This window comes from Dromiciops gliroides, chromosome 1 (genome assembly GCF_019393635.1).
Source record: "Dromiciops gliroides isolate mDroGli1 chromosome 1, mDroGli1.pri, whole genome shotgun sequence".
Lineage (NCBI taxonomy): Eukaryota > Metazoa > Chordata > Mammalia > Microbiotheria > Microbiotheriidae > Dromiciops > Dromiciops gliroides.
This window is the reverse complement of record NC_057861.1, coordinates 560,952,048-561,195,840: the sequence shown is the minus strand read 5'-3', so window position 1 is coordinate 561,195,840 and position 243,793 is coordinate 560,952,048. Positions and strand designations below refer to the sequence as shown.

Below are 243,793 nucleotides of genomic sequence, written 5' to 3'. Positions count from 1 at the left end.
CAAATTCTTATTCTCCTTAATAAATGCTTAAAAGTCTAACTCTTGCTAAAGCTTATAATTTATTGGCGACCACTCATTAGATATTTTAGACAGTTTAGCTAGAATTTTAGCCCTTAACAGGAGGAAGAGAATTTGGAACAAGAAGCTTTAAAAAAACTGATGTCAAAATTTCTTTTTTACATGTAATTTTGGAAAATAAAAATTCTAAATAGATAGATGGGGATTTAAGGAGTTGCATAAAGCAGTCTGCACCCAGCAGTGCACCACTCAGTTAACGTATTAGAGATGAATGCTATGCAAAAAAATTATTAAATAAAATTTTATATAGCCATTAAACTAATAGTGACTCAGTAAAACTGGGAATTGGGGATTATTATTGGAGGCAAAAAAACCTGGTTTTGGACTATCCAAATTCTGAGTTCATGTTCTTTTAGTTATAAACAAATAGAACTTAATTATATGACAACTTATTGCAAGGATTTGCACATATTAAATCAAACTGCACCCACTCAAACATAACTACATTTAGTAAAAGCCAAAAGGCAGAGTTTGAACATTTGTTAATACATGTTGCCTTCTTTTTAAATTTTTTTGGTAAGGCAATTGGGGTTAAGTGATTTGCCCAGGGTCACACAGCTAGTGTCAAGTGTCTGAGGCCAGATTTGAACTCAGGTCCTCCTGAATCCAGGGCCGGTGCTCTATACACCGCACCATCTAGCTGCCCCTGTCTAGCACCAACTTTAAAAACTGGGTGGTTATATGTGTTTCAAACTATACTCCAAGGGTAAATAACTTTTCACAAAAGTAGGTATTTGTGAAATGATAACTTAGAAAGCTGCATATTAAAACTAAAATGCAGGGGGCAGCTAGGTGGCACAGTGGATAAAGCATAGGCCCTGAATTCAGGCAGACCTGAGTTCAAATCTGACCTCAGACACTTGACACTTGCTAGCTGTGTGACCTTGGGCAAGTCACTTAACCCCTACTGCCCTGCCCCCCAAAAACAAAAACTAAAAACTAAAATGCATTAAATAAGAGACTTTTCCAATACCTTGCCTAACTTGATAGGCAGTATTGCTGAAATTTACTCCATTTCTGATGCATTACAGAAACTTGGAAAGCTGTGTCATTTTTATCTAGCAGCATTAACGTTTAGTTTTCATTTCTTACCCAAGAACATAAGAAATAAAGCATTTTCAGTAATCTGTTACTAAATTGACTTATAGTGGGTTAACCTGTTCTCCTAGAATCAAAAGTTTTTTTATTTTAATCTTTGTTTCCTTGGTTACAACTGGAGGTTTTCATTGTCTGCATTTTTAATAAAGGAGTCCTATGGAAAGAGAATTGAGTGAGCTTGTTGTCTCTACACATTATGAAATCATAATTCCACCTAGACAATCTGATTTTGAGTCTAACTGCCAGATGACTACACTGAAATTTAAAAAATACATATGTATGTGTTTAAATACACACACACACACACACACACCTGAAAATGGGGCGGTACTGCTGTTTTTAATTCCCAGATGATTCTGGCAATTAGCTGAATGTTACAGTAGAACTTTTGTTAAAAATGAACTCAAAATACAATCTATTTCCTTTTAAGAAACAACAGCAAGCTAATGACTAATAAAAGGTTAGTACAGTCAAACTGGGTATCTACTTAGGCTAGCACAAACTATAGGCTCAATCAGCTTTCCAATAACCAAGTATTAATATGCCTAGAACAAATGACTGTCACACAAAAATAATTTCTAAGACATTTTATTCAAAATCCTCCTGCCTGGAAAAACAAGATATGCAACATGGAATCTGCACATGCTCTAATAACTTATTTCACTGTACATTATTAATTCTATACATACAACCCAGCATTTGAACAATCCAGCATTTAAATTAAGTATCAAGGCTTTGAGTGAGCTATGAGACACAGTAGTGTCCATTAATTATTCAAAGCTCTGAGCTATAGTGCATTATGTATTTAAATCAGTGTTCTGCCTAAAAATCAAGATTTTGACAGCTATTATTTGTGATGATAAAAACTTTCTAACTTTTAAAACAAGTTGTATCATTGTGGGTAAAATTTTCTTGGCAAGTCTACTCAAACATTATCCTTTTGTTTCTGTTCTAAATATTCTTTTTACTGTTTCTAGTACAATTTAAAATGGAAACATTTTCTTGGGCACTGGCACAATGTTCATGCCAACAATATTCTGAACATAGAAACATGTTAATCAGTTATTGTAAATTTAGCAGTAGGGCCCAAAATATGAAGGAAATCAAATAATATCCAAATTCTGTCAAAGTAGTACCTATTCTTCATGATGAAGATGTTCTGAATATGTAGAATGTGGAAAGAATAACCAAATAAGTATAATGTGCTTAACTGTGGCCTAACATCATCCTTTCCAGGATATGCAACTTAGAAACATATACTTTATTTCCTTTTCAATTACATCTTTCCATTTTTAAAAATTAAGTGGCAAAATGGTCTCAAAAGGAAAAACAAATTATGAAGCAAGGGAATCTCTCATAATCTAAGAAAAATTTCAATAAAGGGCTTTCTTAGAATAAAAATTAAAGTATCACAATATGATTGTGCATGGTAACACCTTTGGGCTCTGGGGTAAGGATAAAGGCAAAGAAAATGTTAGCACCACAAAGTTAATTTTTCAAAGACTCCAATATAAAACATAAACTGGCAAAATCCCAAGTCCTCTAAAGCACTCATATTATCCATTTAAAGTTGTTAATCAGAATGCTTTTTACAAAAAAACAAACTCATGCACCCTAAGAAAAAAAGGAATAGAAAAAATACATCTTGCTTTCTCCCATTTGATCCAGAAAAGACAATACTACAAAACTCTTATGAATTTGAACTCAAAGGTGTAAACAGGTAGAAAGAAAAGCTCTCAATGATCAAAAAGGTTTAAACCAATGCATTTTGATATAATTTTTTACAATTTCAGAGCTACAATGATTGAAAAACAAGATCAGTATAAGCATATGTGAAGGGAAAATTAAATTACTTTAGGAACATTTTATATTCTCCCTCCAATTTTTATTTTCAAGGAGGTAAAGACAAATGTTTTAGTCTGACTTAACAAAGAAAAATGCTTTATTAAAAAGTTCATAAGAGCAATTTAAATGTAAATTTCAAATACCCATATTTTGTTCATAGTTCAATTAGCCTGGATGATAAAATAAGAAATATAGGGTAGCCCACTACAATCAGGGAGTCTGATTATTATTTTGTTTTTCAATGAAGTTTAATAATTGCTTGATTAGTATTTTATTTCTATTTGAAGTTTAATTTATGTTCACTTTTTCTTTTAGTTCTATAAATGATTCTAGTAAACTGCTCTGATTTTTAAATGGTTGATTTACAGAATACAAAATATTATAGCAACCTAAAACCCCTGGAAAAATAATTTGGAAAACAACTGTATTAACACAAAACCTTCTGAGATGAATTTAAATCAAATATTTGCAAGGTTCTTGAAGATAGCAGCTATAGTCAAATTTACATATCACCCTAACATTAAAGAATATTGTAATTGTAAACAAAAGGCTATTCCAAAAAAGTGCATATCAAAAAGGGATCCATTTGTTATGATGTACCTGATAAAGTAATTATAAAGTACTTTATCTCATAAAGACTGCAATATAATAACTTTTAGTTCAAAGTGCACAGCAGAGCTTTAGATGCATGACCAAAAAAATGATATTTTTCATAACACTCATTTTCTCTGAACAGCACTCAAGGTAGTATGATGAAATATACTTAAAAGGTTACACTTTTAAAATGTCATTAGCACATCCCGTTCTTGCACACTAGTGTAGAAAGGTCTTCCAAAGATAAATGAATGTAGGCCTGGTTTGATTTTCTCAGCTAAAGCCATTATTATGTTAAGATCGCCCTCTGCTGTTAAATCGAGATCTATCTTCAAGTTTCGGAGAGATTTAAATGGCTTTTTTCCCTTCTGCCTGAAAATTACAAGGAAAAACTCTTGTTACATTATATAAAATGCTCACCTGAAAAAGTCTAAAATTATCTTCATTCTACCAGAAATTTTACTTACGTATCATCCTCTATGTATTTTATTAGCGTTAAGGCTTTTCTATGAAGGACAAGTAGAAACTGTGCAAGAAAAGTACTTCTCAGAGACAAACCAGGTTTCAAATGAAACACCTATAAGAAAAACAATGGTATTTTATGAGTAAACAAAGTTACTCTAAAAACTATCACTTTCATATTTATGTTTCTCCCAGAATTCTTTCCATAAATCCATTTCTACCATCCAATGTGGCCCCATTTTGCTTCTGCAGTGACTATGATGAAGTAGCAAAGAGAGGGTGATATCCAATAATATTTTATTATTTACAATAAAATTCATAAACCATTAACCATTTATAAACATTAACTTTACTACTGGTACTCTAAGCATGAGATCTTTGTCCAAGGAACAACAAATTTACATACAGAAACAAAAATACATCAATATTGACATTTTTCATGCTAAAACAGAAAGGCAAAATGTAGTTTGCAGATAAATGGATGATGGCTCATACACTCTCCTTGGAGAGGCAAACAGAAATTGGGGGAGCTGGTTTCATAGTGTACTCAAAGGCAACAAGAAACACCACTTTATGGGACATTTGATCAACTTTTCTTACAATGCTTATGATAAGCATAAACAAAATACCATGAAGACAACAGCAGCGTATGTGCTGACATCTGTTGCAGAGGATGAAGAGATTAATAAATTTTTTCTAAGAACTAGTTGGTCTTCAAAATAACCAACTTTTATACTTTGTGACTCTGATGTGAAGGTGTGTATAAAAGATTACAGAAAATGTTGGAAAATACCACTTAGATTAGAGAAACAAAGAAGCCAAAAAGGCTTACAGACTATTTAGGAAACTGAAGTCTAACTACCACCTATGCTTTCATCTAGAGAGTGATATAATGTATAAGATGTATCAAAACCTAGAATAACATTGGATTCTGAGGACCTGGATACAGAGGACCTGGGTTAAATTCTGTCTTAATACTTACTATCTGTGTGACCTTGAACAAGTCACTTAACCTCACTGGAATTTCCTCTTCTGTAAAATAATGTATATATGCATTATCTGGCCTCTGATGTCCCTTCCTCCCTTCTAGCTCTACATGTATGATTCTTTTTCTTTTTTTTTTTTTGGCAGGGCAATGAGGGTTAAGTGACTTGCCCAGGGTCACACAGCTAGTAAGTGTTGTGTCTGAGGCCCGATTTGAACTCAGGTCCTCCTGAATCCAGGGCCGGTGCTCTATCCACTGCGCCACTTAGCTGCCCCGACATATGATTCTAAAAACAGGAAACTATGTTCTATTATTGAAACTATTATCTTAGTCAGGAAATAGTGGTTATTGATGTGGGAGTTACCAGAATCAGTTTTCTGTGAGTAATCACACTTGTTTGGGCAAAGATCAAAATCAATATGAGATTAGAATAAGAAAAATAAAATGATATTGGGTACAACTGCAACAACCTTAACCTGACCTATTCAAACAAACTACTGATGAAAAATGTGAAAAGACAAAGAGATTGTCTTTGATTTCACCATTTATTGCATAAGTGTAATTGACTGTAAAGCAGTCACCAAAAGGAAAAAGTCAAAGGAGCCTAGAAATCCCCATTACTCCAGGTCTTGTCACTTTTAGGTAGGGCCTGCCACTGGTGATGAAATAAACTTACTTTAATTATAGGGATGAGCTTTACAGAAAACCTACTAATACTTTAGTTGTGGTAAGGAAAATTATAACGATCATTTTCTACTATAATAAAAACCCATTATTTATTGACTAAAGTAAATAGCAAAATCACTTCAATATTTTGATGGTAGTATAATCTCATTAATGTGTATTTCTTCAAAGCAGAGAAAGCAATTCAAGGAGGCAGGTAGGTGGCGCAGTGGATAAAGCACCAGCCCCGTATTCAGGAGAACCTGAGTTCAAATCCGGCCTCAGACACTTGACACTTAATAGCTGTATGAACCTGGGCAAGTCACTTAACCCTCACTGCCCCACCAAAAAAAAAAAAAAAGAAAGAAAGCAATTTAACCTAGTGTGACGTTATCTGTATATGAGTTTACGTAATGTCTTGACATTATAAGGTTACCAATGGATCAGGAAAGTTGTTCATTGCTTATTCTTTGTTCTTGCTACATAACTGTCCCTTCTTTTTTCTTGGCATAAATCTGTCACCAGAAGATGATATACTTTATCCTGCTTCTCCTACACAATTCCTCATTTGGAATATGTTAGTCTATGCTCATAGTGTCTCTACACTGACCTTTGGAAGAAACATCTTCAATTTTCATTCCCTGAGACTTGTATTACATGACTTGTAAAAGGATGAAAGAGAGAAGCTTGAAGGTCATTAAAAACATTATACATTTCCTTAAGGTAATTCAGCATGTTCTTCTCTTATTCAACTCTGTGGGTAGCTCACTGCCTATCGGGACACACACACACACACACACACACACACGTATACATGCATGCACTATGCACTGGCCATCCAGGTAGTCTCCAAGCCTTTAAAAAAAACACTATTCCTGCAGGATATAAAATAAACCCACATAAATCATCAGCATTTCTATATATGACTAACAAAATCCAGCAGCAAAAGATAGAAAGAGAAATTCTATTTGAAATAAATGTAGACAATATAAAATACCTGCCAAGGTAAACCCAGGAACCATATGAACACAATTACAAAACACTTTAAAAAATAAAATCATATCTAAACAAATGGAAAAATATAAATTGCTCATGGGTAGGCCATGCTAATATAATAAAAATCACAATTCTACCCAAATTAATTTACTTATTCAATACCATACTAATCAAACTACCAAAAAATTATTTCCTGGATCTAGAAAAAACAGTAACAAAATTCATATGGAGGAACAAAAGGTCAAGAATATCAAGGGAATTAATGAAAAAAAATACAAAGGAAGGTGGCCTAGATGTACCATATCTAAAACTATATTATAAAGCAGCAATCATCAAAACTATCTGGTGCCCGTTAAGAAAGAGGAGGAATCAATGGAATAGGTTAGGCACACAAAACACAGCAATCTCCTGTTTGATAAACCCCAAAACTCTAACTTCCAGGATAAGAACTCACTATTTGACAAAAACTGCTGGGAAAACTGGAAAATATTATGACAGAAATTAGGCATAGACCAACATCTTACACCATACACTGAAGTAAATTCAAAATGGGTACATGATCTAGACATAAAGGGTGATACCACACAGGTAAATTAGAAAAGTAAGGAATAGTTTACTTGTCAGAACTGTGGAGAGGGAAAGAATTTATGACTAAAGATGAGACAGAGAACATTATGAAAAGCAGAGTGGATCATTTTAACTACATTAAACTAAAAAGGTTTTGCAGAAACAAAACCAATGCAAACAAGATTAGAAGGAAAGCTGAAAGATGGGAAACAATTTTTACAAACAATATTTCTGATAAAGGCCTTCTATCTAAAATATATAGAGAAATGAATCAAATATACAAGAATATAAGTCATTCCCCAATTTAGAAATGGTCAAAGGATATGAACAAGCAGTTTTCAGATGATATCTATAGCTACATATGAAAAAATGTTCTCAATCACTACTGATTAGAGAAATGCAAATTAAAACTACTCTAAGGCACCACCTCACACCTATCCAATTGGCTAATATGACAAAAAAGGAAAATGATAAATGTTGGAGATGTGGGAAAATTGGAACACTAATGCAGAACTGATCCAACCATTCTGGAGAGCAATTTAGAACCATGACGAAAAGGCTATAAAACTGGGAAGAGAAGGGAGGACGAGAAAAAAAATTTGGAACTCAAAAAATACCTTTACATGTAACTGAGAAAAATTAAAAATAGAAATTTTTTTTAATTTAAAAAACCTATCCCTACTGATAAAAAATGTTTGTACATGCACTCTAATATATGTATTTTCTTGTTCATAAATTATATACATGTAGTAGGCTTCCGCCAGTCACAGACGACCATGGATCAGTGCCTTGAAGAGCCACAGGCCAGTGTGGCTGTGCAGTCCGATCCCTTGTTGTATCTATCCCATGAGGAGTAGATGGAGTGTCCTCTCCAGGGTGCTGGCCTGGGCAGATCAATATGGAAAACAAGCTGTTGCCCATGCAGCAGATTTTCCCTCTCTGCAACATTGGTGGATCCAAAGGAGAGGCAGAGCCAGTACAGTTTGGCACCAGTGCTGCCGCAGGAGTTGCCAGAGGGATGTGATGTCCAACATCCAACTGCCTAAGGGACTCTGACTCCTGATTTTTCCTCAGGGTTAACTCCCGAAGCCTTTCCCATATATGGGTATAGCCGCAAGGCAGCGGAGGTTTAAAATCAGGGTTCCTTCCCTTAGGCGAGTTGCCTTCCAAGGCTGACCAGCCCCACCTGCCCAAAGCAACTGGTTTTAAGGCGCCAGTGACTCGCCTTCGCTCCTTCTCCTGCTAGTGGAAACAGTTCCACCACGAGAAGGCCAGGAGTTGGGCTTCAGTTGTCAGAGGCTATTTGAGACGCACGCCACTGGAGCATTTTATAGAGAGCAGGAGCTTATCCCCACTCCCACCCCGGCATGACAACCTTTGTATGTACTATTGTACAAAGCCCTATACATCATAAACTTTCCCCAAAATAGAAATAAAGATATAATGAAATACTCTGAAAATAACATTTAACACTACAAAAGAACCTTGTTGCTCACTAAAATATCATTATTGCTAAAAATCACTTAGCTGTTTTTATGCTGAATAATATTTTAATGTGATCAATTGAAAATTTGGGTTCAACACTGTGATAATGAGTATAAAGTCTGTATCTTTTTTTTTTTTTGTGCGGCAATGGCGGTTAAATGACTTGCCCAGGGTCACACAGCTAGTAAGTGTCAAGTGTCTGAGGCTGGATTTGAACTCAGGTACTACTGAATCCAGGGCCGGTGCTTTATCTACTGCTCCACCTAGCTGCCCCTCTTTTTTTTTTTTAATTTATTTTATTTTATTTTTTAAGTCTGTATCATTTTGATACTTGGTTTAAAATCTGTCATAGTTGAAAAAAGAAACATCACTGAGATACATAGTTCTCAACAAAAAAATCCATCATTGTTGGCTAAGCTCACTAAATCCTGATACTCGTTTTCCAATCATGTCCACCAGTCACTCAAAGGTTTTTGTTTAAATTCACTGAGTAAATTTCCATCTTCCTTTTTTAATCAGTTGTTCTTGCAAAGTAATTGGAAGCTGTGAACTTTTGCATTTTTAACCAATGGATTAAAATCATATTGAAAGTCTATTTGGATGACTTTAAAGTGTACCAATAGATATGAGGTTTTACTAATGACATGTTAATTAAGAGAACATTAGTAACTCTGAACAAAGTAGTTTCAGTTGAACGAATGAATGAGAAAAAGAAGGTTGAGAATTAGGGAGACAGGAAGGATACTGATACCCTCCTTGAAAATATTATGTTCTAAAAGTTTGGAAGAAAAAGATAAGGCAATGGGATCTGCAAAGCAGACTGTTTTGCTTGCTCATCCTATGTTAGTCATTCTCTCACTAATAAATAAAAGCGGGGCATCTTACTCATTGGCCACTATGCCAAATACAAAGCCCATCTAATGAAGGGTGTCTGTGGTAGCCAAAAGGAGACTGAGGGTGGGGGAGGGAAGGGGAGCAATCATTGGCTGGGGTGATTGTTAGGACAAGCTGCCTACCCAACTGCAACACACCTGGGGCAGTGTTAGCTATAACTTAGGGGTTGTTGCACAACACAGCTACTTACTGGGGCCAGCACTGAGAGGGGAAGAATTACGGCAAGTGGTGAACCATAATTAGTGAAAGGGAAATGGTGTAACTCTTTTAGGGACAAGCCCACATTTGGCTATCACAAAGAGAATGGATCATGCATCCACAGGACATATTTTGGAGACTGCTCGTCTAAGAGAGGCATCTGGGACTTGGACCCACTTGGTTTTTCTTGTCTTTTTTTTTCCTTTTTAGTGAGGCAATTGGGGTTAAGTGACTTGCCCAGGGTCACACAGCTAATAAGTGTTAAGTGTCTGAGGCCGGATTTGAACTCAGGTAACTCCTGATTCCAGGGCCGGTGCTCTATCCACTGCGCCACCTAGCTGCCCCTTTTCTTATTCTTTTCATTCAAATTATTGTTTGTTTACTATAAAAAAATGTTTGATTTGATTAAGAAAAAGAGTACCCTAAGTGATCTTTTCCAAAAAGGCTTTAATATATGTCAAAATTATACAAGATCCCTCGAATGATGTAATAGCAGAAACAAGGCATAAGGCAGACATTCTTGCCAAATACGCCCTCTTAATGCCAAGGATATGGAAATGCCAAGTATAGAGTCCAAAAGGAAGAAGAAGGAGCTCCTGTAGATAACTAGATCCTCCAGATAGCTCTGATTTACTTTTGATATTGGGCAGACACTGGGTGAAGCCATCATGCATTTGGACTACCATACCCCCTACTGCCTAGGAGATTTTTTTGAGTTGGATGTCCCTAAGTATTCACTTGGGAAAAGCAGAATACAAGAAGAATCAAATGGATTGGGACAAGTCATCAACTCCTATTATTCATCTGCTCCCATGTAATATATAGACATAGCTGGTATTTTAAATAAAATACCAAATAATGTTCATAGCACAGAAGAATAATTAGCAAATTAATGCAGTGAAATTCTGTTTATAATTCTGAGATGATTATTTCTTGCTTTTTTCCCCTCTAAAGCCTTTACAATTTATGAGTAAGTCAAAAGGTATTTCAATGCCATAAATTTCTAAAGCTATCAAAAGGCAATAAATAGACTGATTTAGAATAACTGTAAAAAGTTTTAAAACAATCTATTTTTTTATTAATGACAACTAAACTACATTTGAACATCTCAATTCCCATTGTGCTATAGGAGGAATGTGAAATGGTGCTTAAAATAATGAAATCAGGAAGAATGGCTGGACCAGACCAAGTATACACAAAGGAAATGGACTGGAGGGGATGTAATCTTGAAAGCATTAACAGTTTTAAAAGGCCTTGCAGTGGGGACAGCTAGGTGGCACAGTGGATAGAGAACCGGCCCTGGAGTCAGGAGGACCTGAGTTCAAATCCAGGCTCAGACACTTGACACTTACTAGCTGTGTGACCCTGGGCAAGTCACTTAACCTTCATTGCCCTGCAAAAAAAAAAAAAAAAGAAAGAAAGAAAAATAAAATAAAAGGCCTTGCAGTGAAAGGAAATTATTAAAGAAATAGGAGGTTGGGATGTGGTGAAGACTATTACTATTCAATAAACTTAATCAAATGAACTTGAATAAATACCAACTGATATGCCTTTCTCATTTTGTGAGTATGGTCTCTCTCTCTCTCTCTCTCTCTCTCTCTCTCTCTCTCTCTCTCTCTCTCTCTCTATATATATATATATATATATATATATATATATATATATATATATATATGCAGGGCAATGAAGGTTAAGTGACTTGCCCAGGGTCACACAGCTTGTAAGTGTCAAGTGTCTAAAGTCACATTTAGGTGCTCCTGAATTCAGGGCCGTTGCTTTATCCATTGTGCCAAATCGCTGCCCCCAGTCGACACATATATTGATGGAATCTTTCAAAATATAAAAAAGGAACAGGCAGCTTTTAAAAACTATTTTCTACAACAGAATTTATCTTTTCAAACAACTGAGTGAAATTAGAAATGACGAGACTTCACTATGTTTGCTTGCTGATTCCCCAAAATTGATTTGACGCAGCACAATATCTTTTAAAACTCTTCACCAACAAAGTTTCAAATGCATATATTACAATCAGACAAGATTCTTTTACCTTTCTTTGATCCACAGCACTTAGAACAATGCCTGGCCCATAGTAGGTGCTGAGCATTTGCCAAGTCTTAATGATTCCCCATTCACATCTTCTCTGTCTTTCTCTTCAACTTAATTCAAACCCTCATGGCTCCCTGCCTGGATTACTGTAATAGCCTTGATGGGCCCACTTGCCTCAAGTCTTTCCCTTCTCCAATCCATTCTCCAGAGAGCTGTGAAAGTGAATTTCCTAAAGCACAGATCTAACCAAGTCACTAGGCTGCTTGATAAACTCCAATTGTTCCCTATTCCCTCTAAGGATAGAATTCAAAAGCATTTAAAACCTTTACAACCTTGACTCAAACCTTCCCCCCCACTCTTTATGCATTAAATGGTCCAGTTGAACTGGTTTTGATATTCTTCAAACAGAATACTTTTCTCCCATTTCACACCTTCTCAGGCTCCATTATCTTATTTTTATTTTGTATATATTGTGTGTACATGTTATTTCTCCCCCCAAATATGTAAGATCCTTGACAGCAGGGATAATTTCATTGGTTGTCTTTATATCACCATGACTTATCACAATGCCTGTTTAACTAGTCAAAAATGTCTCTTTTTGGGGGTGGAGAGAAAGGGACCTACTTAAATGGGAAAGTGCTACGTCCACTTAATTATTTCAGTTGACTCAAGAGTCAGTAATTTTTAGCATTATAATCTATGGTTAGTGTGACTAATTAAAATATACAGCAGTGGATGTGGGAACACCAGTTTTTTTCATAATTATTCTATAGGTTTTCCATTAGTACTGAAGAAAATAAGTTTGATGCTATTAAGGAAAAACATTAAAAATATGATTTCGTTTTGTAATGGATGACATAATTGGGATAATGGAGGCCTATATTAGATAAGAAAATATTTTATTCCTGTTGATTCTTAATTCAACTATTACCTGATCCAGGAAGGCTTTTACTAGTGTATCTCTGTGTAGGACATCTTGAAAAACATTCCTGGGAAGACAGAGTAAAGACAGAATATAAGTCAGACTGTTAAAAAATGGCAACAAAGAAAATTAGTTTATGGATGGTAGGAAGAGAAAAGAAATCTGGTTTTAAGGAACTGAACTTGAATTATAATCTATAATTTGAGGGGCTTATTTCCTATAGAAACTTTTAGGTCAGTTCACTTTCTTCTTTGTATTATAGTCAAATCACTATGTGGATTACTATAACTTATCTCTGAAAACAGAGACCATGCCTCAAGTGTAAGCAGTTAATTAGAGTAATGATTGGTTCTAAAAAGCAGTAAATAAATTTGCTCTTCTAAACTAATAACTCTATAATCAGGTTTGGGAGGGAAATAATGTCAAATAAAGGGTATAAAGGAAGACTAACATGGTACTACAGGAGAGGCATCTGGGATTTCTTTTACATTAACTTCAATTATCCTTGTATTTATTAGGGTATGTTTGGGGATTATGATCAACTGATATATATTATGAAAATTAGAGAGTAGAATATCCCCCACCTTGGCTCAAAAAATCAGGAAAATATTGTACTCTTTCTCAAAGTATTTATCAGAATCCAAAGTCAGATTCAGGTCAGAAAGGAAGTCAGCATTTAATAAAGAATAAGAAACTATGGAGCAGCTAAGTGGCATAGTGGATAAAGCACCAGCCTTGGATTCAGGAGGACCTGAATTCGAATCTGGCTCGGACACTTTACACTTACTAGCTGTGTGATCCTGGGCAAGTCACTTAACCCTCATTGCCCTGCCCCCCCCCCCAGAATAAGAAAAAAAAGCATAACAAAGTAGGAGTATGGATTAAAAGCCAGGGTGGTACAGAGAAATATATCCTCAGCAGAAGTAATGGGAAAGAATGTCAGATTCACCATAGTCTAAAAAATAAGGGGAGAGATGAGAGGTTTGCAGAGATGCTGGCAGAAGAAAAGTGACCCAGTAGCAAAATCAGCACTTCTCATGCTTGGCTGTATAGATCAGTGGTTCACTTAGACACCAGTATTTCCAATTCTAAGACACTAGGTAGCATTGGATGAGAATTATGTAGGATTTCTTAAGGCAACCTGATAAACTGAATGAATCAGTGATGCTACTTTTTAAAAAAAATTAATGAATGAATTTCTTTTGTAGGGCGATGAGGGTTAAGTGACTTGCCCAGGGTCACACAGCTAGTAAGTGTCAAGTGTCTGAGGCTGGATTTGAACTCAGGCGCTCCTGAATCTGGGGCCGGTGCTTTATCCACTGCACCACCTAGCGGCCCCCAGTGATGTTACTTTAGAGAAAATGCAAGAAACACTGGAGCTGAAACAAGATAGGCTCTATTTGTCTGCTGGTCTCAATGGAAGTTGTATATAAGATAAGAGGTCAATGGGATGGTGACTTAAGTTCTCCACTTTCTATGTCTACCATAAACATCAGTACTCTATTTTTCCAGGTCAATTATAATGACATGGAACAACACTATTGTAGCCATACACTTCTTGGCATGAGCAAATGGAAAAAACATTTTTTGTGGATAAGCTTTCAGGTAATCTGAACTTGAACCTTCTTTCTTTCTATCTTTGCTGGTCTAGACAATTTAATTTGGTGAACAGCTGTATTCATAAAGAAAATGATAACATCTGACTGATTAAAAAATGAAAGCTATGCTATAATTCTCTTATTTTCAGTGTATTTTCTTCATGATGTTATGATCATTACCATTTATTTTCATAGTCACCATTTTTCTATTTGGGAGAAAGATATTCAATTTATAATCATGGATTTTCATTTCACTGAATTTAAAAGCCATATCCTGTAACTGAAATACGTAAAATGGTATGTAAAAAATAATTCACTCACATACTGCAATGTATTTTGCAGTAGGCCCAGGGTATATTGCATGCTTTCTTCAGGATAAAAATAGCCAGAATTTATTCCTTTTGTTTAGCTAATTAAATTAATATTAATACTACTGTCATTTTAAAGGCTAATTTGAACCATTCGAGGAAAAAAAGACAATGATGACAGGAAAAACTGCACAAGAGAAAAAGGTCCATTTAACTTAGAAAATGTTCCTTCAAACATTATCATTAATCATGTTCCTTATCTTTTGTACATTGTATTTAAATTGTATGCATTTAGATGTTATTGTCAGTATTCTAGCACAAAAGTTAATAATTAAGTTTGTGGAAATAGAGCAATATCAAGTATAATTTGGAAGCCATTACATACAAATCAGGAGTGAAGCTTTCATCTGTATAGATAATTGTATCTTGAGCCACATCTTCTTCTGAAGTAGCTCTCCAAAACGCAGTCAGCTCTGATCTCATGTAACGACGCTGGTTATAGATATGTTCATGACAGGGTGGCATCTGTTTCACTGTATTAACATCCACATCTATGTGTGTAGTGGGATATGGGGCATACATGACTTGTCGGAAGGGCAACACAAAACTTCCAGTTGAATCCTGTCAAAGTAAAAGAGAAATTAAACATACTATGAAAACTTTACATAAATCTTCCATACTTTCAGGTTTTTTCAGGATGGGGATTTTTTCCTGTTCTACAAAATATTTCTAAATAAACATTATGAAATTTTCTAGAAATATCTAGCAAGGCTAGGTACAATGAAAGACCACTTCTGAGAGTTATGCAAGTAAAATCCAACTAAAAGGACTACTAAGGAGCTATTTTGATCCAAAGCTTTTTGTAGTACTAAAATTTTCTTCTACCAAATGTTGGTTGAAAAAAATGGCTGGGATTTGGAAATTTTTTTTTTTATATAAAGAATTTTGTTGTGATAAAGAGTTCTTGGAGGATGTTTTAAGTAGTCCAACAGCAGGTGCTATTTCTGCATGCCTTTAATAGCTATCAAAAATAACTCAACGGGTTATTTACATTCCTTTATTTTCAACATGTTTAAATTTACTAATAGATATTGATTCATTGGCTGGTACCATGTTTCCAAACTTTCAAAGAGCTACCAAGAGAGCCTATTATACTTCTATTTAGTTATGACTCCCATTTTTGAAAAATCCTTTTTTTCAGATTAACTCCAACCAAGTTCTTTCCATACCAATTTCATCCATCACACCTGAAATCCTTAATATGGACAGTTAACTTATTAATAGATGAAACATTTTTTTCCTTACATGAGGAAAACTGGCATATACAGAGCAAGAGCACTACACTGTACCTCAGGAGGTCTGAGTGAACCACTTAACTGTCTAGGTGACTGTGTGGCCACCTTTCTAAGGGTCAGGTTTTGATCTGTAAACATCTATTCATTCACTCAGTAATTACTGAATTCATATAATAAACTAAGCACTGTGGGGGATAAAGATATTTACTAATGGAGCAGAGGATTTAGAGCAGGAAGAAACCTTATAAATCATTTGGACCTTTCCCCTCATTTGACAGATGAAGAAATTGAAGCCCCAAGAGTTTTAAGAGATTTCACCAAGATCATACAACTAATAAGTAGCAGAAAAGGGATACCCAGCTTCTCTATCTCTAAATTTAGTAGTCTTTTCATTATACCATGCTGTTTCTTACGCCCTATGGTCTGGCCAGAGGGTTAGCGTGTTTATGCAACTAACCATAATATAAGAAGGAAAAAATGCAAAGTGAGGTACAAAATAGGGTGGGGGTGGGTTGTTGGATGGGATAGGGACCAGGAAAGAAATAGCAATTGATCCAACCTTGAAGAATGAGCAGGAATTGAGCAGGCAGAGATACATATGAAAGAGAATGGACTAAATGATTTTTTCCAGTTCTACAAGTCCTAGGATTTTATCATCAGGAAATGCTACTAAAGACCATTAATTTCCTCAAATGATTACTTTCTGAACATGAATGTACTCTTTTATTTTGATAAATTTGCACAAACCAAGTTGGCAGTTTTAATGCCCCCCAAGGAGTAGTCACATTGAAGTTATCATTGTGGTACCCAGGGTGATGCTATCATGTCTCTATCATGTGAGATAAGCACAATGTTCTATATGCATTCTTTTTTTAATCTCCCCACCCCGACCCTTTTCCACTTTGCCTTGTTTGCATGCTCAAAAGAAGGCAACCCTAGGAGAGAATAATGGTCTCAGAACAATATGCAAGTTTTTATTTTATGTATACATATTTGATTATTTTAGTATAATTAAGTATCTGAATAATTACTTCCAAGTTTAGGTATTTGGCATTTAGGCATTTTAGGTTCACTGTAGCCTTGAAATGCAGAAAAAAGAGAAAAGTGGAATAATCTTTAAAATACAAATAGAAATAAAAATGCATATAGGAAACATTTTTTTTTCTCCCTCAGTTAATATCCAAGGTGGTGTAAACTTAAAAATACTACTAACTTTGCTCAGGAAAAAAATTCCAATTTGAGTGTAAATTAGTAGAAATTTTCTCTCAGAGAGACAAAAATAAATTTGCTTTTGTAGTGGTTTTTGCAAGTTAGGTGTAGCAGAATTATACATGGAGCACTGGCAATGGAGCATACTGTGGTGTCCCACTGACTATACAATCAACATACCCTAGGACACATGCTTTAGGCTAAGAATAGTGATTTTGTGGAGACTAAATTCCCTGGAATACATTCCACAATGAAAAAAGAAAAAGTATATGTATTATATATATAAAATTTCTGGAAAAACTAGATGTAAAAGTCAAATGACACATTAAACACTAACACAGAAAAGAGTAAATATTTTAAATGAGTTTCCAAAATGATATAACATTTCATTTTGTAGAAAAGAACACAAGTTGTACCTTGAGAAGGCCTTGTACAAATAATCCAGATTCATACTTAAATGAAGACTCATTCCTACAAAGTCTGGAGCACTTTCGTTCTGAAGGAGTCAAAAAAAGGCACAATGTCCTCACTATCTGTAAAACAAATGAGAATTTCAGTAGGAAAAAAATATATAGTAAAAAGATCACTAAAGAAGGAAATCTTCACTAGAAACTTATTAAACTTAATAGTTACTGATACATAAATCCAAAAAGAGTAATAAATGTTTCTAATACTTATGTACACTTTCAAGTTGCCTCACCCACCATGGCAAATTTTTTTGGACAAAAATGAAAAATTCTAATTATTATAATTATAAAGTATACAAATTTATAATCATTACATTAGTGCATGTATAAAATTTGAAAATTAACACTTCTTTTTCTTGAAAAGAGTACTGCTATCAAAAAAGTCTAGAGACCACTAGTATTAGAAACTGAAGAAAATCTCATCACATTAAATGAACATAATGTGAAAGGGTCTCTTTGTTTTTGCAGGCAATGGGGGTTAAGTGACTTGCCCAAGGTCACACAGAGTGTTTGAGGCCGGATTTGAACTCAGGTACTCCTAAATCCAGGGCCAGTGCTTTAACCACTGTGCCATCTAACTGCCCCTGAAAGGGTCTTTTTGAAAATAGAAGCACTGCATTTTTTTTCCTGGGGAATATGATATTATTCTCATTAGCGTGAATAGCATGGATGCTGAAATTACACTAAAACTGCATTATTCAAATATGGATTATTCACTCTGCATATTACTTGCAGAGATTTTTTATCTTGGTTTCTTTTGGCTAGCAGTATATACTTTCATTCATTCATTCATTCATTCATTCATTCATTCATTCATTTATTTATTTTTGTTTTGGTGAGGCAATTGGGGTTAAGTGACTTGCCCAGGGTCACATAGCCAGTAAGTGTTAAGTGTCTGAGGTTGGATTTGAACTCAGGTGCTCCTGACTCCAGGGCTAGTGCTCTATCCACTACACCACCTAGCTGCCCCAGCAGTATATACTTTTAGATCATTTCTACCATCAATCCATATATGAACCAGAAAATCCAAAATAATTTCAATATTAATTTTTTAAAAACAAGTAGGAAAATATGTGCTACTAAAAAGCAAAATGATACTTTTTTTTTTGGTGGGGCAATGAGAGTTAAGTGACTTGCCCAGGGTCACACAGCTAGTAAGTGTCAAGTATCTAAGGCCAGATTTGAACTCAGGTCCTCCTGACTCCAGGGCCGGTGCTCTATCTACTGTACCACCTAGCTGCCCCAAAATGATACATTTCTAAACAAAATGTAAATACCTGAATTACTTGTGTAATTTTCTTCTTCATTATTACAAATAAGCAACTCCGAAAATGACTAAACTTAACAGGTCTGATCTTTTTGGTCACCTCATTAGAATAGGAGGGAATGAGAGCAATCATAATAGCAATGATGCTATTTACACCCCAATTCTCCTCTGAGAATGTACAAGGTAGATTAATTTGGGGCTTAAAGAAGTAGAAAAAAAGGATGAGGGGCAGCTAGGTGGCACAGTGGATAGAGCACCAGCCCTGGAGTCAGGAGTACCTGAGTTCAAATCCGGCCTCAGACACTTAACACTTACTAGCTGTGTGACCCTGGGCAAGTCACTTAACCCCAATTGCCTCACTAAAAAACAAACAAACAAACAAACAAAAAGGATGAAATGGAAATGGAAGAGAGTAGGGAGGGAATAAAAAAAGAATAAAGTAGGAGGTAGAAGGGAAAAAGGAAAATAATTAGAGGGGACAGCTAGGTGGTACAGTGGATAAAGCACCAGCTTTGGATTCAGGAGGATCTGAGTTCAAGTCCGGCCTCAGACACTTGACACTTACTAGCTGTGTGATCCTGGGCAAGTCACTTAACCCTCATTGCCCCACAAAAAACAAACAAACAAAAAAGGAAAATAATTAGAATGGGAAAATAGGAGTTCAATAGGAGTGGGAAGGAAATGTAAATGGATGAAGTAGAAGAAAAGTACTGAATGGTAAAATCTCTTTGTCTGACTATAAAAAAACTTTCCCTCCCTTTATGTAATTTATGCAATCAACTAAAAATGGATTTTTTGGAAATCAAAGCTATGGTCATATGATAAAATGCTCTAATTCATCATTGATCAGAGAAACGTAAATTAAAATAACTGAAGTTACCTCACACCTATCAGAGTGGCAAATATAACAAAAAAGGAAAATATTGGATGTTGGAAAGCTGGGACACTAATCCACTGTTGGTGGAGTTGTGCAAAGATCCAACCATTCTACAGAGCAATTTGGAACTATGCCCAAAGGGCTATAGAACTGTGCATACCCTTTGATCCAGCAATACCACTGTTAGGTTTATATCCCAAAGACATCCCCCAAAACAGAAAAAGACATATGTGTACAAAAATATTTATAGTAGCTCTTTTTGTGGTGGCTAAGAATTGGAAATCAAAGGAATGTCCATCAATTGGGGAATTGCTAAACAAACCGTGGTATATGATAGTTATGGAATATTATTGTACTATAAGAAATGCTAAGCAGGATGATATCAGAAAGGCCTGAAAAGACTTATATAACTGATGTATAGTGAAGTGAGCAGAACCAAAAGAACATTGTGCACAGTGACAGCAATATTGTTTGATGAAGAACTGTGAATGACTTAACTATTCTCAACAATACAATGATCCAAGACAATCCCAAAGGACTATTGATGAAACATACTATCCATAAAGAACTGATATTGATGGAACACTGACTAAAGCATACTATTTTTCTTTTCTTTTTTCTTTCTTTCTTTTTTTTTTTTGGCGGGGCAAAGGGGGTTAAGTGACTTTCCCAGGGTCACACAGCTAGTAAGTGTCAAGTGTTTGAGGCCGGATTTGAACTCAGGTACTCCTGAATCCAGGGCCAATGCTTTATCCACTGTGCCACCTAGCTGCCCTGAAGCACACTATTTTTCACTTTCATTTTTTTCTTTTATTGAAGTTTTCTTTTTTCTTTTTTTTGGCAGGGCAATTGGGGTTAAGTGACTTGCCCAGGGTCACACAAGTGTCAAGTGTTTGAGGCCGGATTTGAACTCTGGTCCTCCTGACTCCAGAGCCAGTGTTCTATCCACTGTAACATCTAGCTGCCCTATTTGCAAGTTTTCTTATACAAAATGACTAATATAGTAATGTTTTACATAATTGCACATGTATAACCTCTATGATTGCTTACCACCTCAGGGAAGGTAAAAGGGAGGGAGGGAAGGAGGGACAGAATTTGGAACTCAAAACTTTAAATAAAAATGTTTATTATTATTTTAAAAAATGGTTTATGAAATGTCCAGTTGCAAATGATAAATGACTTTTCACTTTTTGTCATAGTACATGACAGCCATTTGGTCAGACTGTTGTTTCCAAATGCCTTTACAGCATAATTCCTACCTTTAAATTACAGCATACGATATACTGACAATACTAATACAAGCCACTGAATATAAAGTGACTTACCTTATTCACTTTATCTGCACTGCTACCTACTACTACAGAACAGCCGCAGGTCTGTAGGTGGGAGCTGATGGCACTGTAAGTTAAATGAATTAAATTTACTAACTAAATAAGACAATTTTACACATTGAAAATCAAATAAAAGCAAACCATACAAATGATTTCATAGTAACATCTTTAAATCATGATAAAACCCAAAGCTATAGTGTAAAATCCAGTAATTACTGCTGTGATTATCTCATGTCTACTTTTGCCATTATGGACTTGGTTTTGAAATTCATGTGGAAGGTGATTAAGTGGAAGATTGTTAATTTATGTATGATTATACAACAAAGAAGGGGGCCATAGAAGGTATGGACATAACTATCAAATTGAGGGTCAGGCCTTATAAATCTTAATGCTTCTGTACCTCAGTTTCTTCTACCAAACTGTGGATAACCAAAACAACTTTTCAAAAGACCTAATAAGGATCAAACAAAGATATACAAAAAACAGATGCCTTTTGCTACTTCCAGAGAAAAAAGGGTGATTTTTCCATCTTATTTTTTTCATCACCATTTTATTTTAAAAACTATTTTAATTGGCTTTTATGAAGCAGAAACAAAATTCTTACTTGAGAAGGAAACCTTCATGGCAACTATCCCCAATGTCATCATCATTTAGTACTGTATCACTTATCTAAAGTGCAAAGAAAAAAAATTAGCCAGGTTAGAAAACAGGTTAGTATGGAAATAATTTTTTGTCCCTATGATTTTAATCCAGCACTTAGCAGAAAGCATAGTACATAAGTGCTTTAAAATAATGTTTGTTCATTAAGTTTGTGACATGAAAGTTTGAAAGAGCATACTGTCGTTATTACTTTGAATCAAAGAAAGCCACAAAATAATCACTTCTACATTTAATAGTAAATTAGAAGCATGCTTGTGAAAGCTGGTTGTGCAAGTTAAATGAGGTTCCATAAACATAGTTGACTGAGTTCTTATCATCCAAGATAGCCCCTAAAACTCAGTTAGGGGCAGCTAGGTGGCACAGTGGATAAAGCACCAGCCCTGGATACAGGAGGACCTGAGTTCAAATCTGGTTTCAGACGTTTGACACTTACTAGCTGTGTGACCCTGGGTAAGTCACTTAACCCTCATTGCCCCACCAAAAAACAAAACAAAACAAAACAAAACAAAACAAAAAAACTCAAGAGTTAGATCAACAAGAGTAACAATGGGTGTTCCTGCATTGTTCTGTTTGGTTTCTTAGTGGTGCCACAATCTAACCAACCAAAGATTCTGGATTACTATTCTCTGAGAACAAAAAACTTCCAAAGAAAAAGACTCAGGTAAAAATTATTTGCACACGTTCAAACTGAAAAGCACTTAATACACACTCTGAACAACAACCAAAATAACCAACACACTCACCATATCATGATGACTAAAGGCTATGATAAATGTTCACAAGTAGAATCTAACATAATGTCTGAGTTATATACTGCCATTATAAAAAGTACTATATTTTTAGAACTTCTATGTTCCCAGAAAGAGTATGAGTGACAAAGTTAATATAGCTTATACGATTCAAAAATGTTCATTTACAATGACCAAATTGCCTAAAATATTTCTATTTAATTGCTAGAGACTTTTTCCCCTTCCAAAGATACTTCTTTGTGTTAACATCCTATCACTATATTTATTAATTAAAGGATTGCTAAATGTGAAACAATATCACTGCTTTGATTTCATAATACAAATATGAACTTACATCTATTTCCTCAGGAACACTGTGTGATTTCATAGATGAAAGGAGTTCCATTACAGGAATAACCTCTCCAGTGAGCATTGGAATAATGCTCTGACCCTACACAATAAAGTAAAATGAGGTCAAAAAAGATCATGCAAAACAGGGAGATCTTAGTAATGAAACTACTAACAATGAAAACAAGGGATAAATGAGATTTTCTTGGATGGTGAGATGGCAGGAATGCAAGCACCAACACTTTCATTTGGTAGAAATGCTTCATAACATTAAAAAGAGCCAAATAGTAAAACAAGTTTCCCACTCAAAGTTTTTAAGGGTATATGTACTAATCAATGATTTTGATTTTTCCAGAAAGTCTTTTCCAGTCAGTGAATTTGTCACATACTGCCAACTATGGCTTACACTGCCAGGTGTCATTATATGAGCACCCTGGTTTAAAATGAATATTTCTGGGGCAGCTAGATGGCGCAGTGTATAAAAGCACTGGCCGCGGATTCAGGAGGACCTGAGTTCAAATCCGACCTTAGTCACCTGACACTTACTAGCTGTGTGACCCTGGGAAAATCACTTAACCCTCATTGCCCCGCAAAAACAAAAAATAAAATAAAATGAATATTTCTAATTTATTACTTGAGATATAAAAATTAATTAAAAGGACATGTAGTGCTTTTCACATGTTATAGCTAGGGAAACTAAGAGACAGCATAATCTGGAAATCTTTTTATCAAGTAATTTCAAATAGTGAAGCATGGACTTATACCAGGATCCTTATGACTATTAATATTTTTTTTTTACAAATAAAAGGAAGCTTATACATAATCATATGAATTTTAAGAATGAAAAACTATCCTCTGATTTTAAGATGACATTTCTCATTAGTACAGGTCAAAGGAAGTTTTTTCAAATATGCTTACTCTTGAACCAAAGGAAAACATTTGTACTTTAGTGTCTCTCAGACATTTAATGTAAATAGTCTCAGATGTGACGATTTGCATTCTGTGATTGAACAAATTATCCAAAACTTACCCTACAGAAAAGGAAGAAGGAAGGGGGAAAAATGTTCATCTGTGGTCGATATTATTCCTACACTGATTGTCCCACCACCTTTGTTCTGTGTCTCACATTCTATTTTATGGGTAAAATGTTTGGATAGATTCCTTTAGCTTTGTTGAGGAATTTCTTATTTTTTCTCCATAAAGGTTCTTTTAAGATTCCTGGCAGCTCACTAATTCAATTTACTATTAATTAGGTTAACCGAAAGAACCACCAGACTTTCTCTCTCTCTCTCTCTCTCTCTCTCTCTCTCTCTCTCATATACACACACACACAAACTCTTTAATCTTTATTATGAGTAGCATTTTATGGTAGTCTTCTTACCTGATCTTCCATTCTTTCTGTTCCTTCTAAAACAATCTTCTGGACATTCTCTTGTCTCTCCTGAGCATAAAAAAAGTACTTAATTTATAGCAGTGCTGGTATTTAGTTATATATTCATATAAACAAAGGTCAGCTGATAAATTTTTTTAGGTGAAATTTCACTTCATAAATTCCCAGAGACTGATATGGATGATTTTCCTTTTCTGGGCATATGGAACTATGCTAGCAACTACTATGGTCCCACAGACAAAGAACAAAACAAAAGCATACTTCACTTTCTAGTAAAAAACAAAACAACAACAAAACAAACCAAAAAAACTTTATTCGTAAAATAGCGACATGTCTTCCTAAATGAACAAGATAAAGTTAGATCTAACTGAATAGTAAAACCCAACTTTTACTAAGAAAAAAAATGTTCTCCTTTGTCACCTAGTAAAAGTCTTTCCAAGATTTAATAAAAGTGTAAGAGACTTCACAAAGTAAAAATACAAACTAATATCACCTCCTTTCCCCCACTGTGCTCCCAATTCTCTAGTTGTAGCGAGGGAGATGGAATACTCCTTGTTCTCTGCTGACATTTATTTCCAGACTCTCCTCCTCTACCATCATAATTCAGCAACCTCTGCTCCCCTTTAGGGTCCACACTATTCAAATTCATCGTCTAACAGAAGGAGAAGGGATTAAGAAGAGGTTGCAAAAATATAAAAAAGAACTATATAAGAAAGATCTTAACATCACAGATAACCATTTGGAGTGGTTACTGATCTACAGCCAGACATCTTGGAGAATAAAGTCAAGTGAGTCTTAGGAAACATTACTAACAGTAAGCTAGTGGAGGTGATGGAACTCCTGCTGAGCTATTTAAAATCCTTAAAGATGATGCTGTTGAAGTGCTGCATTCAAAATGCCAGCGAATTTGGAAAACCCAATAATTCCCACTGGATTGGAAAACATCATAAGTTTGCATCCCAATCCTAAAGAAGGGCAAAAACAAGAAATGTTCAAATTACCAAACAATTGCATTCACTTCACATGCCAGCAAATTTATGCTTAAGATTCTGCAAGCTAGGGGGCAGCTAGGTGGCGCAGTGGATAGAGCACCGGCCCTGGAGTCAGGAGTACCTGAGTTCAAATACAGCCTCAGACACTTAACACTTACTAGCTGTGTGACCCTGGGCAAGTCACTTACCCCCAATTGCCTCACTTAAAAAAAAAAAAAAAGATTCTGCAAGCTGAGAATCACCAGAAGAGAAGGCTGATTTTCAAAGAGGCAGAGGAACTAGAGACCAAATTTCCAACATTCATTGGATTATGGAGAAAGCAAGGGGGGAGTTCCAGAAAAACATCTACTTTTGCTTCACTGACTACACTAAAGCCTTTGACTGTTTGGGTCACAACAAAATGTGGCAAGTCCTCAATGAGATAAGAGTACCAGATCATCTTATTTGTCTCCTAAAGAACCTGTATGCAGGTCAAGAAGCAACAGTTAGGGGGGCAGCTAGATGACGCAGTGAATAGAGCACCGGCCCTGGAGTCAGGAGTACCTGAGTTCAAATCCAGCCTCAGACACTTAACACTTACTAGTTGTGTGACCCTGGGCAAGTCACTTAACCCCAATTGCCTCACAGAAAGAAAGAAAGAAAGAAAGAAAGAAAGAAAGAAAGAAAGAAAGAAAGAAAGAAAGAAAGAAAGAAAGAGTTAGAACCAAACATGGAATAACTGACTGGGTTAAGATTGGAAAAAGAATATGATAATACTGTGTATATTGTTACCTTATTTATATAACTTATATACAGAATACATCAAGTGAAATGCCAGGCTGGATGATAGAAAAATGATACATGTTGGAAAGGATGTGGTAAAATTGGGACACTAATACACAGCTGGTAGAACTGTGAACTGATCTAACCATTCTGGAGAGCAGTTTGGAACTATGCCCAAAGGGCAATCAAACTGCGTATACCCTTTGATCCATCAATATCACTACTAGGTCTGTATCCCAAAGAGATCAGAAAAAAGTGGAAAGAAAACCTACACGTACAAAAATATTTATAGCATCTCTTTCTGTGGTGGCAAAGAATTGGAAATTGCAGGAATGCCCATCAACTGGGGAATGGCTGAATATGTTGTGGTATATAAACGTCATGGAATACTATTATAGTATAAGAAATGATGAGCAAGGTAGAACAAATTTCAGCAAAATCTGGAAAGGCTTATGTGATCTGATGCAAAGTGAAGCGAACAGAAACAGGAAAACATTGTATACAGTATTAGCAACATTATGCCATGATCAACTATGAACTTAGCTCTTCTCAGCAATATAATGATCTAAGACAACTCCAAAAGACTCATGATGGAAAATGCTATCCACATCCAGAGAAAGAAATGATGGACTCTGAATGTAGATCAAAGCATATTATTTTCACTTTATTTTTTTCATGATTCTTTTCTTTTGGCCTGTTTATTTACAACTTGACCAATATCAAACTGCTTACTGTTTTGGGGGGGAATGATGAGGGAGGGAGAAAATTTGGAACTCAATTTAAAAAAAAATGAAATGTTTAACTTAGAAAGTATCTTTATTCACATGTGTAATTAGTGTTTGCCTTCTGAAAGGGTGGCAGAGGGGCAGGAAGATGAGAATTGGAATGCAAAATTTTAAAAAATGAAGGTTAAAATCATTTTTACATGTGATTGGAGAATATTTAATGAAATAAATAAAAACTATGTTTTAAAAATGTCTTTACATGTAACTGTAAAAAGTAAAAGAAAAAAGTAATATTAACTATCTCAAATATGCAGATGATGCCACTCTGATGGCAAAAAGCGAAGAGGAATTAAGAAACCTCTTGATGAGGGTGAAAGAGGAGAGGGTAAAAGCTGGTTTGAAGCTTAACTTTATTTTTGTTTATTATTATTTTTTTTAGTGAGGCAATTGGGGTTAAGTGACTTGCCCAGGGTGCACACAACTAGTAAGTGTTAAGCGTCTGAGGCCAGATTTGAACTCAGGTCCTCCTGAATCTAGGGCCAGTGCTCTATCCACTGTGCCACCTAGCTGCCCCCTGAAGCTTAATTAAAAAAAAAACTAAAATCATGGCAAATGGTCCCATAACTTCCTGCCAAACAGGGAGAAGAAATGGAAGTAGTGTTAGATTTTATATTCTTGGGCTCAAAGATCACTACAGATGGTGACTGCAGCCATGAATTTAAAAGATGCTTGCTCCTTGAAAGGAAAGCTATGGCAAATCTGGACAACATACTAAAAAAGCAGAAACCTCACTTTGCTGACAAAAGTCTGTATAGTCAAAGCTATAATTTTTTCAAGAGCAGTGTATGGCTGCGAGACTTGGACTGTAAGGAAAGTCAAATGCTGCAGAATTGATGCTTTTCAAATTGTCATGCTGGAGAAGACTTGAAAGTGCCTTGGACAGCAAGGAGATCAAATCAGTAAATACTTTTTTTTTTAAGTAATAAACATTTTTACTTATAGTTTTGGGTTCCAATTTTTATCCCTTGTTCCCTCTCTCCCCTCCCCCTTCCCTGAGGCGGTGTGCAATTGTTATGTTATACATGTATGATTATGTAAAACATTACCATATTAGTCATTTTGTATAATAAAACTTGAATAAAAGAAAAAAATTAAAGAAAGTCAAAAATAGCATCCTTCAGTCTGTTCCATTAATCTCAGTTCTTTCTTTGGAGGTGGATAGTATGTTTCATCAATAGTCCTTTGGGATTGTCTTGGATCATTGTATTGTTGAGAATAGTTAAGTTGTTCACAGTTCTTCATCAAGCAATATTGCTGTCACCGTGCATGATGTTCTCTTGGTTCTGCTCACTTCACTATACATCAGTTCATATAAGTCTTTTCAGGCCTTTCTGACATCATCCTGCTTATCATTTCTTATAACACAATAATATTCCATCATCATCATATACCACAGTTTGTTTAGCCAATCCTCAATTGATGGGCATTCCTTTGATTTCTAATTCTTAGCCACCACAAAAAGAGCTGCTATAAATATTTTTGTACAAACAGGTCTTTTTCTCCTTTTGTTCCCCACCATTCCCCACCATCCCCACCCCATTCTATGTGTTGTACGGTAAAAAATTATTTGTGGTAAAAATTATTGGAGTGTTAGCTGACTCATTTGGGAAGGGCCACACCTGGCCCACCCTGAAGTTATGTATGCTACTGAGGTCAGAAGGAGAACTCCCCATAGGCAGTTTTTGAAGGACCTCCCCTTTTGGGGGAGGAAGATTGAATGCTCATTGAGGGGAAGTGAAGAGTGAAGAGTTGCTTCTAGAAAGCTGCTCTCCCTCTCTCTTAGTTCTTCCTGGTGATGCGAGAAAGCTAGCAGACTTTCCAGGTTTTGATGAGTGAACACAATAAAACCTGCATTCCTTTGAATTAGCTTAATTGGAAACGATCTGGGGATTGCATAGACTTAGTTTAGAGTTAAGAGAATTTATCTGTATTTCTTTTCCCCTACTTCCTTATCTTTGATTTTTATTCATTTCAACTTTGTTGTTTAATTAATTCCCAAGTAATAAAATCTGACCTTTTTGTGGAAAAGAAGCTATAAGGCTCCTTTCTTATTGGCCTGGGAGAAATATCTAAAAGGGCAGTTCAGAGGGGAGGAAATTTTGAACCTAAAGGTTCCTCATTATTTCCGGGACCCCAATATTTCGGCGAGCCACCCAATTAACTTTCCATATATTAAATTTCAGCCCCTACAGTCGTCTTCCCCCATTAGATTATGAGCTCCCTGAGAAAGAGGCACTGTGGCATGCCTTTCTCTGTATTCCTATTGCTTAGCAGTGCCTGGCATATTTAATGTTTTGAATTGTTTCAGTTGTGTCCAACTCTTTGTGATCCTATTTGGGGGTTTTCTTGGCAAAGATACCAGAGTGGTTTGCCATTTCCTTCTCCAACTCTTTTTTTATATGAGGAACTGAGGTAAACAGAGTTAAGTGACTTGCCTTGGATCATACAGCTAGTAAGTGTCTGAGGCCACATTTGAACTCATGAAGGTAAGTCTTCCTGATCCCAAGCTAAGTGCTCTATCCACTGTGCCACCTAGCTGGCACATAGAAATTTAATAAATATTTGTTGACACCCTCTTTCTTCCTATTTCTTTTTCAGGCCTCTTCCTACTCCAATCCCAGTTTAGCTGCCAGAATGATTTTCCTAAACTGAAAGTGTAACCATGTCATGGCCCCCCCCCCATATCCTGTCCCCCCCAATAAACTCTAATGATTTATTACCTCCAGAATTAAAAATAAAATCTTTCCATCAAAAGCCTTTCACATTCTCCAGTGATATTTGCCTCCTTACTGGTCCTCACATATATGACACTCCATCACCCAGTTTTCACTGGCTTTTCCTGATAACCTGAATGCTCTCCTTCGTCATCTTCACCTCTTGGCTTTTCTAGCTTTCTTCAAGTCACAGCTAAAGTGTCATCTTCTGCAAGAAGCCTTTCCCATTGCTACTTAACCTTAGTGACTTCCCTCTGAGAATACCCCCAATTTATCCTGAATATACTTTGTTTGTAAATAGGGCTTTTTTCCCCAAGTTATTTCCCCTATTAGACTGTGAGTTCCTTGAGAGCAAGGACTCTCTTCTAGGTGACCCAGTGAACAGAGTGCTGGGCCTAGAATCAGGAAGATCCTGGCCAAGTCGTTTAACTTCTTTCAGCCTCAGTTTCTTTATCTGTAAAATGGCGACAATAACATTTACCAATCAGTTTTTTGTGAAGTTTAAATGAAATATTTTTGAAGCATTCAGCACATCTCCTGGCACATAAGAGGCACTTAATATATGCTAATTTATTTCCTTCCTTCCTTCCTTCCTTCCTTCCTTCCTTCCTTCCTTCCTTCCTTCCTTCCTTCCTTCCTTCCTTCCTTCCTTCCTTCCTTCCTTCCTTCCTTCCTCCCTTCCTTTCCTTTCCCTCCCTCCCTTTTTTCTTTCCTTCCTTCCAATCCCTAGGCTTAGCTCAATGCTTGGCATATAATTGGTACTTGAGAAATGCTAGCTGATTGACTTTGTTGACTTACACTAAGGCTAGTGGGCTGTCAGTCACCAAAAAACTATAAGTAATATAGGATTAAGTGACTTGCCCAGGGTCACACAGCTAGTAAGTGTCAAATATCTGAGGCCACATTATATTAACAAATATTTGCCAAGTGTTTACTATCTGGAAGTCATCTAAGAGATTCTGTAGGTGAAACAAATAAACATAAAGCATGGTCCATGACCTCAAGTAGTTTTTAATTTGGGTGGGAAGATTAAAATATATACACATAAAAAAGATAGTTTACACCACCAGAAAATAAATGCTAATTGCTTAATGTAAGGGACTGTGAGAAAAATAATTATTTGTTGTTGTTTTTTTGGTGGGGCAATGAGGGTTAAGTGACTTGCTCAGGGTCACACAGCTAGTTAAGTGTCAAGTGTCTGAAGATGGATTTGAACTCAGGTCCTCCTGAATTCAGGACCGGTGCTTTATCCACTGTGCCACCTAGCTGCCCAGAGAAAAATAAATATTAATGGATTTCTTAGGGGTAACCCAGAGATCAGTTCCTCAGCGCGCTCCTCGTGCCACCCCCCCCCCCCAAGTTCAGATCTTGCCAGGGACAAACCCAAGGGAACAAAGGAAATGGAGATAGACTGTTTTGTTTAGCTAAGTGAAGGACCACACCTATATAACGGACTTTGCTTTGGGCAACTTGGGTGAGGGTCTTCTCCCTGACATCATCAGTAGAGTTCATTTTAATTTAGACCACCCTCAAGTTATGTCAATCAATGGAATTAAATGATGCTAACCAATTAGCTTTAATCAATGTATAATGACCTGCCTTTATCAAAAGAGGAGAAAACCTTTGGCAGGTGCCAGGGATGCTCTCTTGGGTCTCTTGGCTGGTGCTTAGCTCTCTCGGTAGGCGCTCTTGGACAGTGTAAGTCCAAAAACCTGAGACAATGACAAGTTAAGGAGCCATGTGGTCAATCCTTTACTGGTATGTTTAATATTAATTAGTAATAAATGCTTACTGCCCAAACTGGTACAATAGCAATTAATTTACAAAACACAGTTTTAGCCTAATAATTTTTAAAAAACCTAACATTTAATTTTGGGGGCACACCAAAATTACTCCCTGAATATGAAAACTGATGCTTCTCTAGGTGTAAAAGAAGTTCAGAGAAGAGAGAGAATAAGGAGATAGGATTTGACTTAGATCTTAAAAGACCAGAAAGAAGCTGTTAGGATGTAGATACTTATAAATCCTTCAAGCCTTAATTCCTATGATCCAAATGAGAGAAAAGAATTTTGGAAGCTTTTCAGGGCCCTAAAAATAGTGAGTTTAGTTTCAAGTCCCACAACTTTGTTGCCTCAACCTCCCAGCAGAGGGCTGCCTGGCACACAAGGTTCTGAAGAGCCAAGGCCCTGGGACTTAGGCCTGAGGAGGGCCTGGAACGAGGCCTGTACTTTGTGGGAGCTGAGCTAAGCTGGGAGTTCACCTTGAGGTGACTGAGGTGATTTCCACGTGACCCCAGTGTTCAAACCCTGACTTAAGTTTTTTTCTTTTCTTTTTTGCAGGGCAATAAGGATTAAGTGACTTGCCCAGGGTCACACAGCTAGTAAGTGTCAAATATCTGAGGCCACATTTGAACTCAGGTCCTCCTGAATCCAGGGCCAGTGCTTCATCCACTGTGCCACCTAGCTGCCCCCCTTAATTTCTGTTTCTTGACAAGTTATGTATGTTTATGTATGTTAACACAGCACTGTTCTAGTGAGGAATGAACATTCTTACCCAGAATAAGATTAAGGCCTAGTGTTGCAATCTGATTGGTCGTTACTTACCATATGTGGGAGGTTGGTAAAATATGCTGTGATTCGTTGTTTTTGTAATACTGTAATGTGATTGGTTAAGGGGGACCTCACTTCAGTGCACTCTCTGACACATTCAGAAGAGTGTTCATCTTTAAAGATGAATAAAGAAGCCTTAGCCTGCCTGCTTGAGCTGCCCAACACTATTCTAACACTAAGATATTACTCATAGGGGCAGCTAGGTGGCGTAGTGGATAGAGCAGCAGCCCTGAAGTCAGGAGGACCTGAGTTCAAATCCAGCCTCAGACACTTAACACTAGCTGTGTGACCCTAGGCAAGTCACTTGACCCTAATTGCCTCACTAAAAAAATAAAATAAAAAAAAAAAAACAAAAATAAAGTTAAGCTTCAAACCGGCTTTTACCCTCTCCTCTTTCACCCTCATCAATTACCTCACCAAAAAAAAAAAAAAAAGATATTACTCAGTACAGTTATTTGCTGTAAAAGCAAAAAAATAGGTATTCTTTAGTACTAATTTAGAACCAAGTTGACTGGAAGCAAAATGTTTAAGTCAGAATTGCTAAAACTAAGCCTACTGAATGACTGAATAAGGAATACACCTGAATGCTTCCAAAACTAGGAGAAAATTTTTTCCTTTACAAATCTGAATCAAAACACCTTCAAGAAATTAAAGATTGAGAATATACTTTTGTTCGTTTTTACTTTGACATATAAGGGAAAAAAAGTTATTTCTTCCTTACTGGCTAAAAATTACCATCAAGTTATAAGTGACATACTACTTTAAACATGTTCCAAGTTGAACTACTAGAAAAATTTAGAGTTTAAAATCATCTCAGATATAATCACTTATTTTATAGATGATGAAATTGAGGACCAGGTTATATTGCTATTTAATAAGTTTTCTATTTTAGACCAGTAGTCTTTCCCAACATTGCACAATCCATCTGTTACAATGATTTCTAAATATTTTTGCTTGTCTGCCCTAAATAACATTCTCCTGTTGCCACATTCCAAAGTAATTCCCCGAATACTGCTTTACTCCTGTTGCCACATTCCAAAGTAACTCCCTGAATACTGCTTTACTCCTTTTCAAACTACTGAGTTGCATTTCCCCCCACATATCCTATCAACAAAAAAAAGTCCTATTTTACAAAATAAGTGATAAAAATATAGCTTTCATTACCTAAGATGGGGTTCTTACCATCTTTTTTTTTTTTTTGCCATGGATCCTACTCAGAATGTTTTCAAATGATCAAAATATATAGGATTGGAAAGGAAGTCAATTATGTTGAAAGTTATCAAAAAAAAATTTTACTTTAATAAACATTTTTATTTAAAGTTTTGAGTTCCAAATTCTATCCCTCCTTCCCTCCCCTCCCCCTCTCTGAGCCAGTAAGCAGACATAGGTTATACGTGTGCAATTATGTAAAACATTTACATGTTAGTCTCATTTTATATAAGAAAAGGTGAATAAAAGAAAAAAAATTTTAAAAAAGAAAAAGTTCATGGACTCCAAGTTAATAATAATTATAATAAATGGATTTAGAATTAGTGAGGAAAATAGACCAGGTTTCTGGTTTATTCCGATAAATGTCTTTCCTGTGTTACTGGTCACTTAATGTATCAGTGTCCTTGGCAAATCCCAAAGTTACAGAAAGAAGTTCCTCACTGGGAATTCTTTCCAAACAGTAAGTCAGGACTATGTTACTAATAAGAACAAATATACTTAAGAAAGATTTGACTAAATGACTACTAAAAGATGTGAACATATAGCTTTTTTTAAAGTGCAAGAATGTATAACTTTCCCATAGTACATCTCTTGGGATCACATAATTACAGAAAATGAGTTAGATGAACAATGGGTCAGAAGTAGTGTAGAAAAGCCTCTCAGGCAAAGCTTTGGTTCTAGGCACAATTTTAAGAAGATAGAATTTTCAAACAAGCTGCTTTTGAGGTTTTAAAAAGGTAAAGTTTACTCAAGAATATCCTTTCATTTGTGTACCCCCTTCTGGCTCAAAATTTAATTTAAGAAAACAATACTATAGTACTTCATCATGAGGCACTGCAAGCTACAACTAAAAAGCAACATACCAGGAAAAAGTACAAACACAGAATTTTTTTAAAAAGATTTTATTACTACTACAAAATTATAAAATGAGAAACACTACTACTACTAAACCAAATAATGAAGAGTAAAATGTGTAGAGAAAGAGCCTTTAACTAACTTTATAAGACAATGATACAGGTATGCAGAGCAGTGCTTAGAATAAAGCTACATTTGAATATGTTGAATCTGATGAATAAATTCATGAGAACAAATGTGTGCTATTTACCCTCTACCCATCATCCAAGTGGGAGAATAAACCTACCAACTACCAGCCAATTACACTTACAGGACAGATAAGCCAACTGAAATAGTAAAACTGAAAAAACAAACCACATTGGTGGAGCAGCAGGCAGCATGTGCCAGGTGAGCCAATCCACTGGTATCACTACCTGTCTTCTAAGATGTAATGGAAACAACAAAGACCTTGAACATTCAACAGCAAAGTTCTTAAGCATCGTCAAATGGTTCAATATCAAAAATGTGTATGGTTTTATCTATGGAAACAATACATTAAAGAAAATGCATTAACGCTTGCTTTGATACTGCACTGTAAGGAACATGGGATCTTTCCATCTGACTTTCAGATAAAACTTCCTGTATGTCACCTCCCACTGAAATGAGTTCCTTGGCAGCAGAGACTAGACTGTCTTGCTCTTCTACAATATCCACAGGACTTTGCATCATACTATATACAAAGTGTTTAATAAATGCTTTTTCATTATCATTCATTCCTTAAAGATTTCTAGAATCTCTCAAAAGCAGAATATCTTCCCTAAAGGAGTATGAAGAAGTCTAAGGATGTTTCTCCAGATTCTAATATAGCTCAAACCACAAAGTTTTCCATATATTAAAAATAAAATATCAGCTAATTTCTGTCCACCATTTAAATTTAAGTGAATTTAACAAGCATATGTGTGTGTGTGTATATATATATACATATATTCTTTTGTTAAAAAGAGACATCATAGGGGCAGCTAGGTGGCGCAGTGGATAAAGCATCGGCCCAGGATTCAGGAGGACCTGAATTCAAACCCGGACCTTCGGACACTTGACACTTAGTAGCTGTGTGACCCTGGGCAAGTCACTTAACCCTCACTGCCTTGCCACCCCCCCCCCAAAGAGAGACATAATAAAATATGGTAATCAAAAAAAGGGAAGCTATTTTAAAACTCCTACAGATTATAAAGTTCAGTTTTTACAACTGTTCAGAACACCTGGAAGCAGGATTAATTGATGCTTTGATGTGAATAGGTTTCCACCTCAGAGAGAAAGAAATGAGTTTCAAATTGCCCAATCTTTCAAAAATGTCATCAAAAAATGAAACCCAAATACAATAGAAAAACTGAACTTTTGTGCAGCTAGCTCGGTGAGGAAGTACTTTAAAAAAGCAAAAATATGCCACTTAGGGGGTAATATTTTTCTAAATTATGGAACCGGTTTAATATTGTACCCTAAACTCCAAATTCAGATGCAATTTCTTTTCCCCAACAAATCACCGCTTAAAATTGTCTTCTGAAGTGCGGAGAATATATCTTTATACTTAGATATTAAATAGTGTTCATCTGGGCACTGTATTTTCATAATGATGAAGAATTATGATAAACATAAATACTATTACAATGACAAAAAAATATTTAAACCAAGCAGGTATAGGGAAGGTACAGCATGAGGACATTTTGAAGAAACATCTCTGTGTAAAGCAAAGTAAGATGGAATACTAAAATGTTAGATGTAATAGTAGAGTATGACATGAATGATGTAACATAAAATGTCAAAACTAGAATTTGGTAGTTTAGAATTACAAAAGGACCAATTAACTATAATAGTTTTAGAATTAGATATTTTATGTTTCTTTTTATCTTGTTTAAGAATTTTTGTTTCCAAAATCCTTCCCTTGAAGAAAAGCATATTTGGTTCTATTTTCATCACAGAAAACTATTTTGTTATCATTATCTATGAAACATTGACATAATTTCTTTTAAGCAATCCTGCAGAGGGATAGCATTCCTTGAAGACAGGACCTCTGCACCCAAGCAGTAGCTATTGAACTCTGGGTAATTTGCTTAATCTCTCAGTGATTTAGGCAACTAAGACTGTAAAAATACAAAACAAGTGCTGATTTGCATTGGTAGAGGGAATTACATAGTTGAAATTATTGGTCAAGATAAAAAAGAATACAATAATAAAGCAAATAAAATGCTGGACTCAAGAACCTACTCACCTTATGCATCCATATCCTTCCTTTCCGGATGATGTGTGTTAATCTATCAACACACACTCTATGAAGAGGAAGATAGAAACTGAGTTCAGTTTGTGGAAGTATTATTGACAGTCCATATGTACTCCTATCCCCATTCCAGTTTCCATCAAAGATTAATGAAACAATAATTACTCCTTTTTCAGACAACACAAAAAACTTCACATCTATTGCTCCACTCTCTGCATTTCGAAGGATTTCTCCATTTAGAGTATGGTTTGCAAGAAAAGTTATTTCTCCATCACTGAGAAGCAGTTGTTGTGTCTTGGGAGCCCAAATGTGCCTTACTCTAGGGCCAAGAATGTTGTCCCAGTATGCAAAAGTAGCTGCTAATAAGGGTGAATCACCATTTAGAGCAATCTCAGTCTTGGCAACGGCTGGAGATGGTGGTGGACAGAGAGTAGCCATGATTGCATCCTAATCGTCACATTATCATAATGTTCAGGTGACAACCTAAAAAATGAAATTGGACAATAAGAGCTGGCTGTGTTAAGTTTGTCTCCTTTCAATATCTTCAAATTTAATAACCTCATAGTAACAGCTGATTTTGACTAAATTTTCACATTGTTTTTTCATCAATGCAAAGAGATTTAAGTGTGACTTCCATTTGGATACTAATTAATAGATTTAGGAAAATACATACCATAAAATAGATAATATTTGTTGATAAAAGCTAACAATAAATTCACATTCCCAGAGACAAAATCAAACATCCCAACACAATCAAAACCAGGCAATAATGGAAAAAGAGGTTGATAAATCACTAAGATTTACATACCTAGCCCCATAAAAGCTTACTCAGAACCTGTTCACTCCTATTTTACAGAAAGCTACTATGCATGGTTACATAGTTATCCCATCATCATTGAAGCAGAAAATTTAAAAGGTGGGGTGGGATGAGGCAGGTATGTTAAAGTAGCAAAAAAAATGACACGACAAAAATCAATCAACAGGACTATTAAAAAGCAATATAAAAGTATAAAAAAGCCAAAGATTACTGAAGGCTCAGATGATGGTCAGCATTTTTTAGCAATAAAGTATTTTTAAAATAAGGTATGGGGGCGGCTAGGTGGCGCAGTGGATAAAGCACCGGCCCTGGATTCAGGAGTACCTGCATTCAAATTGGGCCTCAGACACTTACTAGCTGTGTGACCCTGGGCAAGTCACTTAACCCCCATTGCCCTGCAAAAAATAAAAATAAAATAAAATAAAATAAGGTATGTAAATTCAAACACAATACTATTGTGCATGTAACAGTGTATAGTGTAAACATCACTTTTATATAGAGTGGGAAACCAAAAAATTCATGTGACTCATTTAGATATTTGCTTTATTGTTATGGTCTGGAACCAAACCCAAAATATCTCAGAGATATGCCCTTACTATAAGACCATCATTGATAACTACAGCAATTGCATGTAGTCAAAGCTATGAAATCTGTAGGAAGACTTAACTCTCTAAGTCACCTTGTGCTTTATCTTGTGCAGTTGACACTTCTATTCTCCTAACATGCAGAAAGTATTCCTTTTGCTCTTTAACTATATGGAAAATACCAGCTTAGTAAGTAGGTGGCCTGTCTACTACCTCTTATCCCTTGTCCACCTTTTCCAGTCTAAATATCACTTCTTATTTGTAAATAGCACATATCTATCATATCTTTCTGCTGCCTTTTTGGACCCCCAGAAATTTTTTGTTCTGACATTGTATTATTCCCACATAACAGCACTGGGAGAACAGTTTTATATAAGCACACATTTTAGGATCAATGAAAGCATTGTGTAATTTCTCAAATATGACCCAGTCTGATCTTCCCATTAAATACGGTCCATGGGACTATAACTTAATGCACAGGAGCTGATGGGATCACCAAGTCAAGTATTATTTAGAGAGAAGAAAATCCAGGATAGAACCCCAAGTGACACCTGAGTCACAGGTGTGATATGGAAAAGGATCTAACAGAGACAGAAAAGGCATAGTCTGAGAGGTAGAAGGAAAATCAGGGGAGAATGATGTCCCAAAAACCTAGAGAGAAAGCATCAAGGAGTAACTGTGCCCAAGGTTACATAGAGGTCAAGCAGAATGGGACCGAGAAAAAGCCACTGGCAGCTATGTGGTCCTGCACTGAGCATAAAATCAGGAAGACCTGAGTTCAAATCCAGCCTCAGACACTTATTAGCTGTGTGACCCATGGCAAGTCACTTAACCCTACTGGCTTCAGTTTCCTCATCTGTAAAATGAGTTGGAGAAGGAAATGGCAAACTGCTCCAGTATCTTTGCCAAGAAAATCCCAAATGGCATCATGAAGAATTGGGCACAATTAATAAAATGACTCAACAACAACAAAAATCTTTGAAGAGAGCAGTGCTGGTAGAATGATAAGGTCAGAAGCTAGACTGTTAAAAAAAAGTGAGAGGAAAGTGAAGGCACCTATTGTAGACAGCTTTTTTAAGGAGTTAATCCACAAAGGACAGAAGAGGTATAAGATGTCAGTTTAGTGGGGATGGAAAGATCAAGTGAGAGGGGTTTTTTGGAGGATGGAGAAGACAAGAGCATGTTTGTAAGAAATGAGCTGGAAGAAAATGAAAATAAGTGAAAGAGTGGGAATGACAGAAGTGGCAATCTGTCAGAGGAATGGGATTGCTTGAGCTGGTAGAGGGGTTAGCCTTAGTAAGGAGTAAAACCACTTTATCATGTGAGACAGGGGTGAAGGAAAGAAAGTTGCACAAAACATCTGAGTAATAGGAGATGAGAAAGAGGGGGAAAAGAGGGATTCATTCTGAATGGCCTCAATTTTTTATCTGTAAAATGTGAGGAAATGTGGGGGAAAGAAGGTGTGGGGAAAGAGGAACCACAGGAAGTTTGAGGAAGGATGAAAAGGTTTAGAAGAGCTGCTGTGGAGAATGGGATAGTGAGCGGGTAAAAGACGTATAGAAAAATTGCTTGGTGGCAATGAGAGCCAGTTGAAGTCACGTTAACAAGTTGTAGTGGACTCAAACAGAGAAGTTACATGATTTTCTCTAGCTTTGCTCAACAGCACGTGTAAGAAGGTTGGGTGTGGTGGGAGTAATACAAAACTCCTCCTTCTGAACCTTTAGTCTATTATCTCCAGCACATTTCACTGGTCCTGTGAAGTTGTAGCTAGTAAACTGATTAGAGTTCTTAAGTTTTACCAATTTCCCATTTTTCAAAGTATACAGTTTATTATATCTGACTGGAGCTGCTCTAAGTAGTGGCATTTATTCTGACCATTGCACATATTCAGTTGTTTCTGAAATAAATGCTGTAACTGTAATCAATCTTTTCTTGTCTATGAAGATTTAGTCATTTTCATTTTTGTGATGCTCAGTGCTTGCTACTGCCTGAATTGAACTGAGCTGAAAAGTTAGAAAAGCAAGGGTCAGGTGAGGAGCGAGGTGATGAAAGTATTACTGCAGGGGGAAGGGAAAAAGGGAGAAGTTCATGGAAATGGTATGGAAATTGAATTCTAAAGGACAAATAAAAATTCAAGGAGAGAAGAGAAAAGGAAGAGAGAGGAGAGAAAAGGAGGGGAGGGGAGGGAGAAGGAGAGAATGAGAATGGTTATGGAACAGTAAAAAGCAAGGAGCCAGAAGAGCATCATGTATTTTTGGAGCTTGGAGGATAATCCAATTTAGTTAGGATGATGTACAAAGAAATATGAGATAAGGTTGGAAAGATAAAGTGATGCCACATTTTAGAGGGCTTTGAATACCAAAGTCTGCATTTTGCTCTATAGGAAATCAACAACCATTTAAGATTTTTGAACAGAAGTGACATGTATGTATAAAAATTCTGACAGCAGTATGAAGGACAGATTGGAAGAGAGTATGTGCAAGCGGCTGTCATAAGGCTATTGCAAAAGTTTAGGTGAAGGGGCAGCGAGGTGGTGCAGTGGATAAAGTACCAGCCCTGGATTCAGGAGGACCTGAGTTCAAATCCGGCCTCAGACACTTGACACTTACTAGCTGTGTGACCCTGGGCAAGTCACTTAACCCCCATTGCCCCGCAAAAAAAAAAAAAAAGTTAAGGTGAATAGTAATAAGGCTCTACACTATGGTGATAACTTTGGGAAAACAGAAGACAATTGTGAGGGATGTTGTGGAAATGGAATCAATAGGACTTGGTAATTAATTGGATATAAAAGGTGAACAAGTAGGAAGTCAACAATGAAATCAGAGTTAAGAAAATGGAAGAAAGGGTGAATGAAAGAACCACAGAGTGACATCAAAAAGAGAAGCAGATTTAAGATGATAGTAAACTTAATTTGGCACATGTCGAATTTGAAACGCTAGGGGAACCATAATGTCATCATTATCATCATCACAAATACCACCTCATGTTTAACACGTTCAGGTCTGCAAAGTACATTTTGCAGATTATTTCATTTGATCTTCACATTATCTCTGAGAGGTACTTGCTATGACCTCCATCTTAAAAATAAGGAAACTGGGGGCAGCTAGGTGATGCAGTTGTTAGAGCACTGGCCCTGGATTCAGGAGGACCTGAGTTCAAATCTGGCCTCAGATACTTGACAACTTACTAGCTGTGTGACCCTGGGCAAGTCACTTAACCTCAATTGCCTCACCAAAAAACCCCAAAAAACAACCCCCCCAAAAAAATAATAAAATAAAATAAGGAAACTGAAGCTCAAAAGTGACTTGCCCAGAGTTAAAGGGCTAGTCAGTATTTGGGGCAGGACTGAAATCCAGGTCTCCCATGATGCTGCCTCTCAATCTAGTTAGACATGTCCAAAAAAGCATTTACAGATGAGATTGAGTTCAGAAGAGAGATCAAGACCCTAGACATACATGAGAGGGTCAGTCATCTGCACAGAGATGGTAGATGAAGTTAGTGGAGAAAAATGAAACTGCAAAATAAAGAACATACAGAGTGGCCCCAAAACAGACCCAAATCAAGAAGTGAGGAAGATTCCTAAGATTGTTTAACTTAGAAGGGACCTTAAAAATGACCTTGTATACCTACTAATTTTAAAGATAACTTGCCCAAGGTCACAAAGGAAATAAATGACACTTCAATTCAATAGAAATTTATTAAACACTACGTGCAAGGTACTGTTAAAGATGCTATAGATATAAAGGGGGAAACAACTTTCTCCCTCAAAAGATTAAAATCTCTTCTTTCCTTTCTGCTAGTTTAGTACTGTTTCCACTGAATTATACTACTTCTTAGAGACAGAACATCATTTAAGACAGGAGAATCAATTTAGAGCAGATGACTCAAATCTACCCATACCCATCTCATTTTTCTAGATGAGGAAACTGAGACCCTGTACATAAGATCATATGGGTAGTTAAGGTAGCAGAGCTGGGATCAGCCAGCATTCTTTCAAAATGTGGCATCTCTGAAACCAAATAAAGACATGTGAAGAGATCAAGAAGAGTGAAGATGGAAAAAAAAGCTAGTGGATTTGGCAATAAAGAGGTCACTAGTAACCTTTAAGAGAGCAATTTTAGTAGAATGGTGAGTGCAGAAGCCAGATTGTAATAGGTTGACGAAGTTGAGATATAAGGTATGTAGTAATGAAAGGGAGGAAAAGGGAGGGTTGTTTCATGTCTCATTTAGATACACATAAAGTCACTTCCACCAACTTATATCCAATCTACCTCTACAATGATCAGTTGCAAGAATTAATTTACAAACACATACTGTTGTAGACCACAGTTGACTCAGGCTAGTCTGGTGGTTCAGCTTCCAGATTGGAATGAAATCATTTAGTTAAAAAAAACAAAGTTTACTTAGCCATACATAGCATGCACAGAAAGGATATTTAGCAAAGACGTATACCACAGTTGAGTGCAGTTTCCTGGAGTGTTTATGTCAATGGAGGAGGTACTAACTCCTCCAAGGGCTAGCTTTTGTACTTAGGCCACCCTAGCCCAATTAGGTCTGAGGGTGGTTTCACTGTATTTTAAGGAAAATTTAATCTGGCCTATGCAGGTAGGTTTTAGTCTAAATACCCAGCAGGGAGTTTAGTAGATACTTGTATCATAGATGGCTTCTTCTTTGGTGATGAAAATCCACATTTGGAAATATGTCTGAAAAGACCAATGTAAGACCAGATACCTTTTTTCAACATAATGTACTACTTATGCAGTGTATACATTTAAGATAATCAGATGATTTTTCAGAGGTCTCATGGGACAACTCGCATGCAAAGAGAAAGCAACAATGTTTTGTTAATGTTAGAACCTATTCCACTATAAGAATTTATCCAATATGACTAGCTTGCCCACTCTCAGGTGCAGAATAATATGTATATTAATACATAACAATTTCCTACAAGCACCTGAATTTTGTGGTTCAATTTTTTACAAGAACCAGAAGGGCATTTTGTTCTCTAACTTGGGAGAATTTTTGGTCTTCTCAGCTGCTACTCCTCACTCTATCTTGTTGGCTTCCTCTCCTTGGGAATAAGGCAGAGGAAGGTGTTCAAGATCAACCATGCTGCTACCATAACCAACAGAAGTTTCCTCATCTTTGCTCCCCACCCCCCACCCCCCAGCCTTTTCGTCCTTCTAGAAACAGTCTAGCCAAGGACTTTTCAGAAATCCTTCAAGATTATTGGGTTGATCCCCATCTTCCACTCCCAGGTCCCAATCTGGATTTTATCTTGAATGTTGGGAATCAATGTCCTATGTCTACTATTTTTTAAATTTTCTTTTTTGTTCATTGAAAACAGAAAAATCTAGATGGTTCCTAAATTGGGGAGGACTAGTCCCTAGGTTTTACATGTAAGTAACCTGAGGAGAAAGAGCTTAAGCATTTTGCCTAAAGTTCTTCAAGTAGTTGATGATATTGCTGGGTCTAGAATGGGGAGAATTTTTCATGCTGTTTCTCATCTGACACTTTAAACAAAAACAATTTTGGTTAGCACCTTTGAACTTTCTTCTGTTTTTGCTGTCCCTGGTTTTACTGTTTCTTAAACCTTTGCTTAAAAAGGGCTACCCTATTTATGATTCGTATAATAGCTTTATTTAGTCGCTGATTACTGCTAACTAAAATTCTGTAGTCACCTCACTGTTTAAAACTGTGCTTCAGTAAATACATACAGCATTTTTTGGACCCTGAGTGTCTACTGCCCTTAATGCTGACCAGCATATGGAGATTTATATAAATATCCTATTACAGGGGCAGCTAGATGGTGCAGTGGATAGAGAACTGGCCCTGGATTCAGGAGGACCTGAGTTCAAATTTGAACTCAGACACTTAACAATTACTAGCTGTGTGACCCTGGACAAGTCACTTAACCCCAGTTGCCTTACCAAAAAAAAAAATTAAATTAAAATAAAATAAAAATAAATATCCTATTACAGTAATATTGAACTTTTGTTCATCACTTTAATGTTGGAACACTATCTTACTACTTGACATTTAATATTAAATAAGAGTTCATGGATGACATCGATTAAATGGTTCACAAATTATCTGTATCTGTTATAAGTTCAAGACTTAATCATTTGGTTAATGTCACTAATGTAGTCTTTTAGCATGGAACAAAATGCCATTTTATGTTATACTTGGCCTGTCTTTTTAAAATGTGTTGCTCTTTTTCAGTTGGTTTTACTTGTCTAGAAAGTACATACATCACCAGACTGCTCAAGGGGCCAAATCTGGTTAACAATCTTCATGAAATTTTCTAGTTGTATAGGGTTTCACTGGTTTACATAACATCATTGTATTTCAAGCTTCGTGACCTTTGCTGGCAGTTGCTATACTTCTTAGGAAATTGTTTTGTCTTAAATTGGTTATTATGCACTTTTTTTTTTGGTGAGGCAATTGGGGTTAAGTGACTTGCGAAAGGTCACACAGCTAGTGTCAAGTGTCTGAGGCCAGATTTGAACTCAGGTCCTCCTGAATCCAGGGCCTGTGCTTTATCCACTGCCCAGCTAGCTGCCCCTATTATGCACTTTTTATGCATTTTTGTGAAGGGCATCCCAGCCTTTCAATTTGGGCTACTTATTCTCTGTCCTGCCACAGCATAAACACCCTCTACCCTTTTCCAATTCTTATAGTGGGAACAGTTATTGAATCACTAGTATTGTTTCTGGAAATGGCCCTAGCATAGTACCTTAGGATTTGCTTAATATCTCAGGGACTTTCCAGACCCAAACTTCCTTTTTTGTGCAGTCTCAATCCACATTAAATTATAAGCTCCCTCAGACCAGAAACTGTCTCAATTTTACTTGTATTGAAGCTTAATATCCAGGTTAGCAATAAAAGCTGCTTAAAATATAAGATTTTCTTTCACTTGTTTCATTTAAGAGCACTGATATGTGCATAAATCAAGTCGCTCCTAAATACCTGCTATGGAGTCAGGTTTGAGTAAAATTATCCTGAAAGTGCCTGCTTAGCATCACATAAGGTTATTAGCCATTTTGTTTATATTGTTTTTGTATAATTTAAGATTCTAAATGTGGATTTTAATCTGTTCCCCCAGTTTTGGGGGAAACTGACTAAAATCACTGATAAAACGAGTTTAGGTTTTTAAGGGTTTATTGAAAAATAGAAAGAAAAAGATTGAGAACAGAATTCCAACAGCCTGGCATTCCTATCTTTCCTCAAATTTCCTGTGAAGTCCTCTGCTGCCACCACCACCACCACCATCAAGTCAGGAACCCAAAAGCGAGAGCTCTCTGCGCAGGCCCTCTTTCCTCCTTCCTGTCTCCTCCCAGAAAATAGGAGGCTCCTCAAGTTGATTGGCTGGTAGCCTTGATAGACAGCACCCATGAGCAAACGTCACTTCCTGACACCAAGGAAAAGCCACATGGCCTTGCCCTCTGAGGCATTTTCCTCATGGGGGAGCTTTCCCACAGCAAGTCTCCAGTAGGTGGCATCATTCCGATCATTACACTTTCATGCTCCACAATCATAGCTCCCTAAACATAACACATCCCCAGTTGTTGAATCTTCTAACATCTTTTTATTTTTTTTTAAAGACCTATTATGTGTGCAGTTTTGAAAAATGGAAAATGACAATAGGATTCTACCAACTCTTGACAGGACTTAACTGGTATGTAAAAGTCTGATACTCATCATTTCTGAAAAGGTGACACTGCTTTTGGAGTTAGGAGAAGAGATTTGCTTTTTCAATAAACTATCCTAAGTTTTTTATGGCCTTGCTCAAAAAGGTTTGCCTTTTATGTTTAGTAAATTCACAATCAGTACAATCTTTTTAAATTATCGTAATCTCTGGCTTGATGCTCCCATGCACACTAATTATTTCCTTTGCTTTTTACACAAGAGGCCAAAGACAAACCAGATGTGGCCATCCCAATGAGCCCTTAAACACAGGGTTTCTTATCCTTTTTTACATCGTGGCCCCCTCTGGTAAAGCCTATATCTCCTCATAATAATGTGTGGTTTTTAAAAAAATTATGTGAAGTAGATAAAGAGAGATAGGTCTTCAAATCTGGTCTCAGACACATACTAACTAGACAGGACAATCTGTTTGCCTCAGTTTCCTCATCTGCAAAAGGGGGTTAATAATAGCCCTTATCTCTTATTTGTAAGGCACTTTGCAAACCTTAAAAGTGCTATATAAATGCTACCCATTATTTTTTTAAATCCATAGCTGAATGCTAAATTTCAATGAGCAATTATTTATAAGAAAAAAAGATGTGACTTTCTTCCCATCCAAGTTCCCAAACTCCCTTAAATCTATCCACAAGGAACCCAGGTCAAGAGAGACCACTTGGAGCAGTTTTTAAGCAAGCCTTGCTCTCCTTCCCTTACAAGAGCAAACTGAAGCATTCGGACAAGTGGGCTGCCCAAAGTTACAAAACATGCCCCAACCTCATCTTCCTACTATCCTTACCTTTAACAGAGGTCGTCAGGAGGTGGAGCCCTAAGGAGTTGGGGGCTTGAAATGTCTCTCACCTTCGGCCGTCGCTGCCCGTCCCACGCAACCCTTAGTTTTTGGCTGCGGGCCAGACCCCGGGGGTGAGGAAATGACAGCTGGCCCGGAGGGGATGCTAAGAGAGCAGATGCAGGGGACAGGGGTGGCACTAGCTCTCCGAGGCGTCCCCGCCACAGCCACGTTATCTCCCCGCCTCACGCCGCCAAGGGGGCGGCACAGAGCTGGCACGCCCCACTCCTGTCCCAGGGGCAGGGGAAAGCGCCGAGTCAAAAAGGTGCTCCCCGCGAAGTCCCCATCCCAGAATCCCCCGGGCCGGGGGCGGCAAAGGAACGAAACTGACCCCAGCAGCCAGGCCGAGCAAGGTTCCCCGCACCCCGCCTGAGGCGGGAGAGCGGCGGGTCCTCCGAGAACCGGCCACCCACTTTCTCACAGATAAAGCCCGAATGAGAAAAGAGACTGATGCCGGCAGGAAGCCAAGTCACAGGCGCCACAGTACGCCTCCCCATTAAGTCGCAGACCGCCCCCCACCACTTTCCTCACTCACCCGCAGCTGCCGCAGACACCTACAGCTAACGACCGCAATCGCAGCCCCGCCCCTTTCCCGCAGGCCCCGCCCCTGAAACAACCTTCCTCAACTCGTCCAGCCTCGTGCTGCGCTGATTGGCCAAGCACGGAGAAGTATCCGCCCACCGCCTGCTGCCGGCCCCCATTTTCCACTTCTCTAGGTGCCCCTGTCCAACAAGCTTTATTGACAAACGTTTGTTCTTCTCTAGTGAATACGTTACGAGGCCGGGAGGGTTTCCGGCCCAGCACAAGTCAACAATAAAGGCGGCGTTCGTCACTCACCTCCTAATCCCTTGCTGATTCTGCCGGCGGAGAGAAGAGAAAGGGCAGGAGGGGAAAGAGAGCCGAAATACGCCATCGTGTCTATGGGCGGAACCTGTGGTCTACTCGCTTCCTATTGGGGTGGAGTGGGGTGGGACGCCCGGTAACTCCAGAGTGGAGAGCGGGGGACTTCCGAGATCCAACAACGGAAGTGGAAGCTGACTAGGGAGGAGATTGGGAGTGTGGCGTATGGCGTGTGGCGTCACGCGTCGTCTTGCCTGTGCAAGGTGGCGTAAGCCGTGACGTGATTCCAACCCCCCTCTCCCCCAGCTTGTTTTTTCTTTCCTTGGGTCAAGACGAACTCGGGTAGAAAAAATTACGGGAAGTGACAGGAGGACTTTCCCCAGGTAGAGCCATGCTATTCTTGACAGCTGATGAATGCAAGGTGGTGTAAAAACAGCCGCTGAAGGGGGAGTTTTCTCGTGGAGGAGAGACGCTGTTATTTGAACTAGTTGAACTGGATCTCTGTGGTTGTTTACAACTCTGAGGTTGAGGAATTCCTCTCATTAAATGCACCTTTTGATCTTCTTACGAGCATGACTCCACATTTAACAGCCTTTTGTCCAGGCTACGATTCCAGTTGTATGACTGGACGAGTCACTTGGACTTTCTCGAGCCTCACTTTCCTCATATGTAAAATGGGGGTGACAATAGTACTCAAGGGTTGTGGTGAGCGAATGGAATTAAGGTCAAAGCACAGCTCAAAGACCACTTCTTCAGGGAAGCCTTTCTTGATTTCTCTGAGCTGCTACTGCCACCCCCAGCCTTTCCCTCAAACTTAATTTTATGTCCTGTATTTTAGCTTGTGTGTATCGACATCCACCACCCCCTAACAGGGTGTGAGTCCCTCGTAGACAGGGACTGCTTCATTTTTGTCTCTATCTTTAGCGTAGGGCCAAGCACTACTGTTTAATAAATGCTTGATGATGAATTGATTTTTAAAACATTTAAAATACATAAATGAGTTGTTTTTCAAAAGCATTGGGTCTTGGGACGCAGGTCTAAGGGAGACTTTTGAGAAGGGGAAACTGAGGCAAGGTGATTTGCTTAAGGTCACATGACACACCAAAATCCCATCTTCTACTGATAGCCCTTCCCAACTCCTCTTAACTATTATTATTATTATTAACCTCTTTCTGTTAATTATTTCTTATTTTTCCTTTGGTTTATTTGTACATTTCTTTTTCGTCTATCCCCGTTAGATTGTGAGCTCCTTGAGGTCAGGAAATGTCTTTTGTGTGCTTAGACAGTACATGGCATATAAGCACTTAATAAATGTTAATTTATTGATTGATAGTATCCTTATTAGAATTAGAACCCTGGTCTTGTAATGGTGTTCTTTGAGTTACACCTCTCATATTTAGGAATCCTAAAGATGGTCTTTCTTCACTCAAAAAAGTAACCCTCAGTGTTTGTATAGATATATAAATTTCTACTTCTCCCACTTCTCTGTTCTTTCCACTATGTTTGAGGAAAATCTGTAAAACTAATCTGTGGGGAGGGTGCTGACCTGCATTGTTAGAGGGATCAGTATAATAAAAACAAATAAAACCATAGTCCAATCTTCATCCCTGTTCCTCCATATTTCACAGCATTTCTATACTAATTCTAAACAAATTTTTCATATGTATATGTCTTCATTTTTCAGCCTTCAACACTTTTTTCTGACTTTTGTTATTAAAGGTTCTTCCCAGGACATGTGCTTCACTTATGTGTATTTCAGGAATCTTGGAAACCTTGTAAATGTATACTTTCCTGTAATCACTCTCTTTCACATAGGTTGTTACTTGAAAGTAGTTGTGTATGTTCATTAATCAAACAAATTAAGCTACACATTGATTCCTTTGGGGATATTTTGGCACAAAGTCAACTATGGAAATTGTTATTCATGAAGAAAATTAGTTACATATATAGGAAAATTAGCTCTGAGAACACATAATCACAAGTCATGAAAAATTCACATAGATCACAGAAACAACAGAATGATTAGACAGGGCTAAGGTTTCTGAGAGATTGTTGTTTTTTCTCAAAGAGGACCATGACATCAGGGTTGTTGAGATGAGAAGCAGGGAAATAGGATAGCCCAATAAAAATGCACTTCCCTAGCGTCCTATTAAATCTACCAATCCTAGGATATATTGAAGCAGCTGATTACATGAAGAGAAGAAAAAGGAGACTAATTTCTTATGTGCCATGACCCCATCTAAAAAAGTAGGCCAGCGTGTCTGGACTGTGAGGGGAAAAAATGTAAAAAAGAACAGAAAGGTAGAAAGGGCACTGGTTGTACAAAACTTTAAATGCCAAACAAGAGATTATTTTTGATCCTAGAGGTAATAGGAACCACTGGAATTACTGAATTAAGAGGGTTGAGTGAGTGGGTGGTGTAGCATAATCAGATTTAGACTTTAGAAAAATAACTTTGGCAACAGTATGGAGCTTAGATTATAGGGGGCACTGGGATCTACTAGAAGTTCAACAAGATAGTGGATTAAATCTTATCTTCAGTTCTCACTAACTCTCAAAAACTCCCTCAAATAGGAATTATGACCAAGATGTAAAACAATTTTAGCCATCTCCACAGGCCAAGATACCAAGAAACTTGGTAAGGTAAGAGACTTATGAATTAATAATAGAGAACGCTAGTCCTTCACATGCTTACTCAGGACCCCTGCTCCACTCCTCCACCCCTCAGCTACTATTCTCTGGACTCACAACCCAACCCACATTCATGTGTTCTAGGAGTAATTTAGGAATTTCCCTGCTGCTGCTACATCCTCTGCCAGCACACCCTCATCCTGCCCTTAGCTCACAATTCAATGACAAACCCAGAAGCCCTCAACTCTGTGTGTGTGTGTGTATCTGAACCAAACAAGGGAATTGTATTCAGCTAGATCTAATCTTGTGTCCCCAGAAGCCTTTGGTGGGGCAAGAACAGAGGCAAATGAGAAATGCATTCCCCATAGAAAGGAAGATGATACCAAGATATCCAAATTATTGCAAATGATAGTATCCTGTAAATTTGCAAGAGTACATGAAACCACAGCAGGATTTTCCAAAATGGTTCAAGAGAAATCAGAATCTTTAATTTAAAAGGAGCAAATGGCAGATTTTTAAACATGTATAAATAATAAAAAGAAAAAAAAAACACAGTGTCACATCTATCCAAAGATACAAAAGAAAAAAATAGTTGTTTGGAAATATAAAAGTACTGAAGTGAAGGACAGTAGCAGAAGAAAAGCAAAAAGCAGCAACAAAAAATCTCTATACAAGCAAAACACATTGACTTTAAAAACAAACAAAAAAACCCCACAAAGATGTATTGAAATAATTAAGGATCATAGGTCCCCCAGAAGAATATAAGTAAAGAAACTTGAATACAATAATGCAAGAAATAATACAAGGAAATAGCCAGAAACTTTGGAATACAGAAAACAAATCAACAATCAAAAGAATCGACATATTTCCTTCAGAAAAAATACCCCATGCTACAAACTGGTTAAATTGAACAATTCCAGTGATAAATAACAGATATTGCAAGCTAACAAGAAAAAGATAAAAGAAATTTTAATAATGCAACTATTCTTTATGCACTGGAAATCAAGAATGTAATAATAATCTAATTGTAAGAGCAAAGGAGCTCAAAAGCCAACACAAGGTGACATACTCAGTTAACCTAAACATGGAAATAGATATTCCATAAAAAGAGGCATTTGAAGCATTTCTAACCCCACCCCCCAACAAAAAAAGAACATGAGTAGATTATTTGACTTGTGAAAACCTACAACAACAGAACACAAGGTAAATAAATGTAATTACCAAGAAAAGAACAAATAATGAAATAAATTACCCCTAGCCCTCAAGAGTATTAAAAGGAAAAGAAAAACTAAGGAGAAATCTTTGGCCTAAAAAAAAATAACAGATTGGGAAGTTTCTTTCTAAAAGGACACAAGGGAATAAAAATGAAAGCAGAACTTAAAGAGATATAGGAGAAGTGACTATGTAGGAAGAGGCCTGAAACACCATGAACTAAACCTCATAACCCCCCTATCTCCACCAATGTGTATTGGCACAAAAGTTGGGGGTATTTTGTAGGACAAAACTACAGAGTTGGAGGCGACACAAAATAGGAGAGGAGATAGAGAATGTGATCTACCTTAATCAAGTCAATGGTAAACAGTGAAGGGAAAATAACTCCTGTAGTTTCTTAGCATGAAGAGCAGATAGTGGGTGAGAAAGAGATGATTTGAAACAGGAGAAAGAGTGAAATCTGATTCAGTGATGAAAGTGGTGCTACTGAAGAACACTCCTATGGTAGTGATAGATGTATTCTGTAATGGGAGATGGAGAATGGGCATAACCTGCAGTACTTTGGTCCTTAGAGAGATTGGTGCCTACTATACTATAAGGTAATCACATAGAAAATATTTAAATGAAGGAATTCAAATTGGTATTTTAGAAGCTTTAATTACATGAGGAATGCAAAAAGACTAAAGAAGGAATAAATAAATTTGAAGATCATTAATCAAAGAATAGAAAGCAATGAGAAAAAAGCTGAAATCCTTTTTAGGAAAAAAGTGCAGAACATAAATACTAATAAAAAAAACAATGCTAAAAAACAAAAGTATAGGGGAGGGAACTGATTAAATACTTGGCTAAGAAAGGGGAAAATGAAGGGAGAATTAGATAACTAAAAAAAGTAATCGACAAATAAAACTCCCAAACTAGGGAAAAGAGATAGGTTTAGAGTAAGGGGAAAGAGATCCTCTAGGAAGAGATTTGCTTTAATGTGGAAAAAACAAAAACAAAGGAGCAATGTATTAATAGAGGATTTTAAAAATTGATAAAAAATTTTTAATATTGAAGGGGGATTATACACAGAAACAGCAACATTGTGTGATGATCAACTGTGATAGACTTGGCTCTTCTCAGCAGTGCAATGATACAAAATAAATTCAAAGAATTCACGATAGAAAATATTCTCCACATCCAGAAAAAAAGAACTGTGGATTCTGAATGCAGATTAAACCATATTGTTTCTACTTCTTGACTTTTTTTCCCCACTTTTATGAGGTTGTTTCCTTGTGTTTTGCTTCTTCTTTCACAATGACTGTGAGAAATAGAACTCCAATAGCTTCAAGAACTCAGTGTTGGTGATGTGTTGTAGGGGCCATATTTTAATTGGGGAGTGTTAGGTGGCTCGCCGAAATATTGGGGCAAGGAATGAGATTAATAGCCTCTTTCAAAAACAGAACAGGGTTTATTAACAAGAACAAACTTAAAAACACAAGTAAGATTAGTAGAATTAAGGAAAAGGGACACTTGCAACCTGGTTGTTTGGGGAGGGGGTGGCTAGCTTACCCAAAGAATTGGAGGCTCATCACACATCTTGTAAAATAGAAAATAATTCATTAGGAGAGATATAGTGGGGAACAGATCACCATGGTGACTGTCCCAGAGAAGACCTGGTCTTTTGTATCTTTATAAGACAAAGAAAGGGAAGGGAGTTACAAAGCAAGGGGAAATGCAAAAAACTGGGGACAGATAACTAAGAGGGAATCTTTGATAATGGAGTATCAGTAAGATATGCAGCATCCATCCATATCCTGCATATCCTCTTGTAGACCTTAGTATTGCTTATCAGCATAATGGGGTCATGTCCTTTCACACCTCATACTTGAGATGGGAGAGACAGCTGTTTTCCCCTTGGTCTAGGGGGTTGGAATCTTTTGGATTACTTGGGGTCCCACTGCAAGGAGAGTATAGGGAAAATGGGTTAAAACAGCACAAATGTTTTAACAAAAACACCAGATAGTAAAACAAATTCCAGTTGAATGTTCTATTATGAAATAAAACTTGGTCAAGCATCTATCAATGAAAAATTATTAAACATACAAAGTCATAATAACATTTGAATGCTAGGGGTATGAAAACTTTAAATACCTGTGAAGCTTAAAAAAACAGTTAAAAATTAACAAAAGTTAGAACAAAGTTGTTTTTAACTGCCACACCATTATTAGTGTGTGTGATATTTCAATGGTATCCAATTTGTCTGATCTGTGTCGTTTGAAACGGGGGTCTCTATCTCTTTCCTAAGTTTTAGGGAATTTAGCTTGGGTTTCTAATATATTGTTACTTAGAAATTAGAGGCTACAGCACCAGTTTGGGGCGTTAAGCATTTATTAAAGAATATTAAATATTAGTAAAGAGAGAGCCATGCTCTGAAAGTTCAGAGGGGAGAGAGAGTAAAAGCATGCCTTCTCCCTTCAGAGTTCCCAGGCCAAGAGAATGTGAGAGAGCATAACCTCTCTGCAGTCTGGAGGAGAGGCGGCCCTTACACACTGCTTCAAGCTAATTGGCTAGCATCATTCAAATCTATTGGTTTACAGCACTTGAGGATGGTCCATGAGCAGTATGTGCTGAGGTCAGAGTCCAGAGGACAGACCCTTTGGAGGGAAAGGCTTTCAGGTAGGTGTAGTTTTAACCTCTATTGTTTGTATTCAGAGTCCAAAGTCCAACTACATTTCCTTTGAAATTCTCCTGACTCTGGGCTGGCCTTAAGAAAGGTCAGGCAAGGCTCTCTGGGTCCCCTAGAACCCCATTATTTTCTCACAGACCTTAGATTAAGAAACTGCTTAACAGAGCTATTGAGAAATACTATCAAACAGCACTACAGCTAAGTGGAACAATCTCTGGCATATTAAGGAAATCTCCAGTTTTCAGAATTTTAAAATTTGTTCTTGCTATTATTAACACCTAGACGCCAAATGATTTTTCCCAGGGTCACACATTCATTATACCTATTGAATATCCAAGAGGGGAAATTTGAACCCAGATGTGCCTGACTTTGAGATCACTTCATGGTGAATATACAGTAAAGCTACATTTCTAAACAGTTTCAAGTACTTGAGATTCTTTTTTTTTTTTTTTTTGCAGGGCAATGAAGGTTAAGTGACTTGCCCAAGGTCACACAGGTAGTCAAGTCTCTGAGGCTAGATTTGAACTCAGGTCTTCCTGAATCCAGGGCCAGTGCTTTATCCACTGCACCACCTAGCTGCCCCTTGAGATTCTTTTAACAGTTGAAGCTATAGCAATTCATAACCCAAAAGAATACTCTAACAAATATTCACATTACATATTGGTAAACTGAAGTAACTTGTTTTAAGATCATGCAATTAACAAATTTCCAGATCCAAAATTTTAAATACTTTTTCTTAATGCAAATGTCACAATAAACCCTGACTTAAAAAACCCAAACAAACATACATCTTATTAGAAGACATATTTCACTCAAAATAAGACTAGAATAAATTAAATTACAACTGGAACTATTCCCAAATGGTAAAATTTTCAATTTATCCAAGGTCCATCTACTAGCATTTCAATATGAAACCATTATTATCAATGAATTAATTTTTTATATAAATACTGGTGACTGAGAAGCCAGATATTTTCCCCAAATAGAACCTGATTAACCTTAATTTTGGGGTTTATAAAACCTGGGTTTAAAATATCAAATACTGGAGATCAATTCCCAATTAAAGTTTTAACAAATTTCTTAAAAACAAATAAAAAAGAAAAATCAATCTATAGTTCCCCTGTAAATGCCTCGTTATGTAAGTTACTTTTCTGACAATTCTGCTTTTAGTGGCAGAGAGGATTGCTAACTCACTGTAAGATAAGGCACTTAGCTTGAATAGCAAGGGGGACACACACACACACACACACACACACACACACACACACACACACATAGAACATTTTAACACAAATAGAATTATACAAGGACAGACACAAAAACAGTAAACAATAATGGTAAAGATTCTTAAGATAATTTAGCATGCACAAATTAAGTCCTCCTCTATATCCTCCAAGACCCATTAATCTGAGCCAGATCTGAATTATTTTTTTGTTTGTTTGTTTATTTTTTGGTTAGGCAATGAGGATTATGTGACTTACCCAGGATCACACAGCTAGTAAGTATCAAGTGTCTGAGGCCAGATTTGAACTCAGGTCCTCCTGAGGGCCAGTGCTTTATCCACTGTGCCACCTAGTTGCCCCTAATCTGAGCCAGATCAATTGGTCTCTTTTTTCCCCTTAAAAAAAAAAAAAACAACTTAGAGAACTGTTTCTGAGAGACAAAAATCCTATTTTTTTTGGGGGGGGGGCAAACTCATTTTCTGGAAGGGAGGAGAGTTCAGATTCATATTCTTGTTTAATTGATTCAAAATGCCATCAAAAGAAAAAAGAAGTCCCACTCAGCGCCTTCAAGTTTTGGGCTGGCAGAATCAAAAGTAAACTCAAAAAGGAGATGCCATTGTGGCCATCAATGTTGTGGGTCAGACTTAAATTCTGCTAATTTTCCAAGTACTTGCAATCATGTAGTACATGATTTGAAAACAGAGCCCGGCAGCTGTCCTTTTGGGACCTGTCAGAGTGGCCATCCATAAAAACAAACTGCAGCCACCCCCTTTTTGGGAGACCTGTCAGAATGGACCCAAGTTACCAAATCATCCAAGGACATAACCAGACCCCCTATCAAAGAGCTTTAGGAACTCAAGTGAAAAGGATGCGAGTTCTAAATTTGGGAGAACCTTGCCCAGGCCCAGCCTTCTAATTTGAGTCCAGACTGGAACACAAAGAATTCCTGTTGGCACCAAGCCTCCAGAGGTCAAAAACAGTGGCTGGCTGGACACAGAGTCTTCAGATCCTGGATGAGTCCCTATATGTAAACCTGAAAATTATTGAAACAATCAATATAACAGAATTAAGGTCTTTAATGGGTGCAGAGGAGCTATAACTCGTATGGCAAAGCAGATTACTAGGAATACCCAAAGATGGGGACTGAGGACAGGGTTTATATGGGGTAACAGAACAGAGGGAACTATGAGACCTCTTGTTGGGAAGAGTAAGTTTTTCAGTTTCATAAGGTAAGTTGTTTTACATAACAAGCAAAAGTGTAAAGAAAGCTTGGTAATTTCTGGAGGGGAGAGTTTGGGAGATCTACAAATAATAGAGGCTGGAATTGACAAAGTCTGGTCAGCCCCAGGCAATTCACTGGCCTGGGAATAGAGAATAGGCGAGGATCAGCCAGTTCTTAGTAAATTGGGTTTGTCATTGGGCTACCTGAAAAACATGTTTAGAAAAACCTGAATATCATATTTTAAGAAATCATAAATGAAAACTGCCCAGAACTATTGGAACCAGAGGACAGAATGAAAACAGAAAGAATCCCCTAGGGCTCTTTTGAAAGAAACTCCAAAATGAAAAGTCCAAACAATGCCATAGACAGAATCCTGAACTTCCAGTTGTGAGATTTAAAATTGGATATTAGATCATAAATCTCCCCTCTTTAACCTTTCCCTTAATTTATTTCCCAGACTAGTAAATGGAAGAAGCTTCTGGTTTTCTAGTTAGAGCTTTTATTGTATGGTAGTTACCAGGTGATGTTGATTAGAGGGATAGGAAAGTAGAAATACAAAACAAATCGTCTTAAGTCTAAGCTTAGTCTATATTCTGTATAAAACTCACCAAAACCCAAGGCCACCTTTGGGGAGAGAGAGAGACCGAGTCAAGTGTGTGCTGCTAACCGCGAGCCGGGCCGAGTCGAACTCCAGTCAGCATCTGTCTGTGCAGCGCAGCCAGGAGACCAGCAGAGCAGGAAAAAGAAGAAGCCACTTCCGTTCTCTCCTTGCCTTTTAAGCTCGTACCCCAGAAGTCAAGTGCTTAGCAGGCAGTCTGGCATGCGTAGCTCATGCCATTGGTCTCCTCCCCAAAAGGGTGGTCCTTCAAAAACTGGCTTCTTTCAGTTATCCTAACCGACTGTTAAAAAACTTTCATTTTTTTTTTTTTACCACACAGTCAAAGAAAAAATAATGCATGTAGCCAAAAAGACAAAGGTGAAGACCAAGAGTTAGAGTCAGTATCACATAATATGGAAAGGAAAGTTGTAAATACAATGTTCAGAAAGGCAAAAGATAGATTAAAAAAAAAAAGGCTTACAACCAAGTAGAAACTTTGAAATGTAAAAGTATTAGTTGAGAAATACAAAGAAATGTAAATACATTTAATCAGCTAATTCAAAGAGCTGGATTTTATTAACTCACCACCAGAGGTCCATAATTTCTATGGGAGTCAGCTGTTCAGCCTGTCTCCAATCTGCTCCAAAAGCTTTTCCCAGGCCAGAGAGAGCTACTTCCTGTTGGGGTCCCTTTTTCTACCTTTTTCTCCCTCCCCCGAAGGGGAGGTCCTTCAAGTTATGTGGCTGAGACTGGTTTCCTGTTGATGATGCAGTCCACAGCCTCTGACAGCACTCCTTGGCCAAGTTTAGACTAGGTTTAACAGGGTAGGTCAGATGTGGCTCAAAATCTAATCCTCTTTAGTGGGTACCTAGTAGTTTCTTATTCACACTCAATTCAAACACAACTAGATCAATCAAGTCTGACCCCTGGGTGTCTGCCAAATTCCATTATTTTACCACACTTGGTAGGCACTCAATAAATAGTTGATGGATGCATCCATACATGAATGAAAGTAGTAGGTGATTCCATTTTAGTGGTGACATGCCTTGTTTATTTGCTCCATTGTAGGAAGGAAGGTTATAGATATGGGTGGTATGGTGGTGGCTGTTCCCATTTTTGAAGGGAGAGATGGTTTGAGAGAACTTTCTAAAAAAATTTCCTCATCCTATTACCATACCACAGAAGCTCATGTATTTTTGTATGTACTCTATTTGAGCCAGTGAAATGAATGAGAAGTCTGGGAAATAGGAAGGATCTATTAATACCTAAGCAGGGATTAATTATCAGCTAGTTTAGAGTTTCAGAGTTACTTAGAGAGTGTAATGATTGGAATGACGCCACCTACTGGAGATTTACTATAGGAAAGCTCCACCATGAGGAGAATGCCTCTGAGGGCAAGGCCATGCAGCTTTTCCTTGGCATCAGAAAGTGACGTTTGCTCACGGGTACTGTCTATCAAGGCTACCAGCTAATCAACTTGAGGAGCCTCCCATTTTCTGGGAGGGGACAGGAAGGAGGAAGGAGGGCCTGCTCGGAAAGCTTTGTCTCTTTTTGGTTCCTGACTTCACCATGGTGGTGGTGGTGGCAGCAGAGGACTTCACAGGAAAATTAAGGAAAGATAGGATTGCCAGGCTGTAGGAATTCTGTTCTCGATCTTTCTTTTTCTATCTTTCAATAAACCCCTAAAAACCTAAACTTGTTTTATCAGTGATTTTAGTCAGTTTCCCCCAAAACTGGGGGAACAGATTAGAACCCACATTTAGAATTTTAAATTACACAAGAGAAAGCTGTACTAGGGCAGAGAGAGTTCCAAAGACAAATCTTGTGTCACCTTTGGCATTTGGGTCATTCATGTATTGTTTCAGAGAAGAACACAAACTATCACAGATCTATTCTTTGTAAAATCATAAAATTTTAGAGTTGGAAGAGGCTTTAGTGACCAACCCCCCCCCCCCATTCTTTCATGTGCTTATGAGGGAGCCAATGGAGCAAAGACAAAAGATTTAAAGTTATTTTATGTACATGACATGTGAAACTCAGTTGGAATTGATTGTTTCTTTCATTTTTAAAACTAATGTGAATTTTTTAAAAAATTGAGGCAACCTGGATAGCTTTCATTAGATATGGGACTAAAGGAAATCAAAATGGAAAAGGAACATATAATAAAGGTGGGAAATATTCATAGCATTAACATTGCTTGTCGTACTAAGATGTGGAAATTAAGATTCAGATGCAATTCTCTTTTTAGAGAAAAGGAAAAAATAGACATTTAATGACAGACATCTGTTAAATTCCCACTGACCTATCTATATACCGTCCTTGTACTATTAGGAGTGTCTTCCAAAGCAGTATTATTTAATCAACAACATAGCAAATCAGAAGAGCAACAATTTTCTTTTTTCCCTGGCATTATTGCTTAGTGGAAGTAGCAATTAATTACTTTAACTATATTCTGAATAATTGAGGTGTTTTATCTATGTAAAATTATAATTATAATAATAGTTAGATGAGAACACAGTGACCTTCCTGCTGGACTATTGGTGTGTAGTTCTCAATTACTGTCAAGAATCCTCTTTTGCCCTCCTTCTCAACTCCAAGATAAGTTTTCCTTTCTAAACTGTTTCAGAAGTCTAGGATGTGATGCTTCTGAGCCTGAACCGAGGACATGTTGATTAACTGCCATTTACTTTGATTATAGCAAATTAGATTTAACTGTGACTGGCATGTGAACGATCTGATGTCGGACATGGATGAGGGATATTACAACACAAGCCATCGTGCATTTAATTTCCTTTAAGTAATGAGATTTTATGTGGTGGTTCTGTCTTTGGGGACTTATTAATATGCAAGTTATGGTACATTACCTTTGGGTTTGAATATGAAGAAACCAAAACCATTTTTCTACTGTGACTGAATTTTGCTGGTTACTTCTAGTTACAACCTTAATTTCTGAGTATTTAGAATGAGACCTGTGAGTGAATATAGTGTAGGTATAAATAGTCTATTTCTAAGACTTAAAGTCTTGAGGAACTGTATAAAAGAAGCACTTACGGTTAGGCATTCTGAAAGTAGCTCAGTAACATGAAATTAGATTGGAACCCACATTTCCTTTCTCTATCTCCTCCCTCCCCACCTTAGACCAATGATTACTGTTCCCACTGTCTTCATTACTTCTTGCGTTGACTGCTCAAAAACCTTTAAAAGCTCCCCATTCTTACTGAACAAAGACTAATTTCCTTAATTTGGTTTTAAGGATTCTATAATTTGGCTTCAAAATGCTTTTCTACTTATTTCTTGCTACTCTCCCTATCATAGATAGTCTTTCCTTTAGCTAAACTAAATCACTCAACTTTTTCCAGATATACCCTATAGTTTCCTGCTTCTACCCATATGTTCATGGTATTTCTGAAATGCCTTCTTTTCTTATTTTATCTGTTAACATCCTTTGCATCATTTGAGACCCAATTCAGATGCCATTTCTTCCAAGAATCCCTTATTCCTCCCAGGTGGAAATTATTTCTCCCTTATAACATGAGTTACCATTTAAATAGAGCCTTAAGGTTTGCAAAACACTTTACATATCAAAACTGAGGTAGGTGATATTATTATCCCTTTATTTTTTACAAGTGAAAAAACTGAGACTGAGTGAGGTAAAGTGACTTTCTCATGGCCACAAAAATCAGTAAATGTCTGAGTTGAGACTCAAACTCAGCTCTTCCTGATGCAAAGTACCCCACTTAATCCACTCATAGCACTTTATATGTTTAATATGCCCTCTATTTACAGAAGTCCTTGCTGCAGAGATCTTTGGTTTGGGGGAACCAAAGAGGTTATAGAGGCAGTACTGCGTTTGGGCTCAAGGTGAGAAAGGGGCAATAATAGCAGTACCCCTTGGAGAAGGGTCAGGGGAGAAAATCCTAGAGCTGGCATTCTTTCTCTCTTGGAGCCACACAACTACACCTCCATACTGCATGTGGAGGACAACCTTTGCTACACTTATTTATTCTATTGCAATCATTAAGAAAAGATGTATGCAGCATCCAAGCATGTATATCTTCTGCTGTGTGGAGCAAACTCTATCATGCTAGCATCACATGACTTGCACTTACTACAGACGCAGCCTTTTCAGAAGTACACAAGAGTTTTGCCAGTGGGTGGACTTGATTGAAATCAAGTCTTATTCTGGGTAAATTCATCATCCATACACCACTTGACAGTGATTGGTGCCTGGTGGGCTGAGGGATATCTCATCTCTGCAGCAGGACACATGCCTATTCCTTGGGTAGGTATAGGATTATCCAAACCATTCTTAAGTACCGTATTCTTAAAAATATTTCAAACAGTATAATTCTAATTTAATTAATCTTGTGTGTATGCATATCTTAATCCTCTCTACCATATCATAAACTACTTAAAGGCCTAACTATTTCTATCTCTTCAGCATCTAGCTTAATTCATCACACTTAGTAGGCACTTAATAAATATTGATTGAATGAATGAAATGACTAGGGCAAGACTTCTCAAACCCTGATAGTTTCTATAATTGTGCTGTGAAATGTCCAAATAGGGAGTTAAATCCTAGAGTCTAGCACTAAGTCAGAGAGCAAGAAGAGTTCCCTAAAAATCCCTGGGAATGAAATTTGAACAGTCAATCTACCTATCATTCTCCATTACTCCATCTCCATTATTTATAACTAGTTTATAGTGTAAGATAGGATTTTAAATGATTTAATAGGTGTTATTGTTTAGAATCTTGTTAAATTTCCTGATAGGGAAAAGGTTTGGGGTGTGGGGAGAGAGCAAGAAGCAAAGACTCAATGAGAACTTAATCAGAGGAAGTGAAAAGTGAACAGAAGAGGTATTTGTGTGAAGCAGTGGATTAAAGAGGGTGAACTAACTGGGACAACCAGCCACATACTTGGAATATGTTGATACTCTGATAACTTTTGGAGTTGCTTTATAGCAACTTTAATTCAACTGAACTAAATTTAAGTGCAACAAATTAATGTAACCATATTGTTTCAGTTTGTATCCATGTTAATTTCATTTAAAAAAAATCTGGACCTGGAATTTCATTTGTGAATATCACATTTATGCACAAGCACACACCAAGGCCTCCTAGCATGAAAACTTACTTCATTGAGGTAGATCAGCTTCTTATCAGATCTCAATCTTAAAAAGTTGCTTGAGACACAGAAGATTGTACTATGTTGTCTCTAGGGCTTGAGGGTCACTAATTGCCCAAAGTGATGGAAGTGCTCAGATCACACACACACTTGAGAAAAGAATGACTTCCACCAACTGAGTTTTCTTCTCTTTGAAAGTCTATTTATAAATGACTCCAGAGTGTATTCTGTGATTGATCTTACCTTACCTTGTTTGGGGGCCTTTCAGCTATATTCAGTTAATATGGTTAGTTCATTGTTGTCCTTTGTTCTCAAAGAGGACCAAAATAGCATCACTATGTTGGAGTTCTTGTATAATGTGTCCAATTGGCTGATCAATATGAGCTCAGAAGGCTCTACCACAGGTCGGGTACAAATAGTATACATAAACATTTGGAGCAGAGATGTCTCTAAATTTGCTCATCTCACGTTTCTTTTGAGCTACTGTAATTTAGATTTGCTCATTAATCACAGCACCTTCTTTGATGTGAGTACGCAATTCTGGGTGGTGTCATACATTTCCATAGTTTTTCAGAGAGACCCTGAGAGTGTCTTTGTATTGCTTTTTCTGATTTCCATGTTAGTGCTTGTCTTACTTGTAATCTTTTCAAGTTAAATAATTTATTGTCAATGTGGTAGCTGACCTTGATCCCATTTTTCAACCTTATTGAAGGCATCTGACAACATTTATGAAAACATCATGCTAAACAGCATGGGAGCAAATCCACAGCCCTGTTTCTCTCCATTGGTGACTGGGAAAGCATGAGAGAGCATCATCCATTATCCAGAATCCATGCAAGAATGCTGCTGTAAAACTGGTGTATGATACTGATAAACTTTTCTGGGCAACTGTATTTTGCCATAATCTCCTACAAACCCTCATGAGTGACAGTATTAAAGGCCTTAGTCAGACCAATGAATATTGTATACAGACCTCTGTTCTTCTATTATTTCCTCCTAGAATTGTTGGGCAGCAAACACCGTATCAACCATCTCTTGGCCCTTTCTGAAGCCACACTGGTTCTTGGGTAGATTACCATCTTCCAGGTGAAGTATAAGCCTATTAAGGAGGACTTTGGCAAGAATCTTGATGGTGATTACTAAGAGAGAGACATCCCCTATGATTGTCACAGGACAATCTATTTTCTTTACCTTTATAGAGACCGACAATGGAAGCTTCCTTGAACACTTGGGTGATAACCTCCTCTTGTAACCTGAAAGATTTTAGTCTACTTTTATATGGGCAGTGGACCCCCTGCTTTGTAAATCTCAGCTGGAATAGAATTAGCACCAGGAGCTTTGCCTAATGACGTTCAAAACCTCTTCTTCAGTTGGAAATTTGGCTAGAAAAGGATTGACTTCAATCTGAGGTGTATGGTCAATGGCTTCAGCATTAACTGATTATGGTCTGTTGAGAACACTATATTACCCCCTTCCCTCAGTAGGCACCAGAAAAGCAGGCCGCAGGGAAGGATTTCCCCCTATTTTGGTGCCTTTTCTCCAGCTGGGAGTCAGCCTGCCCCACCATCTCCTTCGGAATCTCAGGCTCCCCACTGCCAATGAGGTTCCTGTGCCCTCCTATCACCTCCCATCTGTCCACACCCTGGTTCTGAGTTATACCTAAGACATGTTAAGGGCTAAAATTCTAGCTAGTCTGTCTAAAATATCCAATGAGTGGTCGCCAATAAATTATAAGCTTTAGCAAGAGTTAGACTTTTAAGCATTTATTAAGGAGAATAAGAATTTGGTAAAGAGAGAGAAAGGCTTAGATTCCTATCTATTAAAGGGAGAGCACATTTCTAGCTCCGCTCTCCACCAGAGTCCAAAGGAAAGAGCCTGAGACCGAGCTCCAGTCTCTTCCTTCCTCCTCCCACTAGCCCGCGTCACTTCCTGATGCCAAAGAAAAGACTCCTGGTCTTGCCCTCAAAGACCTTTGCTTCATGGGTGGAACTCTTCTACAGTAAGTCTCCAGCAGGTGGCGTTATTCCAATCGTTACAGACACATGGGAGAAAGGAGAGACTAGGGTGCCACTTGTTGTCTATTAAAGCACAGTGATGATGCTTGATGTCTCTAAAAGTACAGACCCATGCTAGAAACCTAGGGACAGCTTAGAAACATCACTTGCCACCCTGGAATCAGGTAAGAGAAACTAAAACAATTCTTGCCAGGTTGTGAACTATAAAGACTAGTTGCTGAACCAAAGTGGCTAGTCCCTTTTGCCCCTTCTGGTCCTCCCCATTGTGCCCATCTTGACTGTCATGATTCTATTTTAAAGATGTACCCAAGTCTTTTTTTGCGGGGGGGGGGGCAATGAGGATTAAGTGACTTGCCCAGGGTTACATACCTAGTAAGTGTCAAGTATCTGAGGCCGGATTTGAACTCATATCCTCCTGAATCCAGGGCTGGTGCTTTATCCACTGCGCCACCTAGCTGCCCCTTCCCAAGAGTCTTAAAAAAAACCCCATTATGGAAGTATTCAGCCCATCTGTCCAGGATCATGCCATTATCAGTAGTCAAGATGATGCCATCATCACTGAGTAGTTGAAATGTACCATGTCTTTGGCCCATAAACAGCCTTCAGGGCATCTTAAAAGCATTTTGGATTGTTACTATCAATGTAAAACTGAATTACATCTGCCTTGTTTATTGAACCAAGAATCCTGCATCTCTCTGAGCTTTGCTTGTACTTTAACTTTTGATGGAGTTAAATGCTGCCTTCTTAGAGAAGGATGAATTATCCTACTGGTCCTGTGGAATTCACATTTCTTTTCATTTAGCAGCTTCTGAATTTCTCCATTTTTGTCAAACCAATCTTGATGTTTGTGAGTGTTCTGGCCCAGATGAGTAAATGTGGTGCTGTACACCAGATCTGAAAGTTGGTCACTCCTTTGATGCTCCACTGTTGCCAACCATTTATTGGCTCAGCTTTCCCTCCAAGTTTCTTTTTCCAAGTTTCCAATACCTGGAGAAGACTCTAATCTGTTGTTGACATTGTTTTCTGATAGTTGTCTTGCCCTGGGACCACCACTTTTGTTGAATGCAAATGTTTATCTTGGAAAAGATAAATCTGTGGTCAGTCCAGCACTTTGCACCACATGTCACCTTCATTCTCACATCCTGTCTATCTCTTCTCTTTATGAAGAAAATCTATTAAATACCAATGTTTGCTGTAAAGGTGTATCCACAAAGTTTTATTGCATTGAGATAAATGGAAGACAGTATTGGTGATAAGAAGGTCATGAGGTGCTGTTTGCAACTGTATTCCCCCCCCCCCAAGGACTCCCCACCATGTCTGGTAGTTTGTACCTACTCTTTCTTTAAAGTAACCCAAAATTACAAGATTGTTAATTTTTTAGCACATTGATGATGATGGTCTCCAGGTCTTCATAAAATTTTTCTTTGACCTTTATCAGGGTTCTTCCTTGGTGGGAGAATATACAGTGATGATGGTGTGGTGCTTTCCAGCAACCGGCTATTGCATTGTCATAACGTTGTCATTCACTCCTTTTGGGAGGCATACAAACTGCTTGACTTAGTTTTTTTTTTTATATGTTATTTTTTCCTTTTTTTGGGGGGTGAGGCAATTGGGGTTAAGTGACTTGCCCGGGGTCACATAGCTAGTAAGTGTTAAGTGTCTGAGGCCGGATTTGAACTCAGGTCCTCCTGAATCCAGGGCCGGTGGTCTATCCACCGCGCCACCTAGCTGCCCCAGGTTGACTTAGTTTTGATTGTAAAACCTATATCAGCTTCACAGTCCTCCCCTTCATTGTAGCCACTCCACTCCAGAAAAACCTGTATCCGTCTCTGACTTTGATCAGCTGGCCTTGATTTACCCACCTTGCTTCACTCAGGGCTGCTATATGGATGTGACACTCACTGAGTTTCTCGCAAGAGCTTTCAGGTCTACTGGATTTAGTGTTATCCATAAGCATGTGCACATGAACCAGTGGTCAATGGAATCATCTTCCCCAAAGTTTTTGTACATTGTTTTGACCACAGGGTGGGATCCCCACCTGTTACAGTAAGAGGGTCAGGGTTTGGTGAAGCAGAAAATTTTTAGGGTAGCTTTTCTAGCCCCTTCCTCACAGCAGGAGGTGAGCAGAGTGGACCTTAAAAAAGCTGTTCAGACAACCCAAGGGCTGTCCAAACTTACTACTGTTTCAGTTCACTGAGAAGACAACTTTATGGCCTGGCCTGCCTGTGTGCAGGGTTCTGATTACAGTTCCTATTGTATTCACATCTGCTGCTTCATTACCTGCCTGTTGAGGTTGCCAAAGGACTCTGAAGTAGGTAGACATGACAAAATGGTATGATGACTTTTGACTTGTACATAAATCAAATTTAAGTGAAGCAGAGTTGTGTGAAGTGGTCAGCCTCACTCTCTTCCAGAACCTTTGAAGTCCAGTGGCAAGACAAAGTCAAGACTACTAGGGATGACTGGGGATACAGTGACTGACCTTGGTATCTTTGATGTCTGACCAAGCTCTAAGGGCTCCATAGCACCTGCTTTAGCCCCCTGCATGGCCATTGAAAGAAATTGTTCTCATCTGCCCATTCCATGAAGGGAAGTCTTCACATGCTTGGGGTAGACACCCTCCTACCTCAGCAAGGGGTTTTGGTTACCTTCAACCTGGTTTAGCCTGTCTGCCAAAACAATTTGCTGGGGTGTGGGTGCTGTGCAAGCCACAGTTTTATGGAGTTGCAGGTGAGAGTTAGGTAATCAGGTGGACACCAAGAGTGGAAAGCAGCCCTGAAAAGGGCCTGGCAGTCCTCACACCAGCGATGCTAGTCTTCCCTGAACACAATCTTTACCTTTATTGTACCATATTGATTTTATTGATATGGAAAACCTGGTGTTATGGAAGACAGAGGTGAAATCGAGCACTCAACTAGAAACCCAAATGTGTGGGTTTGAATTCTGTTACTGCTACTTAATGTCATAACAGACAAGTCACTGAACCTCTCAGCTTCAGTTGCCACATGTAAAAATGGGAATAAAAATACTTCTACCCTGAACCTCAGCATTGTGAGTAAGTATAAAGTTATATTTATAGGGGATCTCTGTTCTCTTTCCATTGGTGCTTTGTTTTTGTATTCAGAAGTTCTGGGCATTTTCTTGTATTATTTCTTGCATTCTACTGTTAAAGTTTTTTGACTTGTTATAGTCTTCTGAGATACCAATGATGTTAAAATTATCTCTTAGTGTCCTCTCTTTGGCATCAATATAATTTGCTTGTAGAGCTTGTGAAGCTTAAAAATCTAACTGTGATGTCTAAAAAATCTAATGTGTGGTCGCCTTAAATTAGAAACTCATAGCACCAATCTTTGGGCATTAAATATTTATTAAAGTATATTAGGGGTTATTAAAGAGAACACGGGGAGAAATAAAGAGATCTGTCTACTCTCTCTATTCTGCCTGTCCCTGCCTCCAACAGCCAGTTCCCGAACCAAAAAAAAGGCCAAGCCTCAGTCTCCTAGAGCAGAAGCCCTCTGTGGGCCTGGAAGAGGGGCGGTTCCGACACACAGCTCCAAGCTAATTGGCTGGTCCATTGATTGACATGACTTACAGGTGGTAGACATAACTTCCAGATGCCAATCTGACCTTTGAAATCTCAGAAAGGTCACCTCATGCTTTCTCCTCAGGGCGGAGCTGCCCTGGTTCTCACAATGTCTTTCTCAGCAGGGTGGTGGTGCTCTGATTCTCACAAGCTCATATGTGCTTTTAATATTACTGCCTATTACATTTCTTTTTCCATATTGTCATTCATTTTAGTATATTTGCATTCCCAATTTGTTATTTTTTTCTTTCACTTTTTTGGAGGAATTCACTATCGTGGATACAAATTTTAAAAAATTTACTAATTATTTCTGCTGGGCAGGCCATGGTCATACATTCTCTGCCAATTTGTTTTCACCTAAAATATTCCCTTATTTTATTCTCTAATTTGTCTCTTGAACCATCGTGAAATATCCTTCTGCAGTCAACTTAATATTTGATTATGAAAGATGTTTTGTCTTTATGTAGATCAGATTATCTGCTAAGCTGTTTTAAAGGAATAAAGGAATATCACAGTGATACAAGGATGGGTTACTATTTTTTACATTTATACTATATTTTTACTTTTTTATTTTAAAAAGTTATTTTGCCATTTAAAAATTATCATTGCCACCTCTTAATGATACCTCCATCCCATAGCACCCTCCCACATAACAAAGAAGTACAATAAATGTTTGGGACAATTGCCTCAGTTTACCCAAATAATTTGAGGAGACCACCAAGTCAAGCAGAGACAGATTTATTTCATTCTCATGACAATGGGTGACCCCATGCAAGAGATGAGGAGCATACTGATGAGCTCATGAGTTGGGTTTTTATGGAAGTTTTGAGGGGGGGTGTCCCCTCATGCACAGGGTGAGCTCACAATCTAACATCCAATCCTGTCTCACCCAGTATGCATGTTTAGCTCATGCTCATGGTATGGATGCATGCTCAGCTATGTCCGAAAGGTGGGGGAAAGGGTGAAACCACTCCACCCATGTAAGGAGGGGCAAGGGGGAAGAGGGGAGAGATGGTACCAGGAGCTAGGGCTTAGGAATTCAAGAAGGGAGAGGTAGTATCAGGGTGGGTCTGCACTAGCAGGAGACAACTCTTCTGCTTGGTCTTAGAACAAGGTGGGGGGCGGGTTAAGAGGTGTGTTGTAGCAATAGAATGGCTAACAATAACAAGGACTGGGGGCTGGGTACTTTCTAGACCCCATCCTCAGAGTTTGAACTGACTCAAGTCCACCATATCCCACTCAATAAAGAAGCAAAATAAATAAACAAAAAGGCTGTTTGTCAATGTGTATCTAATTCTGAATCTTTAGCCTGCTACCACTCTGGCAAGAGATGGGAGACATACTTTGCCATTCACTTCTCTAAAGTCACAATTGGTCACTGCATTGTTCAGAACACAGTAGTCTTTCAGTTTTATTTCCTTTACATTGTTTTGTTCATCATGCAACTTATTCCCCTGGTTTTGCTTACTTTGCTCAGTTCATTCAAGTCTTTCTACTTTTGAGGAATTCTCTTTACCTCTTCAGAGAGGCATACCCATCAGTGAGGATCTTTGGACTGTGCATAAAAGATAGGAGGGCAGACTAAAAGTAAAGATATTTTTTTTCCAGTTTAGAATAAAATAATAATTTAGTTAGGTGCTAGGGAAAGGAAACCAATAGAGAAGTCCTTGGACTTTTCCAGGGGAGAAGGCATGGCTCTCTGAGATACCTATCTCGAGATTTTTTTAAAAAGAATGTTAATGAATCTCCTATTTCTGATAGCAAACTCAGATTCCTAGATTACAAATTTGGTTTCTATTATCTTTCAGGCTTGCTTAGAGTACAAAGCATTTTGTGATAACTTAAGATAGAAAAGCAAAGAGTTTCACAGAAGGACGGATAGATAAAAAAGGGGTATAATAAGCTAAGGGAGAAAAAAGCTGAGTATTTGAAATGCAAGTAGCAGGATATATCATGAAAACAAAGAAAACATTCCCAGTTAAAGGGCAGGAGACAAAGGAGAGAGAACAAATACAATTGTGAAAGCAGACCTTTTAGGCAAAACTGCAGATATCTTGTCCAAAGATATCAAGTAATTATTACAATAGTGGATGAGACTCTACAAAGTGCTTGTATGAGGTTTGGTGTCTACATTGTTAGTACATCAAGACATAGTGAAATGATTCCTACTTCTCCTTGCACTATTCCCTACCACTAGGGTTGTCCTTTTCCCCTTGTCTTTTTCCCTTTCCCCCTGCCTGGTCTATACCCCGACCTTGGAGAGACAGCTGAATGGTAGGAACATGTGCCACCACCAGTGGTACCCAACCCTTTCTTTGCATTTACCCCCTTCCCAGGGCCAGGCTGCCCCAAACCCTTCCAGATTACTTGACTTTTCATATTGTTTGGATGAGATGAAGGTCAATTCTTCCAGTGATGTGGAGAACCACTGGGACTTACCATCTATCAAGTTTGTACCTCTTGTGGTCTTACAAGGCTTATTTTTTTGCCCTGCCTCTTTACATGATCTTCATCATCCTCTGGACCCATCAGGAAAAAAGATGCACAGGAAAGAGACAGATTGTCCCAGTCCGGCTTTTTAAAAAACAGTTTTAGGTACAGCCAGTCAAAGAAAGCTGCTCCCACCTGCTGGTAGTGGAATGTAGAGAAGGGGCGTGTCTCCATGTCAGGCAATCTGGGGATGCTTGATTGCTTGATGTCTTGAAGGCCCTATTATGTATTTATGCAAAAGGTTTTTAATTTTATGTAGTCAAAATTATCTTTTATGATTGTTGTGAAATATACCTGATCACTTTCTCTTCCGATTTAATTATGGTCCCTTTTGTGGTCATTTGGAACCTATTATGGATACAAATGCTGGTCTAAAACCTAATTTCTGTCAGACTGGCTTGAAAGGTCATGGAGAGTTAGACATGATAGTACATACCTATAATCCTATAATCTCTACTGCTGGGAAGACAGCAGCTGGCAGATCAAATGAGTTTGGAAGGTCTGAGCTGCAACAGGGCTTAAGTTGATTGGGTGTCCAAACTAAATCCACCAAATGGTGGGAGTGGAAAGACCACAGGGCTGCCTGTTGTTGTTCAGTTGTTTTGGTCATGTCTGACTCTTCATGACTCTTTCTTGTCAGAGATACTGGAGTGATCTGACATTTCCTTCTCCAGTTCATTTTACATATACTGAATGGAGACAGACAGAGTGAAGTGACCTGCCTAGGGACACACAACTAGTAAGTGTTTGGCTGGCTCTGAACTCAGGAGTCTTCCTGATTCCAGGCCCAGCACTCTATCTACAGTGCCACTTAGCTACCCACCAGACTGCCTTGGAAGGGGCAAACTGGGTCAGGTTGGAAACAAAGTAAATCAGAATTTTTGTGCCAATCATCATTGGGAAAAGGTCTTGTGAGCAACCACTGCACTTTTAGTCTGGGTGAGATAGAGTCAGTCCCTTTCCCACACCTCTTCTCTCCCCCCTACCCCCCAAAAAAGAGCATGGCAAATTAGGAAGGTATAGGACTGGGAAAGGTCAGTTTTCATAAGACTGAAGAGAGTAGGTTCTTAACCCTATAAGACACTGAGCATGATTTCAATTCTTGGAAAAAATTTTAAAATGAAGGGATAGTTAGGAAATGCTGAGAAAGGCAAGTCTAAAAGGAGCATAGTATGACCTCAAAAGGTAGATCATGAAAGACTAACCTCCTTTCATTTTTTTAAGACAGGGTACTTGACTAGTCAAGTAATAAGACTCTATGAAGTTCCACTCTAATTAGTTACTATGGTATGGCTGTAACCCTGGATTCTCAAAGATTAAACTATTCTGGAAGGTTTTAAAAAGGAGAAATTTTAAAAAGCAGTTCAGGAAACAACTAACCAACACACCAATCAAGTCTGCGGTGTCCTGGGATCAATGTTTAACAGCTGGCTCTCTGAAAAAAGATATTGACAGGACACACTTTTAAGTTTAATTTACATTATTTTAAAAATGTTGTATTTATTTTATTCTTTATTTATGAAATAAAACAAGCTTTTCCATGACATAGTAGAATAAAAAAAGAAACTGCAGATCTATTATGTAAAACTTGCTTTTACTTTTAAATATATTATATAGTTATCATGTAACTTTTTCCCCTTTTTTCTTTCTTACCCCCTCCCCCACCCTAGAGATGTCTACCATTAGACACAAATATGTTTGTGTACACACACACACACACACACACACACACATCATTCTATACATACTTCTATTTTTTAGTTCTTTCTCTGGTTGCTGCTAGCATTTTCCTTCATAGGTCCACTGTAGTTAATTTGGGTGTTTATAATAGTCAAAATGACTTTGTCACTCAAAGTTATTCTTAAAACACTTGCTGTTACTGGATATATAATTTTCCTGGTTCTGCTTATTTTACTCTTCTTTATTTCATGTAAATCTATCCATGTTTTTCTAAGATCATTGAGCTCATCATTTCTTATAGCACAGTATTCTATTATAATCATCTACCACAACTTGTCATTATTAATTTTGTCTCCATAACGTTCTTAGTAGACAGTCAACAGAACAAAAAATCGAGTCCTGATTTGTAGTGTTTGCAGGCAGAAAAGGCTTATACTGAAAATTTAACAATAATGTTGGGAGTTAGTACAAGCACTGGAGCCACCAGAACACTCCTGAATGTTCCACACCCATAGTTTCCCACCTCTACAAAGAAGGGAGGGAAATGTGTGTTCTTTATCTCTTCTTTTTGTTGTCACCATTTCTACTTCAGCAACCAAGCCCTCTTTGTTGGTGAAAATCAGATCCAGAATAGCAATTTCCCTTGTCATTTCCTCATCCATTTGAAGGATGAAATTGCCATTAAGGCAGCCCAAAAATTATTAACTATTCTGTTTTGGGCCAAGAGCCAATTCTAGCAGATGTTCAGATAATTGAAGTCCGCTTTCAATACTACATTATGCCTCCTTGCCAGGCTCATGATCTGTTTCCCAAACTCCTAATCTATATTCTCTTTTTGTTTAGGTCTTATGTTGTATGCTCTGATAGCAATATTGCTTTTGTTTCTGTCTCAGTTGCTCTTTACCCAAATGCTCTCCTCTGGTTTCTGGATTTCAGGGTACTACTTTGCACACATCCTTACTGACCTGACTCCCCACTCTCTTCTTCCTCTCCTCCCCACATATACTTTTACCTATCCTGTTATATTTAAATTATATATATATATATATACACATATATACATACATATACATATATAAAAATATATACCTACACACACACACACATATATATATATATATACATATATATATATATATATATATATATATATATATATACACACACACACACTTCTTGAACCATATTCTGGTCATGGGTCCCATCCTGCTAAGCCTTAGTGATATTTATGAAGGTGATTTTGTTTCCTAACATTAGGATCACTGGTTCACTTGCTTATTACCCAGGTTTTATACATTTCTGCTGCTGATTGCCTCTAGGATAAAATATAAACCCTCATCCTGTCATTTAAAGCTTTCTGGGGGCAGCTAGGTGGCACAGTGGATAGAGCACCGGCCCTGGAGTCAGGAGTACCTGGGTTCAAATCCAGCCTCAGACACTTAACACTTACTAGCTGTGTGACCCTGGGCAAGTCACTTAACCCCAATTGCCTCACTAAAAAAAAAAAAAAAAAAAAAAAAAAAAAAGCTTTCTGGTCTTATCAACATTATTCACCTCCATATTCTGTTCTAGGCATTTATTATTGTTGTTATTGTTGTTTTCGATTCTTTGTGACCCCATTAGGGGTTTTCTTTGCTCAGATACTGGAGTGATTTGCCATTTCCTTCTCCAGCTCATCTTACAGATGAGGAACTGAAGCAAACAGGGTCAAGTAACAGGCTCAAGGTTACACTTCCAGTAAGTGTTTGAGGTCAGATTTGAATCTTCCTGACTTCAGGCCTGGCACTCTATCCAATGAGCTACCTAGCTGTCCTGTTCTAGTCATACTGGCCTGCTAATATTTTCATGTATATAATCAAATTCCCACCTCCATGCATTTTCATAAGTAGTTCTCCATGTCTGGAATGCACTCTGCCCTTATTTTCAACCCTTAAAAACTCTCTTCCTTCAAAGCACAATTCATATGACCCCTTCTACATGAGGCCTTTCCTGATCTCCACCCCTAAGCCCTTTGTTAGTACTCTACCTCTTGAAATTACTTTGTATTTATTTACCTACATATTATATCTTACTGGTAGAATATAAACTCTGCAAGACATTTAATACTTTGTAATACTGGTGTTTTGGATGTTCATTGAATTAAGTTCAATTTCTGCAAATATTGCTTTATTGTTGGCTCTTTACATGAATTGCATACCCAATGAGTTACTGGTACCTTTGCTATTCTTCCATCTTAAATACTTTTTGTGATTTCAAGGTTAATTAGGGATTGTTTCCTCTTATTCTATTTTCATTAGATCCTTTAGACTATAAGCAAATACCTCTTGTTAGGTATGTTCCACCCTTCCTCAGAAGTTCACCATTCCTATATTTTGAGCTATGGTCTAGGAATCTGTAGCCTGTTCTCAGATAACATCTTTTAAAAAGTTATTGTTGAGAGGTCAGATAGGTGGCACAGTGGAAAAAGCACCAGCCCTAGATTCAGGAAGACCTGAGTTCAAATCTAGCCTCAAACACTTGACACTTATTAGCTGTGTGACTCTGGGCAAGTCACTTAACCTTCATTGCCCTGCAAGAAAAAGAAAACAAAACACATTATTATTGAATAAATAAATAGTACTCAGTGATCAGAGGTAGGTGAATAACATTTTTTTAAATAGACTTTGCATGCAAAGGACTCTATTGACACTTTAGGGGGTTAAGAAGGAAATAATAGTCAATAAACATTTATTAAGTACCTACTGCATGTCAGAGTCTGTTCTAAGTATTGAGTATTCAAAGAAAGGCAAAAGTTAGTTTCTGGCTTTTTAAAAAAACTATTTTATTTTTACTTCATGGAACAAAATAAGCATTGCCATAACATAATACAATAATAAAAAAAAGATGATTGCACGTGAAACTCCAATATTCTCTTGGTTCAGCAAATTTCTCTCCATTATTTCATGCAAGTCATTCCATGTTTTTCTAAAATCATCGAGCTCATCATTTCTCATAGCACATAGTATTCCATCACAATTATATACAACAACTTCTTCAGCCATTCCCCATTTGATGGGGATCCCTGAAATTTCCAGTTCTTTTCCACCACAAAGAGAGCTGCTACAAACATCCCATTAACATTCAGAGTTATAATAACTATTTGTGAATTTCCCTCCATCTTATCTTTCCTCAAAATTTTTTTCTCAGCCTCTCTTTTTACCCTATCCCTGTTACCTTATCGTCTTCCCGCCATTACATCCCCAATTCACCAGCCCTTTTAAGAGTCCCCCATCCCGTTCCCCCACCCCCTCCTTATCTCAAACCATACCCTCTTCTAAAAGTCCCCCTCATCCTCTCCCCCCACCCTCCCAAATACTAATCCATCCCTCTAAAAAGCCCCTTTTCTACCATGTCCCTCAGTTTTCTCATCTCTCTACATGTTCAGAAGATTTCTGCACCTTTCCAGTTGTAGACATTGTTTTCTTTTCAACCCAGATGAGAGTAAGTTTCTAACATTACCAGCCCTCCACCCCCACCTTGCTCTTCCTTTCATACCCCATATTTTTCCCTTGTCCTAACTAATTTTGTTTTTTAGAATCACTCCATCATTGACAATTAAACCCCAACCTTTCTTTCAAACTCTTAGTAATGATAGTTTTAAGAATACTGATAACATTTTCATATTTACAATAAGTAAACATTTTGATCTTAATGTGTGCCCTATAATTTGTCTTTAATGTTTTTCTTGTATTTCTTTTGTGTCTTTTGAGCTCACAGTCTATTGGGGTGGAGGGAGACAACCTAAAACAGTTTGCACATACAAGAAATATAAGGGATAAATTGGAGTTAAACAGCAGAGGGAAGTTAGTAGCATTAAGGGGGTGGGGTCAGGAAAGACTTCTTACAGAAGGTGGGATTTTTAACTGGGACCTGAAGGAAGCCAGGAAATTCTGGAGGTAGAGATGTGGAGGAGGAAAACAATTCCAAGCATGTCTAGAGATGGAGTATCTTAAGTGAGGAACCTCAAGAAGGCCAGGGTCATTGGAACAAGAAATATGGAGGAGGGAGTAAAGTGTAAGAACATTGGAAAGGTAGAAGGGAGCCAGGTTGTGAAAGGCTTTGAATGTCAAGCAGAATTTCATATTTGATTCAAGAGGTGATAGGGAACCATTGGAATTTATTGAAAAGGGAGATTGACATGTTTAGACACATTCTTTAGGAAGATTAATTTGGCAGCTTAATATAGGATGGGCTTGAGTGAGGAGAGACTTGAGGTAGGGAGAACAAGAAAAAGGTGGTTGTAATACTCTGGAGGAGACCTACATCAAGGTAGTAGTTGTATTAGAGGAGAGAAAAGGACATATATAGGAGATATTATGATGGAAAAATCAATAGGAATTGATAGCAGACATGGGGGATTAGAGGGTAGAGTTGAGGATGACACCTAGATTGTGAGCCCGGTTGAGTCCTTCCCCTGACAGTAATGGGTAAGTTAGAAGGACAGGAGGTTTTGGAAGGAAAGCTAATGAGTTCACTTTTGGACATGTTGAGTTTAAGATGTATATGGGATGTCCAGTAAGTAGTTGAAGATGCATGTCTGGAAGTTATGAGAGAGCTTCATGATTAATAAGTAGATTTGAGAAACATCAGTATGGAGATGATAATTGAACATATGGCAGTTATTGAGATCACCAAGTGAAATACTATAGAGGGAAGAGAGGAAAAGGCCCAGGACAGAGATCTAGGGGATATTCACCATTACCATGTGTGTCCCGGACACAGATCCTGCAAAGGAGACTGAGAAGGAGCAGACAGCAAGAAAAAACAAGACAGAGGAGTATCACAGAAACCTAGAGAGTAAAGAATATCAAGAAGAAAAAGGTGATTGATAGTGTCAAAGGCTGCAAAGAAATCAAGAAAGAAGACAAAAAAGTCATTAGATCTGGTAATTAGAGGATCATTGGCAATTTAGGAGACAGCAGTTTTAAGTGAATGATGAGTTAGGAATCTAGACAGCATGTCTGTTTTTCCTCCCTAGGAATGGTTCATGTAGCCCCTTTCTTTTGAATGTCCATCTTTTTTCCATTAATGGTTAGGTTCAGATTTGTAGAGGTCACCTTAGGTTGTATCTTGAACTCTTTTGAACTTCAGAAGACGTTCCATTCTTTCCTGTGATTATTATTGGGTGCAGAATAGTCTTGTGTTATTTTAATTTCCTTTATGCTATTTTTAAAGCTTTATCTCCTGGAGGCTTGCAGAATTTGTTGTTTGTCAATGGAATTATTAAGTTTATTTACTAGCTGTCTTAAAGTTTGCAGAATAGGTTTCCTGAAGACAATTTATGGATTCTTTTGATTGGCACCTTGTTTTTTTCTGTTCAGAAGTTCTGGGCAGTTTTCTTGTATTATTTCTTACATTAGGTGGTTTAGGTTTTTTTGACTTGTTATGTTCTTTTTGGGAACCCTAAAATCCATTGGTTGTTTCTTCTCATCCTGTTTTTAGGATCAATATATTTTACTTATATGGAGATCATGTTTTCTCTTAATGTTACTGCTTTTTAATTTTCTTATTCCAATCAATTATATTATCCTTTCTTTCTTTGGTGAGACTTGCCACCATGGATTCAAGGTTTTTGTTTGTTTGTTTGTTTTACAATTATTTCTGCTGTTCAGGCCACAAATTCTGCTTTTATAATTCTTATTTCTCTTTTAAACCATTCAAGAACGTCCAGGTATTGTTTCATGCTTTTTTTCCCATCTGCTTCATCAAGTGTTGATTCACTTTCCTTTGTCTTGCAGTATTTATTCATAGATGCCTAAAGTCTTTTACTGGATCTGGAAGCCATTTCCTTTCCGTTATTAATATCTTCCCTATTAGTTAATTCTTACACTTTTTCATTTTGTTTTCTTCTTCCTGAACTCTTCGGATGGTTCAGTCTTTTTTTCTTTATTGTCTCCTATTGGTCACTTTCTAAATCCTTTCCTTTTGATGGCAGTTCCCCTGGGGCTGTTTCTTAAAACCATCTCAGTGTCTTCCCATGCTGGGCAATTCATGGTTAACAAGACATAGTCTCTGTCCTAAGTGCTCCAGAGGAGGGCAAAATTGGCCCTAGATGAATGCTAAGCTCTTATTGTCAGCCTTAGTGGAGTGTCACACTGTTACACGTGCATGTGTCCTGGGAGAGTGTGGCTTAGTGAATCTTAGAAGCAGAAAAAGCTGGGTTCAAGGCCCACCTGTGACACATTTTGACTGTGTAATGCTGCACAAATCATTTAGCATCTAAGTACCTAAGGTAACTCTCTTAAGACACTGAGTTAGAAACGAGTTGGTGGTCTGCATTGGTAGAGGGAGATTCCTCACTAGGAATAACCTATACTAGTGAATATGCACTTATGATAGTGGCATGGCTCTTTCCAACAACTGGCTATTGCAATGTCATTAGGCTGTCATTTGCTCCTTTTGGGAGGCATACAAGCTGGTTGACTAGATTAGTTTTGATTGTGAAACCTATATCAACTTCACAGTGCTCCCCTTCACTGAAGCCACTCCACTCCAGAAAAACCTGTATCCAGCTCTGACTTTGAAAAGCTGGCCTTGATTTAACAGCCTTGCTTCACTCAGGGCTGCTATCTGGATGTGCGCCTGCTGAGTTTCTCACAAGAGCTTTCAGGTCTACTGGTTTAGTGTTATCCATAAGCATGTGCACATTCCATGGACCGATAGTCAGTGGAATCATCTTCCCCAAAGTTTTTGTACGTTGTTTTGACCACAGGGTGGGATCCCCACCTGTTACAGTAAGAGCATCAGGGTTTGGTGAAGCAGAAAATTTTTAGGGTAGCTTTTCTAGCCCCTTCCTCACAGCAGGAGGTGAGCAGAGTGGACCTTAAAAAAGCTGTTCAGACAACCCAAGGGCTGCCCAAACTTACTACTGAGAAGACAACTTTATGGCCTGGCCTGCCTGTGTGCAGGGTTCTGATTACAGTTCCTATTGTATTCACATCTGCTGCTTCATTACCTGCCTGTTGAGGTTGCCAAAGGACTCTGAAGTAGGTAGACATGACAAAATGGTATGATGACTTTTGACTTGTACATAAATCAAATTTAAGTGAAGCAGAGTTGTGTGAAGTGGTCAGCCTCACTCTCTTCCAGAACCTTTGAAGTCCAGTGGCAAGACAAAGTCAAGACTACTAGGGATGACTGGGGATACAGTGACTGACCTTGGTATCTTTGATGTCTGACCAAGCTCTAAGGCCTCTATAGTACCTGCTTTAGCCCCCTGCATGGCCATTGGAAGAAACTGTTCTCATCTGCCCATTCCATGAAGGGAAGTCTTCACATGCTTGGGGTAGACACCCTCCTACCTCAGCAAGGGGTTTTGGTTACCTTCAACCTGGTTTAGCCTGTCTGCCAAAACAGTTTGCTGGGGTGTGGGTGCTGTGCAAGCCACAGTTTTATGGAGTTGCAGGTGAGAGTTAGGTAATCAGGTGGACACCAAGAGTGGAAAGCAGCCCTGAAAAGGGCCTGGCAGTCCTCACACCAGCGATGCTAGTCTTCCCTGAACACCCACATACCCCCTGTCTTGCTATCATTTAAAAATATCCCTTTTAAAAAGCTACTTATTTTAAAGTGGTAAAATGAAAGTTGGTTGCTAGTCACAGCCTCCTAATATTGGTGAGAATACAGCCCTGGGGTTTAGATGACATAGAGAAGATCCTCCAGCACTTCAGAGTTACCTCCTGGGAACCTTGAGGACCTGATATAGCAGGCCTAGCTCTGGTAGAGGGGAAAAGAGCTACACACTATATTTCTAACTTTGGTGAAAGTGATCTGCAGATAGAGACATAAGACATATCTCTAGCTACAGATTTGTCATTTCATCAGTGAAGAGAATTCCTTTCCACAGATGCACTTCAACAATACTTTTACAAGTTAGAGCTTTAGAGCATTGCCTGGGGCACCGAGTGATTAAATGACTTCCCCGGGGTCATATAGCTAGTATGTGTCAAAGTGTGAATTTGAACCCAGATCTTCCTGGCTCTGAGGCTAGTGCTTCATCTATTACTCCATGGCTGACTCTTAAAGATTTTGCCAGGAAATTGGTTTTATAGATAAAAATGTCTAGAGACAACAAAATTATTTGCTAAGACTGACTTAATAATAATTGTTTATTCCTCAGGTGGCTCATCTGTCCAATTATGATCATAGAATCCATTAAACAGCTCACTAATTAGTGAGGCCAGTCTTAGTGAATAGTTTTCAAATTTGAGCTCTATTTTATTTTTTTAAATTTAAATTAAATTAAATTTTTTGGTGAGGCAATTGGGGTTAAGTGACTTGCCCAGGGTCACACAGCTAGTAAGTGTCAAGTGTCTGAGGCCAGATTTGAACTCAAGTCGTCCTGAATCCAGGGCCAGTGCTTTCTCCATTGCGCCCCCTTGAGCTCTTTTTTAAAAGCCAACTTCCAACAGGTAATGTCCCTATGCAGAATAGTGGTTGTTAAGGAGTTTTCAAAGATTGTTACTTTCATTCTCATATTTAGGTCCTGAAATGAGATTGCTGTAGAGTAATAAATCACTAACAAAACGGGCAAGGTTTTTCTTTTGGGTTTTTAGGCCATGTGCTGAGAGATATACTGTTGAAAAAACTTTAGGGAATTTAATTTTTAAATGGCATTTTAATGTCAATAAATTCTAAAAGCTAGTACCAACACTCCCAGTATATGATCATTATTGTTTAATACAATAGGTTAACAGTTGCTTCAGGGCTCTCAAAACTATTCATTTTAGAGAAAGAGAACAGTGGAAGATGCTGATTACTACTATTATTACTTCTTTTTTAGAGTTTACATTGAACTTTATAACTACAAAGTATTTTTTAGTAATTTTTATTCATTATTCCTTACAAGAAACTCATTACCTGTTTGGCCCTTCTGAAAGAGATAATATACTTAAATAACATTGGATAGAAATACTGTAATAATAGGATCAAATAAAATGCTTCCATCTCTTATTATCACCCCTATATATCTATCTGAGAAAATTACATTCTAGGCCAACATGGACAAAGGAAGTGAGACTGGATAACTATGATTTTATAGAATTGATTTTTATTCATGAATGCTTCTTAATTTCTAAAGTCTTAAATAGGAAATCTTCAAAGAAAAAAAAGAATACTTCTTAATGACTGAAAAATGTTGTTAATAATATATATTGGATCGTTTGAAAGCTATTCTGTCTATCCTACCTACTTAGTCTTTCCTTTTCTCCTTTACCCTGACCTTTAGTAATCTCAGCTTCCAAGTACAGTGTGGTACTTGATACTGACAAAGACCAAACTGACTAAAGATGGAGTTTAATTGGATGTTCTGAGCTGCTCTGCTATTATTCTCTCTGATCTTTCTGAAGGTAGATGCCTTCACATATGAAAATGAGTTCGTGTAGCATTATATTAATTTGAAAAGGATAAAACCTTTAGAAAAACAAATCCATGTTGAGAGAAAACTTTTTCTACCAGGAACAAATTCCTTCAAATGGCTTGATAAGGCATCAGAGTAGGCCTTGGCTATATAAAAAAAAAAAGGCATGTTGTTCAGAAAAAGGGGAGTGATAATTCCACAATTCTCTACTTGTTCAGATGTAATATGGATTATTGTATTCAGTTCTAGACACCGATTTTAAGAGTTATATGTTCCAAATAATTTGACAGGGTTATTTCATTAAAATGAATTTCTCTAACTTTTCTTATCCTATCCACTACCTCAATTAAATTAATCTATACAGATGGGCTAAAACCATGATTCTTTGCCTAGTCTGTCTTTCTCTTCTACTCTAGCACCACTGTGAATTATTTGAAAGACAGATAATATATGAGATGACACAAATAAAAATTTCACAGGATGAAAAGGTCAGAATGGATTGTAAGCTGTGCAGGTAGAGGGAGAACCTAATTCCTTACGCCAAACACTTTAAAGTCACCTTGCATAATTTCCTTCTTATTTGGCACATGTCCCATCTTCTCTTGCTTCTCCCACAGGAGCCAGAAGTAGCCCAACACCTTTTTTATATATGAATAAACGAAGGCTGAGAGGGTCATGAAAAATAGTCATTTCTATGATTTCAGTTACCAAAGAATTGTACATAATCTAACATATATGAGAGACTCTTTGTTGGAAGAGTCTTTAAAATGGCACTTTTCTGGGTCTACATAAAGATCAGGATGGGGAGAGGGACTGGGGAGAGGGGAGAGGGATTTCTTCTTCTTCTTCTTCTTCTTCTTCTTCTTCTTCTTCTTCTCCTTCTTCTTCTCCTTCTTCTTCTTCTGCAGGGCAAAGAGGGTTAAGTGACTTGCCCAGGGTTACATAGCTAGTAAGTGTCAAGTGTCTGAATCTGGATTTGAACTCAGGTTCTCCTAAATCCAGGGCTGGTGCTCTATCCACTGTGCCACCTAGCTGCACCCCTGTGATTTCATTGTTATAGGAAATTCCCTGGTGAGCAAAGTCTCTCCCAATGTAAAAGACCCTAGGGGCAGCTAGGTGGCACAGTGGATAGAGCACTGGCCCTGGAGTCAGGAGGACCTGAATTCAAATCTGGTCTCAGAAATTTAACACTTAACAGCTGTGTGACCCTGGGCATGTCACTTAACCACAATTGCCTCACCAAAAAAAAATACTTATTTAATCAAGTCACTCAAATTATATGAACAAATATATAACTATTGAATACTGAAAAGGCCTGACAAGATATCATTAGCCTGTGAGGTACATTTTTCTCTCTTATAACTCTGTACCGGCTAAGGGATTTCATTGCATTTATTTTCTTTTTCTCTCTGTTTTTTAAATTGATGCTTTGTATTTTTACATCATATTCGTTTCTGAACATTTCCCTTCCTGATCCTCCCCTGCCCACTGAGGTATCACTTGTAACAAAGATTAAAAAGGAAAGAAAAAAGACTTGGTTCAGCAAAATGACCAATGCTTCAGTCATACCCAATCATATAAACATTATTTTATACTCATAGTCCTAGAATTCCTTTTTTTTTTTAAGTGAGGCAATTGGGGTTAGGTGACTTGCCCAGGGTCACACAGCTAGTAAGTGTGAAGTGTCTGAAGTCAGATTTAAACTCAGGTACTCCTGACTCCAGGGCCAGTGCTCTATCCACTGTGCCACCTAGCTGCCCTTAGTCCTAGAATTATACAGTTAATAGAAGGAGGTATATCTTCTTGAAGGTTTGATCAATTAGTCAATAATTACTTATTAAGTACCTACTGTGTGCCAGGCATTATGCTAAATGCTGATGATACAAAGACAGGCATACCATAGTTCCTGGTCTCCAGGAACTCACAATCTAATGGGGAAGACACACAGAATGAAACTAAAAGGGAAGGGAAGAGAGGAGAGCAGAGAAGGGAAGGGAAGTACCCAGAAAGGATATGATGAAGAAGTCCTACAGCCAAGTGGGAAATGATGAGATGGCTAATTTTGGCCCCCTCCTTTAATTGGATCTGGTAGTTTCCTACCAGATGTCCACCTTCCACCCTCTCCAGTTAGAGGGAGGGAAGGGCCCCGGAGGTAGGAGGTACTGAGGAAGTGTGAGTTTCAGAGTTGATATGATCTTGCAGAAAGATCAATTTTTTGGAGACAGTGATGGAATCCAGGAGAGTAGTCAGGTGGGAAATGAAGGGCAGAGGCAGGGTTTTATAATAATAAGATAATAGAAGTTAAGCATTTATTTAGCATTTTAAGGTGTGCAAAACTTGTTATATATTATCCCATTTGATCCTCAAAACAACCCTACAATGAGAATATACTATTATTATCACCATTTTACAGTTGAGGAACTGAGGCTGAGAGAAGTGAAGTGACTCATTCAGGGTATCATAGCTAATAAGTGTTTGAGGCAGGATTTGAATTCTTTTCTTCCTGACTCCAAGTCCAGTGTTCTATCCAATAAGGCACCTAGCTGCCCTTCAGGCCTTGATTTCCTTCTTGGACTGACAAGCATTAAAGGTCAAATATGTTATGAAGTCTACTGTGATTTGAGAGGGGTGGTCCACAGTGCTACTGTATTTCCATAGGGGGTTCCACATGGAACTTTGGCTGAACTTGGGTGAGATCGATAACCAATTATTATTGGTTAGATGATGTTAGGTCTTAGGTGAGAGGACACAGGCAGTGGTTTAGCCCAATCTACCTACTATAGTCACCTTAAATTGAGACCCACTGCTTAAGGTAATCAAGGGACCAGGTTCATGCATGTCCTAATTCAGCAGCTCTAACACATGAACCTATTCAGAGTATTAGCCCTCAAAGTCGGTGGAGCTCACTGCAAGGGTCATGGAGCAGCAGCCACCTGATTGAGTCTAAGGCAAAAGTACAGGTGCCAGTCTTCTAGTCCCAAATATAAACATATATATATATATATACATATAAAATATATACATATAAAGTCTTTCAAATTTTTTTTTCTTCATAATGTCATTGATAAATTGTTCATCTAGTTCTGCTCACTTCACTCTGTATTAGTACATAGAAGTCTTCCCAATTTCTTCTGACTCTCTGTCCATTTAGATATAGCTCAATAATATTCCATTGCATTCATAGACCATGGTATGTTTAGTTATTCTCCAATTGATGGGCATCTCTTTAGTTTCCAGTTTTTGATACTACAGAAAGAGCTGCTATAAATATCATGTACAAATATGCCATTTTCTTCTTTCTTTGATCTCTTTGTGATAGATCTAACATTAGTACAGCAGGGTCAAAGGGTATGCATAGTTTAGTATCTTTGGGGTCATAATTCACAATTGCTTTCCAGAATGGCTAGGCCAACTCACAGTTCTACTAATAGTATGTTCACATGCGTATTTTCCATCAACACCTCCAACATGTGTCCTTTTCCCTTTTTGTCATCTTTGCCTATCTGGTGGGTGTGAAGTGGAACCTAAGGGTTGTTTTAGTTTGCACTTCTCTAATTATTATTGATTAGGAGCATTTTCCCAAAAGTTTGTTGATAGCTTAGATTTTTTTCCTTTGAATACTGTCTGTTCATATTCTTTGATCATTTGTTTATTAGAGAATGCAATTAATCTTTTGAGAACTATTTGTTTATCTGCCTAGTTCTTGTCTTTTGGAGTTCAAAACCATGGTTCTATCATTCACTTATCGAGGAGTTCCTCAGTATCTGGGACATCTGGGCTCTGGAACATCCATCTGTCCCTGGGACCTTATTAACCTGGAATATCTCTCTGCAAGGCCTGCCTCCGTCTCCCATTGGTGAATTCCTTTTAGTGCATTGATTTTGTGGTGGAGCATAACATAAGCTGGCCTTCATTTCCCTCCTGACTCTGTTTCTCACTTCTGAATTTCAAAACTATGCCCGCTTCATTCCATTCCCCCACTGCCCACCCTACTGTTTTTTAGCTCCCTTTTGTATATTGTCTTCCCCCATTAGAATGTAAGCTTCTTGGGGAAGCTAGATGGCACAGTGGATAAAGCACCGGCCCTGGATTCAGAAGTACCTGAGTTCAAATCCAGCCTCAGACACTTAACATTTACTAGCTGTGTGACCCTGGGCAAGTCACTTAACCCCAATTGCCTCACAAAAAAACCAAAAAAAAACCACCCCAGAATGTAAGCTTCTTGAGGAAAGGGAATGACTTTAAAATTTTTTTCCCAATTACATTTAAAGATACTTTTCAACATTCATTTTTGTAAGATTTGATTTCCAAATTTTCCTCCTCCCTCACTCCGCCCCCCTCCTGAAGCCAGCAAGCATATAGCAAGATATATTATACATTATAGTCATGTTAAGCATATTTCCAGATTAGTCATTTTGTGAGAGAATAATTAGAACAAAAGGGAAAAACCACAAGAAAGAAGAAACAAAAACAAACAAGGCAAAAGTGAAAATAGTATGCTTTGTTCTGCATTCAGGTTCCATAGCTCTTTTTCTGCATGTGGAGAGCATTTTCCATCATGAATCTTTTGTATTGTCTTGGATCATTGTATTGCTGAGAAGAGCTAAGTCTATCATAATTGATCATTAGACAGTGGTGCTGTTACTGTGTGCAATGTTCTCTTGGTTCTGCTCACTTTACTCAGCATCAGTTCATGTAATTCTTTCCAGATTTTTCTGAAATCTGCCTGCTCATCATTTCTTTTTTTGTTGTTTTTTTTTTTTTTTTTTGCAGGGCAATGGGGGTTAAGTGACTTGCCCAGGGTCACACAGCTAGTAAGTGTCTGAGGCTGGGTTTGAACTCGGGTCCTCCTGAATCCAAGGCTGGTGCCTTATCCACTGCGCCACCTAGCTGCCCCCCTGCTCATCATTTCTTATAGCACAATAGTATTCCATCACATTCATATACCAAAACTTATTCAGTTGGAATGGCTTTCTTTTTCCTTGTATTTGTATCCCTAGATCTTAGCAAAGTGCCACACATAGTGAGCACTTAATTTTTTTTTTTCCTTTGACTAATCCAGGGGGGATTGCCTTATGTTCTTTTATACTTGTATTAATTCTGTAACATAGTTTAGAATCAGAAAATTAACAGAAATATTTGATGCAAAGTTTTTTTTTTCTTCTTTTTCTCTTTTCTTTTTTTTTTTTTTTTTGTGGGACAATGAGGGTCACACAGCTGGTAAATGCCAAGTATCCAAGGCCAAATTTGAACTCAGGTCTTCCTGACTTCAGGTCTGGTGCGTTATCCACTGTGGCACTTTACTGCTCCTTTTTCTTCCCTTTCTTTTCCCCCTCCCCCTCCTCCTTCTTTCTTCTTCTGCTTCTTCCTTCTTCTTCCTTCTTCCCTCTTTCTCCTTCCCCTTTCCCACCTCCTCCTCCTCCTCCTTCTTCCTCCTTGCTTCATCTCTCTCTTTCCCTTCTTGTTCCCCTCCCCCTCCTCCTCCTCCTCCTCCACTTTCCCATCTCATTCTAACTGCATGGATTTTGTTTTTGAAAAGCTTTTTTACTTTCATGTAATTGAAATCATCTTTTCCCCAACTTTTATGATTGTATTTATCTTTTTTTTTTTTTTTTGGTTAAGAAGCCATTTCTGTGAATGATACCTCTGTCCATTTTTTCCAGGTACTTTATGATATAGTTGACTGATGTGATCTTTTATATATGAGTCAAATATCCTTTGGGAACTTAACATGTTATATAGTGTAAGTACTGGTTTAAGCTATTTTTTGCCAAATTTTTTTTTGTTTTTCTCAGCAATTCTGTAAACTAGAATGTTCTTCCCAAAGTAGTTTTATGTTAATCAAATATTAGATTATTGAATTTGATTGATTCTGATTCTCCCACTCATCTACTTTTCTGATTTTTAAAAAATCATTACAAAATAGTTTTGATGATTATTATGTTATGATATAATTTAAATTTTGGAAGTACTATTCCCCTTCATTGTTATTTCCCTCCCACTATTTCCTTTCTCCATTTGAATTTCAATCCTTTTTTGTTATTGTCTGTAAACTACCTTTTTGGTAATTTGATTGGGATAGCACTTAAATGGACAATTTAGGAGGCATCATTTTTATTTATTGTCACAGCCCAACCCTGGACAATATAGATTATCTCCAATTATTTATTTTATTTTTTATTTCTTTAAAGAGGTTTTTTTTTTGTAATTGCATATATTTGTTGCAAGCATATCCTGAAAATATTTTTTATTTTTAAAAATGAAATCTCCTTTTCAATTATTTTCTTCTAGATTTTGCTGTTGCCACATAAAAATGCTGATGATTTTCATGGATTTATTCATCATTGCTTCTACATTTTGCTATTTTATATTTTGCTTATATATTCTATTTTTGTTCATTTGTTTCAGTTGTGTCCAATTCTTCATGAACCCAATTGGGGTTTTCTGGGCAAAGATACTAGAGTGGTTTGCCATTTCCTTCTTCAGCTCATTTTACAGATGAGGAAACTGAGGCAAACAGGATTAAGTGATTTGCTTCAGGTCACATAGCTAGTAAGTGTCTGAGGCCAGATTTGAGTCTTCCTGACTTCAGGCCTGGCACCCTATCTGTTATGTCACCGGGCTGCCCTTTTCTTTATTCTATACTTTTGTTATTGACTCTGCGTTTTTTGCTGATTGGGGTTTTCTCTTTATTATTATTTTTTTTTGTGGGGCAATGAAGCTTAAGTGACTTGCCCAGGATCACACAGCTAGTAAGTGTTAAGTGTCTGAGGCCGGATTTGAACTCAGGTCCTCCTGAATCCAGGGCTGGTGCTTCTATCCTCTGCACCACCTAGCTGTCCCCTTGATTGGGGTTTTTTAAACAAAACATTATTTGGTCTGAAAATAAAGGTAGGTTTTTTTTCTCTCCCTTTTGTCAATATTTATAACTTTAGCTTCTTTCTCTTATCTTATTTTTACTGCTGACCTTTCTGAAGTTATAATAGTAGAGGAAATAATAATAAATAGTACAATAAGAGGAATCCCTGCCCTTTCTTTGTATTTGTTGGGAAAATTTTTATTGTTTCCTCATTTAAAATAATAGTAACTTTTGGTGCCATGCTGGATCTTTTTTTTTAATAGAATTTTATTTTTCAAAATATATGTAAAAACAAATCTTAACATCAATTTTTAAAAAAATTTGTTCCAACTTCTCTTCCTCCTCCATTTCCACCCCCCACCCACTAGAACTCAAGCATTTCAAAATAAGTTATACATGAGTAGTCATGGAAAACATTCCCACATTAGCTAGGTTGTGAGAGAAAACAGTCAAAAAACTCCCAAAACTTCAGACTGAGGAATTGTCAAAGAGAAAGAAAATAAAAAAAAAAATGTGTTTCCAGGGGCAGCTAGGTGGTGCAGTAGACAGAGCACTGGCCCTGGAACCAGGAGCACCCGAGCCCAAATCCGGCCCCAGACACCCAACACCCACCAGCCGCGTGACCCCGGGCAAGCCACCCAACCCCAATTGCCTCACCAAAAAGAAGAAGAAAAAGAAAAAAAATGAGTTTCCATCTATTTTCAGATACTATCACTTCTTTCTCTGTAGATGGGTTGCCATTTTCATAAGTCCTTCAGGGTTATATTGGACCATTGCCTTGCTGAAAATAACCACATGCTTCCTAGCAGATCATCTTACACTATTGCTGTTATTTTGTATACAGTGCATTTCACTCTGCTTCAGTTCATGTAGGTCTTTCCAGATTTTTCTAATAGTATCCTGTTCATCATAACCTAAAAAAAGTACCTTAAACTTGACAAAGAATTTTCTTCATATTAGCCCAGCAAAGTCATCATAACTATTTCCCTCCATCCTATTACCTTCCCATGATATTTACTCTATTTTCTATCTTCTTTTAAACTATTCCTCCTCAAAAGTGTTTTACTTCTGATTGTCCCCTCCCCTACTCTGCACTCCCTTTTTTTTTTTTACTCTTCCTTCCTTATCCTCTTCCCCTCATACTTTCCTTTAGGGTTAAATAGATTACTCCTCCCAACTGGGTGTGAATGTTATTCCTTCCATGAGCCAATTCTGATTTAAGGTTCTATGTTCCAAATTTTCTTCCTCCCTCTCTCCTCAACCCTCCCTATGAAATCAAGCAATTCAATATGTCATACTTGTGCTGTTATGCACTTGAGTATGTATGCTAGTCCTTCTTTGAGTCAATTCTGGTGATATTAAGGTTCACTCACTCCCCAATTCCTTCCCTCTCTTCACCTCCCCTCCATAAGCTTTTTTCTTGTTTCTTTCATGTGAACAACCTCTCCCCAGACCATCTCTCCCCTTCCCCCTCCCCCAGTCTATTTCTCCTACACCTCAACCCTATTTTAAGGATGTCATTATGGGTTAGTTAGGTGGCACAGTAGACAATGCACCAGCCCTGGACCCAGAAGGACCCAAGCCCAAATCCGGCCCCAGACATAAGACACCCCACAAAGAACAAAACATAACATCCCTTTGTATTCAGTTCAGACCTGTGTCCTCTGTTAAATCCTTACTGAGATAGTTCTTATGAGTTTGAAGTATTATCTTCCCATGTAGGAATATAAATAGTTTGATCTTTTAATATCCCTCATGAAGTCTTTTTCCTGTTTACCTTTTTATGCTTCTCCAGGGTCTTGTATTTGAAAGTCAAATTTTCTATCAGTTCAGGTCTTTTCATAACAAATGCCTGAAAGTCTTCTTTCTCCTTGAAGTTCCATGTTTGCCTCTGAAAGATGATGCTTAGTTTTGCTGGGTACGTGATTTTGGGCTGTAGTCCCAGTTCCTTTGCCCTCTGGAATATCATATTCCATGCCCTTTGGTCCTTTAATGTAGAAGCTGCTAGATCTTGCTTTATCCTTATTGGAGCTCCACAGTATTTAAATTCCTTTTTTCTAGCTGCTTGCAATATTTTCTCCTTGACCTGGGAGTTCTGGAATTTGGCTCTTATATTCCTGGAGGTTTTCCTTTTGGGATCTCTTTCAGGAGGTGATCGGTGGATTCTTTCAATTTCTATTTTAGCTTCTGCTTCTAGAATATCAGGGCAATTTTCCCTCACAATCTCTTGAGGATGGTGTCTAAGCTCTTGTTTTGGTCATGGTTTTCAGGTAGTCCAATGATTTTCAAATTATCTCTCCTAGACTTATTTTCTAGGTCAGCTGTTTTTCCAAGGAGATATTTCACATTGCCCTCTATTTTTTCATTCAGTTGGATTTGCTTTACTGTGTCTTGGTTTCTCATAAGGTCACTAGCTTCCATTTGTTCAATCCTAATTCTTAGGCAATTATTTGCAGCAGGCAGTTTTTTAATCTCCTTTTCCATTTGACTTTTCAAACTGTTGACTTTTTTCTCATGACTCTCCTGCATTGCTCTCATTTCCCTTTCCATTCCTTCCTCTCTTTCTCTACATCTTCGTTCTATCTCTCCTACTTTCTCTTCAAAGTCCCTTTTGAGAGCTTCCATGGCCTGAGACCAGTTCATATTTTTCTTGGAAGCTTTGGATGATGGAGCTTTGACCCTATTATTATCTTCTTCTTCTGAGGATGTATTGTGGTCTACCTTTCCCCCAAAGAAGTTTTCGATGGTCTTCTGCTTTCTTTGCCTACTCATCCTGGCTTACTGTTTCTTGGCTTTTTACTCCTTAAAGTGTAGTGCTGCTTCCAGGACACACTGTTCGTGCTACAGCATGGCCCAGGGGGTGATTGGGCTTCTTCTCAGCCTGCCTGACTTGTGAGTAATCACAGCTGCTTTCTCTTTGACCCGGAAACAGAAGTCTGATTGAACTCTGATTCTCTATGGTCGGAAACTTGGCGTGCTTTTACCCCTCCCCCACTGGGCCACCACCACTTGATTCAGCCCACTGGTTCAGACCCAGGGTGCTTTGCTCCAACTCCAGTAGATACTGCCTCCACTCCAACCCAGCCTACCGCCGAACCCCCTCACCAGTCCTAATCGGAGCCTCAGAAGCTGCTGGTGCTGAAGACTTTGATATGTGCTAGAAGCAGTGTCCCTGGCTGGGTCCAGACCATGCGCTGAGCTGTTCAGCCTGATCAGAATTGCCCTCTTTTGTGGAGAAACAGTCTCACTCTGTTCTTATGTGCATTAGGCTATTCTGGGTTTTGATTTTTACCGCATTATTTGTGCGTGAATGGACAGGTTTATCTGGAGCTTGTGGGAGTCACAGTCTCTCCTCTGCCATCTTGGCTCCGCCCCCCCATGCTGGATCTTTTTAATAACCACTTCCTTTTGAAATATTCACTATTACTTAAAGGATTCATTCTAGTATTTTTCTAGTAATAGAAGTCATGCTTACCGATCAAGTTGTTTGTTTACAGACTCCGTTTTCTTCCCATTTTTGGAAATTGTGACTTCAGCTCTTCACTAATTCATGGCGTATGAGTACTATTTTTTTAAACAATTCCTTTCTATAATTTCTATAATCCCTGACAGCAACTCTGCATCACTTCCACAAGTTTGTTTATTTGTTTTTTTTAACAATATTTAAAAGTATAATTCATCTGGGCTAAGTGACTTGGGTATAGTAAGGGCAGCTAAAGTATTCTCTTACTTTCTTGCTGCTTATCTGGGTATTAGCTCCCTTTTGGGTGATTTTTATTCTGTCATTTCTAGTGTAAAGGTCATTTTCCTTGGTAGGAAAAATTGAAGTGAAATAAGAATTGGTTGATTACCTCTTTTTTCTGACTCAAGAATAAACAACATTTCTCCCCCACTTCCAAGCTCATATTAATCAATAATAATTATCTTCCATTTAACTGTACTTCATGTATTCTGTTTAAATTTTTTTTCTTAGTTTTACTTTTTTTTTCAATTAACAAGTATTGTTATTAACAAATAGTTTCCTCTTCCCTCTTCCCTCCCCCCAGGGGGAAAAAACAAACAAAAATTACAAATTGTTACAAAAATGCATACCCAAGCAATTCCCACATTAGTCATATCAAAAATATGTCTCATTCTGCTTATTTATTACATCACCTCTTTGTAAGGAGGTGGTTAGCATTCTTCATCACCAGTTGCCAATGATCATGGTTAATCATTGCATTGATCAGAGTTCTTAAGTCTTTCAAAGTCATTCATGTTATAGTATTGTCACTATATAAATTATTCTCCCTAGTCTATTCACTTCACATCAGTGCATATAAATATTTTCAGGTTTCTCTGAAACTGTTCATTTCATTATTATGGCACCAGGTTATTCCATTATATTTGTATAAAATAATTTGTTCAACAATTCCATACTTGATGGGCATGCTCCAGTTCTGTTACCACAGAAAGAGCTACTATGCATATTTTTGTACATAGACCTACTAGGTGTATCGTTGATTCAGAGTATACACAGTTTTGTGACTTTTAAGACATTCCAAGTTGCTTTCCAGAATAGCTACATGAATTAATTGCTCTAACAACAGTACATTAATATGCCAAGTTTCTAATAGTCCCTCCAAAATTTATTATTATTATTATTATTATTATTATTATTTTATATGGAAAGCTTCATGAATTTGCGTGTCATCCTTGCGCAGGGGCCATGCTAATCTTCTCTGTATCGTTCCAATTTTAGTATATGTTCTGCCGAAGCGAGCACTATTATTAGTATTATTAATGATAATAATAATAGTAAGTTAACCTTGCCAATGAAATTGCATATATAGTGAAACAGTTGCTTTAATTTGACTTTCTTAAATTATTAGTAATTTGGTTAATAATTAGTGATTTGGACCATTTTTTCATATACCTATTGATAGCTTGGATTTCTCCCCTTGAGAACTACCTGTTTATATCCTTTAAAAATTTATCCTGGGGGCAGCTAGGTGGCGCAGTGGATAGAGCACCAGCCTTGGAGTCAGGAGTACCTGAGTTCAAATCTGGCCTCAGACACTTAACACTTACTAGCTGTGTGACCCTGGGCAAGTCACTTAACCCCAATTGCCTCACTTAAAAAAAAAAATTTATCCTGTATTTTGGTTTCATCTTTAGTGAGAATCATATGCATATGTTGAACATTAAGAATTTCAAGTTAAGTGAATGTTTATGAATGATCTAAAAATTGTGTGATTTTTACCATTCTCTTGCCCCCTTTCCTACTACTCTGCCATTGTCACTATGAAAATAACAAGGGGGATACATATGACCATTTTATGTTTTTATTTGCTTAATGAATTTTCATGACCAAATACTTCATTACCCTGGGACCACCCTGCTAATAATAATAAGTATTTTGGAGAGTATACACAATTTATTATTTGGACCATATTAGAAAATTTTCCAGCTTGATAGAATCTGCCAGTGATTATGTTCTGCTGGTAGAATCTTTGAAAGATCAAGGTCATTTCCACACCCAAATGAACTGGCATTTCACTCAAACCTATATATCTTTTTCATATGAATGGTTATTAAGTCAGATTTCCCCCATCCTGTACATGTGCAGTTATTCTTTTTAATGTACAGAAATGCAGGACTTCACATTTATCTCTATTAAATTTGAACCTTTTACTTTCAGCTTACCATTTTATATTACTGAGATCTTTTAGAATCTTGGTCTACTACATTTTAGTTATTTGTCACAGCTTTTGTATCATTTAGACTTTGATAAAACACGAATCATTTTGTTTTGCTGAACTATGTATATTTGTTATTGAATAAGGGAAGGCTTCTACTTTAGGTTATGGGAATAGTAGGTAAGTGGGTAGTTTTAGATTCAAGAGCATCAGTAAAACATTGTTTGAATGTTCAGAGGAAAACAAAGAAGTGAAAAATGGGATATAAACAATTAGAGCAGTTTTATTACTATCTTGTTAAATTTAATACGTAATCAGGCTATGAACTAAACCTTTGATTTTATTGGTATAAGGAATTCCTGGAGAGGAAACTAGGAAATTAGAGGAAAACAAACTCTACATAATAAGCTCACAGTTTCTCCTATAAGCCTTTTTCTTGTTCTTTACATGATTAAATGTCTCCATTTGTTAATGATCGTCACCACTAAATTGGTTCTGAAAATATTCTTCTTTCAAAGAATTACTTGCCCACATGATCCAATCAGAATTTAAGTAAAAGTTTTTATTATTTGGCACCCAGGTATGGCTGGGAGCGGTCTAATCTTCCAAGTCTGAAATTTCTCCCTGGGTATAGAGAGCTTATCTTTGTTTCTTAAAGATCTGTTTACTCTTTTGTTATTTAAATGTTTGCTTTGTCTCTAAAGCTGGAAAATGTGATAAAACGTTTGTTTAACTACCTGCTTTGCTAAATGATGTATGTTATTGTTCAGATGTAGCAGTGAGAAGGATTATTGGGAAGTCTGGGACAGGGAAAAGATAGATTTAATATTGTTATTTTGTTTGAGTGTGATCTCTGGTTGTGAATCTAGAGTAAAAAATGGGTTTTAGATTCATTTTTACAACTTTCCAGGCCATAGAGAATACTTTTTAATGAGATTTCTCTGGGCAAATGAGTCAGTAGCAGTGTCTTGGCAGGACTCTAGGCAAATATTTAACATTTTCATTGGCCTATTTGGAGGGGAAAGTCTTTGCCTAGACTGGAGGGCCTGAGAGGGAGTATCTAGAGAGAAAGCCCTACCTCAAGAAGAAGAGTAAACTGATTCACAAAAAACCAAACCAAATAAACAACAACAAAAACATAAGGAGCTAGGAGTAACGTTCAGCTCTGCCTACCTTCTCATTAACATCATAGTGTGGGGGGTGGCTAGATAGCACCGTGGATAAAGCACCGGCCCTGGATTCAGGAGTACCTGAGTTCAAATCCGGCCTCAGACACTTGACACTTACTAGCTGTGTGACCCTGGGCAAGTCACTTAACCCCCATTGCCCCACAAACAAACAAACAAAAAACCATCATAGTGTGGGAAAATAATTATTAATAATGGATTTCTTGGGAGGACCCATTTTTAGTTGGCTTTCTCTCCCCCTCACTTCAAAGGGTTCAATTCTTAAGAGGAAGTTTTAATCCCGTTCAGGGCAAACAATAGAAATGGAGAATAGACACTTTGGTCTAGCTGGACTTTGACTTTGCCACTCAAGGAGACTCTCCCATTAGGCCATGATGTCATCTATAGAGCTCATTTTAATATGGACCACCCTCAAGTCATGTCAACCAGTGGAATTGAATGATGCTAGCCAATTAGTTTTGATCAGTGTGTGGTGACCTGCCTCTATCAAAAGAGGATAAAAGCTGAGAACACTCGAGGCTCCTGGCTGTCGGCATCTTGGAACACACTCTTGGCTCGGGAAGACTGTGGCTTGGTAAAAGCTCTCCTCTTAGGACAGAGTAGGCTGGTAGAATGGTAGGCTGGTAGAAGCTTTTCTTGGGCTTGTGCTTTACTGCCATGTGGTCAATTATTTTCTAATATTTAATATTAATCAATAATAAATGATTACTGCCAAAGCAGGTGTGATAGGCATTATTATGTAGCCATTAATATATAAGTAGCAATATTTTAGAAAAACCCAGTCAAGCCCCCATATAATAATAATAAAAACCCCCATAATTGCAACCACAAATGCTGCTACATGTCGATGAAAAGAAATCTGGGCAATGCTCAGGTGTTTTTGGCAAAGAAAACCACAGTTATTTGTAAGAGACTGATATAATGGAAGATGAAGAGGCTGAATATCTGTATTTAAATCCTAACTGCAATGTTCTGGCTACATCACCTCAGGAAAGTCACTTGCTCCCTCATGTTCTCATTTTCCTTGTTTTTGATGATGATAGCTAGCATTTACATAGAACCTACTATGTGTGAAGTGCTTTTACAAATATCTCATTTGATCCTCACAACAACTCTGGGAGATACATGCTATTATTATCTCCATTTTACAGTTAAGGAAAAAAAGGCAAATAAAAGTTAAATAACCTGCCTAAGTTCACACAGCTAGTAAGTGTCTGAGGTCAGATTTGATCTCAAGTCTTCCTGACTCCAGTTTCTCTCCACTGTACTACCTCACTGCCTCGGGGATTCTGCTATAGGGGACAGAGATCAGGCCTTGGAGCTAGGAAGACAAATTCAAGTCCCATCTCTGACATTTACTGGCTATGTGACCTAAGCAGCTCATTTAACTTTTCTGTGCTCTAGGTCAATCTCTAAGACTCTTAAATTTGTTATGGGGTAGGACTATTAAAGTTTAACCTGGCCAGCTGACACAGGTCTTCTCCTTGAGACACATCTTGAAGCAAAAGAGATAAGTCCATTAGGCTACTGCCTGAGTCATGAGGGGGATGGAGATGGCTGGAGAGATCAGAGCCACCTCTTGCCCAACTTCCCCCAGCCACCACCAGTGGGGGACGGTCCTCCCTTGGGTGAAAACCTACAGTAAAGGAACTTTCCACAGTCAGATGATCACCCCATCGGAACACCATAGGTCTTCTATAAAAGTATTTGCCTGTCTCCTGCTGGAGAAGATAGGTATCTCAGAGAACCATGTCTCTGTGCCATTCCTTCTCCCATGAGAAGTCCAAGGCCTTCTCTCTTGGTTTCCTTTCTCTAGCACCTAAATAAAATATTGTTTTACTCTAATTTGATTTGTGTGTGAGAGGGTGCAATTCTTTGAAGAGGAGTTCCTAAGAAACCCCAACACCTCAAGCCCCAATCCCCCACCAATTTCCCCCATAACAAATTTCTGAGAATTTGTCAGCCTACATTGATGGAGGGAGTTTCGTCATCCAAGAGTTCCCTATACCAATGAAACCATAGGTCTTATCTTTATCCATAATAAATAAATGAATAAATTTATTTTAAAAATGCTTTAAATATCCCAGATAACAGTAATGGAGTGCTTTAAGTCTTATGAAGTATTTTATTTTAAGATGTGTATATACCCATGTTTTACACACACACATATATCTATTTATGTGTGTACCTATATGTAATATTTTTATTGTTAAATTAAAACCCCTGTAAACTGTCAAGATGTAAGAAACTCCAGGTCCAAAAAGGAGAATTAGGAATGAGCCAGAGTCTGATCATAATTTACAAAGATTATACATGCATTTATTACCTGAAAAGGAGCTTACAAGCCAGAACAGTGAGATAGGGTCTACATCTATTCAAAAAGGAAATGGGAAGAGTAAGGTATTTATACTTTTTAAATAAAGGAAGGCAGAGAATTTGGCAGGTCCTAGAAAGGAATGAGGTAGGGAGCCCCATTCTCAAGGGGAGAGGGAGATCCAGGAAATAGGGGGAGTGAGGAATTTCAGGTGTCAGAGCTATGGTCCTTTGATACACAGATCACAAGGCATTCCTGGTGATAAGCAGGCCTGTCAGCTCAAGGCTCCAGCACAAACAATAAGATAAGGGGTGTCTCTAAAAACCATAAAGCAGGATGTGTCTGAGACCCCATAACCAGGAGTTAGGGGAGTCTCAGAAGATAAGGATGTCTCTTGAAGGTCCATAAACCACCAAATGGTTCAGGGTCTGCTTCAAAGCTGGTAAGAGCTTAATTGGCTTTAGAATTACTGGTTTTCTGCATGTCCAGATGGGTTTATTCTCAGTTACTTAAAAAGATTGTTGGTATGTCATGTCACTCTATATCTTAGCTAATATACCCCGTCCTTATACAGCTCCTCTCAGTTGCCTAGATAATTGTGGGGCTAAAGGAATTCAAGATAGTTAAACATATCCATTTTCTTTTTTTTTTTTTAACATATCCATTTCCACACACTATATATATCTCAACAGGGGTTGTCTAAATGAACAGACTCATGGCTTGTGGGGAGGCATGAAAAAAATGATCTTAGGCCTTGACAGTAGCCTATATCACCCCCATCATACTCTCTGAGGGGGGAGGAGAAGACAGGTGTTAAGAACTCTTAAGAGGCTTGATACTCCTTTCTCCAGTCTCAGAGAGGGGTACCAGATTAGAATTCTATTTCTCTGTTCCCTTAAATATTGCTGGTCTAGGAATACAATTTTAGTTCAGAACAAGAGCCAATCAGAGGACTGCTCTGATCTTACACCCACTGGTTTGGCCCCTTTCCACCAAATTCTGGTTACACAAAAGGCCATCACAAGTACAAGTTGTAAAACATCTATGGATTAGAGTTTCCAAGAAAATACATAATAGTGAATGAGCTCTACATCTGAGAGTAAGATATCTCAGCTCAAATCAAGAGAGATGCCTTGATATCACTCAAGGAGAAATTCTCCAAAGTCTTTGGGAATATAAACTAGGAATCAGGAACACATTGAGGAAACTACTTCCTCTATATAGCTGTAGGTTCCAAAGGATTTCTCTCCATTCCTTTCTCTTTCCCTCCCCACCTCTCCCTCTTCTTTTCCCTCTCCTCTGACTCTGCTCTCTCTTCCTTCCTCCTCTCCCCCCCCCTTTCTCTCTCTTTCTTCCAGAAAGAGTTGTCTCAACAAGAGTCTGGAACCATGCTTGTATTCTAGCATCAACTTGCTTCTTCATGCTGGTTTGCAGCTTTAGTCAGCATTGTCTGAACTAATTAGTCAGCATCTTCTCATGTCTTCCCCCAGAAAAGAAGCAGTTCACAAAATTCCCCAGGCTTGGGTGAATTCCCAGCTGTATATGTTATCATGTTTAAACCTCACAACAATCTTATTAGGTAGATAGTATAGGGATTATTTTCTCCATTTTACAGATGAGGAAAACTAAGGCTCTGAGCAATTAAGGAAGCCTTTCCCAACCTGCTTAATTTCAGTGCCTTCCCTCTTTTAATTATTTCCTATTTATCCTGGATAGAGCTTGTTTGTACATACACACACACACACACACACACACACACACACACACACACACACTCACATTTTGCTTGTTGTTTCCCCTGTTAAATTGTGTGCTCCTTGAGGTTAGGGACTGTCTTTTGCCTCTTTTTGTATCCACAAGGCTTAGCACAGTGCCTGGCACATAGTAGGCATGAATACATTTTATTGACTGAAAAATGTTTATTGACTTACTGATAGGATTATGTAGCTGGTGTCAGGCAGACTTTGAATCAGATCTTTCTGACTCCAAGTCCAATGTTCTATCTCATGAAAGGAATGGATTAGATGAACTCCAAAGTCCTTTCCAGCTCTGTAATTTTGTAACTGTAAGATATTCTCACTAAAAGTCAGTAATGATGTTAATTTTTTGTAAAATGTTTTCACTGGAAAGTGGTATCATAAGAAATATGTACATAATTACCTTTGCATAGTTACTATGAACTCAAAACTATTTGAGTTCTGAAAAAAAAAAAACAAATTACTTTTTGTCATTATTATATTGTGATCATTTTGTATTAGTTCCCATCCTTTGTCTGACATTGTTGCTGATTATACAAGAAAGTCTGGAAACAATTAAATAATTCTCATTGTACTAATATATTATGCCATCTATTATTGACCTGTTCTTATGAACATATGGGAACATTTAGGTCATTATCTATGGTGTCTCATTTAGTCCCATAATCTGTAACATCTCGTTTTTATAATGAGCAGCTTTGTGACCCTGGAACAGTGATTTAGAGATGAAACAACAATGAAATTATATAGAAAAATGAACACCTCCCATAGCTATAAATGCCTAACTTTTCAGAATTCCTGAGGCCCTTATCTTTCAAGATGTGGTGCTTGTTTATATTTGTTATTACCTAATTTCCCCCTCAGTCTTTTTTGATTAGTTTTTGATGCAGATAACTTAACAATGAAAATTTTGCCTGGGAGAGGAATTTGAAATCAGGCTTCTAGCAAAACTAAATACTCAGCCCTCAATTAATTCAATTAATCAGGGAAAGGGTAGCAATGGTTAATTAAATCCAGAAACAACCCATAGACACTTTATTTTAGGCAATAAAATCAGTCTCCTTCACAGAGGTGGCAACAAGCTCTTTTCATTTCTTCTAGTCACTTTCTGATGTAAATGTCAACAGAAAGTAAAAGTTCCCCAAAAGGAAACAGAACTTAGCATATTAATGTGAAGAACACCTAATGGTCTCATTAACCCACTGATTGAAAAGTAAGACCACAATTAACTATTTTTGGTTAAGATGCAAAAAACTTAAAACTATTCACAAGTTGATCATTGAAGTTACTTCCCTTAAATTTATAATACTTGTTTTTTGTATCAATCTGTGTAACCAAGACTCTATTAAAGAATAAAATTTGTAAAAATAACCACATACAATATATAGAAAAGTATAAAGGAAGAATGTGTGAAAGTGTTTATATAGTTTAAGAAGATATATACTGTATAGTATCATCATTAGCATTTCTTTATAGCCACAAATACTGACACCTCTTCCTCAAAAAAACCCAAACCTGTTAATGTTTTGTCCTTTCTCAAATTATCTTATGTTACCTTATCTATGCACATATTGTATCATTTCACTTGAATGTAAGTTGACTCCTTGAAGGCCTGAGCTGCTTCATTTTTCTCTACATAGTGCCCTATGGAAAGAATTCTAGATTTGCAGTCAGAAGATCTGAATTCAAATATTAGTTCTGTAAGTCACTTAGTTCTTGAGTAAGTCATGATCCATCCCTTTTGCTCACATATAAAATAAGGGAGTTCTATTAGATGACCTCTAAGATCCCTTTTAACTATAGCTTGATGATCATGTGATCCTTTCCAGGTCATCTGTCATCCTAGGGAATGTGTCATCACTAATGGCCTTAGTTTTTTTGAATGGTTCTCTGAATACAGGCATGACCAATATAATCATTTGCATTTTTTTTTGTAGGGAAGGCAAGAGTGGGTGGGATGGAAATTGTGACTTTATTGGTGTGGGGAACTCCCCATGAGGAAACTCCTTCTATACTGATGTTTGTCTGTAACTATAATCTTAGATTCCTGTGGCACTGGGAGATTAAGTAACTTGTCCATTATCATTGAGCTAGTTTGTAGTAAAGTATTTTCTGCCTCAGTCTTCTAATTGACTCTATTTTCTGTAGTTTGCATGATTAACTGTACAATTACAAATGGGTAAGTTTTCATAGGTATCCTTTTACCTAAAGTATTTACTTTATGATCTATGTGTTAGATTATTGCTCTTGATTTAATCGAAAGAGCCCCTTATTTGCTGGGTGACTAATTCCTTCTCTATGCCTCAAATTTCCTCATCTGGAAAATGTGAAGTTTGAACTAGATGATTTTCCAGGATTAGTTTTATGATTTTTGAATCCCGGTCCATAAAATTCATTTAAAACCATAGTTCTCAAAGGATAGATCATGCATTTCATTCACTGGGTATCCAAAAAACTTTTCTCTATATCCCAAGACTTCCATGTTTCCCAATTCCCTATCCCTTACTCTAAGAATTTGTGGTCTGCTTTTTCAGTTGTGCATTAGGGAAGCTCACAATAACAGCTCTATTTTCTGATGCACAAAGTTATCTCCTCTACTGTGAGTTCTGAAAGAGTAAAGAAATAATAGGGTGAGGGGTTAGGGAGGGGAAGAAAAGGTAGATGAATCCCAAGGTGATGGATTTGGAAGCTTACTGTTTGGGTTCTTTATTGCCAATTTAAACATTTGGTATGAAGAATTAAACGAACAAACAAACAAGGCCACTTTGAAAACCACTATTTAAAAGGAATATATTGAAGACTTTAACTGCTATGCTTTAAAATTATTCAATTCCATTACATATCCATAATGAAGCTATTAAATATAAGGGGATAAACAAGAGGATTACAATCTTTTGAGTAAGATGATTTTCACACAAACACAAATAGAAGGAAACTACAGCATCATATGTGATAAAAATGATAAATTGAACATAATCAATTATCATAAAGGCAATAAATTCTATGAGTGCCAAAGAAGAAATTGTTCACTTTTTAAATTGACAGTACTGAATAAAAATATTAATGTCATACCCTATGTTTTTGGCACAATTCTGCCAGCAGAAATTTTTAGTAATTTGATATTATTCCGGAACAATAGTCACCACTCAGTTTCTTTCTCTGACCACTTCTCTCAAGAGCTGAATGGGCTTGTGATCAATACCTTAATCATTCAATGTAAAAAAAGGATTTTTTAGGTGGGTCATGGACCAATCACTTCTCAGGTTGGGAAGGCAATGATCCTAATTGGATAAATATTGGTTTCTAACCTTAATCTATATCCTGGGAACTTGGCTTTTTTTCTTTTGCTTTTACACATTTTCAAATAGGGAGAAATCTGGAAATGTATTTTATACCAGAAAAATATTTCTTAATACAGTCAATTAAACTAAAAAGGAGGGTTTTGACATGCTTCCACAGGACCTTTTGTTTTTATATCATATTAATTTAAAAATATGTCTCTGTGTATCCCACACAAAGTCTAAAAAATAAAAAGGAAAAAAAGCACTGTTCCATAAAACCAACCAATACATCAATCATATCTGACCTTATATGCAACATTATACATTCATATTCCCCCACATTTACAATGAGGGGATATGGTTAATTTTCTTAACTCTTCTTCCAGGCCAAGTTTTGTCATAATTAATACAACTTTTAGGGTCACTTTATTGTTCTTTTTACTTTATTTTACTGTAGTCATTGTGCATATTGCTTCATTTTGCATCAGTTCAGATGTCTTCCTATGCTTTTCTATATTGTGTACATTAACTTACAGCATAGTAATATTCCATTACATTTATGCCATCAGAATTTTTCTAACCATTCCACAATTTATAAGTATCTGTTTTGTTTCTAGATCTTTAAAAAAAAGGAGGGGGGGTTAACAATATCTTAACATATAGGGCACCTTTCTATCTTTAACCTTTTTTGGTATATATGTCTAGAAGTGGGATCTCTGGGCCAAATCTTATAGATGTTTTAGTCATTTTCTTGGCATAATTATGAATTACTTAAAAAATATATTTTATTTCCCCCTCAATTACAAGTTAAAACAATTTAAAAGAAACATTTGGCTTTTCTTTCTTTTTAAAAAAATTTTTTTAAAGTGAGGCTATTGGGGTTAAGTGACTTGCCCAGGGTCACACAGCTAGTAAGTATTAAGTGTCTGAGGCCGGATTTGAACTCAGGCACTTTTAACTCCAGGGCTGGTGCTCTATCCACTGCGCCACCTAGATGCCCCAAACATTTGGTTTTTTAAAAAAAGTTTTGCATTCCAAATTCTATTACTCCCTTCCCTCCTCTTTCTCTGAGATTGTAAACAAACAGATTTAGATTATACATGTACAATCATGTAAAATTTCCATATTGGTAACCAAATTACTTTTAAGAATGACTAGACCAATTTAAAACTCCACCATCAGTGTATTATTGTATCTGTCTTTCCATATACCCTCCAACATAGGCCATTTTTATATTTTTTTCTCCTCAATAAATTCCCCAAGGGTGAAGTTTTCCCTCAGTGTTGTTTTAATTTACATTTCTCATTTGCTAATGATGCTCCTACTTGGATCAGTTCATAAGGTTGCGAATGTTTTATAATTCTACTTTCGAGAAATATTTGTACATATCCTTTGACCACTAGATACAATAAGACCTGGCTCTTATTCTTGGATTTGTATTAATTTATTTTATATCTTGGAGGTAAAACCCTTATTAGGGTATCTGATGCACATATTTTTCCCATGACAGTTTCCCTTCTTTTAGCTGCATTGATTTTAAGCAAAAAAAATGTTGGTTTTTTTTTGTTTATTTCATGCAATTAAAATTATGTCATGTTTTTGTGATCTCCTTTGCTCCTTGTCTGGCTAAAAATTTCTCCCCAGAGTTGTGGATGACAGATTTCCCTTCTCCACTTCTTTTGGGGTAAAAAGCAATGCGGTACAGTGGCATTGTGGTACAGCAGCTTGAGGCTTAGCTGGCCTCAAAGGCCCCAAGACTTGGATTCAAGTCTAGCCTCTAGAACTTATTGTGTGACTCTGGACAAGTCACTCTTGGATTCAAGTCTAGCCTCTAGAACTTATTGTGTGACTCTGGACAAGTCACTTAATCTCCCAGTGCTGTATATAACTCCAAGAGGAGGTATTGTCCTGTATTGGTAAAAGGAATTTCATATACCACTGATATTATAGGTTCTGCTTTTATCCTTTATGATATGACCTTTTCTGTTTATTGATTATCCATTTGGAATTCATTAGGGTATATGGAATATGATGCTAGTGTAAACCTAGTTTTTGTCAAGCTGCTTTTCAGTTTTCCCCTCAGTTTTTGTCCAATATAAAGTATTTTCCCAAATAGTTTATGTTCTCAGATTTATCAAACACTAAAGTTATTGTTTCTGATTATTTCTGTTCCTTGCTTATATAGTCTGTTCGACAGATATAATTTTCTATTTTTCTGAACAGCATCAAATGGGTTCAATGATTACAATTTTGTAATATAATTTGAAGTTTGGAAGTGCTATCTTCCTTTTATTCTTTCCTATTTTCATTGTTTCCCTTGATAGTCTAAAACTTTTGTTTCCCAAATGAATTTTGGTGTTTTGTCCTACTATATAAAATGTGCATTTGGTAGTTTGATTTGTTAGAGCACTATAATCTGAAACTTAATTTAGATGGTTTTGTCGTTTTCATTGTTTTAGTGTGGAGCAACTAATATACTTCAATCAACAAAGAAAATTTCTACAATTATGTCATTCTTTATTTCTTTAAAGTGTGTTTTGTAATTGTATTTGTAATGGGAACTGGCACATGTGCAGTGCCTCGGAAAAATATTGGAGCATGTGTAGACATTTTGTAACTGCTTCTGGTCTGCTGGCTACTTATGTAGGAGAAGCCTTTTTTGTTTTGTTTCATAGCCAGAACTGGGGTGTATTCAAAAAACTTTAATTGGGTTTTTCCATTCTTATTCATCTTCAGCTATCCTTTTTTGATCTTCATTCCTTCACTAAAGGTATCTGATAAAAGACAATGCTATAAGAAGAGAGAAGTTATGAAATGATGTTTTGTAGGACATAGTTTGTGATGTCTAATAGGTAGCTGGAGATTTTGAAGAATGGAGGTCAGCAGAGAGTTTAGGGCTAGACAGAATCATAAACATAGAGATGATAATTGGATTCACAGGAGCTGATGAAATAATATAGAAAGAGAAGAGAAAAAGGCCCATGACAGACTCCTGTAGGACACCCAGGATTAACAGGTTTGACCTTGATGAAGATCTAGCAAAGGAGACAAAGAAGGACTGATTAGATAGATAGGAGGAAAACCAGGATAGAATAATATCCTGAAAAATTAGAGAGAAGAGAGTATTAAGGAGAAGAGTGTAATTGACAGTGTCAAAGGTTGCAAAGAAGTCAAGAAAGGTGAGGATTGAGAAAAGGCCATTTGATTGCTCAATTAAGAGATTGCTGAAGCTGGGGGAAGTCACACAACTCTGCTCACTGAGTACATTGTAAATTCATGTTATCCAACTTCAATTGGGCCACAAGGAAAACTTTTTATTCTTCCCTAATTGATTGTTTTTTTTGGTGAGGCAATTGGGGTTAAGTGACTTGCCCAGGGTCACACAGTTAGTAAGTGTTAAGTGTCTGAGGCCAGATTTGAACTCAGGTCCTCCTGAATCCAAGGCAGGTGCTCTATCCACTGTGCCACCTAGATGCCCCCCAATTGATTTCTTATCTCATTTCCTACAAGCTTTTTCAAACTTAATTCTCCCCTCAAACATTTCATACCTCCACTCCCCCTGTCTTTCTACTTCAGCTGAGGACCATAGTTTTTATGAAGAAAATGGCGGCCATTTGTTTTGAGTTCCTTCTCCCCTTCTCCTTACCTCAGAATCCCTTGACATAATTCACCCTTCTCCAGCAAAGGAGTCTGAGAAGGAGTTATGGGATGTCTTCTTTCCCTATAGCTTCTGACAAAGAGGTGACCCTTCTCCTGGCCAAGGCTAATCCCACTACTTATGCCCTTGATCCTATCCCTTCCTGTCTTCTCCAGAAAATTGCAATCTCAATTTTTCACATCCTCTTCCCTTCTAATCTTCAACCTCTCCCTTTCTATTAGTTCCTTCCCTACTGCCTTCATACAATCTTAAATATTCTCCATCCTTAAAAAAACCCCAAAACCCCCAAAACTTTCACTAAAGTCTATCCCCAAAGATTTCATACTCTATTTCTCCTTACATTCTCAAACTGCTATTTTTGCTTTCTCTACTTCTCCTTTTACACTCTTAAACCCTTTGCATTTTATGTTCTGAATTCATCATTCAACTGGCTCTCTCCAAAATTACTAATGATCTCTTATTTACCAAATCTTATATTTTTTTCAGTTTTCCTCTTCAATCTGTTAATATGTGACATTTTTGACCAACCTTTTTTCCTGTATTCTCTTTGGGCTTTTGTAATACTATGCTATGCTGGTCTGATCATGTCACCACTCCTAATCACCCCTACTCAATAAACTCCGATGGCTTCCCATTGCCTCCATGATCAAATACAAAATTCTCTGTTTGGCATTCAAAGCCTTTTGGCATGGGGCAATGAGGGTTAAGTGACTTGCCCAGGGTCACACAGCTAGTAAGTGTCAAGTGTCTGAGGCCATATTTGAACTCAGGTCCTCCTGAATCCAGGGCTGGTGCTTTATCCACTGCACCACCTAGCTGCCCCCCAAAGCCTTTTATAACCTAGCCCCCTTCTAGCTTCCCGTGATTGTACAGAATCAGTGTCTGCTGCCTCGTGTGTGATGGGGGTTCTTTATAAGTCACTGCAGTGGAGGGGGGACCAGGTAGCCAGATCTGATAGCCAGACATTGAAGAACAAGCCTGAGATACTGCACGTGTTGCTTATGTCCTATATGGCATGATTTAGGTGGGAGGTAGTGAACATTTCCGTGTGTGGAGGGGCACAAAAGGAGAAGACTGTATATGAAAGTGCTAAATGAATACATTGAGTATTTAAGCTCTCCAATGTTATTTCATAAGGATTTTCTTTGTTTCATGTTTAGTTTCTCTATATCTGGTACATCATTCTTTTTGATGAGCTTTTCAAGTTGAAGTGTTTTGCAGAAAACAACTACTCCACCATTTTGTAAATCTTGTGCTTAAGGCTGGTCATCATTGATAGATGTTATTAGGAAAGGCATCATAGTGTCATGGTATTTAGGTAGACCTCTGAAGGATGGACAAGACTTTGATAGTTGAAAAGAAGAAAAGGTTTTCTGAGAAGAAGGTAAAGTCTTCTTAAAGGAATTATTTGAATCCGTTTTCTTGTATACACAATGGGATCCTGACCAATGGAGCACCATCCTCAAATCATGAATAGTGTGTCCTGCCTGCTACCAACCTCTGTGGAAGAAGCTGGGGAGTCAGCTTCTAGAAAGTCATGATGCTATGTAATAGAAGGGCCCTGCTCCCCAATTTGGAATTTGCACAGACATTGTATAACTGCTTCTAGTCATCTAACCACATGGTGAAGAAGTGAAATTTTGTTTAAGTGCTGAGCTAGTATTAGTGTGCATTCAAAAGGTCCTAGAGGACCAAAGTGAGTATCTGCTTTCTTGCCTGAAAGTGAGAGAGACTTGCTCTAAACTATTGGATTGGGAAAGGTCTCAGGCTCTCCCCACCCAGGACCAAAATACGGCCCAGTGTTCTTTCCTACTTTGAAGTGAAAAGGGGACTACTACAATCATGTAAACTTTTAAAGATTTGGAATGGCTAGCCACCAGAAATCTAGGAGCCAAAAATCTACGCCAAGGTTTGCAGCCAGCCAAGTCTAGTCTACTAGTACAGTCTTTGAATCTAGTGCAGCAATGGATTTACCCACACAGCTAAGATACTGGCCCCTACAAGTAAGGGAGTCTTTGCCCATTAGTTTTATCTCAGAAATGAAATGGCTGGGGTGGATTTGCATAGCAGCTGCTTTAAATTTTAATGCATCTACAACTCTGCTAGAGTCTGAGGAAAGTAGGTCCTTGAGTGCTAGGGGATTGGATTATATGTTTCTCCCTCCTTTATCTCCTTGCTAAATTTCTCTTTGTAAAAGCCAGTTGGGGGGCACAGTGGATAAAGCACCAGCCCTGGATTCAGGAGGACCTGAGTTCAAATCCGGCCTCAGACACCTGACATATACTAGCTGTGTGACCCTGGGCAAGTCACTTAACCCTCATTGCCCTGCCCCCCCAAAACACAGTTTATCTTAATTAGTTAAATGAAACTTGAGAACTAATCACTGATGGTGAACAGTGAGTAGAACACTCTGGAGTGGAAGCTTAAGCCAATGGTACTATGGAATCACCCATGACTCTTCAAGGATACCCCTAGAATCCTGAAGGAGAGATGTTGAATTCTAGGGTCCTAGACTCATTTATGAGACTGGGAGTTGGAATGAGGATACCCAGAGCTTTATAAAATATACATATATGTATATTATATATAATTATTATTTAAAGCATATATATATTATATGTACATATATACATATGTATTTCTTAATATTCTTCACTCACTTTTTCCTGCATGCACAGCTGGGCCTAATTATTTTGCATGCTTATGGATCTCATTTAGGAGAATCTACAGAGTTCAGGTATAATGCAAATAATAAAATATTCTCTGAAAAAAGGAGCAACTTGAAGATATATAGGGAACAACTTTTCAATATGTACTCCATGCAGGGACATCCTCCCTGACAATGACAAACATTTTTAGTGAATATATATTTTCTTTAAGAATGCCTATCATATGACTTCATACATGTAATAGGTATCATATTGACTAATATTGATATTCATTTATTTTATATATAATACATAAACACTTCATTTATTTATTTTGAACATTCTTTTCTTTTTAAATTTTTAGTTTCACATTCTTTCCCTCCCTCCCACCATCTCTTATCCCCACTAAGAAGACAAACATTGTGATATTCATTATACATGTGAAACCATGCAAAACATATTTCCATATTAGCCATATTTTTTTAAAAGTAAGAAAATTATACTTCAGTTTGCACTCAGAGTTCATAAGTTCTCTCTATGAAGATAGCATATTTTCATCTTGAGTCCGTTATATTGATCAGAGTAGTCAAGCCTTTCACAATTTATCATCATTACAGCATTGCTATTACTAGGCACAATCATCTCCCAGTTCTTCTCACTTCACTTTGCATTAGTTCATATGGGTCTTTCCATGTTTTTCTGAACCCCCTGCTCCCTGTCATTTCCCACAGCACAATAGTACTCCATTATAATCATATGCCACAACATATAAATCATATGCCCTTTCCTAACTGGTGAGCATCCCCATGATTTCTAATTCTTTGTCACCACAAAAGGGCTGCTTTAAATATTTTTGTACATATAACTCCTTTTCCTTTTTCTTCAGTCTCTTTGGGATATAGACCTAGTGGTGGTATCACCGGGATGAAGGGTATTTACAATTTTAAACCCCTTTGGGCCTAGTTCCAAATTGTTCTCCAGAATAGTTCATTAGTTTACCAACAATTCTTTTGTTGTTCAGTCATTCAGTTGTGTCCCACTCTTCATGACCCTTTATAGGGTTTTCTTGTCAAAGATGATCTGACATTTCCTTCTCCAGTGGATTAAGGCAAACAGAAGGTAAATGACTTGCCCAGGAACACACAGCTAGTGAGTGTCTGGGGATGAATTTGAATTCAACTTTTCCTGACTCTAGGCCTAGTGATTTATCCACTGAGTCACCTAGCTGCCTCCTATTCAGTATTTGTCATTTCTTATAGGTGTGAGGTTGTTTAATTTACATTTCTCTAATCTTGATATTCATTCAGATGGATTGTCATAGAGCCCTGTTCCTAAGTATCTTACACCTTGTATAGATCTTGCAGATGCATAGTGGACCCATGGTGGAACTGAGTAGGAGAGCAGGCTTTACTGCCTTTGGGAAACTTTAACTCTAATAACCTGGATTCCCCCCCCATCCCGCCCCTGGGGGAAAAAAGCTGATCTTTGACACTGATATTCTTCCAGTGATGCTTTTGGCTGTAAGTCATGGAATACTATAATCTCTGAAAAATTAAACTTACAGTTCACCCAAAGGGGGGAGTTGGATGGAAGGTAACTGTAACATGTCACCAATGAAGAATTGCACGGGAAAAATGGCATAAAGGATGTTAGAGAGATGTATGTTGGTCATGATATGGGCTATGGATAATTAATAGACAGCTACATTGTACATTCTATTGTTGTATGTCATGACTAGAAATGTAGACAAAATCTTCTGGCATTTTGGCTGGGGTCTTCTGCAGAGGATTTATAGAAGGGCATAGATAAGAGTCTAACTGGATGAGATAGAGGAGATAGACTCTATGTGATCTCTACTGCAGTAGGTAGTATCATTGTTGACAAAGCACATACCATTAAGCTGTCAAAGTATATATACCTTAACTTTTTTAAAATTGAACCTGTGATTTAATCAGAGTAGAGATCTCCTAGTGAGGGACTCTGTCTATCAATGCAGATCTGCATCTATTCTGCAATTTATAGTCTTAGGGAGTTGCCTGAGGCAGACAAAAAGTTAAAGGTCACAGTCAATGTGTGGCAGAAATGAGTCTTCAACCCATATCTTCTGGACTCTGAAACCAGCTTTTTATCTACTATGTTAGCTGCCTTTCACTATTAAGAGAATAGGTCTTCTTGGGGGCAGCTAGGTGGCACAGTGGATAAAGCATTGGCCCTGAATTCAGGACGACCTGAGCTGAAATCTGGCTTCAGACACTTGACACTTACTAGCTGTGTGACCCTGGGCAAGTCACTTAACTCTCATTGCCCTGCAAAAAAACAAAAATAAAAACAAAAAAAAATAGCTCTTCTTTTAAAAAATAAATAATAAAGTTGGAGTGTTACAGAATTCTTTTCATGTCTTATTATTGTACTTTACTAGTTGTTAAAATCTGGCTGTTGGTGATCAGGTTTCACCTTTGATATACTGGATAGAAAGGCTTTCTTTTTTTTAAAGTCTGCCTGTGGGTCACTTTATATGTGCAAATATAACAGATTTCAAAAACATAATTATCATTGCCAAATTTAAAAGAAAAAAAAAACCTTCCTCCTTTTCCTTTAACAGAAAAAATGAGTTCAGAAATTTTTCAGTTTTTGTTTTCAGTTCCTTTTCCAGTATTGCTCAATCTATCCACAACCTTAAATTGTGAAGTTATTAATAAAACTGGAGTGAAGAAGAATGTTAGCCTTCTTATGTGAATGTTCTTCCTGAAAAGGTAAATGTGTTGGGGGTAATTCAGGAAAGGCTATGCACATACATTCTGAAGTTCATTTGGGGGGTTTGTTATGGTGTCTTTGATGGATTACACCTTTGCTCTTTTCACTCATGTCAGTTGGCTGACATGATCCTATGATGTAAATAATATTGTTGATAATAACTGACATTTATCAAACTCTTTGAAATGCTTTCTGTCTGTGGACAGTGCATCAGCATCATCTTTGTCATCTTGGTGGTGATCACTAGGGCCCAAGATATTTTCCTTAGATGGAATCTGTAAGACAACATTACAAGTGAGACTATCCTAAATCAAGACCGTCTCACTAAAGCAGAGTGAGCATAGAGGAAGTTGTTCTGTTCTAAGTGCCCTTTGGGGCAAGAAGCCACACTGTAGGAGGGGGTATGTAATCTGTAAACTGTGATATCCCCTTTTTGTTTCCTGTTTTCCTTATGTTGGCACAACTTTGAGGCCCTGCTTTTCAGATTGGTGATTTCTCACATAGATTACTATTGTAGGAGGTTTTCCAGCGATGCTGTTCTTCACTCACATCTTAACTCTTTGGACTTCTTTTTCCAATGCAACCTCCCATTTTCCAGCTCCCCTTAATATGCTGTCTTCTCCTGTTAGAATAAGGAAGGGACTCTTAGAGGGGTGGGTGAAATAAGGAATAAGAGGATAAAGGGAGAAGATAAGGTAACAGGAGTAGGGTAAAAAAAGGAGACTGAGAAGGAAAAAAAATGAATAAAAATAAGACAGGGAAATCTACAAATAGTAATTTTAACTTTGAATGTGAATGGGATGAACTTGTGTTTGACAAGTGTCAAGAATTAAGATTTTTGGATAAGGATTCATTATTTGGTTTAAAAAAACCAAACTGGGGCAGCTAGGTGGCGCAGTGGATAGAGCACAGACCCTGGAGTCAGTAGTACCTGAGTTCAAATCCGGCCTCAGACACATAACACTTACTAGCTGTGTGACCCTGGGCAAGTCACTTAACCCCAATTGCCTCACACACACACACACACACAAAACCAAACTATTGGGAAAACTGGGAAACAAAACTGGGCATAGACCAATATCTTACACCATTTACCAAAATAAGGTCAAAATGGATACATGACCTAGATATAAAGAGAAATATAAGAAACTTAGAACATGGAACATATTACTTATCAGACTTATGGATAGGTAAACCATTTAGGAATAAAAACGAAATAGAGATCAAAGTTAGGTGCAAAATAGATAATTTTGATTACACTAAATTAAAAAGGTTTTGTACAAATAAAACAAATGTAGCCAAGATCAGAAGGAAAGCAGAAAAGTATATGTGTGTGGGGAAATTATAGATAGTTTCTCAGATAAAGGTCTCATATCTCAAATATAAAAAAAGCTTTGTCAAATGTATAATAATGTGAGTCATTCCCCAGTTGAGAAATGGTTAAAGGATATGTACAGGCAATTTCCAATGAATATATCAAAATAATTTATAGTCATATGAAAAATGCTCTAAATCAATATTGATTAGAGAAATGCAAATTAAAACAACCTTGAGATATCATTTTGTACCTACCAGATAGGCTAAAATGATTGAAAGGAAAAGTGACAAATGTTGGAGGGAATATGGAAAAATTGGGACACTAATTTTTTGGGGGGGAGGGTTGGGGCAATGAGGGTTGTGACTTGCCCAGGGTCGCATAGTTTGTAAGTGTCAAGTGTCTGAGGCTGGATTTGAACACAGGTCCTCCTGAATCCAGGGCTGGTACTTTATCCACTGTGCCACCTAGCTGCACCCTACCAATTTATTGTTAATGGAATTGTGAAATGGTCCAACCATTTTGGAAAGCAATCTAGAATTATGCTGAAAGAGTTATTAAACTGCCTATATGCTTTGACCCAGCAATACTACTATTATTACAACTTTTCCAAAGATGATTAGGGAAAAAGGAAAAGAACCTATATGTTCTAAAATGTTTATAGCAGTTCTCTTTGTGGTGGCAAAGAACTAGAAATTGCAGGGATGCCCTTCAGTTGGGGAATGGCTGAACAAGTTGTGGCATATGATTGTGATGTCATTCTACTATGCTATAAGAAATGATGAGCTTAGTGATCTTAGAGAAAAAGGAAAGACTTTCATGAAATAATGAAGAGTGAAATGAGCAGAACCAAGAGAACACTGTACAATAATAGTAATATTGTTTTAAGTACAGATTTTAGCAAATTAGTCTTTTTTAACTATTAGAAATACCCAAATTAACTATAAAAGATGTATGAGGAATCATCTGCATCCAGAGAAAAAACTGGTAAATAGAATTATGTATAGAATAATTTATATATATGTGTGTGTATACGTATGCATGTGTGTTACACATACATACATATGTATACACATATACATATACATATATATATATATATATATATATATATACACATATAGTAAGCTTCTTGAGTTTAGAAACTATCCTGCTTGCCTTTATTCCTATCTCTAGTGCTTAGTCAAAGAATGAAAGGATAGTGATCCAAACTCCATAGGGAAGCACCAAGATCACATCCAAGTGCTTTCTAAGTAGAGTGAGAAGACCTGAGACCATCATAGTCAGAGATCATGGTTCTTTTTTTTTTTTTTTTTGGTTTGTTTGTTTGTTTTTGCGGGGCAATGGGGGTTAAGTGACTTACCCAGGGTCACACAGCTAGTAAGTGTCAAGTGTCTGAGTCTGGATTTGAACTCAGGTCCTCCTGAATCCAGGGCTGGTGCTTTATCCACTGCGCCACCTAGCTGCCCCAAGATCATGGTTCTTTAGATAGGGCAGGACATCTCCAAGAAGAGAAGATTCAGAATCACTGAGACCGAGAGTGATTGTGAATTCTTGAGGGTGCATGAGCGAGGTACATTGGGGGAAACTGATTTTCCTCATGGTTTTCCTTGTTTTCCATCATTTCTCATCTACTCTCTTGAAATAGTACACATATTCTAATACTCTTTCTTTGAGCTGTGGGTACATATGGTCAAATGTTCCCTAACACACCTAAAGATCTGGAAAGGAAACCAGGAGCTTAGGAGTTTAGGAGATGGCTGAAAGTGAGTGCCTCCTTATAAGTACTTTCATTTTATTCTATCTACAATTAACTATGTATTTCAGTATGCCATCTTGATCCTTCAAATGCCGTAGCCTGTGAAGTGAGAGAAGAGAGCCCAGATAAAGAGGAAGTGTGTGAGTTCAATGAAGACAGCAGATTTTATATTTTAATATTTTGAAAATTATTCTATTTGATCCTCTAGATTAATTTCAGATTTGGTCAATAATGGATATTCCAGACTGCTCAGTGCTGCTTGGTTGGTTTTTGGGGGTCAGTTGAGGTATTTTCAGGGTGAGTGCCTTCAGTTTGCCAAGGAGATATTGTGCTCTCTTAGAAAGTCTCACCTTTATATGCACCAGAGAGAAATGACAAGGCCATGGGTTTTCTTCTCCCCATTTTTTTTTATTCTGAATTTAACAAACCTTGAATAAAATGAACATTTCCATATGTAATGTGGAACAGAAGGCAACTGTATACAAAAGTGGCAAATCTATTATGTGGGAATTACTTTTCTTTTAAACTCTATAATAAATTTAACATATAATTTTCAAAGCTCTCCTGTTTCTAGTGATTTCTTCTGCCAAGAATCATATGACTTAAGTAGTGGCAATTACACAGTGCAATGGATAGAGTGCCAGGCCTGAAGTCAGGAAGATTCATCTTTGTGGGTTCAAATTTGGCCTTAGATACTTACTGGCTGTGTGATCCTGGGCAAGTCACTTAACCCTGTTGGCCTCAGTTCCTCATTTGTAAAATGAGTTGGAGAAGGACATGGCAAACCACTTCAGTATCTTTGCCAAGAAAACCCCAAATAGGGTCACAAAGAATCAGATGGGACTGAAACAACTTAACAATAAGTAGAACACTTGCCAACTCAGATATCACACTCCTTGCTGGATAACTAATAGTGATATGCTGTCTCTTCCTTGTTTTTCTCCTCCCTCCAATCATCCCTGACTGTGCCCTGCCTCCCCAATCTTCTTCTCTTCTTTCACAGGGAGAAGGTGATTGGTGAAGAAGAAAAGGCTGCTCTCTTCAGTCATTCCTTGACTCTATGGACTTCTTTCCACTCAACCTCCCATTTTCTAGCTCCCCTTAAAACATCATCTTTCCCTGTTTGAATGAAAGCAACTGTAGTGTCTGCTAATATTTTTCTACCCAGTGCTTAGTACTGTTCCTGTCACATAGTAAGCACTTAATAAATACCCAATCTGTCTGTCTATATGTCTTCCTATAGTATTAAATAGATTAACCCTCAAACTATGTGATTGTAAATCTATAGGTGAGGAGAATCAGGATCTCAAGTGTAACACATTATTTCATTATTATTCCCATAAGGAACCTGAGGCTCAAAGAGGTTAAATGATCTGGACATATTTACCAAAATTGTACATACTGGAGGTGAGGTTTGAACCTTGGTCTTCCTGAGTCCAAGTCCAGCACTCCTTTCACTATACCTGGATGCTTCTTCAAGGTGCTAGGTTTGTGCTGTTATTAGGCCAGAACAGTGACTGAGTAACTCCTGAGGCACCTTTTGAAGGTATAAATGATTTCCTATAATGATGAATCACAAGCTCCTATTCCAGAGACCACTCCCAAACGGTGTAGCAAGATCTTCTCTTTGTTTGATGTGTGTAGCCTTAATATTGGGTCATTTTAATTACCTGTGTTGTTAATGCCTACTAAAGAGACAGGAGCTCCAAAGGCCATGGGGGAAAAAAACCCTTGAAAAACTACACGACAAAATTATTTTCCACCCAACTTCATCTAATTAAGGGTTAAAAATGTATTTTTCCGGGGCAGCTAGGTGGTTCAGTGGATAGAGCACTGGCCCTGGAGTCAGGAGGACCTGAGTTCAAATCTAGCCTCAGATACTTGACACTTCCTAGCTGTGTGACCCTGGGCAAGTCACTTAACCCCAATTGCCTCATTAAAAATGTATTTTTCCCTAAAAATTGGATAGATTGGAAAGTTGGGAGTTAGTTGTGCTGCAGTGGAAGTGAAAATAACACTGAACTGAGAAGCTCTACATTCTCATTTAGGCTGAGACATACCATAACTGTGAGACTGTGGGCAAGTCATTTAATTAATTAATTTTTTTTTACTGTTATGACGTACTGTTGACTCCAGTTCAATTGAATAGACATTCATTAAGAGCCTACTGTATGTAAGGCACTGTGTTAGATTTTGAGGATTTAAAGACTAAGATTAAACAATCCTTGTCCTCAAAAAGCCTACATTTTAATGGGGTGAGGGGGATATACAGTATGTACATAAATAGCAATAATATCTACTAGAGAGTAAAAAGGATTAGGGAAAGGGCAACCAAGTGCTTTAGAAAAATCTGAAACCAGAAAGGTCTGAAAGACATAGGGAATTATTGATGATTTTGAAGAGGAAGCAATCCTTGAGTTTAGCCTTGAAGAAAGATAGATGAGGAATGGAATATGTTGCACCATCTAGATATTTTTTTTTAAAAAATGAACTATTATCTAGCCACACCTTTTCTATCCTGCACTTGTGAAGTGATTATCTGAATCCAATAGTAGAATTTTATATTTATTCCCATTAGATGTCATCTTTGACTGATGAGTCTAGCCTATGAAGAATCTTGGATTGAAGAATGGGTCTAGCATATGAAGATTTTTGAATCTGAACTCTGTCATTTACTGTATTAACTCTCCCTCACAGATTCATGTCATCTGGAAATTTGATAAGCATGCATTTATGCTTTCATTAAACCATTGCTAATAGGGCTATGGAAAAATTTCTAGGTCCTTTATTAGTGAACTTACTAAAAATCAATATTGACCCATTATTGACTACTTTTTGTTTCTTACAATTTAGCTAGGTTTGAATCTACCTAACAATACCTTCATTTAGCCCATAACTTTCTTCCTTGATCACAAAGACACAAGGATCAAAAGGATATTCTGTTTTGCTGAAATCTAGGTGTTAAGGTCGAGAATTCCAAAGGAGATGAGACAGAGGTCTGATACATTCATTATGTTCCATATGGTGTCAAGATTTGGCTAATGAACTTATTTGTTATGGAAGATAGATCATTTATTGAATGAATTGAGTAGAATGGAGGTAGAGAAAATGAAGTAGAGAGAGTGGAACATGAATCACTTTGAGAGTAGAATGGGAATAGAATAATAAGTAGTAAATGTGAAGGAGGAAAGACATCTAAGGCAAGACCCTTTTAACTGATACCATGTTTAGAGCAAGTGAAAGAAAAATGATCCAAGCCAGTGAGAGGAAGGATTCTTTAGATTCTATTCCACATTGGGTATGGTAAGAGTGGGTTCTAGGACAAGACATAAGCAAGTGATACCTTCTTTTTTTAGCCTTACTATAGAGTATGCAGGCCCTGGGCCTCTTTGCCTTTCCTCAAACAGTGATGTTGACATTCAGGGTACTGTTATAATGAAGTTCTGCAATAGTTCTGAGCCTCTAGTAGTCTCTGCACGAGAAAAGAGAACAACAGGGGAGAAGCCAACAACCAGGGTGTAGAGTAACTGTCTGGGTGTCTGTGTCATCAGGTTATTTTATATATTACTAGTTGTATTGTCAGAAAGGAAATGAGGTTAGTCTGGTATGATCTGTTCTTGATGAAGCAATCGCTATTTCCCTTATTAAATGTTCACCAATTTTTCCTTTAACAGCATGTTCTAGAATTTCATCAGAATTGAAGTCAAGCTTACTGATTTATAATTTACAGAACACTTTCCCTTTTTGAAAATCATGACACTCTAATCCTGTTAAACTTCACTTGTTTTTCATGACCTCTCCCTGATCACTGATACAGTAATCTTATATGCTAATTTTTTCAGTAACCTACAATGACTTGAACTCATTTCAGAGCAGGTAGGTACCATCTTATCAAACCCTTCATTTATCTCATATTGTTTTGTTTTATTCTTTCCAGTATAAACATCTTTTTTCTTTTTCTTTTTCTTTTTTTGAGGAGAAGATAGAAGAGCAAAATGAGTCGAACAGTTCTATATTCTCCCCACCATCTATTATCTATTAATGCAGCAGCCCAGTTAGTACAGGACAACTCTCACATGAAGAAAAAGTTGAATTGCTGCCTCATTTATTAAACTTATTGAACAAATAACAGTCCTATTATGTGCAAGGCACAGTGCCTGTGAGGGAACACTGACACTTTCAAAGGGAAGGAAAAAAGAATCAATGGCTTCTCTGTTTTTGAACTTTTTTCTTTGAATTTTGTCTTAGAAGCTAGTGGGTATGTTCTTGTCTTCTTAACTTGACATCAAAGGATTAGAAGTGGAGTGAATCCTGGTAGTGATATTCAGGTATTTTTCCTGTACAGAATAGAAATAGTAGATTATTGCTGAGGCACAAGACAGGAACAAATATAAAAGTTCTGGCATTTAGAAAAACTTGGAATCTGACTCTTTCTAGTCCTGCTACCTGAAAAGCCATAAAAAAGCTGGAAGAACACATTCTTTAAAATTGAAAGGTAAATTTTAGTTTGCTGAATTTTAGAATATTGAACTTTATCTTAGCTGAATTGACATTTTCCATAACTAATGTAAATTGTAATTGAATTCCTACTAATCAGATATTTAGAGCAAAATTGCTTATTCAGTCTTAATGAAGCAAGGTCTGCAGGACTGGAAAGTTTATGCTATTTCTGAAGGAATACCATTACTAAGTGTTTATAATTTAATTCAATTTAACAAATATTTATTATGTGCCTACTACGTTCAAAGCATTGGGGGAGACAAAGGCACAGACACTGGGCTTATAAAAATAATTTAATAACTGAAATCATGCCACAAACTGTAGCAAAATTTAATGGATTGAAGCAATGCAAGCTGGACACTAAATTACATTCCACCTATCACTCTCCTCATACCTCTCAAGCAAAATGGTGAGGCTATAACTAGCATATGGAAGCATTTCCAAAGTGATGTTTGTTCTAAGAAACCTAGAAACGTTTTTTTCTCCAGAGGATGCAGAAACTGCTTAGGGATTGATTAGACAGTTGTAAAAGGTTAAAGTTCTATGTTATGAGGTTCAAGGGTTTCCCCTTTTATTCACCTGCCCCCTGCAACACTATCAAATTCATTTTTCTGAAAATGAGTATTTTTATGTCACCTAGATATTAGGGAGGAAATTAGGTCCAGAAAACATTAACTTGCATTGTTTTATTATAATGATGAAGATTTGTAATTTTTATAATATTATAAGATTTGCAAGCTTTTTGAAGTCAGAGATATATCTTATTAAAATTTTTTAACTCCCTAGAGGCTTGCACATAATAGTCACGTAACGATTTGTTGAATAAGTGAATAATTTTTTTTTACCATTCTTAATTTTTGCCAGGTTATGAGGAGCCATCAAAATTTAAGCAGTAATATTTGTTATCTTATAGTTTCATTCATAACAGCATTTTTAAAAAGTAAATGAAATTTATACTTTGTATTTATACTTACTATATGAAAAAGTAATATTTTAAAATTTAATATACCTTGTAATGTTTTACATAATTGCACATATATAATCTATATCTGATTGCTTACCACCTTAGGGAGGAGGGAGGGGAAGGAGGGAAGGAAAGATGGAATTTGGAACTCAAATCTTTAAATAAAAATGTTTATTATAAAAAATAAATTAATATACTAAAAATGATACAGTGTCACAGTGCTATGAATATAGTAGGCACACAATAAATGTTGAATAAATGAAGGAAAGAATCAATCAACAAACATTTATTAAACATCTACTGTGCAATGGGCAGGTAAGCCCAAGAGATAAGGGACCAGTCGTGCTCCAGATAACCAGTCCTCCTTTTAGCCTGGCCTCATGCAGGCATAATCCAAGGGTATAGTCTCTGTGAATAAGGAGCCCACTATTCCTCCAGCACTAATAACAACTGCTGACCAACTGCCACTGACAGGGCAGGCAAGTCAGCCCCTCTGAAGGAACAAACCATCGAGAGAGAAACAGAGAGAGAGAGAGAGAGATAGAGAGAGAGAGAGGAAGAGGAGGAGGAAGCTGCCTCCACAGTTGATACAACCCCATCTCTCTCCACTGCCACAGCTCCTGAAGTTAGGGAAAATAAAGTTCCCTTCACAAAAAGCCTTGTTGGGGGCAACTAGGTAGTGCAGTGGATAAAACACTGGCCCTGGATTCAGGAGGACCTGAGTTCAAATCCATTCTCAGACACTTGACACTTATTAGCTGTGTGACCCTGGGCAAGTCACTTTACCCTCATTGCCCTGCTCCCCCCAAAACCAAAAATCAAAAGACCAAAAAAATACCCCAAAACAAAAAGCCTTGTCACTATCAGTGGTTCAACATTATAAATATATACATGAATATGGTTTTGGCAATGGGAATTAAATTAAAGATGCATTATGATCTGTTTTACCCCTGTACCTTAAGATCCTTCCCATTTGACTTGTAGCTAAAATTTCCTATATGTGTTACCTTCCTCTGTTGGAATTTGAGTTCCTTAAGAGCAGGGATTGCCTTCCTTTTCTCTTTGTATCCCCTAAGCTTAGCACAGGGCTTTGCATCATTCATTCATTCATACTATGTGCCAGACTCTGTGCCTGGCATTTGGGGGAAAAAAAGAACATGAAACAGTTCTTGCTGTTAAGCAGTTTATATTCTGTTGGGAAAAAAATCTATACACATGAATGTAACCTGGGGCTCAAGACTATTTACATAAGATTCTCTTTATTGGTGGAGAATGTTCATGCCTGTTTGAGTGGTGGAGTTGGTGAGAGCTGGGAGAGGAGAGATTCTAGGTTTTATCTTTTCCAGCTTTGAAAGAACATACAAGTAGTTCCATATTATTTTAAGGGAGGGGTCCCTGGGGGGAAAGAAAGACTTAGGGAAGAAGTTGACATGTAGAAGAGCTGGAACCTCAATTAGGTCCCTATTCTCAATCATCGTAGAAAGCTCTGGGAATTTTCCCTTGGGTGAGATTGGATTCTCCCTCTCTGTTGAGATGAGATATTTCACTCACACTAGGAAAATTCATTCATTCTGTATTTTCTGTTATATTCTAATCTGTATAGTTTCTTTGATAGACATCAATTTACTATCAATTTAGATAAATGGGCTGATTTGCTATTTATGGTATGATGGTCTTTGTATAACTGACGTTTGGTGGGAAGAGAGTCAAGGCTCTGGACATGTAGATTGGGACATTCCTTCCCCATCAAAGGTATAGCGACTAGGAGTACAGCTTGAACCTAAAAATTATTCTACTAGACTGACAGCAATATTTGGGGGGGGGGTGGAAGAAGAGCAAATGCATACCATTCTAGTTTAGTGCTTTTTCTCTTAGAAGATCAGCGTGGCCAGCATTTCGACTCTAAAATCTTGCTCCCCTCCTGGTAGGAAACAAAGTCTCTTTTGGAGAAGGATGAGAGGAGGAAATATTTTCAGTCCTACTTGTGAGCCATATCTAGTCAAACCCAAGTGGACATAACCTACATGGGCAAGCCATACATCGTACATGAATAAATATGAAATATAAATTTGTAGGGCTAGTACCCCATGTATAAAGAGGGCCCATTTGTAAGGAGAGGCTACCTATGAGGAGGGCTATTATTGGGTGGCTCAAAGGGAGGCAGAATAGACATCTCTGGCCTATTCTCCCATCCTTCTCCAAGGGAGTCTTTCATTCCTTCCAGGAGGGGAAACAGGAGATTGGAGCAGGAGGTCAACACCCTGCTCTCCTCAAAGGAAGGATACTGAATTATATCTGCTCCCTTAAATATTTCAATCTAATTTCTGATTACTTTGTCATTATTCTTGGAGAGGAGGATCTCAAGCACTATATCCAAGGCCTGAGTTCTTTCCCACCAAATACCAGTTCCACAATGAACACACATAGCAAATAGATCCATTTATCTGAATCATAACAAATCAGAAATCAGAGAAGTTAATATATAGAATATATACTAGATGCTACAGAGTGATGGAGCTCTCCTATTGGGAGTGAGATAACTCAGCTCAACTAAGAAGGGATTTCATTTGATCTCACCCAAGGGGAACTTCCTGAAATCTTTAGTGTATCAAGCTGGGGAAAGAGACATGATAGAGACTGCCAGCTCCAGATTGGCCTCTTCCTTTTTCCCTCTCGAAGTTGGAAGCCAGAAGCACCTGAAGCTACTTAAAGCTCAAAACTTTTAAAGCTTTAGGAGTCCCAAAGGAGACTGAAGAAGGCTGGAGCTCAACTGCTCTTGCCAATTCCACTCCTGCTTTTCATGCCAGGGAGGGGATTAATCTCCATCAATAAAGAGAGTCCCATACCAATGGACTTTGGGACAGAGGTTACACATAAAACAAATGCAGAGTAATTTTGGGGGTGGTGAAGCACTAGCAGTTTGTGCTGGGATTTGAAGGAAGGTGAGGATTTTAAAAGGTAGAAGAGGGGCAGCTAGGTGGCACAGTGGATAAAGCACCGACCCTGGATTCAGGAGGACCTGAGTTCAAATCTGACCTCAGACACTTTGCACTTACTGGCTATGTGACCCTGGGCAAGTCGCTTAACCCGCATTGCCCTGCAAAAAACAAAAACAAAATAAGGTAGAAGAAGGAACATTTTGGGCATAGAGGACAGTATGCAAAGGAATGGAGAAAAGATATGGAAAGTGATGTAGAAGGAATGGATGAGTGTCAATTTTCTGAGCAAATAAAGTTTTACACCATACATTGTTTCGTTCTTAACCTAACAAAGTAATTTTAGATCTGAAGGAATTACATATATTCTAAAATTTCCAAAACTTTCCATTTTCTTCCCTCAAAAAGGAAAAAGAGCTTAAAAATCCCACAACAAAGCTTAACTCTTAAAAAAAAAGTTGGTTCTAGGTTCTACATCATAAATTGAGGCTTTTGATGCCTAGAAGGTCTTTCATGACATATGGTCCATTAGAGGCTTCTTCAATTCCTATGAAACAGGGATTCTTTTTCTTTGGTCTATGAACTTTAAAAAATTACAACTGTCTTTCAATATCATTAATTTCCTTTATAATCCTATAGATTTTATTTTATAGTTTAAGAATCCCTGTTGTAAGATGACTGCCTGTGTGTGATGAGGTTCATCACTATTTGGTTACCTCCCACAGCCAGGAACTCTGATCTAGGAAACTTTAGGAACTGAGGAGTTCACAGTTAATTTCTAGGAATACCCTTATAGACTGAATTTCTTGGATAAGAAATCTCCCTAGTTAAGCTTATCTCTATTTACTTTGAGAAGGTGGGGAGTCATCACCACAGAAACCTGGTATCTTCACATGGGGAGCTTTCCCTGAAGTAAAATGTTTGCTTTCAGGTATCCTCATTAATCTTGGTTTGGCAGAGGATGGGACTGTTGAATCCACAAGAGCATTTTCTTGCAGGTCCCTGAATATAACTCCTTGTTAGAGGACCTAGGAGTAATTATTGTACAGTATTTCTTTAAAATTTCCAAGCTTTTTTTTTTTTTTTTAAGTGAGGCAATTGGGGTTAAATGACTTGCCCAGGGTCACACAGCTAGTAAGTGTTAGGTATCTGAGGCCGGATTTGAACTCAGGTACTCCTGATTCCAGGGCCGGTGCTCTATCCATTGTGCCACCTAGCTGCCCCCCAAGCTTTTTTTTTTTTTTTTTTTTTTTTTAGTGAGGCAATTGGGGTTAAGCGACTTGCCCAGGGTCACAAAGCTAGTAAGTATCAAGTGTCTGAGGACGGATCTGAACTCAGGTACTCCTGACTCCAGGGCCTGTGCTCTATCCACTGCGCCACCTAGCTGCCCCCCCCCCAGCTTTTTAATGTCTCCTCTTATATAAGACATTCTCTTCAAATTCTCTGCTAAACATTTCAAGTGAAAAAAAAAGAATGAGTTATCCTGGAATTGATAGCAAAATGTACATGGTTTAAGATTTGTATACCATCTGTAAGCACAAGGATCATGAACTCTCTTTGTTCCTTCTATAGCAGCTATATGGTATGCACATATTCCATCTTCACCCAACTTCTATATTAGTCATTATTTGCCTTATTTTAGAATATAGATTACATTCACCACAACTTCTTCTCTCCCCATCCTTCTCCCTTTCAAACATTTGTCAACTATCTGCAAGACACTGTCAGGAAATGACAAGGATATAGATAAATAAGATATTATCTCTGTCCTCAAGGATCTAAGAATATATTATTGGCCTCATAACACTTTATAAATAAAAAAAATAGACTGAGAGAGGTTAAGTTACTTGCCTAGGATTATACAGCTGGCAAATGTCTAAGTCAGGATTCAAACTCTGGTTTATTTGACTCACAGTCCACCACTCTGAGTATCAAATGGGTTAACATATGTAAAGCACTTTGCAAGTCTTAAAGTACTATATAAATGCTAGCTATTATTAAGTGTAATAGTTAGAGTTTCTTTTGGGATCTTAGCTATGACTCCAGTAGCTAGGAGTGTGATTTAGTTGATGATGGGGGCAAAAACCCCAACAATCTCAAATATTATATATGGTAGGGTTTGGAAAGAAGGGTGGATGGTGATGGAAGAAGACCTAAAGAGAACAAGAAATAGAACAAGAGCTAAACAAAGAGTAGAATTGGGTGTATGGAAAGGAATAAAGTTTCTGCTGCCCTATTATATATCATATTAATACAGCCCTATGGAGATGAAGAAAACTACCATGAAAAGCATTATCTTTTGAGTTGTATTTCACTAATGTGTGTGTATAGGATCCAGAGCAAATTTCAAATTTCGCCCTGCTACCTTCTGGAAGATTTTTTTTCCTTTGGTTCAGAGCAATAAGGGATAAGTGACTTGCCCAGGGTCACACAGCTAGTAAGTGTCAAGTGTCAAGTGTCAAGTGTCTGAGGCCGGATTTGAAGTCAGGTTCTCCTGAATCCAGGGCAGGTGGCACCACCTAGCTGCCTCCCACCTTCTGGAAGATTATCATGCACTGTATCTAGGATATTTTGGACAGCTCCTATGGAAAAAAAGTTTTAAGGTACAGTTTCTCTGGTGAACATTGCATTTTTTTTTCTTGTAAAATACCATCTTATAGTATAACATGGTGCTAGAAGTTGTTTTTATAATAGAATCTTCTGGTCAGAGATGGAGTACACTGAACAAAATCTGGTAAGAAGATATTTGTCAGATGTCTTACAAATCTAATCAAAAGGGCTTTAAACTAATAAGGATGAGGGAAGAAGACTGCCTATGTACATCCCCAAAGTTAGATATAATAGACATTAACCACAAAGAAGGAAAAACATAGCCTAGCTGTCGTGATGGTACAACTCTGCAATCCCTACTTCTGGGGAGAATAAAGCTGGTGGAACACTTAGGTTCTGAAATTCTGAGCAGCAGTAGAGGTAAAGCTGGGTGTCCACATTAAATTTGGCACAAATGTGGTGAGCCCGTAGGAGTGGAGGGCTATCAGGCCCTCCAGGAGGATTGAATTGGCCCAGGTTAGAAAGAGAATTGTTTAAGCTTCTAAGCTGATTAGTATTGGATTTAGCCTATGAATGGCTGCTGTGTTTTCATCCTGGATGAGATAGGGAGACCTAATTACCCTCCTTGAAGTCATACATTAATTCCAAAAGAAAAAAAGAAAGGAAGAACAAAGACAGAAACACCATGGTAAAGATAAGAAGAAGGAAGAAAGAAAGAAAAAGAGAGAAAAAGGAAGAGAGGAAGAAATAAAGAGAAGAAAAACAATTGAGATGTTCAGATATTCACAAGAGACAAAATCTAATAAAGGGACCCGGGGTAAAAACCCATGACCTCAAGTAGACAAATGCCCCAAATTTAGGGAACAAATAAGAAGAACTATAGGACCTAACATAAAAGGGAAAATTTTGACATCATAAATATCACTGAAACTTGGTGAGATAAAAACTATGATTCTGGATGCATATATCTTATTTTTTAAAAATGAAGGGACAGAAAAAGATAGCATGTGTGGGGTAGCATTGCATTTATAATAAGTCACATGAGGAAATCCGAAAACCAGATGGTGAAAACATGATGGAGAATATTTGGGTGAAGGTCAATGAAGGGAGAAATGGAAATAATTTGTCATTGGAGCATAATTCAGACCACTTGGACAAAATGAAGAAATAGAGGGCAAGTTTGGGAAAGGGATCATAAGCATGGTACAGAGAGGTATGATATACTAGTGATGGGGGACTCCAACTATCCAGAAATCTATTAGAGTTCTTTCTGTCAGAAGCAGAGCAGCTAATAAATTCTTTACTTAGAGATAATTTTACTTAGAGATAATTAGAGATAATTCTTTACTTAGAGATAGAGGAAATAACAAGGGGAAGTGCTATTCTGGATTTGATTCTCACCAACAATGAGGAATTGGTTGTGAGGGTGGAAATGATGCAAACTTTGTGGGGAAGCAACCATTCTCTATCCTAGAGTTTGTAAAAGAGAAGGAGAGATCTGGATATAGTCAGAAACGTACCCTAGATTTTTGAGAAAGAAGATTTCAAAGGCTTCAGTGGAAGGTAAGTAGGATTCCATGGACTGAAATGTTTTAGGGGAAGCAAGCCCAGGATAATGGTATATACTCAAGAATGAAATTCTGAAGACCTTAAGGGAAACAGTTCCAGTAAGGAAAGAAAAATGGAATTTGTCAAAAAAAAATTTTTTAGAAAGGGGGGCAGCCAGGAGGTGCAATGGATAAAGCACAGGCCCTGGATTCAGGAGGACCTGAGTTCAAATTTGGCTTCAGATACTTGACACTTACTAGCTGTGTGACTTTCAGCAAGTTACTTAACCCTCACTGCCCCACCAAAAGAAAAAAGAAAAGAAAAATGGAATTTTTCTAAAAGACCAGTGTGGACAAGCTGAAACCCACCAACCAATATAGATTCTTAAAGAGGAATGAATGGAAGATGGAATAAAGGCCAGGCCAGAGATAATAAATATGAGGGTAGTAAGGTCCTGTAAAAATAGTGACAGGCATGCTAAAGCTCAGCATGAGCTGAGTCTGGTGAGGTAAGATAAGGACAACCAAGTTTGTTTATTTCATTTCTTTATTTTTAGCTGTATTGGGAGGAAAAAAAGGAGAAAAAGAAGGAATAGAACTTTTGTTTGGGAGGGGTTGGGATGATGATAATGATGAAAGAGAAGGTAGAGCTGCTTGATTCTTATTTTGTTTCTGTTTTCTTTGCAAAGAAAAATGACCTTTCCACTGGAAATGACCATTGATACCCGAGATAAGAATTGAGAACATCAGACTGAATTAGTGAAGTCAAGTCCATTTGGCCCACATGAATTATATCCCCAGGTCCTGAAAAAATTAGCAATTGTGATTGCTGAGATATAGTTAGTGCTATATTTGAAAGATCATGGAAATGAGAGAGGTGTCATACAACCAGAGAAGGGCAGATGTTTCAATTAAAAATAAAAAAGGGATGGAGTATACAAACTATTGACCAGTGAGCTTGACTTCTATTCCTAGGAAAAATTACAAAATAGATCACTAAAAAGATCCAGAAAAATCTAGACCTAGAAAGGGGAAAAGAAAATTCTAAATATAGAAAATGAAACAGTGCTTATAAAGAGTTGGCATGGTTTCATTAATAATGGGTTGTAGCAGACTAACTGCACTGTCTATTTTGATAGGATGACTAAACTACTAGATAAGGGGAAATTAATTTGCCAATTATAGGGCGGAAGACGATAGACAGATAATAGTAGTCCTGAAAATTATTTGGGGATTTTAGTGAACTGCAAACTCAATATAAGTCAGCAATGTTATGTGACTGCCAAAAAAAAAAAAGCTAATGCTATTTTGGGTTGCATTAAGAGAGGCAAAGCTTCCAGGATTCAGGAGTTGGTAGTTCCACTCTACTCTGACCTTGCCAGTCTTCACCTGAAGGACTGTGCTCAGTTTTGGGCACCATAATTTCAGAAGGAAAGCTAAAATGTCCACAAATGAGGGGCCTTGAGTCTATGATATCTTAGGATTGGTTGAAGGAACTGGACATATCCTAATGAAGACTTGGGATGGGAGGTGGGGGGTGTGGGGGGTGATTGATGTCTTCTGGAAGCTGTAGGAAAGATTAGATTTGTTTTCTTTGGCCTTAGAGGACAGAACCAGGAGCAATATGTGGAAGTTGCATAGAGGAAAACTTAGATTTGATGTCACTAAAAAAGACTTTCTAACAATTAGAGTTGTAGAAAAAGTAGAAGGGGCTGCCTCAGAGGTAGGATATTTGTTCTTTTTTTTTTTTTTTTTTTGGCGAGGTAATGAGGGTTAAGTGACTTGCTCAGGGTTACACAGCTAGTAAGTGTCAAGTGACTGAGGCTGGATTTGAACTCAGGTCCTCCTGAATCCAGGGCCAGTGCTTTATCCACTGTGCTACCTAGCTGCCCCCTGGATGTTTGTTCTTATTGGGGGTCTTCAAACATATGCCAGAGAGCTATTTGTCAGATACGTTATAGTGGGCATTCCTTTGGAGTATGGGTAAGATGATATGGCTGATGAGGTCACTTTCAACTCAAATCCTGAGATTCTGTGAATTCTTAAAATTCTTCCCTTACCAGACAGTGATTGTTCCAGTTACTCCCCTTTCTTATCTTCTTTAAATCTCCTTTCCATAAATATCCTTACTTTACTTTCCTAAAAAAGAGATATTAGCTAGAAGAATGACTAAGCTGCATTATTTTTAATCTTTTAGAAGAACTTCTTTTCCCAGTAATTGGTATATACTTCATACTATCCTATAGAGATGAACTGCTGTCATTTAATTTTTGACTGCAGACACATAAAAACATATGTAGGCAGACTAGGTAGTCATTCAAGTTTCTAACATTGATTCTTAAGGAATCTTCCTTCAGAGCTAGTTAAAATTGTTTAGAGTGAAAATGTCATACCCTGATGTGCTAAGAATTTTACTCATAAATTAAAATAACAAAAGAAAAATAGGCACTTTTTCAGTCAGACAAAAGCAACAATAAAAAGAACAAACTATTTAAAGGGAATCAGTTTCAAAATGACAAAATAATTCCACGGTAATCCAAGGTGTACAGCTGGTCTTAGGTAAGTCTGCTTAGCTACATGTATGCATGCGTGCATGAATGAAAAACATTTATTAATATAATATATTATAAGTTAGTGAAGAGAGAGAGAGATGGAGAACAGAGGGGTGGGGGTATGCCCTCTTAGTTGTTCGGATACCGGCATGGTGGTGAGAGATTTCACTTGGGCTGCTAGAAAAGGAAATTGCTTTCTTTCTTCCTGGCTATATCTAATTAGATCTGAGCTAGGATTTCCATGCTATAAAGAATCTGTTCTCCATCTCTCTCTCTCTCTCTTCACTAACTTATAATATATATTTTAATAAATCTTTAAAAGCCTAAACTCTTATTGAATTTATTAGTGATTTTAGCCAGCTTCCCCCCAAGACTGGGGGTGAGGCAGATTAGAACCCACAATTTAGATTTTAAACAACACAATCTATATGTACTCAGTGCCAGAAATACAAAAATGAGACAGTGATTACTTTGAAGGACTTTTTATCCTAATTGAGATAACACATGGTGGTCAAGGAAGGGATTTTTGTCTGGAAAATCACAAAGATGGGTAAGTAGAATAAAATCTTTTTACAAACCCTTTTCAGAGGCAATGGTAGATATCATGATGAGGACAATTCTCAGAGAAAGAGGCAGAAAATGGGTATGGAGGAGGGTATGTTCTTAGCAGGGCAGAAAATGGGGAGGTGAAGATGAGGACTCATAGATGAGTTTTTCCCTGCCCAGATTGGTTTCTTATGGTCAAGTTTGGAGGGTAGAGCAGCAGCAGTAGCACCATGGACATGAAACAAAATGGTCAAGGGGAAGATCAAGACTCTTGTTTCTAGGGAGTAGAAAGCTCAGTGGCTTACTCCACCTAGGTATGGCCCCTGTGTTCTAGTTTGGATGAAGCAGTAGCATCACCCTTGGTCACATTTTATGGTTTAGCTCATGAAGCCAAAGCCCAAATATTCACTAATCTGAAATGCAATAATACTTGGACTTGGTGGAAGCCATGCGTCAGCATTTTGCTGTTTTGTTTTTGATGCATCAGAATGTAAATGGACTTCAAGGTAATTTTTAATCTATATGTAAATTAGCTATTTCTATAACAGCCATAGTATGAATGTGTGCAAAAAAGGAAGGAGTAGATGCAAGCAATTTGTGAAACAAATGGCAAGGAAGAGACAGTACAAGTGAAAAATGACTTCTGATGGATTTGAATATGGCTTTTATTAAGACATTTTCAATTAAATTGTCCTCTTGGTTGAATGTTTTCAGGAGGCTGATAATGTGGGAGGTGATATATAGAAATCGAATGAGAAAATAGAGTGTTCAGAACCAAAAGTGCTAACAGTCACACAGTTTCCTGTGAATGAATTTCCATTTTGAGGATTCTTGTTAAAGTAGATGTCACATACACACATGTACACATGTGTATGCACATGCAAACACAATTGAGGCCATTTGCCAAGAGCTCCTTCTTCTGTGTGTCTCATATCTTTCTGATATCATCTGTCATTATTAATTAATTCCAGCTTCTGATAAGGGGTGTTCCTTCTATTTTCCATGGCCAATCTCTTTCTTATGTACTTTTTTTTTTAAGTGAGGCAATTGGGGTTAAGTGACTTTCCCAGGGTCACACAGCTAGTTAACTAGTAACACTTAGTTAAGTGTCTGAGGCCGGATTTGAACTCAGGTACTCCTGAATCCAGGGCTGGTGCTCTATCCACTGTGCCACCTAGCTGCCCCTCTTATGTACTTTTGATGTTGTCCCTCTAGTTTCCTAAGAGAGATGGCCCTCATTGTTACCTTCATTCTCTTACTAATCTTTAGGCTTTTCCTATTCACTGATTCTTTTTTTTTTTTACCTACATATATTTCTATGTCTCCTCCATAATTAAGCCCCCCCACCATTAGATTCTACTGTGCCCTCTAGCTATCATTCTGTATCTTTCCTCCCCTTCTTACCTAAACTTCTTTAAAAAAAAATCTATATTTGGTGTTCTTGCTGCTTTTCCTCTTGCTTTCTTCTAAATCCTTTGCAGTCTGGCTTCCAACCTCATCAATCAACTGAAACATCCTTCTCCAAAGTTACCAATATTCTTTTAATCACCAGATCTAGTGACCTTTTATCAATACTCATCTTTCTTGATATCTCTGCAGAGCTTTTCATCATCATCTTGGGGCAGGTAGGTGGCACAGCATATAGAATGATGAGCCTGGAGTCAGGATGATGTGAGTTAAAATATGGCCTCGGATACTTACTGATACAAGGATCTTATCCTGGTCCTTCCAGTTGCTAGTGCCATCTTCTCTAAGATGTAACTGCTCTGTATATATGTTGTATATACCTATCTTATATATATTTTCTCCCTCATTTATTAATGTTAATTTCTAAGGATAGGGGCTGTTTTTGCTTTTTCCTTGTATCCCCAATGGAGTCACAGTGCCTGAAAAATAGTAAATACTTTTTTGAATCCTAGCTGATGAATTGATTGAAACTAGTGGATGAAGTGGTATACTTGTAGTCAGCAAGACCTGAATTTGGAATCCACCTCAGAAATTTAGTGGCTATGTGAACTTGGGCAAGTCACTCAACTGCCAAAGCCTCTCTTTCCTCATCTTTAAAATGAGGGTAATGATCATATCTACTTTACATGGCTGTAGTGAAACTCAAATGAGATAATGAATGTATGTAAAGTACTTTGCAGGCACTATACAATGACAACTATTATTATGCAAGTATTGTGCTGAATCTGTTATTAAAAATGGGCTTACAAGTAAATACTACATATCATATTAGAATTTTTATCCTGTCATGCCTAACTACAAATAGCCACAGAATCAATCCTTAATATATTCTTTTTTTAAAAAAAATTTCTCGATAAAATTTTTTTTGCAGGGCAATAAGGGTTGAGTGATTTGCCCAGGGTCACACAGCTAATAAGTGTCAAGTGTCTGAGGCTGGATTTGAACTCAGGTCCTCCTGAATTCAGGGCCGGTGTTTTATCCACTGCACCACCTTGCTGCCCCAATCCTTAATATATTCTTAATCAGAAAAGTATTAAAAACTTTAATCTCTTAACTTATTACATGACTCTTTGTTCTTTTGAGGGAAGATGTAGCCCAGTGAAATATTATGTATTATGCTACTGTAATTACCATTAAATGCCAAGTATTTTGGTAGTATTATAAAAATTCCTTTCCGATGTCTCTTCTCCCATTGGAGTTGTCAGTCACTATGAACAGAGTAGTGAGGGGGGAGGGGAATGAACCAAAATGATGAAGTTGAGCATTACTTATGGATAGACCAAGTACAAATGGTCCATCATGTATCATTATTATTAGTAGTAATTTTCTATTCTCATAGTTGGTAAGGAAAAGTAAAAGAAGGAATTCAGAAATTATCTTGTCTCCTACAAAGAATCAGTGGTAAATTTGAAGTAGACACTAGATCTCTGGACATACTGACCAGTGTATTATTAGAACCTATTTCATTCCCTGCATTATAAACTCCTTGTTACCCATTCATTTGCTGACATTTCACTAAAATCAATTGATGCTCTTGTAAAAATATAGCACAGTTAATGGCAAGGGAATCAAAATATGTTTTCTCTTTACTAAATTCTTTTTTTTTCTTAAACTGTGCAGAGATGTTAAAAAGACCTCAGCACTTTAAATGTTTTCTCAAGAAAATTTAAAATACAGACTTTATTTCTATTTTTATAACCCCCTGGAGTTTAACTACAGTACTATGTGGTTCTTCCTGTGAAATGAGTCTCATGCAATTGTATTCTTGCTGGGGAATGATTTTATTGCATAAGAAAATGAATGAGCAGAGACCAATGAGCTGTGTCTGCAGATAGACTATAATTTGCTGAGAATGTGATGTCAAAGGCAATTTGAGGTTGGTGATTGTTGATTACAATACTCAGCAAGGCCCCTACTGCAGTGATGAATCATATAACACAATGTATTTTAACTAGTTTATTCTTCTATTTTTATATTTAGCTACTACTACATATATCATCTTTACATACCCATAGACACTTTCAGCAGGAATTGCATATTCACAAACTGCTTTAACAATGCATTAATTGTATGAGTAACTTATTCCTCCATCATACAATATAAATGGTCACATTTTTATTTTTTCTCCATAACATTATCATTATGAGAGTTTTCCAACATGACACATACATTTAAAAAAAATTACCATGTTGGTTTTACCATATTAAACTGACATTGTGACTTTCCAAGAGCTCAAAGCAGTTTGCTGACATTTTCTCATTAGTTTTTTAAACTTCCCTTTGGGGAAGACAAGGGACAGATATGATATTTATTTTATTGATGGAGAAAGGCTGGCACAAATCTCATTGTCAGTCACTTCTTCAAAGCAAGCCAGGATGTTGAAATTTACAGGAGGTTTGGCATTGGACCTGGTTCTTCTAAGCAGAAGGACCAGTGCCAAACCTTCTGGGGTTTCAATTCCTTTTTCAGTTCCTTGTGTTTTTCTAAAGAATATTAATTAGTATCATACTTTTACTATGTGGGTGGCATAGGGCACCCAGGCTGTAAGACTAGCATAGTATTAAGAGGATGTTAAGAGGAAAAGATTGGGGCAATGGTGGGGAGGGATGATGGTTCCCAGAAAGCTGCACCTCTAAGGAAAAATTCTTATTACTTATAACTTGGCTAAGGCCAGTAGGCAACTAGAAAAGGAGATGAGCAGATAGGGAGGGGCTCAGTTCTAAGCAAAAAGGAAGAATGCGTCATGATTCTTGGGACCCTAGATAGTTTGTGGGCAGCATCGTTCATGGTCCTAAACAATTGACCTCACCAATAAAATATACACTCTTTGGGGACAAGACTGGTTTTTTTTTCCTTCAAGTTTTGTCTTGCTATTCCCAGCACCTAGCACAGTGCCTTGACTGTGGTAGGCACTTGCAAAATATTTGTTGAGTTAAACTGTTTACTTGTGAAACAGAGAGTTCCTTGCTGTAGTTAATAGATTACTTCAAAGAGAATAATCCCAGGGTTACTCACTCATAAAAAAGGACTATTTAAAAATATTACCTCTGTGAATAGTTGCTGTCTGTAATTTTAGCTAGACTGTCTAAAAATCTAATGAGTGGTTGCCAATAAATTAGAAGCTTTAGTAAGAGTTTAGACTTTTAAGCATCTATTAAGGAGCATAAGAATTTAGTGAGGAGAGAGAAAGAGGCCTAGATGTCTTCATCTATCTATCTTAGGGAGCTCCACTCCACCCCAGGTCCCTGCGGAAAAAGAGAGAGAGCCTCACCCCCTCCTTTGTCCCAGAAACCTCACCCAGGGTCGTCCAAACATGCACAGCTCCAAGCTAATTGGCTGGTAGCTTTGATCAACAGTACCCACGAGCAAACATCACTTCCTGACATCAAGGAACTGACCTTCCAAGCCACATGGCTTGCCTTAAGACACCTTCTCCTCATGGCGGAGCTTTCCTACAATATCTCTCCAGCAGGGGGCATCAATCCAATTCTCACACTCTATCTCTGTCTCTTCTCTGTTTCTATCTGTTTCTGTCTCTCTCTCTCCACACACACATATACCTATATATATGTATTTATGTATCATAAAGGAATGAGAGATATCTGTGTTTTTTTTAAAAACCCAGAGATCTCTCTCATTCCTTTATGATACATAAGCAACTATTTGCCCCTTATTACATGTGTTATTATACTCTCCTTTTATTTTTTTTAATATTTTTAATTTTTTTGTTTGTTTTGGTGAGGCAATTGGGGTTAAGTGACTTGCCCAAGGTCACACAGCTAGTAAGTGTTAAGTGTCTGAGGTCGGATTTGAACTCAGGTACTCCTGACTCCAGGGCCGGCTCTCTATCCACTGCTCCACCTAGCTGCCCCTATACTCTCCTTTTAGAGAAAACATTGGGATTTTAGAGATTTTAGAAATCATCTCAGAAGTTATACTCTGCATAATGAACTGGAAAGTGGGAGAAAAGCCTGGCTCACCTTGATTTGAGGACAGGGACTGAATTTATTCCATTTGGGGCCCAAAACTAGAGCCCTTTTGTGGGAAGGCCTCCAGGCCCCAGGACTGTAGGTGACAATTGTACAATTTTTTTTAAACCTTTTTATGTGTTCTTTAGGTCCTTTAATATTCATTCCTCCTAGGAATGGCTTTTGGTGCTGACCTCCTTGAAATCAGAGGAACAGACCATTTACCTGTTTATTTGTCTTTATTACTTCTCTGCACATAGTGCTCATTCCCATATCTATTGCTTTTCCCAGGTTCTTGCCTGTATACATAAATTATCTACTTCTTGCCCTTCTCTCCCACTTCTCTTAATCCTACCCTTTCACTTCTGGCCTCAAGTCCCATTTCCTCCATGAAGTCTGCTCTGAACATGGTAGACCAAGAGTTCTTAATTCTTGTCTAAAGTTATAAATTCCTTTGGAAGCCTGGTGAAGCCTATGGACTCTTCTCAGAGTAATGTTTTAAAATGGACACAATAAAATACCTAGGATGACAAAGGAGACTAATGTTATTGAAATATAGTTATCAGAATGTATTTATACATACATATATATATATATGTATGTGTGTGTGTATATATATATATACACATACACACACACACACACACACACACACACACACACACACATATATATTGGGTTTTGGGTTTTTGTGGGGCAATGAGGGTTAAATGACTTTCTGGTGCTTTATCCACTGAGCCACCTGGCTGCCCCCAGAATGTATTTTTTTTTTAAGTGAGGCAATTGGGCTTAAGTGACTTGCCCAGGGTCACACAGCTAGTAAGTGTTAAGTGTCTGAGGCCGGATTTGAACTCAGGTACTCCTGACTCCAGGGCCGGTGCTCTATCCACTGTACCACCTAGCTGCCCCAGAATGTATTTTTAAAGTTCATGGGTCCCAGATTAAGAAGCCCTGCTTTAGACTATATTGATCTCTCCCTTCTCTGAACTCCTAATTGTTCTTATAGTTAGTAGCACATAATTTATTTAATGCTCTCTAATTAGGTAGTATGTCTTAGTTTTACCTTTCAGCATATATGCAATATGCTTTTTGTAATGCCTTTCAGCATCTGATACAGTATTATGCCCAAGATCGAGATAAACTATCTTTAGTCACTTGACTGGAGGAAATGTTCTTTCAATAGTTACATCAGAAGTTCCCAACCTTTTTGGTCTTAAGACCCTTTTATACTCTTAAAAATTATTGAAGACCGAGGGTGCAGCTAGGTGGCACAGTGGATAAAGCACCAACCCTGGATTTAGGTGGACCTGAGTTCAAGTCTGGCCTCAGACACTTGACACTTACAGTGTGACACTGGGGAAGTCACTTAACCCTTATTGTCCCCCCCCCCACAAAATTATTGCAAACCCCAAAGAGTTTATGCTTATGTGAGTTATATCGATCTATACTGATTGTATTTGAAATTTAGAATGGTAAATGTTTAAAATATTAATTTACTGAAAATAATAATTAACCCATTTCATGTAGACATAAATAACATTTTTGGGGTTAAAAAACCCTTTATTTTCCAGACAAAAATAATTAGTGGGAGTATCATTATTTTATGTATTTTTGCAAATCTCTTCATTATCTGAATTAATAGAAGATGGCTGAATTCTCATATCTGTTTCTGCATTTCATCTATTGTAGTAGATTGTCATGACTGAAGTACACGAAGAAAATCCAGCCCCACAGAGATATAGTTGGAAAATGTGTGAGTAATTTAATAGGCAAATTACATCTTAGAATTATTATGAAAATTGTTTTGAACTTGTGGACCCCCTGAAGGGGTCTCAGGGACTCCCAAGGATCCACAGAGCACACTTTGAGAAGCACTAGCATTTGTCCTGTCTGGAGAAATGGGAAAAAAAGCTTTAGGTTTTAATTTGTTTCTTTAATCAGTCCAATACGAAATAAATGAAGCTTTTTTTCATTAAAGTTCATCACCTATATTTATTATTTCTACATATTTTCTCAATCTACAGAGTTCCTCTCCTCCATTATTTTAAAGTATGATTTCTCAAAGAAGGATGGCTCACAGGAAGATGAATTCTGTAAGCTTAAGTTTGTACCTGCAAATTAGAATGTAATAACCATCAAAACGTATATTATTTTGTTCTGTATTTGTAGTAAACGCATCATTTTATAATAACTCACAGCAGAAGAGGGTCAGGCTTCATAGAATCTACATTCATATTTGCTAATACATAAAAGAAATTAAAATTTTTTCACTACTGTTATCAGTAGTATGCTTGGAATAGATATCTTAGGAGATGGGAAACCATTGAAAGTTATTTTTGGCTTTTGTTGTTGTTCTTAGTGTTTTATTTTTGCTTGAGGCTATTGCAGTATTCATGTGTAAAATGATAAGACTTGGACTTGGATGGTGGCCATAAGAATTGAGAGAGAGAGATGCATAACAGAACCATTTTAAAGGAAAATTCAATAGAATTTGTATATTAATTGGCTATAGATGATGGAGGGAAAGAATGAAAATTGACTTCAAGGTTTCAAATCTCAGAGACTGGATGAATGCTGTTATTGAGAGATAAATGGGGAGCAGCTAGGTGGTGCAGTGGATAAAGCACCGACCTGGATTCAGCAGGACCTGAGTTCAAATCCAGACTCAGATACTTAATACTAGCTGTGTGACCCTGGGCAAGTCACTTAACCCTCATTGCTCCACAAAAAAATAAATAAATAAAATAAAAATAAAGAGAGATAAATGAACTTTGAGAAATAAAGACAATTTGGATGAAATTTAATTCAACTCATTTCACTTCAATTAAGCAAACAGTAAATATCTACTATATTTGGAACACTGTATTAAGTATGAGGAAAACAGAAAATACAACTATAAGATAAAATTCCTACTTTCATAAATATTTTAGTTTAGTAGGGGGCTATGACAGTAATCCAATGCCATTTTCTACATATTCATTCTATTTGACTTTTTTTATAGTTTTTGACCCTATTGACCAACTCCTGTCACTGGACCCTTTTTTCCTCTTTTGGTTTTCATAACAAAGTTCAATCTTGGTTATCCTCTTGATAATCTGATTCTTTCTTCTTAGTCTCAATCACCTTCTTCCCACCCACTAATTGTGGACATTCTGCCAAATTTCTGTCCTGTTCTTCTTCCCTCTATATATCGCTTGTCTGGATGTCTTCAGCTACCATGGATTCAATTATGATCTCTTTAGGTAACTCTCAAATCTATGCATCCAGTCTTAATCTCAACTCCTTGCTGAATATCTTCACCTGAATGTCCCACAGATATCTGAAACAAACATGTCCAGAAAAGGCCTAATTATCTTTTATCCCAAATGTTCTCCTTTAAACTTTCCTATTTGTATTGTTTGTTTTATTATCTTTCTAGGTGCTACCATCTTTCAAGGTTTATAACTCTGGAGTCATTGTTTACTATTCCCTTTTCCTCAACCTAACACTCTCTACTTCACCCCCATCCTATCATTTACCAAGTCTGATAAGTTTTCATTTGACAACAGCCATCACATGTCAGCTCTCTATTCATATAGCCTCTAGCCCAGTTTGACCCTCTATCACTTCTCTCCTGTCTTATTGCTGTAGCTTCTTAATCAGTTTCCCTGTATCCAATCCCTCCCTTCTCCAATCTATCCTCCACATAGCTCTCAAATTGATATTTTTAAAACACAGATGTATGTCACTTCTATACACAAAGATTTGCATAACTCCTTATTCTCTTTAAGATAAATACACAGTTCACAGAGTGTCATTTAAAACCCTGAACAATATGACTACTTGCCTTTTCAATCTTATTTTATTTTTCTTCCCTTCACATCTTTATTCCAACCAAATTGGCATGATAACAAAGCCAATGCATGGCATTCTATCTCTTGAATCCCTGCCTTTGCATAGGTAGTTTTTATGCAAAGAATATCCTCCTTTCTCACCTCTATCTTTTATAATTTCTAGTTTCATTCAAAGCACAGCTTAGGTGCCATTGGATTTGGCAATTGTGAGGTTATAGCTGTGCTTTACAAGATCAGCTTCAGTACAGTTATGGGGGAAGAAGCCAGAAAATAATGAAATGAGGAAAGAGTGGTGATGAAATAGTGGCATTAGCTGTAGACAACTTTTAGAATTTTGACAGTGAAGGGAAGGAGAGAACAGGATGGTAGTGATATTGGGAAGAAGGACCAGAGAACTATATACATACCTAATACCTACATACACGAACATATATATACATTGTTAATATGAATGTATAGACCACCTGGATTGGATGGAGCTGCCTTATTATCCAAATGGATTTTATGATACACAGGATTAATAGGAGCAAAATATCCTTTGCTCAAAAACTTCAAAGTGAAACCAGACAGTCCCTATTTACTTTCCCCAAGAAAATAAACAAATTTAAGTGCCCCTCTAACATTCCCATTCACTATCTTCTTTCCCCAGGAAGTGAATAGATCTTATTGTTCTACTGATCAACTATTTAGACCCCCTAGTCTTTGATAATACCCTTCCTGTTTCCACATAATCTAATCATAGCATCTACCTTAAGTTAACTGCTAAACTGATTTGTATTGTTTAACTGATTTACATTTGTAATATTTGCTTTGGGTTGATCTGTATCATGCCAATGAAGTTATTCTGTAACCTGTGAGCCAAGAAACCTTAAAAACCCTTAGAAAGAAGGGGAGCTGGGGCAGCTAGGTGGTGCAGTGGATAGAGCACCGGCCCTGGATTCAGGAGTACCTGAGTTCAAATCTGGCCTCAGACACTTAACACTTACTAGCTGTGTGACCCTGGGCAAGTCATTTAACCCCAACTGCCTCACTAAAACAAAAACAAAAACAAAAAGAAAGAAGGGGAGCTCTGAGCTTCCCTCTTAGGAGGGGAGTCTCCACATCATCATGTGTTATATATTTCTTCTTGGGACAAAATATTAAATTGATATTATTATGGGTTTTTTTTCTGTCTGTCTCTGATCTGTTTTGTCTTGCAGGAGATATTAAATTGTCTGATCTGGTTCTTAACCATGTTCTCTGATCTGGTTATTATATTTGTAGGAGGACAGGTATGGGAACAAATTGCAGGAGATATTATAAGATATTATAATTTATCTGATCTGTTTATTGATTCTGTTTGTAGGAGACAGGCAGATACAAAAGCTATCTTTTAATATTCAACAACTTATATATTTTAAGATTGAGGGTATTTAAAGGCATGATATGGGGGAGAAACCGATAGGAGAAAGCATGTGGGTCCTTAGGATTCCTCTGTAAAGAATTACACTCTCGCACAAGACCTAATTAGGAATAAGAGAACAGGTTTATTGGGGTACAAAAGAAACCGGCCGGGAAGAAGGTTTTGCCAGAACAAAATGCTTTCCTCCCTTGCTAGCTTGTGGAGTGACATTTTATAGGGTTTAGATGGAGTGGGTAAGAGTCTCTTATTGGATGAGGGGCTGGTGGTCTTCCCGAGTTGTGCTGGGGTAGGAAGAATCCCTCGTGAGAGATCTGGTGGTGGGTGTCAACTTTGTCCTGATGGGTCTAAGCAGTCTGCTGATGGGCGGTTCCAGGTGGTCTTCTCCTGGATTACCTCATCCAGATGCTTAGGATGACTGGAATGTAGGGTGATGGTTCTGGAGCATGCTCAGTTCGATCTGTGCCGCTTATCTCCGTTAGGTGTGTGTGTGTGTGTGTGTGTGTGTGTGTGAGTGAGTGTGTGTGTGTGTGTGTGTGTGTGTGTGTGTGTCCCCTTGATTGTGTTCAAGGAGAGGCCTACTTTTCAAGGGAAAACCCCTGAGGTTTCAAGGAAAAAGTTCCTTGAACCCCCCAGAGAATTGTTGGGGTGACCGGGGCCCATAATCCTCCCATAACAGGCAGATGGGAAAAAGACACTAGAGAAGGATAGATTGAAGATACATGAAAGAATGACTTGGAGGACTTGGGAGGGATTGCAATTAGTGGTGTTTACATTTAGCCTTTTTTGTAATTCAAAAGAGGGAGAAGAGTGGTGGCTGAAAAATATTTTGCATTGAAGAAACCTCATGGATAGCTTCAGTCTTCATAGTGAATTTTTTTTTTTAGTGGGGCAATAGGGGTTAAGTGACTTGCCCAGGGTCACACAGCTAGTAAGTGTTAAGTGTCTGAGGCCAGATTTGAACTCAGGTACTCCTAACTCCAGGGCTGGTGCTCTATCCACTGCTCCACCTAGCTGCCCCCTTCATAGTGAATTATATAGGCCACTTGCTATTGTAAGAAATGCTGTTCTTTGTAGATTGGGAGTTAACTGTACATTTTTCTTATGTATAACAAATCTTTTTTTTTTTTTTTTTTTGCTGGGCAATGGGGGTTAAGTGACTTGCCCAGGGTCACACAGCTAGTAAGTGTCAAGTGTCTGAGGCCGGATTTGAACTCAGGTACTCCTGAATCCAGGGCCGGTGCTTTATCCACTGCACCACCTAGCTGCCCCTGTATAACAAATCTTAACAACATTAAATAAAATATTTAGAAATTGTTTTTAATCTGCCATATAAACTATAAATATTTTAATCTATTGTTTTTCTTTTGATTATTTGTTATTTTATGTAGAGAATTAAAAATGTAATCAAACACATCTGTTTTGTGTTTAATAGTTTATGTGGGAAATGAAAAATCATGTCTAAGTCATAATTGGGATAAATGCATAATTCCATTTTCTTTGACCTTTTTATTGTTCCTTTAATGATAAACTTTATTTTCCAACTGTAATTCACTGAGCCATATGGTATAACATGTGGGTCTAAGTATATTTCCCACAAAATTACTAATTTATCCAAGTATATTGGTAAAATAATGAATATTTTCCTCAGTTTTTATTTTCTGTAGGTTTATTAAAGAGAAATATTTTTGCAATATTTAGTTTGTCTGACATCTTTAGTCTGTTCCACTGATTTTTCATCTGTTTTTACTCAGGACCAGATCCTTCTGATAACTGCTTTGTAAAATGGTTTAAATTTTTGAAATAGAAGACCTAAGCTTCTGCTCAAACACACTTGACCCCTTCCAAAAGGGAGAGAGGATATACAATTCTCCATAAGGATGAACGAATGTCTGCCTCACTTTCAAAGTGGAGGGGGTTCCTTGCTTTCCTCCTCCCATCAACCAGACATCAGGGAGCCCCTAGATTAATTTCTAGACCCAAGTTTGATGAAGTCTTCCAGTTAGTGCTCCATAAGAAGCAGGTCCAGCTTACATTTAGGACATATTTACTAGGCCTGCCCATATATCAATCTTATCCTTGAAAAGAGAAATCAATTATATAATAGATACATATATGTATATACACATGTACATATACATATTTACATATAATGTCAGTGAAGAAATAGATTTCTTTATCATTTTTCTTTACTCTTTATATGTACATATATACATACACAAATGCATATAATATATATGCATATACACACATATAACAAAGTAAAAAACTTGAGGGATAAAATTCAATCAGAAATGCAGGTTGACTTTCTAATGGTTGGATGGAAGAAATACCAAATGATAAATTAAATTGAATAATTTATATACTAAAAGAATTGAAAAACTCTAACTCATTAAGAACAAAATTAGAGACGAACAATTGAGGAAATTACAACTTGTCATTCCAGGACAAAAAAACCTTCAGCTTCTGTCAGGTTTTGTCTATATTTTTATTATAGACAGAGGACTTTAACTTTGAGATTGATATTAATTTTTCATCGCCCATTAAAAAAATCTTTCTAGAGTAGAAAAAATAAATTAATATCCTCTAGAAGTAGAAATAATTCAAAGGACTATAGGATGTAGAAATCCAAACTACAATTCACCAAGTCACATAATTTTAAAATTGCAACATGAAAAAACCAAAGGAAAATTATCCAGTAATCAAGAATTTTTTAAAAATCCAAATACATTAAAGGTGATTATTATGGTAACAAAACAATTTTGAGAACCTACAAAGAAAAGCGACAAATTGAGAGAAGAATATACAAAATATTTAAAAATTGATGAGAGTTATAAATCATATATCTTGGAAATATAACTACATTGTTTGAAAACAAAAGAATTTACTTCAAAAAGAAACAAGACCTGGGAAAATTTATAAATAAAGACCCACAACTAAGAGGTCTTTACAAGAAGTAGAGGAATTCCAAAAATGATTGAATGATAGATTCTGAACAAAACCCCCCAACATTCTTTGCCCATTATTAATTACAATTAAGATAATATGTATGTGTAATTATATGAATACATGTGAGCAAAAGATATATACTTTCTCCCTCACTATAATAGAAGCAATCAAATTATGACTTGGGATAGGTGTGTATTATGATTCAATCCAAATAGATAGGGAACACTACAATAAACTCATATTTACTAATTTTAAAAAGACATAAGAGAAGTAAGATAACAATAAAAATTAGGAGGCAATAGAAAGGCAAACCCAAAGGCAACACTTTATTTTTTAAAAGTGGGTTAAATCTTTGGGTAGTTTTAAAAAATGAAATGTTAAGTTACCAATTAATTAATTAATTAATTAATTAATGATTGAAACTGATACATAAGATTAATATATAGATTTTGTTCTCTCCTTATAACACCAAGAATAATGAGAAAATGTTAGAAGACAAAAAGTATTGTTTATTACTTTTTCATTTTCTCATTTAAATATAGACACAACTCATTGAGTTTCTCCTTTTCTATCTTGTAAACATACACATTCAAAGCTATAAAATTTTCCCTGATGATGTTTTATTCATATTGCATAAATATTGACATGTTGAATTCACATTGTGCTTATGAAGTAATTTAAAATTTGATAATATTTTTCTTTTCTTTTCTTTTTCTTTTTTTTTTTTGTGGGGCAATGGGGATTAAGTGACTTGCCCAGGGTCACACAGCTAGTATCAAGTGTCTGAGGCCGGATTTGAATTCAGGTACTCCTGAATCCAGGGCTGGTGCTTTATCCACTGTGCCACCTAGCTGCCCCCTAATATTTTTCTTAATCCAAGAATTGTCTAACACATATCTTTAGCTTCCTTGTAGACCTTCAAGCTTCAATTATATTGTTGTTTACTATTTTTATTGCATGCTAATCTGTGAAGATAGTATTTAAAAAATTCATCTTTCTAAAATTACCAAGGGTCCCTCTGGTCTATAACAGAGGTTTCCAAGTTTTCTATACTAATTCCTTACCTCCCTCCCTTTTAAAAAAACAAATAATTATCATGCCCCCTTTTCATAAAACAATTTAGACAACCAATTTTCTTTACTTGTCTTTTAATAAGATAAAATTTAAAATGTATTACAGTTTTTATAACAATGAAATTTCAACTACCCAGTAAAGTTAACATAATAGAAACATATTTTTATTGATCAAATACCTTACATTTTCATATTAATAAAAAAATAACAAATGATGCTATTGTAATTTGTAACTTTTCACCCAGTAATTAAGATGAATATTTTGTCTTTATAACTATGTCATAAAACTTCACTTTACAAGAATGAAAACATTAAAAATGTTTATTGCTTAAAAAAATAGACCAGACAACTCTTTGACCCATTGCCAAAGCATTGTAAGTTTTTAAGCTATAGTTTTTTCAACTATCTGTGTGATGTTTAAAAATCTGTGATGTCTAAAAATCTAATATGTGGTCGCTTTAAATTGGAAACTCATAGCACCAATCTTTGGCCATTAAGTATTTATTCAAGTATATTAGCGGTTAGTAAAGAGAACACATGGAGAAAGAAAAGAGCCTAGCTGACTGCACCTCCTGCTCCTATTGGGACCTCCAACAGAAAGGCTGATCCCCGTTCTCTCAAGCAGAAGCACCCTGTGGGTCCGCCCAGGCATGGTCCCTACACACACACAGCTCCAAGCTAATTGGCTGGTCCATAGATTGGCATGACTTACAGGTAGTCTATGAATAGGCATAACTTCCAGGCACCAGGCAGTTTCCGGAGGCTGGTCACATGTTTTCTCCTCAGGGTGGAGGGAGCTACCCTAGTTCTCACAATGTCTTTCTCAGCAGGGGGTGACACTCTGATTCTCATATATCACGTAAAAGTCTATTAACCATTTTTGTTCAGATACATGAAATCTAACATTTCATGTTGTTCATAGCAAATGGGTTCATATCCACTTAGATTTATAGATAATTAGACATTTTAAATAAAATAAGACTAGTACTTCTGTATATTAGACAGTTGCTTAGTAAGTAGGTATTTTTTCTTTTATTTCATTTGCACAGCAGGTATTTTAAAATGAGAATATTGTAAAATGCTATTTTACAAATTTGTTATCCATAGCTTCAATTTTTTAATAGTCATTTTATCTTTCTGGCTGAGAATATGAATTTGAGGACCCTATCTTGATTTATTGAGATAATTAGGTTTTCAAATATATCCACTAAATACTCAAATTTCAGGAGGAAAATTTTGGTACAAAATGAATTTGCTTCATCATCATTATCACTAAGAAAAGTGGCAATTTATTTCAGTTAGTGCTAATACTCTTTGAAGTACTTTGGTGTTAGAAAGCCAGAGTGTTTTTCAATAATCTATTTTTTGCTCTTATAACATCGCACAATTTTACAAAGATCTTTCCTTTAGTGGGCTGTTTTAGTGGAATTGATTACTTTTTAACAACTTGAAAATGTCACATAACTTCTCACTCACAATTTCTCAATACAAAGAATTATGTGTAGAGCTTGCATTATGTCTAAATTGTATATGGAACACATTTTAAATTAGTGAACACATTTGACCTTATTTTATCCTGACATCAATTGAGTGTTGTCTTTGAAGAATTCAATACAGTTCTACTACCTCATATTGTTTTCATTTTTAAATCCTTCAATTAAATCAAATGTTTCTCTTGATAATAGTATTGCCATTAATGGACTTGCAAAGAAACAAAACTTCTTGAAGATCAATTTCAACCAGATAAAGAGCGTTTTCTATGAATATCTATTCATCAAATAGATATCTCTGACCACATATCTGCTGCTATATCCACAAAATGCAAAACAGGATATTTTGACTTCTCTATTAATTACAAAGGCCTTCAGACAAATAGGAAATTCTTCATTCAAAGTTACTTCTTATGTGATTTGCTAGGTATAACTCTGACCAGATTAATGGCACTGGTGTTTCTCTAATTGAATAAAGCTTTTTAGCAATTCTGTAAATAATCTTATATGATCCAATCAATCCTTTTGATGTCATAGAAATGGAATTTTAGAAAAAGTTTCTTTTTGTCTATTTTAATTCTCTACAAAGCAATTCTCATGTTGTACCATGTACAATTTCAAAATGTTATTTCAATTTATTAAATTGTATACTATGTCTATTAGCATTCACACAAAGTAACCCCCTCAATAATAGTACCTATGAATCAGAATGATAAATATTTCCTGATTTTATCCTTTTTTACTCTGTGTTTCTATGTTTTCAGTATGTAAAACTGTTCCTATTGTCTGCATGTACAACTTCAGCCACCCAGTAAAATTTTCTCTTAAAACTAGTTATGTTTGAAGGGATCATGAACAGATATTTCACTTAAAAATCAGAGACAAAATGCAACAATTATATTTAAGGTTCATTGTTGAAAATTTCTCAATTTTCTACAAAGACACACATGAAATGAAAAAGTACTAAAGCACAAACTATATGCCAAACACCATCTAAAACCACTATTTGATTTTTAAAGTTTGATAAGGTTACAGCTTTCTTGGAAACCTATCCTTACCAAAATGAATGATATTTAGAAATATAATAGATCTGATAATCTTTTTTTACAAAACTTGTTTCACTTTGACTTTACCTATTTCATGTTCAAAATGCAGTAAGCAATTTTATGACACAACTCATATGAGTCCGCTCAAATTTGACCTTGTTTCCATATAGTATATTAAACAACCATTGCACTATATTCCCTGTCTATTAGAGTGAATTTGGCATGTTAATCTTGCTTTTGTTGACTTTGAATTGAACTTTGATTTTATTGAAAAAAGGGGATCTATTTATGTGGGAATTGTACTGAAAATATCTAATAATTTTTGTCATTCTCTTACCCTTGATGAGTATCTTATTTTTCTCTCATAAGTATACACCTGACAGTCTAGAAAATTCTTACCTACAACATGTCCCATTTATATGGATATTGCATCTATTTGAAAATAATGCATGTTCGCTTGTTTCTATTAAGTTCTACCCATATATTATCAAATGCAATTTCTTTAACTCTCACATTAAGCCTGTAATTTCTTACCTTTTTGTTTGATTTATTACAGTCTTACATTGAGATTTTGAAGTCTTAAAATTTATTTTTTATTTGCAAATGCTTTTTCTTTATAAGCACAACTATAATATGATTTGATTAATGTAAAATAAAAAATTATTGTTCCTAGCAATGATGGTACCTTTAAGTGTGACAAATTACTCTTGTTTTATCTCTCATTGCTTTTTGGTTTGAATTTGAGTGTGTCAGATTATATCAGGGCAATTCCTGATTCCTTGAGCTAACTGCAGCATGATGAATTTTGGTTCACCCTTATAATTTAAATCTACTTCTTTGGAAATTGCATGTTTCCTTTTGAGTTATGTACCATTTTTCATTTTATAGTGAAGTTCAATCAATGCATATTCAGTATTACAATGATTTAATTTGACCTTTTACACAATTTTAAAAAATCTTTTGTTCTGTTAGAGGAGAATACAATTTTATTTCTGTAACTTTGATTCAATGCAAATAGCATTTAAGTAACGCCTACAGAATTTTTATGTTTTATGCTAGTAAAGCTATGAGTATCACTAAAATTCAAGTCCTCTCCTCAATTATATCTGCCCATTCATAGATAGGAAGCCCTGAATTAGCTCTATTCTCTTGTCTTTCTCCCCTCGTCTGTCTTTTCTTTTCTTTTTCTTTTCTTTCTTTCTTTTTTTTTTTTACTGCTAGGACCTTTTATTTACGTATCCTGATTTTTTATTTTGGCTTGATTGGGCTAGATTATTTCTTATCTCTCTTCTATGTCTGAGATTCTGAGTTGTGTGTGTGTGTCTGTGTATGTGTATATTTCATTGAATATTTCCCAAGGATATGTAAAGATTTTTCACAATCATTTTTATTTTTTAAATTTTTAAATTTTTAATCTGCAAGTTGGACCTAGGCCTTCTTCTCTACAGAAAGTTGGAACACTGCATTGACTTTGGCTACGCTGATTTCATATAGATTCTTTACCACCTCTTTGATCTGATGCTTGTTGGCCTTCACATCCATAATGAAGACGAGAGTATTGTTGTCCTCAGTCTTCTTCACAGCAGACTCAATGGTCAAGGAAGGGAAACTTAATAGTGGTGTAGTGATCAAACTTGTTTCTCTAAGGAATATTTTTCTGATGGTATTTGGGATGCCTTTGAAGTTTTAGTGTCTTGGCTTGCTGGAAGGTGGGGGATATTTGGATCTTCTTTTTTGTGGCTATGGACACCCTTCAACACTGACTTTTTGGCCTTCAAGGTCTTGGACATAGCTTCTGTCTTGGGGGAAAAACTACTTCCTTCTTCACCTTCAGTGCCGTCTTAAGGGAAAGGTTGGTGAATTTTTTCTTGATTGTGTTTGAGCTAGATGATCTCTGTTAAGCTAAAAACCAAATTATATTATTATACTCATGTTCATTATGATTCAACTGAACATATATTTTTTGATTAACTGCTATGTGTGAGGAATTGTGATAGACACTAGAAATACAACACCAAAAAACAAAACAGTTCTTGCCCTCCAAGAGTTTACAATCTGCTGGGGGATTAATCACATACACAGATAAGTAATAAAAATATAATGTGAAGAGGGAATTAAGCCACAGCCAAGAGTTGGAAGCAGGAAAGGCTTCCTGGAAAAGATGTAATCTGAGTTCAGTTGAGTCCTCATGATAAAGAATTCTGAGAAGTAGATATGAGCAATACATTGGAGTAATAAAGGATTACATGGGGAAATGCTTCGAGACCAGAGATGGAAGGTGGAGTTTGGAAAAAAGCTAGCTTCCTTTTGGGAAAAAAACTAGCTTGGTTGTAACATAAAGGGGAACAATATGAGAGGTGGGACAAATAGGTTGGAGCAGATTATGGCAAACTTTCAACTCCAAATGTTGGAGTTTGTTATTTAACTGAGGGCAATAAGGAGTCACAATAATTTTTTTTTTTGATAAGGGAATGGCAAGGTCAGACCTACACTTTAGGAAAATTACTTTGGCAGCTGTGTGGGGAATGGATTGGAGGGAGGAAGACTGGAAGCAGTGAGACCACTTAGGAGGCTAGAATTCCAGGTCTCAGGAACCATGAAGGGGATATTTTTGGGTAAGAGACCTTCTTGGTGTTGCTCAAATTGTGCCACTGACTACTTAGCAGATTAGAAAAGCTGCCTTGGGGCAGCTAGGTGGCATAATGGATAGAGCACTGGTCCTGGAGTCAGGAGTACCTGAGTTCAAATCCAGCCTCAGATACTTAACACTTACTAGCTGTGTGACCCTAGGCAAGTCACTTAACCCCAATTGCCTCACTAAAAAAAAAAGAAAAAAAAGAAAAAAAAAAGCTGCCTTGCTGCTCTTCTCCCAGGATGAGCCTCAATACTTCCATGAAGCCCAGGCTCAAGGAATCTGTGCAAGTAATTCCTATCCAGGGAAATCAAGAGCCATATCTTTGAGAAATCCAAATTATGTGTCAGAAGTGACCATGTAGTTTAACCAGTATTTGAACAAGCATTACTTCTACGATATCCTTAATAAATGGTCATCCAGTCTTTGCTTAAAAACTTCTCTCTGGTGTATGCAGCCAGGGTCCTAAGAATAGTAACAATGATAGCGATGGTATTAATTCCACACATCTATATAATTCTACATATATATAGTGTTAGCTAGATATTAACATATAGGTTCTAATTAGTGCAAAGATATCTATATCTAATTAATATCTATAGCAATATCCTGATAAATGAGAATAATGAATCCCATGAAGTGCTTAAAGGTATGTTAATTCATACTGTTCAAAACATGATAACTGTTTTTAGCCAACGAAAATAGGCAGTGTGAATTCAAATAATTAATGTAACCACTTAATGGGATTCAGTATTTTCACTAAATGGGATCTAGTGCACTAGTGCCCCCTTTTAGCCCAGACCTCAATTTCATTGCAGATATCCAATACATAGAGAGCTGCCTCAGAATATTGGTAGTTTTAGTGACTTATTTAGAATCATACAGCCAGCATGTGTCAGAGGTGTGACTTGAACCTGAGTAATCTTGACTCTAAAGCCAGCCCTCTGAGTTCTATGCTGCTATTGTTTTATAGTTAAATAAAATATTTTATATACATTATCTATTTCATCCTCACAACAAACCTGTGAGGAAGGTAATACAAATATTGCTAGTCCCATGGGATAACTGAGACAGTGAAAAATAATATGCTCAAAGTCATATGAAACATTAGAGTCTCCCTTCCCACCCTTAACTTTCTACAGTTCCCTGATGCTGAATGGCCTTCATTACCAGTTAGAAAAACTGCCAAATTTTCCTGTGAATATTAACATATGGAGGGTGAGAAAGGGCCCTGAAAGAATAAATGACAAACAAGATACCATTAAAGCAGTGCTCAAAATGTGGCTCACTCGGTTATTGATGACTCGACTCACACCTTTTAAATCACTGTGCTTTGCATGTCCCCTACAATGGTTTGTGAATCTCCTGCTTTCTTCTCCCTAAGGCTTGTCAGTGGTTTTCTGATCCTGCTGGGCAGAAGAACTGAGGGAGGGAATGTATATTAGTCAATTACCTAGCATAAATCCTTGAAAAATTGAAGGTATAAATCCCCTTACTAACATCTGTCCCCTAGAACAGAGCTACCCAGAAAGATCTTTTAAAAAAATGAAAAACATTTTTAGTTCTTTCCTGAGCCACCCATAATATATGTGTCCAAACAGTTCCTTGACTGTAAAGACAAATCCCACATGTGTCTTGAAACTGGTGTTATTTCTGAGTGTTTGAGGGTGGAAATTGAGGGTAGAAGGGTGGTTAAGTCTGAAGGTGAAAATTCAACTTTCATATGCTATGTTTATGCCCAGAATAGGACAAGTCAAAACTGGTCTGAACATAGAATTATTTTTTAACATGTACTTAGAGGACACAGGTAGGAAATTTTCTCCTTAAGTATTTGTACTAGTGCTTTTCCATGATATAAAACACAGTTTGAATGGGGGGGTAGGTTTTAATTTCTTTCTTTCTTCTTCTTTTTTTTTTTTTTTTTTTTTTTGCTGAGATAACAGCTCTGCCTGTAGCCATGTGGAAATGTGCTCTTTACTTCTGTAGAGGACACTATCAGCATTTTCAAGGCAAATCGGTTTTTATTGTCTTCTAAAGAATGGCTTATCAGGAAATTTTTTTTACAATACGAATTTTAAATATGATTACCCTGAGATGACTTTTTCTACAGCTAGTGGAGAAGACACAGTTTATAGTTGCAGCAAATATAATAAGATTGCCTACTTTCAGCCACCAAAGCTGTTGTGCTTGTCCTCTGCATAAAGGGTAAGAGCTTATTAGACAAAACATCTAGCTCTGCTTTCTTCTTTAGGGCAGCATAAAAACAAAGCTAGTAAGGGATGTGAATACCATCTATTTGTCCTCTTAGAAAATGAATGTATTACTTGTGTTGACAAGGAGTTACTTATTTTTTGAGGGTTAACTCATGTGCTCCCATCTAACAGGGGAAAAGCCTTTTCTATTCAAAGTGAATAATCTAAATACTTTTTCTGTTGAGAAAAATGAAATGATTTCAATGAAAGTGGGTAACTTGGACTATTTCCAAGTATCACATAGCTGGAAGAGACTCTAGCGGTCATCTGGTGCCACCTTCACATTTTATAGATGAGGAAAACTGAGGTCTAAAGAGGTTGCAACTTGTTCAAGGTCACAGAAGTCAGAGGCAGAGCCAGGATTTTCACCCAGGTCATCTGACTTCATATATACCACTCTTCCCTCCCTACCCCCAGACATGCAATTGATTCATCCATCCATCCATCCATCCATCCATCCATCCATCCATCCATCCATCCATCCATCCATCCATCCATCCATCCATCCATTCATTTATCTATTAATTTATGCATTCATTTAGTTATTTATATATCTGTCTACTTATTTATTTATTCATCCATTCATTAATCTATCTATTCACTTATTTATTGATTTATTCATTTATTTATCTATTCACTCATTCATTCATTTATCTATTTATCCATCCATCCATTTATTCATTCATTAATTCTTTATTTATTTATTCACTCATTCATTTATTTGTGTTTAAAGTTTATTTATTTAAAGTTTTGAGTTTCAAATTCTATCCTCCCTCTTTCCCTTCCCCTCCTCCCCTCTTCCTTTCCCTTCAATTTTGCTGGGTAGGTGATTCTTGGTTGTAACCCTAACTCCTCTACCTTTTGGTATATCATATTCCAAGCCCTTTTGTTCTTTACTGTGGAAGCTGCCAAATGCTGTGTAATCTTGATTGTAGCTTTATGATACTTGAAGTGTTTTGGGTAGTCCAATAATTCTTATATAATCTCTCATGGATCTATTTTCTAGCTCAGTTGTTTTTCCAATAAGAAATTTCACATTTTCTTCATCTTCTTCTTCTTCTTTTGCTTTTTGAATTTTGTTTTATTGTATCTTGATGTCTCATAGAGTCATTAGTTTCCACTGGTTCTATTCCAATTTTTTTTTTTGTGGGGCAATGGGGGTTAAGTGACTTGCCCGGGGTCACACAGCTAGTAAGTGCCAAGTGTCTGAGGCCAGATTTGAACTCTGGTACTCCTGAATCCAGGGCCCATGCTTTATCCACTGTGCCACCTAGCTGCCTATTCTAATTTTTAAGGAATTATTTTCTTCAGTGGCCCTTTGTACTTCCTTTTCCATTTGGCTAATTCTGTTTTTTAGTGAGTTGTTTTCTTCAATCAATTTTTGTAAATCTTTTCACATGCTATTGATTCTTTTCTCATGATTGTCTTACATTACTCTTATTTCTTTTCCAAGTTTTTCTTCTACTTCTCTAATTTGCTTTTTAAAATCCTTTTTAATCTCTTCCAGGAATTCTTTTGGGGCTTGAGACAAAATTACATTTTTTCTTTGAAGCTTCACCTGTATCAATTTTGGCACTATTATCCTCCTCTAAGTTTATGCCTTTATGTTAGTAACTTTCTATCATCAAGCTTTCTTTTGTTTTCTTGCTCATTTTCATGCCTTTTTTATTTGTGTGTGTGTGTGTGTGTGTGTGTGTGTGTGTGAGAGAGTGTGAGAGAGAGAGAGAGAGAGAGAGAGAGAGAGAGAGAGAGAAGAGAGAAGAGAGAAGAGAGAGTCTTGGTTGAGGGTTGGGGCCCCCTGCCACTGGATTGTTATGGAAAAAGAGTCTCCCTGCCAGTAGGCCCCAGGTATAAGATCTCACTATAGACACTCAGGGTAGGACTTCATTACTGGTCAACAGTGAGGTCAAGGCCTCCTTGGTGGCTCATGTTGGGGGTGGGGTTTTGGTATGGGGCCTTGCTATGCTGGCCCAGACCACTCATTTGCCTTGGGGGGGGGGCACTGTTTTGCAGGAGGGTGGGCCTCACAGGTGGACTGCCCCTGAAGTTACTGTAACTCCTGCTGCTGTTGCCACCCCAACTGTGCACCACCATTGCTGTTGCCACAGCCACTGCAGCCATTGAACCTCACTCTCCTCCCATCCAGGTAAAAGAGACTTTTCCTGCCAGGCTGGTAAGCTGCTTCCCTGCTCCTGAAACAATTCAGAGGCGGGTAGCTAGTTGTTTAGAGGGGAAATTTGGGAGTGATTCAGAGGATTCCTTCTTCACTCTGCCATCTTGGCACTGGAAAAAGATATTTACCACACTTAAGAAGAGGGCTGAAAACAATTATTTCTTCCTTCTTGCTTCATAGTGAATAGACATCTCTAACTGAAGAATCAAAATGTTCAGGACTTGGGTCAGGGAGACAGTGTCAAACAGGATTTGGGGTTTCACATTTCCAGTGTCTGGGGACACTGTTTTTCTACACTCACCTTCAGATATTTGAGCAACTTCCCCTACCCTCTCAGCCCCCTAGCACTAGGAAAGAGTAGACTAGTGCTCTTTACTCTCACATTGTCTACTGCCATCTCAAATTTTTCTTTACTCATCCCTTAGTTTTTCTTTTTGTTCCCCTCCTCTTCTACTTACTTTTCTTCCTATTTTTTCTACCTATTTCTTCCTGTGAAATTATTCACTCTTTTAAAAGTTCTGTATTCTGTATTGAATCTTATGCTTATCTGAAAGAAACTTCCCTGTTTACATTCAACTGTAATATTCCTCTTTTCACTTTGCCTTTAAAGTCAGTTTATAAGTCTCTTTTGAAAACCAGTCTTTGTATTTATAGCTACATCTCACTTTGGACCAACAATAATGACAATACACATTTATAAAACACAATAAGGTTAACACATATGACTCTTTGCTCACAACTGTCCTTTGCCATTGGTAGTGATAATAAAAAGTTTCCTTTTACAGATGAGTTAACTGAGGATCAGACAGGTTTAAGAGAGTTTCCTGCTGTCATCAAGTTTCAGAGCAGGGATTTGAATCTGTTGCCTGATTTTAAGTCTGGAAGTGCCCCCTCCACAACCATACCTTCCTAAAAATAGTATTTAAATTCCTCAACCAACCAAGTATTTAAGCATCTATGTGTTGGGTGTTCTGCTAGGTGTTAGGGATGCAAGTATCATGAATGAAATAGACTCTGCCTCTGTCTCCCTTTGTTCGTTTATTCTTTCTCCATTTTTTCCGGCTTAGCCTTAGTTCTTTGTCATTCCCATCTTCTACTGGGCCCAGGGAGGTCCTTCTGAGGCTTGCATCATTCTGGGGAAACACAGGGGCCAGATCACTATTCTCTGGGGCTCCAGAGCCTTTGCTCTCTTCCTTTTTAGTTTTTACTCACTGGACCTGAGTTTTCTTCTATAAGTGGAGCCTGTTTGGGGGCCTTCTTCTTCTTTTTTCTTTTTGGCCCAAGGTCAGAATCCGAGTTGGAGCCATTGCCCCCTTGGCTAGGGAGCTGGCAAGGCAGTGCCTCAGCCTGTAGTGCCTGTAATGTAGCTTGGAGACGCTGACGGCTGAAGCCCTTGGCGCGGGGCACCTGCCCGACCTGAGCGAGCGGGAGCTGGGCCCGGGGGCTCCTCGGCCCACTCGGGCTCTTCGAACGTGGCGGGGTGGGGCAGGACCACGTGCGCTGTCGCCGCCAGCCAGGGACCAGCCAGGCTGAAGAATAAGTTTCTGCCCCCTAAGCCACAGAGTGTTGCAACTCCTGAGGAGGAAATCTCCCCTGCGCTTACAGGGGTGTGAGGCAGAGATGGAAGCAGAGGAACCAGGTGTATATCTGGACCGGGGTGGGATTCTTCCTGCAAAGATGAAGCAGCATCTTGAGGGAGCGTGTTTCGGCTTCATCAATGAGCAGCTTTTTTCTGTGACCAGCAGTGCTGCAAGCCACATCTTCCAAGAAGACCCTGAAGCCTTTGAGCTCTGTCATTGTGGCTTTCAGAACCAAATAAAGCAATGGCCCTTGAAGCCTGTGGACCTAATTGTGAAACACTTGAAACAGTGTCCAGCATCCCTGGTTGTGGCAGATTTTGGTTGTAGGGACTGTCGCCTTGCCTCTAGCGTCAGGAACACTGTTCACTGCTTTGACCTGGCTGCACTTGACCCCCATGTCACAATCTGTGACATGGCCCAGGTGCCCCTCAAGGATGAGTCTATGGACGTTGCTGTTTTCTGCCGTTCATTGATGGGAACAAACCTGAGTGACTTCCTGAAGGAGGCAAACCGATTGCTGAAACCAGGAGGCCTGTTGAAAGTGGCAGAGGTAGCCAGCCGGTTTGTGGATATGAGGAGTTTTTTGGGAGCCTTAGCCCAGCTGGGCTTCAAGCTTGTCTCCAAGGATCTGACCAACAGCTACTTCTACCTGTTAGACTTCCACAGATAGGACCTCCCAAGGCTCAGGGTCCCCTTCAAGGCCTGACTTTGAAGCCATGTCTGTACAAGCGCCGAAGACCCAGTCTGACTCCTTTCTGCTTCCATCCTGCCTGAGGCATCATGACTCAACTACCACTATGGCCCAACCATGAAGGATCCTTGACAGTGCAGAAGCTTGTGCAGGGGAGCATTGTGATAGGACATTGACCAGGGCAGCAGGTGAGCACTCCATGCAAAGGCTGAGGTGACTTGTATGGAAGGACCTTAGCAACAGGGTGGAGAGATCTAAGAGGGAATCCATAGATGTGAGATGTGGGTTCAAGCCCTGACTGGGGCCCTGGCGACCTATAAGATCAATAAACTTCATCTCTCCTCATAAATGCAATAAGAAATGGGAGTTAGGTGAGATCTGAGAGCCAGCCTGCTCTAAACTCTAAGAGTGGAGATGGGGAAGATGCATGCCAGCCTTTGTCCAGCTTTCCATGTCTCATTGAAGAAATAAAGTTGTGGTGTTTGAAAAAAAAAAAAAGAAATAGACTACTTGTAATGAGCTCACATCCTAATTGGAGAGTGGGGGTAGAGAGAAAGTACAGATAAACAATATACAGAATAAACATAAAGTTAATTCACTTATATGTATACACATACACATTAAATAGAAGTTAGCTTGAGAGGGTGGGCACTAGTTTTGGGGGATAACAGGGAAAACTTCATGCAGAAAATACTACTAGAATTGCATCTTATAGCAAGAGAGGGATTCCATGGGGCAGAGGTAAGAAGTTCATTCCAGGCTTCGAGGATGGCATGAAGACAAGAGAGGGAGTGTTGTTTGTGAGGAACAGAGAAAAGGCCTACTTGGCTCAATTACAGACTGCATAAGGAAAAGTAGTATTCAAGGGTAGAGATATAGGTTGGAGCTAGGTTTTGTAGGGCTTTAAAGGCTAAGAAGAAGCATTTACATTTTATTGTTGAGACAATAGGAAGCTACTGGAGTTTGTTGGGAAGGTTGGGTAGAGGAGTTGTATATTTTTTAAAATTTTAATTCATTATTTATTAGAGGAGTCACAACTGAAAGAAAGTTACTTTGACAGCAGTGTCTTAAATGGATTGAAGAGGGAGGGAGACCAATTAGGAAGTTATGGTGATAACATAGGTGAGAGGTGATGAGGATGGTAACTGTGTGAGCAGAGAGAAGGGACCAGGTAGGAAAGATGTGGAGATGAAATAACAAAATTTAGAAACTGACTAGATATATGAGGTGTAAGGGCTAAAATTCTAGCTATACTGTCTAAAATATCTAATGAGTGGTTGCCAATAAATTATAAGCTTTAGCAAGAGTTAGACTTTTAAGCATTTATTAAGGAGAATAAGAATATGGTAAAGAGAGAAAGGCCTAGATTCATCTATCTATTGAAGGGAGCATTTCTAGCTCCCTTCTCCACCAGAGTCCTCAGGAAAGAGAGCAAGTCAGAGTGCCAGCCTCCCCTTTTCTTCCTCCCACAAGCAAATGTCACTTCCTGACGGCAAAGAAAAGACGCATGGTCTTGCCCTCAGAGACCTTCTCCTCATGGTGGAGCTTTCCTACAGTAAGTCTCCAGCAGGTGGAGTCATTCCAATCGTTACAGAGGTAAGGGAGTGTGAGGAGTCCAGGATAATGCTGAGATTAAGAACTGTAAGTATGGTCAAGAGTCAATTAATAAACATTTATTAAACACCTACTATATGCCAGGCACTGTGCTAATTGCTGGGGATTACAAAGAAAGGCAAAAGACAGTTCTTCCTCTCAGGGGGATAGTATTACAATGGTAATGTCTTCAGCAGAAACAGAGAAGTGTAGAACCATAAGCACATACTTTATTTACCAGTTATGGGTCTGAATAACTATGGGATTTTAATTAATTAATTAATTAATTGCAGGGCAATGAGGGTTAAGTGACTTGCCCAGGATCACACAGCTAGTGTCAAGTGTCTGAAGCAGGATTTGTACTCAGGTCCTCCTGAATCCATGGTCATGCTTTATCTACTGCAGCACCTAGCTGCCCCAACTATGGGATTTAAAAAAAAAATCAAATTGGTCCTCAAAGGGTAAAGATTTGCCTTACTTCCATTAGACAAATAATTATTTGGTACTATCCAAAATAATATATCTCTGATTCTGAAGGTAATAGCAAAAGAGGCATGCCAGAAATATTTTTGAATAATGGCAGTATCATTTCAATGTCATGCCCTTCAACCTGAAAGAGAACAATACTTATTTGGATCATTTATTTGGAGCAGGTAGACCTGAGAGGTCATTAAATTCAACCTCCTTGTTTTATACATGAGGAAACTGAGGTCCAAAGAGGTGGTGGATCTGAAATTCGAAGTCAGGTTGTCCATCTCTAAGTCTAGCACCACAACAGATATAAAAATAATGGTAATTGGTTAAAATACTAGTTTCATTACAACTTGGGAGAGAAGTACTTTAGTGTATTTAAAAAATAGAAAAAATTACTTAAAATATTTTTTATAAATATTCTTGTATCTGTTTTGTAGTTAGAGAACTGGGAACCCAGGAGGGCTAATTTACTCATTTAATTCTAATAGTAAGGTAATGGAGTAGCCAAGAATATGTCCGTATGCACTGATTGCATTGTCTTGTTGTACCCTACACTGATAGAGCAACAAAGCTATTACATGCTTCCCACCCCTAATTGTCACCTCTAGTTCTTCTAAATTTAATAGTAAAGTGTGAATGGAAACATTGGCTTTATCTGTTGTACAGTTAGAGAATAATGGGATGAAAAAGAGAGTTTTATAGGAAAAGACTTTTAAAGTCTTTAATAACCAAAGTACAGAAAAAAAAAGATGAAAGGAACTAGCCTATAATTATTCTGCCAGGTCATCAGCTATATGCAGGTAATTTTAGAAAGTTCTTAGAACAGTTATTTTTAAAGCACATATTATGTGGAATCAAGGTGATGATTTTTATAAGGTTTCCAAGGCATGATTACTTCAGTATAGCCAATTCATCACAAAGGGGTGGGGCAAAGAATAGATTACTTCTCTGCCTTGAAGTCCTTTAGTATATTGGCAATAATAGCTAAGTGGAACAGACTTGGTTGACATTTTACTGCCAATTTGACAAGTCACCTCCCTTTCCATTTTCATTTATGGAAGATAGAACTAGAATTATACACCACCATGATAAAATATGATATTTAGTAAGTGCCTAGTGTGCTTTGCACATGGGAAATACAAAGTTTGGACAAGACATAGTTCCTTCCTGTGCGTAGGAAGCTTAGAGTTTGTTAGCAGTCCCTCTAAAATACCCTCTATATCACCTATATTATTTGAAGTGTATGGGGCTCCCTTCATACGTGGGCCTCAAAGAAACTAATCCAGGTTCAAGATTCTTTGTGGACCAGAATCCACTGAAAAACATATCTCAGAATCCCCTACTGCTGTCTTTCTTTCTTTTTTTTCTTTTTTTTTTTTTGCGGGCCAATGGGGATTAAGTGACTTGCCCAGGGTCACACAGCTAGTAAGTGTCAAGTGTCTGAGGCCGGATTTGAACTCAGGTCCTCCTGAATCCAAGGCCGGTGCTTTATCCACTGCACCACCTAGCTGCCCCTGCTGTCTTTATTTCTTAAAAGACACATTAAGTCAAAATAAAGGACATTTAGGCAAGCACCATGTCAAATTAAGTTAAAAGAAAAAGATTCTACCTCATGAAGTCATGTATCCAAATTGTGGGAAGGGCACCCAGAGAAAACATGTATGATCAGAGAATGCACATTGAAGGAATACATGAAGAATATATACATCACCAAGGCATATGTAGAGGGCACAAACTGAGGGACATATATGGCAAGTGGGCACACATGGCCAGTGGCCCATATCTCAGACACTTTAGGGTTATAGATGTTCTCTGGTGATATTGCTGTGCTGCTCTCTGGTCCTTTCTACTTGGTGTCACCTTCGTGCTCCCTAGTGGGAGTTACGTTGTCTTTGCTTAGTGTATTGTGTTATCTCTGATGATTGCTGAGCTTTTTTCCACTGGATTTCATCTGTCGGTCTACAGCTAGCTATTCAGCATTTTCAGGGCCATCTGCTGCTTTTTTCTACCATCTTCTTGGGACACAATGACTAGGAAGCTTCTACTGGACACAGATGGCTAAAGCTCCTTTATTGCCAATCTTAGGACTGTGAACCACAGTGTCAGGCAACAAAGAAAAGTCAGCAAAAGTCTTAGGCTAAAACTATTTCTTTGTCTGCTTTTCCCCCCAGCTCCTAAACTAAGTCCCTAGCCCTAGCTACTCTCTGACATAGGATTAGAAAACTTTTAACTATCACCAAATTTTTGATTGTAAGTCTGTTTTTCTCAACAAAATGTCATATGAGTAATGAGGCTCTTGTTACATCCCATATTACCATGCAAATGAACATGTATTTCCCAAGTACCTACTATGTGCAAGGCACTGAGTTAAGCCTGAGGATACACAGCAAAAAACAATCCCTGCTCCCAAGGAGCTCATAATGGAAGAGACAAAATGCAAATAACTATGTACAAACATTACCTATAAGGGACAGCTAGGTGGCGCAGTGGATAAAGTTCCTGCCCTGGATTTAGGAGGACCTGGGTTCAAATTCAACCTCAGACACTTGTCACTTATTAGCTGTGTGACCCTGGGCAAGTCACTTTACCCTCATTGCCCTGCCCTCCCCGCCCCAAATCAAACATTACCTGTATACATATATACACATATGCACATTTGATGGAGGAGGCAAAAAGGGGTTAACAGATAAACTGAGTCTTGAGTCCTGATCAATAATACCTAAAAGGGTTAACAGAAAAACTTAGGTTTGTGTTCTTACAGTAACCAAGAGAGTTCAAGTCCCTATCAATCCTCACCATCAACAGAGATAGTAACTGGGGAATGTTAACCATTAACCATTAATAGCCATTAATTTTCCTAGATGATAGGACACCTAGAAACTAGATCTTTTTTTTTTTTTTAGTGAGGCAATTGGGGTTAAGTGACTTGCCCAGGGTCACACAGCTAGTGAGTCTTAAGTGTCTGAGGCTGGATTTGAACTGAGGTACTCCTGACTCCAGGGCCGATGCTTTATCCACTGCGCCATCTAGCTGCCCCTTAGAAACTAGATCTTAAGTAAAGAGATACCATAAACACGGGGCCCTCTGGGTCTGACAAGTTTAAGCATGTCTTTAGGAACATGCTCAGAGAAGGCCAAATGTGTCCTTAGGTTCACCTTATGACAGGTAAACCCCTAAAACACACCTCTGGGGAAAAAGGTACCCACCTCAGGGGTTGTCTTAGGACTCCAGGAAGTCCAAATTAGGATAAAAACTTCTGTGAACCTCCCACAAGGAGGAGATTAAGATAATGAGGAGATAACCTACTTTTTCTCACTATAAATATAACTATTCTTCTTCCACCTATTTGAGACACCTTTCTCCTTTGGGTGCTCTCCCTGTGGTCACTCACAGTATTGCAATAAAACTTTGGAAATTGAGTCGCCGAGTCTTGTAATTCTTTGGGACACCTCACGATCAATCCGATCAATTAAACCTACCTCCTACATCACATCCATACACTGGATAAATGGAAGATAATCTTGGAGGAAAGGTACTAGGATTTTGCAGGACTGGGACAAGGTTCCTATAGAAGGTGAGACTTTAGCTGAGACTTGAAGGAAGCCAGGAAGCACAGAAAGGAAAGAGCTAGGGGGGCAGCTAGGTGGCACAGTGGATAGAGCACCAGCCCTGGATTCAGGAGGACCTGAGTTCAAATCCAGCCTCAGGCACTTGACACTTATTAGCTGTGTGACTCTGGGCAAGTCACTTACCCCTCATTGCCCCACAAAAAAACCAAAAAAACCAAACCAAAAAAAGGAGAGAGCTCCTAACATAGAGCTCAGACAGTAAAAATATTCAGAATTAGGAGATTGTGTGTGAGGAACAGAAAGGAGGCCAGTATCACTGGATTGCTAAGGCTAGGAAAACCTGGGGGGACTATGATTTAGTTTTTGTTTTTTTAAAATTTCTGCCCATGCCTACCTGCCAGCAACAAAATTGCTTATTATTGTTTAGCACAGTGGACATCACAACAGTACTTCATATACTGAGGGTAAACCTTAGATTCCCTCCAAATTAGTTTCTTATTTGCATTTTGTATATTTTAATTGACTAGAGTCTTAGGGAGCAGGAATCACATTGGCTTTTTGTTTTATGGGGAACCCTACATAACACTTCCACTAACAAAATGAAATCAAATAAGATGATTATTCCTATGTGAGAACCAGGGGCCCCGCCCCCTGCTGAGAAAGCATCTGACCTTTCTGAGGTTTCTAAGGTTGAATTGGCATCCTGGAAGTTGCTTCTCTATTCATGGACTGCCTTTTAGTCATGTCAGTCAATGGACTTGAACGCTACCAGCCAATTAGCTCGGAGCTGTGTGTGGGGACCACCCCTCTTCCTGTTCCACAGGGAGCTTCTGGTTGAACTGAATGGGACTCTTCCTCTTTGGAAGCATGAGCAGTTAGATCTGAGCTAGGGTTTTTCCATTCTTTCAGAGACATGTGCTCTCTCTTTCTCTTTACTAACTTTTAATATACTTTAACAAATGCTTAAAAGACTAAACTGTTATAAGTAAATCCTAACTAGTATCCCCCCCCCACAGTGGAGGGGGGGGCAGGTAAGGTAATTTAGTTCTACTCGTCACACCTAATAAGGACTTTTTACCTAAAACATTTAGAAAGGCAAACACACATACATGTATATATACTTTGTGAAAATGGATACATTTATTTACTTGAGTCTACTCCCCCACCCCCTACCTCTACCCCCCAATTATCCAGGTGACTGGAACAACTATATAAGGGCTGACTTCATTGTCTAACACACCAACAATCATTTGGGTGACTGAGAGTAAACACAGCTGGACATGCAGGTGCAGGTTATCAGTAACTCTAAAGCCATCAAAGACTTATCTGACTGCAGGGTATGTGACTATGGATATGGACCTTATTTTCAGCTATTCCCCAACTTTGGAATAATCAATTTTCTTTTTGAAGAGATCTCAAGACCTTAAACTGAACTGCCTCTCTCCAAGAATGCTTTCTGATTTGTGTATCAAAGGCTATATCCTCTACCCCTGGACTTCCTCTCACACTCCCTCTTCCCTTTGGGAGTGGGCCTTTCTAAGCCCACCTTTTCTTCAAATTCCTTACCTGTGTTTGTTTAAACTATATATAAACCCTTGCAATCAATTGCATGCTGTTCTTTTTGGCAGTAGGCTGAATAGCACTCATGGTCAAGCTAGTTTTTCTTCCTTGCTTGATAAAACCTTTCTTGTAATTTGTACAGGCATTGCCTTTCTCTGGTTTCCTTCCTTTTTAGGAAGAAGGGAATTTTTTTTTGGCAGGGCAATGAGGATTAAATGACTTGCCCTGGGTCACACAGCTAGTAAGTGTCAAGTGTTTGAGGCCAGATTTGAATTCAGGTCCTGAATCCAGGGCCGGTGCTTTTATCCACTGTGCCACATAGCTGCCCCAAGAAGGGAATTTAAATCTAAAAAACTGGCCCTTGCATTCTCTGGAAAACTGGCCTTAGCATTCTCCAGTCTTTCCCTTTGGTGGGGACTAGCTGCTTCCACAATGAGAGGGCAGGGTATGTATCTACTATCATTTTCATGTATAATTTCCACACACTATACTCCCTTTCCCCCTGCCTAGAACCTTTTCTTTGTTTTTTAAAAGCAATTCTAAAGTGTTTAGGAATTTTTCTTTCTTGCTTGTTTCTGTGTTTATAGGCAGGCAGGTGATAGTAAATTAGGCATATCAAAGGATATAACACTCATAATCACCTCATCTAATTGGCTTAAGGGGTTGCTGGCATGCTTTCCTCCAAGTCTCTCAGTCACTGGGTTGTTTCTCCTCTGAGAGTACATCTGCCAATTAGTTATGAGGCTTTCTTAGATAAATGAGCTGCTTTAGATGCACTGTGAATCATATTTGAAATTAATTTCATTTAAAAATGGCTTTTTAAAGTCCTGAAAACATGCTAACTAAATAAGAAATGCTGAATGTTTGAGTAAGCAAGAGTAAACTCAGTGCTAAATGTATGAGCTGGGCTTGATGAAAGAATAATTTCTATCATCAGACTGAGTGTTCCTGTATTGGCAAACAAGGTTTTTCTAGAAAAAATAAAGACTAGCCTATGGGAAAGGCTCTCAGCATAATTTTTTAAAAAAAGCAAAAAAACACTTGAATATATAATCACAATACTTATAAATTAATATTTGAGTATCCTCTCTCCCCATTCCCTTCAAAATGCATACTCTAGTGGCAAGACCACTCTAAGTTACATTGTATTTCAAAACCATGGAAAGAACATTTGGTTAAAACTCATGGTGCCTGACATATAGTAGGCACTTAATCAATGTTTATTGATTGACTCAGGAGCCATAGATTCTCATAATAGCCCTGCCACTAACTATTGCTGTGTTTGTTCTTAGGCAAGTCAGTGAACTTCTCTGGGCCTCAATTTCTTCAATGGTCAAAAGAGGATAATTATTCTGCTTATGTATCCTACAGGGTATGGGAGAGGAACAAATGCCTTTTTGCAAAGCATTGTTTAAGCACTTATGTACCAAAGCACTAAATCTACAAACTGTGTTAGGTACTAAGAATAAAACACACACAAAAAAAGAGTTCCTCTAGTTAATGAACTTCAATATTACTAGGGGAATATTGCACATGTAGGCTGTCACAGATATTGCAGTAGCAATAACTTCCTTGCTCATTTTTCTGATTTCTGCATCCTGCAAGAAAAGTAGACTGCCAATTAATCATATTGGAAGTGTCATATATAAATAGGCCACCTGGTGGTGCTACTCACTTGTGAGTAGCACAGGCATTCTCCAAAGCTACAGAAATCCCCACTGGTCACCAGAGGGCGCTCAGATTATACACCCTTTCCAAACACCTCTTTCTACAGGGTTCATGGTGTGGGCATGATCAAATTCAAAACTGGTCTAGGGCAGGGCTTCTTCTTCTTCTTCTTCTTTTGTAGGAAATTTATTTTTTTATTTAAAAATTGTAAATAGTATTTTATTTTTTCCTAATTACATATAAAGATGGTTTTTAACATTCATTTTTGGTAATATTGTGAATTCCAATTTTATCTCCTTCCCTTCCCTCCCCCTTCCCCAAGACAGCAAGCAATCTGATATGGGTTATATAGTACAATCATGTTAAACATGTTCCCACATTAGTCATGTTGTGAAAGAATAAGAACAAAAGGGGAAAACCATGAGAAAGAAAAAAAAACAACAAAAAAGTGAAATTAGTGTGCCTCAATTTGTTTTCAGACTCCATAGTTTTTTCTCTGGATGTGGAAAGCATTTTTGGGGCAGCTAGGCGGCACAGTGGATAAAGCACTGGCCCTGGAGTTAGGAGGACCTGAGTTCAAACCTGGCCTCAGACACTTAACACTTACTAGCTGTGTGACCCTAGGCAAGTCACTTAACCCCAATCACCTCACCAAAAAAAAAAAAAAAAAGGAAAGCATTTTCCATCATGAGTCTTTTGGAATTGTCTTGGATCATTGTATTGCTGGGAAGAGCTAAGTCAATCATAGCTGATCATGGCACAATGTTACTGTGACTGTGTATAGTGTTCTCCTAGTTTACTTAGCATCAGTTCATATAAGTCCAGGTTTTTCTGAAGGCATCCTTCTTGTCATTTCTTATAGCACAATAGTATTCCATTGCATTCATATGTCACAATTTGTTCAGCCATTGATGGGCATCCCCTAAAATTTTCAATTCTTTGACATCACAAAAAGAGCTGATATAAATATTTTTGTACATGTGGATCATTTTCCTTTATAATCTCTCTGGGTCTGGGTCTACAGACCTAGTAGTGTTATTGCTGGGTAAAAGAGTATGCACAGTTTTATAGCCCTTTGGTCATAGTTCCAAATTGCTCTCCAGAATGGTTGGATTAGTTCACAACTAATGCATTAGTGTTTCCATTTTCCCACATCTTCTCCAACATTTATCATTTTCCTTTTTTGTCATAATAGGCAATCTGATAGGTGTGATGTGGTACCTCAGACTTGTTTTAATTTGCATTTCTCTATGATATTGAAATACAGAAAAAAATTAAAAACAAGTTCATGGACCCAAGATTAAAAATCTTTAGGCTAGGGATATCAAAGCAAGGAAATGGAAAGCGCTCTTAAATATGAGAATTATAGTTGATTAGGCTCTAAGCCTCTCACCTCATGATTGGGGAACCTGCTTTTGATGGGCTAACCTCATTCATAAGACTTGTCTTTTTAGTAACCACATCAGTTATTAGAATATAGTAAGTGAATAATTATAAGAGAGATGACAAAGAGCAAAACTGTAAAACAAACAAAAAACGACTTTGCCCCAATGTCTTCCTTCCAAACTTTCTACCAGCTAGTAGATGGGGAAAAGAACACTAAAAGGGACTATGTTCCAGGGAAATAACCAGGATCATATATGCAAACAACTAGAGAAAATAGCAAGGGAAATGCCGCAGGGTGGGATGGATTGAGTGCCCTGATCTCAGTAGCTGCTGAGGTTTCACATAGTGCTGGTCTGCCTCCTCATTGTTCTTTCTGGTTTTACATTGCTCCCTGTAACCATAATCTTGTCTTTGCTCCAGATGTCTGTCTTTGTCTCCACACTTTTCCAGGTTCTGTCCCAGTTCATCTTTTACACTGAGTTTGGGTTGCAGCAGTGGGTGTGTGGGTGGCCACCTGTCTTGCCAGCAATATGATATCATAGAAAGTATGGCAAGGACCAATGGACTTCATATCTTTTCAAGGGCAAAATGAAAAAGAAATCCAGAGATGTTGGAAAATATATATCCACATACATTTCCTATTTTTCTGTCATTATGTTAAATATTTCCCCCAACCGAATGCCATGAATCATGTAGCAAGGATACATGTTGCACATGTAGCCAGATAAGTGTAATATACAGTTAATTGAAGGGGAGACAGAACTACCAACTGAAGTGTTGAGCATAGGATTGAAGAGAAGGAAATATATGTGAGAGACTTCATGGAGATAGAATCGACAGGATCTGGTTACCACTTAGATATAAGAGGAGACACACACACACGCACACACACACACACACACACACACAACCATTTTGGTCATGTTGAGCTTGAGATACCAATGGGACATACACTCAGAGATTTCCATTAAGCAACTGGAAATGTGGGAATGAGTTCAGGAGAGAAATTAAGGCTGTGTATCTAGATCTGAGATACCTCTTCAGGGAGTTGATAATTGAAAATATGGGACTGGATAATGTCAACTAGGGAGAAGGCATAGAGAAAGAAAGGAAGTTGGCTCAGGACAGAGCCCTGGTCAAAACTCAGTGCTTAGGGGGGCAGCTAGGTGGTATAGTGGATAAAGCACTGGCTCTGGTTCAGGAGGACCTGAGTTCAAATCTAGCCTCAGACACTTGACACTTACTAGCTGTGTGACCCTGGGCAAGTCACTTAACCCTCAATGCCCCACAAAAAAGAAGTCTTATCCCACTGTTTACCATCACAAGATTGAGACCCTCATCTTCAGCACAAAACTCATGCTTAGGGAGTAGAAGATGGATGAGGATAATAAAAAATCTTAAAATTTTTAGTGCTTTATAGTTTACAAAGTGTATTCATTCCAATTATCTTGCAAGTTAAGTAGTACATTTCTACCATTTTTTTCTACATATAAAGAAACTGAAGTTCATAGAGGTTGTTATTTGTCATGTGCCTGATAGGTGTCAGAGTCAAAACTCAAACTCATATCTTCTGGCTCCAAGTACAGTGTTCTTCCCATTATTACAAGGCTGCTTGTATTTATGTACTGTAGTACTTTATGGTTAGAAAGTACTTTACATATATTACCTCAATGGATCTGAACAATCACCTTATGAAGTAAGGTAGTACAAGTAGTATTATAGGGAAAGAATCAATAGATGGAAAAGTTGGAACTTGAACCTAGGTCTGCTGATTCTAAATGCAATGTTCTTTCTAACATACCAGGCTGCAACAGGAAGAATATAGATGTGAAATTATGTGGCATCTTGCAAATAATGGGTTTTCTCTGCATATTTATTGAATGAATTAATAAAGTGCTCTGGAAAGGTAATGTTGATATCAAAATGTGAGGATAATGCTCCAGCTTTCCCTGACTTGAGAGATTACTGAAAAATTGACATTAAACATTATAAATATAGTAGTTGTACTTTAAAGGCAAATGTTCTGAATAGATATGATTTTAACCTGGTATAGCCAGGGATATGTAAGGCACTAAGCCATACAAAAAAGATCTTTCAAGCTATCTTTTAGAAGATAACTTAAAAACACAAAGTACCAGATTTGGAGTATATACTCTTGGAATTTAGTTGCTCATGACAATTATAAGTAGTTATTTGCTTATTTTCTATGCAAGAAGGTAAAACAAGAGCTACATCTTTTCTTTTCTTTTCTTTTCCTTCCTTCCCTCCTTCCTTCTTCCCTCCTCTTTTCCTCCTTTCCTTCCCTCCCTCTTTTCCTCCTCCTTTCTTAATTTGGGGCAAACACAGCCTTAGATCAGAAGCAATTGAGTAGCTTGTTTGCTTTTACAACAAAACCATGGTATAAGTATCTTTGCAGAGCCACATTATCACTGTACTAGAAAGGGCTATTTTTAGCATGTATTTGTATAAAACTGGGTACAAGGATGTATTCTTCTATTTTGACATACAGTTTACCTGGCCATTGCTTCCCTGTTTTGTCCATCAAATAAATAAGCTAAATTCATCATGAAAAGAAGATGCAATATCCTATGGGTACCAGGAGGTGAGACTGAGCAATTGATGTGATTGTCGGAAGGAGCAAGACCTGTTACTCTAGTCTTTATTGTTTTATAAATAAACATGAGAGGAACAGGGGAAAAGATTGGGTTGGGAGTGGGAGTTATGGAAGAGGTTAAGTGACTAAAAATGTTTGATATATTCTGCTTTAACCCATTAGTCATTTCTGGCACCTTGCCACTGAATGCTTTTTAAGTCGGCTACTTTCTTCTTTGTTTCTGATAGGAAATTATTTTTCACTCCAGAAATGCTTTGGGGAAATTCTCTTCTGTTTAAGCAAGACATATCGGGGTTAAGCTATGCTTCATGTAGGCAAGATTGCCACCACTAGTAATGGTTTGGATTGGGTGATTAATGTGACTTAGTTCAACCAGACCTATTTTCTTAATGATTCTGTTTTTCTCTGACTATGCCATTACAGCACAATAGCTTTAACGAGCTCTTCTCCCTGCTACAGAAGCTGTATTCTCAGTGCACTGGAGTGGAAGGATTTCTTCTCTATGAATTAAGATGAAAATTAAATCACAGAAAAGGATTGAAATGAAAATTGCATGAGGCAGTTGTGCTTTGGCTGGCATTGTCTCTCTCTGGTACCTTATCTGATCATGTGCCCCCTTCCCTACTTAGTTATGTCTTCAGTTCACAAACACATCAATTGTGGCAGCTTTTTTCAGTAGCAGGATAAACTTCAATAATCATGATTCATAAGCCCACCCTCTTTCAAATGCTATTACTGGCAGCTGCTCTTTTCTTGTATTGGGACTAAGTCCTTAATGTTGCTGTTGCTTTTCTTCCTACAATATTGGAAATCTGCCCACAATAAACGGGCACATCTGGATTTATGGTACTAATGCTAGAGAACCTCCAATTCCTTGATGTTTCTGTTACAGATATTCAAGTAATATGTCCTTTTCCTAACTCCATTGTTATTTATTGTTTTGGGGAATGGTTTTAAGACCAATCTTCCCCAAATTAGAGAAATGAGTTCTTCATTCATTCTTCCTCTTATTTTTCCTTTTGTCTCCTGCATATACAGTGTTCATTCCTACATCTGTATTTTTGCTTATACTGTTCTTCCACATATAACATTCTCCTTCCTGACCTCTCTGTTTATGCAAATCTGACCAGTCCTTTTAAGGTCCAGTTCTACTCCCACTTACTCCTTTGAGTGAGTTTTCTGAAGACTCCAGTGCACACTAAGCTCTCTACCTCCATTCCTAATGTACTTAGATTACAAAGTTGAATACTTCAACTATGTTAGTTTTGTCACTCCAGGTATGAGGCTTCTTGAGAGAGAAGACCATATTTCATATTTCTTTCATATACTTAGGAGCATATCAGCAGTTTATCTGTAACTTGTAGTCTCAGTGAGTTGCCTAGGGCAATGGGACTTTAAATGACTTGCCAATATTCACACAGCTAGTATAAGTCAGAAGTAGGATTTATTACTATGTCTCAACTTTAAGGCTGGTTCTCTAGTTACTATATACTACATTGCTTTGGTACCAATAGAGAGAGTTTCCATACCTGGAGTTCCTCCATAGGTCCTCTTTCCCACCAACAATCATTTGCAGATGTTAGCACGGTTTCGGGGAATATTGTAGGTAATAAAATCATTGTTTTATAGCTGGAAGGAACCTTAGTATCCAATAAATTCAACCCTTTCATTTTAAACATGAGGAAACTGAAATCCAGAGAGTTTAAATCACTTAAAATCATACAGGTAGTGAGTGGCAAAGCTAGGATTTGAACACAAGACCTGAGGCTCCATATCCAGGGCTTTTCCTACCATGTCATGAACATGAAATTTAAAAGCTTTTTCACTAAGAAAATCAGTGCAATTAAGATAAGAAGGGAAATTGTCTGAGAAATATTTGTTTTTCATTGAATATCTCTGAAACAGTTCTTTTTAAGATTCATTTTAAAATTTAGAGTTCCAAGTTCTCTCTCTCTAGCTCCTCCCCCATGCATTGAGAAAGCAAGTAATACGATAACCATTATACACGTGAAATCTTGTAAAACATAGTCATGTTGCAAAAAAAGCAAGACAAGTAAACTGGAAACAATATAATTCAATATGCATTCAGAATTTATTAGTTTTCCCTGTAGGTGATCCCCCCCCCCATCATGAGTCCTTTGAAATTGTCTTAAATCATTGGATTATAGTTCTGATAATCCAAAATGTATACGGGATTAGCATAAATATGTAACACCAAAAGAATTGAATATATTGTCAAAGGATATAAATGAACAATTCTCAAAAAATTGCCATACTATTAACAGGCATGTGAAAGACTGTTCCAAATAAATAATAATGAGAGTAAATCAAATTGTAACAACTACGAAGTTTCACCTTGCATCCAGCAAAATGGCAAAGATGACAAAAGGTAAAAATAATAATTTTTACAGGGGTTATGGAAAATAGAGACATGCTAATACACTATTGGAGTTGTGAATCGATCCAACCATTCTGGAAAGCAATTTGGAATTATGCTAAGAAAGTTACTAAAGTATCCACACCCTTTGACTCAGACATTCCTTTGCTAGGCATATACTTTAAGGAGTTTAAAAAAACCAACAAACCTCAAAACAGAAAGAAAGGTCAAATATACAACAAAATAAATTGATAGTAGCAATTTTTGTAGTTGTAAAAGAATTGAAACCTACATAAATGTCCACTGGGAGATGGGAAATAGCTAAACAAACTGTGGTCATGAATGTGATGGAGTATTGCCAAGTTGAGATGGTAAGTATAAGGAATACAGGGAGGCACTGAAAGACTCACATGGAATGGTGCAAAATTAAATAAACAAAACCAGGAAAACAAAATGTAGTAATATATAACTAGAAAGAACAATAATAGCAAAATTGAAACTGAACACTGTATAATTATAATAGACTTGGTCCTGAAGCAGAGATATGAGAATGCCTCTCTCTCCACCTTCTTTCCAGAAGTGGGGGCCTCTGGAAATGGAATACTACATACATTGTTGAACTTGATACATATGTAGATTAATTCTGATGAACTGCTTTCTCTTTCTCTTTTTTATTCTTTAAAATAAAGAATCCTGGGCCAGTTAGGTGGTGTAGTGGATAGATAGAGCACTGGCCCTGGATTCAGGAGGATCTGAGTTCAAATCCAGCCTCAGACACTTAATACTTACGAGCTGCGTGACCCTGGGCAAGTCACTTAACTCTCATTGCCCTGCAAAAAAAATAATAAAATAAAGAATCCTGTTTAAAAGAAATGGTTCTTTGGGTGGAAGAGGAGGAAGGCTATATTAGAAAATGAAAATTTGAATAAAAGATAATGAAAAGGAAAAAAAAGTACTTATCATTGATTCATTCAATAAATAATTAGGTAATGGATAAAACGGGATACTTGAAGTTGGGAAACCTGAATTTAAATCATGCCTTGGATACTTACTTAGCCACATAGTTTTAGGAAAGTCAATTAACCTCTGAGCCTCAGTTTTTTCATCTGTAAAATGGGGAATAATAGTAACATAGCATTGTTGTGAGGATCAAATCAAATAACACATGTGTTGTGCTTTATAAACTTAAAGAGCTATATAAATGAGATCTGTTATTATTTATCAGGTGCCTGTAAATTGTATGGCAGTGCCCTAGGTATGTAAGGGGACGAAAGGTAACTTTCAACTATTTGTATATAAGTAGCCATATTAAACAATTCTGTTCATCTTCATTGACTGATTACGTAGGCAAATGACCATGAGAATAGACAGTAGAAGATTGCTTCAAACTAGCCTAGTCCTATTTGCATACCAAATCAGAAGCTATTGAATTCTAATCAAGGACCAGGAACAAATCATTGGGTTGGTGTCTAGCATTTTAATTGCTGATATTGAGATCAATGCCATTTCTTTCTTCATTGCTAGTGGTTGATTGAATTCATATACTCATACTTTGTTGTTGCCACACCTCACTCCCACCCCCATCCTTGGGGAAAGATTTTTATTCCTTCCAAATATGAAAAATAAATACATGGGGCAGCTAGATGGCGCAGTGGTTAAAGCACCGGCCCTGTATTCAGGAGTACCTGAGTTCAAATCCGGCCTCAGACACTTGACACTTACTAGCTGTGTGACTCTGGGCAAGTCACTTAACCCCCATTGCCTAAACAAAACAAAACAAAACAAAACAAAACAAAAAAATAAATAAATACATGTAGGATTTTTGTTGTTATTTTTCTTTTTAAGGTTAAAATATATGCCATAAAAGAGATCAAAGCAGTATTGAACCCATTCTTCCCATTCTTCTGGCCTTTGGTTCATAAACTGGAGTAGCCTAAACACACACTGCATATATACTAGTGATCCCCAGTCTTATTTCTTTTGATATTCTTCCAATCCATTTGACTCATAACCTTGTAATCATCTTTGACTCTTCTTTCCTCCACTGTACACATCCCTGTTCTGATAATTCTATATTTCAAATATTTCTTCTACTTTCAATGTTTTCCTTCATTGTCTCTTTTCTTGTCACCTAGACCACAATAATTACCTACATAGTTTGCCAGCTTTCAGTCTAACCCTTTCAAATCCATCCTTTGCTCTATCTGAGTAATTTTCCTAATGAGCCACTGATTATTTAACCACTTCACTATCTATTAAATAAAATTTAAACTCCCAAATCCTGTCATCTATACAATCTGGCTTGAACAACTTGACTCCAATTTACCCCTTCAATGTGATTTAATAAGGCTAAACATGCTCTATGGTCTATCCAAGCTGGACTACTCTCTGCCCCCCATTCATATTCTGAATTCTGCCATCTCCAATCCATTGCTTTTGCTATGTCTTATACCTACAATGGAGGGTCCTCAATCATCTGCATCTGTTGATCCTTCACAGTCTAGCTGTCAATCAGTCAATAAACATTTGTTAAATGCCTTCTATGTGCCAGGCACTGTGCCAAGCACTGGGGATACAAAAAGAGGCCAAAAATAGACCCTGCCCTCAAGGAGTTCATTATCTAATGGAGGAACTCACAAGCAGGTGTCACTATCTCCAATTAAGCCTTTCCTGACTCCCTCAGGTAAAAGTGATCTCTTCTTCCTCAAATTTTTCATAACGGGAAGAAACAAGAGTTTATTAAGCACCTGCCATATGCCAGACACTTTGCTAAGTGTTTTATAAATATCATCTCATTCATCCTTCCCCTCCTCCCACCCCCTGGAGGTAGGTGCTATTTCGATTCTTGTTTTAGAGGAAACTGAGGCAGACAGAGGTTAAGTGATTTGCCCATGGTCATACAACTAGTGTCTAGGGCCAGATTTGCACTCAGGTCTTCCCAACTCAAGTCCCAGCACTCTATCCACTGTTCTATCTAGATGCACTTGCATGATATATCCCATATACTGTTGTGTCTCTGGTTCTTAAGCGGTATGTCCTATATACAGAATATGACTAATAAATGTTGAATGGAAAAATTATCTCTTTGTAACAGATCTCTGCACGTTAAGAATAAGAAATGGAAGGCTTTTCTTTTATGTAAAAGGAGAAATAAATAAATAAGTCCAACAGGGACATGGTCATTAGCCATGGTGACAAGAATGTTGGCAAAGGCTAGGACTTGTCTCTCCTTTTCACTAGTGTTTCTAACACTTCCTGAGAGCTTGTGGACACTTTAATGTAATTTATAACTTCACTGGTGCTAGTCAGAGGGGATGATGAGTATCGGAAAGACAAATGGAAAGGGGTGAGATTGTTTATCCCTAGCCTCAGAAAGAGTCACCACTGGGTGCTGACCATGGGTGTGGGTACACTTCCTATCACCCAATGCAGAGAAAAGATGCCTAGAATCCAGTAACCCTAATTCAGACACAAGTATGGACTTGGAGCATGACTTTTATGCCAATGTGGGGCTGAAAGGCTGACCAGCAAAAGAAATAGTCATGGGTTGACTCTTTCTGAGCCACATTTGGCCTAGGTTATCTCAATCTAAAAGAATTGTGACATCTCCTTAAATGATAGAAGGGGAAAATGGCAAATGTTGGAGGAGATGTGGAAAAATTGGGATGCTAAGTCAGCGTTGGTGGAACCATTTTGTAGAGCAGTCTGGAATTATAAGAGTTATAAAACCTACATGTTCTAAAATCTTTATAGTAGTTCTCTTTGAGGTGGCAAAGAACTGGAAATTGCGGAGATGCCTGTCAATTGGGAAATGGCTAAACAAGTAATATATGATTATAATGGAATAGTACTGTGCTATAAGAAATGCTGAGTTGGTTGTTTATAAAAAAGTGAAAAGACTTGAATGAAATAATGAAAAGTGAAATGAGCAGAACCAAAAGAACATTGTATACAATAATAGTAATATTGTTTGAAGAACAACTGTGAATGACCAAGTAATTCTGAGTATTATAAATACTCAAATCCATTACAAGGGACCTATGAAGGAAGATGCTTTCTACCTCTAGAGAAAGAACTGATAAATAGAAGTATGCATAGTATGATTTTATATACATTTATGGCCTTCTCTAGTGTGGAATAGGGAGGGAAACAGTTCATAACTTAAAATGTCACAAAAAATAAATAAATGTAAATTTAAAAATAATAGAAAAATGAAAGAAAAAATAGCCATAGGGGCTATAGCTGTAGCAACATTGGCATTGGCAGAAATAAGAAAAACATGGAAGCTTCAGAAATGGAAAACATTAGCAGTAGTAGCAGAGTATCCAAGTCATCACTGGAGTGAGTGTTATAGGAAAAATGATTTATTATATTGTTTGGAAAAAATATTATCATGTTTAAATCTAAACCTATATGATTAAAGGTTGTCTACATTCAGAATGTTACCTGATCCCAGTAATCAGGAATGCTAAAGATGGCTACAAGTTATTTGGGGTTCTCCTAGGTTCTGGATCCACCCCCAAAACACTATTCTTTTGGATTCCTATACCCAGGACTTGTTTAGGGTCCACATGAGCTTATGTTTTGGGTCCTCTTCAGGTGAATATGTGCAATACCTTTATCAGATGACTTGTGTGTGACTCCTTTTCAGAAAACCTTGCCTAAATCCTATATAGTGAAAACCTTCCAGAGCCTGGATGAAAGTGAGTGACAACCTCTTTCTACTTGCTGTTCTCTCCTGTGAGAAAATAATGGGTTTTGGGATGCCTAGAGGCCCCCCCCCCTCCTCAGGGAATAATATTAAGATTGATTGGATTGACTTTGCTGATTAATTCAATTAAAGTTAACTTCAAACCACACCTACCTGAAAGCCTGGCCCTCAGAGGGTGTGTTCTCTGAACTCTGACCTCAGTTCTGCTCATAGACCACCCTCAAGTCCAGTAAACCAATAGATTTGAAAGATGCTAGCCAATTAACTTGGAGCTGTATGGAAAGGCAGCTCTCCTTCAGAGCAGGAAGTAGGTAGTGAGGCTCTTGGAGGTCTTGGAGAAAGAAGGAAGCCAGGCTGAGCTTTATGTTTTCTCTAGGCTCGATAGACCTTAACTTTCTGAGCCATGTGTTCTCTCTTTACTAATATTTGGTATGCTTTAATAAATGCTTAATGCCCCAAACTGGTACTAAAGCTTCTAATAGCAATATATTAAAATTATTATATTTAATATATTAAAAACCCCAGCTAATTTTCCCTAAACTTGGGACAGAAATAAGGTGACCATATATAATTTTATTCTCCACACTACCAAATGGCCTAATAAATTTCTCTTGAAATCTGTTTCAGATTTTGGAGGTTGTTCTTGTGAACCACAGTGTCACATGGCCTCTGGCAGTGCTGGGATGACAGGGGACTTCCTGGACCCTGATGATGACTGTAGAAGGTGGAGATTGAAGAAAAGGACATGGCCAATTTGGAAGACACCCAGTACTTGAATCCTTACATATTTTTCCTTACAAATTTAATCCTAGGCTAACTTTGCCTTGCTACACAGGACATACCTAGAGCCCTTATGAGTGAAGAGAATAATTTAAAAGTGCTTCATATGAAATTTTTCCCCTTCAAAGCTTGTAGCATGGCAGGTATCTTAGAAATTTTGAATCCTTTTTAGATTTCCATGGAATCTTTCCTTCAGATACCTCTTAACTAAATGTACAATTATTTCCTTCTTGTTATAGCTCTGAAGTACATTTATTCCAGGACTTTTAAAAGAAAAAAGCTCCTCAAATATCAAAAAATGTATTCCATTTTGAAATCTTTCTGGTAATACATCAGGCCATTTCAAAGGCAAATGAAACTACTAATGACCACAGTTAAAACAATTCAGCCTTCTCTGATCAATTTAAAATATCTCATTGTGTGCCACATTAATTCATATCACTGATCCATTTCATTAATATTTTTTTCATTTCCTGAAAAAGCAAATAGCCATTGACCATAAACCTTTTTTTCAGGCTCTATCAACAGGTTTCTAACCTTGGTGTTCACTAACAATCCATGTCTTCAGATTTTCTTAACCTTTTACTGCTCTTCTTGACTCAGAGGTCTCTAACTTTGCTCTATCTTGTCAGTTGTAATTTTTCCCTATTAAGGGTTACAAATGATGTCTGATTTTGTGTTCATGGTGGATATCTCCTACTTTCCCCAATGTATTTCAAAGATGATCTTTTCTTTCTTTCTTTTTTTTCCTCACTGGGATTTATTGTTGATTGATTGCATATTTTCTCCCTATCTCCCATTTGGCTTCTGTAGAAAAGCATTTTGAAACTGGTTTTCCATCAATACTAGCATGATCTTTTTTACTGCTTAGGAAAAACATAATTTCTGAGTTCTGTGGCCCCTTGTCTTTTTAGTAATTTTTAAGTGTTATTCCAAAATTCCCTGTCAAGAAATGGCTGAAGAGGTTTCAAAGCAAATAAAATTTAAGATTTATTTTAAATTTATTTTGAACTTAACAAATAGAATGAGTATTTCCATATACCATTCAACTATATACATAAAACAGAAATGTAGGCTTGTATATGAAAATTCAGACTTCTATTACATACAGCTTACTTGTCTTTTTTAGTATATAAAATTTTCAACCTATTGCTTTCAAAGCTGTCGTGCTTAGCATATACAAATGTGTTTTTTTCCCTCAACTTGGCTTTTTAAACTTTGGTCTTTAAAGTTTATGGTAGAAAATTATAGGAGGATTTTAATGCAATTTAAGAACTAGTGTTAATTGTTATTTTTCAAGTGCTAAGGAAGGGAGGAAATAGAAGTTTCTTAACTTCACTTCCTATCCCATATGATTGAGTTTCTTTGTTTCTTGTGCCAAATGGACCTCCCTCTCTTCATTTTATTTCAGCTGAGGTGATGCCAAGGAAAGCAGAGGGTAGCTGCCTGGGATGCCCTACTGCTACCCTCGAGAGCCAACACTTGTAGGTCTTTGGAAAGGTACAGTCTAAGTTTGTATCAACGACTTCCAGGGTTTTATTTGCTGTCCTGGAGTACACTATACTAGATCTAAGAAGGTTCTCTAATAATGCATTTTTAGGGCCACCCTCCCTTCCAGAATGGCATTTTACCACGGATAAGAGCTGAAGAGTAAGATTTAATGTCAGGAAAAGGGAATTTCTCCTCTCAGCTGTGGGGTTGGAAAAAGAAAATTAAGAAGAAACATTGCTTACTTTTAAATCACTTTTCTGAGTATTTAAATTCTCATGGAGTAGATTTTAAATGCACTGATTAAAATTTTTTTCCTTATTTTCTAAAACTCACTTTCCCCATATTTCCACTTACCTTACATCACAATTCTCTTTTCATAGAAATTTGCTAATGTATCTTCTCTAGGTAATAATTTAAAAGCAGTAAATCTTTAGTTCTCCATAACCTGCCCTCCTGCCCCCCTCCCCCCAATATAATTCCAGACAGCTTTGTTTTCTGGAGAGTTGAGGGTCTACTTCTTTAAGCATGAAAACTTTGTTTAAAAATGTTTTGGATGCGCTTCTGGGATAGGAACTCAGTATTTGACAAAAATTGCTGAGAAAACTGGAAGATAGTATGGCAGAAACTAGGAACAGACCAACATCTTACACCTTATACAAAAATAGGGTCAAAATGGGTTCAAGATTTAGGCATAAAGGGTGATATCATAGACAAATTAGGAGGGGAAGGAACAGTTTACCTCTCATATTTATGGAGAGGGAAACAATTTATGTCCAAACAAGAGATAGAGAATATTATGAAAAGCAAGATGGAAGACTTTGATTACATTAAATTAAAAAGCTTTTGTACAAACAGAAGCAATGCAGCCAGAATTAGAAGGGAGGCAGAAAACTGGGAAACAAATTTTACAGCCAGTATTTCTGATAAAGGCCATATTTCTAAAATATATCAGGAACTAAATCAAATTCATAAGAATCCAAGTCATTCCCCAATTGAGAAATGGCCAAAGGATTTGAATGAACAGGAAGTTTTCTGATGAAGTCAAAGCTATCTATTGCCATATTTAAAAATGCTCTAAATCACTACTGATCAGAGAAATGCAAATTAAAACAACTTTGAGGTACCACCTGACACCTATCAGATTGGCTGATATGACAAAAAACAAGAAAATAATAAATGTTGGAGAAGCTGTGGGAAAATTGGAATGTTAATGTATTGTTGGTGGAGCTGTCAAGTGATCCAACCATTCTGGAGAGCAATTTGGAACTATGCCCAAAGTACTACAGGCCTGTTCATACCCTTTTACCCAGTGGTACCACTGCTAGGTCTGTATCCCAAAGAGACCATAGAAAAGGGAAAAGAACCCACATGTACAAAATTATTTATAGCAGCACTCTTTGTGGTGGCAAAGCATTGGAAATTGAGAGAATGCCTATCAATAGAGGAATGGCTAAACAAATTGTGGTATATGAATGTATTGGAATACTATTGTGCTGTAAGAAATGATGAGCAGGAGGAGTTCAGAGAAACCTGGAAGGACTTACATGAACTAATGCTGACTGAGAGGAGCAGAACCAGGAGAACACTGTATATAGTAACAGCAACATCGTGTGATGAACAATGGGGATAGACTTGGCTCTTCTCAGCAGTGCAACAATCCAAAACAGTTTCAAAGAACTTGTGATAGAAAATATTCTCAATATCCAGAAAAAAGAACTGTGAATTATGAATTCAGATTGAACCATACTGTTTCTACTTTTGGACGTTTTTTTTTTCCTTCTTGTTTGAGGTTTTTCCTTTGTGCTCTGATTCTTCTTTTACTAGATGACTAATGTCGAAATATGTTTGATGTGACTGTACATATACAACCTGTATCAGACTGCTTCCTGTCTTGGGGAGGAGGCAAAGAAGCGGGGCGGGGGGGAGAAAAGAAAAATTTGGAACTAAAAATCAATGTAAACAAATGTTGAAAACCATCCTTATATGTAATTTGTAACTGGAAAACAATAAAATTAAATGAAAAAAAATGTCTTGGATGGAAATAATTCATAAAACATGTAAAATGTTATATAAGATATTATCCTTGTCTTATTTTAAAAAATATTTTACTGATGCTTTCTGGTTTTAATTAATCACCCATTGGCCAACTTTCTGGTGATAAGCCTGAGTTTAGCTATACTGATCCTTGGAAGACAGACTTGCAGCCTATTACTAGTTTTGTATTTGAAGGCTTTTCATCTTTATAAGATCTGCAGGAGTTTACACTCTGCCAACATAGAGAACCCAGGGCTATCTCTTTACCATTATGAGGTACTGTGATAGGACTTTGGCAATAACACAGATATATTAGTATTTTTAAAAATGAAAACCAAATTTTAAGACTAAACAGATGTTTGCCTAGGTGCAATAGTGTGATACTTGATCATTTAATCATGTCTGTGAGAGAAAACAAGGAAGCCTTAGTTATTAAGGAGGACCTCTGAGATTTGGAAAAATGGGGGGGTATTTTTAGTATCAGAATTAGAGAAAAAAATGAACTTTCATTTATATTATCTTCACTGAAATCTCCTAAGAGCTCAGTTAAAAATGACAAGTAGAAAAGAAACAATGACAAAACTCAGCTGGGACTAATGCTTTGTATTTCTTTTATTCTTTTAAATTTAGGACAGACATCTCATTAAACTGGGAGTTTCAATTTATAGCAATGACATAGTGATAACAAGAGAGGTAGCTATAATATACTTAATTAGGTTTATAACCTTGGCAAATGATCCCTGAAGAGTCAAATAACAAAAATTTAGTGAGAACCTGTTATTGAAAAGTTATTTGCTTAGGTGCTGGGGGATTCAAAGAGGTATATGACATGTTTGTTCCTTGCCTTCAAGGAGTTTATGGTCTAGCTGAAACAACAAAGAATATATAAGATGAGATTGTAATGGACTACAAACCACATACAATAATCATACAGAAAGAGTAACTGAGAGTTTAAGTACCTAATTACTACAAATAATAAAATGCTATAACAAACTTTCTTTACTCCAACAAATTGGTACGACTAGGGTTTTGGTGTACAACCTTACCTCTCAGTAGTGTGAACTTTAAGAACTCTTGCTTTTGAAAAGTGGGTCTCAGTTTTGGATATTGTCATATTTTCACTGTTTTCTTTTCCTTTTTTTTGGTCTTTAAAAAAATAAAGCTATATAAAGTTTGTCAATTAAACAGAATACATTTCTAAATTTAAGAGCAAAAAAAAAAAGCATTCTAATGGTCATTTAAGCATTTATTAAGCAGCTACTGTGTGCCAGTCTCTGTGCTAAGTGCTGGGGATACAAAGAAAGGCAAAAGGTAGTTCCTGCCCCCAAGAAGCTCACACTCTAAAGGGCAAGACAACACACAATCACAAACAAAAAAAGCTATGTACAAGTAAATAAGGCATAATTAATAAAGGGAAAGCACTAGAATTAAAAGGGATTGGGAAAGTCTTTCTCTATATGGTGGAATTTCAGATGAGATTTGAAGGAAGCCAGGGAAACTAGGGAATCCAGGAGGCAGAGATGAGGAGGGATAGCATTCTAGGCATGAGGGACAGCCAGAGATAATTACTGAAGCAGGGTCTTCTTTGAGGAATAGTAAGGAGACTAGTGTTCTTTGATCACAGAGTACATGGTAGGGCATAAGGTGTAGGAAGACTTGAAAGGTGTGTGTCTGTGGATAGGTGATGAAGAGCTTTCAGCAAAAACAGAGGATTTTAATATTTGGTCCTGGAGGTGAGAAGGAACAAATGAAGTTTATTGAATAGGGGTAAGAAGGTAACATAATTGTACCTGAGCTTTAAGGAAATCACTTTGGTGGCTGAATGGATGTTGGACAGGAGTGGGGAGAGAATTCTGGCAGGCTGACCAACCAGCAAGCTTTTGCAATAGTCTAGGCTTGAGAAAATCAGTGTCTACACCAGGGTGGGTCAGAGGAAGAAAGGATATTTTCAGGAGATGTTGCAAAGGTGAAATCGGCAAGTCTTGGCAACAAAGTAATCACAGTGTTCAGTTTCCAGGCTTGACTGAATATCAGGTCTATATCAATACAGAATAAGTTATATATGTTGAAAATAAGTGGTGAGTGGGTTAAGTTAGAAAGCCCAAGTCACTTTTACCCTTAAATTCCTGGTTTACCTGAGACACATATTATGATACAGACTCATCTGGGCATCTTAGTTGTCTAAGATGGGTTAGTAATTTCACACCTTGTTCAATGAGGCACTTAGAATTTGAGGGTTCAGATAAGAAATTATGACCAGTGCTTAGCACAGTGACTGGCACATAGTAGATGCTTAATAAATATTTGTTAATTGATTGAACATATTTAGTAACTCCCAGGTAAAGGAAGTCTAAAATGAGAGAAAAATACATTAAAGCTCAGGACAAGGAGATAAAAAAACATCTGACAGTAAAGTTTCTTGCCAGGCCCGGGAATACTCCACATTCCTAGAGCTATTATTATATTTTCCTTTTCCATAGCACCCCATACCTGGGTCCCAGGTCAATCCACCTGAGGGTGGGTGGGTGAAGAAGTCAACTCAAATTATCCTAGGTCACATAGCATTTTTTGCAAAATGAATTCTAGGCTTCCCGAGTTCAGGAGAGGTATGACTTTATGGCTGTCCCTATGGTTACAACAGAACATTTCACCTCAAACAAGATTCTTCTGACAAAAGAGATTAATTGACTAAAGCTTCAGGATATGAGATGATGACAACCTAGAATATTTCCCAGAAGTACTCTCTACTGAACCAGTTCTTTTCTTAATCACTCATTTGTTCATCCCCTCTCTCCCCCTAACCCCCATGTTGAATCCATCCAACAATGTCTGAGTGATCTTTTTAATTACACTGCTCTGATATTGGAGTCAGTTACTTGACTCCAATCTACATTACTAGCTCATATTATTCTACTTCATGAAACTTATGCTCCAGCCAAAGAGGACTACACATAGTATTCTGCACACATGTCACACTTTCCTACTTCTGGGTCTTTGCTAAATGCCCTCCCACTTACTATTGTCTTTCAAACCCTATCCATCCTTTAAAGCATGGCTCAAAACACCACTCCCTACAAGAAAATCTTGATGATTCCCTCATCTCCTTCTCCACACCCCCTCCATTCTGGGATTTCATATTTGGAAGGAACTTTAGATGACATCTAGTGCAGCTTTCCTTCTTATAAATCAGCTGTTATGGTGGAAAGAGCACTGGTTCTGCAATTAGAGACCCTGGGATAAAATCCTGCCTCTGATATGTGTGAGTTTGGGCAAGATATTAAACCTCTCTGGGATTCAGCTTCTTTACTGGTAAAATGAGGAGATTTGACTAGGTGGCCACTAAAAATAAGATGATAAGATGACACTTATCATGTAATTTGTATTATAGTTGCCTGTATGCATATATTAGCTTACTACTAGACTCCATAAGGACATGAAGCATGTGTCCAAGCCTGGTTTAGCATAGTTTGTGTACAATATAAGTGATTACTTAATGTTTGCTGAATAAATGGTTTCAGCCATGAGGGAACTTCATGATCTCTTATTACTTGTCTGTGCTTCTCTCATATAATTATCAAACAGTACTTTGTGAAAGTTATTTACATAAAACTTCATCTCCCCTGCTGCCTAGACTGTAAACATTATAAGGAATAGAATCCATGCTTTTAGAGTGGCAATATAGTGGACTGGACTTGGGGTTAGTAGAGAGCAGAATTTGTTTTGTTTTGTTTTGTTTTGTTTTGTTTTAAGGGCAATGGGAGTTAAGTGACTTGCCCAGGGTCACACAGCTAGTAAGTGTCAAGTGTCTGAGACCAGATTTGAACTCAGATCCTCTCGAATTCAGGGCCGGTGCTTTATCTACTGCACCACCTAGCTCCCCTGAGAGCAAAATTTGAATCTTTTCTGTGACATTTACTAGCTAAGCAAAGTGTCCGGCACATAGTAGGCGCTTAATAAATGTTTATTGACTTACTAATTGAGTGACTGAATTCTCTGTCCCAATTTCCTCATCTTTAGTATCTACCTCACAGGGTTTTCTTGAGTCTTAAATGCGATCATGTACATAAACCTTCAAGTTCTTTGTAAACCTTATATTCTTGGGCCAACATCAGCCATTATTAAAGTTTATTTATCTTTGTGTCATTCACAGAACCATGCATAAACCTTGGAAAAAAATCAATGCTCAATAAATGTTGAATTTTGGATGCATAGCAAAGGTCCTTTTTTCCATTCTAGTCTCATTTTCATGTACTGTTCTGCCATATCTTAAGTAGCCAGAAGATTTTTTCATTCCTAATCAGACTTACATAGCAGCAATTGGATGCCATACAGGTGCCCCCTAAAAATCAGATGATTTTAACATGTCCCACAGCACATCCAAGGGAGGAGGCAGCACATCTTAATTCTCCAAGTCAACTCCTTTACAAGGACTGTGACCTAAGAGCACATGTCAAGAATATCTGATTTTCCTGAGGAAAGGACATTATAGAACAAAACAATGCCAAACCATAGAAAAACAAGTAGCATTTGGCCCTGGTTCCATGTATCCCAATATCACAACTCAAGGATTTATAAAGGATCGCCAGACAGCATTTACTTTATGTTTAAGAGAGTTTTAGTAGCTTGCCAGCTTTGGTCAACAGCTGTCACAAGGGACTTTGGGAGAATTTCACATAGTTGGGTGGTGGTGGTGGTGAAGTTGGGGGAGTACATTCAAGTCTCTGGGGAAGAAAAGTAGGAAATGAGATGGACAGATCAGCAAAAGTCTACTTGGGCTTAAGGTGGCCAGGGATTAAGGGTGTTTTTCTCTATGCATGTGGCAATGTCAGGATATCTTGGATTCTCATCTATATTCCACTTTCCAGTTTTCTTACACTTTCCTTCTACTTTTCCTATTATTATAGAGGGCAACACTATCCTCCCAGTGCCTCAGACTCACCACCTAGGAGTCATTCTGGATTCCTTACTTTCTCACACTCTCCATATTATGATGATTGAAAATACGAGAGACATGGTGTCTCTGTAATGTAGTCATTTTACTAATAGCCCACCAAGTTATTAAGAAGAGAATGATCATTGGCCATTTCAGACCAAAGAACTCTAACGGAGCTGGGGGTTACAGTTTATATACCCTTCTAACTGTAGGAGGTCCATCAGATAGCAATCAAATCTAATTGGTTGACATGATTTGGAGGTGCATTATATTGAAATGAAGTCTGGGGATATGTGACTTAGGCCAGGGCTTTTTAAACTTTTCCCACTCATTACTGCTTTTTGCCTGAGAAATGTTTATGTGAAGCTGAGTATATAGGTTTATAAAAGAGGTATACATAAATACTGTTGCCAGTATTTTTTTTTTTTTGTGATTCCCCCACAGTTTAAGAAGCTATGACTTGGGTCACTCAAATCTTGGTAAGAATGACATCAGAGAAAGCATGCAGACCCCCACCCAAACTGATGGGAGCACAATAGCTTCCACCTAGGTGTGAAGTTCTTCAGCCATCTAGAAAAATAGATCTGTCTCCATCCAAGATTCTTTGTAAGCTTGGTTTGGGGTTGACTCAGATGAATTCTACTTTCACAGAGAACTAGACCTGGGAGTAGGAGGGGTGCAGGGGAGAAAGTATTAAGAAAGAAGGGGAGATCACTGGGCCCTCCAATATATCAATTATTAATAATTATTTCTTACAATATCCATCCAATCAGTAGATGATGTCATCTCTGGAATTCATTCTTTCTCTCCTCTGACACTACCACCATTCTAGTGGAGGCCCTTATCACTTGATACTTGAATTATTGCAACAGACTGCTGATCTTGAGTCTTCTTGACTCAAGTCTCTCCCCATCCAATCTACCTTACATTCTGAAACTAAAATGATTTTCCTAAAGCGCAGGTCCAATCATGTCACTACCCCTCCCCACCCCCCAGTCCCACACTCAATAAACACGAGTGGCTTCCTATTGCCTCCAGGAACAAATACAAAATGCTGTGTTTGGCATTCAAAGCTTTCCATAACCTAACCCCTTTCAACCTTTCCAGTCTTCTTACATCTTACTCCCTAACACAGAGTCTAATTCAGTGACACTGTTCTCCTGGCTGTTACACAAATAAGAATCCATATTGTCTATGGAATATGACTATGGACATTTTCTCTGCCTCTCCTCCATTCCTGGAATACTCTCCCTCCTCCACTCCACCTACTCACTCCTTGATTTTCATTAAGTCTCAATTAAAGTTTCACCTTCTATAGGAAGCCTCTCCTAACCCCTCTTAATTCCAGCGTTCTCCCTCTGTCATTATTTCCTATTTATCCTGTATGTATCTTGCTTTGTATAAATTTATGTGCATGTCATCTCCCTGTTTAGATTACAAGCTCCTTGAGGGCAAGGACTGTCTTTTGCTTCTTTTTGAATCCCCTGCACTCAGCATAGTGCCTGGCATATAGTAGGTGCTTAATAGATGTTGATTGATTGATTACTTGCTTTCACTTACTTTCTGATCCAGTAACAACAGCCTTTTTGCTGTTTCTTTCACATGACTTTCTATCTCCTGATCCTGCACTCTCTCACAAGCTATTTCTCGTGCCTAGAATGCTCTCCCTCCTTATATTTACCTTGTAGATTCCCTGACTTCCTTCAAGATTCAGCTCAAAATCTCACTTTCTGTAAGAGGCCTTTCCCATTCCTCCCCCAGCCCCTTCCCTCACACTCAGAGCTTCCCCTCTTAGATTGCCTTCTATTTACGCCACATATATCTTATATAAACATAGATATTTGTAGGTAGTTTCTTCCTTTAGCATGTGAGCTCCTCAAGGGCAGGGGCTCTATATTTGTCTCTGTAACTCTAGAACTTAGGACAGTACCTGGCACTTATAGCAAGCACTTACTAAATACGTGTAAACTGAATGACTCACTCGTAGACTCAATTTGACTTGGAGGGAACTAAAATAAAAGGAAAAATCCACAATATCTCAGATTTGGAAGGGACCTCAACCCTTCTCATACATCATGTATTCCATTCTATACATGAACAAGAATTCTCTTCTGAGGAGGCTCTTAAGTACAGCATCTGTCATGGTGGCAATCTACCTTTTTCTGAAACATCTCCAGTGAGGTGAAGCCCATTACTTCCAAAGGCAGACTATTCCATTTTTGGATACCTCTAATTATTAAGAAGCTTTTCCTTACATCAAGTCTAAATGTTTTTTGTTTTGTTTTCCACTTATTTATTCTCTTTCTGCCCACTGGGGCCATGCAAAACAAATCTAATCACTCTTTCCAATGATAGCTCTTCAAATCCTTGAAGTCAGCTATCAGGTATCCCCAAGCCTTATCTTTTTTGAGGTGAAAAACACCTGCTATTCCTTCAACTTATTTGGGTATGGCAAAATCTCAAAATCCTTCACGATTCTGATAGCTTTTCTCTTAATACTTTCCTACTTATCTATGCCTCTGTGTTAGGAGACTGGGGTAGCTATTCTGAAGTCAAGATGTTGTTGTGGGCAGAGCTCGTGTCCTGGGTCAGGGGGCTAACTCACCTAAAGAATTGGAGGCTCACTAAAAATCTTGTAGAATAGAGAAATTTATTAGGAGAGAGGAATAAATGGCTGCTAGAGACCATGATGGTGTAAGGGGCTAACATTCTAGCTATACTGTCTGAAATCTCTAATGAGTGGTCACCAATAAATTATAAGCTTTAGCAAGAGTTAGACTTTTAAGCATTTATTAAGGAGAATAAGAATTTGGTGAAGAGAAAGAGAAAGGCCTATATTCCTCTATCTATTAAAGGGAGAGCACATTTCTAGCTCCCTTCTCCACCGGAGTCCTCAGGAAAAGAGAGTGAGTCAGAGCGCCAGCCTCCCCCTTCTTTCTTCCACAAGCAAACGTCACTTCCTGACACCAAAGAAAAGACGCATGGTCCTGCCCTCAGTAGCCCTCTCCTCATGTTGGAGCTTTCCTACAGTAATTCTCCAGCAGGTGGCATCATTCCAATCATTACAATGGAGATCCTCTCTCTGAGTGGAAGGGGAATTGACCTTATATACACTTATAGACAAAGAAGGCTCTGTCCCAGTGAGGAGATTTCAAAATAACTGGGGGAGGAGGTATTCGGGGGTTGAATGATGAACTCTCAGTCACACATTCTGCTGAAGTACAAGGAATCCATTATCTTGAACATATAGAACTTGCATGTCATCTTTGCAGACCTTGATATGCTTATTGGTGCTTACATCATAGATGGACTTGTCTCTAAACATCTCAGGGGCTATGTGACCCCTGGTCTATGTGTCCTGGCAATATCACATTCCTGAGGTGGGAAACAGGGATTGTTTTTCATTTCTGGAATATTTGGTTTCAGTGTCTAAAGTTTAAGGATTCCTTAGGGCTTAGGGTCTCTTAAGTTTCTTGGGGTCCCACATCCCACTATGAAGAGACAGAATGGTGTAAATGACTCACCTAACACACAAAGTAGAATTGCAAAGGAGGTTTATTTAGCTCACCAGGATATAGTTGTCAAAGTATTTTTCTGAAACCTGGACAGTCTACCAGCACCATGCCAGGAAACTGAATCACTTCCATTTGAATTGTTTTAGGCAGATTCTGAAGATCTCCTGGCAAGATACGGTACCGGACACTGAGGTAATTTTTTGAGCTAAAATGCCAAACATTCAAACTTTACTGCAGAGAGTACAACTCTGATGGACTGGCCACATTGTTCAAATGCCAAACATACACCTGCCTAAAAGACTTTTTTACAGAGAACTTATGCAAGGCAGGTGCTCACATGTTGGTCAGAAGAAACAATACATGAACTCTCTCAAGTTCTCTTTGAAGAACTTTGGAACTGATTGTAAGACATGGGAGACACTGGCAAAGGATCATCCAGCATGGTATGCCAGCATCAAAGAAGGCAGTGTGCTTTATGAGCAAAGCAGAATTGCAGTAGCTATAAAGAAAGATGAGAAGTACAAAAGTAGACATATCTCCCCTCCAAATTTTTGTATGAACTATTTATGTCTGACCTGTGGTAGAACTTTCTGAACTCATATTGGTCTGATCAGTCATAGTCTGACACACTGTACCTTGACTCCAACATCATGATGCCATTTTGGTTCCCTTCAACAACAAAGGACAACAGCCAACCATGTCAAACATAAGTCAGGGAAATATGTTTATAATTCTGGTGAAGGACAGTTTCTCCCATGTGCCCCTTGTCCCCTCTGGCAGGGGTTATTAATTTGTGGTTCATGAGCTATTTTTTTTTTTTTTGCAGGGCGATGGGGGTTAAGTGACTTGCCCAGGGTCACACAGCTAGTAAGTGTCAAGTGTCTGAGGCCGGATTTGAGCTCAGGTACTCCTGAATCCAGGGCCGGTACTTTATCCACTGTGCCACCTAGCCACCTCCCGAGCTATTTTTTAAAAAAGTATTTTGATAACTATATTTCAATATAATTTGTTTATTTGTAATTAAATGCATTTTGTTATATGCCTTTAAAAACACGCTTCAAGGAAGGACTGCGTTCTTACGTTTTCCCAGACTACTGAAGGCAAAACCTTCTTAATAATGTAGTTAAAGCTGCAACTGACACATCTCAGAAAGATCAGTCTATATTTTTTTAAAACATCTTTCCCCCCAATTTCTGAAAATCCCTTCTTTAATATTTCTTATATCTCTGAATGTCAGTACTTTCCACGTCTACCTACTGTGGTTTGTCACTATCCCCTATTTTTCCCTCATATGGAGGCCAGCAAGAGTATCTGATCTCATTTAAAAAAATAATTTCTTTATTTTTTAATTTTTAAATTAAATTAAATTAAATTTTTTGTGGGGCAATGGGGGTTAAGTGACTTGCTCAGTGTCAAGTGTCTGAATCTGGATTTGAACTCAGGTCCTCCTAAATCCAGGGCCAGTGCTTTATCCACTGCACCATCTAGCTGCCCCTGATCTCATTTTTTATTAATTTTTTTTTTTTGCAGGGCAATGGGAGTTAAGTGACTTGCCCAAGGTCACACAGCTAGTAAGTGTCAAGTGTCTGAGGCCAGATTTGAACTCAGGAACTCCTGAATCCAGGGTCGGTGCTTTATCCACTGCACCACCTAGCCGCCCCCTGATCTCATTTTTTAATGCCCTTATTTTCACACTTTGGATTACAGTGGAAATCTTCATTTTAAATTTCATGAATTTTTATTTAAAAGGTGCAACTTTGTGTTTGTCCATGGAATCTATAATTCATGTAATGCTGATGTAATTAAGAACTCATCAAAACTGAAAGTTGAAAGGCTCCATATAGCATAAGAGTAGTGTGGAAAAGTCTTTTGATTTCCTTGGTCACTAATAAACATCAGCCACACACTATAGTTTCCAATTCATTTACATACTATCTACCATATATAAGCTTAATCCTGATATCTCGTAGCTCCCTAGCTTCTTGTTAATGTCATCCCTTTGCAGTCTTCAAAGAGAAAATAATCTTAACTGTTTCCTTTTCTTAAAAATCCAAATGCAGAAAAAACAAATACTCCATAAAAGTTTAAGTATGCCTTGTGGACACTAATGAATGGAGGAAAAATCCAGGAGAGTAAGTAATCAAAAGATATGGCAAGACAGTTTCCTTGGGATTTAAAATGATATTTCTGTGTAAGGATATGAAACCATCATATTTCTTGGTTTTGAGTGAAGCTGGGATCCATAGATTATAGATAGAAAATACATACATTTTTGGCAGCACATTTTTGGATATTGAAGATAGTATGGTGGCAAAAAAGAAAGATTAGACAGTTGACTGGTCTGCATAGGTCTTCTGAATAGTTTTCGATCTTGGTGTGGTCACTATTGTTTCAATTTCTGGTCTTCAGTTTTGCAGGTTCAAAAACTTGATTTTATTAGTTTATTAGGGGTGATCAGACTCTGGCCAATAAATTCTTGCTAATTAAAACTACAAGAGACTTAGAAACCAGAATGGCAATTCTATTAATTTACAATGCGGGTAGTTCATTTTTTGCTATGGGCCAGAGCTTAATAATTTTTTTCCATTAATAAATATAACAAGAAATTAAGTGAATGAATTACCAGAAAGAATTGTTTATCATTTACCATGTGCTAAGCATTATGATAATTTCTGGGATACAAATACAAAAGCAAAGAAAGTCCTTGCTGTCAAGAAACTAACATTCTAAGAAGACAATCCATATAAAGGACCAATGGCTGCAGAGGGGCACTTGGCTTGGAATGTTATAGGCATGATGAGTGGGCCATAGGGAATTTTACTGACAAAATCTTTTTAGGAACATGGCAGAGTTGATTTATTAATGCTTTTAGAAATGGAGGGGGATAGTGGTACATGGCATATGGCATATGGTTATGCCACTGTTACTCCTGATATAAAAAGGATAGCCAGGGAGTAGGAAATGGAGTAGGGCTGGGCTCTGCCCCAGGCTTGTGGGCCTAGTGATACAAACATCACTTAGGTTTGTGGGGCCTCAGGATACAGTTTTTCTGGAGGTGAAATCGTTAAGACCTTCAGGGAGGTAAGGCTTTTGGCAAGGCCATCTGGAGGATATCTAGGGAACAGGGATTCGAGGATCTAGCAATGTCACAACGATGAATCATTGTAGGTGTTTTATATATGACCTTAGGCCTCCTCACAGATTCCTACATGATTTTGGGAACAGTCATTGTTGCCCATCCAGATTTAGTGGGTCATCATCTGCTTAAAACTATGGTGCAAATCCCCATTAATATGCCTTACAAGAATCACATGGATCACACACACATACACACACAAGGAATTTAACTAAAATATAAAAGCAAGGCAAATAACATGGAACTGACTCAAGTATCAAATGTTCTCTGTCTAAATATGAAATGGATGCTGTTTATCACCACTCCAAGGGAGTAATAGTAGTTTTCACCATAGCAGAAGGACACGGTCATTTCAGACTTACAACACCATGACAACTGCCTCCTGAGTATCTTTCTTTCCAGTTTCAGGGAGGCAGCTATGGCCTTCTGTCTCCTCCATGGTTCTCTAGCCCATTGCCAGTTTCTCCCATCTGTTCTATCTGATCCATATGGTTGTTATCCTCTCTTCATATGGCTGCTATCTTCTTCAAGTCCACGCTGCCTGCCTGCTGTTCCTTTTCACATAGCTGATCATTCTTCTCCATTCTGCTCCATCATTCCACTTTCTAGCATGCATCCATTTGACACAATTCTCAATTCACGCTCAATGCAAGAGTCTCATGTCCTAGAACAGAAGTTTTCTCCTTGTCAGAATAATGGGCGAAGCTGTACTTTAAAGCATCTGTACAAAGCAGTCAACTCATACTGTGTGTGCAACAGAATTACAAGAAGCATGATAAAGTGTTTTAAAGAAATATATATTATATAGATGTATATATAATGTTGGTTTATAAGGTAAGTTATATAGGAAAGTTATCTTTCATTGAGTTACTGAGCTGCTAAAGAACAGTTCAGTTAAAGTTAGATATCAGAGATTCACCAAGGCAAGAAAAACAAAACTGACCCCTGCCCAGTTTAAAGAACTGTGTCAAAGAAGGAAATGAATGGCATTATAACAATTGAAGGACCTCCCAATCAGGTAAAATCACACTCCCAAAAGGGGTGGTTGAAACTTCTGAGTAGGAAAGTTAAGGAGGGGAGATGATTTCAGCCCTAATAAACATTCTTTAGAAGTTTGTAGCTTAAGAGAATCCTGTGAAAAGAGGAAGAACTAGATTGCATGGTACCCACTGTAGACATTGCCAAACTCTAGGAAAGTCCATTGAGCAACAGAACTGGGTTGTTGTGAGGGGTGTGCTAGAGCCAGCTCATTCTAGCTCAAGCGAGCTGCTTGTTCAATTTTCAGGATGAACTTTTACACCTGAGAAATCAACAAAAGCTACAAATCAGGGCCTGATACATTACTTTGTTGATTGTCTAGACTTAAAGTAATGAAGAAAATGCTAATAATGCAGATTAAACTTGAAAGTATATAGCGTGGGGCAGCTAGATGGCGCAGTGGTTAAAGCACCGGCCCTGAATTCAGGAGTACCTGAGTTCAAATCCGGCCTCAGACACTTGACACTTACTAGCTGTGTGACCCTGGGCAAGTCACTTAACCCCCATTGCCTGCAAAAAACAAACAAACAAAAAAAAGAAAGTATATAGCGAAAAAAAAAAAAAAAAGAAAATATATGGTGTATATTTGCTTGTTTTTTTTCCCTAAGAGAGGAGTAGTTAAGCATTTGCCAGGATATCCCTGGTTGTTTTCCTCTGTATGAGAGTATAATCGTATATAACTAGGTTTCTCTTTATGTATGTCTCTATAAATCTATCTGTAAGGACATCATGATGATGATCATCATCATCGCAGCACCTACTATGTACCGGGTACTGTGCTAAGTGTTTTACAAACATTATCTCATTTGATCCTCATGACAACCCTGGGAGTTAGGTGCTGTTATTATTCCCCTTTTATAGATGAAACTGAGACAAATGGGCTAAGTGACTTCCCTGAGGTCATACAGCTAGTAAATGACTGAGGCGGGATTTTAACTGAGGTCTTCTCTACCCCAGGACCCTATATCCACTGTACTACCTAGCTGCCTTTCTATTCTCTATTAGTATAGTAGGAGTAATGATGCTTTAGAATCAATACTCTTGTAAGCTAAAACAATCCTTGAGAATCAGAATCTTATTCCTCCTTTGAGAGGCATCTATCTCTATCTCTATCTCTATCTCTATCTCTATCTCTATCTCTATCTCTATCTCTATCTCTATCTCTATCTCTATCTCTATCTCTATCTCTATCTCTATCTCTATCTCTATCTCTATCTCTATCTCTATCTCTATCTCTATCTCTATCTATCTCTCTATCTCTATCTCTATCTCTATCTCAACCTATCTCTATCTCTATCTCTATCTCTATCTCTATCTCTATCTCTATCTCTATCTCTATCTCTATCTCTATCTCTATCTCTATCTATCTCCATCTCCATCTCCATCTCCATCTCCATCTCCATCTCCATCTCCATCTCCATCTCCACCTCCACCTCCACCTCCACCTCCACCTCCACATCCACATCCACCTCCACATCCATATCTATATCTATATCTATATCTATATCTATATCTATATCTATATCTATATCTATATCTATATCTATATCTATATCTATATCTATATCTATATCTATATCTATATCTATATCTATATCTATATCTATATCTATATCTATATCTATATCTACATCTATATCTACCTCTACCTCTACCTCTACCTCTACCTCTACCTCTACCTCTACCTCTACCTCTACCTCTACCTCTACCTCTACCTCTACCTCTACCTCTACCTCTATCTCTATCTCTATCTCTATCTCTATCTCTATCTCTATCTCTATCTCTATCTCTATCTCTATCTCTATCTCTATCTCTATCTCTATCTCTATCTCTATCTCTATCTCTATCTCTATCTCTATCTTATCTCTATCTCTATACCTATATCTATATCTATCTATCTCTATCTCTATATCTATACCTATCTCTCTCTCTCTCTCTCTCTCTATCTCTATCTCTATACATACACACACACACACACACACACACACACATATATATGCAGGGCAATGAAGGTTAAGTGACTTGCCCAGGGTCACATAGGATCCTGTATATTTTTAGCAAAATTGCCATGATTTGGGGACTGGTGCTGATTTGACATTTCCATTGACAATAATATTCATTCCTGGTAGGCAGGACATGCCATTGCTGGCATCTAGGTCCCTAGAAAATTGATTTTGTAGTCATCAGATTACTAGGTGAATGAAAAATCAGAGAAAAGAGAACTGAATAGTCTTCAGGAATAATTCATTTAGTATGTGGTAGAGATGGTGGAGAATTAGCATTACTTCACTACAGAATGCACCTTTTTAATGCTTGGAAATGCTCCTGTCTTTCTTTCCTTTCAAAAATGCTGGAGACACACTGACAGTTTCTTATCTATCCAACTTTTCTTTATCAATTTTATTTTTTTAATTTGTGTGTGTGTGTGATCCATGGGATTCTTGTAAGGCATATTAATGAGGGCTTGCACCATAGTTTTAAGTAGATGATGACCCACTAAATCTGTTTTTTTTTTTTTTTTGGTGAGGCAATGAGGGTTAAGTGACTTGCCCAGGGTCACACAGCTAGTAAGTGTCAAGTGTCTGAAGCTGGATTTGAACTCAGGTCCTCCTGAATCCAGGGCCAGTGCTTAATCCACTAAGCCACTTAGCTGCCCCTGATGACCCACTAAATCTGGATGGGCAACAGTGACTTTTCCCAAAATCAGGTAGGAATCTGTGAGGAGACCTAAGGTCATGATTCATCATTGGGACATTGCTATATCTTCAAATCCCTGTTCACTAGACATCTTCTAGATGGCCTTGCCAAAAACCTTGCCTCCCTGAAGGTCTTAACTATTTCACCTCCAGAAAAACTGTATCTTGAGGCCCCACAACCCTAAGTGATGTATGTGTCACCAGGCTCACAAGCCTGGGGCAGAGACCAGCCCTACTTCATTTCCTACTCCCTGGCTATCCTTTTTATATCATGAGTAGCAGTGGCATAACAATATACCACATGCCACTCTCTCTTCCTCCCCCCCACTTCTAAAAGCATTAATGAGTCAACTTTGCCATTTTCCTTCTGTCATTATACCATATTCTTGTGACAAATATGGTAAAATTATAGTTTATCTTATAGTCCTTATATTTTAAGTTGATATCTTCCTTTTTCGGGAAGCATCTTAAGTCTCTTGCTCCGATTTTGGAAACATTTTAATCTAAATAGCTTAAAATGAATTAGTTCTTAGGTGAGTTATTTCCACAAACTGCTTCTCCAGATTGGTTTTCTCACACATTTGAATTGATTTCTGCTAATTTCCACATAAAAATATGATATTTGTTCACTTCAAATTCTGGGTTTTTATTTAGAGGGTTCCAATGTAAGGGGGGTGGTTTATACAATTTAATCTTAAGTATGGACATACAAAACAAATGTCCACATTAGCCATGTTCCAAGAAAAAAAGCAATAAAAAGGAAGATTAAAGTACACAAGGCAGTGTTTTATAATGTGGTTGTCCTTGGAGTTGGGAAAGCATAATTTCAAATGCTGCTTTGGAGACTTAAAAAAATCATATATCACTTACTACTATCTTACTACTAGGTACTATTCTAAGTACTTTACAAATGTTATCTCAGTTGATTATTACAACAATCCTGGGAGGTAGGTATTATTATTATTCCCATTTCCACTGCGTCACCCAGGTGCCCCAAACTTTTTGATGATGGGTGCATCAGTTATCATCTTTGAGCCTTAGTTTCCTTATCTGCAACATGTGAATAACAATACCAGAGGTACTTATCTCATGGGGTGGTTGTGAGACATATATGAAATAATGAATGTAAAGCATCTAAATGTTAGTTATTATTATTTTTTTTTTTGGTGAGGCAACTGGGGTCAAGTGACTTGCCCAGGGTTACACAGCTAGTAAGTGTTAAGTTTCTGAGGCTGGATTTGAACTCAGGTCCTCCTGAATCTAGGACCAGTGCTCTATCCACTGTGCCACTTAGCTTCCCTTAAATGTTAGTTTTTATTACATGGGATTCTTGTGAGGAAAGCATGGTATAGACCTTAAGTAGTATACAAGTGTCAGTTATGGAATGGTGAGGAAGAAGATCTTAAGTAGGAATGTATCTATCATGTAGAACTAGGCACTGGGGATCAGAAACACAGATGAAACAATACCTGCCCATAAGAAACACACACACACACACACATACATGCACACATACACATTTATCTATCTATCTATCTATCTATCTATCTATCTATCTATCTATCTATCTATCTATCTATCTATCTACCTGTCTGTCTATCTAGCTATATTTGAGGAGACAACATGTAAAAGATACATATGAGACACTATTAGTGGGGAAGCATTAGTGGTTGGGGAAATCCAAAAGGGTCTTATGTAGGATGTGGCATTGAGTTGATCTTTTTTTTTTTTTAATTTTGTGGGGCAATGGGGGTTAAGTGACTTGCCCAAGGTCACACAGCTAGTAAGTGTCAAGTGTCTGAGGCCGGATTTGAACTCAGATACTCCTGAATCCAGAGCCGGTGCTTTATCCACTGCACCATCTAGCTGCCCCATTGAGTTGATCTTTGAAGGAAACTAGTGATTCTGAGAGGTAGAGGTAGGAAGAGAGCACACTCCAGGCATGGGGATCAATCTGTGCAAAGATTGATGAGAGATGGAATCTCTTGTGTGAAGAATAGCCCTATCCTTCCTCCATAATTTATTTCATCCTCTGTCAATGAGGAACTAATAGATGAAAATCAACCTAAAAGTTGAACTCTCACATTGAGATAATGAATTTAATATGTGTTAAAACACTGATTCAGAATGTAGATGTGTTTTTGTTTATTCAAGTTTCTCCCTGGAACAAAGACATGTCTTTTTTTTTTAAACTCTGATATTCTTTGTATGGCTGCCAATTATTGAATACCATAGTTTCTGAAGGGATAAAATTGCAGGTCACCTAAATGTTGTAGGTGGGTAAACAGGCTATCGTGTGTTAAAACAAAGAGCTTCACACTATGAGTGGCATAAAAGATATGAAAGACATTTACATTAGAGATGGATGAGTTAATTAAAGAGAATTAGGGATAACAGACAATAGGCCTTGTATTCCAGTAGTATCCATGAAATGTCAAAAGATCTAGAATCAGATCAAGCCGATAAGCATTTACTAAGTGCCTGCTATAGATAGCATTTATATAATGCTTTAAGGTTTGCAAAGCCCTTTGCAAATATGATCTCACCTTATTCTCATAAAAACCCTGGGAAGTAGGTGCTATTTATTATCATCATTTTACAGATGATAAAATTGAGGCGATAGAGGTTAAGTCATTTGCCCAGGGCCCCACAGCTACTAAGCAGATAAATCTGCATTTGAACTCAGTTTTTTTTTTTTTATGACAAGTGTTAGTGCTATGGCACCATCTAGCTGCCTTGTATACCAGATGCTGTTCTAAGTGCTAGGGTTACAAAGAAAGGCAAAACAGCCTCTGTTCTGAAGGAGATCACAATCTATTAAGAGAGACAACATGCAAACAATTATGTAAAACTATATATACATATATGTTTACACACACACACACACACACACACATATATGCAGGATATGTTGGAAAGAATCCCAGAAGGAAGGCATTATAGATCAAAACTTCTTAAACTGAGGGCTATGATCCCATATGGGGTTGCATAACTGAATGTGGAAGTCTTGAAAACATTTGGCAACAGTAAAAGGCTATGTATACCTATTTTATAGACCTCTATACCTGGGGTCATGTAAAAATTTCTCAGGAGAAAAGGGGTTGTCAGTAGAAAAAGTTTAAGAAGCTCTACTTTAGATGAAAGCACACAATACATTGGTGATCCCCTAGTGGAAGATTTATGAGTGAATATAGTCAAGAGTTTCATAGGAAGAGAAGGCATTTATGGATTGTGATCTTCGTCATTGGATGGGGGACCCACATCAATGAATTTATTACACCACTACAATATAAAAGCAAGTCTAACTAGGGCCTTTAAGATAGATAGTATAGACAAACACATAGGGGAAAATACATTTGGGAATTAATGATACAATATGGCTACTATGAATTTTTAAAAGTTAAATGTTTCCAAATTAAAAAAAATCTTCAGTAGTGTTCAGCAGCCTTAGAAACACTTCACTGGTAACTTTGCAGCATAGACTATTATAATACAATTAGATTTTCAAATATGTTCATTTTAAATGGCCATTTCTCTGTGATGTGTTTAAGAAAAAGACTTCAGAATATCTTGGTTCTCTTTTCTGTTATTTTCAAGTGTCAGAATCAAATCTATATCGAGGCATATTTTTCCTTGAAGAAAATGTCTAAACAAATATATGAAACAGAGCTTGTCACAGCAGGACCTGCATATAGTGTTATTAACACATGGCTAATATAGTACTATTATAATTGTCACTTGACTATCAACTATTTGAGGCAATTTAAAAAACAGAACCACCGAGAGTAGTTTCTGTGTTAGTGAGATGACAGTGGGCTCTGTCAGTGGACCCTTCTTTCACATTTTTCAGGTTTTTTTTTTTTTTTTCCAAAATAGAATGCTCTTTCCAAAATGGAAACTTGCTGTCTCTTTAAGAAGTGTGAATGAAGCGGGTGGCTAGGTGGCTAGGTGGCGCAGTGGATAAAGCACTGGTCCTGGATTCAAGAGTACCTGCGTTCAAATCCGGCCTCAGACACTTGACGCTGTAAAGAATTAATTGTTATTTGAGGTTTTTATGCCTCGGCAAGCACTGGCCTGGGGCTCCGCAAACCGCATGGTGCTCCATCCACTGGTTGTAGCCTTTGCCAGGGCTCTGGCACCTCACTTCATCACCACTCTCTGAAGCCTACATAGGCCTGGCAAAATTATAATGATTGGAAGCCTAGTGAGGGCAGTCATGTGACTGTCAGAGTGGCCATCCCATTTTCTGGGACTGTGTGGGGTGTTTCTAGGTTTGGGGGAGGAGAATTGGGCATTCTAGGTGGAAGCTGGAAAGTGACAGGCGTTCTGCTGTGTATTTTCAGCTGATTCCTGGGTGGTGGTATTTTTCAGGTATTATAATTTCCCTTTCCCCATTTTTATTTCCTTTCCCTTGATCCTACTGATCCTGTTTGTGTGTGTTTTTTTTAAGTTCGTTCTTGTTAAAATAAATCTTGTTCTGTTTTGAGGGAGGCTGTTGGTTTCCTTCCTTGCCCCAATATTGCGGCAAGCTGCTTAGCTAGCACTCCCCAATTAAAAATTGGTCCCCACAGTTTTTGGCAAGTCAACCAGGAGTTGATTAACCTAGTGAATTCCTTTAACCGCCCCCTCCCCCTTATTTGGCCACCAGCCAACTAACCTGGGGGACCTTCTTGCCCCTCCCCCACTGCCCCCTTAGGTAATTTCCCTTGCTCTTTAAAAAAAAAAACACCTTAGCGTTTATCTTGCTGATCAGAGAAAAGCTGGTTCATTTTGAACTGCACCATGATTGAATATTTGGCTCCCCCTTGTATATTCTAATTGACATATTTTGGGACAGCATATTGTCCCAATTTAAAATGTTGGCCTGCTCAATACTTATTCATGGCATTGCTGGTTTCCTCCTCACAAACACAGTAAAAAATCTTTGGAACAATGGTATGGGAGAGTTTATCTTTCCCACTGAGCATATATACAATTTGACTGGAAGCATTACAACTAAATTAGAACTTTACTATACCACTATCATTATAACTCAAATGGCTATAAATTTTATTCTCGTTATTGTCATTATTGTAATGTGGTATTTTTTCCAAAAAAGCTGTAAAGAGAAGAAGGAATATAATCATAGTAGACCACATGTTCAGAGGGATACCAGTACAGGTCCCTCTATTGGAGATGACCTGAGTTCAGAAACAGATTTAGACCAGTCTTTAGAATCAGATCAACAGAAACTGTTCCCCCTACAGAATGTTACGGCCCACAGAGGAGCACAGCGTAAAATATATAGCCCATTCAGTCAAAAGGATCTGTCTGCATGGAAGAAACTTATACCTAGGTTTGATCAGAATCCGAAGTCAGTAATTTCACAGTTAAGGTCTATATTTAATACATATCAACCCACTTGGGCCAATGTCACTTGTCTTATGGAAATTATCCTATCCCCAAGTGAAATTGCAGATATTGTCACAGCAGGAAATTCCTTTGTGGCCTCTGGGGAAGCATTAACAGAGTGGCCTCTCCAGGAGCCAAACTGGGATTATAATGATCCACAGCAATTCCAAGAATTAAAAAATGCTAGGGAATCGCTACTGAAAGGAATGGAATCCTGTTCTAAGAAATCTGACAACTAGCAAAAGTTTTTAAAACTCGCTCAGGAGTCTAATGAACAACCTAATAGATTTTATGATAGACTTTGTGAAGCTGCTAGGCAATTTACAAGACTGGACCCACTAGACTCAAAAGATTCCTATATTGTAAGGAATGCATTCGTATATCAATCATTGCCAGAAATACGTAATTTTTTATGACACAGTGTCCAGGCTGGAAAGATATGGCTGTAAAAAGGCTTAAAGAAATTGCCACCTATATCTTTGAGGCAAATGAAGACAATATGGCTAAGCAAAGCATTCTGGCACCAGCACTTTCAGGTTAGACATTTAAAGGTCAGGACAAAACCCCTAAGGTGTGTCAGTACTGTGAAAAACAAGGACACTCATTGAGAGAATGTAGAATTAGAAAGCAAGAACTCAGGTGGGCAGTAACTGAGGGTCTGGAATATTTTTTCAGGAGAAACCAGAATAATTATGGAAATTTTTACCAGAAAGGAAACAAACAAGATAATTACAGACCTTATTACAACCAGAATCATTATAATCATAGACCCTATCAGGGAGGTACAGAAGGACAGAATCAGAATCAGGGTAACTCTAGAATCCCTCAGTGGGAGACACAGGCCTCACAGTGTCCAGGGGAGGAGTGGAAAATAAATACAGAAAGCTTTACTTTTCCAGATACTGAATTTTTGAACCCCCTTATACCAATCCATTTACCTCCCCAGAGTAATGAACCCCATGTGACCCTCAAAGATGGGGACACGTATTATGATTGTTTGTTAGATACAGGAGCCTCTAAATCAGTCTTAGTGCATAAACCAGACCCTAGATGCAATGCTATTGGATCTTTAAATGTGGTAGGAGTCTCAGGTAAGGCCCAAAGAGTGGCAGAATTAACCCCTTGCATGGTATCTATGGGGCCTTTAATTGTAGAACATTCATTTTTACTTACGCCCAATGCCCCTGTAAATTTATTAGGTCGTGATCTCTTTTGTAAACTTAGAGCAACCATATCTTGTGCTCCAGATGGGGCTGTCTCTCTGCGGTTGCCAGAGGATACCGTTCATTTATTACCAATTTTGATTGCAGATGCTCAAGGAGCAGTACGGGATACATCCAAAATCTCCTCTGATATTCCTGAGTCCCTATGGGCCTCATCCTCTACTGAAGTGGGGCTCCTTAAATCTGCTATGCCTGTTACTATTAAAGTTAAAGGGGGACCACCTCCATCCATTCCGCAGTATCCATTATCTAAAGAATCTATAGAAGGGATCACCCCTATAATTGAGGCTCTGAAAAGTCAGGGTATTATTGTCCCATGCCATCATTCTCCATGTAATACTCCCATTTTGCCAGCTAAAAAACCCAAGCCTGGCCCAGATGGCAAACCTGTTTATTGTTTTGTACAAGATCTTAGAGCTATTAACAACTATGTAATTCCTAGACATGCTATAGTCCCTAATCCTGCCACCATAGTTTCTTCAATTCCATGTGAGGCTACATGCTTCACAGTGGTAGACCTCTGCTCTGTCTTTTTCTCTATACCAGTGCATGAGGACTTCAGTATTTATTTTCCTTTACCTGGAAAAATACACAGTGGACCTGGACTAGACTCCCACAGGGCTTTGTGGACAGTCCTACATTATTTTCTCAAATTTTACAACAGGACCTGGCCTCTATTACTTTTAAAGGTTCTACTTTAGTGCAGTATGTAGATGATTTATTTTTAGCCTCCCCTGATGCTGACACCTGTCAGGAAGACAGCCGCCATTTATTATTAGAACTATACAAGAGAGGCCACAAAGACTCTAAGTCAAATGTACAATGGTGTTTACCTCAGGTAGAATATTTGAGCTTCATTCTGGCTGCTGGAGCTCGCTCTGTTTCTCCTAAGTGAGTCCAGGCTATTCAACAACTCACTGCTCCCTCTACTAAGAAGCAGTTAAGGGCCATTCTAGGAGCAGCTGGGTATTGCAGACAATGGATACCCTCTTTTGGTGAAATTACTAAGCCTCTTAACCAAAGCTCTAACCAAAAATTCTGTCCCAGAACCTTTCCAGCTGGATTCCCAGCATCTCTCAGCTATAACAGAATTGAAGTGGGCATTGTTATCAGCACCTGCACTAGGACTCCCAAATTACAGTAAGCCTTTTACTCTTTTTGTGCATGAACAGAAGGGAGTGGCTTCTGGGATCCTGACTCAATCATTAGGACCTGTCCAGCGTCCAATAGCTTATTATTCCAGCCAACTAGATTCTGTGGCCTCTGGGGTGCCACCCTGCCTCAGGGCAGTGGTGGCTACAGCCCTTTTGGTAGAAAAAGCCTCTGATTTGGTCCTAAGTAATCCTCTTACAATACAATGTGCCCACAAAGTAGAGGCCCTCTTACTATGCCATAGAACACAAGCCTTTTCAGATCAAAGGCTGGCTAAGTATGAAGTAACCCTGCTGGGTCATGGAAATATCACTTTAAAATGCTGTACAGTCCTTAACCCAGCAATACTTGCTCCCTAACTTACCACTCTTGGGGGAGCTGTTGCACGACTGTGCCTCTTTATTTGATATGATTGATAAACCCCGTGATGACCTTTTGGATACACCTTTAGAGAACCCTGATATTGTCCTCTATATGGACGGTTCTTCATTTATGAAAGATGGCACCTGTTTCACTGGGGCTGCTGTAGTTTCTGATTATGATATTATCTGGGCAGCTTCTCTGCCTTCACATTTTAGTGCACAAGCTGCTGAACTTGTGGCTCTTACACAAGCCTGTAACTTAGCCAAAGGGAAGAGTGCTACCATTTACACCGACTCCAGATATGCCTTCAGTGTATGCCATGCTGTAGGCATGCTTTGGCTACAGAGGTGCTTTCTAACATCCTCTGGCAAAGCTATTGCTAATAGAGACCTTATCAAGGACCTCCTATCTGCCCTGAAACTTCCCTCTGCTCTAGCAATTGTACATTGCCCTGCCCACACAGGGAAGAGTGATTCTGTTTCAACGGGGAATGCATGAGCTGATTCAGCAGCTAAGCTCACTGCTTTAGAAGCCCCTGAGCATGTATTGAACCTCTCACCTTCTGAGGATGTTTATCTCCACCTAACTTATGATGATTCTGAAGTAGAAAGGTGGAGTCTGGATGTCTTCGGAGGGAAAACCATTTCTCCCCCAGAAATTCTATCACCAGGTATGCCTCTCTATTCACAAGAAAGGCCATTTTGGCACACAAGGTATTTTGGTCTCGGTTAGAAGGACCTGGTTAGCACCAGGTATAACTAACAAAGCATCTCAAATCTCCTCGGGTTGCTCCACATGTCAGTCTTACAATCAACATGCTTTCTGTGCTAAAGCATATGGAGGGCACCCTTAGGCATATACACCTTTTGAACATCTACAAATTGACTTTATTTCTATGCCCAAAGCAGGACAATATAAATTTTGCCTTGTTATTGTTGACCAGCTCACTCGATGGGTGGAGGCTTTTCCTGCCCTGTGAGCCACTGCTGGCTTTGTGGCCAAAACTCTCCTTAAAGAAATTGTTCCTCACTTTGGGCCACCAGCATACATTGACTCTGATAGAGGTACACATTTTATAGATTCAGTTCTCTCCCAGATTTATTCTTTCTTCCACCACTTCCATTCTCTCCTTGCCTTTAAGCTCGCACTCTGGAAGTGGAGTGCTTAGCAGACGCACGGCTGTTCATCACGGTCTCCTCCCCAAAAGGGTGGTCCTTCAAAAACTGGTGTCCTTCAGTTATTGCTAACCAACTCTAAAAGCTTTCACTTTTTACCACAACCTGGTTTAACTTAACTTGGCTTCTTCACTCAATCTGGTGGCATGGTCAGAATCGATCCACCTGATGCCTAGCACAATTATTAGATGTCTATGCACCACGAGGTGTGGTATGGTAACCTTTCCATAACATTTTCAGGTGTCATCATGGACACATAACTAAATTTAGCCTTGATCCAGACATATAGTGGTAAAAAGTGCTAGTAATGTCATAACTGTCTCAATTTTGTATTGTATATGGATATCAGTATCCTCCAAAGGGGGGACTCCAATATGCTGTATATATATCAAGTTTAAACTTGTTTTATATATTTTGAAGAACTTTCACTGTTTAATTTGAACATTTTTGGACAATGGTATGCTAAAGATTAATGAAAATCCAGCAGTTCCAGAGACAACCAGAATCCAGAGACAGCCAGAACCCAGACCAGAGTCCAGTTCTCCTGATGACATCTCAACCCTCCTTCGAAGACAAGATTTTAAGTACTTTAAATGGACATTTTTGTTTTTCCTCTGTTACTATATAAATCATCTGTAATATATATTTTCCCTTTTCTATATTGTTATTAGTATATTGTTTGTTAGCATTGGTTATGATATTTTATTTTTAAAAATTTATTTATTGTTTATTGTTCCATCAAGGAAATACCCTGTGTTTCCTGACGAAACAAAGAGGGAAATGTAAAGAATTAATTGTTATTTGAGGGTTTTATGCCTCGGCAAGCACTGGCCTGGGGCTCTGCAAACTGCACGGTGCTCCACCCACTGGTTGTAGCTGTTGTCAGGGCTCTGGCACCTCACTTCATCACCACTCGCTGAAGTCTACATGGGCCTGGCAAAATTATAATGATTGGAAGCCTAGTGAGGGCAGTCATGTGACTGTCAGAGCGGCCATCCCATTTTCTGGGACTGTGTGGGGTGTTTCTAGGTTTGGGGGAGGAGAATTGGGCATTCTAGGTGGAAGCTGGAAAGTGACAGGCGTTCTGCTGTGTATTTTCAGCTGATTCCTGGGTGGTGGTATTTTTCAGGTATTATAATTTCCCTTTCCCCATTTTTATTTCCTTTCCCTTGATCCTACTGATACTGTTTGTATTTTTTTTTTAAGTTCGTTCTTGTTAAAAATAAATCTTGTTCTGTTTTGAGGGAGGCTGTTGGTTTCCTTCCTTGCCCCAAGATTGTGGCGAGATGCTTAGCTATCACTCCCCAATTAAAAATTGGTCCCCACAACACTTACTAGCTGTGTGACCCTGGGCAAGTCACTTAACCCCTATTACCCTGCAAAAAAAAAAAAAGAAGTGTGAATGAACGTTGGTCTATAATTCCTGTTCTAGGGAAAGGTGAAGCTGTTCGATCTCTGGAACTTGGGATTTTGGAGCTACATTGGGCTAGGCCATTTGGGTGTTCCCACAAGTTTTATCATTAATATGATGAGCTCCCAAGATTAGGCCAGAGGGTAAACTGTTAGTAATGGGACAGGGCAAAGCTTCAGTGTCCATCAGTAGTGGGATCAGACCATGAATAGACTCAGCACTTACAGTCTGAGCAAAATAGGGAGACTCAGTCTTTAAAAGCAAATGAACTGGTGAACGAACTCGTTTATAGCATCATAGATTTAGGGTAGGAAGAGACTATAGAAGTCATCTAGTCCAGCGGTGTCATACTCAAATAGAAATGAAGGCCAATAAACCATACATCAGGACCACTGCAGGCTGCATATTGACCTAGAAAACCACATATTATCATGATCTGTGTTTTATTGTTTTTTTTACTTATTTTTGATAAATATTTCCCAATTAAATCTTATTCTGGTTCTGGTAGCACTTAGGAGTATTGTGGGCAAGGCATATTTCACACCTTTGATCTTGTCCAACCCCCTTGTTTTACTGTTGCAGAAAGTGAAGTCCAGAGAGATCACACAGGTAATAAGAAACAGAGCTAGAGCCAAAACCCAGGTACTTTGATAACAAATTTATCATCCTTCCCCCTAATCTGGAGGGAGATTATCCCACAAGCACTATTACTTTAGACTTTTAGTCCAAAACTCATCTTCAAATTGTGTGTTAAGTCCTGTTGTCTGGTTAAGAACAGCATTCTCTTGGGACTAGGGAAGCAGAGTAAACACATCCAATAAATCAGGTAGATAAACCTACACTCAGTCTAGAATATTCCATTGTCACCCAGATCACCATATCATGAGTACCTCATACTCATAATAAGGAAAACTTAAGAGCAGAAAATTCAGGAGCCCCTGTCTGTGGGAAGACTGCTATATTATTCCCAGCCTCACTTGGCCTCTATCTAAAATTGCATTGCCTTCTTTCTGCTTATCAGAATCTATAGAATAGTTTGATCAAGACCAATGTCACCCCAGCTCCATTCCCTATGTATGATTCCTCTAAATAAGCAGACTACTTGCCGGTCTGCACAAATTCCTAATGTAATTAATTCATACTTTACCCCTCTCTTTCCTATAGCCTAATTAATGGGATGAAGCCTTTTGTGACGGACTTCAATTTGTCCTACCTACCCCAGTCTCCATCACACGTCTGTCTTTCAAGCCCTGCTTTTCTTTTCTCTGACACTGTATAACCTTAAGTAAGTACTGTATTCAACTACTCTACCTTTCAAAGGTCTGTTTGATAATTTTGTGTCTAAAATTGTGGCAAAGGGGATAACTTTGATGTATATTCCATCTCTCCTGTTGTGTTTGATCTACTTTGGTCATATGAATCCTGGGGAAATCAGGTCACCATGTCTCCTACTCCCTTTACAACTACTCTACACAACTGGAATTTAAATGAAATCTTTTATTTTTATTTTTGATGCTTATTTAGTATTTTATTTCCCTCCAATTACATGTAAAAACAGTTTTTAACATTTGTTCTTTAAAATTTTGAGTCTTAAATTCTCTCCTCCTTCTTCCCCTTCATTGAGAAGGCAAGCAGTTTGATGTAGATTATACATGTTGCAGTCATGCAAACATATTTCCATATTAGTCATGTTGTGAAAGAAAACTCAGACCAAAAAAAAAAATCACGAAAAATAAAGTAAAAAAAACGTATGCTTCAATCTGCATTTAGATTCCACCAGTTCATTCTCTGAGGATGGATAATACCACCAGTTCATTCTCTGAGGATGGATAATATATATATATATATATATATATATATATATATATATATATGGTAAAGAATTAATTGTTATTTGAGGTTTTTTATGCCTCAGCGCGCACTGGCCTGGGCCTCCACAAACCACATGGCGCTCCACCCGCTGGTTGTAGCCATTGCCAGGGTGCTGGCACCTCATGTCATCACCACTCGCTGATGCCTACATGGGCCTGGCAATATTATAATGATTGGAAGCCTAATGAGGGCAGTCATGTGACTGTCAGAGTGGCCATCCCATTGGCTGGGGCTGTGTGGGTTTTTTTCTGGTATTGGGGGAGGAGAATTGGGCATTCTAGTTGGAGGCTGGAAGGCGACAGGAGGTCTGCTGCATATTCTCAGCTGATTCCTGGTGGTGGTATTTTTCAGGTATTATAATTTCCCTTTCCCCATTTTATTTCCTTTCCCTTCATCCTACTGATCCTGTTTGTGTTTTTTTTTAAAGTTCGTTCTTGTTAAAATCAATCCTGTTCTGTTTTGAGGGAGGCTGCCGGTCTCCTTCCTTGCCCCAATATTGCAGTGAGCCGCTTAGCTAACACTTCCCAATTAAAAATTGGTCCCCACAATACATACATATATATATTAATCATAAATACTTCAGAATTGTCTGGGTTCATTTTTTGCTGAGAATACTTGTCATTCACAGCTGACCATCATACAATATTGCTGTTACCATATATAATGTTCTCCTGGTTCTATTCATTTCACTTTGCATCAGTTCATGTAAGCCTTTCTAGGTCTTAAAGAAATCTTTTTAAAAAAATTCTTTTGGGGACATCTAGGTGGCGCAGTGCATAGAGCACCAGCCCTGGAGTCAGGAGGACCTGAGTTCAAATATGGATTCAGACACTTGACACTTACTAGCTGTATGACCCTGGGCAAGTCACTTAACCCTAATTGCCTCACCAAAAAAAGAATCTTTTTTAAGCGGTCAAATTTGTCAAACATGCATATAAAATGAGTATTTCCATACACAAAGAAAATAAAGAGTGTATCTTTACTAAGTACTGATCATTTTTATTTAGGTATTTAAAATTTTAAATGGAACTTCCAGTCAGTCATTAAACATTTATTAAATGCCTATTATGTGCCAGGAACTGTAGTAAGCATTGGGAATACAGAAAGAGGCAAAAGACAGTCTCTGCCATTGGAGAAAACAAGCAAACAAATATGTACAAACAAGCTATATACAGTATAGATAGGAACTAATTAAAAGAGGAGAAGCACTAGAATTAATAAGGGTTGGGAAAGGCTTTCTGTCAAAGATGGTATTTTAGTTGGGACTTAAAAGAAGCTGGGTGGCATAGTGGATAGAGTGCCAAGTCTGGAGTCAGGAAGACTTATCTTCCTGAGTCACATTTGACCTCAGACACTTACTGGGGTCACAAAGAGTCAGACATGATTGAAAACAACTGGGCAACAATAGCAGCAGCAGCAACAAAAACAACAAAGGAAATTGGGGAAGCCAATAGGTGGAGATGAGTATCTGGAGCTGAGAGATGGAGTATCTCATTTATGGAACAGCCAAGAGGCCAGTGTCACTGCACTGACATAGGTAGTAAGATATACAATAATTGGAAAGGTGGGAGGGCTTGGTTATGAAATGCCAAATACATTTTGTACATGGTCTTGGAGGGCAGTAAGAAACCCCTGGCGTTTATGGAATAGGGTAATGATATGATGAGACCTGTGATTTAGAGAAATCACTTTGGTGGCTGAATTGAGGATGGATTGGAGTAGGGAGAAACTTGTGGCAGGCAATCCATCAACAGGTTATTGAAAAAAGTCCACTCATGAAGTAATGAGGGCCTGTACCAGAGTGGCTCAACAATATCTCGCTTTTCTGTGTCCTCTTCTGAACTCTCCCCCTTCGCTGCCTCTGCTTTCCTCTATTTCTTTTTAAAGCAATTCACCAATACTTTACTTCTTCTTTTTTAAAAATTCATTCATTCATTCATTCATTCATTCATTCATTCATTTGTTTATTTATTTATAATTATTTTTTGTGGGGCAATGAGGGTTAAATGACTTGCCCAGGGTTACACAGCTAGTAAGTGTCAAGTGTCTGAGGTCAGATTTAAACTAAGTTCCTCCTGAATCCAAGGCCAGTGCTTTATCCACCCAGTCACCTAACTGACCCCATCTATTTACTTATCTATCTATCTATCTATCTATCTATCTATCTATCTATCTATCTATCTATCTATCTATCTATCTATTCATTCATTCATCTATTCATTCATTTATTTATTTATGTATTTATTTATTTATTTGGTGAGGCAATTGGGGTTAAGTGACTTGCCCAGGGTCACACAGCTAGTAAGTGTCGACTGTCTGAGGCCGGATTTGAACTCAGATCCTCCTGACTCCAGAGCTGGTGCTCTATTCACTGTGATACCTAGCTGCCCCTATTCATTTATTTTTATTATTATTATTATTATTTTTTTTTTTTAGTGAGGCAATTGTTGTTAAGTGACTTGCCCAGGGTCACACAGCTAGTAAGTGTTAAGTGTCTGAGGCCGGATTTGAACTCAGGTACTCCTGGCTCTAGGGCCGGTGCTCTATCCATTGCACCATCTAGCTTCCCCTCATTTATTTTTAACAAGAATTTAAGTCCTTGGCAGAATGGAGTCTGAAAGAGCAACAGCAGGCCACTTACTACTGAAAACTTGTGCATCTCATGAGGTGCTTCTCATCACCAATACTGTCTTCCATTTGCCTAAATGCAATAAAACTTTGTGGATACACCTTTCCAGCAAACATTGGAATTTAATAAACCATGTCATGTAAGGAGAAGAAATAGACAGGATATGAGAGTCATGAAAGTGATGTGTAGCACAAATTGCTGGACTGATCACAGACTTATCCTTTCCAAGCTAAACATTTGCATTCAGTAAAAGTTGTGGCCCTGAGGCAAGATGATTACCAGAACACTTAATGGAAACAGATTAGAGGTCTTCTCTGATCATAAACAGTTCATTCCTGACTTGGAGAGAAAGCCGAGCCCAAACAGTTAGCAACAGTGGAGCAGAAAAGTTGATAGCTTTCAGAGATTTGGTGTACAGCACTGCATTTACTCATCTAGGTCAAAGAAAATGATGGGAACCAAGACTGAAATGGAGGGAGAGTTGGTATGTGACTTTTTGTTTGTAGATGATTGCATAGTCAATGCAGCCTCTGAGGCTGGGATGTAATAGAATATAGATTAATTCTCTGCCACTTGTGCTAATTTTCCCCTGACAAATAATACCAAGAAAACAGTTTTGCCACCATCCAGCACCACACCATTCATATGTAGAACTATCTGTTATAGCAAATGGAAAAATTTGGGGTGCTGTGGATAAGTTCAATTACCTCAGCGGTATGCTTTCCAGGGATGTACACATGGATGATGAAGCTGGATACACACATTTCCAGAGCTAGCTCAGTGTTTGGGAGGCTCATAAGGAAAGTGTGGTAGAGAAGAAGTATTAGACTGCATACCAACTGGAGGTCTACAAAGCCTGGCTAGTATATCAGTGCCATGCCAGTGTATGAGATGATTATGGATTTGAGTCAGATTAAACTCTGAGGATGGGGTCTGGAAGGTACCCAGCCCTGTCCCAGTATAGTTAGTTTAAAAGTTTATTGCTTGTCAAATTCTCACTGTCTCCTTTAAGTTTTATTGACAATTAATAGTATTTTTACTTCTGCTCAGTCTCCCCACTTGTCAGCTACATATTAGTTTCATCTGGAATCCATCATGTGTCAGAACCCCAGTCCCTATTGAGTGGGTTGGGGAGTTTGCCCACCAATTCAATACTCGGGACTTGAGAAGAAAGGACAAGGCTCAGCACAGAATGCGGCAATTAAGTTGAGACCAGATGTTAAGTGACATGTCTCTTTTTCTCAGAGCAGAATCCCCTTGACCCTAGGGTCCCAACAATGGATTATTCTTTTATTATTTATTCTATTTCTTTGATTTCCCAACATAGCCGAACCCTGTCATCCTTCTAAAATTAACATGACTACAAAACAATGCTGAAACACCTGAGTGACTCTTCCTGTTATTCAAGTTGAATATCTTTAGAGATGGGGGCTGGGAGAGGGGAGTCAGTGGGAGCTGTGAGATCTGAAACATCTGACTGTCACTCCCCCGTTCCCTCTTCCTTTGGTTTGACCTTGTTCCCCCTCTCCTTTTCCCTCTTGTTCCTGGAACACGTATGCATGTCTCCATACATTGATCACGAGTTAAACACGCACCCTGGGTGAGACAGGATTGGATGTTAGATTGTGAGCTCGCCCTATTGTGCATGGTGACTTCCCCTCTGACCAATATTCCTATAAAAGATCAAGGCATGTATTAGCTATTGCGACTCAGTTATTGAGTTTGCCCATTCCCACAGGAATGTAATAAATCTGTCTCTGCTTGACTTGGTAGTCTCCTTGAGTTATTTGGGTAAACTGAGGCAGTTTGTCCCAAACACCAGGAAACAATCACTTCCATTTGACTTGTCTTGGAAGATTATGAAAATCACCTGACAGAGTAAGTACTGGACACTGAGGTCCTTTCTGGAGCAAAATTTGGTTCTGAGATATGGAAGATGCTGGCACAGGATTGACCTATATACATTAAAGAAGGCACAATTGATTCTAAAGTTCTTCAAGGAGAGTGGTTTGACACTTCCTCCTTCAGTTCATTTTACAGATGAGAAAATTAAGGCAAACAGGATTCAGTAATTTGCCCAGAGTCACACAGCTAGTAAGTGTCTGAGGCTGAATTTGAACTCATGAAGATGAGTTTTCCTGACTCCAGGCCCAGTCCTATATCCACTACACCACCTCTCTGCCCTAATTTATATTTTGTCAAATTTGTCTAGATTTGAAAGTACCACATTGAGGTTCCTAACTACTATTTCTTCTTGTAACTAGATTAACTTTTCTTTTAAGTATGTAGCTACTATGCCAATTAATGCATACAATAATATATTAAGCATTGTTATCATTTCATTATCTCTGGAGTCTCTACTCATATCTTTCAATCATGTCTATTTTTACTCTTTCCTATTCTGAGATCATGATTGCCCCCCTTGCTTTTTAAATGTCTCTGAAGCATAATATATTATTCTCCATTCCCTTATTTTAACTTTGTGTGGTTGTTTCAGTGTGTTTTATTATAAACAAACTATTGTGTTTTACTTTCTGATTCATTCTGCTACCCTCCTCCATTTTATAGTTGAGTTGATCTCATTTATATTCACTCTCTATCATATCCTTTTATACTTTTTTCCTTTTGACACCCTTCTGTTTTACAAAGAAGGGGATAGAGAAAGAGATAAAATCTGATAAGCACTAGCAATCTATAATTGTGCTGATGTATTCCTATTCCCTTGCTACTTTTTTTCACCATCCGGATCTCTGGGCCTTATACCTTCTTTCTTTTTTCTCAATCCCACCTTTTCTGATCAAACTTTCAAAGTTGAAATTTATTTTAATCATGATTATTCATTCCTTGAATCTACTCTCCCTCTTCTTTTCCCATGTTGTATTTATTCCTGTATTCATGTCGAGTCTAATGTATTTCTATACCAAACTCGTGTGTGTGTGTGTGTGTGTGTGTGTGTGTATTGAACTCTTTCTTAGCTATTTCTAATAAATTTAAGGTCACAAGATACCCACTCTTCTCATTCTTTCCTCCATGTTTGTAAAGTATATTTTTTCCTATGCATCACATTTTGCAAAGTAGTCATTTCATTTTCCCTTTGCTTCAGTTCTTCTCTGGTATATTCCTTTTTCTTTCTTTTCTTAAAGCTAATAAAAGAGAGTAAAACTTTTCCCAGGCCCATTGTTTGTCTTATTTATTTTCCTCCTCACACTTGAAGACATTAAGATTCTAAAGAGATACTTATCTCCTATTCCCCTATTAAAATGTAAATTCTTTATAGTTTAGCTCCTTCTAATTGCTTTGATGTATTTATGTTCTAGGTTTCTCTTGACTCCAGTGTTTCCTTTTCAAATTTTATGCTCAGCTTAATTTTTTTCATTATGAATGCTTAAAAATTCTCTTTTATTAAAGATCCATTCTTCTTGTCCAGTGTATGATTATATCACTTTTTTGCAGCATGAATTACTCTAGGTTTTAAGCCTTTCTCTCTGTTTTTCTGGAATATGGTATTACATGATTTCCCCCCATCTTTACCATAGTTGTTTCCAAGTCTTGTGTGATACTACACTTTTTAGTACTTGAACCTTTTCTTTCTGGCTACTCACAGTATTTTTTTTTCCTTTGAGTTTGAAGCTCTGGATGTTATTGATGACATTCCTGGGTGTTTTCAGTTTGGGATTTCTTTCAGCAGATGATTGGTAGATTTTTCTATTTATGTTTTATACTTGGATTTCAATAGATTTGGGAAATTTTCTGATTTTTTTTTTGCAGGGGAGTGGGGGTTAAGTGACTTGCCCAGGGTCACACAGCTAGTAAGTATCAAGTTTCTAAGGTCGGATTTGAACTCAGGTCCTCCTGAATCCAGGGCAAGCGCTTTATCCACTTCACCACCTAGCTGCCCCAATTTTCTAATTTTTTGAAATAGGATGTTCAGAGTTTTTGCTTGGTCATAGTTTTTAAGGAGTCTGTTTTCTAGGTCTCTTGCTTTTATTAGCAGATACTTGATATTTTCTTTTAGTTTTTCAGTCTTTTGGTACTGTTCTAATAAGGTTTATTGTTCAACGTATTGGGCTTTGTCCTTTTCTATTTTTTGTTTAGTCAACTAGCTGGGTAAGGTTTTCAACCTTTCATTCTAAGCTATTTATTATGTTTTCATTTCTCCCCTCTTGTTCTTTAATTTCATCTTAAATTTCCTTCTTAAAATATTTTGATTAATTTCTTCCAGGCAGCCTTTTGATATCCTTATAGCTCTGGGGCTATTCTCTTCTTGAGTTAACCTTTTGGGCTTCTCTTAACCTATAAAAATTTCTTTATTGTATTTAGAGTTTTCTTCTGTTTACTCATATTTTGGGCCTCAGTTCTTGGGTTGGGATTTTGAGTTTAGGTAAGTTCCCTCTAGGACTAGTTTAGTCCTGTTCTCTGTGTAGTCTGGATGCCACTGCTCCTAATAATCAATATATGTTAGCTATCATTAGGCACAACTCTCTGTTTTAATTCTTGGCTTTTTCTCAATCACCTTATTGTTCATTATAGGTTCTAGCCATGACTAGACTGTTTCTTCTTCTTGTATGATCCACATTTGGAAGTTTATTCTATCATCTTTTTTTTTTTTGTACTGCCCAGAAGTGGGATGCTAAAGATCATGCTTGCACCAGACATTCTGCAGAGTCACCATGTCACTGTTGGCTAGGGGCTGAGTTGGCCCTATCTTCTGCTATGGCTTCTAGTATTTCAAGGAGTATATGACTGGGTTCTGTCTCCCTGTGCTGTGGACTGTGGTGGAGTTGATTCTGTTCCCCTCTTTTGTTCTTACAGTCTAAGGACAAGATCTGGCTTCAGGTTCCCTAATAATGGGAGTTCATGCTAGCTTTTCAGAGTGCTAACTGACTTCAGTTGTGTTTATCTGAGGTTGTTCTGGTTCTTCTCTGCACCTTTAGTGACTTCTAGCCCACTGACCTTCATGTATACTTCCCTGAAACCATTCTTTTCCCAAGCTCCTTTGGGATTTCCCACCTTTGCTCCAAGGTTCATGATAGCCTTGTCAGTACAGCCACTCTTTTCTCCCTTCACTTGCTTCTGGTCATCTTTTTCTGTAGTTCTAGAGTAGATGGAACAACTTATGTTTCCTTTTGGTTTTCTTTAGCATTGGTCTTACTGGGGTCCTGAAAAGATATTTGATGGCATTTTTGTTGAGGAACTATGTTTTTCTATGACATATCATCTTAACTGGAAGTTAAGGAGCTCTTTAGAGGGCTTGGGATGTTCTCTGGGAGTTAAAAGTGGTCAGATGTCCATGGTTAGATGGGATTCATCTTTTATTCTAGGCTCCTTTCACACCTAGGACAAATTCTCAAAATATAGTGACATTTGCTTACTTTTCTTTTAGCTTTCCAGCTCTACATCTGAGATGTTAGACAATTTAGGAGAGTATGGGTAGCCTGATCCTTAAATTGGCCCCCAAATTCCAACCTGTCTTAGAAATCATCACTTTCAGGTAGAAATCTTGTATCTGTTGCCATTGATCCTGTATCCAGAAGGATTTGAAAACAGATTGTTGGAGAAGTGCCTAGCACAGTGCCTTGTAGGCACATAATAAAAGCTAGTTGATTATGATCAGTTTTTAACCAAAAAGCCTTTATTAAGCCAGGCATTGTGTTAGGTGAAGAGGGCATCATTCCACCACAAAATAAGAAGGCTTACTGGAAACTGGGTCACTTGACTATGGGTCCCAAACTAATTTGTCTCCTGATATAGACTGGATTTTGTGTCACTAAGATGTAGGAAAACCTTGAAAATAAGCCTGTATCTCCCTTCTAGTAGCATATGGGGATTTCACTAGTCACAGTTAAACTTTTTTTTTGTTATGAGCCCTTTCGCAGACTGATGAAGCCTATGGACACCTTCTCAGAACAACATTTCTAAATATATAAAAGAAAACATCTAAAATTATAAAGGAAACCAATGATATTGAAATAGAGCTATACATTTTTAAAGGTCCTGGACCCTGGACAGAACCCCTTCCTAGGACCAAGCTGCCCTTGAGAACTGAAGGGTCATATGACTTGGTAAATCCTATTTCTTTTTAGTGAGTAGCAAACAAAGTGACCTAGAATGGATTGACAGAGTTCTCTGTTACACAGTGATCACAGGCTCAGACAGATTGAATGCCAAATTGCTAAAAGTAGCAGTATCCAGTTCAGGTCACCTTTAAGTAGACATTATAAATCTCTAACTACAAGTCTCTCTCTTCCTACATGGAAAGCTGGTAAGGATGGTTAAGGTGACACCCATTTATAAAAGGGACAACATAAAGAGAGCAACATCTTTTGTCCTGTATCCATCCCATTTCTACTCCCCTGAAATTACTTTCAAGACAGTACATAAACAGGTTTACAGGCATTTTATGGCCCTCTGTTTAATAGTTCCTTACCACTGTGAATATTGCTTAAGATAGTTTTCTTTACCAACTGTGTTTTTATTTACAGGCTGTGTAGACACTCCTATGAGGGGGAGGAAGCATTGGAACAAGTGTTTTGTTACTAGACAAAGAGCAGCCAGGCTCCTACAGAGGCAGAGGGATAACTCAAACACACTTTTTTCCCCCCATTGCACTAAGAGCATTTATGGCAACCTATGTCAGTTCAATTTGGGACTGAAATCTGTTTCCTTTCTTTAGGAAACAACTAGTACCCATAAGTACCCACTCAGTTCTGAGAAAGAAAAATCCCCTTAATGTGGGTTTAAACCAATTGTGGGATACTATACCTAGGACTAAATCCTGTCCATCATCTCAATGATGAGGTCAGTGCTATTGGGTTGATTCTTCATTGTCAGAGGTCTGTATTTTCCAGGTATTGAGACAGACCTTCCTTCCCCATCATTCTCACAGATCAATGAATCAGCTTTCTTGCCATATCTAACATTTCAGTTAAGTAGGTTGTATCCTAGATCCCCCTAACTCTCCCCAAGTCTGCCCTGGAGGTGGAGGATGGGGAAGAATAGCAAGTACAACCCATCAGAAACTCCTGAAACCTATCCTATTTAGACAGCCAAGAGGAAATCTTGGGGTGGGGGTGAAAGAGAATAGCTGAAAAGTCACTGAAAAAGTAGGAGACATAATTGCAGGACAAACACACCAAGTTGAAGAAGTTGGCAGATAAGTGATAGATCTACAAGGACAAGAAAGAAAAGGTGGTATAAGATGCACAAGTTGGGTAAAAACCAATAATCACAATAAGGTCAGAGAGAGAGAATAATCAAGGATTGGGGATGGTGGTTCAAGATGGCACTAGTTCAATATGATAATCAGAAATAAACAATAAACATTTATGAAAAAACATTTTGTATGAGAAGCACTTGGGGGAGATAAAAGGTTTGATGAGAGGTCTCTCAGTCCTCAAGGAACTTATAGTCTAGTGGCAGGATAAGGCACCAAATAAGTAAATGTATGCTAATGTAAAGAGAGAGCCCTAACAATGAAGAATCAGTAAACGATCTTAGAATTCTTAGATCATATATTTACATTAGGTGGGAGGTGGTACCTGAGTTGAACCCTGATGGAAGTCCATTCTAAAGGACAGACATGAAGAAGGAGTTCATTTCATGGATGTGGGAGAAGCTATGCAGTCATAGAGGCAGGAGATGGAATGCCAAGTTTGGGGGGCAGAAAGGACTCTTTGCTTGGAGCATAGAGGAGTAATATAAAATAAGTTTGGAAAAGGAGGCAGGAGTCATGTGAAGAGTTGTAAATGTTAGTGAAAGCATGTGTATTTTATTCTGGAGGCAACTGAGAGTCATTGAAGATTCTTGATCAGATAAGTGATATGGTCAGACCAAGGTTTTAGAAATATTAGTTTGGCAGCTGAAGGGAGGATGGATTGGAAAGGAGAGAGAATGGAAATAGAAAGACCAGTGAGAAGGCTACTGCTAAAAGTCACTAATGCAAGCCTGGCAACTGTTCTTCTTCTTCTTTTCTTCCAGATACCTGGTTATTCAATACTTGCTCTTGCTGCAGTGGCAATACAAATGAATCCTTACTTGAAGGGCTCTCTTGCTATCTGCTTGTTGTCTCAGTGATGAATCAGCTTGTCACTTTGACCTTTACTCCTGCCATCTCCTGTGGTGCTGGTTGCTTCTCTAATAATAACTATAGTAATCCTTATCAGTGAAGAGGAAGAGAGATATAGGTAGGAGCTATATTGTTTAGAAAAATGAAAAGAATGGTCTTTCCCTAATAGGAATACTTGAGTGTGTTGTAAGCTCCGTAGAGAAGGAAGGATAGTTGAAAGAGAGGGAATGACTACTGGAACAAAATCTTGTAGGAGGTGAAAAAAAATGAACTTGACTTCCATCACATATAGAAAGTTATGCCTTAGCGAGTATTTGTGATATGTCTCTTGTGAGAGGGAAAGAGAAAAGAGAAGATGAAGGTAAGGTTTGAGGAGAAGAGAGAGATAATGAAGTTCAAATCAATTAGCCTGAATCTTTTCTATGAAGTATGATAGTTCATCTCCTATGAGTGTAGTCATTGAGGTTGAGGGCTTAGGAGAGGAATTATTTTGAAACAATCACTGTTGGGGATTAGACAAAGAATTAATAAGGGTAAAGCAGGACTATGAAGTAACAATGTGGCCCAGCTAAAGAATTGTACAACGATTTTGTAGTGTGTGAAATCAACTTAATTTCCTAAGATAAGAATTGGATAATGGGGTCTCTGTAGGGATACACAGAGGTTGAGAACTGTAGAAGGTCAGAGAAGCTAGGGATTTTCAATAGTGAAACTCTGGAGTAGCAGGCAGGGTATGAAGACTAGTGAAGTCAGAGAGGGAGAGACTGTTTGGAATATTAGAAATGGGGCAAAGAAGAAGGCTCCCTAAAGGGATCATAGAATTAGGAGCCAGAAGAAATCTTCTAGGTCATCCAGTCTGACTCCATTTTTCATCTGAAAAGTCCCAGAGAGATTATGTGATCTGCCCACGGTCATATCATTAGTAAGTAGCATAGAAGGGGTTCAAATTTAAGACCTCTGATTTCAAATCTAGGGTTCCTTGCTATGTACTGCTCCACTATGGGTTTAGTGTGAGGGAAATGGTGGCAGAAGTAGAACAGTGTATTGACATTAATAGAGATTTACTTCAATTTCCTGCTGCCTTTTGCTCTGTGCTCATGCATGATTTTATTCCACCTATGACTGGCCCCACCTTCCAGATTCTTCTAAAGATGCCTCAGCTGAATAGTTTCCACTGCTGTGGCCCTCTTGGTTCTCCATGGTAACAGCCAACTGCTAAGAGTGTTGAGTAAGAAGAATTATAAAGAGAATTCAAATCTCCTTAATTTCTAGTCTATTATTTTAGCTGTGCCATAAGGTCAGATTCTCACAAGAAGCCATTTCCCTTCTCCTCCTTCCCCCTCCATTCACACCATCCAAGTTCCAAGGACAATAGAGTTATAAATCTGACACTATCAGAGAAGAAAAAAGAATAACACCTGAAAGTAGGGCACTTACAAGCAGAAAATTGTTCAAAGCTGAAACATTTCCATGCTCACTCTACTATAGAAAATTTTCTCCTTGAGTTCTTTAAGAGAGTGAACATTCAGGAGCAAAGTCCAGCAGCAGACTATACATATGATGCTATAATGATTCCGTTTATATCTTTGAGGCAAGAAAAAGATCTGCTCCATTAGCCATGATAACTATATATTCTGTCAGAGGTGGAAGAGAGCCATCCATTCACAAGCTACAGAAGAAAGTTTAACAGAATTCTTTTGGGTCAGTTACCTTCCCTTTTGATTTGTGCTCATGATACAAATTAGTTGGTTGACCTTGAGCAAGTCATTTAGCTTCCATTTCCTCATCTGTAAAATGAAATAGGTTGGATTAGATGATTTCCTAAGTCCCTTCTACCTTTAACAGTTTCTGAATCTATGCTATATTATTTGCAATATGAAACAAAGTGACTTCCACACCTTCCTAAGGATGAATTATTTTGTGCTGTGAGGCCAGCAGTGACTTCATGTCTAGATAACTTTCTTGGAAACACAAATCATAGAATGAGTTAGCTGGAAGGGTTCTTAATGATTATCTATTCTAACCCCCACATTTATAGATAAAGATGGCTTGGTCAGAGTAACCCAGTTTGTATACTCCAACCTATATTGTAAAAAAAGCAGTGGACGGGGACTTTTGGAAATGATTTGTTACAAGGCAGCAATTTACTATCAAGGTAAATTGGGGCTCAGCAAATATTGTGAACTGGCTTGTTGAGTAACTTATTGATAGTAGGGAAAGAATTGTGAGCCAGAAGAAGATGTCAGTATAGACTGAGGTAGTGTAAGAGCACTGAACTTATAGTTGTGAGAGTTCTTCAATAATTTCAGTTATATCTGACTCTTTGTGACCCCATTTGGGATTTCCTTGGTAAAGATACTGGAGTGGTTTGCCATTTCCTTCTCCAGCTCATTTTAGATATGAGGCATTTGAGGTAAACAAGGTTAAGTCTGGGGCCAGATTTGAACTTAAGATGAGTCTTCCTGACTCCAGGCTCAGTACTCTATATACTGTGTCACTTAGCTGTTCCAAATTGTGAGAGAAATGGGTTCAAATCTTGATTCTTATATTTACCCTTTTTGTGATCTTTGAAAATTCAATTTCATTTCTCTGAGACTTTGTTTTTTCATCTGTAAAATGGGGATAATACAAATTGCAGAGGATAGTTGTATGTAACTGTGAGTTACTGGCATTATGCAGACATCCATTCAGACTTCTGGGTGACATGGTTGACACTGAAGGCCTTCAGAGACAGTGATAGGAGGCTGAAAAATTGAACAAATCAAATAACAGAATGAAAACTGGTTAAATCATCCTTTACATCTATGAGACAAACATCAAATCAGTGGATTAGATAAGATAATAATAGTCTATAAACTACATTGGTAGCTTGTATTTAGTATGTAAAAATCACTTCTTCCTAGAAACTATTTGAGATCTATATGTATTCATCAGTGAACAGTGTTGGACTGGGAGTCAAGAAGACCTGGGTTCATATCCTGCCTCTAAAATTTACTCTTCTCAGTTTCTTGGGATGTTAAATAGACATGATAATAACATCTACCCCACAGGGTTATTGTGAGGATCAAATGAGTTAGAATATGTAAAGTACTTTGCAAACTTTAAAGTGTTATTCAGATTTAGAGAAGAGATTCTGAGATAGAGGATAAGTGAGTGGGAAGTCTCAAGCTTTAGAGCAGCAGGCAGAAGAAGAAATGGATAGGTTCATTTGGACCTATCATATGGTTCCTTCATTCAGCAAACATCTACTAAACCTTACTCTTTGTATAAAGGTACTTGCTGGGGTTAGCAAGATCAAAAACTTTGGTTAAGGTCCTTGCTAGGGCTACCAAGATCAAAAAGCCATAGTATCTGCACTAATGAAGCTTATAGTCTAGCAGAGGAGACATCTACACAAACAGGTATAATGCAAAAAGAATACGATAAATATATGAGAAGTCTAAAAAAAAGTGGTGTAAGAAACCCCAGGATGGAGCAATTGTTTACAAGAGAGAGGCTCTAGGAAGGCATTATGAAGATGATGTTGCCTGACCTGGATACTGAAGGAAAAGGAACATTTCAACAGTTGAGAAATAGAGAGTAACAAAGATTCACTCAGAATATGGCATGTGGTAGGAGCAAAGTCCCAGAGGCAGGAAAGAGCAGGAATGCTGAGTAGGGTCCTGGTTGTGAGTAACATAGAATATGTGAAGGGAAATAGTGTGAAATAAAGACAGGTTGGACCCCTATGTGGCAGAGTTTTAAAGCCTGTCTAAAGAATTTGTAGTTTATTTGCCATCAGAGGAGTGTATTAAAAATAGGTAACAGCTAATGTTAATATAGTGCTTGAAGGTTTACCAAGTACTTTACATAGGTTATGTTTTTTGCTCCTCATGACAATCCTGGGAAGATATATACTCTTTTGATCTTTGTTTTCATAGATGAGGAAACTGAGATTCCAGAGAAGTTACATTACTTTCCCAGAGTTACACAGCTAAGTAGGTGTCTGAGGCTAGATAGGAACTCAGTTCTTCTTGACTTCAACGCTTTATTCATTGTGCCACCTCCCTGCTTAAGATTGCACTGTCAGTCCTGTTTAAGATGGAATGATATGGGGGGAATACCCTCAGTTTTTCTCCTTTTTATTGTGTGGTTCTTGTTTCTTTGAAATCAAATAAGTGCAAAAGTAGAAGTACTTTCCCTATACCTGTGCTGTCATGGACTGAGTTTTGTGGTATATATTCGAAACCATCCCAAAGCAATTTTATGTCTATCCCTAGGAGTTATATAGAGGGCATTTGGGCATATGAGCATATTGTGTAACTGTGTTGTGACAAGTTCATCTTTCTTCCTCTTGGCAATAGAGCTTGTTGTGAACAAAGTATGAAATTTGAGTCTGAAGCTATAGGGATTACTGTAGGTTTTGAATTTCCAATCCACAATTCTAGTTTTCTCCCTTACATAATAACACCTTATCTTCTCCCCCAAACACAGGCACTGTTTCATGAGTCTATTGTCATTGTAAGCTTGCCTTAAGTCACCTCTAACCCAATCATGAACTTCTGTTTCCCATAGCTTTCTTAGATCAGCAGCATATGTCTTGCCTAGCCATCAGATCTAATAAGAGCAGACACTCTTGTCTCTCTGATGGTCTCTGTGTAATCATCTTGTATCCATGTGTCATCCAACCCTGTACTTTTTGGCAGGTTAGGAAAGTGAAATTCACTAGCTTAAAAATCAAGGATGTCCTCACTGGGGTTGCTGCTGCAGTCAGAGCTTTGCTTTTTGATATACAGAAACAGCCTTGCTAGTTGGACCAATTCAGGATGATTCATTATCTGTCTTATTGATGATGCCCAAGTTCACTGGCCCAGCTGGCACTACTGGTTGGCAATCCTACACAGCACATCATCACATTTGTTGCTTCTTATTGGCCCTTGGCTGAACTCTAGTACTATTGTCCATGCTGTGTTCCTTTGGATTCAAGAATACTGTGTTAGCAATTCTTTTGTTTGCTGCTAGGTCCTTTTGTTGGAAGATTATAACTCATGCCAAAAGAAAACAAAGGAGAAAGAAAACGATCTGCATTTGAAGTTATAGCAAAATCATTACTATGATATTAATTTATTTTCCTTTTTATTCATGTCTTGTTTTTATATCCTATTGATAGGCTCACAAGATGCAAGCATGAGAGCTGATGAATATATCCCTTCTCTTCCCCTGTTCAGAAAGCCTTCCCCTTGTAACAAATTTTTTTTTAAAAGAAGTAAAAAAATAAGATCGACAAAACCAACCAGAACATAACTTTATTTGACAGTATATGTAAAAATTCACTCTTGTGGTCTTCCAATCCTGCAATGAAGGAAAGGAAGTGAATTTTCTCAACTTTCTTTGGGACCAACCTTAGTCATTAGAATTATAATATTCAGTTCTATTTTATTATTCTTTCCACTTATATTATTGTATTCATTGTATATTGGCTCTGCTTACTTTATTCTGCATCATTTCACATAAACTTTCCCATTTTTCTGAATTATTTTTAATTTTTTAAATCCTTTTATCAATGAAAAAGAATTTACTTTTTATCCCTCCCATCTCCCCATTGGAGGGGGAAATAAATAGAAATAGAATTTATGTGAACTTTATGGGTTGCAAAGCATTTTACAAATATTTTCATCACAACTCTTGGAGGTAAGTCCTATTCTTATCCCCATTTTACTGATGAAGAACTTGAGTCAGACGGAGGTTAAGTGACCTGCCCAGGATCAGACAGCTAATAAATATCTGACACTAGATGTGAAACCAGGTCTTCCTGGTTTCAGGTCCAGTATTCTATCCATTATGCCACCTAACTGCCATAAAACCATGACCATTTTGCATCTTGAGTATCACCTTGATCAGGAGGGGGGGAGCATGTATCATCAATGGCTCGCTAGAATTATAGGGAGCCAATTGCATTGCACTGATCAGAATTCTTAAGCCTTTCACAATTGATTATCTTTATAATAGTGCTCTTACTGTATATATTGTTCTGGTTCTGCACATTTCACTCTGTATCAGCCCATTCAAATATTTCCAGATTTTTCTGAAACCATCCATTTCATCATTTCTTCTCTGAATATATACCATAGACATCTTTCTCATGATTCAGTATTATTGTATCTTCCTTTATGTTCTGGTTTGTTTAGTCATTTCCCCAATCAATGGACAGTTACTTTATTTCAAGTTCTTTGCTACCCCAAAAGGGCATTGTTTGTGTCAGTGTTTTGCTATATGTGATATTTTTTTTTTTTTTTTTTTAGGCAATGGGGGTTAAGTGACTTGCCCATGGTCACACAGCTAGTAAATGTCAAGTGTCTGAGGCCGGATTTGAACTCAGGTACTCCTGAATCCAGGGCCGGTGCTTTAACCACTGCGCCATCTAGCTGCCCCTATGTGATACTTTTTTAAAAAGCATACTTTCAAATTGCTTCCCAGAATTTTTGGACTAATTCATAGCTGCACCAACAGTAGATTAATGTGCTTGCATTTTTGTAGTTCTTCCAATATTAGCAATTTCTCTTTCTATCTTTGGGGTAGCTAGTTGGTGAAGTGGATAGAATGCTGGGCTTGGAGTCAAGAAGAGTCATCTTCTTGTGAAAGACTGTGAAAGACTCTTAACCCTGTTTACCTCAATTTCCTCATCTATGAAATGAGCTGGAGAAGAAAATAGCAAATTACTACAATATCTCTGCCAAAAGAACCCCAAATGGGGTCATGAATAGTTGGACATGATTGAAAAATGACTTCACAGCAACACATCTTAGTCAAAATACTGGGTAAAAGGTAAAACAAAAATTCTTTTGATTCGTATTTCTCACTACTAATGATTATCTTATTCTGAGTGAGTTTTCATTTCATTGTATAATAGATTGAAATTATTTTAAGAACTACTTGTTCTTATCCTTTGACCATTTATTTATTTGAAAATAGCTTGATCTATATTGGCATTAGTCTAGACGTGTGATTTCATTGGTATAGGAACTCTATGTAAGGAACTCCCTTTCTCCATGCATATTGGTATCTGCTCTGCAATTCATTGCATTAGAGAGCTTCTTGAGGTGGGGGGGAAAGGGGTACTGTAGCCCAATGTTACATAGCTAGTATTTGCCAGCAGCAGGGCTTGAATATAGGTTTTCCTGACTTGAGGTCAGATCTCTTTAAGCCACACTGTCTCTTTGTTATCATATAGTCATGTTAATTCCCTGTACATATTATATATCAGACCCTTATCAGAGATATCTTATGGGTCTTCCCAATAAATAGTTTCTCTTCTTTTCCCAACTCATTTTGTTTGTACAAAAGCTTTTTAGTTTCATTTAGTAAAAATAGACTTTTATTATTTCTGATTTTCTCTATCCCTTATTTATTTAAGAAATCTTGATTGACTACATTTTCCTTAGCCTTCTCTCTCCTCTGATTGGAGGGTTGGAAAGTGGACTATCAAACTCCTCCCAATGGCTTTCTTTATAAAAGGCAGATATTGGATTACTGGATTATTCTACTTTCCATCTACTGCTCAGCATGGTTTCAACTCAAGGAACAGGATGCTCCCTTTTGTCTCACCACGCCTTACCTCCTACCTCCTTTTGTGTGTTGTCTTCCACTTTAGATTGCAAGCTTATTGAGAGCACGGACTGTTATTATTTTTATTAGTGGTATGTTGTAGGTACTTATAAATGTTTATTAGATTGAATTGAATCCAGCTACTTCAGCTTTTTATAGTGAAAGCTTCTATCCAAAGGCCAATATGTTAGAGCAGAAGAATGCTATGCTCATGGTAATCTGTGGAGCCAAATCATGTGACATTATGAAATACCTCATCATGCTTGCTTTAACTGAATAGAAGTCAAGTGGATAGAGAGTGATGTGACAGTGAATGGTAAGGAAAATGGCAGAGAGCTGCCAGGGTCAGCCACATAGAAAGAGTTCAAAGACCTGACAAGTTAACTTGTCATGCCACCTGAAGGTTCTAACACATGTCCCAAAGATCAATTTAAGGTAGAGGGGGGAGGCAATGACTGAAGCTTCAACAAAAGCAACATAATGTAGTGGAAAGAATACTTGGTTTAGACTTGAGATTGGGGTTCATAATCAAGCTCAACAGTTTCTCTCTCACTCTTATTCATTTTGGAAAGGTTATTTAACTTCTTTGGTTATTGGATTGGATTAAGAATTCTACCCTCCCCTCAGCCCTAGTTGTGATCAATATCACCGTTCATTTTCTTCCATTTTTCTTATGATGTAAATTTTATGTATGTGATCACTGTATTTCAACACTGTTAGGACCTTTCATACAGAAATGTCATAGAGATTTGGGAAGATTCTATGTCAGGATGTTACTGTACTACTTCCTGTGATATGATTGGCTTTGAGTTAGAATAAAGCATTAAGTTGCACTCTCTATTTTTTTTTTTGGTGGGGCGAGGGAATATGATATCTAAATTATATATTTTATCAGGAGGTTTGACTGATATTAGTGTGGTAGAATACAAGGAGAGTTGAATTTGGAGTTAAAAGACCTGGGTTTCAATCTTGGCTTTGATATTTACTTTTTCTGTGATCATGGGCAAGTCACCCTCTCTGGTGCTCAGTTCCTCATCTGTAAAATTAAGAGATTAGATTATTTATCTCTGAGTTTCCAAATGAGATAATATTTATAAAACAGCACAGCACAATACCAGGCACATAGTATGCTCTATATAAATGCTTATTCCTTTCCCCTTCTAAATTTGTGACCCCCCCCTTAATCAAGTCAATAATACTTATGACCAAAAAACATTACTTGTCTTTCATTTCATATTGGTAGTAGTCACTTTCTAGCCCAGCATGGTTTCTGAAGGAATGATATTATTTACTATAAAAAAATAGTGCAATTTCCCATAGTTCAGGAAACCCCACATGGTGCTAAAGACTTTGCTTTTAGAATGCTAGATTTTGAGGTCCTGTAACGATTGCTGTTTTCTTACTTTGTTGGCCTTACGTATATCACTAAATCCCTTGCCTTGGTTTTCTGGTTTATAAAAAAATGAAAAATGGTGCTCTTTTATTTCCTCAGAATGCTACGAAAATTCCTCTTTTTATTTTTTCAAATTATATGTAAAGAAAATTTTAAACTTTCATTTTTTGAAAGATTTTGAGTTCCAAATTTGTCTTCCTTCCTCATTCCCCTCTCCCCTCCCTGAGATGGCAAGCAATCTGATATAGGTTACACATGTGCAATCATGTAAAACATATTTTCACATTAGTCATGTTGTTAAAGAAGAAAAGGACCAAAAGGAAAAAGTGATGAAAAAAGCCTCCCCACCCCACCCAAAAAAGTAAAAATAGTATGCTTTGATTTGCATTCAGATGCCATCAGTTCTTTCTCTGGATGTGGGTAGCATTTTCCATCATGAGTCTTTTGGAATTGTCTTGGATCATTGTATTACTGAGAAGGGCTAAGTCAATAATAGCTGATCATCCCACAATGTCACTGTTACTGTGTGCAATGTTCTGGTTCACTCAGTGTCAGTTCCTGTAAGTCTTTCCAGGTTTTTCTGAGAGCATCTTGCTTGCCATTTCTTATAGCATAATAGTATTCCATCACGATCATATACCACAGCTTGTTTAGTCATTCCCCAATCAATAATTCTTTTGTTTTTAAAGGGCCTCTTTCTGTTCTGAATGGGCAGTCCCTGGGCTATCTGTCAGAGAGCAACACTCATAAAGTCCTCCAGCACAAGTCCTTAATGTATCAGTGCTGAGAAAGAAATTTACTAGTTCTTTTCATGCATGCAAGCTTTCAAGTACAGTGATTAAAATTCCTAAAATTTCCCATTATATTTTCTGTGGAGTCCTGAAAGAGAAGTGAGAGAGACAGACTGAAAGAGGCCTCAAATTGCCATCAGAACAAATGTCATTTGACATGACAAAGAACAAAATCCATCTTTGAGTTCCAAGGTACTACTGTCATCCTTAAATCTGTTTGTGGAGCCAGTTCACATGATCTTAGATAATGTGAAAAATGAAGAGCTCAACAAAGAAGCTATAGCAGGTTCCTTATTTGATTTGTAAATACATTCCACCACCACCGCTGCCACGACTACCACCACCATAGTCATCATTGTAAATATATACAGAATATTTTAAAAGTTGTACAGAATGCTTTACACATGTTATTCTCATACTAAATCCATGAGGCAGATAGCATTACTTTTTGTCATTTTACAGATAAGGAAACCAAGGTTCAGGGAAGAGAAGGGACTTGCCCAGGCTCATACTGCTCGTAATGGTCTGAAGCAAGTTTTGAATTCAGGTCTTTCAGACTTTAAGTACAGTTATCTATCTACTACATAAACTATAGCTGCCTAATGATATTGTTTGACACAGGTATTATGAAGCTGTTCTTATATTGGGAATAGACCAGACCTCTGATTTTCATTGATATAGGAACTTCCTATAATGAAATTTCCTTTACTAATTCACATTGGCATCTCCTCTGCAACTCATAGCTTTAGAGGGCTTTCTGAGGAGGGGGGCACTGAGAATTTAAGTGACTTTCCCAAGCTTGTACAGCAACATGGACTCAAGGCTCAATGCCATCCTGTATTGTTCTGGACATTCTAAAGCACATCTCTTTTAAACTCTGGAGCCCAGCACTGAACACAGAAACCCTTCTTAATGAGGTGAGAGTAAAATGGCACTATTGCCTCCTTATTCCTGGAAGCCATCCCCTTCTCAATGTAGCCCAAGGTCACTTTAGCTTTTTTGGCTGTAATTTTATACCGCTGAATTATATTAAGTTTGTAGTCTACTAAAAACCCTAGATTCTTGCTTCCCCCATATTTTACTTGTAAAGTTGATCTTTTTTTGTACTCAGTTGCAAGACTTTAGATTTATTTACATTGAATTAAATTTTTTTTTAGATTTAGCCTAATGATCTAACTTATAAAGACCTTTTGGTACCTGATTTTCACATCCACTGTTAGCTAACCCTCCCAGTGTTGTATTAGCTGCAAATTTGCTGAACATATCATCTATGATGCAAGTCACTGATAAAATGGTAAACTGTACAGGACCAATGACAGATCCCTGTGGCACTGCATTGGAAAGCTCCTAAGTTGATATAGAGTCATCAACAATTACTTTTTAGTCTGATCATCCAACCAGTTCTGAATCCATTTGATTATATTATTGTCTAATCCATGTCTCTCCATCTTCTTCACAAGAATAGTATGAGATATTTTGTCAACAGTTTTGCAAAAATCCTATCCCCCTTATTTATTACTTTACTAATCATGCCCAAAAAGTAATTCAGTTTAGTATGACATGGTCTGTTCTTGAGTAAGCCATGCTGGTTCTTATATTTAGCACTTTCTTTTCAAATATTTGACAATCATCTCTTTAATGATCCATTTTCCATTTTTCTAGGAATCAAACTAAGCTCATTGGCTTATAGTTTGTAGACTATTCTCTTTCCTTTTCTGAAAATCAGGACAACATTTGCTTTACTACAATCTTATGGTATCTAATTATAGATGCTAATTTGGTTCGATGGATATTGTCAAGCTTTTCAAAGTGTTTTTTTTGGTGGGGCAATGGGGTTTAAGTGACTTTCCCAGGGTCACACAGCTTGTAAGTGTCAAGTGTCTGAGGCTGGATTTGAACTCAGATCCTCCTGAATCCAGGGCCAGTGCTTTATCCACTGCGCCACCTAGATGCCCCCTCAAAGTGTTTTTTTTTTCTTCATCCCCTACAATGGATGTTAGCATAAAAGCTTCAATTACATTCATGGTAATGTATTTTTAAAAATTGTTATCATTGTAATACTTGGCATGATGAAATGAAATTTGTTAATTTATTTATTCTTTTCCCTGAAGAGAACCCATGCCACTCTTCCATTTATTTGTAATTTCTTTGTCTTCTGTTTAATTTTTAGCAAGAATGGATAGAGTTCTATTCCTTGAGTTATGTGCTTAACCAACTCATTAGTTGTTGGACAATGATTAAGAATACTCCAATGTTCCATGGATCTGTGATGTCATAAATTTGGATACTTCCTCCAATGAATACAATTCACAAATATATCCATGCTTGCCCATCTGTGAACTCTTGCAAGTACTCTCATAAATCTACTTTGGAGGCAGATTTGTACCTTTAGAATATCACAATTAGATTAATATTTGCAGATGATCTAAAGATGTTATATTATCACCATAGGCTGAGTACCATATTATAAATATTTTTGCCCATGGCAATCTTTGATATGAACAAAAATATGAAAATGACCATTAGTAGTATTTACTTTTGTAGTGATGGTAGTGGAGTTGTATAAGAGGCATCACTAAGAATTGATAAAAATTTTGCCTGAATAAAATAAGATGAAATTTATTGTTGATAAATATAAAATTCCATATTTGATTTCTTTTAAAAATTAAATTGTACTTTTTAATAAACAAAAATCTACCTTTCTTCCTCCCATCTCCCCTTCACCACTGAGATAGAAAAATGAAATTCCTGTTACAAACATGTATAGTCAAGCAAAATAAATTCCTAAAATAGCATTTGTCTCTTAAAACATATATTTCAATCGACACTTTGAGTCTATTACTTCTCCATCAGGAAGTGGATAGTATTTTTTATCATGAGTCCTCTGGAATTGTAGTTGGTCAGCACATTAATCAGAGTTGCTGTCTTTAAATGTTATTTGTTTTTATTGTACAATGATAGCAATATTGTCTAAAAATATTTTTTGTCATTGTGTAAATTGCTTTTGGTTCTGTTCACTTTACTCCACATCAGTTCATATAAATCTTCCCAGGCTTCCCTGAATCCTCCCTCTTCATTATTTCTTATGCCATAATAGCATTCCACCATAATCATATGTTATAACTTGTTCAGCCATTCTTTAGTTTATGGGTGCTCCCTCAGTTTCCAGTTCTTTGCCACCCCAAATAAATTATTATAAGTATTCTTGTATCTATGTGGAATTTTCCTCTCTCTTTAATCTGTAGGGAGTATCGACCTTCTAGTAGTATTATTAGATCAAAGGTTTTATGCACAGTTTAATAACTTTTTGTATATAATTCCTGGACCGGTTTAAAGTTTGACCAACAATGTATTAACATATTTGTTTTTCCACAGCCCCTCCAAAATTTGTCATTTTCTTTTTTGTCAATTTTGCCAATCTAATAGGTATGATATGGAACTTCAGAGTTGTTTTAATTTGCATTTCTCTAACTCTTAGTTAATTGGAATTTATATATGTGTATGTAAATATGTGTGTATACACACACACACATATATATAAAATATAATTTTTGGTTTTTTTGAATACCAGGTTACTATGCTCATTTTCTTCTGTATATCATGTATCTAGTCTCTTCCATTGTTGTGCATCTCTATTTCTTAACCAATTCCAAATAATTTTTGATGATTATTGCTCTGTAATATGGTTTGATGTCTGGTACTGCTAGACTCGTTTTCTTCCCATTTTTTCCAATATTCTCCTTGAGATTCTTTACCTTTTGCTCCTTCAAGAATTAATAAAATTGGGGCAGCTAGGTGGCGCAGTGGATAGAGCACCGGCCCTGGAATCAGGAGTACCTGAGTTCAAATCCGGCCTCAGACACCTAACACTTACTAGCTGTGTGACCCTGGGCAAGTCACTTAACCCCAATTGCCTCACTTAAAAAAAAACCAAAAACCAAAAACCAAAACAAAAAAAGAATTAATAAAATTAACAAGGAAAATAAGAGTTACACATTCTCTCTCTCCATATAAGTATGTACATATGCACGTACACACATATATATGTGTATGTATATATATACATACATATTTACACATATTGTGTATGTGTATAGATACAAATATGTATATACTCATAAGTCTTTTTCTGATCATTTGTCCATGATCACCCAAATCATAGATGTTTAGGTAGGATGGGTTGGGATAGGTTTTCAGAAGACTATTAATATTAAGAATTCTGTTCTTCAAATTAAGGCTGAGATAAATTGAACCTTTAAACTTTTCTGTGACTCTACATCTTAAAATAACTATTTCCCTACCAAAGGAAACACACTTGAAGTCACATCAATGACTTCGGCATCAATTCTGCAGATGGTTTTAGAATGAACATACGGTGAGTTTGTCTACCACCTGTGCTGAAATTCTTATAAACACTGGGGACTCAAAACCAAATGTCAGCCTTAACTTTGATATTTCTTGGCTTTGGTAACTTTTTTTCCCCATAACTTTCTCTCAACCTTAAAACCACTTAGAAATAGTCTGAGTTTCTATTTACATAATTCCTTTGCATTAGTTGTATATACCATTGTAGCAGCTTGAAGAGTAGCGCTTTAGTGCTCAGGGTGTATCACTCCCATTTTCTGAATGTTTAAAAGCATTTCCCTCTATTTTCTGCTATTCTAGTGAAACATCTAACTCCTTTCCTTGAGCATAGTTTCATGACTTTTCTTGCAATTTCTACTTTCATTTTTCTCATTCCTGTATCTTATATGGTTTTAAAGTCTTATATAGCTTCTGTTTTAAATGACTATGAAAAAGGAAGACTTCTCCCAGAGCTTCTACACATTTTACCTTTACTACTAAAATACTTTTATGCTGTTCTTACTTTATTGCTCTTATTAATATTTATGTACATTTAAACTCCCTTATAATATTTTTCAAGAGACCAAACTTTAATATTATAGGTAGGACAATGTTAAATGCATAATACTGTCGATGTAAAGGCAATTTATAATAGTTAGCCTGCAGGTAAGACAGCTCTTAGCATAATACAAAGAAAGAAAAAAAGTTCTCATTTTAGTTCCCCAACCTTAAAATGGCCAGTGTAGTCAAGTAGGTATTTTTAAAAAGCATCTTTTAAATGCTGATGGAGGTGGTGATAGAATGTGGTTAATGAAATATAATGGTATGTATTGTCTTGACTTTTTACATAATGCTTTTCATTTAAGATGGCAAAAAACTTAGTATATTTTCCATGGTATGCACAAGTATGCTTTTAGAGTTTTATTTTTAGTTTTACAGATGTTGAGCATAAGCCATGGAAATATTAAATAGTTTTTTCAAGGTCATTGATGGCTTTATGAACTAAAGATGGGACTAGTCAATAAATATTTGCTAATATGCTGATATCCCATGACTCAGGTTCCTAATCCATTAAATGGGATAATAATATCTGACATGTGTATGATGCTTTAAAATTTGAAAAGTTCTTTACATTTATTCTCATTTGACACTGATAACAAACATGTGAGACAGATGTAGATGAAGGAACTAAAGTTTATAGAAATTAAGTGATTTATTCCAAGGTCTTGGAAGTATTGAACCTATGTCTTTGTGATTCCAGATCCAGTACTCTACCAACTGGCATAATAATATCTTTGTAGTATGGATATAAGATGAGATGATTAATTTGCCAATGGTTAGAAAGTTTAAAAAATTTATGCAAATACAAATAATTTTTAAGACATGATTTATTTCAGGTCTCAATTCAACATTATAGTCTCCAAAGAACTGTGTGTTTGTCAAAGGGCAATGGAGTGACACATGGTGGGATTGAGTAGACTGCCACTCATTACCAAGAGCTGTGGAACAAAAGTGACTTATAAGATATAAGAGAGATATATGACTGGGAAAGAAATCAGACTCTTCAAGTGGCTAGATAAACATGTAGTATGAAGGGATCTAGAGAGAAGTCTACAGCACATTGGCTGGAACCCATGTGGAGGAGAAGACAGAGACATGAGTAATGCCATCTTAAATAGGCTCTTTGAATCAGTTTGGGCTAGGCCTGAATTTAGGAAGGCTCATCTTCCTGAGTTTAAACCTGGTCTCAGACACTTACTAGCTGTGTTATCCTGGACAAGGCACTTAACCCTATTTGCTGAAGTGGGGTTCCTTATCTTTAAAATGAGATGGAGGGGGAAATTGCAAGCCACTCTAGTAGCTTTGCCAAGAAAACCCCAAATGGGGTCATGAATATGAAATGACTGAACAGCAACAGCAACATCAACAACAATAAATTTATCTTCCTAACGCACAATTCTGATAGTTTAATGTTCAAAAAACTTCAGTGGTGCCACATTGCATACCAAATAAAGTTCTGACCCTTAAGTTTGGCATTCAGAGCTCTTAATAATGTGATGACAACCCCTCCTCCTCCAACTTTCTGGTCATACTTTTGACTGTCCCCCTTTCATGTATCCAGTATTCCTACCAAAATATATTACTTATGATTTTCTAAGCACTCTTATTTCTTGTCATGTTATTGTCTGCTTTTTTCTTGATAACACAATCTATTATTGTCAATATAGCTTCAGCCTTTATTATAACTTTTATACCTCTTTTATTTGGCTCAATTGCTACACCAAGCACGCCTGACCTCAGTCTCTGCCTGATGAATCTGGTTCCTTTTTCAGGACTAAGGATGAATGCTACCTTCCACTCATTCCCCAACCAGAAAGGAGTCTTTTCCTCCTATGAATTTCTATAGCATTTCATTTGTACCTTTTTATGTCAATGTACCACACATTTCCCTTGTCATATAGTTATTTATATAATTTATATAACTTCTTTTCTTTACTAGACTGAGTCTTATGAGGACAGGAATGTTGTTTTATTCAGTCACCTTGTTATCTTCTACAGAAATCACATGGTTCCCTACACCCAGTAGGTACTCAGTGTATTTTTATTTAATGAACAAATGAAGAATAGAAAGAGCAGGCATGGGATAAAGGGAGGTGAGATGAATATGGAAATAAATTAGACAAGAAGACAGAAGATGTTGGTTCTATTTTCTGTGTGACTAAGTAAATAGAATCATGGAACTATCAAACTGGAAGGTTATAGGTAGAATCTAATACAGAACAATTCTCCCCAAGGTTGTTAACCCTGTGGATTTCCAAAGGCTGCCTTGTACCTATTTTCCTGGGCTTTCCTAGAGACCTAATCATTCTTCTATTAGACCATCTCAATGCTATTGTGGATTCACTGGTCTGTTACAGTGCTGCCTTCATATCTTATTGCCAGCATATGGTTTATGGTGAATAACTCTTCTATTATTTGCACAGCTGTTGAGTAATATTACGTTAAAACATTACATGCACAATTATGTTCAATTATATCAAATGAATCTATTTTACCTAATGCCTATTCTCCAGGGTTTGTGCATCTTTAGTTACAGGAAGTTGAGTACCGGGTAGCAGATGGTACAACAAAATGTTTGTCAGCTAATAAATTTAAATGTCAAGTACACACCACTATTTTATAATAGACATATATTTTAGTCAAGCGTCTCAGCTTATTTCTGTAGCAGAGGTGCCATTGTGCCAAATTTCATACACCTAAACCTATCTTGAGGTATTGCAGTGCAAAGAGTCACTTTTCAACCAGAGCGCAAGTACCACTGAGACATTGCTGATTCCTTTGCATCTTAACTTGTCCATTGTCTTCCAGGTCAAAGTCTATCAGAGGAAGTAGGTTTGCTCCCTGTCCTTTTTCTGATTTCCTGTTGTCCCAGCATACTCTCCTTTTCCTTCGAAGCTGTCCCTGCTCTCACATCTTTTCCTCAGCTCTCTTCTCCCAAGAGTTGCTGTGTATGGTGGCAGAAGGCTGGCCCATTCGTGCTGATCCCCAGCAAGCCTTTAGTAATGTACTCTTTGTAAGCCAGAAGATGGGTTGTGCTTATTCATTTTACATCTTGCCCCCTTTGAAATATCCTGACTGCATGTTTGTTCAGGCTGTGCACAATGTTGTCCCAATGCACAGAGGTATAGAAGGGCAAACAATTTACATTCAACATGCAGGCCACTGTATGGACTTATCTGATCTCTCTCTCATCCAGGAAGAACAGATTCCTCCTCCCACCTTTCTCCACCTCCCCATTGAAAGCTGTACTGTATAATTCTCAGGCTAACTCCCTGGTGTATTTGTTCTTCTAGCTTTTGATGCTGGGCCTTTCCTGAAACAGATTTGCCAGTGGGATGCAGGCTTCATTTCTTTGAGCTGAGTTGACGCACCTTTTATTTGGATCTAAAAATCACCTTGAAAAGCATGGCATCTTTTAGTCCATACTGCTCCCTCCCTTCAGATTTGGCAAACTTCTCTTCATCTGGATCCATAGCCACATAGGTTGGCAGCTTTGTAAGTCCAGCCTTCCTTTGAAGTACAAATGGAGTGATCTCAAAGGAACACAGGTTGGTCTTGTAATCAATAATAAGGTGTGATGTCAGAGCAGTACCCAGTAGGGCCTAAAGAGATTGGTTTTACCTTGAAAGTATGCCTGCTTCATTCCTTACCTCTTCTCATCCTCCCTAACCAATTACCAGGGGAATCTGTTTTGAGAACTACTTTGTCTGAATTTACTACCTAGAATCACAACATCATGCTTCCACACTGACTTATAGGTTACAAAACATCCCATATTGGAAGGCAAATGATGTTTTAATTGTTAGCTTTATTATCAGAGAATTACAATTCACACATACATGTATTCCTATATAAATGCCCTAAGTGTATATAAAATGTCACATGTGTATATTTACATGTTTTTATCTATGCATGTATATCTCTATCTTTGGAGTCTGAAAGTCCTAAAAACCTCCCACAATCCAGGGTATTGCTGCAACTGGGCTTAAAATTTCTGTCATTTTCTGACATTGTTGTAGTTAATAAACATTAAATAAATATCCCTGATCAAACAATCAACAGGCATTTATTACTCTTTGTAACTCATACAATTTGAAGCATAGGACTTAAAACAAAACACCATGAGGTAGGATCATTGGTGAGGGTAGTTGCAGACACAGCCAGGGAAGGGGGGATCAGGAAAAAGGAGAAGTCAGGGTCTCAGTCCCCAGAAATGTAGATATACATAAGGTTCAGTTGCCAGAGCCTGGGATATGATGGGCTTTAAGCCAAGGTAGGAGAAAAAAAGGGGAGCCAGCAATGACGATGTATCTTAATAGGGGCAAGTCCTTTCTAGTTAACTCTGGGAATGTTTCATTGGCCTTCAAAGTCAGTTTTTACAATGGCAGGATGGTGATGTTGCTGCTTAGGCACATTTGATGAATTTTCTGCCTCCGATGTCCCGGGCAAGGAGATTAAGAGTTATCTGAGGAATCAAATGTGGAGCCCGAGATATGGAAATTTCCTGAAAATAGTAGGGTAAGGGTGTTAGGCATAGAGAAGGGTCTAACTCATTGTTCAGGCCAGAGATAGCCTGCTACAAAGGGACATTACAGGTTTCAGAGAATCTCTTAAGCTTCTGGGTTTTTTTCCTATGATCACAGCTGTGAAGAAACATTCATAGAAATAATTATTAAACCATAAAGATAGTTTATGACTAGTAAGTTTACTTTCACTCCCCGTTCATTTTAGAGAACCAGACCATATGAGTGTATAGGAATACTGTTATTAGATAGAAATATTGGAACAGAAATTTAGACTTAAAAAAAGGATCAAGAGATACCAGACTCAGAAATACTATGCAAGATTAGTCTCTTCACAGGCCAGGAACTGGTAGAAAGCAATCCATAACATATCTTCCTCTTCCTTCCACAATAACCCTTAAAGACTAAATAAATAAATGACTTCTGTATAATGATTTTTGTGACATAAGCTCACTTTCCTATGTAAAGAAGAAATAAAATAAAGAACTTGTAATAATGAAGGGTAGTCTTTATACTTGATAGAAAGATTAGGATCATAGAATTTTAGAGCTAGAAGAGACCCTTAAGAGGTAAAGTGACTCCCCCAATCATTTATTTATTTATTTATCTATTCATTCATTTATCTATTAATTAATTAATTAGTTTGTTTGTTCATTTGTTTTTGCGGGGCAATGGGGGTTAAGTGACTTGCCCAGGGTCACATAGCTAGTAAGTGTCAAGGGTCTGAGGCCAGATTTGAACTCAGGTACTCCTGAATCCAGGGCCGGTGCTTTATCCACTGAGCCACCTAGCTGCCCCCTCATTTCTTTCTTTCTTTCTTTCTTTCTTTCTTTCTTTCTTTCTTTCTTTCTTTCTTTCTTTCTTTCTTTCTTTCTTTCTTTCTTTCTTTCTTTCTTCCTTCCTTCCTTCCTTCCTTCCTTCCTTCCTTCCTTCCTTCCTTCCTTCCTTCCTTCCTTCCTTCCTTCCTTCCTTTCTTTCTTTCTTTCTTTCTTTCTTTCTTTCTTTCTTTCTTTCTTTCTTTCTTTCTAGTGAGGAAATTGGGGTTAAGTGACTTGCCCGGGGTCACACAGCTAGTAAGTGTCAAGTGTCTGAGGCCAGATTTGAACTCAGGTACTCCTGAATCCAGGGCCGGTGCTTTATCCACTCAGCCACCTAGCTGCCCCCCTCATTTATTTATTTTTAACATTAATTTTTTACAATTTTGAATTCTAAATTTTTCACTTTCTACTGCCTATCCATTGAGAAGGCAAGAAATATGATATAAATTATACATATGAAGTCATGCAAAACATATTTCCATGTTATTTTGTTAAAAAACAAGAAAAGCAAGAAAAACAAAGTGAAACTAGTATACATCAATTTGTACTTAGTGTTCATCAGTTCTCTCTCTGGAGGTGGATGTCATTTTTCATTGAGTCCTTTGGAATTGTCTTGGATCATTGTATTGACTAGAGCAGCCAAGTCTTTCACACCTGATCACTGTTAGAATATTGCTATCACTGTGTGCAATGTTCTTCTGGTTCTGCTCACTGGTGAAGTAACTTCTTTAGGATCACATAAATAGCAAGATGCAGGGTAGGGTTCTGAATTCATGTTCTCTAACTCCAATTTTAGTACCTTTTCCACAAGACCAAGTGGATGGGATGAGCTAGATGAATAAAGGGAGTACAAAATATGTTTGCTATGGGAAAGGAGATGTGCCCATTGGTGATACAATGACCCTTTGCTTGCTAGGGTGTGTGCAAATTGGAGTTACTAAGTTGAAGGATCTATCAGTATAGAGGATTGCTGCATGTTGCTGTGTCTTGAGATGGGATCTGTCATGGCTTCCTATATCCCCAGGAAGGGAGGTGTTGGATTAGTTAGTATAAAATTTATTGTTTCACTTCATTCAAATGTATAGTGATTACTTCAGTTGCTGAAAATAGTTGGGATGAATACCAAGTTATTAAATCTGCTCCACAGGTCGGTAGCCCTGTCTTCCTCACTGTGAAATAGGGTAAAGAGTATTAATGATAAAAAAGTCAAGTATCTCCCTGCTTGGGGAGAACTATGGGGATCTTTAGAAGATAACACCCCACCTCAACCTTAATTTCCTAGAAGTGGTGGGCAATATGTAGCTTATGGCTTATCAAAAGGCCAGACTTACTCTTTGGTTTTGTAGGAATAACATACCTATTAGCAGACAGGATGTTCCTTGTGAATATCCATCCAACTCCACTTATACAGAATAGGCTAACAAACTCTATTCCTAGGAGCATCCTTAATTTGGATAGCTGGAGAAACATCTATGGAGATTATAGACTGCCTTTCCCCACACTAGCCTACCACTCATGATTTCTGAAGAAGTACATAGGCTTATATGATTCTAGAAATTCTCTTGTGTTTGGCAGCATATTCACTCATGCCAATAAGCATTTATTAAGTGCCTACTGTGTGCCAGTTACTGTGCTAAGCCCTAGTGATACAAAAAAAGGGCAGAAACAGTTCTTGCTTTCCAGCAACTCACTTCTAATGGTGAAGAAATCATGCAAATAACTCTCTTTCCCCCCTAAAGGTAGAATGAAATACAAGTTCTGTTAAGAACCAAACCAACAAACAATCACAAGGAGGGGTTGGTCCCATATGCTCTGGAGGTGAACAATGCTGGCAGAGTCTGGGCGGAGTGGGAGGAAGGGGGGGGCAGGGTGGAGAAGGGCAGCTCTGTGCTACCCAAGTGGACAGAAGGACAGTGTGCAGCCAGTCACAAACATGCTGCCAGCTTGCCTCACTGTGTTAGGGTAGTATGAGGTGCCATGAGTGGTCTGCTGCCCCCAGAGTGGACACTGTCTCTGACCAGACTGTGGGTTCTCTCTCCTGTGTCCCCACCTCCTGACTCTGTACAGGGTGTGGCAGGATATACTCCTCTGTGTGTGTGTGTGTGTGTTGGGGGAAAGACCCTCCTGGCCCCATGAGTGTGCTTGTGCCTGTGCGCAAATAACTTTTTACCAAAAAAAGAGATAAACAGGATAAAATTGGAGATGACCTTAGAAGGGCACTAGGGGGATCAAGAAAGGCTTCTTGTAGAAGGTCAGATTTTAGCTGAGACTTTAAGGAAACCAGGAGGTGGTGGTGAGGAGGTAGAGGATTCTAAGTCTGGGGGACAGCCATTAAAAATGGACAGTTTAGGGAGATGGAATGTTTTGTTTGCAGGATAACAAGGAGATGAGTGTCACTGGATTGTAGAGTGGAGGGAGTAGGTTAACATGTAAGAAGACTATGTGATTAACATAGTACTGACCCTTGGTGACTTCTTAGGATAGAGAATGGTTTCCTGGTGGGAAGTGTAGTGAGAAGAGAAACAGAAGTGTGATTCAAGTTAGAAGTGGGTCAGCTTGTATTGTTAGATGGTCTAGCTATTACTGTAAGCTGAGCAAGAAGACAGCCTGCGTCATGGAGCCACATGAATACCACCCATAAATAACTCAGATATAATCATCAGAAACATATTGTCAATGGGTCCACCTTCTAAAACATCCCGGAGGCAAATTTTATTTTTATCAAAATTCTTTGGTTACACAGACACTGCGTCTTTAAGGTTGCCTGGAATGATTGTTTGTTACAAGATCGATCTGATCAAATATTCAAACAGCTATAACCGACTTGCTTTTGTCTCCAGAAGTCTTCAGCTAGTCTTCATATCCCAAGACATCTAACTCAGGTACCCGGGGTACCACGTAAAAGTTTTTATGGTCCCTTGAACCAGTTCTTGTGAAGGCTGATTGTCACATTTTCATTGTGAGTATTTACGGCTTGGAAACCAGCAAAAGCTACAAATCAGAACTTGATCTATTGTTTTGTTGATTGTCTACATTTAGGAAAACAGTGGGAAAAATGTTAATAATGCAGATTAAAATGAAAAGTATGTCTGTCTCTCAAGATATTGATTGGACCTGTGATTTCATTGGTTGAAGGAATGCTTGGGTGAGGAAATGCCCTTTACTAATGTAGGGCAGCAACTTCTCTGCAACTTACAGCCTTAGGGAGTTTCCAAAAGCAATGAGAGGTTAAGTGATTTGCACAGGGTCACACAGCATGTTACAGGCCAGACTTAAACCTAAGTCTTCCTGGCTTTGAGGCTGGCTTCTCTACTTCCTGCATCTTACCCCTCCACTCTCCTTCCTTCCCACTCAAAACATATATACATATATATGTATGCACATATATTTTCAATGTCTGTCAGATATGTATATATATATATATATATACATGCACATATATCTATATCTATATATACATCTCTGTCTTTCTCTCTGTCTCTGTCTCTCTCTCTGTCTGACAGGCAACACAAATGCACAATGAGATGGGCCCAGAATTGAACAGGAAGAGAAGAAAGGACTGAATTGCTCTTGGGGAATTAAAAGTGCTTTAAGTGACTCAAAGTTTCTCTCTGAAACAAATATGCATTCTTCAATATCAATATTGTTCCAGTGATGTTATATAGCTATGAAATATGAAATATTGCAGACTCCAAAGAATTAAAACTGGCGATCATTCAGAGGGTGGTGGAGAGGTACATGGTAGACTTGAGCAGGATAAAATGCATTACAAACAAGAGGTTACCAAGAACTGGCATAAGGTATTTTATCAAAGAAGTGTATAGGAGCAGCTAGGTGGTGCAGTGGATAAAGCACTGGCCTTGGATTCAGGAGGACCTGAGTTCAAATCCAGCCTCAGGCACTTGAAACTAGCTGTGTGACCCTGGGCAAGTCACTTAACTCTCATTGACCTGCCCCCCCCCAAAAAAGAAGTGTATGACTAGAGAAGATGGACCATTGTATGAATGAAAAATAACTGATGGATAGACTGTAAGCTCTATTGGTAACTATATAGTATCATGTAGAAGTGAGAAAGACCCTCAGCCTGTTGGGTGGCCCTCCTGTCAAAATCCTATGGTTGACTCGCAAATATAACCATAGATGTATAGCTAGAAGGGACCTTTGAAATTATCTAGTCATGGAATCAGGGGATCATAGACTTAGAACTGGAAAGGATGATAAAGGTTATCAATTAATTTTATAAATGAGGAAATTGGGATTCAGAGAGATCACTTGAGTTACCCAGCTAATAAGTAGCAGATCTGGATTTCAAACCCAGGTCCTCTAAGTCCAAATACAATACTCTGTCTACATACTGGGCTATGGTGATCTTGGTCTGATGGACTGGATGTGCATAGGATGGGCAGGTATGAATAGATTGCTATCTATATTACTGGAGGGAATGCCTGCATTGATGAGATG

The 243,793-nt window shown here is 37.7% G+C and overlaps 2 protein-coding genes and 1 non-coding gene across 5 annotated transcripts; 1 reads left to right on the top strand and 2 right to left on the bottom strand.

Annotated features, from left to right (window-relative positions):
* Positions 1-1,748: 1,748 nt before the first annotated feature.
* Positions 1,749-47,499, bottom strand: C9orf72 (C9orf72-SMCR8 complex subunit). 3 transcript variants are annotated; one of them, XM_043976685.1, is made up of 11 exons: positions 47,260-47,499; positions 36,483-36,971; positions 24,303-24,362; positions 22,929-23,024; positions 21,790-21,854; positions 21,180-21,252; positions 17,660-17,776; positions 15,125-15,360; positions 12,843-12,900; positions 4,083-4,192; positions 1,749-3,987 (listed from the first exon to the last, which is right to left on the bottom strand). In XM_043976685.1, exons 2-11 carry the CDS (start codon positions 36,924-36,926, stop codon positions 3,801-3,803), a joined length of 1,446 nt encoding a protein of 481 aa, XP_043832620.1. In that variant the 5' UTR covers positions 36,927-36,971; positions 47,260-47,499; the 3' UTR covers positions 1,749-3,800. The 3 variants fall into 3 exon arrangements, with proteins under 3 accessions (XP_043832620.1, XP_043832621.1, XP_043832622.1); XM_043976686.1 differs by lacking the exon at positions 47,260-47,499 and adding an exon at positions 46,958-47,009; XM_043976687.1 differs by lacking the exon at positions 47,260-47,499 and adding an exon at positions 46,372-46,518.
* Positions 47,500-47,834: 335 nt separating this feature from the next.
* Positions 47,835-156,545, top strand: LOC122751770 (ribosomal RNA-processing protein 8-like). The gene is given in 6 exon segments (XM_043998932.1): positions 47,835-47,986; positions 60,603-60,677; positions 65,755-66,003; positions 155,582-155,797; positions 155,799-156,433; positions 156,436-156,545. Coding segments are annotated over 6 exon segments (1,437 nt in total).
* On the bottom strand, positions 92,622-92,728 carry LOC122737498. Its single transcript, XR_006354333.1, has one exon. It is a non-coding gene; the product is annotated as a U6 spliceosomal RNA (small nuclear RNA).
* Positions 156,546-243,793: the final 87,248 nt, after the last annotated feature.

Coding starts and splice junctions, on each gene's coding strand:
- C9orf72 (XM_043976685.1), bottom strand. CDS start 36,926: ATGGCTACTCTCTGTCCACCACCATCTCCAGCCGTTGCCAAGACTGAG. Junction 21,253..21,789: donor CATGAAGGTTTCCTTCTCAA/GTAAGAATTTTG, acceptor TTTAACTTACAG/TGCCATCAGCTCCCACCTAC. Junction 17,777..21,179: donor GTGCAGATAAAGTGAATAAG/GTAAGTCACTTT, acceptor TTTGTTTTACAG/ATAGTGAGGACATTGTGCCT.